The following is a 283,973-nucleotide window of genomic DNA, read 5'->3' as shown; positions in this document are numbered from 1 at the left end:
GGTTTCATGTTTTGCGGGTGCTGTTCGGATGCGCAAACAAAGTATGCTGATGCAACTCGAATGTGGACAAAATAATTTAAGAACATTGCGGATGTAGTTCGGGTGCAGATACAAAGTCAGCGGATGGGTCTCAGATGCCGATGATCGAACTAGGGGTGTCGCGAACTTTTGTCGAACCTCAAAGTTCGACTGGTTCGCCGAACTTTCGACCTCTCACTAAAGTCCAAAGAAGTTCGACTAATGGGCAATGTTGCCCGGCTTCTACAGAAATATTTCGAATTTTGGGAAAGAAATAATTTAGAAAGTAGATGATTTTACACTTTACAAAATGATTACCAATCTTTAGACCATATTGAAACGAAAATATGCGCTTTTAATGTATTCATTAGTTAATGATGTGAGCCAGTGATGCCAATACTCCCAACAAATATTGCGCTTTTCCTCCAAAAGGTATTTTAATTTTCGCTCGTGCGCACAAAAGTCGAACTTCAATCGAACCTTCGTCGATGGCATCGCGTTGAAAGGTCGAAAACGGCGAACTTGGTCAAACTCGAACCTGGGCAGGTTCGCGACATCCCTAGATCGAACTGCTATCCGCTCACATGGCTCTCTCGTATATGCTTCGCGGCGTGTTCGAGAGATGTCGCCAGCAACTAAGCACGAGCAGGACGAGGAACAGAAGACGCAGGCTCGCAAATTGATCGCGTGCTTTACCTCTCGTAGACGCACGCAACCAACGCCTTCCTGCCATCTCATTACTGCTCTCCCCCTTCCCATCCTCCTCGTTCTCTCCGGGTAAGACTCGCGCTGAAATAAATATATCTACGCGTTTGGCGGCCTTGCACCCTACCGCCGTCTCGACTGAAGTGGGTCACCAAGGTTTCCCCTTTCCACAGCTAGCCTCGGGAAATAATTTGCTCAGTTCGCTAGGCGATAGAGCGAAAGCTCGAAACGCTCGTGGAAAGAGGCAGGGCAAAAGACGTCAGCTCGTTTTCCTTTCAAGCAGGAAGCGCTTCCTGCCGCAAGAACGGGGCGTAGGGCACCATACGAAAGTGAGTATGAACCACAGTCCCACTTGTTTGTGTAGGTAGTGTTCATTGGCGGCCATAGCTGTGTGCTTAGCGGTCGTGCTGACAGCATGAGTTCCCCTATTGCACAATGAAAACTGTTCTTTATAGCAGGTGGTGACTTCCTTTACAAACAGCTCGTGCTGATGACGGCATGTCAATTTGCTATTTTTTTTTTTTTTTTACGTTCTTGAGTCCGAGTTTTGCTAACGTGCCGCGCGGGACAGGTACAACTGAACGAAGAGGGTAACGAGACAGAGGCTGGATTTTCGTAGCGATATTTCTAACGTTTTCCAGTGTTGCGAGAGAAAAAATAAACACAAAAAGGCAATAGATCATATGCGAAATGTAGAGCGCCATCTAGTAGGGCGCCGAGAACTACGTCCGCCATCTTGGTAGCGGCAAGAAACCGAAACCAGTGACCCGACCGGCAAAGATCCCGCGTAAACAAGCGACCGCGCTTCGTGCGAGCGAGAGATGCGATGCCAACGCGTTGCTGCGTTCCGCTGCGAATGCAGCGATAAACCTTCCATTCGCGCGTGACGTGAAAAGGGTTCACAAGTTTCCCTTATTTTTATTTGTTACTTGAGACGCATGCTTTTGACAAAAACAATCGGTGACAACGCGAAGAGCCATGCGGACGTAATCGCGCGGCGTGAAGCCATTTACACCTATTAAACTGGATCGTAATCTTTTCGCGAAGTTGTACCAAACTTGTTTCTGAACTTTTTTTATATAGTTTTTTTATGCGCGTTGCAGTGTCGGCTTGCGTTTTTCTTGATGCGCAAGTAGCTCAATGTTTGCGGATGAGGCTGTTAAGCGAGGCAAAAAGATTGGTTTTAATAATCTACACCACCAATCATCATTGAAGATACGCATGGTTAACAGTGAACAACGAAAGCTGAAAGCACCACAGAGCCCTCATTTTAATGTCATATATTAAAGAAAATAATTTGGAAAGCCAGAAAACAATCTCATTGCTTTGCAGCGGTGTTTATACACTTGATTTGGGGTCGGGAAACGACTTTTGTGAAACACCTCTAAAACTAAACAGAAGAGTTTGTTGATATAATGTTCTTGAATATTTAAAGCGCGGTCATGTGGAATAGAAAACACAACAGACACGGACGACGTGTCTGTTTGCTCAATACTCACCAGAGACGGAATTTTGCTGTCCTTTTTGTCGAACGCCACGTTCGACTTAGGTTCATCGCAACGGCTAAAACCTCCATGTCGGCGGCGGCGAAAACTTACACCTTGCGGACGTGGAATGGGGCGACACGAGCGGTGCCAACTTAATTTCACAACCTCCTGTTGTTGTCTTTTTTTTTTCTTTTTTTTCGCCGCCGAGGTAAAATTGTTGTTTAGTACAAAGGAGATCCCGGGGTAGAATAGACTCTTTCCGAAATTCAGTGCCATCTGGTGGTTTGTAAAGCAGTTTAGGTTTTGCCATATCAATGGCGGAAATGAACTTGTATCGGCACCGTCACTTTCGCGAGTACACGGCACGCGAGTAATTGTTCAGTGTGAATTCTTTCTCGATCACTTTCAGTTCGATGGTAACCAAGAACCTGCATTCAGAACAAAGCTTCAACCCACTCAGATGCCTCGAGAAAATTCTGTACACCAAAGTGCTTTAAAGCCGACTGTGTGCCGCCCACAGATTGACTGAATCTCAGTTATTAGAAATAAACGCTTACGTAGCTCTTGTGTTCCATTCCTACGTCGCGTCGTACTGACCCCCGAATGTACAGGCCTCGCAAGAGCCGCTTAGGAGCATCTTCAACGTCTTCCTTTATCAGTCACTAGAAGGCCGCCATTGGTATGGCACAGATGCCGTTCCACAGATGATGATAGTGATCAAAGTGGCCAGACTGAATTTTGGAAAGGGTCTATTGAGAAAGTCAGTTTGGTTATTCTTTCAATGTTGAACAAGTTAACAGCGCAATCCGTCAATTGTGCTTGAGGTGAAAGCTATCTGAAACCAATTTGAGCTCTTTGCAAAGCCGGAAAAGTATTGCCCGGGGCAGTTTCCTCTAAAAAAACACAAAGCTTTTCACCAAAAAAAAACTTTGAGTCGCATGTATTGGCGTGGAGCAGTCTACCGCTAAACAGTACGACTTCATGCGTATTCGCATCGAAAAAAAAAAAAAAGAATTAAAAGTGTCCTCAGAAATGAAAGGCATGACGACCTAGTCCTTTGTCCACGTTGTGTGCCCGGAAGTCGGAAAACAATAAAGATTCCGAATCGCACTTAGTGGCAGAACGTCCATGCCCTGGAAATGCTGAGAAACCGAAACTCAAGATACTTGACGCTACCAAGATGGCCGCGTGCTCAATGCTGCCAGACCACCAAACAGTTTCGCGTGTCGTCTATTCACGGCTTCATCGCTGTTCCCTGCAAATGAACTGCGGCGACAGCCGATGCTCTGCATCCTCTGCGGCACACAGATTACACAGAGTCACAGTGCTGTCATCGTGTCGCGATATGTCGAAGCCGCAAGTGGGCAGTGACGTTTAGATGACGTAGTACGATATCACGTACCGTAACCTCATAATGTCAGGTATGTAAAGCTCACGAAGTGTCACTTTTGAATCCTAACCGTCGCCCATTTCGCCCGCTCTTCACTCAAATGGCGGGCCCAAAAGAAAGTCGAGGAGTGCCGATACTCCAATCGGAAGCGTAGTGGCTTTAATACAACCTTTTTTGCTTCCTTTTTCTTGCCTTCTTCTTTAGAGAGCACGCTAATGTCATCGCTCGGTTTCCACTCGGATGCACTCAAAGGTTCGCGTTGGTGACCAATCGTAGCAGTGACGTAAGTATCCGAATCCCAACGATGCCCGGAGGAGATCGTAGCATATGTGGTTCGACATTAGTCAATCCAAGCCCGCGATAGTGATTGAACATTGCTAGCTCTTCGAGGTAGACGTTCTATGGCGCGTGGCAGGTGTAGGCACTGATATAGTGACCAAAGGAACGTAACGGATCAAATCTGAAAGAAAAAATGATTTCGTGGCTCTTCGTACAATTTGACGATGGACCGCAGCGGACCGCTACAAGCCGTCCAGGCCAATCCAGCGTTGTCGGCGTATCACGCGACCACGCGACCGTTGCCTTTCCCGAAGGTCACGTAACACACCTCACTGGATTGGCTCCGATGGCTCACAGCGCCCCCTACGGTTCATATAGTAAGGTGAAACGAAATATAAAACAATATGTTTGCTGCACATTGTCCTCGTGGGATGCAAAATGAAAGAAACCCCGAAGGTCGACTTTCGTTTCAAGTAAAAACTTCACAAACTGCAGTGGTCACAAAAGGATAAAACAGTGATGGTACAGGCGAGCTGCATATAGATTACCCTATTTTATTTATTTTTAGCCCAACTTACACCTTGGGATGGACAACGAAAAGAATCTAAAGTGGAAGAGAAGGGAACAGAAGTGACAGAGGGCATCTCGATCACACTTCAAAGTACTTATAGCTATAAGGCCGCGTCTTGCACTGACGTCACTTTCTCAGGCATAAGGGAGAAAGGGCGCGCGAGAGGGTATAGCTTCCGCTGCGTTAAGGCCACATTTTTCTGCGTCACTAAAGGAGGCCATCGTAGGCCACAGATTGGACACGACTACGGCGATAGCTTTCAGCTATGACTCGAGCTCTCATCTCATTGATTGGACTCGTGTTCCGGCCGAACGCTGCTGCAGCCCTCGTGTCTAATCTCCGGCCTGCGATGGCCTCCTTTGGTGACGCAGGAAAATTCGGCGCTTAGGACTTCTTATCTAGGAGGTGTTGGTAGCTTTCGCTGCGAGGCGCTTCTGGAGACCATCCTGTAAGGACCTTACCAGAAAGGGAGGGGAGGGACGCGGACTTCAAGGAAAGGGAGCGTGAGAGCGTAGCTTCTGCTGCGTTAACGAGGCGCTTCTGGCCACCAGAAGGAGGGGCGGACTGACGTCACGTGCAAGCCATGTGTACACCATACAAAAGACAGCCTGCAGACTCTTTAGGCATGTTTCTTCCATGCATGATGGCTCTCGTACGTTGGTCATACACAGCCCTTAGACATACTCGAGCATACATGTGTATGAAGCAAACATGCCCCGATCATGCATGAGACGTGTCTGCAGGTAATTTTGTCGTCATGCTTGCCATGAACATTGTATCTTTTACATGATGTACGAGCAGTGTGACTTCAGGTGGCAGACAAGCGGGCGCCATCAAACCTCTCCAGCAACCTTTTTTTTTTCAACTTGTGCCGTTCTTTTTACAGAAGGACAAATGAGTTCCACCGGAAAATCCGGACCAATCTACAGGGAAATTGAGGGTCTCTACCTCAGCTACTATTTCCCCGATGCGCACGTCCGTTCGACCCTTGCCTACAAGCCTCAGCCTGGAGACGTGTTCATCGTGAGCTACCCCAAGTGCGGAACCACATGGACTCAGAACTTAGTCTTGCACATCTTCAGCGGCGGGATTTCACCGAGAGACAGAGACGAATTCCAGGCAAAGACGCCCTTCTTGGAAGCCTCAGGGGCCGAATGCATCGCGTACATGCCACGACCGGGAGCCATGAAGACGCATCTTCCGTTCCACAAGCAACCATATTCGGATCAGGCTAAATACCTGTACGTCACCCGAAATCCCTACGACTGCTGTGTATCTTACTATTACCACACCAAAGCGTTTCCCGCCTACTTCTTCCAGGACGGCACGTTCGACGAGTTCTTCGACATGTTCATAGAAGGGAGATGCGAGTACGGTGACTACTTTGACCATCTTCTCTCCTGGTACGGGCATCGGCACGACCGCAACGTCCTTTTCTTGACGTACGAGGGTCTCAAGAGGGACACCGAAGGCTGGGTTCTGAAGATGGCAGACTTCCTGGGAAACGACTATGGCGAAAAGCTGCGAAGCGACCCTTTCTTGGCTGGGTCGATTGTGGAAGCTTCCGGAGTAGAGAATATGAAAAAGTTGTTCAACGAATCTTTGAAGTCAAGGAAGTATGCGCCACCACCTCCCACTGGCAAAGTCCAGAAGCGTGAGGAGGTCGGCGACGGAATTTTGAAAGACGTCCTAGAGAAGCCCATGACTGGAGACTTCGTACGCAAGGGCGTTGTAGGAGACTGGAGGAACCATTTTTCACGAGAACAAGTGGAGCGGATGAAGAGGTGGATTGCACTCAAGACTGCGGGTAGCGACGTCATGCAGCTATGGAAGGATGAGGACTTACCATAACGAAATGCTCTGGGAATATAACCACAAGAACATAAAAGTTCAGTGTTTTCTGTTTTACTTTTTATTAAATTTAGCATACTGTATTCGGAAAATATTTATTGTTTCTTTTTTTATGAATTTCTACATACAACTGTTCGACAGTTTGGTTTTGTTTTTCTGTCAGTGATTTGCATGGTATGTACATTCACAAAAACCCTTCCTTGTTTTTGTTTTATTTTTGGGAGCACAGGGCAATTAAGCTAGTTTCAGGCAGTGATGTCATGGGGGATCGGTGGCCGAAAGTGTTATAGTGAGACAGGTTAATGGGGCGATGCAACGCTTTTTGTACTTTGCGCAAATACCGCTTAGAACGGATCCCTGACGTCCAATGAGCTGTGAAACACTCGTATGTTTTTCATCATGCGCAATCGAAGTCTCAGAAAAAATTAAAGAAAAACGAGCAGCGTCCCTTCAATTCGCAACCAGAACACGCGGTCACGTGATCTGGAGCCGATTATATGCCGCCAATGTTCATCATAGCCACGCGCTGGGGTTGGCTAAACTGACTTTAGGGTTGGCAAGGCACACGGCATTGGCTGAGTTCCAGACATTGGTTCGATTAGACACGGGCTACTACCCCAAATGCTTCTCAAGCTATCGATTATCAAGAGCCCGAATCGAGTGCCCACGCAATGCTCGGGTCCAATTTATGAACAGCATTCAGATATCGTCACTAGGCGGTACTGCGACCGCCCAGCTACGACATCAAGTTTTGCGAAGGGGAGATTGAATGAAACCGCTCGCTTTTGTCCTTTAAATTACACTGCAACAAAGGAGTTCCTTGGTCAGTGGCGTTGCCTGCGAGTATCCTTGAGTCCCACTAGTGCCAGTAAGCTCGTGTAAGGTGAAAAACATTCCAAGTCAATATCGTTGAACCGCCCCTTTAAGAATCCAGACGAAGCTCCGCCTCCAGAACTAGCTCGTTGCCTTCCGCAGTGCTTTGACTGCGAATGGGACGAAGTGTTTTCAAGGGCAAAAAGCTCGTGCTCGAGACGGAGCACCTACTCGGTTCTATAATCTGCCACCGTCTAGTGCACCGCAGCAGTCGGTGACAGGTTAAAAGTGAAGTGGAAGTTCCTCCCATCCTCTTTCCACTTTAAGAGAGCGAACTCTGGAAAGGAGGCGACCTTTTCTCCAGCGTTTTCTCTGCTAAAGAGGGAAAAGGTGGGATGAGCTTGCACTTCACGCTTAACCTGTCACTTGTCACCAACTCGTACCGTAGTGTGGTCGTCTAATCACTACTGCGTGATGTACGTTTAGACCCCAGGCTTGCAGTGGTACTCAACTGCCTAAATTTCTCTCTACTGGAGTCACTAGAGCTGCAGCCTTCTCGAAGCAGCGTCTCAGCTAAGACAGGGTTACGGTGTAGACAAGGTGAAAGAAAGCACTGCATGCCAAAGTTAGCGCACAAGCGGAGTGGCTTCTCAACTCGAGTCCTCTCGCGCGCACCAGGCTTGGCATGCCGACTTTCTTTCACCCAGTCTCATAAGACGCTCTTTCAAGTGAGCCGGCCCAGACGACCATTCGGGATTGCTGTAACCTCCTCCTGTGTAAACAAATCACACGACAGATTTTAGCGTAAAAACTGAGCATATAGTACTCCGTTCTCCGTATGTCCCATGTGTTTGTTTGAGACCTAGCCTAACCTTTTCGTCCTCTCTTCGAACGACACTCGGCCTTCTCCTCCTTGTTCTCTCCTCCCTCGAGCCATGTCCTGAAGCGCTGTGACTTGTGCGCACACGAATTGCACCGATCGTCGGAACGAAACTGGGTCTCCCAGCCTCCCCCGTGCGAGGACAAGGACGAGAGATAATTTGTTTATATCCTTACATAGATAAAGCGAAATGATCGTCTAATGAGAGGGTACACGACGGAAGGCAGCAGGTCGCTTCGGCGTCGTCAGACTGGAAGCATCTGCGTCTGCAAAGAGCGAGGCACAACACCATATACGACAGTGAGTATATATACGCTTTTGCTGTTTACAAACATCGATTGCGTCCCAAGCTACTTCCGGTCGCTCAGTCTTTGCAAGCCTGTTGAGCTTGCTTATGTCACAAGCATTACCGCTACATGAACAGAAAATTTGGAGATTTAACGAGGGCCTTCGGCTGTACAATTCAACGTCTTCAAAAAGGCGATTTGGTTTACGAGAATGTTCGAAACATGTTAACAGATCACGCGCTTCTTCGTTCCTTTGGCGTTCCCCAGGAGAATTGGTGGTTAAGCGTTTCATCGAGATTTCAAGCAGCGGTGTTAGGGTGGGCTTGGCTAATTCTTTTTACGAACCGGAACTTCTCTGGGACGTCAAAAACTGAAGCACTGCCTGGTGGCGTTTATCAAAAAAGGGTCAATAGACCTTTCCGAAACTCGCCTTTTGCGCTCTGCCTTCTTTGTCTGCTGGGCTGTGGAACGCCTTTTGGGCATGCTCTGTAGCTCTCGCCCGCATACGTCCACGGCTCAGCGACGCGACATAGTTCGCCCGAGCTGATAAGCGCTGAAAAGGGCGATAAATAGCAGTCCCACTGGTTCGTTCATTCTTGCTCTCAATAGCCGTGTTTTTTTGTTTGTTCTTTTTCTAAATCTTCAGTTTTTTTGCCCCCACAAAATCGTCCTGTCTCTAAACTTTCCAAACCGCGTAGCGCATTTGACTCAAGCATACCTGGATGTAAAAAATAATGAATGAGCAGCAAACCTGATTTTCGCCGAAAAACATTAAAATTTAAAGAGACTTTCTTTTATGTATTTTTTTACATTATTTATTTATTTAATTGGAAATGTTGCCAGACACCTCGACGGCGTCCAAGGCAAGAATGGGCACGGTACAGCATGTACACTGTACAATGTAGACAAACAAAGAATAACATAATGTCAATGAGCTTAGGCGTCATGACAACGCGAAGTGACACGCGCATACTTACATTGAAGAAAGACTAAAGCAACACTCGAAGGCTCGAGACACAGACATGCAATATTATTCTATGGCATTAAATGATTTGTAACTGCCACGGCAAAGCAAGGAGTTGTGAGCTGATTTACCATGCTTAATGATAAAATATTCCATTCGTGAATAGTGCGAGGTACGAAGGAATATTTAAAAGAGTCTTTTTTTTAGATTCTGGCACTATAATGGTTCTCTCTTACTTGTCGTGTGTCTGCCTGAATGTATTGTATTGCATGTAATTTTCGAATGTAAATTTAACACTGCCATTCACTATGTTGTCAAGAAACTTAAAGGCCGACGACCAGATACGAGATTCTGCAAGGCAGAAGATCGTCCTCACGCTGGGGGAGGAGGAAACAGGCAACGGTTGACAGGGTAGAAGGGGGCAGAGAAGCGGGGGAAAAGTGGAAAGCGCGAACTGTTTGTCGGTCTTTACTTTTTCTGCGTGTTTTGAGTTTAGGTATGCTTGACACCTTGTGCAGTGGAGAGAGGGAAGTCAGCCTGTCGTAACGGTTATAAACAAAACGCAGCTTTTTGTGTTTTGTTATTTGTTTTACTTGCTCTATGTTTTTTTGCTGTCTAGGTGTCCCACGCCAAGTCCGCATGTTCTAATATGGGCCCAATTATAGTTGTGTATGCCGTTAACTTTCTTTTGGGTATGCAGTAGGTTAAGTTTCTTCTTAAAACCAAAGTTTCTGCGACGCTCTGGCAACTATGTAGTTTACGTGCGCGTTTCACGTGAGATCTGACGCAATGACAGCACCAAGGTACGGTCCTATACTGTCTAACAGCTTTCAACGGAACACCATTCACGCAGTATGAAAAAAGCTTAGGATTTTTTTTATTTTCTGGTTATAGTCATCTACATATACTTTTATAGTTCAGAGCCATTTGCCAATTACAACACCAGTCGTAAATAGAAGCAAGAGAGTTGCTCAGTACTTCTCGGTCTTCAACACAAACCTATCTCTGAAAACAAGGCACAATCATCCGCGAAAAATCGGCACTGACCAAATCATTTATAAGTACCAAAAATAACAATGGGCCGAGTACAGAGCCTTGCGGCACCCCTGATAAACCTGGAACTGTGGGGGATGAAACATCAGCTACGTGAACAAATTGTTCGCGTTGAGATAACTAACAGTCCAACCAAAACAAAACTTTATCGCTATTGGGCAAGTGTCTTAGCTTATCAGGCAGTTATGAAATGCGTCCACGGTCAGTGCTGCGGTCTCATGATGACGAGCACGCCTGCGAATGCAGCCTAAGGTATGGACTGGCACCTCATATACAGGGTGTTTTTTGTATTTATAGATGCATTAAATAAAAAAAATAGAAATAAGAGTTGCATTAGGATACATTGAATTTTCGGATTAGCTTACCCGACTGGGCGACCACTAGAAACGAGGTTATTTGTGCAGTTAGGCGTCTAATTAACGGAGATATTTTAATTCACTTTTTAATTATTGACTTTCGATGGCATATTGCATTTCTGAAATTGACGTCCAACCTTCAGGCTTTACGCTCAAACCGCAAGCTGTAATGAAGGCTTTACGCTCAAACCGCAAGCTGTAATGAACATGTAAGCATTTGGGCGCTACCGACCAAATTATTTTAGTTCCGCTGGCTTCCTCAAACCGAAACGTATTTAGAAAAGAACGACGGTGACGTCACTATCTCCGTCCTCGCGTAGCGTCACTGTAAAGATGTCGCCTGTATTCTTATAATTAGGGCTTAGGGCTATACGGTCAGGGGACTCTCACCGCTTTTTGCGGGGATTGTTCATGTCCCCGTTCTTTTGGTGACGAGGTTGTGAGCGGACACCCAGACAGAAGGACTCGACAAATGATTGAAGCATTGTTTATTTCTTTGTTGACAGACAGACGTGTTAGTGATCCACGGGGGGCATTATCCGGGGAGATAACGTCCCTTTGATCTAACATGAGTGCCAATTTGTAAGGCGATATCTCTGCGGCATAGTAAACGTGCGTTTTAATCTCTGTGTCTGTAATCTGTTCACGAAGTTTCCCTGGTTTCCTTTTCATACAATCAGCTTCAGTTCAAAGTCAGCCGTTGTCCTGTCGTGTTCGTTTCTTGTTCTTTGTTCGTGTTTACTGAGGCTGTATCTAATCATGTTTAAATAAGCGAGTATCGGTTTGCACTTGACGCCGTAGGAGGCATCATAGCCGTTGTTGATCTAAGGGATTCACGCAGTGCGCCTCAGCGGAGGCACGCGGGTCTCAGCGAGCTTTCGATGTTCATAAACTCCCTCTATTTTGCTGTGGGACGCAATCAAGAATCGAAGAAGCGCTCACTCATTTCCTTTACCGTCTCATTGGTCGGCGGCAAGCGACGTCATCCTATCTTATCTGTTGAGTTGATTGCCACGCGACATACAGACACAGCGGACGAGGGAGCCCTGTCGTTGTTTGTTGTTTCATTTGTTGCGGACGCAGCGTAAAGAAAAGTTTGGGTCGATTGCAGGCCTTTACTTTTTCGGAGCCAAGGACATATAACGACCCATTAAAACTTGCTCTGGTGTAGCTGGCAGTTAGGTATACGCTCAGCGCAATCCAGTTTCTTCTATCGCTATTTTTATTTTTTTAACCTGTACCGGTCACTGTCGCAGGAGGACAGATGAATTCCAACGGAAAACCCGCCCAAGTATTCCGAGACGTCGAAGGCTTGTACCTCGGCTTCTCTTTCCGCGACGAACACGTCCGCTCGGCCCTGGCCTACAAGCCCAAGCCCCGAGACGTCTTCGTGGTGAGCTACCCCAAGTGCGGAACCACGTGGACGCAGAACTTGCTTTTCCACATCTTCAGCGGCGGGATTTCGCCGAGAGACAAAGACGAGTTCAATTCGAGGACTCCCTTCTTGGAGTACGCGGGAGTCGAGTGCGTCGCCAACATGTCAGAACTGGCAGCCATCAAGACGCATCTTCCATTCCACAAGCAGCCTTATTCGGACCAGGCCAAGTACGTGTACGTCACTCGGAATCCTTACGACTGCTGTGTGTCCTTCTACTACCACACCAAGGGGTTTCCCGCCTACTTCTTCGAGGACGGTACGTTCGACGAGTTTTTCGACATGTTCGTAGAAGGGAGATGCGAGTACGGTGACTATTTTGACCATCTTCTCTCCTGGTACGAACATCGGCACGACCGCAACGTCCTCTTCTTGACGTACGAGGATCTCAAGAGGGACACCGAAGGCTGGGTTCTGAAGATGGCTGACTTCCTGGGAGACGAGTACGGCGAAATGCTGCGAAGCAACCCTTTCTTAGCTAAGTCGATCGTGGAAGCGTCTGGAGTAGACACTATGAAGAGGTTGTTCAACGAAGCGTTCAGGTCCAAGAGAGAAATTTCACCACTTCCCTGTGAAGTCCAGAAACCTGCGGGTGTGAGCAACGGGATGGTGGAAAACGCCCTCCAGAAGCCCATGACCGGAGACTTCGTACGCAAGGGCGTCGTCGGAGACTGGAGGAATCATTTTTCTCAGAACCAGGTGTACAGGATGAAGAGGTGGATTGCGCTCAGGACTGAAGGTAGTGACGTCATGGAGCTCTGGAGAGACGAGGACTTACCATAAGGCCTAAGAGTGGCGACCTGACCGCAAGGACTTTAAGGACTGTTTTTTGTAGATATAGTTTTGCAGTTATTTCGCACCTCTAAGCGTCTATAGCTTCCTATTCGTTGCGATGAAATTTTCCCTCTGTATCTTGCCAGAAGTAAAATCGTTACAAAATTATCCTGGGTGGTGTGCTAAATGACACATGGTTCATGCAAATATATATACACATTGTGTATCCCAAAAACTGAACCCTGACTGTTTTGGTTTTTCGTCTTTGTGTTCTTCGTGTTGGGTAAAAAAGATCAAAACGGAAATGGGATTGTCAAGACCCATTCCAAAACAGAAATGGGATGGTTATTCGCAGTTTGGCGCAAATATTGCACTAGACCTGATCGTGAATAAGTTGGAAGTGAAGACAATTGAAGCAAGAACTGAAAATAACCCTAGCACACTCTTAAAAAAAAAAAAGGATGTAAAAGGGTGTATCGTTACACCCATTGTCCCATATAATACACCCCCAAACTTCAATTCGACGTACAGCGCCCTACAGTCGAACAGACGGCCCGAAATCTTACGAGAGGCTTGATAGCCGTGTGGTACAACTTTTTAAAATAGCTAATGTACGTTTTACTGACTATAAAAAAAATAATCGGGGTTTTCTTGGCCCTACTGCAAAAACTCGGTGTTTTCTTTATGTGGTCTTTGATACGTACTTTAGCTATTTTAATAAGTTGTGCCACACGACTATCAAGCCCCTCGAAAAATTTGGGGCCTTTTGTTCGACTATAGGGCTCTGTACGTCGAAGTGAAGTTTTGGGGTGTATTATATGGGACAAAGGGTGTAACGATACACCCTTTTTTCTTGAGAGTGCAGGTTGTTGAAGATTTTTGTTGGTTTTAGGTTATACCGTGCTCCTTTCCGTGTCATCTGCGGGGGAGAGAGTGAACTTTCTTATCAAGTAGAGGCATTCTTCGTAGAGCCGACAGGTGTAACGGTGCGCATTTGTAAAAATATGACGGCTAAACGCCGTTCCAGAAGAGCTGACAGCTGCAATATATGTTCGGGCGTTTCGTCCGTATACTATCTCTGTTTGGGGAAGGTAAAGGGCAGAGCCTCCTACATAACCTTCACTATGCATGCCATAGGAAGAGGCCAGGCAAATGGGGCTTGTGGTTTCCGTGTGGTGGCACTCGTGGTCCAGCTATGCCGCGAAAATTGTGCTCCGCTTCGCAGGAAGCAGAGTCCGAGCACTAGAGACCTTAAGGCATCGGCATAAATATATAAATTCGTCGCCTCCGGTGAATGTTCAAATTTCACTTGGTATCTGCATTTGCGGTAATAAGGACTGGAGCCGAGAAGGTAATACCCGAGAATATACTAAATCAGCAGGCTCTGTCTATTACGTCTTTTGAAAATTTTGGGACCAGCCGAAAGCTTATGATTACTTCTTTGTAAACTAGTTTTTACAATATTAGTTGGGTTTTGATAGATTTTCATGTAATGAAAACAAGTGATATTTTATTAACTCTTTATAAATTGTACCCCCTGCTAAAATACTTCGCAGCGATGCCGGCCTTTTTGTAACGAAAATAACATCTACAGAAATCTCGGCAAGAATATGTGCCTGCTATGACAAGAAGTATGAAAACGTAAGGTTGCTCGCTTTTCGCTCCAAAAGGCAAGCTGTTTATTAGAAAATAATCTAAGACTATGTCAATGTGAAAAAAAAAAGCGCTGCATGTTGCGAATATGCAGCGAATAGAAATAGCATCTCGCCAGGAGGGGTTCACTGCGCCGTTGACGACGCCTATTTATTGAAACTAAATAATTTAAATGAAAGGATGGCGTCTACTTTGGTACAGAGTTGGTCTCTGTTGATGACTTGAAGCCACCTTGCTCGCTCAAGTCGGTCAGAGGGTATTTCCTGGTGTGATACGGGGTTATTAAGAGATGACCCGTATTTGTTTGCACCGCAAAAAGGTACGCAGCAACTCACGCCTGAAATAGAACCTCAGTATTAGTACCTATAAATATTCACCCTTTCAGGTTACATGACAGCCATAAAATTGCTGCGTTTTTACATTCGGCGCGCTAAACATTTTACTTTGGAGACAAACGGGAGTTACTGTAGTGTAACATGATGTTCCAAAGTCACGTCACGTCACCATGTCATGTGACGTCATATTCACGCGACACCGTGGCATATGACATCCCTATGGGCTTATTAGTTATAATGGCTGGGGCCATATACGTGTAACGCTGGAAATTGTCGAACAGAATAACCTGTCGGTTTGCTTATTGATTTTGGCTTTATTTATTTATTTATTTGAAAATACTGCCAGTCACAAGAGGGACCTTAGCAAGAATTGAACACAAAATACAAGAAGATTGCATGCATCATATTTGGCACTCCAAGGTAAAAATATACACATAAATGCTATTGAACAGTGCCTCGGAAGGGAACAAAATCAGACCTCATGTCTATAACAAACTTACACAATAAAAAAATTAAAAAAAAAACAGCCGGAACAGCCTTGGTTATACAAAAGAAAAAAGAAAGGTAATCTTACATCACTCATCCCTGTGTGACAAAGCACCTAGATGTGCTAGGGGTTGGGTTATTGTGGCGCTGCTAGTGATGGAATGAACAAGTTTGTTCCATTCTCTGAAGACTAAAAAGGGGGGGGGGGGGGGAGAGTACCGGAAACAGTTGTTTTTAAAGGAATATTCAGGCAAGGTTGTGACGTGTCTATGCCTGGCTTCTCTAGTATTAAAAAAAAAATACTTAGATTTATAAATTTTAAAGGCATTTTGAAGAAGAAAGTACAAGACTTTCAGCTTAAGTTTTTCAGCTCTGCTAGCTAAGGTTAAAAGACCTGCTTTTATCAAAGAAGTTCAGTTGGTGAGTCCCTCCCGCCTGTATTTATTGTATATATATTCTAACTGCCCTACGTTGTATTTTCTCCGGTTTAGATATGTTCGCCTTTGTATGAGGGAACCAAAGAATATTAGCGTATTCTAGTGTGGGGCCGAACTAGGCTAGTGTAAGCCAGGAGTTTTTGTGGCTGTCGTGGCTTGTGCTGGCAACATTGGCGACATGACAATTCAAAGGTAAATCTGAGGCGGTCATGAACACGTTACTGCTAAAATGTAACAGCGTTACAGTTACAGTTGCAAAATCGAAAGAGCAACTTATTACAGTTACTTCGCTAAAGTAACGCCGTTACTTCGTCGTTACTTTACAAAAATATTATAAAACATTAAAAGGAACTCATACCATTTCCATAATGCATTATGCGGTTCACGGTAGTGAATCTTATGTCTTGAGAAACTAAGATTTTTCCAGTAGTTTGTATAACGTGTTTGGTTCTTCCTATTTAAATTTTTACAGTGAATAGCTCCCTGAACAAGATCATCATTTAAGACAGTATTGGGGTAAATCCACTGTATGATAAAGCATTTATTATTTTTTCTTCTTTGGCAAAATTACAGGCAGGTTTATGTCTTCAAAATATTAAGCTAGCACATACTTGCTGATGATCCATAAAAATTTTAAAGTAAGCGCGACCACCGTAAGGTATTCACGAATACAACAACACGTGTCTAGATCTCGGATATATATCCAATCATGATTCGAGTTTACAATCGGTCAATTCTAATTTCAGATTCCTTTGGTAAAACAAAATAACGCGGAAACAAAAAAAATCGTGCGAGTGTGAAGTCAATAATATTAAAAGTCATACCTAGCAATCATCTTTGTATAGATGTTTTCTTATGCCACTCCAATCTACTGTTCGGTCAAATCGTTTTCTACTGCGTGCACACAATCTTTCATGAAACACGAAGCTTATCTTGAAGACATGGAGAGCAATGTCGCGGCAACGTTCCTCCGTTAAACCCGCTGAACATGGCAGCGATGCAGAAGATCGAGGTACAAACGACCACTGCGTGTAAGATTCTAAACGGCTCGCTCCCTCCGCCGGGCGAAGAAAGGAAAAATGCTTTAGAGATGCCGCGCTTTGTTACATCTGCGTGTGCTGTGGGTGATGCACCATGCACGGTGTGTACGGACACAAACGTCCCCATCATCCTAAATCCCCTTCATGTTTGAAAAGTAGCGCAAGGTGCGTCGATGCACGAGGTACGTGCAACGTGCAGCCCTTGGGTAGATCATGGCGGCACAGCGCAGCACTGAGCTAGATCAACGTTGATCTAGATTTCAGACGCCATGTTCTTCCTAGATGTGGCGCGCGGCACGTGTCTCGAGCATTTCTACAAAAATGAATGGCGCCACTTCTCCCAGGATAGAGGGACTTTACATCATCCCAATTGGCGGTACTGAAGCCCCTTCATGTTTGAAAAGTAGCGCAAGGTGCGTCGATGCACGAGGCACGTGCAACGTGCAGCCCTTGGGAAGATCATGGCGGCACAGCGCGGCACTGTGCTAGATTTCAGACGCCATGTCCTTCCCAGAAGTGGCACGCGGCACGTGTCTCGAGCGTTTCTACAACAATGAATGGCGCCACTTTTCCCAGGATAGAGGGGCTTTAGGCGGGACCAAGCAAGGTCACCCAAAATTTAGTTTATCTTTATTTTTATTCTTTTCTCCTCGTGTTCCAGACGGTTTCTGCGGCAGTATTTGCTCTGCCCTTTCCGTATCAGGACTTGGGACTCTGTCACGAGTTGGGAGACGATTTGTTTGTCGTGTTTGCAATAATTTGGCACATAAATCGGAAAAGTAACTGTAACGACGTTATACTCTACATTTACTTTCGAAAAATAGTAATCCTGTTACATATACAAGTTTTCTTCCACTATGCAGTAACGAGTTACAGTTACAAGTTACTGAAAAAACTAACTAGTTACCGGTAACGCGTTACTAGAAACTAGTTACTGCCCAAGACTGATCTGAGGTGATTATTAGACCCAAATATTTACACTGATTAACCCGTGAAAGTGTAAATTCATCGAGGCCGTACAAAATTTCATGGGAAAATGGCGGCCGATGGATTTCTTATAAATACACGGCGCTCTATACCACCAGTTACCGAAAACGGGCGAAAATGGGCGCCATTTTTCCCATTGAGAAGTTCAGAAAAGTTCAGAGGCTTTTGAATAAGATAACGGTCAATGCTGAAGCTTTGGCATCCGGTCCAGACTAGCTCTAGCGCTACAGTTGGGCGTAGAGTGCCACATGAAGGCACCCTAGTTGGGCGGAGTATAAGCATTCGCTAATGCAATATATTATATTTATAACTATTTTTTTATTTTTTAGAGGGAAAGGGGGGGGGGGATTCTTTATATATGCAAGAGGAACGAAGGGAAGACCCGGATGGACGCCTTGACCGCGTCTGTCGCTCCAAGTTCTCTTGTTTTCTTCGCAATTTCCTCCACTTCTTTACTCTCAGACTTAATTAGAGCTGACGCATTCAATGACGGCAATCCCCTGGTCATCGGGACACCATTACTTGGCGATAAGCTGCACAAATAAGAACCGAAAGTGCAGAATATTATCGGAGGACATCTGTATCGCGCACGGGATCGGGGGCAAGGCAATTGCGGCTGCAATGTCTTCGAAATCTATCGCTTTCCAAATGACCTCCGGCGGCAATGGGTTGCGTCTGTAAACCGAAAAAGGCTTTTCCTCGACGCCATCCACTCGGGTATGCTCGGAACATTTTGTGAACAGTATACCTTCGATGAACATGCACGCTCGCGGTGCGTGCAAGTTTTCTCGTGAGGATTGCTGTCTCAGCTTGCAATTTTCCGTAACTTAATTTTTATTAACACTGATATTTTCCAGGGATCACATTGACTCAATTTTATCATCTACAGCGCTTAGTTGAAGGCTCATTTCCGCAGCCGGATGCGGCTGGAAATTGGCGAAAAGTTAGTTCTACCGGTTTTTCGGAATCGCGATCTCCTGCGCGATACTAGAAAGCCGTGAACTTATGTTGACCGCCACAACGCGAACTGGATTTTTCTTATATTGAAAATTAGTACACGATGTAGCCGTAAAGAAAAAAGTTATATTGTTGAAACGTGCTCATGTATCGATTTCGAATCGTTGAAGCATAGATCGACTTGCGCCGTCAATGGGCCCATCTCGACTTTGCTGTTTTCAGTTCTCGAAAAAGGACACACTCCTTGACACGGGATCCTCAAATAAAACTTTCATAAACATGTTTAAGCCAAAGGGAGCTGCCTTCGATTGTTTCCTGTAATGTACTCATTTCGGGCGTCTTTTTTTTTCTCTCTCTTTTTTTCATATGGTATGGTAATTAGGAAAATATGGTAATCCGCAAAACACAAATGCAACGTATATGTAACGATATGTTCCTTTTTTTTTTTAACTGTAACGGGAACGAGTTTCCTTTTCACGTATGGAACTTGCAGCGCGAACGCGTTCTAAAAAAATCAGAAGGAACGAGAAACGAGCTTTCGTTCCTCTTTTTGAGGAACATGTACTTATAACGCTGTCGCACGTAATGCTTGCATGGGGCATAAAGCAGCAATGCAGTGTTCGGTCATGCACGAGCCACGCCCGTTTGCAAAAGGTGTGTCAGCATCTATCTACGTGCGATAACAAAACGCCTGAAAAAAAAAATGAAAATAAAGAAAAATAAACGAAAGAAAAATGTGGCTCGCGCTTTCAGCGTCCCGTCAAGGCGATAAGAAAGATTTTTCTCGTAATCTTCTGGTTCTCGTTATTTTCTTTCACAAATTTCTATCCACCAATAAATTTCTGCTAGCTTAGCGTGCGCGAGCAACACGAAAAATGCGCGACAGATAAATATTCAATTTCGCTCGCGCTGCCGAAACTTTAAGCGCCTTCACCAACGTCATCAGAAGTGAACCCACGCATCGCCGCTTGCGTCGGCATCGTTGCCAGCGCCTCTCATAGCGTCTCATGAACAACACCACCTAGATAAGCAGAAGGCTTACTGTCATCACAGACAGATCGATCGAGGCCCGAGATTGGGCACGAGTGCTGCGTCAGTGTTCGGCCGGGGCTCGTGTCCAATCAGGGCGTCGTAGGTCGGACTCGGGCCCAATAGCCGAGTTCGCCCGATCCGGCTGTGATGACGTTACATGAAGGGAGAGGAGGCGATGTGGAGGCTTTGATTAGTCAAAACAAGCGCGACGCTAGCACGAGGCGACGCCAAGACGGACGGGTCTGCCCCTTTGCGGCGTCCCTCGGCGATCTTCGGCGTGTTTGCCGCTTGGGGCGCGTCGGAAGTCCACCGACGATGACGTCATCAGCAGGCCTTGTCTTCTAGAGGAACGGTTCGGTTTTGTCTGTCGTGAGGCCTCTGCGCTGTCCCAGCGCTGCGATAAAGAGGGGAGTGAAAATAGGTCAGGCATTAAAGCGTCCGGAACAACTTTCGCCGCGGGTTGTAAGAGGTTTTGGGCGACGCACATTTCGGCAGGAAGGTCATCCATCTCCTTCTTCGGTGAGTACAAGAGCGCGGCGGAACAATTGCTTTCCGGTGTTTGTCGAGTGGACGATTTCGAAGACAGTCTTCTGGGAGCGGTGTATATGTAGTGCGTACTATCGCGGACACTATTGAGCTATAATACGGCAGCCGTGGCTGTTCCGTACGCCCAGCGCCACAAAGCGGGCGCAAAGCAGACGCCGCCACAGCACTTTTCGATGTTTGCTTCCAGGGCTTTTGTGGGTAACCTTTTCGGTACGGCGATTCCCCGACTCGCGGAAGCGAGCCAGCCAAACAACCGACAAAAAGGGGTCACACCGAGCTAAGCTAAGCATAATCGTTGCCGATGATTGTATACATATCTCGGTAGATTACTTTTATTAATCGGACGGACGCCTGTTCATGGTTTTTTCTTGTGTCAGAACTGCTGTGCTAATTGTGTTTCGCTCAAAATGTCCCCTTCGTTGGAAGTTTGGCTGACTGGTTTCCACGAGTCAGGGAATCTCCGCACCGAAAGACGCACCCACAAAGGACTGTGAAGCAAACATCGGCAAGTGTTGTAACGGCGTTTTCTTTCTTTCTTTCTTTTTTTTTTTTTTCCTTTTTGTGCACGACGACAAGGGGAGAGTGATATCGGAACCTAGCAGAGCAATTTCGCCGCACGCGGTAGGTGCGGTGTTTGAGTGCCCGTGATATGCGGCGCTGGGGATGCGAAGCTGCCACGGCTGCCGTGTTATAGCTCCCCTCTTTAGTTTGCTTGAGTTTCTGTTCAGCTGAGTCACCAAAATATGCTATTATGTGCGTACCGCCAAGCGAAACATCGGCTTTCTGTGAACAATTACATCATGTCCTAAGTAGCCTGGTCTTGGAGCTTCCTTTGTCTCCTTTATTTCTATAGGGCGATTTTAATTTTCCGAAAATAAATTGGCTAGGGTCCTGCCACACCGTCAGTGCAACGTCAGCCGAATGCTTATCTTTTGTAAACCTGCGCTTAGACTTTAACACAGCTTGTGAATCAACCTACCAGATCTGGTCGTATATCAGCTAACATACTAGACCTAATTCTTACTACAGCGCCAGATCTTGTTCACTCACCTTCATATTTCCCTGGCACAAGTGACCACTGCTTCATGCATTTTTTTTTATAACCGGGCGCATTTCTCGTAAAGGTACTAAGGTCAAAACAATTAGAAACCACAAAAGAGCAGATTATTTACATATTAAAACCGAGCTTGAACTATTCATTGATGAATATATGCCCGAGTTTTCTGAGCGCACTGTAGGATATGTAATTGAAATTTATTCAGAGAAAAAGTCATGTCGTTAATTCCCAAATACATACCACTTCGTTTCATCCCCGATAAACAACGTTCAAATTGGTTTACCAACGCCCTAACAAAGTTCCTAAGAAAGAGCGATTTTTTTTTTTTGTTTGGCGAAACGCACTGATAATACTATTCGGTGGTGCGCATATCAAGATAGTCTGTACGCTTATCGCACCGCTATCAAAGAGACCAAGCACACTTTCCTTTACAATACGCTTCCCTTGATTTTTTCTTGTAATCCTTCGAAGTTTGGAAGATTATAAAACCTACACTAAAAGACGCCATATCTCTTGTAGATTCGGATTTGCAGGTCATGCGTAGTGAAGAATGTTGCTCAGTGCTAAACGACGTCGTTTCGAAGTCATTTTCTGACCCTTCTAGTATTGTGCCTCAAGTATATTGTCGACATTTTTTTTTTTCCAATGAACCCGATGGTTATTGCTTCTGTAGGAATTATGCATCTAATACAGAATCTGAAACGTTCCTCTTCTTGTAGCACGAATGGAATTAATTCGAAGTTCTTAAAAAACACTGAGGTTTACTTGTCTACATTTGTCACAAATATTTATGCAGTCTATTCAGTGTAGTCTGGTAACGCACAGTCTCCTCTTAATTACATACCTATTTCGCTAACTAGCATCCCTTGTAAACTTTTGGAGCATGTAATATATTCAAACATGGTGTCATTTCTCAAGTCTAACTCATTTTTTATACCCTTTCAGCACAGCTTTTGTAAACACAACTCTTGGCGAAACGCAACTACTCTGTTTTGTCCATTACGTAATCTGAGGCCTCGATCATGGATCATCATTTTGCTGCGTTTTCCTCGACTTCGCAAAAGATTTTGATAAGGTACCCCATCATTTATTGCTTCTTAAACTCGGCACTCTATAAATTTTAACCTTAATATTCTGAAATGGCTTGAATGCTTTTTAACCAACCGCACCCAATTTGCAACAACGACTCATCTTTTTCTGTCGTAAAATCTGGCGTCCCTCAAGGTTCTGTTCTGGGTCCCTTATTGTTTTTAATATATATTAACGATCTTCCCGACTGCATTTACTCTTCGATACAGTTGTTTGCTGGTGACTCTGTTCTTTACCGCGAAATAATCAACTAATCTGATAATCATCTCCTTCAATCTGACCTGACAACATTGCTAATTTGTGTAACAAATGGCTGATGCCCTCAAACATAAGCAAGTGCAAGAGAATGACTATCTCACGCCTTTCTAATGCCTCTGAAACCTGGGACTACAAGATTATTGGCACCTCATTGGAGCATGTCACATCCAAGTCGACTACGTCATTAACAAGGCAAATCGCACCCTCGGCTAGTTGCGTCGTAATTTTGCCCAAGTCCCCTCCTCTCTCATGCTACGTTTATATCAGACACTAATCCGCCCAAAGCTAGGATATGCGTCAAGTATATGAGACCCGGCTCAACGTACTCTCCTTAATGCAATTGAATCTGTCCAGAATCGATCAGCGCACTTTATTTTATCTAACTATTTCAGTCTTGCTAGCGTTTCGTTAATGAAATCTAATCTTGGACTTCCTGATCTATTAATTCGAACAAACATTTCGCGTCTCTCTCTATTTCATAAAATTTTCTTTCATAACCCATCTTTGAAACAAGAACTTATTTCGCAGCCTACATACCTCTCATTCCGCGTGCCATCACCACTTCAAAGTTGCCATTCCTCGCTGCCGCACAAATATGTTTTTGGATTCTTTCATCCCCAAAACCAGCTCGGGGTGGAGCCGGCTTCCCCCTTTCATTGCCTCCATTGAAGATTCGTCATCATCTACATCCGCCAAAACCGATTATTTTTCAAATCCTGCACTTTTTTAATGTTTGTGTTTTTACTGCATTTTGTACCACCGTTGATGTATTTACTCCATGTACCCACCCGCTCTGTAATGCCCCATGCATGGGCCCTGAGGGTGTTCCAAAGAGATAGTATCCACGATAGTACTATGTGCTTTTTGCTTGCTTGGCGAAGCCCGGCTAAATCGTTGTAACTCCGATGACGATACGACGCGTGCGCAAGGGCGCCTGGGGAGTATTGTTATGGGACTTACCGGAACGATATACTAAAACTCCCTAATAGACCATTTCAATAGCCACCAATTCTGCGCGCTGTAGTCTTTGTCTGTTGGGCTGTGGACCGTGCTTTGAGCGTGCGCAATAGCTTTGTACCGTCAAATATCGTACGCCGCTCGCGCTTATTCGCGGGTTGAGTATACATCGACTGCCTAGGAAAGACATCTAGTCGTACGAGCACCCCGACGGAGTGGCGGGGAAGTAACGATGTTTAAAAAGAACGGGAAAAAAGGGTATTAAGCATGACAAAACCCCCGAGACTGCAGGTAAAAACGACACATACACTGAAAGACCCCTTGATACCTTTTAGTGTATGTTCCGTTTAGGGAAAGGGGAAGGGGGGGGGCGCTGAAGCGTGCATACTGACACGTATACGCACGCCACTAATCTCCACATCTATTTTATCTTTAGCGCCCCAAAATTGGACCGTCATGACTACTCAAGACAGGGCGCATCCAGTTATCGAACGGGACCGTGTCTACAGAGAGATCGAGGGGCTCTACCTCAGCTACTACTTGCCCGACAAGAGCGTCCTGTCAGCCCTCGCCTACAAGCCGAAGCCAGGGGATGTGTTCGTCGTGAGCTACCCGAAGTGCGGCACCACCTGGATGCAGTTCATCCTTTTCAACATCTTCAGCGGCGGTGTTCCTCCCAAGAGCAAGGCCGAGTTCCGGCTGAAGACACCCTTCCTCGAGTGTACGGGTGTCGAGTGCGTGGCCAGGATGCCCGGACCGGGAGCCATCAAGACTCATCTCCCGTTCCACAAGCAGCCTTACTCGAGAGACGCCAAATACTTTTACATCACCAGGAACCCTTATGATTGTTGTGTCTCCTACTACCACCACAAGAAGATCTTGCCGGCCTACTTCTTCGAAGACGGCACCTTCGACGAGTTTTTCGAAACGTTTGTGGAAGGGAAGGGAGAGTACGGCGACTACTTCGACCACCTGCTCTCCTGGTACGAACATCGTGGCGAGCCCAATGTCTTCTTCCTGACTTACGAAGATCTCACGAGGGACACCAGGTCTTGGATCGTCAAGATGGCCGATTTTATCGGAAAAGAGTACGGCGAACGAGTGAGAGCAGATCCGGGTCTGGTTGAGCTCATTCGGAAGATGTCAAGCATAGAGCACATGAAGAACGTGCTCAACGATGCTTTTAAGACGCCATCACAAGACGTGTCACTTCCCTCCGATGAGACGCCTGAAAAGCTAAGTTTCGAAGAGTTCATGCAATACATGGTCAACAAACCAATGACCGGAGACTTTGTGCGCAAGGGTGTGATTGGAGACTGGAGAAGCTACTTTTCGCAGGAACAGGTCAAACGAATGAAAGATCGCATTGCTCTGAAAACAGCGGGCAGCGATGTGATGGCATTGTGGAAGGACGTGGACCTCCCGTGACGGGAGTGGGCTGTCATATTTTCCCGATTTCCTTCTGAGTATCTCGTTGTAATCTAATTATGCGGTGATTAATTGATTATGTGATTTCTGTGTACACACACATTCCAACGCCGCCTGATGAGCAATTAAAACGTACTCAAGATGTCTGTTTTTCATCCGTACCAGTTTGAAGTTCTCGTATGATTGTTTCTGGTCTTACGTTTTCTCTCGCAATGTAAGAGTGCAATATCTGTTGCGAAACTGGCAACTTTTACCAGGTGTTTTCTAGAACTTCCACGGCTTCGTCTTTAGACCGCCAGGTGCTGTGAACATCTGATTCGCTCGAGGAAGCTGGCGAGCGAACCTGCCACCAATGCTTTCTGTTCTAGGCGCTAGGTGCATGTTGATTTCGCTAGAGTCGCCAATCCGGAAAAAAGGTAAGTGAATGGCTGCCTATAAAACGATACCAGAGAATCTAACCATTTGCACTTCAGGGAACATGACGCTATTGGCGATGAGATGTTTCGGTGGCGTTACCACGCGGGCGCTAGCGAGTGTGATTCGAGCAGACGATGCGCCATGTAATTGCACGGAGTAGTTATGTCAGTTCGCTTCTATATTAATTGATAACTCAATTTATTTTAAAGAACGTGTATGGCATGTTTAGGAGTTTTTTTCTTTACAGAATTACAGTCCAATGCCACTTTTAAGAGATACAATCTCTAAAATGTTCAGAAACAAGCCTGGAACTTGACAGACAGCTTGCATGGCGTTCGTCATGGCGTCTCTTATTCCTTTTTTTTGTTGGACCTGTGGAGACTCCCGTAGAAAAAAAAAATGTTTTGTCGTGGTTATCTCAGCTGTTCACGTGCGCGCTGTTGTGTTGCATGGTGCAACACACGCTTTGGCCAATATGTAGCTCACCGCTATCTAGTGTGGCTCGACAGTTGCTGGCGGGCATTCGTACGAGGCCATGCAAACTATAGGTCCTAGTCTGAACATATATTTGCGTGCGTGTACGTGTGTGTGCGTACGTGCACGCGCGTGTGTGTGTATGTGTGTGCTCGTGCGTGCGCGCGCGCGCCATAATTTTGTGTTTATTAAATCAAATGTGTGGTAAAGGAGTTTACGACATCGCGACTTCTGGGGGGCTATATGTTGCACGATTTGGACCCCCAGGAGACTAGGGAGAAGGAAGTGACGTCAACAACGCTCTTTGGATGTTGATTGGTGTAGTCGCTGATGACGGTATCTGCAGAAGTTGCTAAGACACGTTCATTCACACCTACGTCACTTCCTTCTCCCTAGTCTCCTGGGGGTCCAAATCGTGCAACATATAGCCCCCTGGTCAGTGAAAAAGCTTAAATTTCCACAACTTTTTACAACGCCGTGCTTGACCGACAAATTATGGCAATTGGGTGTCTTCAATTTTCGTTGAGGATTAATTCTAAATTTCAAAGTTCTCGCTGAGAAGCGCACCACGCACTCTTCCCTCTTCGTGCAGCCCGGCCAATGGGAACACCCAACTTCTTTCTCCTTGCACCATGAGGGGAGAGAAGGATTTTTTTCGTATCCGATGCGACGACAAACTACTAACGCCGACACCGAAATGCCCGCTAAGTGTTACCTGTAAAGCTAATCGATTTAAAAAACGTCACCGGCACGCTGCTAGACTTTGTCTACAAGGCAGGCTTAGACATCTGACGCCCCAACCCTCCACCCCGTTGTTCAGGCCTCGTGCCAATGACACAGATCTCAATTCCTCTACGCTTCTTGAGACTCAATAAATGTTTTGACCGACTGACTGACTGGGCATGTGCGCAGTGAAGAGGGTGGATTTAAGGATAGCCCATCGGCGAGAGAAAGAAGAAGATGATAAAGCCGCTTGCCCGCAAACACGTCCCTGGGCCTCCTCGCTGGCGTTCTTCCTTGCCTTGCGCGGCAGCAGCCCGGCTACGCAGGTATCTGTTACGTGAACTTCATTTAGGCGCACAATGAAGAATGACGCGGCGCCAATGAAGGCACGAGGGACGTCGACGGTGCTTCTCTGGCCCACCGTGTAGGACCCATTGGTCTAGCTCCTCTAGCATGCAGGGCGGCGGCAATGGCGGCAGGCCGGACACCAGCAAGGTCATGCGGTCCGCCGTGCGCGCCCTTCGCTTCCGACTGGACCGCGTAGGGAGACGCCTGTCGGCGCTGAACGAAGAGAACCAGACGCTGTTCAGCCGTCTCGCGTTCCTGCGCTGCGAGAACGCCAAGCTGCACCAGGCAAGGACGTCAGACCTTAATCATGACTGGGTGGGAACATGCGCAGAAAAAGCCGCCTAGCAAGATTACGTAGGTCTCTCTAACGTTAAGGCTTGTTCACACACTTGCAACCGAGTAGGACTGACAGAGACAAGACCGGTTTTTACGCCTCTCGCGACGTCTTAGGACCAACTACGCAACAGCGCATCCGGTTCTAAGACGTCGCAAGAGGCTTAAAAACAGGTCCCGTCTCAGCCGGTCGTATTCAGTTGCAAGTGTGTGAACGGCGCTTTAAGGCCCGTTCACACTCTTGCGACCGAGTACGACTGAGAGAGGCGAGATCTCTTACAACTTCTTAAATGTTTCTAGAATGAGGGAACACACTGACATTGTGGCGCCATCTATGCGGTGACCCTAGAACTGCATTTCACAAAAGCGAAGGTTTTGCGGGATTTCCGAGGTCAAATGTGCGTAATGCCCATAGAAAGGCTCGTTTATAACATTGACAAAAGCTTTTTGAGCCAAAAAAAAAAAGGATATTGCGTGAGAAATAAAAAAAAATATGCCGGACCGCCGAGTTTACACTGCTTCCCAATAGATGGCGCCAGTGTGTTTTCTGGTTTAAGAAGTTTTAAGGAACCCAGGTTTAAGAGGTCGCAAGCAGTCGCAAGAGTGTGAACGGGCCTTTATAGTTGGTCTCCTGTTGCAAGGTCATCTGCTAGTTTAAAACTACAGCCGGCGACGGGTTAAAGGCCGACCAGCAGAATCGTCTTCGGCCGGGAAGAAAACCGGTTCCCAGTTTCCTTCTCTTCATTTCCTCTCGCTCTCTTCTCCCCTCCTCTCACCATAGTAGCGGGTGTCTGAGATACTATGTTGAAAAGCGGCAGAATGCTCTTAATCCTGTTTTTATTATTACGCAGATAAAAAAAAAAGTGAAAGCCGTTTACAAATCCCTGTAACGCCGAATTGGAGCGCAGCTCTTGAGGAGGAGGAGTGAAGGGTACTAAGGGTAGACCCTTCCCCCTTCTCCTCCTCCTCCCCTCATTCTTTAGTATGCTCCGGGGGGGGGGGGGGTCACGTGACCTCGGGGGGGGGGGGGGGGTGTCACGTGACTTCGGGGAGGGGGTCACGTGACCTCGGGGAGGCGTGACCTGGGGGTCACCTCAAGGTCACGTGACCCCCAAGGTGACCCCCACGTGACCTTGGGGGTCACGTGACCTGGAGGGGTCACGTGACCTCAGAGGGGTCACGTGACCTGGGGGGTCACGTGGGGGTCACCTTGGGGTCACGTGACCTTGAGATGACCTTGGAAGGGGTCACGTGACCTTGGGGAGGAGACCACGTGACCTCGGGGGTCACGTGACCTCAGAGGGGTCACGTGACCTTCAAAGGGTCACGTGGGGTCATCTTGGGGTCACGTGACCTTGAGATGACCTTGGAAGGGGTCACGTGACCTCGAGGGGTCACGTGACCTTGGGATGACCTTGGTTACGCCGACGGCGACGGCGACGCCAACGGCGACGCCGACGGCGACGCCGCTCAAGCCGGGAACGGGCCCCTAAGAGCTGCGCTCTAAAATATATTACGGTTACTTTTAGTCTCCTCCTCTTACACAAACTGAGTCACCAAGTGAGCAGAGCGTCAAGGCAATTACTTCACCGATGATTTTAAGAACGTTTTAAAAAGGTGTGTGTGTGTGTGTGCGGGAGGGGCTATTTATGTTTTGTATTCAGACACAAAGTCTCATTGTGATAAAAAAGAAACACACAAACACACACACCATATCTTGCGGAATTCGCACTGAACGGGTCATTGTGGGGACGCCAGGCGCTGGACAAGGAGCGGTCCAAGCTGAAGAGCGTCATCGACGGGACCAGCACGCCGACGGCGGCCGTGTCTCCAGTGCTCTTCACCCCGACGCCCACGTCCCTCTTCTCTGCGGGGTCTTCCAGCGCGGCAGCCACGGCGGTTGCAGCCGTTGAACAGGTGACCATGGTTTCAGTGGTCTCGCTCTCGAGAGAAAATCCGTTGGACCTTGGGAGTCTGGTAACCGCCGATGTTTCACGAAGTGGCAGCTTGACGAATGCTCCGAGATAAGATACAAGTCTGCTATCGAAAAGTCGGCGGTTCCCGGCACAGACATATATGTCTCGTTAATAGAGAGTTCTAATAAATCGTTCGTATGTCTCCGATAACGATACCCGTTAACGATACGATACGTGCGCAAAGGCTTCGGCAAAGTATTGGGTATCGTTATCGGGGTCATCGGAACGATCTACTAAAATTATCAATTAGAAATGTTTAGTAGATCGCTCCGATAATCCGATAATGACACCCCCCGCCCCGCGATACGACGCATGCGTCTGCCGACGCATGCGTCGTATCGTTTTTGGGATAGTTACCGGAGATTATATCTGGAGGGGTCCAGGCAGGAGAGGTACATAATCCACAGAATAAACGACACTTGTTTTGCATTTGTATAGTAAACATAACAAGACATAGTATATTATTGATGCAATATGGCGAACCTGCCTGATCCAGGACCCGTGGACTATTCCGTCGGCGACGCCCGGTCGTCCTCGGCTTCTGGCAGACGCTATGAGTCCCTCGACGTCTTCGGCGTCCCTGGACGCCATCCTGAGCCCCCGGCGGCTCCTTCCGGCCACTCCGGGTTCCCCGCCGCCGTCGCAGCAGGTGGCGGGCCTGCCGCTGTCCTTCTTCGGCAACATGCGGGGACCCCGGTCGGCCACGTCCTTCCAGGACGTCTCCGAGGACCCGCTCTTCCTCTGCGCGGACCTCTTCGGGGACAACACGTCGGACGACTCGATGACCACCAACGTCGCCGGCTCACTCAAGGGTGCGCTTCTCATGGAGAGAAACTGAAGGAGAGGAGGGGATATTAGCGTGCGCTGACGTTAGAGCTACGAGCTCTGACTTGAAGGGTATACCGGGTACACGCAACGGCTATAGCTGCCCTTGTCTTCTCTATTCGCTGCTTCTCTCCAATCAGGGAGAACAAAAGCGTTGTCTGCTCCTCGCGCTGAGTCTGGCGTTCGAGCGCCCAACACCAGATGCGCGAGCCGAGCAGACGACGCTCTTGTTCGCTTGACCACGGCCACTCGATTAGGACTCCCTTTGAGGGGATCGAGTGGCCGTGGCTTGACATGGAGGGAGACGGTGGGCATTAGGCGGCGAGATGTTTTGGTGGCGCCCTTTTATGGTTCCCTCTCGTGACGTCATTACGTCGCGAATAACAAGGTCGATGGTGTTTGTAATGAGCATGGTGGAAGCTTGCAATTATTGCACTCTGAAACCAACACTGCCAACACCGTCAAAATTAAAGTTCTTCCATTCCTCTTATTTCCGTGGATGAGAAATCCTTTGCTGACGTCATAGTCAGCATTCGGCCAATCGTGGAGGGCCGATCACAGCGAAGCTTTCGATCGCGCACATAGACAACGCATCTACAGCTGGGAGACTCGTCGCCCCTGTGAGGCAGACCAAGTTCTAGGCTGTATAAACATACATACAACCCAATTTTTTTTTTGTGTGTATACCCGCTATCCTTCAAGTCAGAGCTGGGCCCTACGACGTCACCGAACGCATTTGTATCTTCCTCTCCCTCGGTGCTATATAGCTACCATCTTTAGACAGTTTTAGTATAGCGTTACTGGCTCTTGAGGCTTCGAGTACGAGTATACGTAGCCAAATTCGATCACGGAGCCTCCGTTAATCGTTCCGTTGAACCGGCACCTTTTATCAATGCTATCGTGGGAAGTAATCTATGACCTATGTCCAGTGCATGGCGACAACTTCGGCGATTTCTTGAAGAGCCGTTCGTCCATCGGCGATGAACTGTGCAAAGAGGAGATGTTGAGCAGATGGCAGCGTTCACGCACATTGCGAGCGGTGAACATTTTCATGATGCATTCCCTCAGTAGCACGGCGATCTGATTCGTCCGCGGTAGGTCCCGGAAAGAATTGCCGAGCTGAACACGTGCACGAAATTTCACGTAACACTGAACTTCGCGAACACCACGTCGCCCTCGCTGCGCCAGTCGAGGTAACCACCATCTTGAAACTGGTGCTCTCGCTGGGCCCGAGATATCTCGAGAGCTTCCCGCAAAGCCCGCAACGCAATATCCCCAGCGTTGCGTGCACACGCAGTATACGCAAGCCCTCTCCTATTGCGTTCGACGCATGCGCACTCTTGGCCCGCAATTTCTTTGCGTACGCAAAGCTTTAGCGTATATACGGTTCACTAAAACTGTCTTTTGTCTACTCGGCTGAGTAGATCCGTTCTGAGCATGCGCAGTAGCTCTGTTCTGCAGAGTATACGAGACGCCGCGCTCGCAGCACTCGGCATCTTTCGCCTGCAGTAATAAGCGCTGGAGGGACTCGCAACACCGGCCAGTAGCGCTACGGCTTCAGTGAGCCAATCAGCGCGTCGGGGAGAGACACGGGACTTTATCTCAGAAGGTGCGCACAGTGCTGAGAGGAAAGCCGCTTCGGTACGAGCTTCGGGTGACAGGCTAACCTCCGAAGGGGATCAAAGCGACGTCTGGCACACAAAAGAGGGTTCAGGTAGAAGGGGAGTTCCTCCTTCCCTTTCTTCAACTGTTTGGGTTACACTAACGTACCCTTTTTATAAGTAATGTCACGTGCTTCGCCTCCGTCGCTCCGATTGGTACGAGGGGGCTGTATAGCCTTTGCCCTTTGCCACCTTACGAGGTTAAAGGCCGACGTACAACCTCGGTTTTCTGCAAGGAACATAATCCATTTTGGCGCTCTTCTCTCCTAAGCTGCGACGGGAGCCAAGTTGGGGCAAGGTAAAAAGCGTAGAGGCCATAGGAAGGGAGGAGGCGGGCAAAAGGTGGAAACCTCAAAGCGTACGTCGGCCTTTAAACGAAGTGTAGTGAAAATACGTTACATCACAGCTACCTGTAAATGTCAAGCACCTGCCGGATATATTGGGGAGGATAGATGGATGGATGGATGAGGCTGAACCCTCTGAATCGGGAGGCGGCTTGCGCCACCTAGCCAGTGTTCGTTTTTTCTAACATTTATTTAATATAGAGTTTTATATCTAGAGATTTATTCCTAAAAGCTATATACGATATATATACGACGGAGGCGCCTCTATGCGACCGGGTGCCCACACCTTACGCCTTATGGGTCGCCCGGAAGGGAATAAAAAAATACTCATACTTTCCTCGACCTATCCCACCAATCAGGTAATCTCTTTTTGGTTATCTCCTCCTTTCCCGTGTATATTTTCCTCCCACTATCCCTAAATTCCAGTGTGTTTGTTAAATTAGTCGCCTCTTTAGCTACAACAGGGTGAAGCCCCTTACAGTAAAGTATCAAGTACTCAGCCGTCTCCTTTTCCTCTCAAGCACCACACACCGTATATAAGCTTCCTGATATCTAGCTCCATACGTCCGCAACACTCCCGTCCTCGCCTCGAACAACAAGGAGCTCCCTTAAGAACTGACGAAGATGGTCTCCTTCGTAATGTCCTTAAAATATCTCTAAATTTTCAAGGCCGATTTAGTCCGCGTGCCTGCTCCCCATATTTCCCTCTCCGTTTCTTTAACCCCCTTCTTAACCTTTCTTTTATTGTCCACTTCCCCGCTATTGCCCCTCTATTTAGATCTAAGTTTTCTAGTCCGCATTATTCATTTTGTATCGACGCTTATCATATGTAAATAGCTAAGAACTCTTCGTGCCCATCGTTCTGTATCTATTTCTCTCAAGCTATCCTCAAATTCTATCTTACTGCTAGCTTCCCTGTCCTTGAATGAGGACCATCCCATATCGCCCTCTACACCTTGGTTCGGTGTTTTACCATGTGCTCCCAGAGCCAATCTACCTACTCCCCGTTGCTTTATTTCTATCCTTGTCTGGACGCCCAGTTTTATGCACACAACTGCTTTTGCAAAAGTCAGGCTCGGAACCATAGCTCCTTTCCAGATCTCCCTCACCACCTCATACCTGTTTTAGTTCCACAGTGCTCTATTTTTCATTGCGGCTGCATTTCTGTAATCCTTACCGGTTACATATTTTGGATGTTCATTAATGTATTCTGTACCCTCTTTAATCCATACTCCTAGATACTTGTATTTATCGACTCGCTCAATCTCTAATGCTTGTGCCTTTTTGTCTACAATTCCGTCATTATTAAACACCATGACCACTGATTTGTCACTACTGCATTCTAAGCCTAACCTGTGGCCCTCTGTGCCACATATATTCATTAGGAACGAAAGCTCTACGTCGCTATCGGCCATTAGCACTATATCATCACCATACATTAGACCTGGTAATGACTATGTGATCTTTTGACCTTGCCTATCGTATGAAAGGTCAAACCCAAGATTGCTTTTTTTTTTTTTAACTTCTCTTCTAACCCTTGGCGATACAACATGAACAACAATGGCGACAAAAGGCATCCCTGTCTAGGACCCCGTTTTATCTCTATTGGCTTTGTTATATTCCCTTCACATGTTATTAGTGCCATGTTGTCTTTGTAAATATCCCTTAAAATTTCAATATTCCGTCGTCCACATCGTCCACATCTCATGCGCCTCATTATGTTCCACAAATTGCCTTGCCCCCTCGCATTATGTTCCACAAATTGCCACTACTTGAACTATCATCCTCTGGTGAGGCGCTTCCTATGTTTCCTTGCTGCTTGAACTTCTCTCTCATTACTGTTCCTATATATTCCATTGCCCTTCAAGTTGATTACCCTCAGGCTTGACAATATGCTTCTGCTCTGACTTTGTTTTATGACTTAGTGTAGTGAATTCAAGTGGTTCCAAAACTTCCTGGCTGCCTTCCTATCTTTGTTTTTTACTTTGGACAGCCATTGCGACCCTTTCCACTGAATCTTTTCATTAATCAATCATGATGCCTTCCGTCTACTTTTAATGAATCTATTCCACTTTTTGTTAACCTTACTTTCTGGTTCCCCATTGCACTTAGAATTTCTGTGCCCCCTGGAAGCTCCTTGGCGTTTCTCTATTGCCTTCTTTACGTCACCATCCCCCAGCTCTTAGGTGTGCGTCTTGCATAGTTTCCCTCTTCTTTCATTGCATACTTTAGACGGCTCTTGTTCGAATAGCTTTGTTAGTCTTTGTGTAACTCATATCCATTTGAGTATTCCCAGAAGTTATCTCCTCTATTTGCTGCACTACTATATATTTCGAACTGCTCCTCTGCATAAAATATCTCGCCATGGTTGTCTGTCTTGCCCTAACCTACGTTTCCTTCTCCAGTAAAGGTCAGCTTAATTCGTTTGTGACTACCTAGGCTTCTTGAACCATCTATTTTCATTGTCTCTAGCATGCTATACATTCTTTTTGAGATCAGTGCGTAATCTATCTCAGAATGTACACTACCTGTTTCCCAAGTTATTAGCCCGTCGCACTTCTCACTGGTATTGCATAAACGTAAGTCGTGTCTTTCACATATCTTCAGTAACATGTTTCCTGTTGCATCTTTGTACCGATCCAGGTCCTCTAAATGGGCATTCATGTCCCACGGGATAATTACTTCGTGATGTTCTCCTAGTTCCACAATGTCTTTGGGAGATTTAATGGCCGCAGAGGATAACTTAATATACTACACCCATGGGGACAGCAACAATGACATAGCGCTTGCTGACCGGGAAGGGGGGGGGGGGGGGAACGTTGTGTTAAAACAAAATTTATCCAAGTTAAAAAAAAGAAGGGATGACGAAATGTTAGGCTAGGTGGCGCAAGCTCCCGCCTGCTACAAAGGGTATAGCCATTACCATCCATCTGGCCATCCATCCGACGTAGACGAACTCTAGGCCTTGTCTCGTAGGTGGTACTGATTCGACACCTTGTCCAGCAGGCTCTACGGACGCTGCAGCGTCGACCAGCACCGCGGCGAAAGCGTTCTCGTCGACGAGCACGGTGGCGTCGGACGTGACTGCCGCGCCTAAGGACCACCAGCAGACACGCTCGACAACGTCATTGAGACCCTCTGAGCGCAAGAGGATGAAGATGCGAGTCTCCAAGGATGGCGAGGACGCCGGCATGGCCGAACCGGAGGACAGGGCGGAGCCCAGATACAGCACGTCTTCATCGTCGCTTGACTGAACAAAGAACTGGAGGGGACTCCCAATTGCTGGCGATATATAAAATCGCATCCACACATACGACAAAAAAAAAGCAAACACGCAACCGCAAGCTTTTTTTTTTTTTTTTTCACGGAGATGTTTTGCGTTGTTTGGGAGTAAAAATATCGTATAAATAAACCAATGGACTGAATGCGGTGAAACGTTTCACAGATCTGTAGTGTAATTAGGTGGTGCATGCAATATAGTCAAATCTTATATGTAGAATTTTAGGGCAGTAATTTAAGCAAAAAACAAAAATCATATTTCAATCGAAAACAATAAAAAAAAAATCTGGTTGACGCTGTTAGAGGGAACCACGTGAAGCAAAATTGTGAAGGCTTCTTTTGAGATGAACACCCCAAAAGCAGATTCAGCGGATCCAAAAGTCTATGTCCTCGCGTGCGCACACAACAAAAAGGGGGGTTTTATGCTTATTTTTTTTTTCTTTCTAAATCTCATTCATTATATTTGAGTATAATAAATGCACGGGCCTAAAGAAATATTTATGAAAGTTTCAGTGCACTCCGTTAATTAATTTATTGCTAAAAATACGCTTGGACAGCGCTTAGAAATACCATGTATTTGAGTGGCTGCTATGGGTTTCAATCTTACGCTCGCTAAACCGCCTGAGTAATGCCAATACCGCCTAGAAGCCAAGGCCTGTCTACGACGTCATCGTTCGTAGACCCCCCGACCTGCCCCAAGTGGCAAATACGTTGAAGCTTCGAGAGTCGTCGCAAAGCATCAGACGCGTCCGTCTTGGCGTCGCTGTGTGCTCTAGCGTCCCACACGCTGCAAGACGCGCTGACGCAGGCTGGGCGGCACTGCGTGGTTCCACTACAGTCATGACGTTTTGGAGGAAAGGCGCCAGGCCTTGTCATCTATCTATGACGTCACGCCGCTGCGGTGGCGCTGCTGTCGGCATGGCGCATGCGCAGAAGCTTCACCTCGAGCAAGGCAACCGCTGACTTGTTTGCAAACAGCGTCGCTCCGCGATGAACCTTGTCAGTCCAGCTAAAGAACTGTAGGTAGCTTCCTAGTTCTTTAGCTGGACTGAAGATGGAGGTTCCTTAACGTTTTTTTGATTCTACGATCGCCTCAAAGGTTTCTAACCACCTAAGGGCAATGTTGTTTTGATCTGATTAACAAAATAAATACGACTCGGTGTAGACACAGTCTGCGACGCATTTCAAGCACCCTACAGTAATCCCACTGTCAATCCTGAGGAAATAATAGCTGTGTTCAGCACTTTCTTCCCTTCTGCATTACCCTTTCCCAGCCTTGAGCCCGAGGTTTCTTTTGCGCACGATACACATCGCTTGCGACGCACGCCGAAATTCGCTTTGTGTTTGTTTTGCAAAAAAAAAAAAAAAAAGCGGGATCCTTTGAAAGCGCTCTTTAAGCCATCTTGGCCAGGGTCGGCGGCGCTTGATGCCTCGCCGTAGTGCATACGGGGCCAAGAAAGAAGGCAGCGCGAAACGACTCCGAAGGTTTGTCGACACCGGGAGCCGCGACCCTTGCTGGTTCCGCAACCTCCTCGTCGTCCCCCTCCCCACACGAGACGCCTGCAACAGACGGCGATCGCGGGCTTCTGGCCCCAGGCCAGAACCCCGCGGCCGGTGGCAACTGCGGCAGCGACCCCCACCAACCCCCACCAACCCCCACCAACCATCGGCCCTCCTTTAATCAATTCAGCCAATACATGACTTGTAATGAAATCACATAAGCGGCCATTATGATGGTCTTGCTGCTGAGCGAGAACCTTCTGCAAGCAGGCATTACGCACCGCTGAATTCGTTCTCTCGGCAAACATAGTACGAAGTGACATAAAATGACTCGCAGCACGGGGCGATGACGTGCGTCACGTGCAAGCCATTGTCTCAAGGCCCATTCACACAGGGACGTTTTTTTACTTTACGCTGAGACACCAGAACATTCGTGGCTCGAATTTCGCGCGCAAGGCTATATACTCCTTCAGAAGGGAAGGAGTGCATGAGAGCTGGTTAAACGACATAGTTGAAAACCCCGAGAAAAGAGGAGATAATAAAACGGACAGGACAACACGAGTTCTCAACTTGTGTTGTCTGTCCGTTTCTTTATTTTTTTCCCCCTTTTCTCAGGGTTTTCAACTCCTTCAACTGGTTGCCAAGCTTCACTCAAAGCATGGATGTTCCAGCGTGTCTCGACGTAAGCATACGTGAGCCCACGTAACATAACGCAACGACGTAACCAGACGGTGCTTTGTGAACCAGCCTTCAGTTTGCGAGAAGGGTGTTCACTCGTTTTGCGTTACTGGTCGCCTTCCTCACTGGTCCTTGAAGTGGTGAAAGGAGGGCCATTTATTGGCAGTTTCGAATGCCATCCTGCCCGTTTATAAACGAGCGCGTTTTTGCCAGCAGGAGTTGGAAGCAGTGCTCATGTGCGAAAACCAGTGCAACAAAGAAAAACGCAGCAATTACTTATGCCACGTTCCAAGTACTAGCTAGCACCTTGGCGTGACGTCACAGACCTATGCAATGAGGAAAAGGCGCGGGCACTTCGCACCAGGCGTTCTAGCCGCGCCGCATCAGCTGACTGGGGCTGGAGCCCGGCCAACGTCGGGCGGTTCTGGCTCCGCGCAGACTTGCGTCAGACGGCACCGGAAACGACGACCGCGAAATTCCCGGAGAGAGTCCTCCCCCCATTTATCTCTCGTTTTTTTTTTTTTTTAACGTTGCTGTTTTGTTTGTTTGTTTTCTTTTTTCTTTGTTACGGTTTCTGCGGAGCTCCCGTTAGCAAGAACAGATGGGGAGTGTCGCTTCTATTTGAACTTGGCCAGCCGACACAGCGCGTCGTTCATCGCCAATCTGGAACGAAATCTAAAGACGCGGTCACAATAAAAGACCGTCCGCAGTCATTGTAATTTGAATGGGTACCGGGACAGACAGACAGATTCCCGGGAACGAGGGGGGCTCACCGGGCCGCAGCGGGGGCAGCAAGCTCTGCGACAGGCCCAACCATTGGTGAGGACAAAGGAGTGGCGGAAGACCTAACGGAAAAGGCCTAACCATATATTATTCTATGGCCGAACTAGACAGACAGGCTAGGAAAGCCTCCCTGAAGCGTGTCGTGCCGACCGAGGACTACCCGCAACCCAAAGATGGGAAGCGACCATGCAAACGTCGAAGAATTAGAACAAGCAAGGCAGTTACACCGGCCAAACTGGCAGCTATATAGCCACTGGGAAGTGTTGATCTGCAGAACATGTAGCGAAGACAAGACGGCAAGCATCGGGCACTTGCTACGGGCGTACAAATGAGGCCTAGAAGAACATCGGAAAACGGCGTGGGAACAACTAGCCGCCTACGACAAACCGACAACGAGTTTGGACCCACCCAGGAGGCGAAGAAGCACACTGAAAGGCGATCCTGAATTCCCTGGTGGAGTTCCTCGGAAAATCCGGGATTCTTTAGTTCATCCAACAGCGCCCCCCATAGTCATTCACTCCACCTTATAACCCTCCCTTCGCCTCAGGGCACGCCACCCATAGACGAGGATCCTCATTTTCATATAAAATACATGATTTCAATAAGTGTCTCAATACCTTGTATGACAGTCTCGTGCACATTAATCATAAAAAAAAAAAAAAAAAAAACTGCCGTTGGACATGTTTGAAACATACATATGTATGAAGCAAACAAAGATGTAAAAAAATCATGGCCTAAATAAATAAAAAAAACTAAAATAAGATTTATTTGATTTAATTTAAATCATTAGCGAGAAAATAGTGAATCATCCAGATGTATATTTCAACATAGCAAATTGATTGATCAATTCGTCCAATCACTGCTAACAATGCGGAAGAAAAAAATATTGTAAATGTAAATTACAGTCAAATTAACTTTTTACTGCTGTAATCTCCGCCATTCTAGAAAACAAAAACGTGATTTTTTAGTTAGTTAAAAAATAAAAAAAAGCTTTATTTTATTTTTCTTTCGAGTTCTGACTTCATCAGAATATGACATTATTTTTCCAGTTTTCGTTTCTTTGTTTTGCGTTTTGATTTTGTAGCAATAGGATGTTACGTAGCTCACGAACGGAATGGAAGGTAAAAATAGAGCTCAACGCTCTGATTTGCTCAGAAGAGGACTTCTGTTTGCTCGCATTCAGCCTTACATAAATCTCTCTTGCTCGATGACTATCTGATGTAGCAGAAAACAAATGCCCATCGCAAGCATCAAATGATAGACAAACGGTAAACGAAAAAAAAAAAAAAAAAAACTTTCAGCCTTTCCACTCTGGTGAAGAAGGAAGACCAGCGAAGCTGTACTATGGTGGGAATCAAGCAATGGCCGGCCCCGCGGCAAGTCGGCAAGCCATGCAGAGTGGAAAGGTTGGAAAGGTTGCCGCCGTCGCTAATAGATGGCGGTAGCTGTCCAGAGTTTTGTGTCGAGATTTGTTTGCCCACGGAAACGAAACTGGGGAAACTAGCCCTTAAAGGGGTTCTGCAATGACTTTTTGACTGGTTCTTAATTTGCACTGAACTTGAGCGTGCTGATCGTAGTAACTTAATCCAACTTTTCTTTTCTCAAATTTCGCTTTATTTTAAAAGTTATAGGCAAATTAGAATTACAAAAACAAGCAAAAAATAACCTCCTTCATGACGTCGTAGGTCCTGCCTTGAGCGGCCTTGAACTAGAGGAGGGGTAGTGAGCTCATCGAGCGCATACGGCTGCCGCACTCCGTGTCGACGGCTCGAGAGGGCGCCACTAAAGCACGTGTTGGATAAGCTGTATGAAGCGGGCGGCCAGGGCAGCTCGTATTGCATTTGCAGCGCGACTGAACACTAATTCGGCATAACATTTCATTGGCCACAAACGACAGCAAACACGGGGTAAAGATCAGTTCAGAACGGGAGCCACTTCGCGCTGACGCACCGCCAAATGGCCAAATCGCCAACAGGGCCCGCGCCGAAGGCCTTCGGAACGCTCGGAACCGGTCGGATTCTTGAGCCGGTATACGACCGCAGCGCCGCCGCGTACATCCGGGACCTTTCTACTCTCCTCGTTTGTCGTAGCCTCATCCCACTAGCCTTTTCTAGTATGCGCCGTTTTTTTCCGCCGCTTGGTGGCGGTAGGTCGACGGGTCATTTCTCGTTTCCGTACTTTCTAAACAGCATTTGTTTCTTTTCTGATCTAAAATAGTGAACAAAAACTACTTTCATACATAATTGAAACGGTTCGCGACACTTCTATTTTGTATCTCGACTAAAAAAAAGCTCTTGGCGGTTTTGACCAGTGACAAGCCCAGAACCAAAGACGTCACATTTTGCGCGCTTTCGGTACCGCGGGTCGCCCTCGTCGGTGGAGGAGGTTTCCGCGTCGTCCGGTTAAAATATGACGCACTGATATTTAGTTACTCTCTCCGTGCCCGCTGGCTTGCCCCAACCCCAAGAGACGTGGAAACCGCAAAAAAGGTAGACGCTAAAATATGATTGCAGGGCCGAGCCCCTTTAACAGCTCCGCTGTAAAAAAAAAAAGAAAAAAAAAGAAAAAAGAAAAAATAACTTTGTGAATATTTTTGCGGGAAAGGCTTGATTTAAATCATCGTAGTAAAACGGGTCTGATTTTAATTCACGATCGTGATTTTGACGACGATTTAAATCGTATCGATTTTAATTCTCTACACTGAAGCAGACATTAAAGTCTATGAAGTCCCCATGACGTGTGGGATGACATACGTGGGCCAGACGGACAGGTGCGTCAATGATCGCACCCGAGAGCACGCTGCCTCTACAAGACCGACGCCTTCGGGGCACCTTGCAATTCATTGCAATAGATGCTCTTGCACCCCGGCCTTCAATGACACCAAGATTTTGGCTAGGTACAAAGATAAAGTGTCGCGGGAATTACACGAGGCGTATGAAATTAGGACCAGAGACAAGAATTGTAGAAGTGACACATCGATATCCTTATCTACAAATGAGTTTGAATTTTTGAAACGCGGGCTGAGTAGATAGGGTAGAAAGGTTTCTTTTTTTTTTTTGTGTGTGTGTGTGTGGTTATATAACGTGTGAATTTTCAATAAACATCAGTTGAGAGTGCGCCTTGTCCTGTTTCCCTTCGTCTGTGTCCCTGTATTTTTTCGACGCTTTTTGCTTGCTTGAAGCAGACATACTTTCAATGCGCTTGAGGCACGTCCGTGGACAACTTTGTCATCGTGCCTGCAGCAGACGCCATTTTAGAAACTCCTGTCTGTACGCTGACCCGCGATGCAGTCGGACATCTGTTCATCCTTTCATCGGTTTGGCATGGAAGGTGCTCGATCAGCCAATGAGAAAGATGAGAAGCGCGAGTGGGGTAAAACCCACAGTAGTAAGATGGTGAGCTGGGCGAGTTGGTACTGGTCGAGAACGTGATGAAAAAATAGCGCACAGAAAGACGAGGACAGGGACAGGAACGGAACACACACAAATGGTTGTCTGTCTTCTGCCTTCCGTTTTGTCCGTTTGTGCGCTATTTCTGCATCGTGTAAAACTGGCAGTCTGAGTGGCAGAAAGGACAACGACACTGCATGTGTCGTCCACTTCTCAAACTCATTCGAGTGTGGGGGGCCAGATAGCCCACCCCGAAAGGGCGAGGGCCAACAAAGGGGGAGGGAGGGGGGGGGGGGGCATGCTTTGCATAAAAATAAGCTAAACAAGCAGCAGTGCTGTTTCTGTACAAAAGACCTTGTGCGCTTTCTGTTTCTTTTTTTTTGTAAACTCATTGTTTTGTTATTTTTATTTGCATTTGCATATCTGACTACTTTGGGCCCTCACCTGACGTTATGAAAAGATTTGAAACACCACCACACAAACGTACTGGCAGTTTCTAATGGAATGAGAACAAGCACACCGTCGTTGACCTGTGGCACAATTCACTAGACTCAACAGGCACAGAAAATATATCTCTTCATACAACAGTTTTTACTTTCCTGACGCTTTTTACAGCAGCATCATGAGAAAATACTTGTATTTTAACAGCATTGTCTGACAGGTGTAGAAGCCCGAGCTCATGGCGTTTTTTTTTAGCAGTTGATTCTGCTGAGTAAGAGTTCGTGTAGTCGAAGTGCCCCCTTGAGCGAAGACTCGCCTTCCTAGCCTAATAGTAATAACACCTGATACGCTGACCCCCCCACCTTTCCCTCACACACGCAAAACGATTATTTATAGCGCATGTGCCGTCAAGGCATGGGAACCGGAGCTCGTGGCCGCGGGGCGCTTGCGGGCCGCATGTTTGAGACCCCTGACTTAGTCTGTCAGTTTGCAACGCTGGGTGTGCTGAGTGCATTGTGGTGTAGTATGCAGTGCAGGCACGTGGAGAAAAAAAAAAAAGAGGGGGGGGGGGGGCAGTGCAATGATTGGTTCAGCGGGCGTATGGCCGGTGTTAACCCCCCCTCCCTTTCCTTCCCACAGACTTGGCAGCTGGATGATTTGCCGGCATTGAAACTTCGTGTGGTGAAGGATATGTTGTCCTGCTTAATATATCCCTCATTATTTTTGTTTACTTTTACCTCAATATCAATGCGCTTACCTAAAGGTATGCTACATCCCTAAACACGTCGTGTGCATGAGTTACAGCTAGAGCCACTAGATAAGATACGCTTCAGAGTAACGACACTTACCCATCTTGGGGCTTAAAAGCATGGTTGTCAGCTATCTAAAAATTTATCTGAAATCGCAAAAAACAAAAACAAAAAAAGACTTTTTTTATTAATGCTTAAACAGTTTGCGACACAGCAAAGCAATATTCCATGAGCTTCCTAACACTGGATCTGATGATGAGGAAGTCGCACTTTTGAATAATGACGATCGGCAGTTGCGTCTGCTCTGCACCAAAACACCAAGATGGCGACGCCTGGCTCTAGTTACAGTGAGACATTTTCATGTATTACCTTCGCATGCCCTGTGTCACGTGGAGCGCATATCACGTGCATCGATTTATTTTGGGTCCAAGGCACTCGTGCTTTATCCTTCGTTTATTTTTTCCCCTTTCGTCAGAACATTTTTGTTGTTTTGTTTTTGTTTTGTTTAGGCAGCAATAGCAGCCAGGGGAACACTACTTCGTCGTTAATTGTCCTTAGTAAATCTTCTCCGTGGAAGCGCAATCTTGAACTCAACCTTTTTCCAAAATATCCATCCTCAAAAAAAGAAAAAAAAAAAGAACGAAAAAAAAAAATTGGAGGCAGTGCGCATTTGGGTTAAATCAACAGCTAGCAAACGACACAGTTGCTTTTGCAAGCGTCAAGTCGCTACTTCAAAGTGCTCTGCTCAAGCAAAAATCCTCTCGCAACCTGAATGTGCAAAGTTAAATAAATAAATAAATAAGACACGTACCGTCGCCTCATCAAAGATGTCCCCGCCTTTTGTGACAGCTCCCGGACAACAACTTCTCGGCTAAGGTCCGAATAAAAGCTACGGACTATCCACCACGCGACGCTTTCTGCTGACAGTTTCCGATGTTTGCAAACAGCTTTCTCTCCCCAAAACCAACACAAGGTTGCACCATTTCCATATGACGCCAGGATCTCGAGGCCCAGGGCTTAAAAAATCAGCGTCGCGCCAGTCAGGGCCAAGGCAGACACACAGACAGACGTGGGAGCCCTACGTTGCGGAGGGCAATTTCCGCGGAGTCTATAAATACGGGTCCAGAAGCGCGATCACGAGACGCTCCCGCAGGCCACGTGCCAAGTCCTCACGCGCGCCCAGAGCAATCCTGCCCGGCAGATCGGCACGGCTGCTGCAACGGCCACAGCCGTTGGCGGCACCGTGGAGGCGCCGCCACCATGGATCTGCTGGTCCACGGCTTCGGTCAGGGACGGCATATGTACAACCCGTTCCCCAAGACCAAGCCGCCGCCACCGCGCAAGACGCCCAGGACCCTGCAGGATCTCTGCCACCGCGCCGTCATCCGCCAAGTCACGTTGCGAGGTCTCAAGGGACGTGCCCTGCCGTCGCTACCGCCCTTCATCCGCAGGCAGCTTACGTCTCTGGAGACCGAAGACTTCGTGGAGGTCGAGTGCGCGCCATTCCGGGACATCTTCGACTTCAACATGTACCACAGGGCGCTCACGTACCGCGTGACGTGTCCGCTCGACGGCTGCGAGTACATGGCCGCCCACGTCGGCACCTCGGACTCGTCGCGCTTGTCCATCGGCTTCTGGCGGTGGGTCCAGCTCGCGCATCCGAACCTTATGTGCGTCTACGCGCTGGCGCAGGACGCCCAAACCGCCAACCTCTTCCTCATTATGGACACCCCCGAAGCGACGCTCAAGAGGCTAGAGATCTTCCTGGTGTCGCATGGCCTCTGCTTTCCTGAGTACTTCCTGTGGAAGGTCGCGCGGCAGCTGTCCTCGGTCATTATGTACGTCGAGGGCCAGGGACTGTCTTTCGGACGGTTCGACCTCAAGAACGTCTACATAGTACAGGACAGGCTGCTCCTGGACAACAAGCTTACTTGGAAGTCCTGGGTGGACTCCTTCTCCTTCAGGAACAGGGTACAGTCCATCTTCCTCGGCGACAAGATCAGCGTCGGCGGCCACTACGAGATTCAGGCCAACTCGCCGTCGAGCACGTCGGTTGTGTGCCTCGGGTTTGTGCTCACCAAGCTCGCCAGCATCGCCCTCGTAGACCGCAGACCGAGCGTGGGTATCGCGAACGGTGGTGGAATAAGCGGTAAGATGCCGTTCTTCGACGGCTTTGACCCGCTCGTCCCCGAGGGTCCCGTGACCTACTCGTCCGATCTGTTTGATCTTTTGGTGGCTCTCCATTCCACGAACCCGCCCACGCTTGCCGCTCTTCACGCCAAGGCAGTTGAAATGATGGCCCAGCTTGCGGCAAAGGACAGGGAAGTGGTGCTGGTTCACCGAGAAGCAGACCAAAGTTCGGACAACGGGGAGGTCGTGTCACTGTTGTAGTCCTCACACATTTTGTTGCTCAACTGGTTTCTTTTTAAATTAAAGATGTTTTATACTGTTAAAAAAAAGGAAAGGCCACTTAGTTCATGTTGGGGAGAGGTGGCATGGAAGGATGCAGCCCCTACAGACAAGATAAGTCTATGTTGTTTGCCCAAGATATATTTACGCAAAAATTAACAACAAAACAATACATTCTAAAAAAAGTTAAAGGTGAAAGCAGGTTCTTTTACTCTGCTTAGCACCAAGTGGCACTGGTATACCTTTTGGGGATTTATGTGTGAAACCAACGAAGGTCATCTTGCAAGCCCCAGAATAGGATTGAGGATTAATGACTATCGAGAGTCTTTTGATGTCCAGGCGGAAGCTCAGTCATGCAACTCCTTCTATGCAATAGGTTAATGTTGTTGTCATGTGTCATTTACACCGAAGGGTACGGGAAATTTGACAGATGCCACCTGGACCAGAAGGGGATGCAACGAAGCTTCCGTCCAATAGAGGGCACCTCCGCCGCAATTTGAACACAAGTGGTGGTGGTCAAAAGCTTTCAAACAAATGTGTTCTATTCAACAGCAGCTTATTAGCAGCGCTCAATAGTAACACCACCAAAGTTGACATTCTGACATTACCCTTATTTCTGGCAATGAAGGCAGGACAAATCCTACTAGGGAAGTCATAGTGAGCTTTCGGTCAATTGTGGAAGGCTGACCGCAGCGACGATTTGGGTCGCATAAAGGCCGGTTCTCACATGCAGCGGAGCGCTGATGTAGCGCTTCTCACGTGCCGTCAGCTACTTATCGTCTGCCATGACCAACAGTTTTGACGGTGCGATACAAAGCTGGTGAACGCTCCCGTCAGCACGCGCTTAGCGCGAGGTAAGCGCTATGCTTGTAGCGCTCCGCTGCATGTGTGAACAGCCAATATTAAGGAGACCACTAGTTGCTTTCAGCAAAGGATCAAGAGCAGAAATGTGGGTTTGGATTTTATTTGCTCAGTTACACTGTCCAAATCTTGTTGCAAACATACTGTAGCGGGGCCACACTGTCACTGACAAGTCGACTTGGTCAGCGCTTTGGGTATGAAAATGCCAGCCAGTACTGCCAACCTTGGCAACATGAACAAGGTGGGAGGCAGACCCAATACTGTCCACACTCTGCACTTCTCAGCTTGTTAGAGACTGCAGCATACCTATTGGGCACGTAGACAGGATTTTGTTTCAGGGGGGGGGGGGGGGGGGGGGGGGGGGGGGACCCACCCATGACAAAATGTTGTATGAGGGGGAGGGGGGAGAGGAAGCCCCAGCAAAATGGAAGATATCGGGTTGGGGGGGGGGGGGGGCAGGCCCCATATGCCCTCCTCCTCCTCCCCCCCCCCCCCCCCCCCCCCCCCCCTCTGGCTACATGCCTGATCCCTATACCTTGTTTCTATGGTAATAAGAGCACACAACTATACTTCGTTTCAGCTTCGGTCCAGACGCAGCCGATGCTATAAGCGCGAGCATGTGGCCCAGAACAGTGCTTGCACTGCACGAGCGCGCGTGCTTGGCAGGGATGCTGAAAGCCCGGAGCTCGCGCTTGTAGCTTTGGCTGCGTCTGGACCGAAGCTGAAACGAAGTATAGAAGGCGCTTTTGACTGAATGACTGCTTGCACAATGCACGCAGCACTCCTTAGAAAGCTGGTAACCTGCCATGCTCTCACGATGGAACAGAACACAATACATAGTAACGATAATAACGCTTTATATACCCTGGATGCCCCCGACATCCTTGCCAACGGAGGCTGAACTGGGAGTTCTTCACCAGAAAGGAAGGCTGTGAATGTTGTGTTAGCCCTGATTAGGCCCAGAGCTAGGGCGGCACCATATGCCAAAACGATCCCTATAGCATGACTACTAGCTGGACTCCCCCTGGCTTCATATTTCTGTATGGCTATGGTCACTGAGAAGCTGAGAGTGTCGGGGTGTCCCTTTTAGACACCCGGCTTCCAGGATGCGATGGATGCTCCAGGCTCACAGGATGCCAGAGTGTTATCGAAGGTAGGACGCTCGCGCTGGAGGCGGGACAACTAAAACTCCTCCCTGACATTCTCATCTTGTCAGCGACCATAACTATCTGTGACGCCCATCTCGCGCAACAAGCACACACCTTGGGGCCCATTCACAGACATGCATTTGCTTAGGACCGAGCTCTTGTGATTTCTTACGATGAGAGAACACACTGGCACCACGCTGGCACCATCTACGAGGTTGCCCTGGAAATGCATTTTACTAGAACAGAGGTTCTGCGGTATTTACAAAATCAAATGTACACACTATCAATAAGATATGGTCACTTTTAATGTCACAAGTTCTTTGAGTCAAGAAAGCGAGAATGATGCGCGAAAAGAACAGGAAATATGCGGAAACTGCCGAGTGTTCAACAACTACCCGATAGATGGCACCATTGTGTCTCTCGTTACAAGAGATCCCAAGAGGTATTTAAGGCACTCGGTCATAAGCAATTGCAAGAGTGTGAACATGCCCTAATCGTGCCAGTGACTACAGCCATAGGCAATGTCCGTCGCGTGACAAGCACACGCCTTGAACAACCTGCAACAGTCCTACTCGGCTCGGTCCCTTGTTTCTTCACCTTCCGCCTGTCGGTTGTCAGACGCCGCGGGAAACGAAGATGCGCCCTCCGTGTCTGCGGCCGCTCTCGCATCCTCGGCCCTCCTGGCCTTCCCACGTAAAATGGCCTCCTTGAAGAGCCGGCAGTAGAGCTCCACTGCCGACGGCGTGTCGTCGTTGCCTGGCACGGGATAGGTCACCAGGCTGGGGTTGCAGTTGGTGTCCACCACGGCCGCCGTCGGGATGAGCATGCGGGCGCACTCCCGCACGGCCAGGTGCTCCTCGAACACCGTGTCGAGGGTGGAGAGCAGCACCACCAGGTCGGGAAGCCGGGTGACGGTGCCAAACTGGCGCTCCGAGTTGGGGAACAGGCCCGGGCGCCACCAGCGGGTGTGCGCAAACTCCCCGCACGCCTTGGCCGCCTCCTCCACCATGTGTGACGTCTGCGAGCCGCGGAGAGCTTCAGCCGACGGCTTTTTACGCTCCCGCCGACTGTGCAAACTAGAGCTAATCAACGACGTGTGTGTTTACCGCATACTCTATAGCCGCAGTCTCGGTGCCCGTACATCACACACAACACACAATGTTTCCTGCAGACATGAGGAAATAATTACCTGCAGACACACCTGTAGCGAGTTCAAAGCATGTTTGCTTCATACGTAAGGATGCTTCAAGCCTGTCTGCAGACAGATTTAACGCGTTAGCATTAGGACGCTTGTTTTCACAAAAACCTGCCGGTGTCAGTCAGTGTGTCAGTGCCATGCATGACGTAGCGAGGAGAGTGGGGTGGTCAGGAGATATTGTGTCGGCGGCGGGGAGAGAGGGAGAGGGTGACGTATACTGACGTCAGTGCTTCAGACCAATGTGAGTGTCGCACAGCTGGCGCGGAGCCAGAGACGAGCAAGTGCCACGCCGCTTTGGAATGCACCCCAGCTCAGTTGCCACTCCGGCGATAGATGTGGTTCTTTGCTCGAGTGATATGGCTGACCGTATCCAACTGCGATGACGAAAGAAAGCCGAGGCCATGCGTCGGCAACAAAAGGCCAAGCCGGGAAGAGCGTAAGCGTCGTTTGGCTGCTGCCGCGAGGCAAGGCGACAGAAGTGTACAGCAGAAACCGAAGAGGAAAGGCATTAATAAACGACAGGAAAGCGGTGATAAACGTATGGGGTCCTAAACGAATGGAAAGGAGTGACAAAGAACCAATGCTAACGCATTCCCATCAAATGAATTTCATTGGTTGTCAAACAATTTTTGTACGACCAATGTGACCATCATACAAGAAAAACACACCTCACACACTGTCTTGGGACTGCCTTTTGTATGATGTATTAGCACCGCGATTGCGGCTTTACGCTTCCTCCGACCTTGGGCCTGGAGCTAGTGTACGACTGGTGTGTTTACCGCGTTTTCTAATGTGGTTCCTTGATTTCAGCCTGACGACGTCGTTAAAGTGTCGTGTTATTGCCTGCTATGATTGCGGCACAGCCGTAAAGGAGGACAAGGCAGCAGTTTGTTTGGCTACAGCTCGCCCTACAGCTTGACAGTCCACGGAAGCATCTGTAGCAACGAGTTGGCATGGCGCGACGCTTGCGTTCGCTCGTCTTTTTTGCTGCGACTTCTACAACCAATTGCCTGGATCGCAACATCCAGCGACGCGGCATGCCGGCTGCTGCGATGCATGGCTGATGCGGGGTGCCAAACACACCAGTCGAAGACGTGTTCCAGGCACCATACTGCGACCGTGGCGGTCGCTCGACCGTGTTATCTGTGACACAGTTTGGAGTCTACCTTTCTCCGAACAGATCTGCGTTTGGTGGTATTTATTCTGCACGGGCACGGCTCCCGCAGACAGGATCAATTACAAATCGCTAAGGGAAGCAACTATACTTCGTTCCACACTTTTGAGCACGAGTAACAGGTGTCCCCCACAGAATATCAGATGCCAGCAACCACAGCCCAGTGACTCTGCATCTTTGGCCTCTGTGTCGAGCGCTGGAGATGTTAATGGTCAAGCAAATTCTATTTTCCCATTTTGTTTCTTCTTTCGGTCTCTTTGTCGACTAGAAGTGCTCGCAGAAGCTCGAAATGGGAATAAACCCGCTCACGTGGGGTGACGCACCTGCTGATTCCGCGTGACGAAGAGGATGATGCCGTCCCGGTAGGCGATGTGTGCTGCGAAGTTGAGTGCCCTGAACAGGTGGGGCACCGTCTGGTCCAGGTCGATGATGTGATGTCCCAGGCGGGAACCGAAGATGTACGGCTTCATCAGGTCGTTCAGAAGCCCCTCCTTGTGGCCCAGGTGCGCACGGGCCTCAAAGAGCTCCCTCACCGAGATGAGCTTACTGACGCCAAAGTAGTCGGCGTGCTCCAGTGGCGACAGCGTCCTGGGCTTTGAGGGCTCTTCCGAGACGGGCAGACGGACAAACAAGACGATTGGCAATCAGGTTTACGGTTAACGCTGCCTCGTCGACTTAAGATTGGTTTACGCCCTTGCAACAGCTTAAGGCCCATTCACGCATTTGCTTTTGCTTATGTTCGATTTCTTGTGATCTCTTATGACGAGATTAGACACTGGCCCCATCTATCGGCCAACCGTGGAACACTGGGCATCTCCGCACATTTTCTATATTATTTGCACAACATTGTTTCTTTCTTGGCATCATAACTGACCAGTTCTCAAAGATAGTACTTACATTTGATCTCACAAACCCTACCAAAACCTTCGCTCTAGTAAAATGTGATTCCAGAATTCAGGGTCCTCTTATAGATAGTGCAAGCATGATCTATCATCGTGATAGATCACAAGAGCTCGATCGTAAGCAAATGCAAGTGTGCAAAAGGGCCTCTGGGGCTGTTTCATGAAGAATATTTAGCCCGACTAATCACTGGCTTATAACTAGGGTTGAGTGTTTACAAATAAAATAAATTAAAAAAAAAAAGACAGAAAAAATTTGCTGGTACAATTTTCGTAAATTCGGATTTATCTGATAAAGTCCAATTTCATGGTAACCACCCCCCCCCCTTCCCCCCCCCCCCCCCCCCCCAAAAAAAAAGGCAAAAAAGAAAAGACGGTATTTTACAGATATGTTTAATCAGCGCACAGGATCAATGGACCTGAGAAAATGCCAGCCCACTTTTCTTTCAAATCTCGGATCATAGTACTTTCGGGTCCCAACAGAAGCCACTGTTTTAAACTTTCAGTTTGGGCCATACTATTTCTGCTTCTTAAAGAGAAGCTGAAACACTTCTTTTAAAAAATGGGATAGAGGTTGATTCCAGCGTAGCTTTATTCCGTGAATCTGAATATCATGTTAACTTACCCCGAAGATGAAACTAAACGCGAGAAAACACGAAAAAGCTCCGACCAGTCGTGACATCATAAGAGGATCTTTCGGCCGCCAAGCACGTGTCGCTCGAGGACCGCACTTGCAATTGCGAGTTTGCCAGGTATATTTCCCCGCACTGGCACCAGTCACGACGTCTTTTTCTGCACTTTTTAAAAATAGCAAGAGTGCGCATGCATAGTTTTCATAGGCACTGAAGATGCGCGAAAGCGGAGATTCCGAAAACGTCTCTTGTGACGTCGCGCTCCGAAAAGGAGGGCCTTCAGCGGTACCTCGAAAATGATTTTCTCCAGCCTCCATGCACCAAATTAAAAATAATATAAATATTCAAGATCCTGGAGGTCAAATGAAGATGATTTAAGTGTTTTATCAAATACAAAACAGCTTCAGCTTCCCTTCAAAGGAAGGAAGGGTTGTGTTTTTGTAACTGCAAAAGCTATGAACCATAGAGATTTCCAAAAAGGGGAAAGAGGGGTGGGCAGCTGAAGCTTCTATTTCGCACCCTTTACAACTTTCCCCCACGCAGCTGCGGAATAGCTTGATAGATAGGACTGGACTTCCCCAGCGACTACCTCCGGGAGTTTATTGGTCTTAAGCCCTCGACGTTTATTGGTGCAACACTTGTTTGCAACTGTTACCATGGGACAAATTAGCATTGCTAATGGCATTGGTGTCAACGCTGAATCCCGCTGAACAAATATTAACTGATACAAGTGCACTCTTGGTTCAAAATATGCATTCTGCTTTTGACTATTGCTTTCCTTCTTTACGACTGAAACGGCGTAATATGTAGGCCCCTTACAAACATGTTGTTTTATTGCCAACACATTAATAAAACACGAAAAGCAGCAGCTCCAGTCACTCGCGGCTAAAGAAACGAAGGGTGTGGCTTACTGAGCTCGCGCTTCTTGCTTCAATATTCTTTCTTGGGCATTCTTATCGACTAAAGCCGACAAGAAATACTCAAGGCTCGCCCCGCGCTTTAGTTGTCAGTGACTATCAAAGAAATAATTGGAGTCGGTGTTGCCTGAAATTTGGCTGCTGGACAAGAGACCCTACTTCGTGGGTCAAAATAAATCAAACCCACTTTCCTAATTCACTAGGCACTACCACAATGAGTAGGAGTGTGAACACAACTCCGCATAACCAGCGGTACTCTCGGTGTCCCCCTGAGAAATGCCCCGTAAAGCTTAGATGGAAGTGAGGTCGAGACAGGTAGACTCTTGCACTCGTTGTGCTGCCCTTCACCTCCGGGTCGCCTGCATGAACTCGTTAACGTGGCGCGCGCCACGGGGCAAGCAATTGTAATATTCCTTTCGCGACCTACTTCCCTTGCGTGGATTATTCATAAACCAGTGAAAGTGGTGGATCGGTTATCGCATGATAGTCGATCCACAAACTGGGAGCAACGCCGCACTCGCTGCGGGCAGGTTTGCGATTGATTCATGTTGTGTCGTGTCGGTTTTACGGCTCCAGGGAGATCGCCTACGCTTGCACCGATACCTTCGATAACAATATGACGCTTGCGCGAAGACGTCGGCGAAGTATCGGGCATTGTTATCGGAGTCGCAAGAACATGTACTACTAATACATTCTAATGAAAAAGTTACCCTACAAAAATATTTATATAAGCTATTTTTGCTAGCGCGCATTGCTAGCAAAAAGTGCGCTTGGTCATTGGTCAACAGTTTCGTGGTTCCGCCGACCGTTCTTCACTGTACTCCGTTCACCCCCGAGCTGAGACTGAAGTGGCAGCTAGATGCCCACAGGACCAATCAGCTGCCTCCCTTCATCACCTCACCTGAGCTGGCTCTCTGCACATGAATATGTGCAGGGGCGTGATGACGTGGCGAGAGAGAGGAAAGGAAGGCGTCCGACTGGTCCAACGAGAACGTAGCTTCCACCGTAATCTCAACTTAGGGGTGAACGAGGTACACACGTTTGCATGTACGGCCTTAGGGCGCCACCATCCTACTCAGTTTGGGTTTGGGTGACGCACCCCAACCGAGCAAGATGGCGGCACCCGAGGCTGCACTTGCAAACATGTATAGAAGACAACCTGGAAGTGCAGAGCGGTGCAACCATCGCTGGAGACATGTCTTGTCTGAAAAGTGCCTTCATATATTTTGGAGCAATCGATAGGGGACACTCATTTGTCCGCGAGCCCGTGGAGAGGTGTTCATGCTTATATTAATTGTACTAATACTTGTATAACATTAAAAAAAAAGGAAGGCTATACAGAGGAACTATCACGGTGGGACCGCGGGACACTGGCGACGAAATAGGGAAAGATGGCAATGCCAGAACGTTCCTTCTTCTCAGCCTACGGCCACCGATGCAGAGCTGTATATTGGGAGAGTTTGGCCAATCAGCCCGCGGGGCAGAGTGAGAGGTGCGAGCGAATGCGCATAAACTCCGAACTGCTCCCAGTTGAACTGAGAGGGCTGCCATTTTCATTCATTTGCCCGGTGGAATGCATGGGATCGACATCCAAATTTGCTCCTTTCCTTTTATTTCGCTGGCTCTGGCAAGAAAATGATATAGTGTTATTCCTCGGTGGGTTACAAAGCTAACGAATGAAGTTCTGTCAATGTCTGATTGCAAACTAACGTTACGAAAACAACTGTTGGGAAACTGCCATACAGCCTGCTTTGAAAAAGTGGCTCTGATCCATTTGCGAGAACCAAACTGACCGAACTAGTGGCGATGGCAACGCCGCCATTTCTCCCGCAGTGGCCACTTCGGGAACTGCACGACTGTACGTATTGGTTCAGGTCGAGTCGCGCAAAGGCCGGTGGCAGCGTCTCGCAGTGACATTTAACAGTAGCTACATAAATCAACTTTCATGTTTTGACACGTCGCTAAAGGGGGGCGCTGTTCTCGTATTTAGCTTGGTCTCAGTGGATGCGAGCGGTCTGGGTTTCACGGGTGGTTTTCCCAACTGAATGTTTTAGTAACATTGCCACAAACTTTCATTTAGGCGAAAAAGAAGTCAGCTTGTAGCAGACGACGCACAGCCTCAACAGTGCTGTGCCAGGCGAACGCAGCTCCCTGCGTTCGGAGAAATACCGTAGAGGCCAGCACCGTCGTGCATATGATTATGGGAACAACACCCCTACAAACGCCGTGGCGTCGGTGGCGCTGTGGCGTTTTGTTGTCGCGTGGGGAGCAACGGTCATTGTCTCGTCAGTTTTGAATGCGCCGGACTCGAAGGATCTCTGCTGGTTGTACGGTGACGGCAAAGACGGGTCGGCAGGGAGCAACGGTCCTTGTTTCGTCGGTTTTGGATGCGCTGGACTCGCCGGTGTTGTGCTTTTTGTACGGTGACGGCGGTGACAGCAAAACCCGACGGGTCGGCAGGGAGCAACGGTCACTGACTCGTCAGTTTCGGATGGGGCCGAAATCGCCGGAGTTCTACTGGTTGTACGGTGACGGCAGAGACGGGTCGGCAGTGTCGGTCGGCTAGTTTTGGTTTGTGTGAAGAAAGTCGCGGTTTCGCGTCTGGTCACAGACGAAGTGTGAATCTTGCCTGGAAAGTACTGCTCTGCGAGATGGTGCGGCAATTCTAATAAGACGCCAAATGTTTCTCTGATGCTGTTCGCAACAGATCACAGGTATGGTTTCAGTTCGGACGATTTCCACTTTGCTACTGCGAAGTCTGGTGAACGTAAATTCTTAGTATACGTTATTAATATTAATTTAAGGCACGAGAGGTGGGCATCGTACACCAATCTGCTAAAAGATCACAAGAGAATGAAACAGCGCTATCTCTGTTTAGCTCATTTTTCGGCGGACGCATTTATAAACAAGAAGTGCTTAAAAAACAACGCCGTGCCTTAACCTAGAGCTTGGGATAAGACTGATTTCAGCTTTTCTTCCTTGGCGTTTTTTTTTTCTTTGATAAGACATGTTTGAGTAGAATGGTCCCTTTTTTCAACGGCAGCAAAAAAAAGAAAGCTCATTTTTGGTTAGCAAAAAGTGTCGTCCTTGTATGTAACTTTTAATCAAGTTGGCAGTTTTAACATTTGCAAACAAATGCACCGCCTTATTAACCCCTTCATGTTTTTTTTAAGATATATTTGAAAGGGTGGAATATTGTGCTATATAAATCAGTGTAATAATTTCTGTGTTTCCATGTTTACGAAAAAATAAAAAAAAAATGAAATACACGTGAAAAAAACCTGCTTCTGTTTTTTTATGCACAAAAAAGAATTGCATATATATATATATATATATATTGGGATACAAAAAAAAGTGGAGAAAGGGAAGCGGTCGAGCGCAAAGGCGCCGCAAACCACCAGAACCGCTCGTTCGCCATAAAACACTGGCCACCAGGTGGCGCGACTAAACGCCCCATTCAAAGGAGCCAGCTGTATAAGTCTATCCGCCCATATTCTGCATTCCTCCGACTACTCGCGCCCCTAGCGGCAGGCGTGGTGCATATATTAAGTTGGCCCCTACAAAACTCTTTCCTTCCGTCCACCTTCTACCGTGGCGCACCCTCTCTTCTTCTCTCTCCTCTTTTCTTCCTCCTCGCTCCCTTGCTCCTCGAGCGCGTTTCAATGGCCAAGGCTACAGCTGCGTGAGCCTGGCTGTGCGCCGAAAGCGTGTTGCGCCAAAATGGCGGTCGTTTGCTCTTTGCTCTCTCCTTCCTCCCTCGCTCCTTCGGCGCTCGCTCTTTCTCTCTCCCCCTCCACCCTTTCCTAACTTTTCTCCCCACCAGCACCTTCGTCGCCACGCCTACTGGCCAGACTGTCCTAATATACGGCTCTGCACCGATGGACGTACGCGCGATACCTGCCGGACATTAGAACGTCTTCCGGGCGTTCGCCGAGGCATGTTGGTTGGTCTAAAGCTTTTGGAAAGGAGGCAATATGGTGGGAAATATCAACCTTCCACTTTTTCCTGAGGCATGGCCTGTTGCGCGAGGCATCGCTCCGTTGTGGGGTGCTGGCTTCGAACGATTTGCGTGACAAAAGAACTGCAACGTCCTGCGAACAGAAGAAAGCGTGACAATCAGCTTAACACCACGAGCAGAAAAGTCCCACAAAATGCGTGGCTCAAAATTTGAGTTCTCTGTGGGATCTAGTCCTCACTAGAAGGAGAGAAAATGAAGCAACCACTCAAGTATTAAATGAGCCAGTCATTTCATTACTTACCTAAGCGGACCACGACCTTTCGCATGGGAAGCGCCATTTTTGAGCCAGGGCGTACTCGCAGCTGTAGACGTACTAGAAAGTATGGCCGCAAGCGATAAAGTGAACAGTGAGTGACGCCATCTTGATCAACCACTTAAAGAATAATAATAATTGAACTTTATAATATTTTAACTACCTTAGTTCTTATAGATATGACAACTTAAATTATTTTTGTTGAGTATTTTATGTTAAATGTATATTTATACATACACGTATACAATTTGAAATGCTTAGATAAATAAATACAAGAAATATTTACATGTATGGTAGTATTATGAATAAAATAACATCCCTGCGTCTTTATTTATTAGATTATGATCAAAATTTAAACCTCTTGATCCAAACACTCAAAAACTAAGAACTGATATCTGACCTAGTTTAGCTTTTATCAGTTTCGGTTTCGCTGTTTTCTCCCAGGTTTCTCCTGTTTCTCCAAGACGCGGTGCAAGACACCTGGCAACAACCGATATGCGGACGATTCGGAGGATAAACCTGCGCGATAAACGGGGATGAAAGTCCCTTTTTAAAGAAGTCTCAAGATAATTTGTTATCGAAGTAACCCAAATACCTTCCAGAGATGGACACGAAAGATCCGAGCTGTGCGTACGCATAAAGCTCACCATCCCAGGACCACAGTGCCCAGGACCTCCAAGCTCATTTTCCGTGTGACCCGCTGACCCAGAAATTTAGTTTAATTTTTTTCTAATATTTTCCTTTTTTTTTTAAATCTTTAATGGCATGGCTGGACTATGCGGTCGCAACGTTCCTCCACAACTTCGTCATTCCAACCCTGATCTTGGCTGTCTGTCTCAAGTACGCCCTGCGGGACCACACGACGCGGCGGCTCAAGCTGCGGGCGTGGCTGTCCAACTTCGCGCAGTCGCGCGAGACGGGCGCGATGCTCGAGGCCAAGGAGATCCTCTTCGACAAGATGAAGCACGTCGTGTCTCGGGACGCAAACCTCAGAAACCTCGGGCTCATCCGCGTGCTCGAGATCGGTGGCGGCGCGGGCCACAATTTGGTCTTCTATCCGAAGAACTGCCATGTTATCGCCGTGGACTCTAACCCCTTCGTCGAGTCGTACCTGCGCAAGAATGTAGCACAACTTCACGTGCTCCTGGAGACATTCCTGGTGCGGAGCGGCGATTCGCTAGCCGACGTCCCGACCGGTCACGTGGACGTCGTGGTGACCACTCACGTTCTGTGCGGTGTCGACGACGTCAACCTGGCCCTCAAGGAGATCGCCAGGGTACTGGTGCCCGTGAGTCGCTACTTGTTGCCTTCCTAGAAGTCGCGGTGTCACCTCGGACCGTGGTGCGTTTGTCTGTTGAGGCGGGGACCCATCGGCGGCCCTTGGATCCTCTGACACCTCATGTACGGCAAATCTTCTCGGCTTATGGAAGTTCTTAGGCATGATAGTTTGTTGCAGGTTTAGAATATGGCAGGAGAAGCTCCCCCTACAAAGCCCTCCTTTCTTTCAACTTTAACAGAGTGAACACTGGAAAGGAGAAAACCACCAATCATGGTGAACAGAGAGCCTTGTGGGAGGGGCTTCTTTGCCTGGAACAAACTATAGGGTGGAGGGGGGGAACATGCACGAGGTACACGCAGGAGGTGTTCACGAAAAGAATACAAGATATGACGATCTACACACGTTCGAGCAGTGGATGTGCCTCTTGAAGCCTTGAGATTCTGCTTGCAGACTTCATACTTGGGTTTGACTTAAAAAGGTGAAGACAAAGCCAGAAAGTGAATAAGGTCTAGCTGATGTGATGCACTAGGATGTAGTGTTTTGTTGACTTGAATGCCTACCTAGTACTCTTGCTGTGCATCTTGTAGAGGGATGTTTTGTGTCGATGCGAAAGGTGACAGTCGATTGACCTCTTAACATGGTCAATCAAATTGTTGTGTGCAAGCAAGAGACAGACTTCTTTCTAGAAGTCTGAGATTACACAACCACCCTATTTTAGGTACAGCATGTTCTGTGTGCGAATATTGGATTTCAAATCACCGTAAACAGTTTTCATGCTTCCATATGGCACCACAAGGATGACAGGACTCTGACAGACAAGCACCAACATACTTAGCTTACCTGTTCATGGAGGGCTACGCATCTCTCTGTTTTCCTTTCTTGCGGGGATGGTCACAGTTTCTTTTGTTTGCTAGTATATCTGACAACACGCACATTGCAGAGCTATACGGGTGCACCCCTCTCATATCAGCCGTTTTGAAGTGTACTGTTTCCTCATAAGATATAGTGGCAAGGCCGAGTTATCTTGCTGCACTGCATACTATCCAAGTCTGAAACAATAGCGTCGCTGGAAGGAGTTAAAAGATGAGCCAAGCGTTATAACAATAAGAGCATTTCCTGGTTGTTTTTTTTGTTATTCTTGGGTGCGGTGTGGTAATTTTTCTTGCCCGTTTTCTTTACCGCAAGTTTTTCAAAATTTTTATTCGTCTTTGTTGCTGTACTTAAACACGGTACGCTAAAATGAGTTCTGCTGTTTTCTAAGGTTGTCTGACTAAAAAATAGTGGGGGCAGCTTTGTGGGGAAAAACCTTTAGTGTTATCTTCCATCAAGATAAAGTTTGCCTAGCAGCTGGAGCAATCATTGCTCTCCCAAATTGTTTTAGATGTGGCCCTTCTCCCCGGGAATTGTTGAGCCTCAGTTCTCCCGCTTCCCCAAAAAGGATGCCTTGCACACAATCCAACCTCTTTTTGCCTCCTTGTTTTGCAGATGGGAGATCAGCAATTCAAGAGATTCAAAACCATGCAGTGACATCCTGACACCAAAAACTAAACTCGCGGAAAAGCTGGATATATTTGTTGCTAAATCTAGGGAAGGAACAAAGACGAGGATGCGCTATAGCAACATCGAATGGCAAGCAAATCAACTCTACAACAAACAGTTTACTGAAAAAGTTAATGGGAAAATGCATTTTCTGTAACAAGACGCTCTTTAGTTGACATATGTGATCTCGTTACTTGAGGTTGAACAAATTAAATATTTTTTGCCCTCCTGAATTCTTAGGTAGTAATTAACAATTGGGTATGAAAGGTTACTCAATCCTGAGGCATCTGGACTCGAGGCACAAGGTCTTGTGTCTCCTGCTAAATCTCCATGCCGCAAATCTGACTTATGTCTTCTGGTCTGTTCAGGAGAAGCCGGGAGGCAAGCATCTTTTGTCTCTCGGACTGTTCTGCAAGAACAGGCCAGAAAACGCGAGTCAGATTGGTCGCGTACGTGGAGGCTTAGCGGGAAGTTGCATCGAAGCGGTGTTTGGCGTCCCTGCCGTAGATGGGACGGCCGTTGTTAACCGCGACTCCACTTGCACAGGGTGGCAAGTTCTTCTACGTGGAGCACATGCGACATGACGCCCGGGACTGGCGGCGCTACGTCCAGTTGGTCCTGGACCCCCTGTGGCGGCGCGTGTTTGGCGGTTGCCGGCTCACGCGCGACCTCAAGTCGGCCCTGGAGACATGCGGGCACTTTGCCTCCGTGTCCCAGTGCAAGATCTACAGCACCCGCAGCGAGACGGCCGGCGTGCTCCTCAACCCGGTCCTCGTGGGCATCGCCACCAAGCGTCAGCCGCCGCCGCCCAGGCGCAAGATTAGGGTCGAGGACGCGTGGACGGACGCGCGCCTCGTGCGTTCGAGGCGAGTGGAAGAGCACTTATGCGCGTGAGGGCTGGTCCACGTGTTTGCATTTGAGTGCAACTGAATGTGTTGCAACTGCCTGCGACTGCTTACGACGGGAGAACAGGCTTTGCTCGTTCGATTTACCTGCACCAGCCTGCACCTGTGCGGAAGAGGGTAGCACGGTGCGGAAGGGTCGTGTTTCGAGGTGGGCTGCTGTCGTAAATCGAATACGGCAGCCGGTGCAGGAAGATTGAACGCAGCAACTGGCACCATCTGTCGGGTAGCCCTGGAAACGCTTCTGCTCCGCAAATATTGCCCGATTCTTTGCATATATTGCCCAACTCTTTCATTGTGGGCTCCTGAATAATTCTGACAGAGTTACGAGCGAATGTTTCTCAAAAAGAGTTTCTAGATTTAATGTCGCAAATACTGCAAAACGTTCGGCCGTGTTCAGGAAATATGTGCGAATTGGAAGTGGGCCGAGGCTACCCGACGGGGGGCGCCAGTGTGTTATCTCGTCGTGAGTAGCCACGACCATCTGGAATGCAATCGGTCACTCAAGTGCAATTCCGCAAACCAGGCTCGAGGAGGTGTCAGTGACTTTAATAAGAGGAAGGTGGAGAGAGAGTTTGGTCAGCCTATGCACCTTCCCGGCGCTTACCACCCGAGCAAAAAGAAATGCCGAGACACTTGGCCATGGGTGCACTTGCGGCTTGTGGTGTACCGCAGAAGAGAGCTACCGTGCATGCTCGCGAGGCATCCCACAGCCGAATGGACAAAGATGTTGATGCGCGGATGGTTTATGTGATGTGCGGCGCCGATCTCTCGCTCTCGAGTCGCGTGGCTAAGGAAGGTGACTGGAGAGCCGTTGCACGTGGTCGCCGACGGCTTTAGAACGACTGCGCGTGTCTTCGGACATCCTCTTTCTGGCACGATCGTCCTACCTTCGAATGCACGTTTTGGCGTCGTGCAATCTTCGAGCGTGCTCACCTTGGTGACTGGAACGTGTTTCTGTCTGGTGTATTCACGCTTTGGAGTGTCCGCTAAGTGGCGACACAATCCGTCATAGGAACTGCTATGTCATGGTACGGGTTGTCGGGAGTTCTGGTGGCTGGTTGTAGAATGGCCGGCAAAAATGAGCAGATTCAAGCATTGCTGGCAGACGTCTGCTGCATTTGCCTCCGCCGTTGTGCCGCCGGCATGATTGTGGTTCGGATCTGTGGCGGTGCACGGTTGTGATGTCACCAGCTTGGGATGGAAAGGACGAAATAAGCGTACGGTAAACACTCCAGTCAAAGACGCATTCCACTCGCCATAGTGCACACGTACGAGGTCGGGGTAGTGAGCTAGAGCCAAAGGTTGAAAGACGTGGAAGTACTCGCTGTCACTCTGAAGTGCCGTCGGCGATTGAAGCATGTGTGAATGCGCGTTTGTAAGCAGTGCAGACCATGAGAATATTTTCATTTATAACGGTCTACTATTACAACGAGCACGTGTGAAGAACATGTCGAGCTAAATTCCCCGCCATTCGCACGAAGCTCCCAGTACGACTTGTGCATTTGCAAAGTTTCGGAGTCCGTTGGTTGTGTTGTGTGGGGCTCGGAAGTTTGGTACTAGATTGACTTTCACTGTTACGTAGACCTGCACGAACGAAATCTGTGTTGATACGTGGATTGTGTTTACTGCCGTTGTGCTGGGCGTATTATCAATGCTTTATTGTTAATTTGTTGAAGTACAGTAGACTCTCATTATTTCAAACTCCAGAAAGCCAGAAATTTTCTTTGAATTATCATAAATTCATCTAAATATAATGCAAAATTAGATTATGATTTGCCATATGAATGGCTACACATACAAAGCAGATACTTGATAATTTTCTCTACATAGGCCTACTGATTATAAGCACGTATGCCACACATGAAACATTTGTGAAATCTATGCCATAAGTTTATTTATCTCTAAAAAATGTTGTTTATTGTAGACTGTTTAGACAGCACATGACAATTAAAAACAAAATTAAGTGTGTCAAACAGGTTAAGAAGTTGTCTAGTAGGACGTATTAAACAGGGAACACATGAGCGATGAAAACGGGGGAATCGCGCGGCAGTTTTCATAGAAACTTGCACAGATGCTGTGACGTCTACCTATGCCATGCCGCCACGTCACAGCGTTCGCGCAAGTTGCTATAGAAATTTCCGCGTGGTGCCCGTTTTCATGGCTCATGTGTGCCCGTTTGAGTTCCGTTGAGTGCGCTTGTCGTCGAGCACCGGTGCACTGCGGAGAAGCAACACCCGCGGAAGCAAGCTCCGCGGGTGTTGCCTCTCTGCAGTGCACCGGTGCTCGGAAAAAAGCACACTCAACGGGACCGCGAGAACAAAAAGTATAATTTAGAGGAAAACGCCGCTCGAATTAAGCGGCCTCTGAATACATTAAAAACATACCGGGTGAACAAACTTTTGAAATTTGTTTGAATTAACCAGAAGTATGAAATATCCGAATTTGAATTATCGCGAAACTGCTGCTTTTTTTTTTTTTTTGTTTGAGGAAAACGAAATGAGCTTAGTTTAGCTGAACCAGCACTTCAATTTGTCTCCTACTGTATCAAGTGTGAGCAAGACATTCGTGTTGTTCCTTATGTCTTGTTGACTACCTTTCGCTTCAGTTTGAGACTAAAGACGTTCAGCCAGTACTCGGGGCGATCTTTCGCCGTTACTTGGGGCTTAGGTCCGGGATTTTTATCTAGCCACAAGTGCATTGTCACAGGCTGAACTTTTGAACAATGCATGTGATGCATTTTAAGCAGAGGGTAGGTTCTATTCCTTTTTCTAAATAAAAAAGTGAACAGGTTTTGAGAGTAAGGCCCTGGTTCAAAGAAGATTTTTGGAACAATTTATACTCTGCATTTGGTTTACCTGATAGAGGCATCTGGAAGTTTGCAGCCTGGAATTTTGGGAAACAGAGCATTGCCATTAATTGTAGCTCGAAGTTCTTTCCTTACAGGACAATGACAAAAGCTATGACATTGCAGTATTTGTGTAATGCTATGTTGAGACCTCAATAGTGAATCAGTGTCGCAAAAGAATTCAAAACTTTTATAATGTTGTAGCCTCCACCGTTATCGCGGTCATCATTGTCGAAAAGACAAGATACCAACTTCCTAAGGCGATCTTTGCATCTAACCCGTTCCAAGCTGACAATCTTCTCAATGCTTCTTGGAGGTGTTCCAGATACAGAATGTGTGATATTATAAAAGCATGCAAGGTTTGTTGGAGATCTCCTAGAGAACACCTTTTCCTAGCTAAAACTTGCTGCTTGCAAGTGGCACACAAAGTGACCAATATTGTCTTTGTGGAACTGTAAACGGCCAGAATCTTTAACTGGTCGGGCCTAACCGAACCCAATTAATCACCTACATATTTAAAAAAAAAAATGTTGGTATTCCCAATATATTTTATGAAGGTGTGCATGAAACATGGGCTATATCTGCAAATGCCACAATCTGTTTTTTGGCAAATGTTCTAACAAATATGTTCTATAACTACATAACTTTTGGGCATTACTCCGATGTTTGTCACTATTACATATACATATATGCTCCAGCGGCATTTTTTATGAATATTTACGCCTTAGGGGAAGTGGGGCCTGAATAATGTCATTTACAGGGGAATTGTTAAGATGCGAGACTACTGTTTTGCTATGGCTCTTATTACGTTGGAAGAGACAACAAACCTAGACGATTGCTGCTGCAAAAACTATGATGACAGACTTGCACAGCCGTGAAATAGCGTTGTGAAAGACACTTTGGGGACTGTTTTACTTGTCTATTAGAAAACCACAGATTAGCCGCATACACAGCAGGTCGGTGCATTTACCGAAAACTGCATTTTTACGAAGAACACCGCGAACAAAGAGTTCCCGTGTACTATTTGTGCACGAAAAGCAAGAGTCACGGTTAAACACGATATTTCCTTCACTTTTGCCGAGAGAAGCCTTTCCGCAAATTCACATTTGGCGACGTGCACATGTAGCTATGGACTTGTTTAGACAGGTTAGATAGGATGTGGCTCGAACGACGTGCAGCCTCGATCCTTCGTGTGGTGCCTACACCACATACGGACAAAGCGCTGTCCCAGATCAAGAGCGATTGAACATATTTTTCTAAGCACATTGCCCGTAAAGTCGTGGTCGTACAGCTGACACGTGGTGCAAAAGACAGCCCAAAGGCACTGTCACGAGGTGCATTACTTCCTCGTGGGACGGTTCACCACGTTGGTCGTACAAAAACCGTCTGCAGACGTGTTTGACGCATACATTTGTACGAAGCAAACATGCTTCGAACGTGCTTGAGGTGTGTCGGCAGATAACTGTTGTCACGTCTGCAATGAACATTGTGTATCTTGTACGACGTGTGGGCGTTGTGACTGCATCGTAAAGGCCGACATCCAACTGCCGAGCTTAAGAAGGAACGCAAACCTTGTCTTGAGATTAAACACTTCACACATCTTCAGTGTCATTTCCTGGCACTCTAACCGTTGCTTGTTCAAAAGTAATATTTGTTAGGCCAGAGATTGTGAAAACAATGTCGTTTAAAAGGTTAAAAAAAACCTTGAGGTACATGTTTTCTTTTTTGTTTTTTTTTTTGCGAGGAAGCTTTGCGGCAGTCTCTCTCTTTGTGCAAACTAGAACAAGCGAGTGACTTGAGTGTGTGAAGCTCTTCAAGTGCCATCTCCTCTGAAGCATCTATCAAAGTGTTTACCTCCTCACCCTGCCAGGGTACCCTGTATATGAACCGATATGACGCCGATATGCTAGTGACATGTATTAAACAAATATTTTGATACAAACGCTTATGGTTGCAGACTGGCGGCATTATTTTAAAGGTTACAATGTACGATTTGGGAGGGTACACCGCGAGGCACTCTTAGTACGAACGTGCCGTCTGCGCTTTCTCGCATCTTACTTTGAAAGGGTGTTGGCGGGCGTCAAATTTGACCTTTTAGGTCAGTGCACCAAACTAGCTTTTTCCACCACTCTAGCAGTTTTGATGGCAGCCCTTGGGTTCTAAGAGAACTACATGAAACACCGTGGATCGCTTGTTCGCATTAACAGTGCCACACAGTGTGCTCCCATGAAATATGAAGTTTCTTGTTAACTCTAGTCGTTGGAATGTTTTCGCAAAACTTCAAAAGCGAAGGTTGGCGATGAGTTTGATACCGGTATATATTTTTCGGACGAATGGGTAGCTGTATGAAGTTTCTTATAAACATTCCGCATTATAGAGAACAAACATTTAATTTTTTTCTTGTATAATTGCAGTAGTTAGTCACTTAAAGCTACTTTATCTTGCTTAGCAAAGTGTGTGTGCACCTTTCCAGTGGGCACATTCACCTTTTTTTTGTTATTGATGTATACAAGTGCTGGAGGTGCACCAGAAACATATTTTTTTCCACGTCCCGTCACTCGTGTACTCTGTGAAATGAATATATCTACACAACGTATTGCTATATTTACTGCATATATAATAAAATACAAATGTGTGATATTTTTGGGTGTTCTACATATATCGAGTGTTTTTGAGGCCTGCTGAGATTTTAGTTTCCTATGTGACTTGATGTTTAGATGCAAATAAAAGATGTCTGCTTCTTTATGCAGCAGATTTTCTGCTATCACTGCCTTTTTCAGTTGTCATTTAATTAATAGTTCATTGTGAAATACAAAGTGTCTAGCGTTTCGTCCGACGTAACCCAAGTTACGTCCAAATCTCCGCCTCCCTTAGGTTCACCGGGGGGAGAGAGGAGGGCGGGGGGGGGGGGGGGGGAGGGTTAGGTATATGCATTTCAGTGCTCCGTTCGGACGTAACAGCTAGCCACAGCGTTGAAAATAACGCACCTACAAAATAGCAAATTATGATGAAATATATATATATATATATATATATATATATATATATATATATATTGTTTTATTTATTGTAAAAGGAATATGCCGAAATGTAGCTCTTGTGGTAGCATTATCTGAGTCGGAGAGGTCCAAACCATAGAGTTATTATAATGTACGCACATACTATAATAACTTTATAATCCAAACAATGTGCTGTAGGACCCCAGAGTCTTTGCCAGAGTGGGCACACTTATATAATGAGATTAATAATATGAAGGAACTTTAGTTCGTCCACAAGTGGTTGGGCAAGAAATGTATTTTATAACTTAGCACCTTGTGCTGGAATTTGAGTTTAATAAAGGAAAAAAAAAAGGGTAGCATTATTTGATTAAAATAGATGAAGCTGTTTTTGAACTTTGCTATCCTATCCAAATCGTTAACGCCACATTCAAGTGGTGTCTGAATGTTTGGCAGAGCCTAGCTCATTTCTGCGGCGTGAAATGAGCGCAGTTTGCTTTTCGCAGGGATGCCCAACTTTTTTCTCTACCTTGACAACGAGGTAACCGCGCATGTTTGATTGTCAGAATAGCCGATAGATGGCAGCAGCGGCCAACAAAGGCGCCTCAAGGCAATGTGAGGCGTTCGTACAGCTGAAATGACCTAAAAAAAATATGTTTGCCACATTTTTGTGTCAATTCAATATGTTTGATGCGAAATATGATACGAAAAGCGTGCAATTGAAACTAACACGAACAAAACAACCTAAATTCGCAAGCAAGGGCCGCTGTTGCCATCTGTCGGCTGTTGAGCGAATCATGTATGTATTGTTTGCAAGTAAACAATAGGAGAAAGCGTTGAAAAGAAAAAAGAAAACAGCTTAACTGCTTCAGAATTATTTTTTACTTTGTTTACTTTTCATTTAGGTAAATTTGTTTTTTTAAAGCGAAACAGAACAAATGAATTTGATATCTGCTGATAGGTGGCAGCACCAACTCTCGCAACGTTTGCTCGAAAATAGTCCGAATTTCGCAATGAGGTAGAGGGGCTTAGAGTGATAAACCGGAAGTTCGGAAGTGGCACCCCCCCGGTTGCCGCCATATTTTACGCAAATGTGACCACTCGTCACGTGACCTCCCAAGAGCCGTGACGTCACAGGTAAGATGGCAGCGCCCAGAGCTGGCGGATGCGAGTTTGTTCGGTGCGCGGCAGCCGTGATGTGCAGCTGCTTTCCGACGATTTCGCGCTTTTTCGTGCTCGCTGACGCAGGTATAATGTGAAAATATGAAGGAATGAGACTTTGTACCGTTTTTGCGCAAGATCGCTCTGGATCATCTGGATATTAACACCTGTGAGACAGCATCAGCCATATCGCCGTACCGGTGCTCGGATTCGGGATCTGTTCGAGGATCGATAAAACTTTGACTGGTTTTAGCATAAAATTTTCGCATTCTCTTCGCTTTGTTTGAACGTTGGAATGTCTGAGAATCGATGCGAAAGGTATGCGTCGCGTTAGGACCTAGGAGAAGTTGTTTCAGCCCTGCGTCACCGAATAACCATAGCAACTTTTAGCGAGGAAGCTCCTGCGATCTTTAACCCTTTGTGCTAATCGACGATTCTACATTCGATAGCTTTTCTTCCTTTTTTGGTGAGTGCGAAGTGCACACTTATTTTCAGCTACGAGGATGACGTTTTATTGAGTGTGGGGATGAATAAATTGTTGCAGGCACCTGCTTCAAAGCTATTTGACTTGCAATAAGAACAACTCTTTTGGTGCATGCATAGATTAACTGCAGCTTTTTCTCTTTCGTAGGATTTATTGCAGCAATACTTTTTTTCGTCAAGAGTGCATTATATTAGTCGGTCAATTATTTACTTGTTCTAATTACCTGGTAAGATGATTCATATTTGTGTTCATTCCTACCTTGCCTGAAGAGCAGTCTTGTTGAAAAATGTTGACCATCCCTTTCGGTCTCTTCAATAGACCTTTTTGAAAAGTGTGGGTTGCCTATACTTCGTATCATTGTAACCTGGAAAAGGGCAACCACCACAGCCCCCTCGAACCAATCAGAGAGACAGAGCGAAGGTGTGTGACAAATCTGTGCAGACGAGCACTCTAAATGACATGTTGTCATGTGCCTCTCTCCAACGTGCATATTGGCTCACCGAGAGTGTAGCCTTTGCCAAATTGGGATGAAACGAATTACAGTAGCTACTACTCTAATTACCCCAGGCTTTCATACTTTGGCCATTTGTTCGACAAGAATGTTACGTCCGCCATCACTGTGAACTCGGCTCGGCACCTATTGGACTCGAATGCTGCATTAGCATTCGACATGAACTGGGGCCCATTTGTGTGCTCTAGGCAGAAAAAAAATGGTAACAGTTGTGTTGCTTGATGGGGTTCTGCAAACGGTCTATTGTGTCATACATATAGAAAGTGTCCTGCTATATAACAATGCATCAACACATACTATTAAAGTATATGCTGAGAGGTGTGTTTGTTTTTGCAATTAAGAAGTTACAGCAGTGTGCTTTAATGTTATTATCATGTGTGTAGTTTGAAGTATCCTCTCTGCAATGCCTACGAAGGCCCCTGAAGGGAATAAATTAATAAATAACATTTTCACATCACTGGAGTTGGTTTTCGGATGTGCCACATGTTCAGGAGAAGTGGAATGAGTGCAGCCCAATGCAACAAGTCTGCCAGTCTGGTATGTCCCATTAATTATTGAAGGGTCAGAGATGCGACTGCCCTCAAAAGGACCTGCGCGTGCGGTGAACACAATTCTTGCTGTATAAACTCTTGAGGTGTAAAAGCAAGCGGAAATATGTTTATGTGGTTAGCGTATCAAATATGTTTATTTCCGCTGGATTACATAATTATTGATTCTTAGTTAATGGTTCCAGAACGAGTTCTTTCTGCAACAGTCTCCTGTCAGGCGTTGAGTCGTAATACCCGGGGACTTCGTTGTGGGATGACGCTCCTGGCATGTCGGTGTTCAGTTTGGTCGAGTAGCAACTTTGACCGACTGATGCCGTCTTGTAATCATACGTCATGTGCGGCCACTGACATCTGATGCACTGAAAATGCAGGGCTGGCTTTTAATCCGCAAAATTTTCCTGGTCGTTTTCTGCATCAATGCAGCAAGCTCGGGCATGTATTGGTTATGTGGCTGTGCCTTTTGCTGTACCGTTGACTTGATAGCTGGCAACAATGTTTGTTTGCTATCCAAGCAACTTCACTTCCATTTCGTAATGGAGATTTATTCTGCATCCCGCGGCCACTGCAACTTGTGTAAGTCTCATGTGGCAAAGTGAAGTCTGGTGATGCTTGCAGTCCACTTTTGAGAGCAACCAACCATTCTATTTCTTTAAGTCACTGAGCGGCATTCTCCCTCAAAGTTGGAAATCGTGTGCTTTGTGGCGTGGACACAGACAATTAGTGTCAGCAAATTGTTAGGTATTGTCCTTGGACGACAACCGACACGAGATCAACTCTCCTTGCATTGCCGCTCACCTGCTTTGTCGTGCTTACCTCCCGTCCAGATGAAGTAGATCACGAGCTTCGGGGTAATGTCGACACCAGGGACAAAGACCGCCGAAGATAATCCTCAATCTTCCGCGGACGCTCGTCGAGACGTGGTCGAGGGCCATTGGGCACGAACCTTTGCAGGCCAATTCATTGGTACGGGCACCTCCAGTAGACATGGTCGGCCTCATGCAGTGGTAGCAGAGTGGTCTTCGGTCGGCCATTCGCAATACCTCCGTTTTCCTCGGTGTACTTTGTTCAGCGCGGACCTACACTGGTTCTTCCCGATGTCGGGAATGCTTCGGCGTTGGGGTGTCTTGTTGAATTGGCATTCAATAGTAACAGGTAGCAGGTGGTGGTCGTTGTGACTTTGTGGCATAAGTCGCCCTCAGTTCGTCAAATGCCGCTTCACTCAAAGTAGTCTCCAGTTGAAATGCCTGTCGAACTGCTTCTGAAACAATCTCGGCGATCAAAATAAAACCCGGGCAACTGATGGCAAAAACTAGCTTCCTTATCTCCTCCCGGACACCGTTGTGGATGATGTCACGGATGCCTGGCGTCGAAGTCGCAGCTGGACAACTCGAGTGTCGAGACGCTGGGGAGTTGTTGATAGGGACAGGCTCGGGTCTGCAGTGTACATTCAATGTTAGAAGCCTAATTTATATGAACCCTTCGACTGTTGTCGTGGGGTTGCGGACAAGGCTGCTGAAGGTGTTGTCCCTCACTTGAGGGACATGGGATTCTTAGGTTCTTGTCTTCTGTAGCATCAGGGTTGGCGTGGGTGCTCGATCAGAAGCAAAACATCCTCCACGAAGGTGGTGACGCTCTCGTTGGGGCTGTGTCCTCGACAGAATCAGGAATTCGGCTCTCTCTCGTCAATGTTGACTGATGAACGTGCACTTCAGCTCGATGTTGCAAACTTCAAACGACGTTAAGGAAGATTCGTGGTTCTCAAACCAGTGCCTCGCAGTTTCTTCCACGAGAAGTATAGGTTCTGCAGGAGCTGGTTGTCCATCTACCCACTGTGGCGGGCGACACGGACATATTGTTCAATCCAGCCCTCGATGGCTTACGCACCTTGCGTGAAAGTGCATCAGAGTGTGAGATGCAACGGGCAAGCAAACGATGGTGGGAGCGGACGTGGTTTGCTGCTACAGGTTTGTCATTGTTGGCTTAGTCCGCTTCGGTTTTTCTGGCCAAAGACCTAGTTCCGGTGGTTCTTGATGATAGCAGCGACTTGCTTGGATTTCAAGTTCTTCGTGGTGTATTTCCGAGTTTCGTCCTTGTGGTACTCTCTCGTCTTGCAGTTTTTCTGCCGGGATCGGGATAGGACTTGGTTCACGGCTTGCCGGGGGTTTAAGACTCGGGATAATGTGCCACCCGTGTCTTCTTATCGGGCAACTCGGCTGAGGAGCCGCCAGGGTCCACACAGAGTGAAGGGCTATGGATAAAGTGCGCAGCACCTCCACCAGAACATACAATGACAGCTGAGCATGGCCTGGAACTTTCCAGAATAGTAAATATTGATAGAAAATAGGACTGGAGCAAGCATCCGTCACAATATAACAAAAGAGACAGAAAAGAGTCTATCCTGACCACTAAAGAAGCTGCATTGCTTTAGTGGCATTCTGTCCAAATAAATCCTCTCCTTCGGGGTCTGGCGGCTGCCGTGGACGAGCTGAACTGAAATCGGTGTGGGACCACTTTTCTGGTAATAAGCCCCTGCAGACTGCCGTCGCAAAGCGGCGTGAACGGGTGGACTGGGTAGGTGACACGCGCGATGAAATGTCCATACAGCTTGCAATTCGCGTAACGAGTGTTGATGAAACTTTGGTGTCGACGAAACGTGCGACAGACCAGCGGAATCAATACCAACTGCAACACCTGTGCTCCGTGAAAATGCACGTTTACGCCGGAATAATTTCGGAAGCAGCACAGCATCACCTAAAGCATGGCATAGGAGCTACCAGCTTGAAGGCAGCTCTTCGGTACGTCGCACACCTGTACTCCGTGAAAGTGCAGGTCTACGCCGGAACAGTTAGGGAAGCAGCACAGTATCATTTAGCACGGCACGGGAACTACAAGCGGCAAGGCAGCTCTCCGGTGCACCGCACAACCAAAGTGAGCCTTCGGTCATTTGAACGAAGCGGCACCACGATTGCACACTGCCAAGCACGACTCACGCAATTTCCGTCGCTAAACTGTGTATCTAAATATATTGCACACGCTTTACTGCAGATCTCGAGGGGTCCGATGGTCAACGAGAGCACAGAAACGTCGCCTTAAAATTTATCCTAGCGGTGTCCGAATCAATCCGAGGTCCGAGCAACGTAAGGCCGATTGTCTCCTTCGTGGCAATATCCCCGTCGGTCACTAGCGAAATGCACACCGTTCCTCCGTATTTTCACGTTATACCTACGTCAGGCACCACGCTGAACTCTGAAGTCGCTTTCGATCGGCCTCATATGACGGCTTTCGTGTCTGAAATCAGCTCACCGAGACGAACGACAACCAACAAAGCATCCGACAAGCTCCGGCCCAGCTGGGGCCAGCCGCTGCATGGGCGCTGCCATCTTTCCTGTGACGTCACGTATTTGGTTTGGTCATGTGACGTGTGGTCAAATTTGCGTACAATGGCAGCCGCCTTATGGGAATCATTTTCGAGTGCAGACCGGAACTCCGGTTTATCGCTCTAAGCCCCTCTACCTCGTTGGAATTTCGTCATGTCTCACGAGAAAGTTCCAGCCAGTTCCAGCGAAAAAAGATCAGAGGCGAGCGAGGCGGGTGATGTGAGCGCGTTATCCGTACACTCAGATCACTGACACCGTTCAGCGAGCGCAGAGGAACGACGACCACGACCCGAGCAACACTCGGCACCGCAAGAAATGAAAAGAAAAACCAGTCAGCCGCGATAAAACAAGAACCATCCGATTACCGTCTGCAAATCAGCTGTTCCGCACTCGAACCGGAAGCACGTGATCACAGGCCGCACCAGTGCCTTCTGCTGGCTTTGCGCACGACATCGGGCGCCTCTGCGTCAGTTTCCCCCTGCGTTTAGGCTTAGCAACGTGCGGGGTTGACTGGGGTTGTGTGCTTGTGCCTGTGTGTGTTTCTTCCAAAGCTCCCGTACCTTCTGTTGTGTCTTCGCTGAGGGGAAAAACAAACAAACGAATAACTAGAAAAGGGTCGCAACCGTCCCTTCGTCGGCGCCGATCGTCTGTTTGACTGCGTGGAATTCCGTTGTCTGCCCAAGTTGAGACGAGCTCGTGAATGTTGGAGCGAGTCCTAGCCGAGTGCCCCCGTGCTTGTGTCGGTGTTGGTGCCGCCGCCGTCTTCGACGACGACTTCGCGCGTCTCGGCTTCGACGGCGCAATGCGACGTGGCACGACGGATATGTGATCTGGTTTTTTGAGGGAGGGTCGGTCCCGATCCCACCTGTAGGGACTAAAAAAGACCTTTTTGGTCTTCGGCATTTTTTTTTTTATTCCCTCTGCTCGACTTGACGACAACTGGTCCGGGTATCTCGCCGTTTTCGTGCGGTCCGGCGGTCGAAAATGGCGGACGCAGACCCCGAAACGTTGCTGGAATGGCTCAACATGGGCCAAGGAGACGAGAGGGACATGCAGCTCATCGCGCTCGAACAGCTCTGCATGCTGCTACTCATGAGTGACAATGTGGATCGATGCTTCGAGAGGTGAGCCCATCTTTCAGTCTTCTAGTCGCGTGATTGGGTGCCGCCGGACTATGACGGGGTGATTGGCCCAAAAAACAAGATCGGTTTTGTAATTTTTGTTGATTCGGGCATGATTTTGCTTTATTCGTATCGCGTGCTTGTTGCTGTTGTTCTTGGCTTGTTGTTCCATTCTGGGATCATAGCTCTATGAATCATTCGGTGGTTCGGAGAACGTTCAGGCTAGCCCGTTTTCCGAACATTTCCCCGAACTCGTGAAACGAAAAACTCCAAAACCTTTGTTTGTTTGTTATTTTAATCATTTTTTATTTGGCTTGTTAGCGCAGGCCACGATGTTTCGGGTGCACCCGACACTGACCGGACGTTTACGTTTCACCGTTCCAAACGTTTTTTTTCCTTTTCTTGGGCTAGCGATTACGATGTGTCTACACGCTACACATAAAGCCGTTCGACATTTCACACTGTTTCAGATTTTATTCTCCCTTTACACACTACTACGACTAGAAAGTTTCCACGAAAAAAAAAAAGTTTTGTTTTTCTTTTTATTGCCTCCAAAAGACTAAAATTTTTACGGTCTTTGCGTGGGTGGGAAAGGATTTTTGGGTACGAAAGTTTTATCTCATCTCGTTACCACCACAGAGTGCGAATTTTGTCCTGTATCGGCTGTAAGTAGTAGTACCTCTATGGGTGGTAGTGCGGGGGCCACTTCTACCCAGCTTCTACCCTCGCAGCGCTTCCATTTCCTGTTGTAAGTTTTTATTTGTGTTCTGTAGACGGCCACACTCGGCAGAAACTAGAACACGGGACCGCAGCGACGGCGATCTAGACCGCGCTTCGAACTACCACTATATTTTTTTTTCGCCTCTCGCCCGCTTCAAGACCATTTCCGCGTTTTTGTTTCCTCCTGCATGCTCCTGCTCTTCGGGCGACCCGAAACGTGTTTCAGCTTGCTTGGCCGACCTTTCCTTTTCTCCCTCGTTTGTTGAAAGCCATCTTCCCACGGCTTTGCATCGAGTAGCACGTGTACTCAATTTATCTGCTGCCGTTATCGGGCCAGGCAACGGAGACCCGAGTCACGTGAATCGCCCGTCTGCCAGACTCGTGTGTCGCTCGTGCTTATCGTCTGCTCGAAACGACGACGGGCGATTTCGTACTTCTGCTAGGTGCGAAAAGATTGCGAGCCTGGCGTCAACACCGAGCCGGTCGTGGTCAGCCAATGCCTACTAGAACTTAGAAACGATATGACATCGTGGGGCAGAAGCTTACACTCTTTAGACGAGAGAAACAAGCTCAGGTTGAAGCTTGGGCTAGTTGGTATGACATATTTGTTTCTTTCTTCATCTGGTCCATCTCCCTTTGCGCAGAGAAATACATGCTAATCAAATTTAGCCATTTTTTTGTTTTACTTTTGAATATTTGAGTTGTGATAAGGCGTCCGAAGCTTGCCTTATTTGATGAAGGTAACGGTGTCCGTCTGTATGATGTAATCATTATTGTCATCGCTGAAACACCGACCATGCTTCAGTGTAAAGAGCGTTGTTGTTCACATCGAAGATGTAAAGGTGATTACCAAAATAGTCCCCAATTTTTTCATACTCGTGGAAGGTAAAAGGTTTCAAGCTCAACTTATGCACCTGTCACTCCATGTAATCCAAATCTTCCTCTTTTTTTTCTTTTTTTTCGGGGGGGGGGGGGGGGGTGCATGCAATGAACCTACTGCAGCTTTTCAGAAATAGGGTTTGTGGTTTCCGTTTCATTTTATGATGGGCCACCACACCGGACTCATGAGCCATCGGTACCAATTCAATGCCCTGTGAGTGCCATAAGACCTCCTAGACCAACATCTAGGACGTCATGTGTTAGTTTCATAGGGCTAGAATGGCTGAAATGGATCCTTCCCCAGCTGTCCATTGTTTAAGTTGAAACAATAGTTTGCAACGGGTGTTGTAGGCAGTGTTCCCATGGTATTTATTTATTGATGTATTATTTGTCTATACTGCAGCATTCACTTTGAACGCCAAAGCAGGTAATCATACAAGTGTAACCGTGCACCATACCAAGGTAACCATGGATAAATGACAGGACAGTAAATTAGCTACACAACAAAGTGCTTATATAGAGCACCTTTAAAAGTAGCAAGTGACACCAAACTAACACTGCCATTGGGAAGCTTGCTCGATTCATTCACAGTATTGGGAAAGAAGGAGGCTTTGAACAAAGTGGTTCTACAGAACGGTTCAGTGAGAGTTAGATGGCGTTGGTTTCGTGTGGGCCTATTTTCATTAATTGCCATGAAATGGCTAAAATACAAATGCAAATTGCTTTGGAGCACATTAAAAAGAAATTTAAGGCAGTCTAGTTTTTGTTGTGTTGCTAAATCGCGCAATCCAGACAAAACATACAAGTTGCAAATTGACGACATGAAACTACCAATTATAAACAAAATGCAGTGCTTTCTTTTGAACTGCCTCAAGCTTGTCGCCTAAAGACTTAGTGGGGGGTGTCCCAGGCAACACTTCCATACTCTAAGATGAATCTGACAATATAGTTTTATAGGCAGTCAACTTAGTTTCAGAAGTGAAGTGACAAAGGATGCATTTCAAGAACCACAGTTTCTGGATATCTTTTTTGGCTATATAGTTTACACGGATGTTCCAGTTTAGATCTGAAGGGATTAAGACACCGAGATACCGAAAACGAGTGGTTCGGTGTTGATACAATACAAGAAAGACAAAGGTGTACTTTTACGCGTTACACTCATTTGAACACAACTTTTGGAGTTCAAAAACCATGTTCCACTTTGTACACCATGAATTAATTGAAGAGAGACAGCGATTAAGGGATTCCTGGTCTGACAGACTCCTCACACTAAAAAATAAAACACAGTCGTCGGCAAAAAGCGGCATTGAATAGACGGATCATCTATTTTCAAGTCATTAATAAATATTAAAAACAAGAGTGGCCCTAGAACTGATCCTTGGGGCACAACTAATAAAACAGATGATTCAGGCGAAAAAACACCAGAAACACTTACATACTGCCGCCTTTTTGTTAGGTAAGAATCGAGCCAACATAATATGTTCTCGTTAGTGATAATGCAACGCAATTTGTGTAACAATATTTGATGGTAAATGCAATCAAAAGCTTTTGCAAAATCTATAAATATTACGCCAGTTTGACTGCCTGCATCAATGGTAGCCGAAAATTTGTGTATTGTGTGAACTAATTGAGTTACTGTGGACATCCGGCATCTGAACCCATGGTGGTGCTCACCCTGAAAACAATTTACAAGTCTTCAAGAATACAGTCATATGCTTAAGTATTAGGTGTTCAAATACTTCACTAGATGTAGATGAAAGAGAAATAGGTCTGTAGTTAATGATACAGTGACTGTTGCCTGACTTAAATATAGATAATGCTCTGGCAATTCTCCATTCGTCGGGTACTGCGCCTGTGCTGAGGCTATTGCAGTAAATCAAGTGCAGGAACTTAGCTGACCATTCGGCATACCTAAAGAGAAGAAGGTTTGGTATATTATCAGGGCTGCGTCTCTTTCTGATCTCAAAATTAGGGATTTATTTTTGTTGCTTGAGTCATCACCATATGAAAAACAACATGTGACCACGGTGGTGCATGACCTTTGGTGCATGCGTCATCTGTTGTGATTCTCGACAGCTGGAGGTACAGGAAATTCAGCATACCAGTGCAGTCGGCTTTGCTAGAACCAGATAAAACAGAGAATTTCCAAAGTTGAAATGCTTTGGACATGATTCTAGAGTGAAAATCCAAGAATCATCGTAAAAGCTTTTGGGACGATGATGGAATACCAAAAGTGAGACTTTCGAAGCTTCAAATCAATTCATTCTTTATTTTACAGGCAGTTTTGGAAGGACGCATAGACAAAAGAGACAATGCCTGACGCCTGTAACAAAAAAGGAAAAAAAGAAAGCTGAGAAGAAATTTTTGTGATAGTTCGTTTTCATCAAGGCATTACATGAGGGGTAGGGGGGGTGGGAACAGAGGAATATTAACTACTTTTAATACAGATCACATAAAATTCAAGAAGGTTTGACAAAGTCATACGTGACAAAGGAATGAAAAAAGCAATATTTACATTCTAATGTTGTACATAGGGCTTAAAATACATGGAATAATTCTTTGCGAGCACTCTTAAATTGGCCACAATCAGAGATGTTTACCACACTCTCGGGCAGTAATAGGCAGATTTAAAGGAGACTGGGATTGCTGCTTGGTGTGCCATAAGGGGCATAGAAATGTGGGGCCAGCCTCAGACTTTGAAGCTGTCACACTAGACGTAAAGGACTAATTTAAGCAATCTTGCCAGGGACTCCAAATTAGGCCAGCGTATTCTACCGTCGAACGAATGAAGGACCTGTAAGCTAACAAGCGAACATCAGAGGGTGCTGAATATAAGTTTCTTCTAAAACAACCCAGTGTACAATTTGCTTTTCCAACGATGTAATCAATATGCAAATTCCAACCTAGATTTTCTGTTAGTGTTACTTCTAGATATTTGTAATTGCTTACTTTTTCGTGATGGCTGGCAAGGGACTTGGTCAAATGCCTTAACAAAAAAATAAACAAAAATAGCATCAGTTTGTTTCCAAGAATGGTTGTTCTCGTGCACGTTGGTAAGAAATTAAAAAAAAAAAAAAAAAAGCTGAGTTTTGCAGGATCTTCCTTTGCGAAAACCATGCTAACGACGTGACTATAGATAACCTGTTCAATAAGCTTACAGGGTCTGCTGGTTAGGGAAATCTGGCTATAATTATTAGGGGACATGATGTCTCCAGCTGCCTTAAAAACAGGAATAACCTTTGCATGTGTCCAGTCTCCAGGTGGTGATCCCTGGTCTAGGCGTTGTTGGAATAACAGTTGCAGTCGAACACTGGAGGATGGCAGAGTGTGCTTTAGTGGTTTGGGCATAATACCATCACTTCCTGGACTAGAAGAGTGGGAGAGGTTGAGTATAAGCTCGCTAATCTCGTGGGAGTCGACGCTTCTTTGATCAAGGAATGCGCTATTATAACTAACATCAGATACAGGCAGTGGAAAGGAATCTTCGTTAAAAACCTCACGAAAGAATTGATTAAAAGAAATTTCACTTTCTAGGTCGAACAACGGGTTCCCATGATCATCAGTGAGGCCACGTACAGCGTGCTGTTTTTTCGGAGGGCTAATGATTTTCAAAAACTGTCTAGGGTTAGAGCTCAATATTTTTTTTTTAATGTCCCACCAAAGAATCACTTTTTTTTTTTTGCATTTTCAATTGATTTTTTTACAAACTTTAGAATGTCTTGCCAATTTTTCCCTTTGAATCTGTAGCCTAGAATAAAGTCGTATTTAGTATTAAGAAGTTTTTTTTTTTTCATTGTCTTTTAAATCAAGGGTTTTGATTGTTAGATGTGATTTTTAGTTTTGACACGCATAGATTCAGAGTTTCTAAAAGCTTGGCTTTGATCAAGCTCCAGTTCTCTTCCACTGATTTGAGCTGAAAGTGATGCGGGGACGTTTCAATGATCGACGCTATCTCGGAAAAATTTGCTCTAGTGTAGTAGAAAATCTTCTTGCTTTCACAACATTTTTTTGCTTTCACAACGTTTGCATCTCGCAAGACAATTCTACGATCACTCATAGCCTGAACGACATGAACATATGATATTAGGTCGAGAATCGATGCAAAAATTAAGTCAAAAACAGAATTTTCACGCGTTGGAACTAACACATCTTGGTGAAGTGAACAAGCTCTGCCAATGTCGATGAAGTCTCTACATTGTGAGATGTTTCTGCAATTACTACTAGGCACAAACTCAACCCAGTCGATTCCACGGTAATTAAAATCAGACCCAAGAAGTACGGGATGCTGGGGATACCGCAGTGTTACGAAATTCAGAACTTAACACTGTTCTTGAGCGAACATGATATCCGCATCTGGAGGTCTATAACAAACGCCTATCAATATATAAGGAAATGCAAACTTGACTCGAACAAACCATATTTCAATATCAGCCTGTCAATCAACGACTGTCGAGGAGAAACGTGTTTTAATTGCCACAAAGACGCTACCACCCCTAGACAAATGTCTGTCTGTCCTGTGAATGTTAAAGTCACTCCGTATTGAAAATTGGTCATCAGTTCTATTTCTTGAAAACCACGTTTCGCTACCTAAAATAGCGCAAGGGCAGTGTACCCCAACAGCATCATACTTTGAAAATTGGCAACAAGCAACTTTAACTGGTTGACCTTACTTTTACGGCTAGACCGTCAATCGCCCTTATTTACCCTTATTTACACCTGAAAGCGTAGGGCTCAACGTAGCGTTTTGTAATTCAAGGACTTGGTTCAAGTAAAAATCACAAAAAAAAAAAAAGGCTTTATTATCACCGAACAGTTTATCGAAACTGAGTCGTACTCTTTTCTGGGCTTCGCGACAAGTTCTACCGAATTCCCTAACCTTCCTTCGTGCTTCCTGAATATTAAGAGAAAAATCTTCGTCATTCCATACCTTTGGCGACTGAATAATCGATCGCAATCTGCCCGGTTCGTTCCCATGTTTCCCCGCGTTCTTCAAAGATCCCTTCAAAATTATTATTTCGGTGCAGACTGCCCCAAAAATTACCACGCGTCACAGATAACAGCCCTAGATTGTTAGCGAGTGAACTGACATCTTGTTTCATTACGATCACGTCGTCCTGACATTTTGATTGATCGGCTACATTTTTTCTGAGTCACCCTGTCTCATAGGTTAGAAATGCCGATTGAGATAGTATTTAGATTTTCCGTATTTTCCTTCTGGTAGCTTTCTGTTCTCTTCCCAAGCTAACGATCTGTAGGCTGTCACGTTGTTTTTCGGGGCTCCTAATCTGGCTGATAAGTTCCTGTGACTTCATTCAGCCTTCAAGATTTGCTAGTTTGAGTAGCACTTACGCTCAAAAGTTTTTCCACGGAAAGTTACCATAAAGATTGATGTGGTTAGGCATTGTGACGAGGTTTGCGTGTAAGTTATTGTTTCATCTTTCTTTTTTTTTTTTAATTTTAAATAGAACTGGATCTATGCACGCATACACATGCTGGCACCGCGCGTGTCGCTGGCAGCTGTTCGCAAGATAGTCGACCTAGTTAATTTGAGTTGACCGTATTCGGAGACATTTTAACAGCTTATACTTCGTTGCATCATTTGGGCTGGAAATTGTACTATTTAGACACTACTGCCAACTTGTTTGATCGGATCTGGTTGCTAGACTTGACTCGGAACAATGTGCAAGGTCCACCACATCGAGTGAAAACCGCACGTACGAATACGATCACCACGACCTGCAAGAGCGGTAAAGTAGATAAGTAAAACTTTAAGTAAGTAAGTGACCTCCAAAGTTGCTATGAAATCTCAGTAACTGTAGCTGCAGTTTGGTTACTTCCTGAGATTGTGGTGACGAGTGCACAAATTCACATAGATTTGGTCTCAGCATCAACACTACATGTATGTTGCCACTGAAACTCTACCAAGGTGGAACTATGTCAAAAATATTTGTTTCGTGTTTAGAGCTACGTTAATACAGTTGCATTTGTGCACAACGGTAACGGATCTTTTAACTTCATTGTATTTAAACTAAAGTAACTATCACTGTAACTTGCTTACTCTGTAAAGATAACTTCTGTAGCCTTTGTACCTGCTGTTTCCAGTGTCTTACGTATAATTGATCTCACTTGAGCGAGAAACCGTCATCGAAAAACCGGAGTCGGCCAAGTGAAGCCAGTTCAAAGCGCCCCCCCCCCCCTCCCCCCCACACACACACACACATGTACACACACACATTATTACATAGGGGGGATACGTAATACAATCAGCCATAGAACAGAACCAAGAAACACACACACACAAAAAAAAGGAAGAGAAAGTACAGAAAAGAAAGCCCAATGTTATTAATCGTATAACAGAACCAAGAAAGAGAAAACAACGGTATACTCCCCGGATGTATCGCTTGCCCGATGAACAGTGCGCGTGCGCAGATGGGCCAGGCGGCGCAGTATCGTGGAATCGTTATCGGAGCGCACAACACCGATTTCCTCCTATACGGCGTCCCCACGAGGCTTCGTCCCCGAAATGAGGCAACGTTGCGATGGTTCAGGGACGGTCCCGTGCGCGTTATCCGCTACACCTGCCTTTACGTGTGCGGCGGGTGACGCCGGCGACGACACCGGCCTTGAGCTCGATTGGACACAAGGTCGGCGTGACACAGAACAGCTCCCGGGCACGGGACGCTGAGTTGCAGACATCCAAACGCAAATAAAAGTGTTTTTTTTTATTTATTTTTTTGCGGGACGTTGAGGAGCATTTATTGAGTTCTATGAGCAGCCGTAATGCGTTCTATATATATATATATATATATATATATATATATATATATATATATATATATATATATATATATATATATACGGAACAGCACCTGGGAACAAAAGACGGCACTCGAGAGAAATATGCTCAATACAATAATAGCCCTTAAAGGAGTTAGCCGAGGAGGTTGCCAAAAAAGAGATCTCTTTTTTGGCAACCTCCTCGGCTAACTCCTTTAAGGGCTATTATTGTATTGAGTATATATATATATATATGCTTCTCTATTTTTAATATATACACTTTTTTTGCGGCGCTTTTTTGGTAGACTTTTTCTCAAAACCCCATCGAGCAACCTTGGCCCGTTGGTGGGGTAACGCCGACTAGGTTTGACCAGAGTAAAAATGACGAGGGATATGTAGGAAGCTTGTTTCCGCGCTAAAAGGCTGTCCAAAATCGAAACGCAACAAACACCGTGCACAAATTAAAGAGAAAAAAAAAAAAATGACTGCGCACGTTTTTGTTTGTGTGTTGTCCACTTTTTGTTTCCCAAGTCTCGGAATGTCCAAGACGTTGAAAGTTCACCAGTCCGCCTGGTTGCTCTGTTATTTTTGCCTTTAATCGGCCCTGATAGCGTAATAAGACAGAGTCGGCGCGAACACGACATGGGCTCTGTTTCGCGTTTTATTCGGAGGAATTATGGCTATCATCGAATTTTAGCAGCACTCTCTCGTGTTTGGGACCCGGAATGAACACTTTTTTCGACAACTAGTATTCCGGTAAGTTTCCTGTAACAGAACATTCGCGGGCGGACATCTCTCGAAGTGGAGAGGTGGAGAGTTATCCGTTATAATTAGGGCTCCTTGTTTTCGGCGTTTATTTTTCTTCAGATTGCGGGTGTTCTTTCGACAGTTATTTTTGGCGTCGAAGAAAAATAGGGCATGGGGATTCCCCAAATTCTAGGGAACAGACTCAAATACTTAGAAAACGTCCCTGTACGGGGAAGAAAATGAAGCGAGATGAGATCCGTGGTTCCGAAGCAAGAAGCACTGGGGGAGGTTGTGTTCTTCCGGGTCAGTACAAAATAAATCCGTGGACAGCGCTCCACTGGAAAGGGAGAGGTCCCGGGTTCGATACCCGGACCAGGCGGATTCTTTTCGGTCGCGCACCAGTCACCTAGCTGTGTTTGGAGATTTGTGTTTTTCTTTTGTCCCTCTTGTTCCCCTTCTCCGGGGAATATTTTCATCATTCTTGTCCGACTCGCTCGCACCTTTGCATTTAATCGCGTTATAATCATAACCTTAAAAACGCAAGCCTTTCACCCTTGTTGGTGTTAGACTGGTGGCAGCTGATAAAATCCGTTTGCTGTACCGACGTCTAACCCCTGGTTAGCTCAATTGGTAGAGCGCTCCCCTGCAAATGGAGAGGTCCCGGGTTCGATACCCGGACCAGGCAGATTTCTTCGGTCGGGCACCAGTCACCTAGCTGTGTTTGGAGACTTGTGTTTGTCCTTTGTCCCTCTTGTTCCCCTTCTCCAGGGATTATTTTCGAAAAAGTTGCTTCCCGTAAAGCGCTTTTTTTTTTTTTTAATTTTTTGATAAAACCGGCTCGGCAAGCCCGTTTTCAAAATCAGTCGTACTCGTCCAGCGTCCATCGGCTGGAGTGCTAAAGCGCGAATGAGAGTCCGTCGGACGGGACCGCGAAGAGCGGCTCATTGATTACGCGTAGGGGATGTGGGGAGGAGGAAGAGAGAAAGAGACGGGCGTTCTCTGCCCTTGGGAGGGTACCGCTGCTGCATTCGGCGCTGGGGTGTGTTTTTTTTGCTAGCTTCGCTCGCTTGTGCCCGTGCTGCCGTGCCGTGCCTATCCGGCTTTCCGCGGGGTCGCCAGAACTGGTCTCGTGGGCTGTATGTGCGTGCGGTCGTCCTTGGCGTCTCACCGACGGGCTCACGACCCTGTCCGAGTCTTGTTTACCTCCACACACTGCACGGAGAACGCGTCTTTTTTTTTTTTTTTCTTTGTATTCGTTGTTGTTTGCATGCCGAGCACCTATCTGTGTTGTCTCTCTCTCTACTCGGACCGAAGGGTCTTTTTTTATTTTTTTAAAGTTTTCTTTTGTTGCGTCTAGACGATGTTTCCCTGTCGGCACCTGTGTGAGTTGACAGCCCTGAGCGGTCGGCCAGGGTAGATATGTTTCTTTTTTTTTTTTTTCGTATATAACTGTCTTGCGGCATAAAGCTAAAATAAAAACGACCAAGAAAAAGAAAGCAATGACGGTGTGAGATATGCGGAATACAGGGAGTCGTAGCCTTTGCCGGCTGTGATTACTTATTGTCCCCGACAGGATTAGAACGACGGGGAATGCAACGAGCGCGTGCATGGAGGTGCACGCCCGGCCGTTCTATTCCTGTCAGTGGCTACAAAATGTAACACCGAGCGTGACGGAGGCACCTAAAACGTGGCGTTCAAACTTCCTTTCTTTTTTCTTTTTTTTTTTTTTGGGGGGGGGGGGGGGGGAGCGCTTAATTGTTCTCAATTTTCTTCGTTGCCGAGCCCGCCCCTCCGCATGTAACGCGGAGCCACATTTGAAATGTAAACTGCCGTTTATTTCGCTACCGAGACCATTGGCGCAGGATTAGATCTCACCTTTCCGGTCATTCTGGCGACGTGTCACTCTGCCTGGTGATAGTTATAAAAAAAAAAAAAAAGAAATTGAGACGAGGGGATGAATTATACTTTTGGTTTCTGGGATAGGTGGAGCAAGCTACCGCCCATTCTAAAAGGTACAGCTATTACCATTCATCCATCCAGGTTTGCTTGCACCCCACTAGCGGCCATCTTGGCGTATTTGTTCGCGCTGCGATTTTGGTTCCGCGTCGTCGGTGGCACGGCGTGGCGCTACTCTGGGCTCCTTCCGCGTCGTCGGTGGCACGGCGTGGCGCTACTCTGGGCTCCTTCCTGTCCCTGGCGTCTTCTGCGAAGCGTTTCTTTGTCTCGTTCACGTGGGCCAACGGTCCGCGTTGCCCAAGGACGCGGAGCCGTTGGCTCCGGCGGTCGGCCGTTGACGGCACGTGGTGACGTCGGCCGGGTCTGGCGACCTGCCCGCACGGCGTGAGCGACCTTATGGTCCCTTCCCGCCTCCTGATCGTCGTCGTCGTTGCTATATGCTCTCTTTCGGCATAACTTGGCAGACGGTCGAAGGCCTCGGGAGAGACTCGGCACCGCAACAACGAGAGTGCCATTCTTCCGCGCCAGAAAGTAGTCCCCACGTGTATCTATAGTCAGGATGAACAAAGTCGGGAAATAATATTATTAATCGTCACATTCGCCACGCTGCTTTTAACATCGTTTCAAGTTCATTCATTTATTTATTTATAACGCCCCCAGAGGCCCATGTTCGAGGGCACTGATTTAGTACCAGACGACTTGGGCGCAGTGGTACACGCACTGCGGCAGAGTGCCGTCACGTGGTACCTCGCCTTCTTTTCCCGGATCATGGGGTGCCGTTAGCTTTCGCCGTTTGCAAAGTGATGACGAAATGTTCTCGTTGCAAGGTTGGCGGAGCGCGCCTTAAGTGTGACGCAAAAAAAAAAAAAAAAAAAAAAAAACGAAATCTGGTAAGACGGACGAAGATCACAAACAGAGCGACGCGGGCTGACTAGTCGACGTTTGGGTGTGTTTCTTTTCTTTTTAATTTTTTTGTCTCTCTGGTCCGGTTTTTTTTTTATTATTATTATTCATTTTAACTAGTTTAAGCTTGCACGCTTTCAAGCGAGACGTGGTGGCGCCTCCGAAAGTCGCTTTAGCGAGCGCCGGTTTAAGATGTGTACCACCTCAGTTCATCGAACCCCTCATTCTTCGAAGCTCAGTTCAGAGAAAGCAAGCCTTGTCTTCATCCGCTATTTTTTTTGTGTTATGATTTACAACGAATCTTAACTTTGTCATGGTGAAACGTACACTGAGCGGCACTCTTCGCGCGGACGCATCATCGGCGCCTTTGTAAGAGGAAGTAGACAGACAAGAGCGCAATTTTAGGCGGGATTCGAACCCACAACCCTTTGATTGCGAGCCAGACATGCCACCGACTAGAAAAAATGTTTACCGCTCTTAAGTTTTCATGATATTATAAACAACCATTTCTCCCAGATAGTACGTACATTTGATCTAGCGAATACCGCAAAGCCTTCCCACTAGTGAAATGAAGTTCCATAGGTGGCGCCAGCGTGCCCGTGTTTTGTCGTAAGAGATCGCAACAACTCCGTCGCGAGCCAACGCGAGTGTGTGAACGTGCCTTCGCGTACTCGAAGGTAAATGTGTGAGTCTAGGCTTCGGTGCTGGGTCGGCGAAGCACGCTGCTTCGCTAAAATGCCGCGTCTGTCGAACGCAGTGAACCGGCCATGTGAACGGGTCAGTGGAGTTCTAAACATAGACGGGGAACGCGCTTTCGGGCTCATCGTCAGGATTTGCGGGCGAAAATCCTTCCTGCGCTGTCGGTTTTCGTGTAGTTTTTTTTTTTTTTTTTTTTTTTTCTTTTTTTCGACACAGGGGTGGTCGCGACGTTGAGCTCCAGACAGGGCGCGTTCGTAGCAGACGTCTGCGTCACTTGATGACGTCTGCGAAAGTTGTGGTGACGTGCCTTTTGTCGAATCGATATCTCAGTTCGCAGACGTGGTCACGGATCAGTTTCGGAGACGCCTGCGTCACTTGATGACGTCTGCGAAAGTTGTGGTGATGTGCCTTTTGTCGAATCGATATCTCAGTTCGCAGACGTGGTCACGGATCAGTTTCGGTTTCGGAGACGTCTGCGTCACTTGATGACGTCTGCGAAAGTTTTGGTGATGTGCCTTTTGTCGAATCGATATCTCAGTTCGCAGACGTGGTCACGGATCCGTTTCGGTTTCGGAGACATCTGCGTCACTTGATGACGTCTGCGAAAGTTGTGGTGATGTGCCTTTTGTCGAATCGATATCTCAGTTCGCAGACGTGGTCACGGATCAGTTTCGGTTTCGGAGACGCCTGTGTCACTTGATGACGTCTGCGAAAGTTTTGGTGATGTGCCTTTTGTCGAATCGATATCTCAGTTCGCAGACGTGGTCGCGGATCAGTTTCGGTTTCGGAGACGTCTGCGTCACTTGATGACGTCTGCGAAAGTTTTGGTGATGTGCCTTTTGTCGAATCGATATCTCAGTTCGCAGACGTGGTCACGGATCGGTTTCGGAGACGTCTCCGTCACTTGATGACGTCTGCGAAAGTTTTGGTGATGTGCCTTTTGTCGAATCGATATCTCAGTTCGCAGACGTGGTCACGGATCAGTTTCGGTTTCAGAGACGTCTGCGTCACTTGATGGCGTCTGCGAAAGTTGTGGTGATGTGCCTCTTGTCGAATCGATATCTCAGTTCGCAGACGTAGTCACGGATCAGTTTCGGTTTCAGAGACGTCTGCGTCACTTGATGACGTCTCCGAAAGTTTTGGTGATGTGCCTTTTGTCGAATCGATATCTCAGTTCGCAGACGTGGTCACGGATCAGTTTCGGTTTCGGAGACGTCTGCGTCACTTGATGACGTCTGCGAAAGTTGTAGAGATGTGCCTTTTGTCGAATCGATATCTCAGTTCGCAGACGTGGTCACGGATCAGTTTCGGTTTCGGAGACGCCTGCGTCACTTGATGACGTCTGCGAAAGTTGTGGAGATGTGCCTTTTGTCGAATCGATATCTCAGTTCGCAGACGTGGTCACGGATCAGTTTCGGTTTCGGAGACGCCTGCGTCACTTGATGACGTCTGCGAAAGTTGTGGTGATGTGCCTTTTGTCGAATCGATATCTCAGTTCGCAGACGTGGTCACGGATCAGTTTCGGTTTCGGAGACGTCTGCGTCACTTGATGACGTCTGCGAAAGTTGTGGTGATGTGCCTTTTGTCGAATCGATATCTCAGTTCGCAGACGTGGTCACGGATCAGTTTCGGTTTCGGAGACGTCTGCGTCACTTGATGACGTCTGCGAAAGTTGTGGTGATGTGCCTTTTGTCGAATCGATATCTCAGTTCGCAGACATGGTCACGGGTCAGTTTCGGTTTTAGAGACGTCTGCGTCACTTGATGACGTCTGCGAAAGTTTTGGTGATGTGCCTTTTGTCGGAATCGATATCTCAGTTCGCAGACGTTGTCACTGCTAAGTTTCGGTTTCGTAGTGCGCTATGGGTCGCGCGTCACGCTAGCGCGGTGGCGCTGGTGTCGGCACTGCTCATGCGCAGACGCTTTATCTCGCTCGAATCGGGCTTATGCGCAGACGCTGGTGTTGGCAAACGCGGACTTGTTTTGAGCTTGTTGGTGGCGTGCTGCAGCGGCGAGTGTGATCTAACGGGGCGTGCCTTCATATGTAATAATAATAATAATAATAATAATAATAATACTTTTTATGACAAGCTTTCCTGCCTCCAAGAGAAAGAAGAAGAAAAAAACGCAGGTTTTCTCGCTAATCTGCTTTTGGATGCGCTGCTAATTTGCTATTGTCTGTGCAGTGAGTGCCGTGCTTTCGTTTCATTAAAGTTTCGTGGCTAGATCATTTCTTCGGCATTTCTTCGAGGAACGAGCAGGAATTTCCCGTTTCAAAACTTCCCGTATTACTTTTGGAAGATTGTTGGAAGATAGCTTCTTTCCTTGCTCGAAGGAAACTAAAAAAAGAGAAATGAAGCTTCTGAGGGATAAATACAACGTCGGCAGGCACGTGAAAAGGTTGCTCGGCACGCAAGAAGACGCTCTTGGGCCAGCCGAATCACGCGCCAGGAGAACGTCTGTCTGTTTACGCTCGGCCGCTACGTACCCGGTTTCCTTCTCTTTCGGCGTTTTTTTTTTTTTTTTTTCGCGCCGTCGAACTTTGCAGGGATAAAAATAAAGTAAACGAAGACTTTAACCGGAGAAGGAAAGGAAGAAAGAAAGAAAAAAATGTTAGGGGAAAAAAAAACAAGAGTGTGAGAGGTGTGCAAACTGGTTCGCGAAAAAAACAAAACAGAAATAAACCGAGTACCTTTCGAACCGGGAAATGGACGAGGACGTTTTGGCCCTATTATTTGGTTTGCACGGAGGGACTACTGTTTTGTTTCCTCACTGGAGCTCTTCGGCAATCGAAACGACTTTCGCCTCTTTTTTTTTTCTTTGTTCGCCGAGAAAGGATTGTCGAGTGAAGTGCCTCTTCCTGTCTGCTTCGGGAAGTGGCTGACGGCACGTGGCTCGAAGCGCGCGCTCGTCTCGAGACGAATCTTGCGACGTCCGAGGTCGTTCGTCGCGCGCTTTTCGTCAGCGGGGTGTTTGTGCCAGTCACGTGGGCTACTCTCTCTCTAAAAAAAAAAAAAAAAAAAAAAAAAAGAAAGGAGTCGCGGAGCATTCTTGAGGGGAGCCAATCACTGCGATTTGAGAAGGCGTCATTGCATCGTAAACATCGCGCGTTGATGTATGTCTCGCGGAGAAGCGACACCCGCGGAAAAAAACGCCGCGATCCTGCCTGTTATCTCGCGGTGCAGCCGTGTTGTGTGGTGTGGGAGACTTGACTTTTGGCCGCTCCGACGGGTGCCCCAAAATGGAGAGTTTTATCGTTCTGATGTATATCTCGGGTAACGATACCCGATGACGATTCGATGCGCGCGCTCAAAGGCGGCGGCGGAGAATCGGGTACCGTTATCGGAGTCGTCGGAACGATTACTAGAAAAAACGACTCGTGCACATACATCGCAGCACCGTTACCGGCTCGTCTGCCTGTGTAAAACGTTTCGACCTGTAAATAGCAAAGAGGGGAGGCAAAACCAGAATCACTGACGGCTACGCTGATGTCCTAAATGTCTGCTATTTGGTGTGGCGACGGCCAAACATGCGTTTTCGCCCACACTGGAAGTGACGACAATTCAAGATGGCGGCGGCCTCGCAACGCTCGGCTCTGACGTCATGCCGCCGCGGCGGCGCTGCTGCTGTCGACGCTGCGCATGCGCATTACGCGATACCGGTTTTCTCGCATGCGCGTTGTCCACATATCCGGTATAGGCAGACGGGGACTTGTTTGTAATCGCGTGTTGGACAATTAAGGATGGATCCACCGGGATTATTATTATTTTTTTGTTATTATTTATGGAGAGAGCACGCTTGAGTTTTGCGAATGTACCGAGGTCACTGCTTCAACTTTGGGTGGACGGCGTTCTTTAGGGGGTAGGAAAAGGGGGGGGGGGGGTGTTACGTTTGCTGCTGCTGTTGCTATGCCTCACCCAGGACCAAGAGTTCTCACCAGCTTGAGATTGGACGGGCGAGGGGGTGGGGGGATGAGGGTAAATGGCTCCTGACGGTAAGCCCGACGGACGTCTGTGCCTCCGCCGCAGCCGTGCAGCTCTCGCGACCCCGATTCTGCGCTTGCGAAACATCTGGAGCGTTTGTTATTGTTGCGGGGAGATTCTGCCCCCCCCCCCCCCCTCCCTTTCTCCCTCCCAGATCACGTGACGCTAGCACGGCGCAGGATTGGCCTCGATGACCCGTAGCGTCCTTGACGGTCCATAGTTAGCTGAAACGATGAGTATAGGGAGTTTTCACTGACGTAATTTCGTCCATCATTTTGTTGTTGCGAGCTGCCTGGCGTGTGCCAAACTCGAGTATTCCGAGGATTTACATGACTCCTCAAATGCGTGGTGCACAGAAGCTTATGTCTTACCACGCTTGCATCATCTCAGCCGGTTGCGATGTAATGCTTAGTAAATTTGTTTGAAAAAAGTGAAAGCCGTTTACAACACCCTGTAACGCCGAATTAGAGCGCAGCTCTTGAGGAGGAGGAGGGAAGGGTACTGAGGGGAGTGTTGTACTCCTCCTCTCATCCTCCTCCCTCCTTCTCCTCCCCGTGCGGTGCATTATGGGACATTTATGGTATCCCCCTGCCTCCTCCCCGCGCGTTGCATCATGGGAAATGTCCCAAATGCACCGCGCGGTTACGGCGACGCCGACGCCGCTCAAGCCGGAAACGGGCGCCTAAGAGCTGCGCTCTAAAACAAACTAACAACAAAATGGCAGATTGACGTCATGTGCATACAGCCTACGCGACGTCTCCACGACTGAAGCGAAGGTATTCGTCGCACGTGAGCACCAACGTGTTTTTTTCTCGGAAGGAGGGACAATGCGTGTTTGGTGAGGGTCGGGTGTATATAGCGTTGCGGTCGCGTTTGGTGTGCGTTTGTTTTGGACGCGCGGTTGCGGTGTTTGCACTCGCGGACAGTGGAGGTTGACTCAGCGTTTCCGGGAATCCGTAAGGAATCTGGCAGGCCGTGCTTCCGTCGTGTTCTGACTCACTGAATGCAAGACCTGGGCCGGCTGGCTATAATAATAGTAGTAATAAATAATAATAATGTCGCGTGTACATTTACACAGTCGGAAGCTATAACCTCAATGGGCGTCTGGTGTCTGAGGTTGCTGTAGATGGAAACTTTAGCGGATGCAGTACAACCGCTTGCCTGGGGTCTATAACTTGCACCACACAGTATAGTGAGACACGACCGCACGCCGGTGTGCGATGCTCATCCAGATCGAAACGGGCGGGGGTGGGGGATCGAGCCCAGGAAATTCCACAGCGCGAGCTTTCGCTCCACTTGCTGCTCCGAGCTGGTGTGCGCTAAAGTCGCTGCATCCGGGGAAAGTAGCGACATAGCTTCCCTGCCTGCGAGCCGGACACAGACAGATACTATACGTACACACAGGCTTCCATTTTTTTTTGTTTTGTTTGTGTGTTCGTACAGTCGACAAAATTCTTGAGACATCATTAAAAAAAAAGGCAAGATGTTTTGAAGCTAAGGTTTCGGAACACCTTCTTCCCTTCTGTTATGATCTGATATTGATGATATGATGATGCAGACATGGTAACATAAGTATCTACGTGCACGCGTTAACCATATTCGAGGTCTGTTTGCATCATACGTCTGTATGCTTCGAACATGCATGCACACAGTGTATCTACGACCAATGTGCCGGGACCGAGGAAGAAAGACTCCTTAGACAACGTACTGTCGGTTACGAAGCTAACGCGGCTGAGCGCGCGTTAGCTTCGTAACCGAAAGAATCGTGGAAACTGCCCGAGCCTGTCGCAACGAACGAACGAACAGTAACGGGCGGACGTCCTGTGCTGTGGTTTGGCGAGCTGACGCACGTTGTCCGTTGCCCCCTCCAAGCCTGGGACCGGAGGCGCCCTGTGTATATATTGCCATCGGCGTCTGTTTGCGCAAACCGGGCAGCAACAAAGGACGCGTTTACCAACATGGAGGGTTGTGCCGTAAATAGACCCTGCAAGGAAGCGGCCTGGGGTTTACTGTTTGTCCCGTGGCCTCTGAAGAAATAGAGAGGGAGCTCGTTGAAAGCAGCAACTTTTGGCAGAACCGGCGGTCTTTTGGCCTTTCTACTGCGGTGGGCAGGAAAAGAAAGAAACGTGTACGAAAACAACCGGAAAGTGCCACCGCAAAGAATAAAAAAAGAAAAAGGAAAAACACTTTTGTGCATACGTGGGAAGAGAAAGGATAAAACACAATATGACTTTCTTTGCCGCGGTTTCAGAGCGCAGCTCTTATGGCGCCCGTTTCCGGCTTGAGCGGCTTCGGCGCAAGCGCGCGGTGCATTATGGGCAAATTTCCCGGCTAAATTTAGCGGAAAAATTTCCCCGCCAAATTTAGCGGGAAAATTTCCCGGCCCAATTTAACGGAAAAGACTCCCCACTGATTTTAGCGGGAAACTTTCCCCGCCAAATTCAGCGGAAAAAATACCCCGCTACCCCGCTAAATTTAGTGGCAAAATTTCCCCGCTAACTTTATCGGGAACATTTTTCCCTAAATGGGAGGAAAGTCGCTGGGAGGCGCTGTTGGCGATTTTTACGTCCCCGCGGTCAGTGACAAACAACTTCCACCGTAGCATCTACGCTTCTTGTAACGCTCATGAATTATAGTTTATGACCAGTTCACCAGTAGATTAGCAAAACGACCGGTTAGCGAGAGATTGGAGATTTTTTTAATACCCCCGTAAGCCGGCCGATCCGCTCTCTTCTTTATAGCACAGCAGAAAGACATGGCTAGATCCCGAACTTCACGATTTCTGGAGGACTTCATCGTCGCAAAAGTTTCGACATCCACAGGCCTTCTACCTTCGACAATGCTTCGTCGTCTCGCGCAACCAAAACACGACGGAAGGCAAGACTGCCGATCTCACTCTACGAGTGACTATATACACCTTTTCCGCAAGGGCGCAGCCATCTTGAATGTCGTCACTTCGGGTACGCGGTAAAACATCGTTTTAATTCTACCCCACGCCGCTGGTAGGCGTTTACGAAAAATGCGTGTTTGTTACACGTTCTTGATGTGCCTCGCATATTCCAGGTTAAAACGTTTTATAAATTTTTCGTCCCGCACATACCAGATACGGAACCCACGTGACTGAGGAAGCCTATAGAGTCTATTCACATGTCGTCAGACCGCCTTTTAATGTCGAGTCACTACACACAAGCATGGCCGCCGAAGGCCATAGCGGTTTGCCGATAGGCGAGTTTGCTTTGCCTTCTTTTATTTTTCACCAAGCTCACGAATAAAAGTTCCGCTTTATCGCTCGGCGGCCATGTTTGTGGGTGATGACTCAGCAAGTGAATAGACCCTATAGGTGGCGTTGACTCTGCGTTGGGAGGTACCATGCTTGCGTTCATCACGTGGTCTCTGTCTGACTGGGGGAAACTAGATTCCTTTATTGTTTCGACTCGTCACGGTCTCGCTTGTTTGCGCCGCATGCTTGTTTTTTGTTTTCCTTCTCCGCCGCTGTCCCCTGTCTCGGGCTACTGACTGTATGTAGTACGAGCAGCCGACGCAGCAGCGAGCGAACAATGGGTCGTTTTCCATTGTACGTAATTACGAGCGATATTATTATGTGATGGTATACGTGCGTATACAGTCCATATATGTACAAAGACGGACTCGGCGCTCATGCCGACGGACGAACGGAGCGGAAATGTAATACGCGCGGCACGACTCTCGCTCTGGCTCGGTGGGAGCGAGATGAACGAGATCTCGCGTTGTTGTTGCTGTTTTCCCGTCGGATTGGACCAATTCTCAGGCCCAGTTCGAGTTTGTGACGTCACAAACGCTGGCCGCCGTGTGGAACGTGTTCGAAGACCCGGCTAGCGCCCACAGCTTCTGCTGGCCGACTTACGTAGACGGATGGGTGGACAGTGGCCGAACCGTTTGAATTGGGCGCCGGCTTGCGCCACCTATAGTAAGAGGATGGAAGAAAATAAATAAAAGGTTAAGCCTTTTTGTTTCACGATTACTTGGCGAACTGTGGAGGTTGCGAAGGCGCGCGACGACACTCCATGTTCGAGGCCACGAAGGCCTCTTTACTGCCGCGGCTACATCGCCGTCCGCGACAGAAAGTAGTTCTAGGTTCTTTTACTTTTGAAGGCGAATAAACTCGCGCGATTGCATCTCTATCGAAACTACGATGTACGACACGGAAGAAAGACGAAGACACGTGTGACTTCTCAACGATACTTCTTTCGGATCCACCATTTTCCGTGTACAACGTGGCTTTTGAACGATCGCAGCCCTGGAATCGATCGCTCAAAACGTCGCATCCGGCTGCCACAGATTCGCTGGTACATTGAGCGTATGGTTGTCTGGTGAGCTGTTCTCGAAGAGCTCTCTACTCTAGCGGACGGCAATGTCGCCGACGGTGGACATTCATCCGAAGTTGGTTGGTTTTGCAGCAGACGACTCTCGGCCAGCAGACGACAGCCGGTTCCTCCGGGCTTGGATGAATGGATGGATGGTAATGGCTATACCCTTTGTAACGGGCGGCAGCTTGCGCCACCTAGACTAACATTTCGTCATCCCTTTTTTTTTTTCGCGTTTGGCGCAGTGACACACGCTCCTGTGCCGTGTTTTCACGTGCCTCGCTCCGAAGCCCTTATTGGGTCGCGGGGGCCGTAGCTCTCCAGAGTTCGCCAAGTTATCGGAGTCAAAATTCGTACTCTTACATGGATCTGCGCCGCTTGGGGTGACAAAATTTGCTAGGGCGGAAGCCGCCGAAGTTTCCAGACCACTATAGTAATTCATCTGAAGACTGTAATATTGATGAAAATGCAAAAGTGCGAGCGAGGTAGACAAGAAATAATTCTTTTTTTTTTATAATTTATTCCTTGTCCCCTTGTTTCCCTTTTCCAGGGATTATTTTCGTCACCGTAATATGGCATGCTTTATTAGTTGCAGAAAAAAAAAAGACAGGTTTTTTGTTTTTGTTTTTGTAGCAACAACAAGGTTCGCTATCGTTTCGCCATGGTCTCATTTTCGTTTTCGTCACGCTGCCCTGTTTCTCCTTCTTCCGCGCTAAGAAATCGGTTCTTTCGATCGACGAAGTCTCCTTGTTTTTCATTTCCTGTCTTTGCTTTCGTTCGAGAAACATTTGCTTATTTGAGGTCTTGGGCCTCTTTTGCAAGCGGGCGACTATAGACGTCCCTGCGGCGGCGCCAAGGTCGTCTCGCGTCGGGGAAATTAATGCGTAACAGACGATCGGGAGACGCCATTTTTAACGCGGAGGGAGAGAGGAGGAGGTTCGGAGATAGACGCAACGCCGGTGGCGTTTTCGGCTTAAATGCGCCGTCGGGGACCTTGCTTAGTTCTCGATGTCGCTATGGGCGTAATGGCGATAATAGCGCACCGTCGACGATACGGTTTTGCCTATGGATCGGCGTTCGGCTTTGGCTTCACGTCGCTGTGTTGGCGCTGCTGTCGGCACGGTACACACACACACACAGACACACGCACACTGATAAAAGAGTGAAAAAGTGCGCGGGTGCCTTATCGCACCGGTAGCTTTGTACCTGCTGCACGAGCTGTGACTTGAGTGCACTAGTGCGCTTCTCACGAGCTCAAAGTCGTTCTGAAAATGACGGATTTAGTGCTTTTAAATGACGACCATATGTAAATTTTCATTAATAAAAATTTACGGTAATTAACGAATTTTAAGCTAATTACTCACGAGACTATGACGGCTGTTCGCCCCTTGAATGTTCGCCGAGCTCAAGAAACATATGTTTCTTGAAAGCGCCTTTTTAAAAAGTCAGTTACGAGTAAATAAAGATTGCCACACACACACACACACACACACACACACATATATATATATATATATATAATATACTTTTTTTTTTTGCGTTTTCGCAGAACAGCTGAACTGTCCGCGAGGCTACGCGCATGCTTCGTGGAAAATTGGAATCCCATACCCGTGTTCTATTTTAATAATAATAGTAATATTAATAAACTATTTTCGTCGATTATGTTGGGGCCGCAACAAAAATGGGGAAAAAAAAAGCTGCAGTAGCACGAAACATGGCACATCTACTGTTCATATGCGTACAAACCAAGGTTCACCCAAATACAAAACGCGAAACCAAAACGATAATCGCAGAAAAAGATATAAGCGCACGTCCTTGAAAGTTGAACTATCAAAATCGATATGATCAATACAAAGACTATTTAGCAAATGTGGAAGTGTGAAATTTAACATTTGATAGCCATAATTTATTCGCTGCGTGACCATCCTCCATTTTTCTGCGTTACGGGTAGGGTGCGGTAGAGAAATTTCCCCTATTAACAAAGCAAGTCTTTCTAGAAAACCCGAGCCCCTTAGTTGTTCGCTTTTAAAGCTATAGTACAGAGTTTGCAGTGATATAATTTGTAGATATTAAATATCTTTAAGTTTTCGAATAAATGGGCAGAATAGAAGTCATTTGGCACATAACATATTCTTCTCAATATTTTCTTCTGCAGCAAACATAGTTTTTCAATGTTAGTCGTTGTTATTGTGCCCCAAGCCAGATGACAATACGTTAAATGGGAGCAGAATGGTGATTTATAAAGGAACAATTTAACGCTCCTAGGTAAAATATATTGGTAACGATTTGCGGTCCCCACTACCTGATAGGCACATACTTTTTGTCCGACTCCGAAAATTTACAAAAAAACACCAAATCCTTAAAACATTGAATTTGAAAAAAAATTAAACCCCGAAAGCACGGAACCCTACTTACAGGTAGGCCGTAGACTTTCCATTTTAACCGGAAAACACCGATAAACAACCGTTGGTGTCAGTAATACCAAATCGGTTAAAACCGGCACACACCGATTTCTGGAGATTTCTGCTCCAGTTAGGACCGTTTTTGCCTAACGCTAAATCGGCGGAAAAAAGACAAACAAGCGACTTTCTTTTACCAAATTAGCTGTGCACAACAAGCGTCGAAGTCCTTCCCTTGTCTCTGACAACAGCCCTTCAAAAAAAACGGCGGGCGCGCAACTCTGTGTGGACAGACCTGAACACCGTGCAGCAGCGCCGACTCCGCAGTTTCGCACTCGCCCAACCATGTTTGTAGATCTCACGCAAAGACATTGTCTAATTTCCTTTTTGTGCATCGCCGGCACGCACACACACGACGGCCTTCGGCGTGACCACGGAGATGTCGTCGGGGGGCGTCGGCTGCTGCAAATGCGCCTGCTACGACGAGCAGCCGGTCACACTTCTTATACATCATATACAAAATACCTTCTGCAGACAGATTCGAACGCAGGTCACCACTAAAGTAACTGGATCGTGGGAAAGTAGCACCATGCAAGCACCCCGTATAGTTGCCATTTTCGCTCGTGATATGAGCAATTTCTCCTTGACCTCTCCGTTCTTGGTGAGCTCATGTAACTTCGCTGGTGACGGGTAGCTTTATAAAGACGTCTCTTGTATACCGAGAGTTTGCTATCCAAACACCGGCGCCCCACCACCACTTTATGCGGTGTTGGTGCTTGGAGGCATTGAAAAATAATCATTTTCCTATTTTGAAATACGCAAGAACAACTATGAATATGAGGGATCCGTGGAGATGGGGCACGATTCATAAGGTGATTGCGTACACAGTGCCAAAGACGCTTATATTGGCGAGGAACGCTTCCAGTACGACGAGGATGGTCCATGGTGATCTTGGTGCGACTGGATTAGAACGACCCTCTCGAAGCTTCGAAGATTTAAAGGGCCCGAAATGGCGATTGCCATAGCAACGGACACCGATTAGCCAATCGCCTTGCGAGGTTTCGGTCGTCCGTATGTCGGTATCTGTGTTCGGCTCGCAGACAGGAAAGGCAATGGCGCTACTTTCCCAAGATAAAGTGACTGCAGTCACCACTAGATCCGTGCTTCGAATGCCGGACGGCAGCGAGTGCGAGGAGAAACTTGGCACGCGGTATTCGAACTCCGGATATCGCGGTGACTGATGTCATGCCATACTGTCTTTTGTATGACGTATAAGCAGTGCGACCCCGGCTTTATGGGTGGGCTTGTTCAGACACTTGCGCTTGAGTGTGGCACCGACGGCGTTGCGAAGGCTTGTGACTGCTTTCGACGAGAAAGGGACACAGTAGCGCCATCCGTTGGGTAATCCTGGAATCGCCTTCTGCACGCCGTCATCTTTCTCTCCGTGGAACGTGTTCTGAGCATGCGCTGTAGCTCTCTGCGGACTATTGGTCATTGCGGCTCCTTTGATAGGGGCTGGAAGTGTAGATTTCCTGAACTTATGCAGTATATGGGAGCTTGCTGAAGCTTCAGCGCATATGCATGGTACCGCAAATTGGATATGCCTATTTAAAAAAATCGTCACATTCAAACTTGTACCGCAATTACTAGTCTTCCCGCGTGCCCCTGGCAGCGACGAATTATAGCGAAGACCGCGTTGGTGGTGAGAACATTAGGGTTGGCCAATAGAACGAGCGAAAGGAATCAGAAAAGAAGAAAAGCGAAGGTCCCTTATGGCCGCTGTTTGCGCACGGATCCTCACTGGCACGTCGCTCTTATGTCTATCTATGAGCGTACAAAACCGTTGCAGCCTGCACAGAACGTTCCTGCCGTCTCTAGAACCTCGCCGAGATAACAAGCTAGACCGTGAGGCTAATCACGTCGGGACCGTGATGGGGTCGTGGAGGAGATCCACGACCCCATCACGGGGTCGTGGATCTCTGCCGTCTGGATCATTCATGATCCGTTGTCGGGGTCACTTGCCGCCCTGCACGGCCAAGCACGGCGCGGTGGTTAGTTGCGAAGTTATGCGCGCTCGGGGGGGGGGGGGGGGGGGGGGGTCTATATACTTTGTTTTACTCTAAAGGCCGGTTCACACACTTGCAACCGAAACGAACACACACACACACACACACTGGCGCCATTTGTCGGGTAGCCTGGAACACTGCATTTCCGTCTATTTCCAATATTGTTTTTTTTTTTCGCGCATCATTCATTTTTTGTTGCTCGGGAAGGTTTCTGCAATGTTGTAAACGACCGTTTCTCACAGATAGTACCAACATTTGATTACGCAAGTGCAGCAAAATATTCGCTTTAGTGAAGGGCAGTTCCAGGGTCACCTCGTAGATGGCGCCAGCGTGCCAGTGTTTTGGCACTATTAAGGAACATTTACAAAGATAACAAGGTGATTATAACATGGGAAGGAAAGGCGACAGGGAAAATAGAAATAAGACGAGGCCTTAAGCAGGGGTGCCCGTTATCGCCTTTGCTGTTTGTGTTGTATCTGAGAGGATTGGAGGATAGACTAGAGAAGAGTGGGCTTGGATTCAACCTTTCTTACAGTAAGCTAGGCCAAAAAATTCAGCAATCCTTACCGGGATTGATGTATGCGGATGATATTGTACTAATGGCTAACAACAGGACAGAGTTGCAGGGATTAATGAGCATCTGTGGTAGGGAAGGAGAGGAATTGGGTTTAGAATTCAGTAGCGAAAAATCGGCAGTCATGATTTTTAACGAGGATAAAGTTGAGAGGCTGAAGATACAGAATATTACAGTTGAGAGAGCTAGTAAATACAAGTATCTAGGAGTATGGATATGTGATGGTGCAGAATATCTCAGAGACCATGAAAAGTATATAATAGGTAAGGGCAACAGAAATGCAGCTGTAATGAAAAATAGAGCACTTTGTAATTACAACAGGTATGAGGTGGTGAGAGAGATTTGGAAAGGGGTCATGGTGCCTGGCTTGACTTTTGGAAACGCAGTGCTATGCATGAAATCCGAAGTGCATGCGAGACTAGAAATAAAACAGCGCGGAGTAGGTAGACTGGCTTTGGGGGCACATTGCAAAACGCCAAACCAGGGAGTACAAGGAGACATGGGATGGGCATCATTTGAGAGCAGGGAAGCGGTGAGCAAGGTAGAATTTGAGGATAGGTTGAGGCAAATGGACGGGGAGCAATGGGCACGAAAGGTTTTCAGCTATTTATACATGAGGAGTGTAGACACAAAGTGGAGACAGCGCACTAGGAAATTAAGAGGAAAGTTTTTGGGCTATAGCGAAGATACGGAAGAGCAAGTCTCAGTTAAGAAGAAAGTTAAGGCCACAGAAAGAGATTGGTGGCTAGAGGGAATGCAGACAAAGACGGCTCTGGAAAGCTATAGATTAAACAAAAGAGTTATTGCCAAAGAAAGCATTTATGACAATTCTAGGGGAAGCTCATTGCTGTTTGAGGCAAGAACGGGTGTTCTGCGAACCAGAACATACAGAGTGAAGTACCAGGAAATTGATACAGTGTGCATTGCTTGTGGAGAGGAGGACGAGACGGCTGAGCACTTGATACTCTACTGTAAAGGGCTTCACCCTATGCCTACCGAAGACAACATAGATTTAATAAAGTCATTGGGTTTTAGAGACAGCGAAGGGAGAGTGGATTTCAAGACTGTAGAGATTACCAAGCAAAGATTAAGTGAATGGTGGCAGAAATCGAGAGAAAACTAGGTATTTTCTTATCCACTGAGGGCAAGGGGGTTTCATAGCCTCACTTTCTTTGCACTGCGGAGTGAATATAGATTTCACATTTAAATATTCTAAGCTTAAATGGTAAAACAAAATGGCTAGGTGGCGGAAGCTACCGCCCGATCCAAAGGGCTCAGCCGTATTCATCCATCCATCCATCCATTTGGCACGCTGGCTAGGTGGCGTAAGCTACCGCCCGATCCAAAGGGCTCAGCCGTATTTATCCATCCATCCATCCATCCATTTCTGCAAGAGATCACAAGGACTCGGTCGTAGTAAGCAGACACAAGTGTGTCCACTAGACCTTCTTCCTGTCTTGTTTATTTTCTAAATTTCTTACCTCGTGTGTTATTTCAAAAAAAACCGGCGGCTCAACTGCCCCAATGTACAACAGTGTACTTCGGAACGCTGGACCTTTTATTACTCTGTTTTCTTCCGTTGTTCTATAAAACGCTAACTACCTTTTTTTTCCCTTCTTTTTTTTCAAGTAGCAGAGGCCATTTGCTGGCCCACGACGTGCAAAGCGTTCACGAGATTGGCCTCGCCGTCGTGTTTTCCAGCTTGGCCGGGTTTTCGCCGCTCGGCACTTGCGATAAGCGCTTCCCTCCGGTTCTGGCCGCCGTCTGGCAACCGAGGTGTGAAAAAGATTACGGACCAATCTACGAGGAGATAGGGAGAGGGAAGTGAAATGAGATTGAGGCCGTGTGCGTTATATGCCGGCCCCGAAAACGCGTCGTCCGTATTACCTACTCTGGCCATTAATGGACGAAGCGGCCCCCTTAATGGGAGCCAGCCCCGTTAGCGCAAATCACTCGCCTTTTATGAATGCCGACGTCTATCCGGTACGCGCGGCCTTCCTTTCCGCCTTAAAAAAAAAATTAAAAAAGAAGAGAAAAAACTTAAAACTGCGTTTCCGTGAAAGCCAAGCCTTCAATTTAATATATGTATATATAAAAAAAAATCAAGAAAACAAACTGGGCTATGTTTTTGGCACACCGTCACTGCTATTGCTAGACAAAGCATTTGACTACCTGAAGAATGCACGAATCAGGCACTACTAGATTGCATTACCGCGTCTTCACTATGTTCCGCAAGCACGTGTTCGCTATTTTTTTTTTAATGCTTTTGCGCACTTGTTTATCAGTATCTTCATTAAAGAATGGACCCTTTTCAAATGTTAATCGATTAACGTTGTCGGTCGGCATTTCTTGGGGCACGAAGCGTCTGATTAGATCTGAGTCATCACCCGAACGCTGAGCTAAGTACGTGAGTTGAAAGTTAACCCCGTGTCCTGTTGTCATCATCAGTTATTAACTGCACTGCGATGCACTCGGAAACCCAACTGAGTAATCTTACCTAAAAAACAAAGAAATAAAAAAATATGTTGAAAAACAAGATTAAAACCAGTTAAAAAGAGTTTGTTAGAGCAGGTTTCCCGCGTATCTGAATATCACGTTCGTTTTCCCCCGAAAATGTAGCTAAAACGCTAGAAAACACGAAAAAAAACCTCCGATCAGTCGTTACGTCATGCCCACATCTCTTTTTCCCCGCCAGTGCACCGCGGTGCTATATTTACTTTCGGGAGCACGTAAAACGAATGGCGACATCCGATCTACAATGGTGCAATGCGCATGCCGTTTCGCTCGCTAGACTAGCGAGTTAATAATACTATATACTACCGCCGATACTAATAGTTAGAGCCACTAAACAAGAGTATATACCGGCACTCCGACCTTTTTATGGGCTCCGCCATTATGGTGCTTAGTGCACAGTGGGGGGGCGCCGATCGTTACGGTTCGAGAATGGGACTCTCGATATATCGTCCGACATCTGTTTTTCTTGGCTCACTCGATCAGTTCCCTTATGATGCTGTCAAATCACTGCCGGCACTTGATTGTTACTCGGTCGATGGTTACGGCCTGTATACGTTGAAGCCTGCAGTAACATATTTCTGTCTGGCGATAAACTGTTGCATGGACGGGGCACAACGGCGTCTCGAAGAGACAACAAAAACGATTATTATTATTATTATTTTTTTCTTACGTTCGCCGAGCGCGCGCGCGCGCGTGTTTGATCGTCTCGAGCCATTAAAATGAGCTCGGAAGTAACCGGCGTCGCTTCCGCCTCGCAGTGTAGCCTATAAATCCAAATTATTATTATTATTTTTTTTTAATATAAGGCTTTGACAAATTGTGATTGGCTGGAGAACGAGAGGAATCCAAAGTGGAAAATAAAGAAACAGAATGACCGAAGCAACGGATCCAAAGTGGATGGAAGAGAATGAATGACAGAAGAGATTGTGACTACAAAACCGAGATTGTGACTACAAGCCGAGATTGTGACTGTAAACGGAGATCGTGAGCAGCAGACCGGGAAATGTATATGAGTGGTGTTTAGTGCGTATGTGTAGTAATATACGACCCATGGGTCGCTCTGTGCACACGATAATGTTGTTTTTTGCCATAAATGTGTCCCTTTTTGTGCCGTCTGTTTTTGCGTGGAAATCGCAGTATACAGTGGGAGAAATCTGTCGCAAGTCTAGTGCACGAACTGAAAAGAGCAGGGGCACGTGCGCTTGCAAGGCACGTGCACTTGCAAGGCACGTGGGCATTCTTTCGTGCCACAGTTGGCTGGAATGCGAGATCGGTACTTGCTTGCAAAGCGATACTAAACAGCCGGCTATGGTATATAATGATAAACCCAAAACCAAGATTAAAAAAAAAAAAAAAAAAGAAACACGGATTACGACAGACACCGTCTTTTTGAGACGCTGTGTGTGGTTTTATTTTTTTTTTTTTATTTGTTCCCGGTCTTGAATTAATTCACAAACTTGCCTGCGCTTTTTTTTTTTTTTTTTTCACTTTGATTGCAGTTGACAGTTACTGGGCACATGTGTCGTACTGTTTGAGTCGAGAGTATTTTGGTTTTACGTTCGGCGGTCTTCAGATAAACATTGATTCGAGAGTTTTACTGTTGCCTACGTCGGAAGTTGCGCATTCCCCGACGGAGAAATTTATGCAGCGTGCACCGACGGTGGCGGTTGCCCAATGCGATAGGAGCTTAGAACTCGTCTGCTTTTTCACCGCGAATCCAGACGGTCGGAGCGCTTTTATTGCCAGGATCCTGCGATATGTTCGTGTCGTCAGACTGGTGTGCCATTTGCATTTTCTTTATGTGAGCTAGAAAGCAGACGGCCTAGCCGGTACTCTGTCGTCTGCCTTGTTGCCACACACCAGCTGTTTAGATTCTGTGGCAATGAGTAACTTACTTTTCACCCTGCATCACAATGCATGCCGATGAAGTGTTTCTGATGCCGCGCATAAACAAAGAAAAATATACAAAAAAAAAAAAACTGACCTTTTATGTTCGTCTGCTAGCGAGCCAGTTGGAGGTAAACGCTTGCCGTCTTTTGGTCGTCTGATACCGCCATCTTGTTTCCGTCTGTTGCCGCCATCTTTTTGTCGTTTGCTGCCTCCGTTTTTTTTTTTTTTGTTTTTTTTTTCGTCTGCTACCGGCTTTATAATTGTGTGGAACTTTTTCCGAAACAGGTTTCGGAAATTTCGGAAGAACGGTCGAACCTCGGTGTTTTGCGGATAGTTTCGGAGCGTTCCCAAAGTGGCCAGGCCACATTTGTGAGCGTTGCAACTTGTTTAACAAAACAATCTTATAGCCCCATTAAATAATTAAAAATTTAAATACAAATACTTCATTTGGCACAATAAGCTTGTTCAAATAAAGTCTAAGATACGGAAAAATTAAATAACGAACAACACGACACTAAATATTGAGGCTTTGTGTTGTTGGTCAAAATGGTTTCGATTTCGCAACTTCCATTCACGTTCTCACGTGTCCGAAACAAAGCGCTCGGGTATGGGGAAATCGATTAGTATCACAAATCGCAACTTTCATTTTCATCGCATCAATAGCTCGACGACGTTTGTGATGTTCGTTCCAAACGCCGGGAAGGTTGCTGCGGTTTACCTTGACACAACACCGGTGTAATGTGGAAGTGACTGTGTCGTAAGATCTCCGACATCCGTGTCATGCAGTCGATAATATGCGCTCGTGCTGACCGAAACCTGCACTAAGCGTATTATTTTTATAAGAAATAACCATTGTAGATCGAGGTACAGTTGGTTCCAACGAACTTGAACCATCACCGCGGACACACTTACTTACGTTTCCAAGGGGACGCACGGAGTGACTATTTTTCACAACAGCACAGGCCGCAAAACAAATGGCGGCTGCAACGCTTCGCAACGCAATAATTATTTGCACACTATAGATTACCGAGGTCTGCTTAATTTCCCGTCAATGTCTCCTGCAGTGGCTATGTAACTATATAGTCTTTCGGAAAGATACTAATCCATTGCTTACCCGAAGACGTTTATTGCTCGCGCGTCACAGGCGCCTTTCAAACAGAATGCTCCGCTGAAACTGGCGTCAAGCGTGTTTAAAGAGTGAAATTGAAGTTACTGCTTAGTCAACCGTACGTGATTCGTGACCGAAATGTTCGGGAGGCCTACGGACTGCATCCAGAGCGCACGCACACACACACACGCACACACCGCGGCAACCTGTTGTCTAGACAGCGACGAAGCTGCCGAAAACCCTCGTAAAGAACTGAAATTTCGTCCATAAATTTTCGGAATATTCCGAAACAGTCCGAAACCGAACCTCCGGAGTTTCGCCCCATCACCACAACCGCGTCTTCCGCTAGCAAACCTAGGGGAATCCTAAGCCTATCCGCCATTTTTGCTCTGCCGCCTGTGTCGGATGCGTTTTCGAGTTCGAGTACGGGCCAAAATGGCCTCCGCCATGTTCCGGCCGCTTCACTGTCCGGTCGTTGACGCCAGAAATCGCTGCGGGTCGCTTCGATAAGGCGGCGAAGAAAACAAATTGCTGCGGAGATAAAATCCACGCGACCTTTTGCGGAAGAAAGAACGAGAGGTTTAATTCTTCTTCCTCGGCTCGGAGAATGGGTATCGCAGAGCAGAGGTGGCGTCGGAGGTCGCTCGAGAGATAACATCGTCGCAGTCGTTTGCTGTTGCACGGTCTTTATACATGTATGTTTTTGCCGCCTGCTTTGCCGCTATCTTTGTTTTGTCGCGCTTTTGTCTGGCCTGCCTTGGGGCTTATTGTTCTCCGACGCGTTTGCTTTGTGCGTCTGCGCGTTGGTTGTTGGCAAACCTGTTTACGACAGTGTTGGCCTCCGCGGACCATAACGCACTCGTGGCCTGTCCTCGCGTGCTTGTGCTCTGGGTGACTGCGTCGCTGGCGCGAGTTCGCGGGCGTCTGAGCGCTTCGCTGCCCGTTCGAAGGAAACCGCACGCATTTTTTTTTTTCCATCATCTTTTTTTTTTTGGTCGAGTTTATTGTTTTTGGGTGACTAACTCTTGCGGATCTTCCGGTTGAAATGAACTCATAACCCGCGCGTTATTGAATATTCAGTTATTTAAAGGAGCTGTGCAACGATTTTAACATTGAAAGAATTGGCATCTTCTACTTTTGACATTATTCACCTTGTCACAAATGACGGAAAACACACCTCCTTTCATCGAAATGTTGCGATTCCGTCGCGTAATCGCGAGGCAAAAATTAGAATATTTCCCGACCTGCAGCCGCGAGCGGCGGCCATGAGACCCACGCGTCATGACATCAATGGGGGACATGTAAAAAGACAGCAAGTTGTGCAGATACTTGCTCGATTAAAGGTAATTTTTCTATAAAACTTGTCGTCCCAACATAAATATAAATGTGTCAAAAACCTGGTATCATCGACAAAACTTTTATTACACAGAGTATAAGTGGCGCCATCTATCCGAAATCAACAAAATTGTCAGCGCTATCTGCTACCGTGAATAGCCGCCAGAAGCCGGAGGGCTTCTGGCGGCTGTTCATTGACATTCGTTACGCGAATCGCACGCTGGAGGGACAATTTCGTCACGGGTTTATCACTAGAATGCATGTTAACCCCCCTCCCCCTTCGCCTTCGTTCAAGCCACTTCGCGGTGACAGTCTGCAGTGGCTCATTACAGAAATGTAACTCACCTAACCAACCCATACACGCCGCTTTGCGGCTACAGTCTCATGCAGCTTATTACAGAAAAAAGCTATTCGGAGCTGTCGAAACGATTTGTCGATGAAACATTGCGTGCCGATGAAATAACCCGTCAATGAAACGTCGTTTGATGAATTGATTGCCACCGCTTGATAGGTGCCTGTTCACTTTAACGATCGTTTCGTTACGGTGGGAGCTGTTCTCTGTGGTTCAAATGGATGCCGCTGTCACAAAGGCGTTGTAGGAGGTTGTGTCATCTCGAAAGGTGTCTCGTCAATTTGGTGTTATAATTGCATCGTAGTTCAGAAAATGATGTAGACGTGTGCATCTTTCAACAAAGGACGGGGAATTTAATTTAGAAATGAACAGCACGAAAGTGAAGGACAATGATTACCTTTGAGTGGAGCCTTACTTTTTATCTATTTATTGACACATATACCTGCTGTGCCGTTGAGCATTATGCACAGGGTACACGAGGGAAATATAAAAAACCACGCTTAAACAAGCAAAATAAAATCATGCTTCAGTATTGTACGGAATCCCCGTAATATATCGTAAAAGCGGTCAACATCTGGTGAGAAATGTGGGGCTTTTCATCTTACTTAAAAATATGAACCTTAGTTATGTATCAGCTGGCTTTGCATAGAATGCCTTATTTGCTTAGGAAGGTGGATATATCTTTGTCTGGCTCATATGTGAGTGCCAACTTTCCATAAGTAAGCAGTTCCACAAACGAGAAGTGAGGGGCATAAGAGTTTATCAGCGTATTGCCCAGGATTGCGGCAAGAAAGGCGTCTGAGCGGACAGAAAATGGGGGCGATGCTGTCACAGTTAACCTCATCTTATCTTTTTTTTCTTTTTAGAATGTAAAAGAGCTTATGTTGTGTAAGTTAAAACTTAAACTGTAAAAAAAGAGAGAAAAAAAAAATTTAGGGAAGGTGACGTTATCTTTGTTCGCCTCAGGGTAACAAATACTGTCAACACCTCTTATTCCAGGACGGCCTTGAAAGCATTCTCGAGACATGTCCAACACAAACAAATGGAGACCATGTTACCTTGACAAATTTTTTTTTTGTAGACTCAGAAACTTTTTAATGAAAAGGCATTGAACAAGAAAAAAAAAAAAAAGGATTTTTGGGGATTGCATTATTGACCACAACAAATAGCAGGGCACAAATGTGGCACGATAGCTGACAAACTAATTACCTAAAATCCACTTAAAAGTACTTTTTGATTTAGTGGTATGGCAAGCTCTAGACAACCTAAATTTGCTACTGAATAAATATTTGAACCGGAACTTAGCTTTCTTAAATCTGTGAACTGCTGTGATTTATCTTGACCATTTGCCTAATCTCATGATTGGAATGTTCCAGCTGAGATGAATATTTTAAATATAATAAGTAGAATTTCAGGCAAATACTTAGTTCACTAGTTACCCCATAACATTCATGCCCTCCCTTGTTTTTAAATATTTATAGCGTGAAAAGAATCCTGTACAAAAAGGATGAGGAATCCATTTGGCAGTTGCGTAACGTAACGTGTAAATGGTGGGCAGGCTTGCAAATCTCAGCCTGCCTGCCAGCTCTCTCTACTTCGGGTCTGACTGTGCGTCCAAGTTCGCTAATTCGTTGGCAGATGGAACTTGGCAGCAATCCACTTTTTCTTGCTCTCCTTGTGTGAAAATGGTGACTGTGATTGAAAGCTTTTGTTGTGTTTGAATATTTTAGGGCTTGAAGCATTCTTCTTGAAAAAAAAAGAAAGGAAAAAGGTTGCTACCCCTGTTGTTTCCTGTCACATGTTCTGCATTTTGTTCAGGGAAGCTCCTAATCTAGGCATTGCTTATTTACAATTGTGTAGAGATGAAGCTAACTGCATTTACTGTAGTTTGTCTCACTCTGTGTGTGAGCGAAAAAGCGACAAGTAGGACCATAGTAGTACTAAGTAGTCTAATTAAATTTTTATTTAATTTGTTTTCTCCAGGCTCAATGGCATTACAAAGAGGAGGGGGGGGCACTGCAAAACAATGAAAAATCAAAACTATAAAATAACAATGAAACCTAATTAAACAAATTAGTAATTGCAATTCTAAATTAAGTTGTGTCAGTAATTGTAACCGTGACTGCGGTAAAGACAATTCCAATCAATGGAGGTTTAGGAGCATTAGAAGTAGATGTGACGCGATGGCGGATTTTAACTTTTAGTTCATATTGGTGCATGAGGATATGTGAGATGGTGCGGAAAATAGCGCTTGGTGAAGGAATAATAATAATAACAAAAACATCTTTATTTTTTGTCGAAGCGGTGGGCGTCACAGAAAATCGCCGACACAGCGCCGTCGGCGCCACGTCAGCGGCTTTTTGAACGTATGAACCGTGGAAGCAAACACACTAAGTGGCACATTATTACCCGCATTCCTACGGGAGTCTGGTTTTGATTGGCGCTTCTGAACGTAAAATATGAGAAAACGTAAAAACCGAAACTGTGTCAGCGGTGTTCCGCCGTAAGTAACTCTCCAAACTGGCCGAATGCTCAAGTTGCCTTTTCTGCCTTTGTCCGCATCCACAGCTGTCCCCCCCGGACGTTCCTGCCGGCTTTGTGCCGCATCTTCCTGGACGAGGGGGCCCCGGACAACGTGCTGGAGGTGACCGCACGGGCCATCACATACTACCTGGACGTGTCGGCAGAGTGCACCCGGCGCATCGTGGCCGTGGAGGGGGCCGTCAAGGCCATGTGCAGCCGCCTGGTGGTGGCCGACGTGTCCTCCCGCACCAGCAAGGACCTGGCCGAGCAGTGCGTCAAGGTGCGTGCCCCTCTCGGGCGCTGCTCCGGGTATCGACGGTGGGACGGGCCATGACACGGTGGACGCCGGAGGGGGGATAAAGGGAGGGGAGAGAGGGGAGGGGCGGGTGGGGCGGTTATTCACTGGACGTCATGTTCGAGCGCGCCATTTTAACACCACCTACAAGAGAAGGCCCGCGCATTGCGTTGTAGTTTGCGTCGTAGCGTGGCCAACACGCCAAAGTCAATTAATGTCACCGCCAAATTGGAGATGTGTCCGGCCAACGTTAGGCATGCTGCCTAGCTTGCCTAACGTTGCAAGCTAGGCAGCATGGCGTGGATCCACTAGCAACGACACTTTACTGCCCTCTTGATCCGCAAGGCCCGGCATTTGCACTCTTGATCCGCGAGGCCCGGCAGTTGCACGCTCACCCTCGTACCGAGGATTTCTGCATTTTTGGAAGTGTCGCACGTGACTCGTGAGATTGGACTCATTGCCGTTGTGCCAACCGTCCGGGGCACAACCGTTTGATGGCTGTCTCGCGATCCGGTCGCGGTCTCGAGACGCCACGGCGCCGCGTTTGCATCGCCGCAGTCGTCCGGGTGGTCGTTTCTGTGCACCTGTTGCCTGCCAGTGCGACCACTTGGTTGCGCAACGCGCATTTTTTTGGACGATCCGAATGACGTGAGTGTGACCGCAAGTTGCCCCGAATAGCCGGTTGGCTGCAGTGCGCGAAGACTCGTCTGGGGTGTGGATTGTTGCGGGAGAAAGCTCCCGTGCCGCCAAAATTAGAGGCCGTGGATCCTGTCCAAAACGGTGCAAGGTCGCTCGCTGCAGGGGCCGGATGAGTAGGTTTGACATGCACGCGAGGCACTTGCACCAGGTGCTTGTGAGCTAGGTTGTAAGAAGGTGCCTCGTCGAGTAAAAAATAATTAGATGTAGTTGGCTTTTTTTCTTTTTTTTTGTTTTGTTTTGATACTATGCAGTCTTTTTTGCTCACACCTGCTCGATGTTTCTTTTAGGGTTGCATCATCTTTATGAAATCGTTTTGAAGTGCCACTACAGTCTTTAAAGGTGTCTATGACACCCAATACAATCTCTGCAAACCGTCCAACCATGCAACACCGACAGTTGAGAGTCGACCGAGATGAGCCGTCAAACGCCCGCAGGAAAGGCAGAAGAGGACTTTGCTCCGGAAGATAAACAGTGTTTTGCAGCATTTAGTGTTGCTTATCAAATTCTGTCCCGTTTTGCTCATAGAGTTTATTGACTAATTTCATACTTTACTGCCGAAGGCCCAGGATGAACCCGTTCCACCACACTGTAGTAATTTTGATGAAAGCCTCTCGGTTGTGAGGTAAGAAACGGGAGAAACCACTGACCGCCTGTTTGCGCCGACTGTGTCGCTCTCTGAGCCAGAGGTGAAAAAGTTGCTCTTAAAAGGGGGGGGGGGGGGGCATTAATTTTGAGATAAAAAGAATTTGCATCTCGTCATTTTTACGTTGTTTATCGTGTCCCGGAGGATAGAGAAAACATCTCCTTAATTAAAAGATGTTGCGATTCCGCTGCATAATTGCAAAGCAAAAGTCGAGCTTTTTCCCCCACCTGCAGCCGCGAATGGCAGCCGAAGGAACTACGGCGAAAAACTTACATGACCTCGCTCGGCCCTAAGCTGCAGCATAACGCCCGCTAATGTCAGCAGAGAGAGGGAGAGGAAGCGTCCTCCGAAAGAGCAGACGGGAATCTACACGGCACCCCGAATTACGTCACTAGGAGGGGGACCAGGTGTGACCCTGAAGGCTGGGAGTGAGTTGGGGGGTGCCAGAAATGCCAATATTTTTTTTTTACACAACTTGGACACGCAGGCAAAATAAGTTTTCTGTTCTTTACTTCAGAAGTGTAAGAGGGCAACTTCCACAAATTTTTGACTGAAGTCCGGAAATTATTGCACCCCCCCTTTAAAAAGACACCGAAAAAAAGACACCGAACTACCCCAAAACTAATTTTTTCTTATTTTTTTTTAAGAGCCTCGAAATTACACATGGGCCACAAAATAAACTCTGGATTCACTCCTCTCTCAAAATGATTCTCATAACGTAAATATTCTCCTAAAATATTTTCTTTTTGTGTTTGTATGTGTGTGTGTGGGGGGGGGAGGGGGAGGAGTGGGAGGAGGAGGGGGAGGAAGAGTTCATAAGTCTGGAGGAGAACAATGCGTGTGAGAGTGTATTCACAAATGGTTTGGGTCAGCATTTCCACTGATGCGCAGTAAGAAGGAAAAAAAAGTACCATAACGACTTAATTTTAGCAAATTTAGCAACTTTAATATTATTATTGCAAAAGATTGATTACACAAATATATCAACCTATGGTAACGAATGCATAGCACATCGCTTGAAATAGCAAAAAATCTTGTGCTTGCGAAATATTCTCGGAACTCAGATTACACAGTTTGTAAAATGTTGAGCCCGCGAAAAATAAAATGGTTTACATCATTCTCAAAATGTTAGTTCTGCGGGGAATATTTTTCTGGATGGGACGAAGAAGCCAAAGGAGCTTTGTTCCATCTGTGCCCGTCTGCTTTTTGTCACGGACATCTCGGTCTGACTGCATCTGGTGCGTCTGGCAGGTGCTGGAGCTGATCTGCACGCGGGAAGCCGGGGCAGTGTTTGAAGCGGGCGGCCTGCAGTGCGTCCTGTCCTTCATCCGGGACAAGGGGTCCCTGGTGCACAAGGACACCCTTCACTCCGCCATGGCGGTGGTGTCCCGCTTGTGCGGCAAGGTGGACGCCATGGACCCCTGCCTGCCCAGCTGCGTGGAGGCCCTCTCGCAGCTGCTCAGGCACGAGGACAGCCACGTGAGTTGTGTTTGGATATATCGGATGCACATATTAGAAAATGTGCGGGCAAATGAACCGTAATGGATCGAAGGGAACTAAAGTTACAAAGCTGCCGAAAGGCAAAATCTTAGGCGACGCAAGGGTTCGAACTCTGGGGCTCCTAACATCTGGTCGGGCACGCTAACTAACCACTCTACTTGTAGCGCATCTGACCGGATATTGGGAGACCTGGAGTTTGAATCCCTGCGCGGTCTTGTCTTTCGGTAGCTTCTTAACCTTTGTTCCATTTGATCAAGTGCGGTTTAATCACCTGCATGCTTTTGAATATGGTAGTAACTATTTCGACGTCCACATTAAAAATAGTTTTAAATATTCTTTTGACGTCTGTGATGCCACTTCCTAAAGACGCAAAAATATCTTAAAAATTTTTTGGCATCTCCCATCAAAATATTTGTTTCTGTCTTTTTTGACACTTCAAACTTCGAACTTTGGAGCTTCAGGGTTCGAACTGGAAAGTGATCGAAAGTGACGGTCCAACAACCTGATTTTGTTTGTGGTCGGTGTCGCGGTTCAACACGCATTTTCCGAAAACAAATGTGCAGTCGACTGCAGTTTTTATGATCTTTTAATTGATGTGGATTTAAAAAAACTTCCCAAAGTACATCAGCTATCAGGCCACACATGTTTTGTTTGGTTGTGCCCAGCATCACAGGATGTGACTCCATTGCTTTTAATTATTTATTTCACATGTTTTATATGCTGAATGTCGTGTCATAAAATTTCCAGTTGATTGGAAAATGTATGTGCCTGAACCTTTGTTTGTTCATACCGGTCAAGAACATCAAGGAGCAATGTTTGCATTTAGAACCTTTTGCGAAACCCGGTTAATAACGGCGGTAGCCAGATGCAAAGTGAGACCGCTACGAAGACGTGCTCACACGATACGGAGGCACAAAAAGTATGCCAAATTTCTCAGTGTTACTTAGTGTCCGCACTTGCATTTGTTACGTGCAGGCAAGACAGGGATATCCAGCTCGCCTTTGTTGGGGATTCAACATTTTAAGTGAGACGCCTGGGGAAGTTACGTGTGAGAGCTCAGAATATCGCCACTGGACATGTCATGTCTGAAAGGATCAACTGTCGAGCCAGTCCCACACGCACATTGAATAAGACATTTCCACTGCCAACTAAGACCGAAACTTCTTAGGCATGCAACACGGGACTCTGTCAACACGTCAACGCAACACCGACTACACCATCAGAAACTAAACAGAATAAACTGACAAAACGGCTACCACTGTGACAGCCTACATTGGGTAGGGGACATTGAAATAATAAAGCCACTATTCTAAAGTTTTGTGAAAGTCACGGACGTCGAAATAATTTTTTTAAACATTTTGACAGTGGACGTTGTAATAGACACTGCCTTTTAATGTTTCCTCTTTGTAGTCTGCACGAGATGATGAAAGTGCCCCATGTATATATGTATTGTATATGTTGTATTATTGCATATATGTAATTATGTATTGTGGGCACAAAAATAAAGAGGTGATAAGTATGAACAAAGAAACAAACGAAGAGCAAGTCAAACGGGACGGACGGCCCTTGTTCTCTTTCCGCAGGTGTCGGACGGAGCTCTGCGTTGCTTCGCGTCCCTCGCCGACCGTTTCACCCGGCGGGGCCTGGACCCTGCGCCGCTGGCGGAGCACGGCCTGGTGCAGCAGCTTCTGGGGCGCATGGCGCACGCCGCGGCACCGTCGTCCTCGCTCTTGGCGCCCTCCTCCGGCGGCGCGGGCGGCACCCAGGGGGGCGGAGGCGGCACCACCCCGGCGCCGCCTCCGACGGAGCCCAAGTCGTCACCGACGGTGTCCACCATCATCAGCCTGCTGTCGACGCTCTGCCGGGGATCACCCTCCATCACGCACGTAAGTGGGCCAACAATCATTCCGTCTGGGTAGGGTGCCCCGAACGAGTCTTTGACCGCATAGCTTCTCGTACCACTCGCGTTACACGTGCTTGCAAGGTGGCAACAGATTCGGTCACAGGAGCTGGGGCGTCTTGCCGCCGGACGCCGCGATCTTGGCAGTCATTGCACAAATGCTGAAGAAGGCAAGTGGGTGCAAGGGTTGCCTCCCTAAGTTTTCGTGGACTGTCGAGGCCAGTCCACACGTGCGTGTCGGTTGCGTTCGCGGCAGCCGGAACGACAGCAATGGCGAAGTTGCCGGGACAGGCATTTGTCGCACGCAGAGCGGCGAGCGGCGCGAGAGGTAGTTTCACGAGGCAGTCGCCAGTCATGGTTCTTCCGGTCGTCTCGGTTGCGATTGTGGCAGGCGGCTGCGCGACGAAAGCGAGGTGTCGTCGGACGGAAATCGAGGGACCTCGAATGACAATGCGGTAGGCGCGCCAATTGGACGCACGTTCCGGGCATCTTACGTACGGCGAATGGCGTGTGAACCTTTTTTCGGGCCATTGCAACTGTTATTAGGCCAGCGGTGTTTAGCGGCACGCAACCATAATTACACTCGACCGAGCTAACGTGGTGCTACATGGCTATTTTGCTCCTAGTCGAGGCCAAAGCGAAATCGAATGTGACGTCGCGTAATTGTTACGTCGACAACTGTCGGGAGTTGCCAGTGTAAAAGCGACCTATACATAAATATTAAAGTAGTCCGATTATAGCCACGCATCCTTTATCGGCATTTGATAGAATATTTTTCTCATCTTGATTTCTTTCTGGAGTGTAAAAAGAAGCATCAGTATTTTCCAAAAGAATGCGAGCCAGGGATATGCAGGAGAAGCTGCTTGTAGTGAATAGTCGGGCATGTTGGTGTCTAAATTACATTCTATGTCCCTCTTTCGTGTTCGTAAGCTGCAGTATTGTAGACATTCTTAATGGCTGCAGTCATGAGCACAGACGTTCTGTCCGTTCTGCAACAGGCCGGGAAAGTTGCGGCGGCAGTTCGCACTTCTATGGACGCTCCCTCCCAGAATATTTGCTGCTAGGGAGATGGTCAAACTTGAGTTCAGTCGTCATTTGCGGCTCGCTGACGACTAGTGCAGCCATGTAACTGTGGCTGTTTGCGATTGAGCCATTTGTTACTGGATTAACGACCGTTCATTGTTCTCGTTTTTAAAGGGCAACTCCGCTCAATTCCGAAAAATTTAGGCTTCCATGTGGTTCACATTCACAAAGCACTACTAAACAACTCTACGTCTTCGGATTCGCGAAATGTGAAATATTATTTGTGTAATCCTAATTTAAACATCAGCAGATACCGAAACCGAAACTTCGGTTGCGTCAGGCAACATTGGTCTCAGGTCGTCACAGTCATGATTACGTCACGTCGAACCACGTGGTCTTGTGACGTTCGGGAGGGAGCGAGAAACAGGACACGCAACGCCAACAGGTCTTTTTTTTTTTTTTTTTTTTTTTTTGACGCGGGCAGGCTGTTTTGCATGGCGTGGACGGTGATGGGCCGGGGGAGAGGGGGAGGGGAGGAGACGAAAGAGGAGTAGAGGAGCGGGGAAACAGACGCGCGCAGGGCAGCGCAAACTAGCGCATCCGTGTTACGGTGATCACGTGAACGCCCGGTCAGCCAACACCGGGAGGAGAAACTCATGACGTCGTCGTTCAATTTCGCTCTGAGAAGTAAAAACAAGCAAAACGTGAGAATGACGTACACATGCCTCTGACGTAGTGGTTCAGCGTTGGCCGCTCCAACTCCGTGGCATTGACTGCGCTGATGATTGCGCCTCGCGCCGCACACTAGAGTTGGCAGATTTCGGCGACTTGGCTCGCTTGAAGGTTTGCTGGCCAGTTTATTAAATATATAAACGGAATTAGATCGTAATATTTTGCATAGGGTCTTCCTATATGATACTGAAGAGGGCTACATAGTTTTCTAAATATCGAAAATGAAGCGGAGTTGCCCTTTAAGAGGGTACAAGTTATAGGTCATCAGATTCAAAGTCACTCAAAATGACCTCTCGGCCTAACAAGTCTTGTCTGTTATTGCAGGACCTCCTCCGGTCTGATCTGCCTGATGCAATAGAGTCCGCGCTGCATGGAGATGAACGGTGAGTGGAGGTCTATAGCCGAGCCCCATAACACCACCGGCCATAGAGTCCCTTTTCAGAGGGACTTTCTGGCTCTCTGAAGGACTTTCAGAGAAGTGGAGAGAGTAGGATGGGGGGGGGGGGAACTTTTGCGTGGAGGAGAAGGATAGTCTGGTTCCCAACTGCCAGTTCCTGTTTCATGGTTCCTAACCTGGAACTGTACGATCCTTCTCTTTCGCACGCGTTGCATCTTCGAGGCAACACTAGGTCTCCCGTTTGACTTCTCGGGAATCAAAGCTTATTGGCTGCAGTATTTTGTGTATTTTTTCCCGCTCGGTGACTTTGGAGGTTTATTTTCAGTTATTGGCGGGCCCGATTGAGCGGTTAATTTTTTGCCTTGATATAAGCCTTTTGTTTGCTTTTGTGAAGGGCCAGATTCGGGGTTTAAGAAGGCGTATTAGCACTATTTGCGAAAAGCTCACTCAAGCAAACACTGTCTCTTTTGTGTGTTCCGAATGTAAAGTTTTTGCTCTTGTGTACTGTATGCTAACCAAAAAAGCAAAAAAAAAATTATTAAAACAAATTTAAAATCTATTTTGTTCTACGGAAAACATCAATTGCGAAAGGACGTGCAACCTGTTTTGAGCTGCGCCGGCCGTTTTTTTTTAATTTTTTTATTTGACAATACTATATGTCCCCACAACGGGGACCACGAGAAGAATGAGAAACAAAAAAGGTGAACATGAATAAAACATGCAAAAACATGGTTTGCAATGTAAACGTCGCTATACTTCGTTTCAGCTTCGGTCCGAGCGCGGCCGATGTTATGAGCCGAAGGGCCAATCAAACAGCGAAACAGGCAAACGTCATGGCGTGCTCCCTGCAGCTGATAGGACCAGCCGATATCCGCCGTGTCTCTGTGCGTGCTCCTCCACCGGCTAGTCCTGTCAGGCACAGAGAGCACGCCATGACGCTGCGCTTTTTGGGCTGTTTGATTGGCCCTTTGGCTCACAACATCGGCCGCGCTCGGACCGAAGCTGAAACGAAGTATAGCACACTGAATGGTTACGTATATATCAAGCACAAAAGACACACAGTACGACACGAAGTACTGTGAGCAACAGTTTGAAAGCACTGAATTACATTTTCAAGCTCAAACACCTTATAAATTCATAAACTGTGTTGACTGCAACGGTACTTTCCTCTTTTTCGTCGCCTCTTCTTCGTCAAATTTTATCATATACCAAATCCACAATTTAGCGGGGAGATCGAATTGACGCATAATTACACTTATATTCAGGTTCTAAGTGCCGCTAAATCCTAGCTAATTTTAACACGGAAACGACAAGTTACACTTTTGCGTTAAACTTCTTTATATATAATTTTTTTAATGAAATCCCAGTCCCGAACACATTCTGCGTAAAAGGGTATATTTCACTTTTTTTTTTTAATTGACAAAAGGTGAAAGCTGTTTCGTGCCGTCCCTTCTGGAGCTAGCACCAGAGTTTCGGGACTCGAGCGACGTGCGTGCGGTTTGTCCGCAGGTGCGTGCTGGACACGATGCGGCTGGTGGACCTGCTGGTGGTGCTCCTGTTCGAGGGGCGCAAGGCCCTGCCCAAGGCCGGAGTGGCCTCGGTGTCCACGCGGCTCAGCTCCCTGCGCAGGGTGGACAGCGCTGGCGAGCGCACCCACCGCCAGCTCATCGACTGCATCCGCAGCAAGGACACCGACGCCCTCGTGGATGCCATCGACTCCGGCGGTGGGTCTTCCGCTCCAAAGAATCTCCACAAAAATGTTTTGTAGTGTTAGCTACACTGACCGAGGTTGAGCAGTTTCACGTGGCCCTCATAATGAGCTGTGCTCATTATGCGAGCCGTGCTCATTATGCGGAGCGCGGCGGCGGCGGCAGAGCTCCGCATAATGAGCACGGCGCCGCGCGCTCCGCGGCTCATTATGAGAGCCACGCAAAGCCGCCGCCGCGTGCTCTGCCGCTGCCGCGCCCGCCTCGCCCACCTCGCCAGTCTGCGCATTCCAGAGGAGTGACGTCATAGCTGCGGCAGACGCACTGGCGCCGCCGCGTGCCCAGCTGTGCGCCTCCGTTGCGCAGTAGCCAAGTCTGACGCTGCACCGGAGCCGCTTGATAGCGCCTCTCATTTTGTGCTCATAAGCTCACGTTACGTATATCCTGGCATAGCCGAGCTAAGCCACCACAATTTTTTTTTTCTGGGGAAATGGAGATCTTGAAATCTGATAATATTTTTCTTCCGCCCTATCGAGTTCCTTATTTTGCTCGATTACGACACGTAACGAAATGTGCAAACGTAAAACATTGAGAGCAGATTCTTCAATATTGGTGTATGAACATATTTAACCGAACTGTTGTTTTATTGCTGGATATCTGCACATTAAACTCTGGACCTGATTGTTTTGTAAAGTCACTAATAATGGTTCAATTTAAAAAGCCAGCATTGTTTCTTCGCACTTTGTAGCGTCTAGCCATACGTTAAACCGTGATAATTTAAAAATGGTTTTTACCTATTCTTGCAAACAAAGGTGGGCGAGTTATAATTATCTTGAGAATTAACTTATCGATTAAAAAATATTGCAAGATATTTGAAGTAAGCTCAAAAATCCGAACAATCCTGCGCTGTTTCGTTGGGTTCGGCCAAAAAATGAGGAAGAAGGCTCCAGGACCAGCGTTAAAGGAGTCAAGCTTCGTTCCATTGCCGTTCTGTTTGGGTGCAGGTATAGAGGTGAACTTCATGGACGACGTGGGCCAGACGCTGCTCAACTGGGCCTCGGCCTTCGGCACCCAGGAGATGGTGGAGTTCCTGTGCGACCGGGGCGCGGACGTGAACAAGGGACAGCGATCTTCCTCCCTCCACTACGCCGCCTGCTTCGGCCGGCCGGGGGTGGCCAAGGTGCGTTGCAGACGGTTGTGACATACTATGTTCGACCGACACATGGGTCGAGGTCATGTGAGCAACGTAGCCCCAGGGAGGGCTAGGTTGCTGGTACGAAAGTGATGTTGGCTGTCACGTGACACCAAAGAGTTACGGGTTGCTCTCAATTATTGATTAATCCAGCCAGCTCTTGTTATTGCTGGTGGTTCTAAGATGGACATTGTGTGCGGTACTGATGCAGCTTTCACTTTGCGGGAGCTGAAAACGGGGTAAGAGAGAAAAGGTGGTGGTGGGAAAAGAAAGAACATTGCCAGTAAAGTCCGTCTCCGTCTCGCCTTCACCTGACTGTTGCTACTCGATATCGGCCCCTCCCAGGTGCTGCTGCGCCATGGCGCCAATCCGGACCTAAGGGATGAGGATGGCAAGACGCCACTGGACAAGGCAAGAGAGCGGAACGACGAGGGGCACCGAGAGGTCGCCGCGATCCTACAGTCTCCCGGTAAAAACCCTTACCCCCCCCCCAAGTGAAGAGAAACCCGGATTTTTCTCTCGAGGACCGTTCACACACTTGCACTTCCTTACAACCAAGTTCTTTTTGATCTCTTATGACAAAAGAATGTGCTGGCCTCCTGGCACCATCTATGAGGAGGCCCTGGAACTGGATGTCACTAGAGCGATGGTTTCGTGGTACTGTCGAGACCGGTCGCAAGCGTGTGAACGAGATTTAATTGTCTTATCATGGTGCGCGGAGGTGACTGCAATCTTACTTGTAGACTCAGTACCTATAAATTACTTCGTAGAGTGCTCCCAGAGATCATGTGGGGATTTGTGGGGACGCGAATGCGACGGTGTTCTCTGGCTCCCCCCCCTCTCAGGGGAGTGGATGTGCCCCGTCGGGGAGGCGTGCGGGGGCGCCCCCGGGGACAAGAAGGGGGCGTCCTCGGCGGCGGAGCAGGCCGGTGCCGAGGAGGATGGGGAACCCAAGGGGGACCCCGAGATGGCCCCCGTGTACCTGCGGCGCCTGCTGCCTGTCTTCTGCCTCACCTTTCAGCACACCCTCATACGCTCTGTCAGGTGGGTGCCCAGTTCTCTCCCTGCGCTTCGATGGCACACGGCGGGAGCTTTCAAACTTCTCCGTCTCGGGGAATGCCCGTCTGTTTATTGACGGTTGAGGAACCGATGCAGTAAAGCGACGCAGAAGCCTACAAACCTTGTAGACGATACCCTACGCAGTAGGGAGCACTTATCAATTTTACAGCGGAGCTGTTAAGGGCTAGGTTCCCGAGGATCGTGTCCAGTACAAAACACTTGTCGACAAAAACGCCTCTGGACAGCTACCGCCATCTATTGGGCAGGAGATCGAACTATAGGGGGCACTCTGACCCATTTGTTTTCCCCACGCTCGGTGTTCCCTCAACACAAGGCCTGTGCACATGCTGACAGGCCTTATGGGCATGTCCATGTCATCTTCTACAATAGAGCGCGGGGCACAGTTTAATGTAAAAAAATACTAACAATCAACAAAGCGACGTTAAGTGCCAGATCTATCCTGAGAGAATGCTAGCTTGACCCAAATCGGCTTTTGTGCTGAGCTGGGACCGTGCATGCTGCATTGTTCATGCAGGCCGTAGTGGAAACAAAAGAGCCCCTCCTCCCCCTCAACGGAGAACACGAACTCGAGCCGAACGCTGACGCCGCTTTCGGTTATGTCGGCCGAGCGACGAGTCATTGTATTTGTTGTCCCCATCCGTGTAGTTGTAAAGTTAACCGCTTGGGGCGTCACAGTCTGTCCTCCTCCCCAATAAGCGACGGCGGCAAGCACACAACCAGTATGGTTGCCGCCGTCGCTGGAAGATGACGCGAACCTTTCCAGCTATCATAGAAGAATGGATAGTTGGGCGGCGCGTTGGTGGAGAATTCATCGTAGGAAACAGCGCGAAAAACAGACGACGACAAAAAAGAAGCACACGTAACGAGCGCAGTGCTCGTCACGTGTGTTTCTTCGTCCTTGTCTGTTTTGCGCGCTGTTTCCTACACTCTTATCAGTTTCGGTTTGGACTTAGGACGGGTCAGCCGCACGCCCTTTCGGGGAAAGAAGACTGGCTGCGGAACCGCCGCAAAGCCGCTATCGCCTCGACTTTCACTGCGTCGAGCGCTTCAGATTCCCTTGCCAAAAAAGAGCATATCGCTTGCCTGGAAAGCCGCCGCCGAGAACAGAACCAGCAATGTAAAGGGCGCCGGCGGGCCAACGCCACGGACGACGACGCGAGGCCCGGCGACGACTGCACTCCACGCCGGCTGAACAGTTCCCAGGCGCGACGGCGAGGTTCCAGAGGGAGTTCGTGGATTACCCGTTTGGCGTCAGATGCGCTGTGTGAGATGCTCGGCGACCGACTCTGGGTCGCCGGAGACGTATCCACGATTGGCGCGTGTCGGACAAGAAGAAGCGGGAAACGGGAGCGTGTGCGTTGCGGCAGTGCATCGAGTACAGCTCCGCTGGTCTTCCTTCTTCACGAGAGTGGAAAGGCTGAACGTTTTTTTATCGACAGAAGGGTCTATTAAAATGGTGCCCAAACTGGGGAAAACTTCAGTTTGAGGCAGGGACGATCAAAGGAATTTGAAAGCTCAAGGGAACCCATAAAGGTTCTCTGGGAAACCCTTGCGTTCTGGGAGCCCAGTTTGTGAACCCTTTACAGTAAACCTTCAATAACTCGATGTCGTAAAAACAGGAAAAAATTTGATGTAAGTGAGGTTGTGTGAATGGAACCCTGTTGGTTGCAATCGGATCGCCATTTCTTCAACCAACCTTTGTTTTGTGCCGCCAGTTCATTGCTTGCTGTGCCCTGCCTGTTGTGGCCTTTTCTTTTTTTTTGTAATATTTGTTGTTAAGATTTTGAGATACCAGAGGTCGGTCCTGGAAACTTCTCGAGATTTGATAAGTAAATGCCTTTGAGATAACGATAAGTAAATGCATTCTGTCGTGGGAGTTCATTCCATGACGTGGATATCTTTCGACTTAACCGATATTTTGAAATAGCCGAGTTCGAGCTAACGAGGGATTACTGTACGTACAGTGTCACAAAAAAAAAAGTTAAAGCGCTAAAATTGCCCACAAATATCGGGAACTTCATGTATCAGAGGCGGCGACTTTTATTTAATACCTCTTTTACTGGTCTGATTCGCACATGAAAACTTGAATTGTCAACTTCAAGTGCAAAGAAAATAGAAAATAAAGAACTGATGCGGTCCGTGTTGCAGTGACATCTGTCAGGACAAGTTAGAAAGATGAGCATGTTCGTTAATTTTGTACAGAGGTCGAGCGCATTACACATCAACATGCATTCATGTGTGTGTTTCTGCGGGAGATATTACAGTCTAAGCTCATTATAACAGACATGGTTACAACAGACATTTGAATATAACATACTGATTTGTGAAGTTCAGTTGGTTTTCCTCTACATACCATTGACTCAACTTCATATCTGCATACCAACATACTCCTCTTACAACAGACTGAAATCTTGGTCAAAATCAAGGTCTTTTATAACAAGCTTAGACTGTATTCATAATTGGGCTCTCAGTTTGAGTTTGAGACGGCCAGAAACGGCACTGGTGACACAATCTTATGTAAAAGGTTAACAAACATGGTCATTCTTTGATCCCTTCTCAAAGGAGGTTTTTCCGGCATTAGAGAAATCGGTTCTTCATTTCCTATTCCCTTTCTAATCGGGAGTTGCAATTTAAAATTTTACGTCATAAATTGGAACAATAAAAGACGTATTTTAGAAAAGCTGCTGCTTGACATGTTGGGTTGCTGGCTTTCGTGGGTCATCTTAGCATGGAAACGTTTTCCTGAAACACACACACCGTACGTGAGTTTTTCTTGCTCTTCGGAACACCTGGCTTGAGAGGTCTCTGAGCGTCTCTGTGGTTGTCTCGGGTGGGCGCAGGAAGTCTAGCCTGAACCTGATCCGCAAGATGCTGCACTACATCCAGCCACCCCTGCTGTGCGACATGGGGGGCGCCGAAAAAGGGGTGCCCAATTTCGCCTCCCTCGTCGTGGAGGTGCTCGCCAACGTCCTCGACTCGGAGGTGGGTAGCATCCACAAGACGTCCCACGTCGGAATCTGTCCTCTGCCATGGCGAGGGGGTGCAAAAAAAAGGAAACTGTGGTTTCATGTTGTTTCTTTTGCCCAACAACGAAAATTCTTCGAGGGAAATAAGTTTTGGGCAATTTCGGGGAGAATAAATTCTGCCAAAAGGGAGCTGTGGGTGGATGGGTTTATGGGTGGGGTTCTGGATAGAATCGTAGCTAGAATTCTGTATAGAGTCTCGGCTAGTATCGTGGATAGAGTAGTCAGTTCGAAAGTGTATAACATTGTTTGTTTTATTTGTTCTTGTTTATTTTTTGTTTTATATTTAAGAAATACCGCTGATGTTTTCTTACCATCCAAGCAGGAGAGAATAACATTGAGCTTTGAACAGTTGGTTCAGAACGATCGACACTCGAAGCATGCACACAGTCAGAATGCAGTAAATTCATAGTGTCTGGGATTATAATTACGGTAGTGCATTCGGTCGCACATAAAATTACCAACAAGGTTACGAGGGTGGTCGTTGGTAGGATTGGTCGGCATAGAGAGTGTTTCAGTGGATTCAAACAAAGATTTTCGGTACATTTTTTTTTTTTCAAACGAGCACAAGTTGTGCAAATGGCGGCTTCATGGTTTTTGTGCCCATTTCCAGGAGGACGAGGACAGCCTCCTGGTGTCCCTGCAGATGGTGCAGGAGGTGATGAGCAAGGGCCCCGGGGTGTTCCTGGAGCACTTTGCTCGGCTGGGGGTCTTCAGCAAGGTGCAGGCCCTGGCGGGTCCCTCCTCCGCCCTGCTGGGCTCCGCCGAGGCCCCCGAGGAAGCTCCGCCCGCGCCCCTCGGCCCCTCCCTGGCCAGACCCAAGGACGAGGCGGTGCGTGGCCCTCCGTTTCTTTTTTTTTTACACAGATCTGGCTAGCGAGCACGTGTTGCCATGTCCTCTCCGTCGTGCCCCCTCGATTTCGAAACAGCGACGATGCAACTCCGTCGCGCTGGGGATCGCCACGATCCATCTGTGACAGACCCTCTTCAGTGCTGCGCGCTATCTAGTAGCTGCAGCGCTGATTATCTGAGTCCGCTGTCGTTTGGGCTTGTGCTCTGAGCTTTTTTTGGACACGAGGGTTTCATCGGCATTTGGTGTAAAAAGATGAGTGCTTCGTCGTTGTTCGACGATCGCTCGGATCCAATCGCGCGCCTCGTGCCCAAGAAATGGCGGCCGCCAATGTAGCTTGACGGGGTTTTGAAAAGGGCCTATCGGAGCACTCCGCCGTAGTTCGCTCCACAGCTGCCCTGTTGACAGAAAATCTCTCGCTTCTCTTTTGCCGCCGCACTTTTACGAATAAACAATGGGGGCCGTAGAAAGCCTGGGTCTAAAAGAGGGAACAAGTCAAATAGTGGAGACCGTTTGCGATTTAATGGAGGACGCCTCCCGGGGCAGATCGGTCGTAAGCGTGCGGGAGGCGTCGGACTTGACAGGTTTGAGAATCCCTCGCGGGCAATGCGGCAAGGTCGTAGAGTGCTCTCGTCTCTTTCTGTCGCTCCGACATGGCGCAGGGCCAGGAGGAGGAGGAAGTGGTGCAGGAGGACGCCAAGGAGATCTCGCCGGGGCGCCCGTACCACTGGCGTGAGTGGAGCCTAGTGCGGGGTCGGGACTGCCTGTACCTGTGGAGCGAGGCGGCGGCCCTGGAGCTGTCCAACGGCTCCAATGGCTGGTTCCGCTTCATCCTGGACGGCAAGCTGGCCACCATGTACTCGAGCGGCAGCCCCGAGGGCGGCTCCGACTCCTCCGAGAACCGGGGAGAGTTCCTCGAGAAGCTGCAGAGGGCGCGCACGCAGGTACATCTTCAGTCGTTCGGTGCAGGTCGCGCGAGAGTCGGTGACGGGTTAAGACTTAGGGGAGAGCACATCTCTCCACTCATGCCCTGCCGGAAACACTCTTTTGGAAATGCGTCTCATTCACCCCTCCTGGACTGTTAATGCACCTCCAGCGCATCAACAGCCTTGAAGTGACATCCTCGGAGGGCTTTTTCATGGTTCCAAACGGGCGGTAATCACTGGGGGCCATGTCGGGTAGTACGCATGCATCCAAACATCTGACAGGTTGTACAAAGGGCAGGAAACATGCCGAATCCAACCAGGCACCAGCCAATCACAGCATTAGGTGGATTCATGCGGGGTTGTGATTGACCAATGCTTGATTGCATTAGGCCATCTTTTCAGCTTGTCATACGATTGGTTGTGCATGTGTGCTGCCCAACCTGGCCCCCCAGTGAATATTACCGGTTTGGGGCCATGAAAAGAGCCATACGAGGAGATCACTTTGCAGTCATTCATGAGCTCAAAGCAGTTGTTCAGTTGTGGGTGCGACGCACTTCCAAGGCATGGTTCCGGCAGGCAAGGCATGGAAAGTCTGCCACACCGGTGGCACAAGTGCCATCAGCAGGTTTGCTGGTGATATAGGTATCTCTCTCGGTGACTAAAATCCTTTACTTTGCACGTGCACTCATGCAAAGCAGCGATACAAACGCCGAACAAAGTTACGGGCTTGCGCAAGTAGCTTCAACAGAGTTGCACGAGGTAGTAAGTTTTTCCTCGCTTCGATTATTTGAGCCGTGTTTTGCACGCAGAAAGAGGATTATCGGGCTCGAGGTGTAAGTGAAATGAATTGCCTTCGTGTGCTTTAGGGGCGGCATGTAAAGTTATTTCTGGTGCAGGTCGTGTTGAGCGAGAATGAAAGAAAACGAAAGGCGAGCTGCTGAGGGGAATCGGCTGGAATGCTAGGCATTTTTCCCCCTATGGAACGCTACCTCGAGATCCGTTATACCCACTCTAGGTGGAGTATCTCGAGAAAGTGGACGTATCTACCGACTCCTAAGCGGCCTGTATCCGCCGCAAGAAACGTAAAGTGCAACCCAACACGGTACGCCCCTCGTGATCTCTTTTTATCCGACTTGGCCAAAGTTTAGATACGCTTCACTTCTCTTACAAGCAGCGACATTCTTTGAAGTGCTGACCGCGTGACGGTGAGGCTTTTATAAATCTAATGGCCGCACGCATCAGAGCATTGAACCAAAAAATGACATTTTGTTCTCTCGAAGAGGTGTTTCATTGTGCTGAACGGTTGTCGTCACTCGTAAAAGAAAGTGTCGAGGGATTTCGTAAACACAACGCCATTCCATGCGCGCAGGTGAAGCCCCACACGCCAAGCCAGCCACTGCTGTCGACCCCCGGGGCGGCGCGCCTGGTGGTGGGCAACTGGTCGCTCTCGTGCCGTCGGGAGGGGGAGCTGTCGATCCACAACTCGGACGGGCAGCAGCAGGCCACGGTGCTCAGGGAGGACCTGCCAGGCTTCGTGTTCGAGTCTAACCGGGGCACCAAGCACTCCTTCACCGCAGAGACCTCTCTGGGGCCAGAGTTTGCGGCCGGGTGGGCCGGCCGCAGGGGGCGCCGCCTCCGCTCCAAGATGGAGGCACTCAAGCAGAAGGCAAGCGCCCGCTCTTTTGACCCCTCGGCTGCCGTGGTCGCCGACAGGATGAGGGCGTTGGGGAGGAGTTTCGGTTTCCTGCCTCTCGTCCGTGCGCATACAGTCGAAGCACTGCGGAAGACATCGAGCGTGTGGTGGAGACTTCCTGTCGTTCTTATTCTGTCGGCAACCATAGAATCGTTTTAAATGTGTCGGGGAAATGGGAGGGGGGTGTCTTTTATTCCAAAATGGAAGACGAGAGGCCAACAATTAGGAGGTGCCTCTCACCTCGTGGCACGACCTAGACACGTAAATAAATGCGGTTAGTTTATGTCACTCTCGCATCGGCGTTTTTTTGCACTCAAACTTCTGACGGTTTTAACGGAATCGACCGGCTCCTCGAAGTTTGGATTAGCGCAAGTGTACCGCACGGTCCACTTTGTCCCAGTGGAAAGAGTGGCCGCGGAACATGAGCGTCGCCACGGGGGTGGTCTCTGTCGTTGGGCGAAATTGACCGACGGATACGCGTTGCGAACGCAGGTGCGAGTCCAGGCGCGGGAGATCTACAACGCCCACTTCCGGAGCGCCCAGGCCCAGCCGCGGGTGGTGGTCACCCGGCTCTGCAAGATCGTGGACCAGATCGACAGGGCCTGCCAGAAGCAGCTCTCCTGCTGGCAGGAGGTGGGCGGTCCCCTACGGTTTCCGACTTTTCAGAACCGTTTTTTTTTAAAGGCTGGTTACGTTGCTTATGGCCGTGTGTCTTAAAACCCCTCGGGACCTCTTACAATAAGAGGATGCACTTGCACCATCTACCAAGTAGCCACAAACACTTACAGTTTTCGCATATTTACATTTTTTTTTTTCCACACAATTCTTTTTTTTTTGGCTCTAAAAAACTTTTGGCAAAGTTATAAAAGACCATTCTTCGCAGATGTTACGTACATATGAGCTCGAAAATGCCGTGAAACCTTCGCTCGACGGCATTTACACCTCTACAATGACATTGGGTGGAAATCAAGAGACCACTTTTTTGGACGCAGTAAACGCGCCAGTTCGAGACGCGTTTCAGGCATTGTACCGGTAGTGAGCGGGTGTTAGGTGAAACAAACCTCCAGTGCCGAAGTACCAATTGAGATCCCCCCCTTCCTCTCCCAGCCCCACCCGGAGTGGGGTCGTCAGCTGCGGCTGGCCCTGCAGGAGCTGGTGCAGCTGCTGCAGGATGACCGGGCCGTGTCGGCCTACGAGCTGCACACCAGTGGGCTTGTGCAGGCCCTGCTCAGGCTGCTCGGCAAGAACGTGAGTGTCCTTCGTCTTTTCTCTTCCTCGCTAGCTCGCTTTCTGGCGACTTGTTTCATCCTTACTTCATTTAGGGCATGTACAAAGAGTGGATTTTGAGTTAAGCGAATTCGAAGCAAACTGTGGTTTCGGCCAAATATTTTCACATCAAATATCGAATAGTTTGTTAGGCTTTCACTACTGCAACACGCTAAGGGAAGACCAAGCCGAACTTGTGAAGGTTGTTGCCAAGCTTTCACTTGTCCATTTCTAAGATAATTTCATTTTAATCTAACCATATTTATTGACCATGGCCTTCAAAAGTCCAATACCTAGTTTGGGATATCACGTAAACGACGCATTTCACATAAAACTAAACCCATAGAGGGGCCCGGCTACTCCTAATCCGGGGAATTTATAAACATTCTCGTTATATGCAAATATATTTTCTTCAATCCCGTGTGGTTAACGCAGGTTGTCAGGGCATCTGTGCTTAACATGTACTCGTGCATGCCAGCTTAATTGGAAATAATGCTGCAATGTAGATGTCAATGTTCATGAAGTTTTCATTTCTCTTTAAATACACCATGCACGCGCGTGTGCCATCCCACTTTAGAAACGAGAGTTTCTACTAAACACACGGGCGCAATATTTGTACTTTTCGAAGGGATGATGTCGGCGAGTTATCCTCATTGGCTGTGCTTCTGACCGAGCACTGGTGCCTTGCAGAGGAACCACACCCGCGGAAGTGTGTTCTGCGGGTGTTGCTTCCCCACAGTGCAGTGGTGCTCGGTAAGAAATGCGCTCAACGGGGATGACCCGCTGCCATCATTACTTCGAAAAATATGAATATCGCAGTTTCATCTCGAAACGAATACCGAATAGCATACTATTTGAAATTACTATTTCAATACTTGCACAACCTTATTAATTTATATACTTTGAAGACCCATTTCCGGGTATCATGCAAGGAGGGCTGTGAAATACTGTTTGTCATATCTATAAAAACATAACAAAAAATCGTGAGCCATTCCACCCTGTGAAGGTGGATTACCAGCGAAGCTGTTTAGCACACGACACTGCTGCGCCTCGAGGAGCCGGAAGAAACTGGACATGCGCGACGGGACCGCTACCCCGAGAGAGCAGAAGGAAAAGAAACTAGGCACGCAAGCGCTTGGAACGACGACAAAGAGAGGGCGGTGCGAGCGTAGACATGGCCGACGCTGGTCGCACAGCGGCAAATCTTTGAAAAACCTTATATTTACCTGAGAGTCTACTGATCTTGAAAATGGTGCCTATTGATAACTAATCTACTGAATAGCCCTATTGCTAAATTCCCCAAGCATCAAGGAGAATGCAGGAAATGGTGTTCTACGCACCGCACGTGCCGGCATCTGCAGCAGTAACTGGTCTAAAGCAAAAGCCTAAAACAAATGGCATTTTGCACGTGCGTTCGTCAATGCTTTATTTTGGTTATTTACTTAGAATCTTGTATACGGGGAAGGCGTGCGCATGCGGTGGTGTGGCCGTAGAGTTTTTAGTGAGTGGACATGAAAGATTCATGGAACCCTAGCCATAAACAGCTTCGCTGTAAAAAGTGTGTAAGTTTTGTGATAATTCGGCATGTTGCAACGTGTTTTTATGGACATGTCTATGATCTGCGCAGGGCTTGGAAGGGAGCAACCAGACGATGTGGAAGGCCAACCGTCTGCTAAAGGACAGAGTGCACGTCTTCAAGAACTGTTTCCACGACAAACCCTACGGCAACGAGTGAGCATTAGTTCCTTGCCTCCGTTCTTGATTTTGCTTGCTATCCAAATACAGGGGTAAATGAGAATTGTGGCAGCCCGTAACATTAAATTTTATTGGCCTCAAGGGCGTCCGGAGGATGCATTACTTGAGGGGGATTAAAAAATATATATACAGTCTAAGCTCATTACAACAGACCTGGTTACAACAGACATACAACCCATGTGATGCGATATGATTAAACATGCAAAATTCAATGCGAGCCATCATGTATCGGCATACCCATGCAACATATGGTGCTGCTTCTGTGTGTTTCCTCTTGTTTTTCTTAGATTTTCTTAGCCAGTTTACAGTCTTAACTAAAACCGACACCATGTGCTCAAGATGTATTACATGCTCCGGTGGCACATCATTGAAAGGGGACAGGAATGATTCAGCTCATTTAAGGGCATCGCCTGTTGTCATAGTTGGTAAGCGGAGCCGGGTAACTTGCATTAAAATCGAAGCGCATTTCCAGGAATTCCACTTTTGCTACGTGGCAACGGGAGTACATTTGCCCATGTGACGTCTGAATGCAGTCTCATTTTGTGATACGCTTGGTGACACGTTGCCACCTGTGACACTTTATAGAGCAGAACGACTCGCGCAAAAGTGCTGCCTTTTGATCTCGACTCGTGAAATTGCGTGATCCGTGACGCTTGAGGCCGAAATGGAGGTTGAGAGAAAAGTGCGTCTGGAAAAACGACGCGTTTGTGACAGTCTTTTTTTTTCCGTGTGGTGACAGGAGCCGATCCCCGTTTGTGACACTACTGAGGAAGCTAGTCATGGTGCTGGAGTCTATTGAGAAACTGCCCGTCTACCTGTACGACACACCTGGCTCCGGATACGGCCTGCAGGTATGTTGGTCTCCATGCTCTTTGAGATCCTAAAACACTTGCGGCACATTGGAAGTGGAAGGCATAGATGGAAGCATGTCTTTGCTTGCTGGCGATGAAAAGAGTCCCTGCCGGAATGCTATGCTACCATAGCCTTTTTGAAGCTTTTTTTGATAGCAAATTGGGTTGTGCAGATATTAAGATTTTCAAATACCGTATTTACTTGCATAATAAACCAACTGTTTTCGGAAAAAAAAAAGTGTGTTTATTGTGCGAGTAAATACGGTAGCAGTTTTGAATGATACTTTATTTGATATTCGAGAAGCAACACCTGCAGAGCTCGCTTCGGCAGGTGTTGCTTCTCTGCAGTGCACCGATGCCCGGTGGGAAGCACACTCAACGGGGCTAAAACGCCTCGATTAACACTTCAAGCCAGCGCAAGTGTGCAAACGGACCTTCGCCGCTATAAAGATCCGCCGCTTCCCCGAAGTCTGAGGTGTGAAGTTTGAGCCCGAAATTTGACAGATCCTGACGCGGCGTCTGCGGTTCCGGCTGGAGCGTGCGTCGGGGGAGACGTCCCTCATCGACCGGACAGGAAGGGGCCTCAAGATGGAGCCCCTCACAACCGTCGGGCAGCTCGAGAAGTACCTCGTCAAGATGGTGGGTGGCGCCACTGTTCCCTCTCAAAATGTGCCGCTGCATTTGAAGAAGCGTTGACGCCGCATTTGATACATTGACGTCCCTCATTGGATGACTGGCTTATATACAGCCACCAGAAAAGGAAACAAATTGGTTCTGTACACAGCGTGACACTGTTAGTGCGACATTGGTTGAGCGGCAAAGTTGTCGCCAGTTTGTTCCGTTTTTCTCTTGAAATTGAATGGCTGCCATTAAGGGGAGATGCGGGTCGGAAAACGACAATATTTTGCAAACAATGTGATTTCGGGTTTTGTGGTCGGGTACAACATAAGAAAGATAGTGTGAGGGGGAAAAGGGCGGAAACTAGGAAAGCTGAAGGGGAGAGAGCGACCTCCTTTCTACCGTGCTTTTCTCGTGTGTGCCCTCTTTGCCCTCCCACTATCTTTTTTAAGCTGTAGCTGACTAGTGTGGGTTTTATTATCTTGATATGTTGGCGAAATTAGTATTTGGTGACCATGAAAGGCATACCGTATTTATTCGAATATAGGTCGACCTTTTTTTTTTCGGAAATGTTGTCAAAAATTAAAGGTCGACCTATAATTGTGACCAAAAAATTTCGACCTAATTCACGACCAAAATTTGAAACCCTACAGAGGGTATGGAGCTATCAATCACCTGGCCGGCGTCGCGCTAGAGCCGCGCCGCTTCTTGTTTCAAAAAGCTTTTGATGCACAAAAACAACCGAACAGCAGCAGCAGCCGACAGCCCGTGGCCGCCGGCTACGGCTCTCGCGCACATTCCCTCGGCGTCGGGTTTCGCCATCATGCCTGTAGCGTTCCCCTCGCTGGGCAAGGGGGAAGGGTAGGGAGAGGAACGCGATGCGCCATGCACTTTGCCCTCCTATGCGCTCCATTCCTCTCTCCCTCACAAACGCGCACACACACACAAAAAAAAAAAAAAGAACGGAGGTACTTTAGTTTTTTTTTTTTCGGCGGGTCACGTGTTGCTCACGGGGCTCGCAGCGTTGCTCATGTCTCTGTATTTGGTCTTTCGTTGCTTGCCCGTCTCCACCTTCTTTTGTTTCTTCTTGTCGTCATTTTACAACGGTGTCAGTGAGGTATTGTTGCCAATTTGTGAGGATGTCTACCAAGCTGATGAAGCTTCGGACGATGATATGTCCGGAAGTTCTGACGATGAATAAGTTTTTGACATCGCCCTGTGATTTAGCTGAGAGTGCTGTAAATAAAGGTTTGTTTCTTTTACTCTAACTTTCCCCTGTTCCTTAAAAAAAAAAAAAAGAAAGGTCGACCTATATTTGAATTATTTTTTTTTATTCTCGGTGGGCTCAATAAATAGGGGTCGACCTATTTTCGTGGTCGACCTATTTTCGGGTAAATACGGTAACTATGAGCCATGCTCGTGTGCGCGGTTCTTCAAAATGCGACGTTGTCTGCCATCGCACATATTTTAAGAAGTAAGCCCTAGCCATCCCCTCTCCATCACAATCTCTAGTAGCTTCAACTTTTCAAGAAAAATAACAACATTTTAAAAGAAGAAAGTTATTGCACACGTTATTTTTGTTGTTCATTGCACTTGCTCTAGAAGGAGCAAATTAGCCTATTTTGCCAGGCCCCACGTGCACGCAAAAACATTGTGATTTTTTTTTTCTTTGCATGTGCGTTACATTTAGAACATGCAGAACAAGCTATGTCCAAGCTAACATTAGATTTACGAAAAGAAAATCATGCACTATAAACAGTAAAAACTTCAATCAGTTATCGCAAAAAAAAAAAAATTCACTTGGTGCATCTCCTCTTAAAGCCACTAGTGTGGCCGGAAGTCGTTATTCAGGGCAGTAACCTAAGCGGTGAAGTTTGCTGCCCTGGAACACTCTTATCCAAGAAAAATTGAGAAAAGCGTCGTTATTGTTTTCGCACTAACGGTGTCATGCTGCGTACAAGCAGAGGTTAAGCGTCCATGAAATAGCGAAGTGCGAGTGCTGCCGTGCCGCGACCCGTTGAACAGAGAAACTGTTGATTTTGCGCCGCTCCACATTTTCTCGGATGCTAACCGATGGGGACAATCTCCACTCAATGGCAGGTGGCGAAGCAGTGGTACGACTACGACCGCTCTACCTTTGTGTTCGTCAAGAAACTCAAGGAGCCCGGCGTCCGTCTCGTCTGCAACCACGTCAGGGACTTTGACGAAAACGGACTCATCTACTGGATAGGAACCAACGGCAGGCAAGTGCTCGTGATTTGTCGCCGTTTCTGCGACACTTCAGAGAACGTGCGGGCGAGCCCTTTTCACATCTGGAGAACTCGAGATCAATCTTTTTGTTTCTCGGGCTTTGGAGAGGTTGATTAACTATATATTTATAGAACTGGAGGGGGGGTTGGAGGGAACTTGGGGTGTTTTTTGTAACTCAATTACATTTCAGTTTTACTAATAGACCCTTTTCAAAAGACCTTTGGGCAACATTGGCGGTCGCCTTCTCTCGGGCACGAAGCACGTGACTGGATCCGAGCTCTCGCCAATTGCCGACGCGGTGTCTGTTCTTAGCGCGAGCCGAGCCGAGTTCACGCCGAACATTGACGCGGCCCTCTTGTTCTATTCGGCCTTTTTCGTTTGGCCACCAACTCGGTGGTGCCATCTGTTGGGTAGCTCCGGCACGCTTCCGGTTCACATACATTTCCTAATTTTTTTACTCGTCATTCTGTTATCATAAGAGTGAATCATGTCTGACAGTGCTACAAGTGGCCATTTCCAGATGATAGCATGCATGTCCGATTTCGCGAATACTGCAAAACCCGCCGTCTAGTTCAGATCTGGAAGTGGTTGGGGGCTATTTGCGCACTGGCGCCACCGAGCGAATACGTGCTCAGAGTTTGTGCCGAATCAGGCAATGACGGGCACTTTTGAAAAGGGTCTATTGTAGTTGTAGCCGAGATTACTCTTCCGGAGCCGCTCTCTCCGCCTTTGTGACGAGCGTGGGGTGTGTCCCACCGTTTGCAGGACCTCTCCGGAGTGGGTGAACCCGGCCCAGGTGGGGCTGGTGGTGGTGTCCTCCTCGGAGGGGCGCAACCTGCCCTACGGCCACCTGGAGGACGTCCTGAGCAGGGACTCCTCTGCCCTCAACTGCCACACCAACGACGACAAGTGAGCCACGCCCACCCTCCGTGGCTCCCTCTGAACACTAGTCTGCTCGATAGTGGATTCCGAAAACAAAAACTGTATGACAAATTGCTAGGCAATTTTGTTGCATGTGTGAAATGTTGTAGCATCACAAACGTCACAAGGGAAGTCCTCTTTCGGTTGGTTTTTTCCCTTTAAAAATGGTGAGAGGGGGCAGCTTTCTATTGTCAGTAGTACAGGCAGGCAGTACCGTGAAGAGCGAGTGTCCATTCCCTCTTTGTAAGCAGCTTGACTTCGCTGCTTTTTCGGTAACGGCGCAATTGGACGGCGTGTCGAACCACACGGGTGTCTCGACGTTTCCAATTTCTCCCAACTTGTAGGGGCGCTTATGGCAAAGTCCAGTAACGTACCGCTGGAACTCAATGAGCTTCTGCTCGTACTCTTCGTACCCACGATGCTGTCCCCTTGTTCCCTCATACCCACGATGCTGTCCCTTTGGATTGCTCCCTCGAGAGACCCCGAAATTTGAAACATCTGAAAAAATATGCAGAGTAACATATTATGTTACTGTGCATATTTATGACCTCACACGCACCCATCCCCTATTTTTTCGTGATTACCTTCAAAGTTTGAGTGGGCACTTGCTCGGTATTTTACGGTAGTATGTGGTAGAATGGGAGTGCGGATTAGCGCTGAAATTTACGCTGGTGGTGCTTTGGTGGTTTGCAGGCGCGCCTGGTTTTCCATCGACCTGGGTGTGTGGATCATCCCAAACTGCTACACCCTAAGGCATGCCAGGGGATACGGGAGGTGAGTTGTTCTTTTTCGTCGGAGATGCCATTGTATGACCGAACTCCCTCTCTGCTAGGCTCTGTCTTGAACCACCTTTGATTTTTGTGTGACACTCATTAGGCATCTTGTTGGAAAGTTATCACTATTTACTAGGCATGGGCGAATGGAGGATTTTGGGTCCAAATCGAATTCGAAGCGAATAGTGATTTTGGCTGAATAATTTCGAATCTAATAGTTAGAATAGTGCAAGCAACAAATACCACAAGATATGTTTAAACTATAGTTTTATATTTTCCCTTATTTGGTATTAGAAGTACTGTAATTGTTAATTTCAAGTGTATTGAGTTCGGGAGCATGAAATGGTCTGAAGCTTGCGCCACCTGGCTGGAAATCCAAGCCAGAGTAGGTCGAACCCATTTATTTCGAACTCGGGGGAAAAAAAGGTCTACTAGTTCAATGTAGCGGGTAATTCAATATAAAAGTTTTAATGAATTTGACTCTCAAAAATCCACTTTCTGCTGAAATATTATGCAATAAAGTAGTCTTGCATCTTCTGCTATTTTTTCTTCATTGCATCCGCGATAACGATATTTTTCTACGCTGTCGACGGACTCCAAAATGCTGAGGCCGCTGCCTTCTATATTTGCGCATTAGCGCCAAACTATGCCAAGAGCACGGAGTACGTCCGAGCGGGAGCACTTTCTCCTGCAGAGCGTTGTTTTGCTGTGCGAGTTGACTTTCCCCTAAGACAGGTGGCGCGTTGCTTGAAAAGAGCTTGAAAAGCAAGTGACTCGGCCTCTTTAGAGTTTTATCATAGGGACGCTCAATGCAGCAAACAAGTTCTGCTCCTTGCGCCAAAGGTACACAATGTCGTACACAAAGGTGACCCACTCAAACCGTCGAGGTTTTACATGCAGAGCAATTGTAAAGCCGTCTCTCAGGTCCTTTGTTACTTTGACGACCGTCAACTGCTTTTGTTTCATGCTTTATTGTTTTCTTTTCAGTAGTCGTTGTACTTAAGCAGCAGCTGCCTCTCCCATTTTTCATCAGTTATGTTTCCCCGCTTCCTTGAGAATACATCTCCGGTGATGCTGAAGAGTTGTTCTTCTGATGCGCTCGAAGGAACAGCAGTGTTGTGCTTTATGAAGTGCCGGTTAATCTGGGATTCCCCTCTCTCTTTTGTTCTCTCTGCTTCTAAAGTTCCAAGTTCATAATGGGTTCTGTAACTTCCTGCGTTGGCAGTGTCCGGGTTTACATTCTGTCTGTACGCTATTCTAGAAGGTCCAACGAACGAACCCTATTGTGTCCTTTGGGGGAAAGACGTTCCCAGCTGTAGAGTTCGACTGACGTTTTCAGAAGTAAACGTCGCTGTAATGTCACACTGTTTAGTTGTGTTTTGAGTTGCCCATCTGCCTTTGTCGCAATAGACGCACACTCAGGTTAGAATTAAAATGAGGCTGTTTAAACTTTGCTGTAGACGTTACTTCTCAAAAGAACAAAATACCGTTATTAGTCACTTGGCCTCAAAAGTAACTAAGTATGTTACTTGTTCCTTTTCTAAAAAAAGTACCAAATACATTACTTGTTACCGAAAACAGTAACTAGGTAGAAGTAACTTGTTACTATTAACGCGTTACGTGTCTGGGTGACACCGTGAGGTGACACTGCGATGTTGTACGACACTGGAATGTCACTTGACCTCGCCTGACACCGTGACAGGCGACACCTCGGAGAACCTGAAATGCAGCACATTTATGGCGCCTTTGGGACATACCTGAAAGACCAACAGTTTTTGCAGAGACGGTTGTTAGTGGAAACTTCCTCGAAGAGTTGCATTGTCGTTTCTTGCAAGAACTCTCAATTCCTCGAGCGTGCACGCGTCAAAAAGCAACGAGTGCGTGTTGAAGATTGAGCGTTTGAAAGAGGCGCCATCCTCGCTTTGACAGTGGCCGTGGTCGACACCCCGTTGCAACCGTTCTAACAGACCAACTTGCACGCCGTACGGCCAGAGCTCAGAAAGTTTTTGGCAGGTCCGAAGAACACGACCTTTAGTTGCCGCGTGCCGAGGAGGAGTATGAATCGGGCACGGGTGTGGAATCGGGAGGGGAAGTGAAAATGGCACGAAAATCCTGAGAATCGTGCTCCCTCTGTGCGCAGGTCGGCACTGCGCAACTGGCTGTTCCAGGTGTCCAAGGACGGGGTGACGTGGACCACGCTGTGGAGCCACACAGACGACTGCTCGCTCAACGAGCCCGGCTCGACGGCCTCCTGGGCCCTGCCGGGCACCGCCGAGGAGGCCCAGGGGTGGCGCCACGTGCGGCTGCAGCAGACGGGCAAGAACGCCTCGGGGCAGACCCACTACCTGTCCCTGTCGGGCTTCGAAATCTACGGCACTGTGACGGGTGTCTGCGACGACCTCGGTGAGGGGTTTGGCATGGAGTCTGCAGGGGTTTGGTGGAACGTCGGCAGAGGGTCGGCAGCAAAAACAAAGATGGCATGCGTCTTCGCTGATCCGTTTCCTGTTTGCTGGTCCCTTTGTTTTTTTAGACTTGGGCAGGCGTTGGTCAGGCTTATTCACTCTCGCCTCTTGTGGAGTTGATGATCGGTGTCGGTGATCGGTATTCTTGGCGCCGCGCCGCTGTGGTTCTGGTTGTTACTGAACTGCATGCGAGCGATTTAGCTGCATGACGAGATGAGCGACGGTGACAGCGATAGGAGTCGGCGACAAGTGACGGAGATTTCTCACTGTCGCCTGTCGCTTCGCTTATCGCCTTGGTCGCTTGCTCCCGTCACTTTCATGCAGTTTGCCTCGTTGTGCGATTTACCAAGCAACAGCGAAGCGGGTCGCTGTCGGTTTTCTCATCGCTCGTCAAATCGCTTACATGCGACCAGCCATGGAGCAGCAGGACACTGCAGTGCTAGTGACAGCATTAACCCTAGGATTGACAATGAGGGACAGGAGTTTTCCTCCCGCATTAAGGACAGTGACAGTGAGTCGGTCTGCATGAGGTTCACAGACTACTTAAACAAAGAAAAGCACAGCAACACAATGCTTCGTCACTGAAGCCGTCGTGAAGCCGGCAAGGTTCACTGCACCTGCGCAGTAGGGGAACGTGATGTCACCGCTGCAGTGCCGTGTGCAATAAGAAGGCGGGGCGCGCTGCTTGTAAAAATGCGCTGGGTGTAGGAATGCTTTTGCATTCCTACACGTGGCAGTCCTAAGTGTCTTTGACGAATTTTTTTCCTTCGAGGAAAGGTGGCAACTTTAGGTGCAGCGTGTCTCCTCTTTCTCTTTGCCCCCGGCCTTTTTTTCGGAGCACTGGCAAAGCTATGCCTGCTTTGTGGCCATCTCGTCGATTTGTATAGTGAAGTCTGTGTCAAGCGATACCTGCATGCGAATGTGGCCCGAGAAGATGGAGTTTTAATGTGTGCGTGCATCCGCGGCCTCCAGGCAAGGCAGCCAAGGAGGCGGAGGCCAACGTGCGTCGCCAGCGGCGGCAGATCAAGCAGATGCTCAAGGTGATGGTGGGCGGAGCCAGGGTGGTCCGCGGACCGGACTGGAAGTGGAGGGACCAGGACGGGAACCCCTCGGGGGAGGGCACCGTCACCGGGGAGCTCCACAACGGTGGGTGGTCCACGGGGCCGGCCGGCCGATCGACCGATCGATCGGTTGATCCTCTTGCATCTTATGCGGTCCTCGCGTCATTCCAAAGCCATAACTTTTGCCAAAGGGAACATTTGATCCTCGTCTGATCACTGGTTCGACTAATTAAGGGCTGACGGAATAGGTTGTAACTGATTGGTGTGGTAAGATGCCAGTCACTAATGGTTGTGGCTAGGCAATTGGTCAGGTGACATATCGTTTAATGTCTTGCCGATAGTTGTAGCCGATCAGTGAGTTTATATAAAATTTGAATGACGTCGCTGATGGCTGTAGCTCGTCAACAAGGCACCCTGCTTGCCAATTGTCGCTGCCAGTGGCTGCAGCTAATCAGTGAGATTGTAGCTGATCAGTGATGTTGTGGGGTTATGAGTAATCAATAATGTGATAAACCAGCTTTTTACTAAACCACCAATTTTTTAGTCAGCCCCACGAATAACCCACCTTTCTTGGGGGGCCTTGAAAATTTTGTGTCGCTTGTTTGTGGATGAACAGAGCCACATATTTCGGGGGTTGCCGCATTCACGGACGGGCTTTATACGAGGGGTGGTCAGTGAGCTTTGCTTCCTAGGCTGTAAATTTTTTATTCAGCGATGGAATTGAAAGAGGTCACATTCAAATTAAAGTTTGGAATCTCCTCTTTCCCAGGAGTACATAACTTTTCAATACCCCACCGGTGGCACTACATGTCCGCTACCGGTGCGCTAGTCTTCGCACGACGTCATAGATGATTGAGGGTGGCTGTCGACGAGACCAACACCACTCTGGAGGAGCCGCAGTTCCAAGATGTTTCGCCTCGTTCACCTTACAGCCCGGACCTCGTGCCACCAGACTTTCGGCTGTTTCCCAAGATAAAGGAAGATCTGAAGGGTACACGGTTTGTGTTCGATGGCGAGGTTACCGATGCAGTGCGCCTTTTTTGTCGTCAATAGCCGCCCTTGATCATCCATGACGACGTGCGGAGAGTAATGTATCGGTAGCGGAAGTGCACCGCTGCCGGTGGGGATTGTTGAAATGTTATGTGCTCCTGGGAAAAAGGAGATTCTAAAATTTCATTAGAACGTAACATTTTTTAATTCCATCACCGAATAAAAAAGTTACAGCCTAGGAGGCAAAACCTATTGATCACCCCCTGTATATATTTGTACACTACTTCTCTCGTCACCTTCGTACTGCGCCGCTCGAGTGCGTGCATTCCAGGACCGATTTGGCCTTGATTTGATTTGGGATTTGGATATCATTTTGGCCTTGTATTTGGGCTTGGATTTGACTTTGGATTGAGCTGAAGAGAGTGCGTGGCGTGTCCTCGTGCAGGCTGGATCGACGTGACCTGGGACCACGGGGGCTCCAACTCGTACCGCATGGGCGCCGAGGGAAAGTACGACCTCAGGCTGGCTCCCGGCTACGATCCGGATACCGCGGCTAGCCCGCGGGCTGCTTCGGCAGCCTCTGCCAAAGCCGCAAAAACAGTAAGTCGTTTGTGCTCTCGTTTGCCCCCGTACAGTGTGTGACACGGGAATCGCAGAGTAGTGATATCTGGTTTGAGAGCCCGTCCACACACTTGCATTTGCTTACGACTGAGTTCTTGCAATCCCTCACAATGAGAGAACGCGCTGGCACCTTCTACGAGGTGACCCTGAAACGCATTTCACTAGAGCGAAGGTTTTGGGTTATTGCGAGATCAAATGTATGTACTCTCTATGAGAAAAGGTCAATTATAACATTGTCAAAAAAGGCATAGCGGTGGTGGGAGGTCAGACAGTCCTTGACACATAAGGTCTCCCAGGTAACGACGGACAGTGTGGCGGCGCGCGGCAGCGTGCCGGCAGCCGGCTGTTGCCTGCCGAGCCGCAAGAGCTCCTCGGCTTCCAGCCTGGTGCCGGACTCCTCCCAGGGGCAGACGGCCATGGACCAGCAGACGGCCGTTTCCGCCGAGAACCTCACCACCGTCAAGGTGGGCACTCCTTCACTCGCTTTTACCAACGATGCAGCACGCAATAAACAAGGAGAGAGACGGGCAGTAAATGGCACTCGTCCCGTCTGCTGCCCACCTCTTTCTTCGTTTATTGCGCGTCGTACCAGCAATTCGTAAGCACGAACCAACACGCGTGCATCGCCACCTTGATTCACTTGCTCACTCACTCGTGCTTGCCGACTCGCCGATTTACCCTCTCACTTATACTACTAATAGTCTTGCTTCCAGTCATCCAATCACTGTCTTTCGAGGCTGGTTCACACACTTGTGACCGCTTACGACCGGGTACCTCGAAACCTTTTGGGATCCCTCATGACATTGTGACAACATTATAAACCAGTGCATACATTTGATGTAAGAATGCCTCGATCACATCCGGTAAACTTGGAGACACGCAGAATGTGTTGCGAGCGAGCTGGGCACGTGCTGCCTGCGTACGCGCTGTCACGTGATGTCGCAGTCACGTGGCCTCACGACGGCACAGTGTTTTGTGGCCTCGCGATGTAAGGGTGTCATATGGGTCCCCACGACGCGCAGGCGGCGGAGGCGGTGGCCGAGAACATGCTGATCCGGGCCCGGGCGGAGGCAGCCCTGTCCACGACGGGCATGGAGGCCCTGGAGCTGCCCCTGCTGCCCGTGGCGGTCCAGCCCCGGGTGCTGCAGGCGCGGGAGCTGAACAGCCTGTCCCCAACCAGGGAGGACCCCGAGACGGAGGACGCCCCGTCCCCCGCTCCCTCGTCCTCGGCTGGCCCCAGCCTCAAGGCGGCCTCCAGGCACCGCATCGACACCGGGGCCACCATCCTGGGGTGAGGGCTCAAGTCCGGGTTTCAAACTCCGAGAGTTCGCGACGACGGTCCAGGCCAAAGGGTTCTCTCAAACCTTTCGAGAAACTCGTATCTGCCCGGACCGATGTTACGGACACAAACGCTGCTAAGGATGAGGACTAGTAGTAGAAGAAGTGGTTGGGACAAGTGCAGACTTAAGGCCCGTTCACACTCTTGCGACCGAGTACGACTGAGAGAGACGAGATCTCTTACAACTTCTTAAATGTTTCTAGAATGAGGGGACACACTGACATTGTGGCGCCATCTATGCGGTGACCTTAGAACTGCATTTCACAAAAGCGAAGGTTTTGCGGGATTTCCGAGGTCAAATGTGCGTAATACCCATAGAAAGGCTCGTTTATAACATTGACAAAAGTTTTTCGAGCCAAAAAAGAAAGGATATTGCGCGAGAAATAAAAAAAAAATATGCCGGACCGCCGAGTTTACACTGCTTCCCAATAGATGGCGCCAGTGTGTTCTCTGGTTTAAGAAGTTTTAAGGAACCCAGGTTTAAGAGGTCGCAAGCAGTCGCAAGAGTGTGAACGGGCCTTTACAACCGACGTATTAACGCTCGCCAGTAAGAGAAAGGAGTTAGAGTGTCAACCACCTCTCGTCCTGTTCACTACTTCTACTAGTCCTCGTCCTTGGCGCCGTTTGTATCCGTAATGTTTAACCAACTAGCTCGCCAGTTCACTTGGTTACTGGACCGTTAGACGAGGAATGCCTGCCTCCCAATTTTGTCATTGATGCGGTAAAGCGGTGCGGAAGTGTACTGACCTTGCGAGGAACGATAAGCGTGCGGCAGACTTTCATGAAATCAAACTTCGGAAAGCTACGAATTTTGCTTGAATCGTCGGAAGTTTGAATTGAATTGTCTGTGATTAACCTGAATATGATGCGGGATACAATTGTGATTTGTTGATTTGTTATACGAGTGCATGCAAAGTGGATGTTTAATGATTTCCTCTATGCAGGCCTACTAATTAAAAGCAGGTGACACACATGAAATATTGCTGAAATGCGTGAGATAAGTTTATTCATCCCTCAGAATGTTTTCTATCGTGGACTGTTTAGACAGCACGTGACGCCTCAAAACAAAATTAAGTTTGTTCGTCCGGCAGAAAAGTTGTTTATTGTGGACTGTTATACCCATTATACCCATTCTTGCCGAGCACCTGTGCACTGCGGAAAAGCAACACCCGCGGAAGCAAGCTCCACGGGTGTTGCACCGGTGCTCGGTAGGAATCGCGCTCAACGTGACCGCGAGAACGAAGGTATGAATTACCTGAAAACGCCGCTTGAATTATGCGGCTTGTAAATAGTGTAGACCGCATATAACGTATGTCTCGGGAGTCGCGAAAATCCGCACTATAAGCGGTACCGCACTATAACCAAAACATCAATTTTTCAGGCCAAAATACATGCCATGAGACAATTTACCTTTGTGAAAGAATTTATGTTATGTTAGATGAAAAAATAAGCTTAGCTTGAGGAAAGTCTTTATTTCAATAGACTAGTACAGTTATGTCTCAAGTGTCACACATTTTAAAAGAAAATAGCGGCTTTTGCCTGGCGCAGCCTTTTAACGGCGTCGCGGGTTGCGGACGGACGTTGCGAGCGTTCAGGATTGCTAACCCTAATCACTTTTCTCCGGAGATGAAAACGCGTGAAAATTCGTATCCTTCATACAGTACGCGCCAGTAATACCTTGAACTTTAGCACACGCATGAAATGCGCCAAATAAGAAATCCGGGCGATGTTCGAGGACACAAATGCTTAGAAATCACCACTGTAGTCGAAGTAAACAACCACGACGACACGGGCGTTTTTGCCGTCTTGAGAGCGCCGCCACGACATCGCCGCACGAGTAGGTGGATCTTCCCTTCTCGTACGTGCTGGGTTATCATAGCGACACACAACGAAAATTCACAGTCAAGGATAGCGCTTTTACGCAGAACGATGAGATGCACGCCGTCTACGACGACGATCACAACCGACGCCACGTTTGCGGAATAGAAGCAGCCGGCCTGGCCGGCCTGGCCGGCCCACGACCGGCATGTATGATGCAACGCGCGAACACTTCTCCCTTCTCCTCGACCTGCGATTGGTCTGTCGTTGCGGTTGTTTGTTTCTTTGTTTCCAACGCAGCGGAGGGACGCACGCACGCACGCACGTGAACGACTCGTGCGTGCGTCCCTCCGTCACTATGGCAACTGAAGCCTCCCTTGCCTCCCTCTTCGCTTCTTCCCGCGTTTTCCAGCAACCTCCTTGCCCCGCGAGTGCAGTTTGCGGCTCGCGCCGTCAGCTTGCGTCAGCGCCGTTATCTGGTGTCGCACAGGGAAGCGAGCTCGCTGCTCCGGTCGTCGGCGCGGCCGGCGGGCTGCGCCAGAAACCGCACTATAACCGGTACTTCCCTTCGCGCGCCTGCATTTTAAGCGGTATGTAATTACATGGAGTTCTATGGGAGGTGAACCGGTGGTTTAAAAAAACCGCGTTATACCCGGTCCTGCACTATAAGCGGTTACGTTGTAAGTGGTCTATACTGTACCTTAAAAACATGACGGGACAACCAAAAATTTTTGAATTTCTTTGAATTAACCAGAAGTATGAAATATCCGAGTTTGGATTATCGCGAGCCTACTGGAGTTATAGTTGCATAGTAAAGACAGCGTTAGCACCGCTCCTGCCACGATAGTGCAAGAGATGGGTGGAATTGTTCCTTCTGTTTATCGACGTGTTTTATGAGTTGTTTTTTTACGAGAAAATTGTCACGAACGAGCATCGTGCTACGATTGTTACACGACATTTAGGTTATATATGAAGCACACAAAGGCCCATGTAAGATCAGCGTAAGAAAGAGACCCCCAGCAGGGCTTAAACTTGGGTCGGTGCAGTGGCAGTATGATACTCTTTGCGATTTTACTGCATGTCTTTTAACTTTCTTTTGTGGCTTCGTGCATAGACCACCAGGCACCGCGAATATTTGGTCTGCTCGAGAAGGCTGACAAGCAAAACTGCTGTCGCAGCTTTCTGTTCTAGCTGTTCGGTGCTGGCACGAAAGCAGCCGGCACGAAAGCATGTTGGCGAGAACGGCATGTTTTAAATAAAGATAATAAATAAAATAAATATGAATGTAAATATTAAGTAATAAATAAATAGCATGAATAGATTAAGTAAGTTATGAATAAATGAATAAAGTAAGAATAAAATAAATAATAAAAATCTAAAAATGGGGAATAAAAAAATTTAAAAATCTAGCGAAAACCAGGTGGAGTGTTGTTTGTGCGGGACGCATTCCGCGCTCCCTGTTCTTTGTCGGCACGATCGGTCTTTCGTAACTCTTTTTTTCCGCGTCCTCTCTGGCGCCGTGGCCGTTTCCGAAACAGCGCTGAAGTGACCTCCGCCCCCCGGCGTTGCGCCCGCAGCTCCAGCAACGCCCGGGGCCAGGCCTCGGAGCCCGGCCGGACGGGCTCGTCCAACAGCATGAGCGTGTCCGTGCCCAACTTGTCCCTGGGGCTGGCCAACGCCAACGAGTCGGCCGCCAGCCTGCTGGAAACCTTTGCGGCGGTTACGCGGCGCCGGGCCGGCAGCAACGCCGGCGGGCAGGGCGTGGGGGCGGCCCTGGCCAACGCCGCGGCGGGCGGCGGCACGGGCGGCTCGTCCCTCTTCTCCAGGGGCTCCAACAACGTCAGCTCCCTGGTTCGCCTCGCCCTCTCCTCCAACTTCCCGGGTGAGTGGTTTTCTATCGACGCAGAATTGCACTCGCACTGAACCTAACTCGCCAGGGATCCTGTTGTTGCGGATGAAAAACAGTAGGCGAATGTAGAACATGGAACTACGAAGTACCTACATTGCCTTGTGGGCGTTATTGTAGTTTATTTTTTTTAAATATGCTACGATGGGTGAGGAAAGAATTGAGTTGTTATGGTCGATCGAAGCAGTCTCTTCCGGAAAGTCGCTCCACTCAAACGCGGTTTTAACGAAGATTGAGTGGAGTGTTTCCTCGACGTTGCGTGAGGCAAATGTAAGATTTCGACGGTTAAAAAATAAAATGGTCTACTAGCTTTTTCTATTGTTCGGGACGACGGTGTTGAGCTTCGTCGTCCTATTGCTTGTGACGACGATGGTGAGCCTAGTGTGGCAAGGGGGTAGAGTGTTGGCCGACTTCCGTTTAGTGACGTCCTCCACGGCCCAGTCTTTTCTCTCGTGAGGAATTGTGAAGACTTCCAGCGAGCGTGTCAGTTTCATCGTAGAGACCTTTCGAAAGTGTGCCCTCCGTTGGAAGCTGTGGAACCCCCGCACAGTGCAAGACACAAGCGTGGGCGTTTGTCCACCATTGTGTAGGGATTCCGCAGCTTCCTACAGTTGCTGCGAAAAGAAATACCGTCGCATACATATAAAACGTAGATGGTACTAAAAAGGAGGACGTGGCGACACCAAAAGACTTACGACATCGCGTACCGGGAACTTAACGTTGGGGTCTGCTGCATTCCTGGTAGAGCGCCGTGGACCCTTTTAGAAATTTGGTGCCATCGCGTGGCTCAAAGACCAGTTTCACTTTCGGCAAACTAAGGGAGGTTTTGAAACTGCATTTCGTCAATTTCGCGCGTCAGTAGCGAGTAAGAATTGGTTCGTCAATCGCATCGTAATTTTCCTCAATTTGTTTCCGTTTCGACGGTGCGAACGTAAGAATCGACCACGTGCAAAGCGGCGACCCATGAGCCCTTTGATTGAATTTCCGCCATCAAAAGGTTTTAGAGCCAAACTCGTGCCAAGGTGTCGATTGGATCACTCTCTGAAACAAATGCTTTGCACAGCAACTTGTGCATCGCGTTGTACCGACATCTCGAACGTACGGGCCTCGTACATCTTCCTCTTCGTAGTGTCTTCGACGTCTTCCTGCATCAGCGTCAAGAAGGCTACCATTTGTTTGGCACAGACACCGAGACGATCGTAAAGATCAAGGATGGCAGACTGAATTTCAAAAAGAGTTTATTCTGCGTCCGACAGTGAGATCAGTTATTCAAAATACAACGGCAAAACCTTTTCCCTGGGGGGAGGGAGGGAGCTGAAGCATCCTTTTTGTTTTGGGGACTGCGGGAGTGCCTAATGAGGGGCACGAACGAATCCGTGTAACCCGTGACTTGCCTCGTGTCGTTTGCAGAAGTCCTCGCCGACTTGCTGGGCGACATCACGGTTGGCAACGAAGCGTCTTCGCAGCTCGGCAACCACCCCCCACCCGGTGAGAAGAGACGTCCGTCTTTCTGCGCCTTCTTCGACACACTCCCTTCCTCTTGCTCGATCGCTACGGGCCACGACTTCGGAGCCGATTTGTAATTCGTCGAAGTTCTAATGCTGGCGCGTGCGTTGGGCGGCATTTTGATAATGCGACTGCAACCGCGTCGGTACTGCCTCTGGGTTAGAAACTTTAGCAACGGAACAACTGAACTTTTCTATGCATAGGACTCGAGCTTTCGTGGGAATCTTTCGCTACTTTTGGAGCCACTTTCGACGCGTGGGCGGGATGGGGCGAGAAACACGCCGGTTAAATACCGTAATTACCCAATTCTAACGTGCACATCTTTTCGGGAAAAATGCGGCTAGAAATGGCTTGCGCGTTGCAGTCGGATACAAAACCGAAACAAAAACCGAAATCATGCCACCAACGGTCCCGCTGTCATTGCAGTTACAAGATGGCGGCGTAGCCTTTCTGCGCAACACTTGAGTCGCCAACAATGGGGGTTGCAGTCACGTCTTGAATTTCGCAACTTGAGGAGTCACGAAATTCGAAACTTGTGTTTGTGACTGGCGAAAGTAAAGAGACAATCTTCGCGAGCAAGTTGACCCGACTTCACGGCCAGCTGACGAGCCGTTTTCCCGACGTCGGAGGTGTCCTGGTCGACTACGTGAAGAAGCTCGGATCCGACCAAATGCCGGTGACAACTGAGATACTGAGCTTGAAAACCAAGTGCACATTAGAATCCTCATTTTAGGGTCTGAAAACTGGGTACGCGTCAGAATTGGGTTGGGGGGGGGCGCTAGAACCGGGTAATAATGGTACGCGTTCCCGGCACATTTCTACCACGGTGCATACTTTTGTTGAGGTGCATACTTCGTCGCGGTGCACGCATTGTTGCGGTGCGTACCTTGTCCCAGTGTTAAGAGGGTGTGGCTTTCCAATCCCCCCAGGAGGCTTTCTGAGCACGGCTCAAAGCTACCCGAGCCTGACGAGCACGACCACCACGGCGGCGGGAGGCGGGGCGGGGGGCCTGACGGTCAGCCTGACCTCCATGTCCAGCGAGAGCGAGCAGGACTTCCTCGAGACCTGCCGGGCCACCACCCTCATGGCCGACCTGGAAGACGACGACGACCTGCCGGACGACGACGACAACGAGGACGACGACGACAACGAGGACGATGACGACTACGAGGATGTCGTGGTGGGTCGGATGTTGCGCTTGGTTGCGTGGAACCGTAGCGCCGTCGTGTTTTTCGCGCATCCCTCGCGTTTTGTACACGTTTGTTGCGTCTTGTGCATATTCGTTGTTGGCAGGGGGGTGGTCGTGCTCGTGCAGTAGAGACCACCACGGTGGTCTTTACTGTTCGACCCCAGCGTCTGACGTTTGTGTTCGCCACTGAACCCTTTTTGTGGTTGTGGAGTCTCGGACTCATAATCGTGGGGTATGGGTTTAATCCCTGCTAGGGTGCGAATTTTGTCCCTCTTTGATATGCGTTTCATTTCGTAATGGTTTCCGTCCCACTCTCTTTGAGGATCCCCCACCCTTACGGTGCATTCGCACGATGGAGTGTCTTCGTGAGGAGAGGATTAAACGTCATTGAGTTTTGAGGTCACGTGCTCCGCAACACGATGCTCGCTAACCCCAGAGCTCATGTGGAGCCAAGGAGAATCTGCGACTGGCCTACGGAACATCCGTCGTCTCGTCGGAGCAACTGGGCTTCCTCCTTTGTGCCCCTGCTTTTGGGGAAGGATTATTTATGATCAACAGCTTTGAGGTGTGGGCCCCTTTCTTTCATCCTTTTTCTGCCTTTTGTTCGATGAGCCCCCGAAGGTCTCCAGCAGGTTTGTGAAAAGGAAGACTGCAACTCAACTACGTGCGACTCTGTTGTGCACATGTTCGCTGGGATTTTCTGTGACACCGCCTCCTTCTCGGGTCTTTTCCTTCTTGTAGCTCCACGACTCACTCGATTTTCTTCTCAAATAAGGATCCCTCGTGAAAATACACTGTTACACACTTTCTGTTTTAGAAGCGAAACGAGCTACGAAAGGATCTCTGTATTATAATTGCTGTTTTTCTGTATCACTCTTTAGAGGTGTTCTACTATTCAGAAATTGACGAAGCTGTCGACGTACCCTTTTTTCCGTCTCCGCTGTCTGTCAGGAGGAAGACGGCATGGAGCTGCGCAGCGGCAAGCGGCGCAGCTGGGACGACGAGTTCGTGCTGAAGCGGCAGTTCTCGGCGCTGATCCCCGCATTCGACCCCCGGCCCGGGCGCACCAACGTCAACCAGACGTCGGACCTCGAGATCCCTCCCCCAGGTCGGTCCTCCTCCTCCTCTCCCCTCCAGCAGCGCAGGCGAGCACGCCCCGCCACCCGCCCGAACCACCTGTCGTCGCCGCAGCAGCGGCTGCCACAGCGCCCACGCGGTAGGTGTAGTTTGGCAACGACGACGTGACCCGTCCCTCACGGCGGGACGGTGCTCCCCGGAACGTGGTTCTACGACGTGGCACGGCCTGCGGTGGCGTGGTGAGACTGGTGGCGGCGGCGGCTGTATGGCACCTAGAACGCTTCTCTCGACGACCCGCGTGTTTAGCGTCCCATTCGCCGAAAGTGGTCCCAAAGTGGCAACGAATGACGTAGCGGAGGCCGGAGTGTTGGTTGTCACAACCCTGGCGGTTAATCGCTCCAAGGTTACGGCCGGCTACAACGCGATGCTGCCATAATGTCGTCGGGCAGAGGTCGAGGGACCACTTTTTTGGACGCGGTAAACGCGGCAGTCGGAGATGCATCTTAGGTACCATGGTGGCCCGATGAGACTGGTGGCGGCGGCGTGAGTAAGTGGGAGGCGCCGATCGCCCGACGACCGGTTTTTCTTGGCGCGGCGGGTTGCTGGCTTTAGGCTCTGGGAGTTAGCGGGAGCCTGACAGGAGCGTGGAGTCGGGCGACAATTGATATTCCGGGCTCGTGGTTTTGGTCGTCGAGGCTGTACGTTCGTCTCGGACGTCGGGTGTTAGTTCTTAAGGTCGTGCGGTCGTGGTCCGGGTGTTTATTCTCAAGGTCATTTGTTCATTCTCAAGGTCATTTGCTGATCCTCAAGGTCTTGTGCCCATTATCGGGGCCATATGTTCCCTCTCGGGGTCGTGTGTTCATTCTCAAGGTCACGATTCGTTCTAGCTGCTCTTTATTCTTATTCTGGGTCGTCCATTGATCCTGAAGGTCGCTTTCTCATTCTTGAGGCTCTTTAACTTGTTTTTGAGGTTCTTTTGTAATGTGCAGTGTTGCCTGTTTGTCGGGGATTATAGGTTTCTCCACAGGGGCATTTATTCTTTTTTTAAGTTTGTCCGCATACATTCCAAAATTGATTCAGTTCTGTTGGGTCTGTTCTTCTGTTTTGAGACTTAGTTATTTCTCTTGAACACCATTTGACTGGAAGGTTTCTATTTTTATTTCTTTTGCGGTGGGGGGGGGGGGGGGGGGGGGTTCAGATATAAAATTTGCTCTCAGTTTCAATTCTCTGAACACTGGGAACAGTCTTGGGGGCTACACTCGGTTTTTGGTCTTTATGCAGTTTACTTTGATGCTAACACCAGGGTCTTTTGCCAGCAAATAGTCTTGCGTTTCAACAAGGGGGCCCGTGGCAATTGTTTTCTGGTGGGATTGGGTGGTGGTGGCATGTGGCCTAATAGAAAACCTAGTCGAGCCACACAATTTCATCGCATCATTTTACCTGCACTCACTGTCTCCTGTGCGTTGAGAGTCTTCCTCCAACTTTGTGTACGACCGGGTTTAACAGTTTGTGTGGTTTTCTCTTCGGCTGTTTCATGAATTGCTGACTGCCTGACTGGGTAAGGCATCGATTACTAGGGGTTTACTAACATCATGTTATTACTACATTTATTATGACAGTGTGTTGCGATGCAGATCTTCAGTGCCAAGTGGTTCAAACTGGTGATGAAAAGTTCACTTATCGCCCGTGTCAAACAGTAGTGTAAAGCTTTCCTCTGAAAGAAATGTGTGGTGGCGCACGTCGGGTGGTCACTTCTTTTCTAGTGATAGCGATGGTGCCTGTGCTGTTTTAATATCACCTGCTTGCAAAAACTTGCACCCTGTGAAGAGGCCTGAATGCTCTTATTTTAAGATACCCCATATTACGACGTGATGTGTGAAAATATCTTGCACCACACAAGCACGAGGAAATTCTTTTCTTTAGCTATCCAATGCTCAGAATAAGCAACTTGCATTTACGAAGCGTGGAACAGGGATCAGTATTTGTTTAAAGGTGTCGGTTATCGTGCAAAAGTTAAACTGGATATTTTCGATGACGATGCGGCTCGGTGGCCCCTCCCCTTCCACAGGCTCGGACGAATCAAATGCCGAGGAAGTGCGAGAATCGACGCCTCAGCCGAGGCTTCACCTGACGTTGAAGGGTCCCAACCTCCCAGGGGTGAGCGCTGTTCCACGAACATCCATGTATCACGCGCTTTTACCGATGCTACATTGGAGCCCCCGCCTTTGTCGTTCCGGTTGTTCGTTGTCTCGATCTCAGGGGCTTTCTAAGGCTTTGGAACTGACAAAGCTTTTCTCTGTCTTGTTCTTTTTTTTTTTTTGTGGATGGCCCAACGACAGGTTCCGGACCTGGAAGTGGACCTCGTGGATCCTGAGTGGACCATCTTCCGCGCGGTTCAGCACCTGATCCAGACCTCTGAGATGGGATCCAGGCAGGACAAGATAAGGCGTATCTGGGAGCCCATGTACATGTGAGTGCTCATGGAAAAGAAAATGTGTTCTCTAGTTTTCAAGATGAATGGTCACCCGGCTTGCCAACACGCTTTTGACACGGAATGTGCGTCGGCACCCAACCACATCCGGTTAAGTGCCAGTAACGCGAGTCGACGGGCTGACTCCCAGCCAAATGCCGATGCAGCGCTCATCTCCCCGCCAAAATTGATGTCACATGACCTCAACACCAATTCAGTTTTCTTGCTAAATTTAGCAGGGAAAATGATGTCATGACTTGGTGTCACGTCACCTATGAAGAAATTCAGTTTCTCCGCTAGATTTAGCGGGAAAATTGACGTCGCATGACATCAACACCAATGCAATTCTCCGCTAAATTTAGCGGGGAATTGAATTGCTGTTGAGGTCACTTGATGTCAAATTTCCCCCTAAATCTAGCGGAGAAGCTGAATTTCTTTGTAGCTGACGTGACACCAAGTCGTGACGTCATTTTCCCTAGCGGGGAAACTGAATTGGTGTTGAGGTCACGTGGCGCCCATTTTTCAGCTAAATTTAGTGGAGAAATTAGAAGGAGGGGGAGGATGGGAGGGTATGCAAAAGGAAAGGATATGGAGGAGGGGGAGGGGCATACCCTCCCCTCCTCCTCCTGAAGAGCTGCTCTGTAATTTCGCGTTACAGAGATTTGTAAGTGTCTCTGTTTTGTTTCTGTCTGCCAACAAGCTTTTCCCATTAAAGTTGCGCCTCTGTCTCACCTACTTGAGACTTATCGTGACATATTGACGTTTCTTTTTTTCTCTCTGTACAGAATCATCTACAAGGCAGCCAAGGAGGACAGCTCGTACTCGAGAGAGGTAGGTCGATCTGTGGCGGGCCTAACGTCGTAAGATCTGCCGACATTGCTAAGCATCGCTGGGCGGGTACGACTGATGCGACTGCGAGCTTCCGAGACTTGTACAGTACTTGTTACAACCACAGTCGCCGACCAATCTTTTGGACTTCGCAGGAATCGAAAAAAATGGCCGGATAACAAAGCTGTTCTAAAAATTGGAAGATTAAAACACTTGCCTTTGTTATGTCTAACTGGGCTTCAAAAAGCCATCAGCAGTGCCTTGTTTCAAGCTATGCCTCCACTTGCGTTCAACCACTTAAGAATTGCCACCTTCTTTTCTAGCGTTACGGTCAAGTACTTTCCGTGCTTCTTAGCGAAACTTTGCAAGCCAGCGTAGTCTTCGAAACACGATTCACCGAGACGAGATGAGAAACGCAAGACCACTGCAGAATGGCGATTGAACAAGGCAAAATGGTAGTGATGATGATAATGACATGCAGCCAGAGAAGAAAAATAAAAGTCAGCATGTGTCACCTAGCGGCAGGACTTAGCATCAGTACTCAAGTAGCGCTGCCAAACCAAGCCAATGCATGTGCAGCCAATGCAAAATCTAAAATGGTAGAGTCGCGGTAGCGTTTCTCATTGATTGCTTGCGACGTTGTTTTTTTTTCAAAATATCACACTTTCGGACTTCAAGCGGTCTGAAACGTCGGTTATGAATATGCACTATTTCTATCGGGTAGGTCACGGTTCCTCCGTCTGGTCCAAAGTATCAAACAAGTCCGAATTATCGGCATCCTTAAAATCGGTCGGCGACTGTGATCAAAGTAATCCGGAAAGTCAGTTACTTTATCAAATAACGGCCAGTTACTTTTCTTCTCAAGTAATTAAATTAAGTAAGCTAATTACTGTGAATAATTTTAACAAATAGTGATTGTAATTGTATTTGATTACTTTTTCCGAGTAACGTGTACTAGACTGGAGCTGCCACATAGGTGCGGTGCCTGGAATGTGTCTTGGACTGGCGTGTTTGGCGTCCCGTCACGGCGTCCCAACTCTCGGCTGCCGAACGTCCGTCCAACTCTCAGCTGGACGGGCGTCTGGCACGTCCACCACCGCGCCGCGACACCTCCAGGATCGCAGCCAGCGACGGCACGACACTTCGACGACGTTGTCGGGCGGAAGTCGAGGAACCACTTTTCAGGACGCGGTCAACGCGCCAGTCCGAGTCGCGTTCCGGGCGCTGTAGGCGCGGAGAACGGCAGTTCGTCTCGGCCGTCTACTTGTTGAACGTTCCACCGTCAAACCTAGAACCTTTTGCCGTTTCTCGTTTTTTTCTCGTTCAAAGTTACACGCCAGTCTCAATTTTGGTTAGACTTTCGAGTTGTCGACGTCATGCCTCGTGGGAATGTATGGGCGTTGAACGGGCTAAGGAGTTACGGGGCTCGACACTAAAACAACCTTGGATGGGACGTAATACCCTTGACATTGCGTTTCATTTTGACTGAATTGAGCCGACCCCAATGTGGCTCGGATAATTTGCTATGTTGCCTTCTATATTTAGTTGGAGCTGGTTCTTCAAAAGATTAATCTACGGCGTGGGTTCTCAAACTGGGTTCTTAGGAGCCCGGGGCTTCCTCAGAGCGCCCTCTTGGGCTCCCCGAGCTCCCAAATTTCCTCAACCGTCCCTGCCCCCAAGTAAAGTGTTTTTCCAGGTTAAGCACTGTCGTAGTAAAACTGAGCCATCCGTTGTTGTACGACTATGTGCCAAACATTCCCTGGCATGTCCGTTATTGTTTTCAAGGTTTGCAGGCTTCTGTACTGCTTTACTGCATCGAGGAGGGGCGCTCCTTGGCTGTTAGTCAAGAGAGATGGGTATTTCTTGAGATAGAAAAGATTGAGGACCCTTCACCTACGGTGTGTTTTAACAAATCTGACATTAATTTAAACCAGCAAAAAAAAAAAAAAAAAAATCTGCATCAGAACGAGCGTTGCAACTGGCGTGTGCCGGCGTTTCGCAGGAGGCATCCCGCCAGGTGCCGGTGGCACGTCCCTCGACGAGCGGCAAGGGCGGGGTTCGAGAGGGTGCCCTGTCCCTGAGCAGCGCACTGGGATACTCGGGGTTGGAGGCCCAGGGCGGCTGCAGCGTGGATGACGTGCTGCAGCTGCTGCGTCTGCTCAGCACCCACCGCAGCCGCACCAGCTCCATTGGTGCGACCCTTCCTTCCTCCTCTCTCTCTTTTTTTACCACAGAATGTGTTAGAGGTTGCATAAGTTCGTGAGATACGATTCTGTGACTCGTCACTCGGACATGTGACTGAAATGTCACTCCGACAAGTGACCCTGCAACGCTTGACTTTGTGCCATGTTACTCTGTGGCACGTGACTGTAACGGGTTACGCAGTGACACATGACTGTAACAGGTTACCCTGTAACACGTGACTGCAACACGTGACTGTGACATGCGACTTCATGACGCGTGAGAATTCGAGTGCCTCCACCGGCAAGCATGCCCCACGTGGTTACTCATTCATTCGTTGACCAGGCAAAGACACAGACGTTGCTTCGTTCCAGGGAGCAGGCTTCCACTCCCGTTTATTTTCAAGAACACGGTACACTACAAAACACACACTTCAAAACTGCATACACTACCAAAACTATACATACAATACAGAACATCACTATAATACAACGCTAGGCCTACACCAACATGGCCATGCTCCTGGCCTCTCGTAATCGGTGCCCTGAATCACTTGCCTTTGTTGTTCGTGACCTGGGAAAGAGAAATCATTTCCTCCTCATCCGTCCCCTTTTATAACTGATAGGCGAGGGGAATCTCTCGCCCTGCCAGGAGGCTGCAAAGCGCCATCTCTTGGCTAGAAAGGGAAACGGGGGTGGGGCTCTGCCTCTGAGGAGATGAGACTATTCATTGCGTCTGGGGCGGCTAATTAACCGCCCCACGGACAAGAGGGCAGAAAGATGGGGGCCCTCATGAAAACTTGAGGCTCCACCACGTGGCTTTACATAATGCATTACTAGTAATGAGTTATTTCTACCTAGTTACTTTTTTCAGTAACGATTTTAGAAAAGGGATGAGTTACATACTTACTTTTAAGGCCAAGTAACGGTATTTCATTACTTTTGGGGAGTAACACGTACACTGTCTAGACAGCCTCATTTTAATTCTAACCCGAGTATGCGTTTATTGCGATGGGTATTCCGAAAAACAACTAAACAGTATGAAAGTATAGTAACGTGTATCGCTGAACACGTTGCTATACTTTTGTACTGCTGAAGTGCAACAATTACTGAAAAGAAAACCTTGAAGCATAAAACAAAAGCGGTTTTGGGTCGTCAAAGTAACGAGAAAAGTAACTCGCTACTTTTGAGATAAAGAACGCATTCCTTTTGAGAATCGGTAACGAGTAATGCATTCAGTTACTTTTTGAGCGAGTAACGGTATTTAGTTACTTTTTTGGGCATAACATGTACATGTCTGCTTGTGACATGTAACTCTTACATGTTACTCTGTGACATGACACGTTGCTGACACGTGACTTACATGCCACTCTGACACGTGACTCTGTGGCATGTTACTTTGCGACTGTGACATGTCACTTTGACACGTGACTCGGTGATACGCGACTGTGACATGTTGCTCTGTGACACGTCACCGATGCGTGACTGCAAATCTTAGGATTGCATTTATTTGTTGGTGTGACCGTACTTTCACCTTGCTTAGTCTGCACTTGAAACTACTATATAACTGGAGCTTCTTTTATTTTTTTTTTTTGGCATTCAGGAATCGAAGATATTCTGAGCACAGTAACCCTGGAGGACTTCCTCAGTAAGAAGATTACCAACAAGCTGGTACAACAGATCCAGGTAAGCGTGCTGCTATAACTGCGAAATTTGTTCAGGACCCGTAACCAATTTTAGTAGTTTTACCAGTTGTACCGACGTGTGCTGACATGTTTAATTGCGTTAGTATCTATAGCAATTGTTAAATGGCCCCAGTTGTCAAATTAAAAAGGGTTCAATGAGAGGTGCGACCCATTTGGCAAATTGCTTTATTGGTAGCGCTGTTTTAGTGTAAGTGCATATACTGTAAAATACCGCAGAAGCGCTCACTTCATTCAAGCGCCCACTATTAACATTTCCCTAACTTGGGAACTCTGTAAATTATATATTAAGTGCCCGATTGGATGACAGGCACCTATGTCTAGATAAACCCAGTTTTAATGAACTTAGGGTGAGCTCTCTTCCGGCATTTACGATAACTAAGAAATTTTTATCCAGGAGCCGCTTGGCTTTCCCATGGTGCGTCAGTGTTTGCGAAGAGAAGTGCAGTTTTGAAGCTGGGAATTGCACGCTGTTTATAATGCATGCAGCGTGATACAGGGCCCCTGGCACACCGTAGCATTTGTTGCACGTTGCGCCACTAAGCCGTTTCTTCTTCTCATGATCGGCACACCCTCGCACCCGTAAACGCACGACCGTCGTCGTCCTTGCAGGACCCCCTGGTGCTGTCGTCTGGCTCCCAGCCGGACTGGTGCGAACACCTGACCTACTCCTGCCCCATGCTGTTCCCTTTTGAGACCCGGCAGCTCTACTTCTCCTGCACGGCCTTCGGAGCCTCCAGGTGGGTTTTGCCTCCGTTTGCAACTTGTCTCGCAGTGTGCAACTGTTGGTCGCATCATCGGTTGTGGTGGCTGCCTCACTCGTACGCTTTAAACGACGCCATACACTGGCACAAGACACAGCATGGTTTCAGGTTTCGTGGAAGGACCCGCAGAATCCAAAAGTGGAGTGGTACGAATTCTTTTTTCGGTCGAGCAAACTGTTTGATGACCAGACGTTTCGGCGGTGCCTTTTTATAGTTGCTACCTGTGACGCCGAGGCTGGGATGATCACTTCCGAACGACAAGTTTGATGGTGTGTGCAAAAAGAATGGTGGAAGAGTGGAGTCATTGTATTCTTCAACTAAATCTTTCAGTGTTGGCGGTCTGACATCACTCTTATTTGCGTTGACGAAAGTGGTATTAACCGCATGGAGACTTTATGGCGAGCTTTTAATCATTCGTGGAAGGGGGACCACAGCGGTGCTTTTAGTTACACACTTTGCCAATTATGTTACCTGGTTGTAGTTAAGACTCATGTAGCAAAGATATGGGGGTAGTATAGCAGACTTGATGTAAGCTTTCAAGACTGATACAGGCATCTGTGGCCCTGATGTCTGAATTTTTTTCTTAAACAATTAACTTTTAGAGTCTCTTTTACCACAGCATTTTGACGAACCTCTGTCAGCATCCATAGTCTGAAAGTTTGCAGTTCCACCATACATCACACTGTGCTGAAAATAATTTAAATCCATTTGCATTGTTAGTTGTGAGTTTTACCATTGGCATAAATTATACCCATTCATTTACGAACCGTCTGTTCCTTTATTCGGGACGACAAGAGAAATGGTGTAGAGCGAGTCTCCGATAATAGGGAGCAAAGGCCTGCATCCACTTGGTGCCAAATCGGATTTAAAAATGGTGCCGAATCAGCGAGAGAATTTTAGCAGACAGACTTAGTTGCTGGATCGGTGGGAGAATTTTTACGAAGACAGACTATGTTTTGTTGCAAACATGCCAGAAAAAAAAAAAACGGGTAGGTTATGTATATGACACGGCCACAAGTTTTAGGCGTGACATCTGTGTACCGAGTCTAGCGAAACGAAATGCTGTGGACATACGAGGTGTGTCACAAGATGGCAGCGTGAATTACGTCATGTCAGCGTCAGATGTATTATGATCATTCTGTTCGGTGCATAGCTCTTCAACGGAGAGAGATATCTCAATGATCCTTTCACCATCATGTTTGACTCAATGAGGTTTATGTATGCCCGACATTTCAGTGATATCTATACAACAGGAAGTTAAACAGAGGCCTCGACGGTCAAATTTAGGCTTAGTTTCAACTTTGACGCGGAATTAGTAACACGATATTGTCACAAGTCGTATGTTAGCACCTATCGTGGAGTGTAAGTGTATTCAACTTTTAGTTGATACCAGAAACAACTTAATCAAACGACACATCTGCTAGCAACAGCGATTTAAACTGTATTGAGCGCTCACTTTGACGGCTCATCGAAAGCACCGTTTCACCTCACACTTACGCAGGAGGGGAGTGAATGGGCATATCGCTTTCTGGTTTACAGTCGCAGAGCTAGTAGCCTGTCTTACTGAAGTCTGTTTTCGTACATACACCCTGTACGGGTGAGACTTCACTTCAAAATGCCCGTGTGTGTTTGTGGGGTGCCGTGCAGGTCGATAGTGTGGCTGCAAAACCAGCGTGACGCCAGTGCGGAGCGTCACCGGGGACCCTCCCCCCGGCGGGACGACCCCCACGAGTTCCGGGTGGGGCGACTGAAGCACGAGCGGGTCAAGGTGCCCCGGGGGGACAAGCTGCTTGACTGGGCCACCCAGGTCATGCGCCTGCATGCCCCACGCAAGACTGTCCTCGAGGTGGGTAGGGACGGGGGACACTCACCACCAAAAAGTGACTTGGGTTACAGTCACTCAAGTCGAGAAGGTGATTTTAGCTGAAATGTGCTTCGAGCCGAAATGGGATTTGAGCCGAAATGGGATTTGAGCCAAAATGGGATTCCAGCCGATATGGGAATGAGCCGGATTGTGATTTGAGCCGAGTAGTGATTCGAGCCAATATGTGATTTGAGCAGAAATATGATTGGAGCCGAAACTTGATTGGATCCGAAACATGATTGGAGCCGAAATGTGATTTGTGTGTCGCCAGGTGGAGTTCCAAAACGAAGAAGGCACTGGCCTGGGCCCGACGTTGGAGTTCTACGCCCTGGTGGCGGAGGAGCTCCAGAGGAGGGACCTGGGCATGTGGCTCTGCGAGGACATCCCGACCACCAACGACAAAAAGGTGGGACACCCCCTCCGTTTTAGCCTCAGTACAGTCGTTGGGCTTTAAAGCTCGTGCACACACTTCCGACTGCTTACAACCGAGTACCTTAACACCCCTTGGGATCTCCAACAGTGAGAGAACACTTGGTGCCGCCTGTCAGGTAGCGTTGGAACACTTGGCATCTCAGTATATTTCCTTTATGTTTTGTGCATCATTCTTTTGACAATGTCATAAAGGACCATTTTTCATAAATGGCACATACATATGATCTCGCAAATACCGCAAAACCTTCGCTCTAGCGAAATGCAGTTCCAGGGTCGCCTCATAGATGGCACCACCGTGCCGGCGTGTTCTCTCGTCACGAGATCACAGGAACTTGTGTATTACGAAAATTAGCGGAAATTAACTTGTTCACAATTGTTTTGAAACGAGACGTGCGGGTGCTGTTGCGCAGCCGACGGCGGCCTCCTCGGTGTCCGGCCCAGACCAGCGTCCCCCGTGGGGCGGGGAGAGCTCGAAGCCCCCCGGCTACTACATCCACACGGCGTACGGCCTGTTCCCGGCGCCCCTGCCCCAGGGGTCCGGGGTGTGCAGCCGGGTGAGCGCCTGGTTCCACTTCCTGGGCATCTTCCTGGCCAAGGCCCTGCAGGACGGCCGCCTGGTGGACCTGCCTCTGTCCCGGCCCTTCCTCAGGCTCCTCTGTCCGGGCCCACAGGCCTCGGCGGCACAGCCCCTGGGGCAGGCGGCCTCCAACTCGGCCACCGCACGGTACGCAGATGTCCAAACGCCCCCCTCCACCGCGACTCGGGTCTGACGAGGGAGGGGACAGCGATGGGAAGCTTTTAACGCAGAACGTGTTTTACGAGTCGTTTTCTACGAAAGAATTTTTTTTCTCCCGCTCGCACTTGCAGGGAGCAGTCGATCAACCAGGTGAACTCGTCAATGACCCGCGAGGACCTCGGCCTGCATCCCTGCCAGCAGGAGGACGCCCCGCCCTCGGGCTTGCAGGTGCCTCGCAGGGGAGTGTCCCTGCTGGGCCAGCCGGCCTGGTTCAGCGGGATCCTCACCCACGACGACTTCATGGAGGCAAGTTTTAGAGCGACAGCTTGGTACGGGAATCCCGCATGGAACTTGCTCGCTCGAGTTGCCATTGGAGACACCTAGGCTGCCTGTGCTATGTTTACCGCCATGCATAGGTGTAAACATTCCGTAGGCGTACGTAGCATAGGTGTTTGTTTATCTTGTCCTAAGAAGTGGTCTCTCAGACATTTGGATATACCATGCTGCTTTCTGAAGTTCGGTTAGTTTTCCTATCTGTACTTTGGTTCAACTTCATATCTGCAAACAGCATGCTCCTTTTACAACAGACTGAAGTCTTGGTCATTATCAAGGTCTGTTAAAACCAATTTAGACTGTATGACCTCCTAATTTGGCAGTCACAGTTATGATACCCCGTAACACGGTGTCACAGTGTCACGTGACCCGACATAGCAGCGTCGTGCAACGGCGTAACTCGACATCAGTGCCACGCGACACCGTGGTGTCGCGTCGTCGCGGTATGTGTTCACGGGGTTAGTGTTGCCATTCACCAAGTTGAGGGGCAAAAATATTGTATGTCACGCCATAACAGACCTTCCAGTTTTCATTCTGCGCAATTCAGACTACGTGGGATAGAGGAGATAAATTTTGCTCATCGCAGTAATGTCGTAACTCCCGTCTCACCCCTTTTAACCGGGAGTTTCTCGATCTTGGCTGACTCTAGACCCTTTCCCCTGCTCCAGGTGAACCCGCACCAGGCGCGCTTCCTACAGCAGCTGCGGGAGCTCTCCGCCCAGAAGCAGCGCATCATCGGGGACAACTCGTTGAGCCACGAGGACCGGGTGCGGCAGCTGCACAACCTTGCCTTCCCCACCCACGACGGCACGGGGGTGCCCGCCCGCATCGAGGACCTTGGGTGAGCCTCTGGCGGGAAGGGGCGGCGCGCCCACGTCGAGAGAGTTCCACCCGTTTGCGTGTCGGCTCTGGCGTTTCTAAGTTTTTTTTCTCTGGTTTGCCACTTAAGTGCCAGACTCGAGCCAAAGATGCCACGTACAAACTGAAGGGCCAGCAGTGAAGCCTGAACCTGGCACTTTTTTTTGGGCAATTTAGGCCCAAAGTTGCAATTTAAAAACTGGACAGCCGGATGGGAAGCCTAACTCTGGCACTTGTTTTGGAGACTTAGGCCCAAAGGTGCTAGATGACGGCCAAACTGTCGGCAGTGAAGCCTGACTTTGGCACTTGTCTAGCGAATTAGGGCCTAGGTACCCAGGCTGTGGCCAAAGGTCAAGTATGGCTCTATCTTGGCTCTTTCGGGCTTTTTAAAAAAATCACTAAACCTAATAAAAATAACATTTTTTTATGTTACAAAACGAGTTTTCAGGTATGCGGGCGAAACCGAAATTGTACCCCTGTGGTATGATGATCATAGCGTTTGTACCCAACTATACTCCGTTTCATGATAACTGTGGAGGATGCAGCATCCACGACTCAGTAAGGGTGTCGGAGCAAGGCACATGACACCACTCCACGGTCGAGGCCGCGGAGGCCTCGTTACCGTCACAGCACCACTCCGTCTGCAACAAAAAGCAGTTGTAGGCATCTTTTTATTTTAACGGCAATCGAAGTCGCGCGATTGCATCTCTATCGACACTACGCTACACGACACGGAAGAAAAAGGAAGACATGTTACTTTTCAACGATACTTGATTCAGATCAAGCCTTTTCCGATAACCATGTGGCTTTTGAACGACGTTTGAACAATCACAGCCCTGTAATTGGCCAATTCCGCTCAAAACGTTGTCCTGGCATTAGCACCTGCCACAGATTCGGGGGTAAATTGAGCGTATGGTTGTGTCATGGATTGTTCCCGAAGAGCTCGTTACTCTAGCGAAAGGCAATGTTCCGGTGGTGGACGTTCATTCGAAGTTGGTTGGTTTTGCAGCGGACGACTCTTGGTCAACAGACGACAGCCGGTTTCTCCAGGCCTCGCATTCGGCGCAGTGACACAAACGCTCCCATGACATGGTGTCACGTGCCTCGCTCCGGCGCTCTTGTTGGGTCGCGGGGACCGTAGCCTCCACAGTTTGCCAAGTTATCGTGTGTGCTCTAAGGTCCAGCGAACTTCGAGCGCACTGGTCGGGTACAAACGTTGTCATCATATCATCATTACCCACAGGGGTACAATTTTGGTTTTGCTTGCAAATTGAAAAATTCATAATGTAGCATCAATATTGGGCAAACAAATTTTTTTTTGACAATTCGTAATTTTTAATGTGCCTGTCCTAACCAGGTAGAAAAAATTTAGACGTTTACTAATCTCTGTAATGTGAAATTAGAGAGCAGCTCTTCAGGTATTTTGATTTGGCTATATACCGCGCTAAAGAATTTGGGGAAGAAATATCTATATGTAGAAATATGGACCTCGTACTCCTGCGTACATAATGTAAATTATGTATATATATATACATCCTGACAAAGGCCGGACTCCGGCCGGACTCCGGCCGAAACGTCGAAGATTAAATCGTCCGTTGTTGCTGTTTTTCACTAAGGGTTTTTTTCTTCTCAGTTTTATATATATATATATATATATATATATATATATATATATATATATATATATATATAAATTACTTGTAATATTATTTATATAAGGAGGAGGGGAGGAGAGGAGGAGGAGAGGGTATGGAGGATCCTCCTCTCCCCTCCTCCTCCTTAACACCCTCCCCTCCTCTCAAAGTTTTAGCTGGAAAATTGACGTTGCGTAACTTCAACACGAATTTGGTTCTCCGCTAAATTTATGGGAAAACTGAATTGGTGTCGAGGTCAGTTTTATCGCTAAATTTAGCGGGGAAACTGAATGCTCAGTGTTGCATTATGGGACGTCACAGACCTACTCACCAGTTCAGTTTCTTCGCTAAATTTAGCGGGGAATTGAATTGGTGTATAGGTCTGTGATGTCCCATAATGCAAAGTGTGCAGTTACGCCGATGCCGCGGAACACGAGATTGAGTGCCCTAGGGGCTGCGCTCTAAAACAAATTAATTTTTTCCTAGGTTCAGTGTCTCTTTAAGGTCCTAAATTCCCAGAGAAAAACCCACATCTTAACCCAGAGAACTCCGCAGCCCGTATGTCTTTTAACCAGACACATCTTCGTGGAACGGCGACACTGACAGTTGCGCACTGCCGACTTCCCTTTCAGGCTGACGTTCCAGTTCTGCCCGTCGTCCAAGGTGTATGGGTTCGAGGCAGTGGAGCTGAGGAGTGGAGGGGAGCAGGAGGAGGTGACCCTGGAGAACATCGAGGAGTACACGGAGCTGCTCGCAGACTTCTGCCTCCACACGGGCATCCGCAGGCAGATGGAGGCCTTCAGGGGTGCGTCCGACCTACAAAGCCGAAGCTGTTTCGCCACGCGCTCGTCCCCCAGCCTGCGTTTCGCCTTGCGACGTAACGCGACGGACGAGCAACCGGAGAAAATTCATAGCTCCGAGCGTCCCACTTGACCTTCCAGTTGGGCGTAGTGACGCGCAGATTCCGCTATAATCGTGACCAGAAAATTTCAACCTACATCCGTGTCTAAATTTCGAGACCCTACCGAGCGCATGGAGCTATCGAGTCGCCGTAGCACCGCAGTGCTGCTTGTTTCAGAAAGCTTTTAGTGCACGAAAACAGCCGAAACCGCAGCAGCCAGCGGCCCGTCGTGTTCACCGGTCGCGCACATCCCTCGGACGTCTGGTTTCACTGATCCGACACGCCACGTGCCACCCACCTTGCCCCCTTGCCTTGCCCCCTCCCTTCTCCCCCTCACAGACGTGCAGCAAAACAAAATACGAAGGTTACTCTCGCTTCCTGTTGCTCGCAGTGGCTTGCGGCGTTGCTTGCATCTTTGTACGCAACTTTTTGTCGCTTCACCCGGAACGCCGATTGATTAGTCTGTTAGTATGTTTCGTGCGGTGTACCACTCGGACTTAATTGGCATCTCGTTCTCTGCGGCAGCCGGTTTCTGCAAGGTGTTCCCCATGGAGAAGCTCGGGGCCTTCAACCCGGAGGAAGTGAGGCTCATGCTGTGCGGAGAGCAGAACCCCACGTGGAGCCGAGAGGACGTCATCAACTACACGGAGCCCAAGCTGGGCTACACGCGCGACAGGTACGGGGCCAGGTTTATTTCGAGACCTTTTTCTGGCAACACCGACGGGTATTCGTCGTTGCGAATAGCGTCAAAGCATGCCCTTAAACGAGGTTAAGCAAACAAGTTCCGTAGATTTCCGTTTTACTGGCATCGTCTTCTTTGTTGCCAACACTGTTCTCCGCTGCCACTCCCACCAACGCAAGCGAGCATTTGTTAACTGTAAAATTCTAAATGCGTAGCATTTAAAGGACCTCTGCAATGTCACGGTGTCAACTGATGTCGCAAGACGTGTCATGCGACATTATGACGTTCCATGACGTCATGGTGTCCCATGACGACCGTCACGCCGATGATGTCACGTGAACACCGTGACATTGTTACGGTGTTCTTGCACTAACCTTCGGGGAGCTTCTCAATATCTTGGCGACGTCGCGCGAAGAAGTGGCGTCGTCGGTGCGACGTCGCCATCGAGGCTTCATCTCACAGACACGAAAGCCCTGTAAATGCCACGCATTTAAAATGGTGGCAGCAGTCGCACGAACGAACACGCACGTTGGGCAACGGAGCCGCGCGGCCCGCTCGCCCTTCGTCGCAGTGGCGCGACGAGCGCCTCGACGTCCTCCCACCGTCTCCCGCTCCCCTCTCTGTCCAGCCCCGGGTTCCAGCGTTTCGTCAACGTGCTGGTGGACATGACGGGGGCGGAGCGCAAGGCCTTCCTGCAGTTCACCACGGGCTGCTCGTCCCTGCCGCCGGGGGGCCTGGCCAACCTGCACCCGCGCCTCACCGTGGTGCGCAAGGTGGACGCCTCGGACGGCTCCTTCCCCTCGGTGAACACGTGCGCCCACTACCTCAAGCTGCCGGACTACTCCAGCGAGGCACTGCTCAGGGAACGCCTGCTCGCCGCCACCCGTGAGAAGGGCTTCCACCTCAACTGAAGCGCCGCTCAGGAGGGCAGTCGTGCCGTGGGCGCCCGCCCGGGACTCCTTTTTTTCGGCCGCGAGGACTCCTTTTTTCAAAGACGCGGGGCAAGAGCGCCCACCAGGGACCCCTGTTTGAAAGACTGAACACGGAGAGAGGTACCAGTGCCGAAAATGTGCGTGGCAGATGCCACTTCCGGCGAGGGTGGCGAACCAGTCGGAAGGCGTGCGCCGCAGGAACCGCTTCCGACGGGCATGTCCGCGGCGCGTTTGTTTGCAGTGAGCCGGTTCGAAGGACGTTCCGGCGAATTGCGAATACGGATCGATCCGACCGAGATCTCGGCGGTGAAAGTCGGATGCTGCGAAGGCCTTTGCGGCGAATTCGTGCCCGACTCGAACCTCCGCGACGGTCTTTTTCGTGGACGGAGGTCCTCGTTTTGGGGCGATTTTTCTTCCGCAAAAAGCGGAGAAGGTGCACTTTCGACGACCTTTTGTAGGTCACCTTCGTTCCAGCGGGACGCTTCTGGCGAACGCGGTCGTGACGAGGGCGCTCGTTCAAGACCTCCGCCCGCCCCGGCTTAATTTTTTTTATTCCGGGGGCGACGGAAGTGGGTGGGCGCTAGTTTTCACGTAGAACACTTTGCAAAAGGGCACACGGCGCCTTCCTCGCTCGCTTTCCAACCAATATGCCTCCGGGGGTTAAAAAAAAGCGTGTGCCACAAGACGAGCCTGATCTTTACGGAAGGCATCGAGAGCCGTGCATTGTTCGAGGAACCAGTTCATTCTTTGCCGACCACACGTTTTGAGTTAACTTCTGTTTTTCTTTTCGGAGCGAACTCTTACTTTCGGTGCTGCATTGCGCGCACGTGAGTGGACGCGCTTTTGCCGACTCGTCTCGTTTATCCAGAGGGACCCGAACGGAAGTCTTTTTGCAGTGAGTGTGTGTGTGCGTGTGTTCGAAGTTGGCGAGGTAGAGTGCAAGGCACAAGCCACGGGCGCCGACTTGCGGACGCGTCAACCGACGATGCTTCTTGCCACGGACACCAGCAGGAGAGACGACAGGAGCTTTGCGTATCCTTCGTATTTTCTTTCCTTTCCTCTCTTCGTCGTGTGCCTTTGAGTTTGTATTTTCTTCCCTGACCTGTCCTGCACTAAAGAAAAAACTTGCCTCTTGCGTGCCTCCACGCGACTGATGCCTCGTTGCGTAGAAATGTCAGACGGGCTTTGTCGTCGCAACGCTCAGTTTGGCTTGGCTGGCGTCGGCATTTTGAAATTTGCCGACGAAGAGAATTTTTTTTTTTTTCTTTTATGGCCCATTCTTTTTTTTGGTGTCACCGGTTTTAAGTTGCGCTTGGCCCTCTCCGGTGTGAATAGAGAATGGTGAAGAGTCGAAGTGCGATTTTTGCTTCGCACGCGTAGCTGTAATAGGCATCTTTGGGCAGTTGCACTTGAAAGTTGGGGGGGACGTGACAACGGCAATGCAGTGACTGGCGCAATCTTTAGTCTAATGAATTCAGAGATCTTTAGGCGAAGAGTCGCCCAAATTTTCGCATGGCCACTTACCGTCTCTGCACTGCTCGGTGCGTCTGTAGTGATCGGTAGCGATTAGAGGAGGCTCTGTGGAAGAGTTAGTCATGTTACATTAGTCTGAAGACTGGGCCGGGTGCATGCATCGTAACGTGGGAGGGGAATATTTTCTGGCCGGTGCACTTTATATCGGAGGCGGTTTGCCTGAATGGTAGACGTTGCGGGAAAGTATGCTTCCTTTTTTTTTTTTTTTTTTTTGTGTGTGTCTTGACATGGAATATTGATGCCATCACTGGTTGTTAAGTGCCTGGGGAAGTTTACGGTTAATATCCTTAATAGGTTTTAAAAAAAAAGCCGCGAACTCCAGTCATAATGAATAAAGCAAAAAGTAAAAGAGAATGTAGGAAGTGTGTATATATATCGAACACTTGACCCATATATAGGTATATATATTATATATACACATTATAAAGAAAATACAAAAAAGAGCTTCTATTGTACACCTACCTAAGTACATATACCTGCAGGAAAAAAAAAAGGCAAACTGTGGGGATTTTTTTTTTTTTTTGCGAGAGTTGTGTGCTTTTTGTTTGTACTTTGTTGGGGTCTTTTTTTTTTGGTTGCTTTTTGTCGCATGCCTGTTTTCGAGAGTTTCTTCAACATTTTACTTGCGTGTGTGGGTGCGTGCATGCGTGTTTGCCGGCAAAGAGCAGGCAAGAGTGTCGTCAAATTAGTGGAATGTTTGCTGCTTCGCTAGTATAATTATTTATGATAGTGAACATAGCCTGTTCCGCTGACTTCGGAGAAGAAAAAAAAAATATACTGTGATGTTTCTGTGGGTGAAATAAAGGAATATTGCCAGATGTTTGTTTTGGGAAAACGCTGACCACTGTTTTTCTGTGTCAAATCCAGGTTGTACGAAGCCCTTGAGACGTTAATCGTTTTGACGGCAACGACGTTTGGTAAAAAAATATTAGTTTATTGTCGGCTTACACAAGCATGTTTTTTTTTTTTTAAAACTCCCACGTGTCCAGCCATCTCAGTCCATGCATTGTGCTGTTTTCGTGGATGGATATGGAACCGTCCATTCCGTAGGCCAAAGGCGAGAACAGGTAGAAGCTGGGAAGAAAAAAAAAATAGTGACAGTTGATTCGTGCATCTGTCCGCAAAAAAACGTGCGCAGCTGTCAAAAGACTCTGATATATCGAGCAAGCGGATACCATCTCTGAAATGTGCAATACCTCGAGGTTTTGCCTTTGCTGCGAAAGGAGCGAGTGCATTCGCAGGATGTCCCACTAGTTACCAGAAAGTTTGATAAAAACTTCCAAATTTTCTACTCTGGTGAAGAAGGAAGAGCAGCGGAGCTGTAGCTTCTGTTCTTGGCGGTGGCTTTCCAGGCGAGCGATCTGCTCTTCTGCAAGGGAATCCGAAGCACTCGACGCAGTGGAACTTTCGAGAGTTCGGTGTCATCATTTCTTTGCTGGTGGACACGATCCTGGGGAACCTAGCCCTTAACAGCTCCGCTGTAAAAACTTTCAGCCTTTCCACTTTGGTGAAGTGGGAAGACCAGCGAAGCTGCTGTACTATGGTGGGAATGAAGTAATGGAAGTAGCGTAGAGTTTTTAGCGCTGCGCACGAAAAATCCACGGAACCCTAGCCATAAACAGCTTCGGTGTAGAATGACAACTCTCCTCGATACTTCGCATAAAGCTGACTGACGCAGCATGTGTCGCGTGTTTGCGTTGGCCTGTTTGAATATGTTACACCTGTTTTACCCGTTAGGCTTTTGGGGTGATCTGTTGGTGAAGGCGACGTGAACACACTGCGTGATGCCAGTCGGCTTCACACAAAGTATCGAGGCAAGTCGCAATCGTTTTTTTCTTTCCTACGCTTCTGGTAAGCTTTGAGCTGTTTGTAATCCCTCTTCTTCCTAGGGGCCATGTTTTGCATCCACACAAGTACATATAGAGCGGCCGAAATAACTTCTTAAAGCTGACCCGCTAGCGGTAGCTAACAGGTGGAACGTTGGACTAATCAGCGAGAGTTTGTTGGTTTGATTCTGCCAAGGGACAAAGTGATTTTTGCAAAGATGACTGCCCGTGTTATGTTTCTCGTTGCAACCTATCATTACCGCCCTAGATTAGAAGCTGGCCTTAAGGGATATTGTGTTAAAAGATCAGGATTATTTATTTCGTAAACAAGTAGCCATGTGCGAATGTGGTTTTGGCCGAATATTTTCGAATCTAATAGTTTCTCAGTCTTCCACCCCTGTGCACGATGCTTAAACTAAAATTCAGCTGAACTCGTGAAGGTTGTTCCCAACCTTTCACTTGTCCACTTCTAAGCTCAGATAATTTTAACATAGGTAACTATATGAACTGTGGCATGTAAACAAGATCTGTTACAGCTATTCAAATCGAGGCGATTTATGAATTTGCTCGCGATATGCCAATCCTTATATCTCAAATCTGGAAAAATAAAAGCATGAATGATAAATGTGTGCTTTTAATACATTGCTAACTTGTATAACCGCAACGGGGAATGTCCTGTTGAGTGCTCTTCCCACTGAGCACCTGAGCACTGTGGGAAAGCCAAACTCGCGGAGCTCTCGCAATCGACACTTCGAAAAGTATGAATAATTGCAGTTCGCCTCGAAGCAAATATTGAATAGCATATTACTCGAAACTACTATCATAAAATTCGAATATTTGCGCAACACTATAAACAAGCTTAACTGGCAAGAAGTGCAGCAGTCACTTTTAAATAGGCTGACATTTACCTGTATGTGATGACAGCAAGGTATGATCCGAGAATCCAGTGGTAAGCAGACTGTTTGACCTTTGCAGGCAGGTACGTTGGGATAACTTGGAGCAGGTAGTCCAAGACGACACCTTCAAACAGAACAATTCGGCGAATCTCGGCTGGAACCGCCGACAGCACGGTGTGCAGGGCTAGCTCAATGTGACGAGTTCACGGCCAGGTGGCGATTACTGGCTGGAGCGCCTACGCCGAATTGAGCCTTTCTATGCCTACACATCTCATCCAGGCCGTCGGACATTGAACAATTGCAAGCAAACTAACAAACAAGAGAAAAATTGGCAAAGACAACTATGGAGTGCAGTGTTGAGAAGTTAAAATATTAAATGTGAATAAGGTAAGTTGCCGACCACCTGGGTGCAGTGCTCGTACTGAATTTCTAGAGTCCCAAAGCTGTAGAGTAACTACCGTATCTTCACGACTATACATTTTTGAAAGTTGAAAGTTTAACCGATGCAGACTATCTATAAGTGCTTGCTTTTTCTGGATCATTCACTATGACAAGACGTAAAGGATTTCATGAATAATGAAGTATATTAATTTTGATTTATGTTTGATACAAGCTTTTTGTGAGCTAATATAGCAGGCATTTGTCAAGGTGTGTTGTGTATATTACTTTTTACGTTTGGACTGGGCACTAAGTGTAAACTATGCACCGGGTGCGGACTATCCAAGCAAAAACTTTTGTTTTTGACCCCAAATTTGATTCTGTGGACTATGCATCGGGTGCGGATTATAGTCCGGAAAATATGGTAATCAAAGTTATAGTTAGAGCCCTACATATCCGAGAATTACCCACAGACATCCGCAGTCAACTGGCGGATACGGATAAAAATGAACAAGATTTGGCAGATTGCGGATCTGACGCAGATACACGGGGCTGCGGAAGTGGATATCCACAAGTTTGGATCTACATTTTTGCACTGTTTCTACAGTTGGCGAGTTGCTGCAAAGTATGTGGTTAGGAACACGCAATTGCGGGCTCATGTTGAAAACTAAAACCGATAGGTGTTGCCATTTTTGAATATGGTGATATTTTCCCACCATGCATGTATGAGTACATTGCTGCGTGAGTGACCGCCTTTCCACCCACTTCTTATTATTTGACCTAAACGAAATGATGGAATGTTATTAGTCTGTCCCTCGTTAATTTTCATGTTTAGAAAATATGCGTCAACTTAAAGTGCGTTTACAAAAAAAAAAAAAAAAAAACTTTAAAGCTTTTTTTTTCTAGGCAGTGTCGCAGATTCCCAGGGCGATCTGCAATTGATATCTTTTTAGCGACGCAAAGTGCGCCTAAAAGGATGATTGCCATAATATAAATAAGATAGAACAGAATACATTAAAATTAATTTTTATCATATTCTGAATCTAAAGGCTCGTTCACACACTTATGACTCCTTAAAATCAAGTGCCTTGAAACCTCTTAATATTTCTTGGGACGAGAGAACACACTGGCACGCTGGCGCCATCTATGTGGTGACCCTGGAACTGCACTCACAAGAGTGAAGGTTTTGCGGGATTTCCGAGGTCAAATGTGCGTAACACCTATAAGAAAGGCTTGTCTATAACATTGACAAAAGTTTTTCAAGCCAAGAAAGAAAGGATGATGTGCGAGAGAAATAGAAAATATGCTACCCTGCCACTGCTACCCTGTAGATGGCACCAGTGTGCCCTCTCGTCGTAAGAGATTTCAAGAGGTTCCAAGGCACTCGGTCTTAAGAAGTCAGAAGTGTCTGAACGGGCCTTAAGAGTTCTTTGTACAAAAATAAGCAAACGGCTTATAAGGTGCTGATTTTTTTTCAATCAAGCTTGATTTTATTATGTAAAATGAATGTGCAGGTAGCTGTCTAGATGCGAATACAAAGTATGCTGATGCGGGTCGAATGTGGATACTAGAATAATTTTAAAATGCCGCAGATGCAGTTTGGGCACGGGTACAAAGTCCACAGATGGGTATCGGTTGCAGATGATCGGACAGTTATTTTTGCGGGGCTCTAGTTAGGGTCATTAGTTCTTAATCTGGATAACGAAATATTTCCAAAGCCTAATTGAAATTTCAGTACCTAACTGTAGTTACCTTTTTGGAGCAAATGGTCAATTAGCTTGATTCCAAAATTCTCGAAATTATGTTGACAGCATACAAGCAGGAGACTGCTTTTGTAGGTGAGCACTATTATCTTTGTAATTTGTTATTCGAATACAGTATTATTAATTATTAATGATCCTAATCTTGACATCAGTGCTGCACGTCATCGCTGCAGAGTGCTGAATCAGAACAGAGCCAACAGCTGCAGAATGTTTTAGAGCTACGACTCGAATGTTACTACTTACCAAAGATGCCATTGTTCATGTCATTGTAATCTAAATCACATTTCAGCTTGAGTAACTAACCTACCGTAATGTCCAGAGGAACGCCGCACCCCTATTTCTGGCTTGATTTGCTATTTTGTTTTAAACACCGAAAGATAGCCCACTCCTAACAATCATAGTGTTTCGGATCAATGATGGCATCGGCGTAAATGCCGCTAGTTAGCTATGGCGGGATATAAGCGAACATTGCCGACTGGAAGGTAGAGTCATCTTTGGTTGATTGTCCCTCGCCACAATAACAAGTTCTGCAGGAAAACTTTATCTAAAAACAGAGTTTTTTTCAAGTTTCTTTGATTGTACACCGAAAGTTAGTTCACTCCCTATTTTCACCCAATTTGCTCTCGATTTAAGGTGGGCTATCTTTTGGAATATTACGGTAATTAGGTATGTTTGAGCTCTGGCCTGTTGATTATCCGAGCATGCTCACCAGACAACATGGAGCTGAAGATGAGGGCAGGGAAGTAGTGGTGGAAGTAGAGCACCCGGCCCATGCCATAGAAGGGGATGTAGTGCAGGGCCCAGCCGATGATGAGCCAGACTGCGGCACGGGACATCTTGGCATCCCGCTCTGCAAGCAGGCAACTTTCTGCATTGCTGGTCTGTCCAAACCTAACAGAGACCCTCCAATTTTCATAAACTTCAAATTTGTTGAACTGGGGCTTAGACTGGGCTGAAATATCCCCCCTGTTGTCACGCTCACCTCTGGTGCTGGGACTGCCGAGGTACCCCCTCTTCTGCCGGATGAGCAGGCAGGTCTGCATGGCGAAGTACAGCGCCATGCAGACAAGGTTCCCCCACCAGATGACCGGGTTGCCCAGCAGGTAGATGCGGTACTGGACGCCCGAGAAGAACTGGCCCTGCGGTGACGGGCGGACCGTGAAGGGAAAGGCGTCCACTCTACGGAACGCGTCTCCCACCGGTGCGCTTAGCGTCCTATTCCGCCCGCGCATCCAAAGTGGTCCCAAAGTGGCAACAAACGACGCCGCAAAAGCCGGAGTTGCCGTGATGGATCTAGCCGCTCGTGTTATTTTCCCTCAGTTGAAACTTAATTTATAGCTTTGTGGCGCCCTCTCTCGGCAGAACTATTGCGCATGGAGAGAGATTGTTCAAGATCTCCGACTCTGTTGCGGCCTGCCGACCTGCCTCCGCTTGTGTGCTCCCGTTTACGTTCACGTGATTGCGTTCGTCCGCGACACAATCTCTGACTGTGTTATGGCTTGCCGACCTTGTGTAGTTTTGTGCAATCTATCTTCCCATGCAAATGAAAATTACTACTATCATCATAACCTTTTCGCAGTTACGTTTGTTGAAAAACAAATTCAGTTGTATTTTGATATAGTATTCTCGTTTAATGCACATCAAATAGAAAATATTTGTATTCAACATTATTCATATTTGAAACTATTGGTACCTGAAAATATTCAATTCGATTCATAACCTTTCCTATTTGATTCGATTTGCTTCAAAAGATTACTCTAGAAAGAAATAGTCACGCCACTATTAGTATCGGGAGATATGAAACGTTTGAACTGCCACCGAGCATACATCCGAACAGCCCCACAATTATCCTCATTGCAGGGTCTCCTGGGATTTTCCAAAAAGGTCTATTAAGGCAATGCTGATGCACTTGCCCCTGCCACGCTTGGCAATTAAGGTGTTTTGATTTTTCTGTTCTTCCTTGTCCAAATTTTTGTGCTTAAAAAATCAATAAAACTACTATTACAGTAGGACCTTCCTGTATTAAAGGCTGACAATGCAAACTTACAACTTTAATGAGGCAAAGAAATGTGCTTTAATGCTTGTATGAACGTCCGAGGCAAAATGGTGTAGCTGAGATGACACTGATGTAGGGAAGAAATTGTTTTCCTGAAAAACACAAACTTTTTCTGTAAAAACTTTTAGTACATACCTTCTTTACCCCCAAATCTCAAAATAATGTCTGACCTATACTTTTGTCCATATTTTTTGGCACCCGTGCAGAAAATTAGGATTAATACGCTCCACATATCAAATATTTAGGTACTATCATGGAATGTGTCAGAATTAAGAGTACCTTGTAGTTGATCGGCCACTGCCAAGGTCGCGATGTCACTTCCCCCTCCTTTGGCTTCAACCCTGCATTTCCCTGCAAGGTAGTCGGAGGTCATTTCAAACACCAATTGTGTTTGTGATTTGGTGATACAGGGTAGGCAGCAGTTTTTATACTGTTTGTTTCAAAAACTTTACTGGACAATGTCAAAGTGAAATTGAATAAAGAGAAGTCAGACACCTCTTTACAAGTATTGCAAACCTAGATTTATCAGGAAATGTCATAAGAGCACATGTAACAGTCGTCACATTTTGTTACGGTAACAATTGTTTACATTCGAAAGCTCAAGTAAATCCTCGAAGTTGGGGTCGGAGCAACTGTTAATCACATTTCTCTTTTCAAACAGCAAGCAGTAAAGAAACCCTGTTCTCTTTGCTGTCGAGCTCGTTTCGCACTTGCGTTACCGAAAGAAGTTCATTGGGGATGTGTGGCTAAACCTGTAACTTTGCACCCAAACTGCGAGCAACCGAAACGCCGAAGCGCGTACGGCTCGAGAGCCCTTACCTGAAGCATGACGGCATGAGATTCCAGGAACATTTTGAGAAAACCCGGGGCGTAGGCTTCGAAGCTGACGTTTGGCACTAGATCGGTAACAAGAAAACAAAAGCAACATCTCTCGCACTACGTGGATTACACCAATCTGACTTTGCGAGTCTAAACAAGGAGCGCGTGCACTTACGGTGGGGATAGTGGTTGTCCTCGACATTCCAGAGTGTGTTCTTGTCGCGCACGTTGGGGTTGCAGGACACTTCCATCTGCTCGTAGCCCCTGTTTGACGACGGGTAAATAAGTCGCCATCTTGGGAACCTCATTGCGCTGATGCAATGTGCACGCCGAAGTGCGTGTACGGCAATCAAAGATACGGATTTATTATGAGCGAGTGATGACTAGTTGGAACACGTTTGGTAACCCAGGATTGCCCGCTAGGAGATTTAGCCTTCGATGCTCCTTCGAAGTTTTTCCGGCCGGCTTTGACTGACTGCCTATCACAATTTGTCCGGGCAAACCTTTTGCAAGCACCAAAATGACACCAATTTGCGAGTCTTTACAGAAGTACCATGCATCTACCGAATCGCCACCGCTGAGATGGCAAGGCCTCCTCACCACTTGGGTAGCTGCTTGTTGTGCGAGTGGAGGGCGCAGCCGGTGAGGTAGTGAATGAGCTTGAACTTGGTGGTGACCGTCTGAATCACCTCCCCCGGTGCCCCTCCCACCACCTCGATCCTCCAGACGTCGTTGGCATCCCCTGTACCGTTCTGTGACAAACAAGGAGTGCTTTAGTGTGGAGCTAATCGTGAGCACTGTGCACATAATGTGTGTAATGTGCACAAATGCATACATTGAGCACATAGTCTGCACAGCAGACACAACGTTCACAATATGTGCATGATACACACACTGTGCACAATTGTGCATGCATCATTGCTCATTTTTTTTTAACGAAGCCTCGCTCAATCTGAAAGTGATATTACCAGCTTGCCTGTAAGTATAAGTTTTGCACATCATGCAGCAACAATTACATAATGCCGCATTTCACAAAAGTTTAGGAAATAAACTAGATTGTCTTGAAAGATAGCTCATTTTCCTGTTAGACTTCGAACAAATTCCAAATTCTCACCTCTCCATAGCACGTCACTTGGTTGTGCCTCTTTGTGACCGGTGCCGGCTCCTTGTGGGAGTGCAAGTTTCTCGTCGTCCTAATGACACAAAAAAAAATGGTTACATCAAGTCACGTCCCAAAAGCTAGAACCAGAATTTTCGCGAATCTTCTTCTCCAAAGCCCTGCACTGCCTCTCACTGCTATGGGTAACCCGAGGATATCAAACCTTCCACACTCGACATGCGATCAATCAACAGACAGTTTGAGACGGCAGGAAGAACACGCGGGAATCCCGAACCAAGCCCGGTGTACATGCGATCCGACTCAAGCTAAAGCCCGGCTCTAGCCGGAGTAAATCCCTGCGAAACCTTGGCCAAAGTCTAGCAAGCTACGTTAGTGGACTCGAGTCGGGAGTGCATACTCACACGACATGCTCCAGGCGAATGATGTCCCCGCTCCTGACGAGGTCGACCGTCTTGTTACGCAGGTCCGGCTGCTGGTCGTACTTCTTGATTATCCACTGGTTGTTGTCGTCCTTGTGCGAGTAAGTCGTCACCTGGACGGAGGGCACGAGGTCGGGCTCACATGTGACTGACTTTCACTGGTCCCCATAAAGCCACGGTCGCACTGCACACACATTACACAAAAAACTGTATTTGCTGCATACATAATGACAGAGGTTTCTGTGGACATGCTTCGAACACGTCCGCAGAGAGTTTAATGTGATGGGACCATCATACGAGGAAAAAGCAGACTCCAGATGGTGCCTGCACACTGTCTTTTGTGCGATGTGCTATTACAGTCTAAGCTCGTTGCAACAGACCCAGTTACAACAGACATTTGAATATAACATACTGATTTGTGAAGTTCAGTTGGTTTTCCTCTACATACTATTGACTCAACTTCATATCTGCATACAACATACTCCTTTTACAACAGACCGAAATCTTGGTCAAAATCAAGGTTTGTTATAACGAGATTCGACTGTAGCAGCGTGACAGCAGCTTAAGGGATTGCCGTAGCGAAAGCAAGCCATTGCTGCCCGTTGGTATAACACGCAAGGCGTTAGACGAGAAAAAAGTAACGGCACTTCACGCCGCAGGAGCGTACAAACTGCCGAAAGCCCCAAAACTTACAGAAAGTAGTGCCGGTGGTTGAGATGAGGTGGCGAAGTTTCAAGGCTCGCGGTTTACGAAGTAAGAAGTTGAAAGTAAAAAAAAATGGTTCTGCCCCGAAAACACAATGTCATCGGGCAGCAGAAGCAGACGGTGTGTTTCTGTTTTCGGCTGCATCGCCGAGACGGCACAGCTGTTGATAACAAGTAGACTTGGACGCAGATGCAGATGATGTCTGCTTTTGTTGCCTGGTGGCAGCCTTTTATGCAAAATAACTTTCTGCTGCGATACGTTTTGAAACTTTAAGGTGTTATCCCGACCGTTAGCACTACATTCTGTCCAAGGAAGGGCTTGATTTGCTAGGGAAGGACTTGATTTGCTAATGTGAGGGCATTAAATCACCTGCTGTTGTCGTGCCCCCAGGCCTTCGGGGTACAGGTGCCAGTGGGAGTGAAGGTAGGCACCTCCAGTCCTATGGTTCTTCAACGTGAGCTGGGCTCCGTATGCAACCTCTGTTCAACATGAATAGGTTCAACTACTATCAATAGTCAATCATGTTTTATTGTGCCCCCAGACATTAGGCGGGGTGCACGTACATGAAACAAATGAAAAAAATGTAACTAGCGAGGAAAAATGTGTAGTAAACTTTTCTTCAACTTTTCAAAATGAGTGAACTAGTCACTGTCAGAGTTACGAAGCGCTTTGTACATAAGTTTCATGGGTGTCAATGGCGAGCCAGGTTCTAGGTCGAAAGGGTAAAAAAAGTGGTGGATCTACTTTGCTGTCGGGGAACATGAAATGAGATTCTACAATGTAGCAGGGGAGAGTCAATAACTGCATTGAGCACCTTATGAAGAGACACCATATCACAAACAAGCCGTCTATACATGGGTTGCATGTGACGTCATTCAAAGAGCGCTCCGATGACCACCAAAGACGAGGGCAATAAGGGGCTCCACTCTTATCAGGACCCTCTTTTGTGCCTCCCGGATCTGCACAGGCGTCATTATTCTCCTCCCAGAAGATTATAGAGAATAACACGTCACTCAAAATTCTTACAAAAGCAGCTTCCCTCTCCTCCTCTTACATGGTGGTCAAAAGTATGCAATGTAACGTCGGTGCAACCCATGCATACACTGGCCTCAAGGAAGTGCTTGCATATATAGACCTTTTTCGAGTACTCTCGCCCCCAACCGCCAAGTAGGCATATCCGGTATGGGTGACGAAAAAATATTAAAACGTTTCAACCTGCAAATAGTAAAAAAATAGGAGGGGGGGAGCAAAACGAGAATCTTTGACGGTTACGCTTATATCCTAAGTGTCTTCTATTGGCGTGGTGCCGGCAAAGCAGTGTTTCCACCCATACTGGAGCTGACGACAATTCAAGATGGTGGTGCCCTTGTGAAAAGGATCTGTAGTCACTCCAGTTTTAAATATACTATACATAATTTTTTTCTTTTTTTTATATTGAATGTTAAATGTTGGCATTAGGGTCTGGAGATCCTAATGCCAGCATTGAATTTCCACCATCGATGGTACTTTATTTGCGCATCCGAGTTTCAATGCTGAGTGCATGACTGAGACATCGTCAAAAACGAAAAAAATTAATTCATAATCAGCAGAGATTAAATGCTGCAGAATACTACCCAATCAAATTTCTTAAAAATTCTGCAATGTAGTTTTGAACTATTATATCCACAAGCTAGAGTGAACATGCAAAAAGAGGTGCGAGAACACTAACAATTCTGCACGACAACTCACGTCTGGGCATGCTGGCCATGTAGAGTGAATTTCCTTTTAGCCGAGATTGGAACTCTGAACTGAAGAAGCCGTCTCCGCTGCCACTGCATCAATATAGCCACGTATCACTAATGCTATATTGTACCACTGAATATAGGCAAGAATTGAGTTAGTTGTGCAACTCCCAACTTTCGTTGGTTTTTTGTTCTTTCTTTCATACAAAGGCCACCAAAGCATATGCCACAAATGTGACATCATGATGTAACGTAGGAAGTTATGTTTGAATATTATCATTAAGTAGATCAGCTCGCAAGTTTAGCCTCGACCCCGGGTGGTTAAAAACATTTGGCAGACACTTAAGACTGCTTACATGTAGGAATGCAAAAGCATTCCTTCACGCAGCGCATTCCTACAAGTAGCATGCCACATCTTCCTTTTCCAGTGGCGACATCATGCTTCCTGACTGCGCAGGTGCGGTGCACCCACCGGCTCCACAACTTCCGTAACAATGCATCTGTGTTGCTGTGCTTTTCTTTGTGTTCTATTTCTGAGGTGCATCCGCTTTAACCTCGAGCGGCCTCGCCAGCTTCCGTGACAAAGTATCTGCTATGACGCGTCGCAGCCAATGGGACTTTAAATGCCGTTTCACTCAGCCAATGGGCATTTAGGTGCCATTTTTCGCTGCTACAGACAACGGCTACAGACGCCGCCAGCTCCACTCCATGGTACAGTTAATGCTTTCACTTTAAAAAGTACTCAACAAAGATTTATGATTACGCCAACTATGAAAAACGAGCCATACAAAATGCCAATGCAGAGGGATGCACACCTTTTGTAGAGAACCTGAAGATGGATGTAGAAATAAAACATGTAGAGGCACACGGGCAAGAGTATCAGGCAGAGCGCCCTGCTGGCAAAATGCTTCGCCACCTGCGCCTGAAACGGAAAGGTTGCCGGATACTATACTGAACAGAAGTTTATGAGAATAATACAGCTTGAATGGAGAAAAAAAGTTAATAAAGCACAAGTACTAAGTTACTAAAAACAAGTAATAAAAAAAACAAGTACAAAAAAGCTAGATTTGTGACGTTGACGAGAAACCAAGCTTTTAAAACTGTCTGAACTCGTCGAATGAATGACAAGGTATCAATTTCAAATTTTTTTAAATTGATTCAGCCTTATTTCGCCACAAACTGATTGCTGCTGTTATATATACTGCTGTGTCTGCACCAAATAAACAGTTGGAAGTCTGCGCTCCGTGTATCGTACTCATTTCTACCCCTATCCTCGTCCTTTGCGCAGTTCATTTATTTCTACCATTCGAATTTTGTTTGAAACGAATGGTTTTTACCAGTGATTGTTCCAAGTTTCCGAGGTGCACCCAGAGGTCGTGGGCCGTGTAAAGACCCACAAGGAGCACCACAAAGAGGCCGACAAACTTGACGCTGCGGGACGACGAGACAAAACAGTTAGTAGTCACTCAACACGTTATGTGTGCTCGCTACAAGCGCGTTTAGACATGCGCTCTAACTACTGCGCTTGTTGAGGTTGAGGGAACTCAACCTCCAACTGGGGGATCTCCCTTTTCAAACCAGCCTCTCTTACTCTTTTGTTTCAGTAGCCAGCGAGACTACTGATGTAATAACTAAACAGTAGGCACGTGCACATGGGGATTTTTGAGTTTGAAGTGAATTTGAAGCGAATGGTGGTTCTGGTCGAATATTTTCAAATCGAATATCGAATAGTTTCTTCGAGCCTTTCGCTACTGTTGCATCGTGCATAAACGAAAATCATCATGAACTCCTGAAAATTACTCCCAACCATCTGCGTGTCTACTTCTAAGCTCAGTTAATTATATTCTGACTACACTTACGAACTGTGGCCTCAGAAAGTCCAGTCTACATTGCAGTGGAATGTAAACAACGGATTTGACATAAAATTTGACCCATAGATGCCCAGCTCACCTAATCGAGGGGACTTATAAATCCGCTTGCTGTATGCAAATATTCTTTCTTATATCTTAAATGTAATTTTAAAAAAAACAAAAAAAACATGAATAATGACTGCAGTTTGTTTGGACATCGCTGCCTAACATCTACTCTCGCATAATAGCCAGTTTAATTTCAAAAATTTATTGCAACGTAGATATCAACATTGAGGAAGTTTTTGTTCCTTTTTAAATACAGCAGGTGCGTGAGTGCACCATCCCGCTTTGAAGGTGTGCTTTTCCCCTATGCAGACGGCTGCGCTGCGGCAAAGCGAGCTCCGCGGGTATCGCTTCCCCGCAATGCACCGGTGCTCGGTGAGAAGCGCACTCAACGGGGCTAGCCCGCTGCAATCAAAATTTAGAAGATTATGAATATCGCAGCTCATCTTTAAGCGAATATCGAATAGTGTATTATTTGAAACTACGATTGGAATATTTGCACAACCGCACTAAATGGGCAACACTGTAGGGGCCGGCCCTATAAACTTTCAATGTGACCGTCAGAAATTTCCAGAGCTTGTCTCCGAGGGGACATCCGTCCAACGCACTTACCTGATGGCGCACGACAGGAACATTCCGGAAATGACGAGCCAGGTCCACCATATTCGAGAAAAAGGCCTGAAAGGTCATACCGATCTGGTAAAGTTTTGCCGCAATAGAGATAGAGCTTCATCTTCTTACACCCACCAAATTGCAAAGATTTCCACTGCAAAATACCATGATGTAGGCACTGCACAGGAAATATAGTGAAGCAGATGTGGTATGCAGTGTATTTAGCACTGCCTTTCAGGATTAGCGGTGTTTGTGGACTTTCAGAAATAATATTATTACTATTATAACCCAATAATTATGACGCTCGAAGCTAAGGCTTACTTGTTCGACCACTTTTACCAAGCAATCTAACAAAAAGCAATTTGACGACACATTTCCTGCAAATAGGGCACATCTATTCATTTCGAAATATTTGTTTTTAGAAATATTATATGGAAGGTGCTATTGGCTATTTCTTCAGACATGAAACAGTTCATGTTTGAAGTGTTTCAAGACCCACCTTTTTCTAACTATAGTCATTGACAGATTAGGCCATGAATCTCATTACCCATCTCTCCGCAGCAAATGGGATTGCAACATTATCCAATAAGAATGCCCTGACCCCTGCAAACTTGTCACCCTGACCACTGACCCCCTGCACCATGACTGCTGACCCCTGAAAACTTGTCATTACACCAGTGACAATGATTGTGGTTACACACACGTAAATGATGATAATCCTGATTGGTGCAAGACATTTAACCCATGAGATGTGTATGTCCGTGCACAGGTGTACAAGTGAGTGAACGCAAAAGTGTGCAGTGTGTGGAAAAAGTTATGTGCAGACCTTCGCAGCAATCAATGAATAAGTCTACAGTGCTGAAGAACCGCTTTTGTACTTTCCCTTTTTTGTGGGGTGCGTTTTAGCAAGGGCTTTGTAATACTGAGCGCCCCGCTTTGTGTTTGTGCTGCTGTGACTGTGCCATTTTTGTGATCCTACATCTTCTCATCGCTTTTCTTTCTCATCCCTTGGTCCCTCTTACACCCTCATAATTCCCTTTCTTCTTTTCACTTTCAAGCTACGGAGTAGCTGATGCCGTTTTTGAGGCTGCCAATCTCTCCACAAACATAATTCATATTATCTCTCTTTTCCTCTCCTGTTTAATGGTGTGTTTCTCAATGCCAATCCTCAGGACACCTGAATGAGAAGAGCCCACTTGCCTGTCCTGCTGGGCCTTGAAGACCACAATGCTCATGAAGGCCCCCACAATGAAGAACATGAGGATGGGGTCGAGAAGGATGTACTGTGACAGCGTCACCAACCCCACATCTGAAAGGACCGCATTTTCTTGTGAGACGTTGTTCCTGTCACGAGCGCGAAAAGACACAATGCAGACGGACAAACAGATGTACAGCGTGTAGCCATAAAAATATCTACAGGGTTTTTACACCGCCAAAAATAAATGATCCATTGCCAAACGCTCAGTCTTCGCCAAAATATAGGGCTAGTCGCATTAAAAATTTAGGAACATCATAAGTTGTTAATGACATAACAGGTAAAGTAGTTATGAAACTTTGGCCTATGGTTCAAACTGCTAGTGCTACGTTTGGGCATTCGGCAATGCATAGCTTAGTATCTTTGTGGTAAAAGAAAACCCTGTAAATTTCGTTTTGGGACACCCTGTGTATGTGAATGTCAGTTGTTGTTCTTGTGATGTCCGCCATAAGGTTTGTCCACCCATTGCAAACAGGCTTCACAAATTTGTGCGATGCAGTTCGATGCGAGAGCACGCGAGAAAATGAAAAGGGAACAGATGGCAATGAAACAATCTAAAAATGATGAAATGCACGGGCTAACACAAGATTACATTAGCTAATAAACGACTCTTAGCAGCTAATAGGCGATTCACATGTGACGAGGGAATGAGCACAGCATCTAAAATGGAAGTGTTGTGACCGTTCACATAGTCATGGAGGAAAACATGTCAAATGTCTAAGAAAAGCAAGCTGAAGAGGCAACAAAAATTTTAAAAATAAAGTTGACTGCAACACTTCTCTCACAGCGGTGTTGCACAAATCACAGCCTTGAAAGTAGCCCACAGGCATATCCAAGACACAGAACACGAGCTCTCCGAGCCGTGCGCTGTTTATTTTCCATCGTATATTCTCTGTCACACTCATAGCTCTCTACTAATACACTATTTTATGTCGGTATATTGCCGACCTTACCCCCTTTGCAGACGGTTTGTCTGCTCACACGAGCGAAGAACGCAGTTTGTTTAATACGAAGCATTATTTGCAGACAGAAATAAAACTAGAAAACAATGGTATGTTGTCTGCTAACAAAACGAAAAAAAGTGCATCATGTGCTACAAATTGAATACTGCGGCGAAGCGAGATCGGACGCAAGAGGTTGGAAGCCATTCGCGCCTTGCGCTTTGTTTGCAAATCTCAAGCTGTTCTGCTGCTGCATACAAGCAGACATCAACCAGTGGATGACAAAGTACTAAGGACAATCACATCAGAGATTGAAAGAACCTCTCTCACTATATGTATACTGGTGAGATGGTCTCACCAAAATATTTCCCGATTGAGAACTCGCAAACGGGTCAAAAATGTCTCATTGGTTGATTGGGCGCAAGCTGTGGACCCACGTCCAATCAGCAGCCGAGGACGCTCTCGCTCACTCCCCAGGAGTGACACTGTTCGGTGGAGCTTAGTCGGACTCACCGAAGGTGACCAGAAGCGAGGAGAGGACGGCTGCGGTCAGAGAACGGGACAGTTCCCAGACAATCACGAAGGAGAATGGGGACACCATGCTTCCCAGAAGGGCACAGAACTGTCCAAAAACAGAACAGCGGTCAGGGCAGCCAAAGAATCTCTAACCAGACCGACGATGGCAATGATAAAATTTCATTTGCGTCATAAGCACTCTACAGGGGCTAACTAAGCCAGGAGCACCTAGTTAGTTTAGCTTAGCCTAAGAGAGGGAACCACATTGTAAAAAAAAAAGTTCATACGTGCCAACTCGACAGAAAAAGGGACACACAAGTGAAAATTGAAATATAGCTCTCACGTTCAAAAATAAGTTAAACATGATCAAGAAAATCTGCTAACGACAATCGCAGGTTTGTGTTTTGAATGGATGGCTCTATTTTTCATTCTAAATGATTCCAGCGAGCGCTCGAGGAGCAGCAATTAGAGACCGCAATACGTCTCAGGAGATCCGGTGCCTCTAGCGCGTTTGTGACGTCACAATTCGCTTCACAGGCAAGGCTACAGGGAGGCTGGCATGGTTGTGAGCTTCGCCACTTGGTGGCATCAGTGCATTACAATCTAGCCGTTCGGGATGCCAGATGTCTCGTTCCACAATACCAGCGCAGGTGAAAAAGTGACTCGCCTCACCTCCGCTTCCAGCTTCCCTATCCCCACTCCCCACGGGAGTTAGATAGGTGCGGGAGAGAAGGGAAATCCTGTTCGGCCATGTTTGACAGCCTGCGAGCGTTTGGAGCTCAGCGCCATACTTCTGTGGAGCGGCACTGCTTTTATGGGAAGGGGGACGCAACGACATTCGAAGCAGCTTTGGGAACATCCACCAGGTGCAACCTGGTAATCAGTTTATTTGTTTTAATTAATGCTTCGTAGTGTCCTTACCAACAAAACACTCATGTCTCTGTGGTGTGGCCAGAACAAGGTTGACATTTAGACAATAAAATAGGTGCTAGAATTTTGTTGCAGTACCCCTTTAATTAGATTTGTGACTGCATTGAAGATGCTCCCTCGCATGAAAAGTGAAACGTCTGTTCTAGCAACATTTTTTTACAATGTGGGCTGGTCTAAGAAGGACGACATCCAGCAAGTTGCTTACACATCACGCAGCAAAAGTCAAATTAGTTTTATTGTGGTTTAGGTGGCAGGAAATATGTGCCCTCGAATAATGCCTTGTTCCTCCACAGTAGAAAGGTGCTTTTTGCCAATGCCATGTGTCTGCTAATCAGGGGTCTTTAATGTGCATGCAGTAATGATAACCACACACATGCCAATACGATGCTCATCTGGATCAAAACGGCAGGGGCAGGAAAGCAAGAATGTATGCATGCATTACTGGGGCAAATACACACACAGATACAAAAAAAGCAGCATAATTGAAGCAATACTTAAGCAAAAACGAGTGAGCAAACATCAGTTCATAAGAGAAACTAGTACTTGCAAGACAGCAGGAAATTAACTATATTGTGAAATCATCAGTGCTACACCGGTCAGCAAAGAGGTGCAGTATTTGATATAAAAGACAAAATCAACTCACAATCCTCATTCCTGCATAGTTGTGATCCTCATACTTGTCGCCTGGCTTTCCAAAGGCAAACGTCCCATTGTAGCCCGTCAGCTTGCCTGACAGTCCAATGAGCATCTGAAGCACAAGTCAAACATATTGTCTCAATGTTGTCTCGGTGTGACAGCATTTCTGCAAGAGTATATTCACCAAAAGGACACAAACCTTCCCCAGTGGAGGGTGGACATCAAAGAAGAATGTCCGGTTGATGTACCAGCTCCCCATCTTCCCAAAATGTGTTTCATCCCAGCTGTAACACAACAAATGGTAGAATTTGCAACACCGCAGGGGGAAAAAAAACTAAACAATATTCCCCATGTCTCTTGTCATTTCGGAACCAGCCAGTCAAAACCAAAGCAAAATGAACACTTTGTTGTCAATGATTTGCCACATTAAAACAGTTCGAGATGTCCTCCAGGGTCCGACTCCACACAGTTCCTAAAGATCCTAGGTCCTTGCCAGGTAACAACCACAAATTCCATCAAAAAATTCTGTGATATATAGTTGTCAATTATTTAATATTTCATGTTCATCGGATCATGACCAGGTCGTGATCAAATAACAAGTACAGGATCAGGTCCTGAATCAAGTGCAACAACGTCATCAAGGCTAAAATGTCTGTAAGACACGTTAATTGTCCAAATTTTGCTCCACATAAGATTTCAATTAGGATCATAAATACGAAGCATGCGTATTTGGTATCTGCTCCCAAACACGGTTTAAATGAACCTTAATTAAGTCCTTTGTTTTTTCTTTTTTACGTAGGCGTGCCCTTTCAGCCGGACTAACGGGAGATTCCAGCAGACCACAAACTCCAGCTGGAAAAGTGCATCTACCAAATCTGTGGCGCCACGAAGTGATCAAGGCATCAAGGTATGATTGGACGTAGCTGTCAAACGATCATCGGTACACCAATGCGTGTCTAAAAGAGGTGTGTCGTGTTCGCTCACCACACATGGTCGGGCTCCGTGATCTTGTAGAGTCGGGTGCCCAACGCGAGGCAAAGGATCGCCAAGAAGGCGAGTCGGAGGTGACGAGGATTTCGATCGTCCAAGATCGCCGTCCACTCGCCGCCCGCGCCATCGGCGGGTCGCTGCGGCTCCTTAGACTTCGGCCGCAACGGCGGTTTCACGGCCATCGTCACGACGTGGGCAAGCGGCCGCTTCTCCAGGTCATGGCAGTCGGAGCCAGGCGGCGAGCAAGAAACCCGGAAAGCGATGAGGGAGGGAGAATATTAAATAAAAATGCGGAACGGCGTCGGGGAGAGAGCTCCCCGGTGTCCGACCGGTTTACGATGCGGAGAAGCTGACTAGAGCACTATATAGCTCCTACGGAGCAGAGTAGCGCAATCCTTTGAACCTCGTGTTTTGCCGACAAGATGGCCGACAGAGCGGCTCGGCGCGAGTCACGTGGTACTCAGGGTTCCAGGAGGCGGCCCGCCCTATGGGAGAATACATGGAGATCGGTACAACACGGCTGATTAAAAAATAAACGGCGAGTTCACACTTTTCAAAACTAGTCTGTCGTGAAGTTAGTAAAGCACTAAACACTTTGTCAAAGTTTTAATAATATCGGATGCGTGTGCAAATTTTGAGAAGGCAGTTTCCAAGGCAATGGCGTTTGAAGCAGACGATTTTTGCTCGCAGCGGAGATGGGCTTTTCGGGTTGGCCGGAGCGGGTCACGTGAATGGTGTGACGTCGCCGTGTCGTCTGCTGCATGATGCCGCTCAAGCAATTTTTTAAAAAAAGTCAGGTTCTTGCGGGTCACAAAACTTAGCGCAAATTATTCTAAAATGTTCCATTATTATGTCACAAACGATTGCCATTCCGTATATTCCCACAATGCTGAAGAAACAACGATTTTCTCACGTTCTCCATGCATTTCTGACCGCAGTTGGAACCTCCGGGCGTTCGCCGCTAGTCGCCGAGAGGCGGCGTTCTGGATTGTGCTACTCTGCTCCGAAGGAGCTATAGACCTTTTCCACAAGGGCGCCGCCATCTTGAATTGACGTCACTTCCAGTATGGGCGAAAACATTACTTTGCCGTTGCCACGCCAATAGAAGACATTTAGGATATAAGCCTAACCGTCACACATTCTCGTTTTGGCTCGCCTCTATTTTTTTACTAGTTACAGGTTGAAACGTTTTACTTTGTTTCCGTCGCCCATACTGGAAGTGACGACAATTCAAGATGGCGGCGCCCTTGTGGAAAAGGTCTATATAGTGCTCTAAAGCTGACAAGATGGGGGGCCGCCATGTTAGTTTCGGTTTTGTGAAAGCTTGAATAAACATTAAAACGATCAGTTTTGTGGTCAAAAAGTTATTTATCAGTTTTAATTACTTTTTAATTGTTAACTTTTTTAATTTTTTAATATCTAAGTAAGTTTAAAATCGATTGTTTGCAGAACTTGATTGTTTTTACAAGATAGACTCCAATCCGGTCGACGAGCCAGACAAGCCACGATAGTTTGTTTTGGTTTGTTTCGTTTCTTCGGGGTCAAGGCTTTTCGTTCAAAGTTTGAAGTTTCGATTCTTGTGCGAGTAAACAGCCAGCCTTCGGCCCTTCGCGGTACCGGCAAGAATGGGTGTCCTAAAGGTTTGTCTTCGAGAGGTTTTGCTGTCTTCCGCGGCTTTGTTGTGTCTAGATTGCGGAAGCCGATTAGAAACTCGCCCCAAGCTGCAGATTAAGCAAGCAATGCCGTCTGGCCGCTTTTCATTTGTTGTTTCTTCGAAACTTGGCTCCTCCTCGCTACTTTCCAAGCTCTCTTTCAAGGCCCCCACCGCTGATAAGTGCAGACTTATAACAACCGAGTACTGGACTGGCGGCGAGACAGTTTTGGCAGTTTTGGCCATTCCCTGACGCGAATTTCCGGCAGAAATGTCTTCCAAGGTAATGCAGTAATTGTTAACGACTCGCGTTTTTGGTTAGTTGAGTCTACGCTTCGGGCGATATTCAGCGTGCGGTAGACCTGCTAAAATTTGATTACTAAGCTACAACTTTTTTTTTTTATTTGCTTTATTCTAAAAGTTTTGTACTGCTTTTGGTGAAGTGGACTTTACAAAAATTTCCTTGTGGGCTTGCTCTTCATTATTCTTGGGAGAGGTCTTTGAGGCAGTGCTGTGCAAGATACTGAAAGTAAATACATAATCACAAGCACTTTTTTTTTTTTTTTCAGCCTATTTTGTACTCTTATTTTCGGAGTTCCTGCGCTTACAGGGTGCGAATTGGTGAGTATAACTCTTTATATCATATCATATATCACGGGCACTTTCATCATCGTGGTCTCCAAAGAGGAGATAATCGGAAATAGGCGGATCATATGAACAAAATTTGTGTAATCTTGTCTCTTGTCCTTATTCTAAAATGGCTTTTAGCATATTCATGGACATTTTCAATGGTTGGAGGAGCGGGAAAGGGGGGGGGGGGGGGGGGGGCAGGGCAGGGCAGGGCAGGGCAGGGCAGGGCAGGTAAGGGAAGAATTAAATTAAGATACCTTTTTAGTGCCCTGTTTTACACACTATGCATGCATATTCGGCAGTGCTCAAGGCTGGACCTCAGCTGCCTTAGCAGCAATCTCCTCGTAAGGCCTGCTTCAGACGGGGCAATATCTCCCAGCAACTTGACGTCGCAACACGGGCTGCTTGCGTTCACACACGGCAACCAGTTGCTACGATCTGCCATCATCAGCATTAAATTTTATTTTTCTTGCACTATGTAGACACACAGTTACTTCCTATAAACATGTTCTAATGAGAATGCTAACCCATATTTCTGAAATGGTTTATTCCCGAAAATGATCCATTTTAAACAAGAACCAAGTCTCTAGTTGTCGTCACTACCGGCACAGGGTGTCACGTGAAAATATTGCGTCCCCAATTGGCTGCTGCCACTTCAAACATGTCTGAGTTGCAGGTTCGTTTCAAGCCGGATGCGATCCGAACAATTTGTATCGCACTAGGTTAAGCTAGGAAACAACTCGCCAACGACACCGAAATTGCTGGGAAAGTTGCTCCATCTGAAGCTTGCCGAGCAGCCATAGGAGATCCTGACACGCCGAAACGCAAATGTCTGAATCAGCCTGTACTCCCCCAGGCTTATCATACCCCACACGTGGAAAAACCCAGACTTGCACCTCTGAGTCGTTTATGCTTATTGATTGTCCGAATCTCATAGATAGCACAACTTCCCTGAATAGAAAAAGTTGAAATGCAATTTTTACTAAAAGAACAGCCTGACAAACTTTGGTGTGTTCTTTTTTCTGAGCTGGTTTATACTGTTTTTTTTCTTAATCAACTCTTACGGCTGCAACCTCTTTTTTAACACACAATCTGTTACAGGGCTGGTCTGCATGAGATGAGTGACAAAAAAACCTTTACTTCGCTAACTTAGCAGACTTACATTTTGCTAAGTTTAGCATGTTCACTCAAATAATTATTGATTAATAATGATAACTAATTATAAGGAGATATGCATCCTTCTACCGCACATCCTATGTCTCCAAACATTATAAATAAAATAGTTTTTTATTTACTTTTTTTTATTTTTAACAGCATTGGCCTTAAAAAACGTGGAATATGAACAAAAGACAGTCAATTTGATGAAGGATGGAGGGGAACAGGTAAGACAAACAACATGTTTTTGTGTAATACTTGTCTTAGCCGTGGCTGTACTGAAAAATTAATTGTGTGCATTGCATGAAATCAAATGTGTTCTATCATTTATGAGTGTTACAAGTGACTAACCATTATGTCAACAAATTTTTCTTGTAAAATAGAATGTTTTCCTCTTTATGACTAACATTGTATACTCCATGCCTTGGTATCCTTCAAATAAATAAAGCAAATAAATTCTGGTGGCACTTGAGGTATTGACAGCCGAAAAGTCACTGTAACAGGGGAACAGGGTTTAGCCCAGTTCGCGGCAAAGGAACACCATTTAGTGTTCATATACTGTTAGAAGAGATGTACTATTTGTATAAATAAATAAGAGGAAGCTAGATGCCGACTAGTACATACATGCATGTTTTTCTGGATCTGCAGAAGTCTGCAGAGTTTACAGAACGGAACCCGATGCAACAGGTCCCAGTGCTCGAGGTCAACGGTGAACCACTGTCCCAGTCGGTAAGAACATCCTACCTCAATGAGCGTCGACAAATTTTGCACGAGTGTTTGAGTGCTCTCTTGAGAAAGAGCCTGTACCTTCTGCCTATACAAGGGTCTCCCTTGTTTTCTGACATGTTTGTTTTTGATTGTTCAAAAGCTCGCCATCATTGAGTATCTGGAAGAAAAATATCCGGAGCCCAGCTTGCTGCCAAAGGATCTTGTCTTGCGCTCAAAGGTAAGTCTCAAAGGGGCATCTTTGGATTACAGTACTGAGATTTTGTCTGGACCATTTTTAGCAAAGAAAAAATTTCTGGAGGCAAGAAAGGTGAAGTAGAAGAAGGGCTGTACAAATAGACGAGTGTAGTGGTGTCCTACAAAGTTAGTTTTAAAAGTTAGTTTTATTCAGTCATGCTGGTGGTTCTGTGTTGAAGACTGTAACAGGGGTGGGAAGAGTGACGTGTCGTGAAAAAAAAAAATTAGTGTGCATTTTATGAAACAACACACATGGACGTAATCTAGCAACAACGAGGTATTGGGCCCTAAAGCGATAAACTGGTATCCCGTTCACCAGGCAGAAATGACGTCCCCACTCCTGGCTGCCGCCATGTTGTACAATTTTGACCACTAGGCACGTGACCGTACCAAATCCTGAGGCTTTTACTCAAAACTGTGCCGAGATTTATATTGTGATCGCTGTAAAAGACGTGATAAACTATTTTTCAATACTGCTATAGCCCCAGAGATCAGCATCTAGCTCTGATAAGAACCCAAAATACAGCACCGCGGCTGACGGCATCTAGTGGAGGGAGCCATTGCAAAGCTGCCAGAGTTTTTGTTGTGAAAGCACATTTGGGACGTGAAACAGACAAAACATAACTTATCTCATTGGTACTGTTATTAAAGATCAATAAACAATTATCTGCGTGCGGTACTTCGTTAAAATCTAGACGTAAAAGTATAAAATCGAATGTCTAGTGGTCAAAGATGTGCAACATGGCGGCGGCCTGGTGGGGGTCACTTTCAGCTGCCACTTTATCCCTGTAAGCCCCTCTACCTCGTTGTCTAATAATAACACTGAGAGAACTGAAAAAAACGAAACATGCAGTGTTTTCACTCACGGTTTCACAACCCGTGACTCCTGCGGGTCTGATCACCCTAATGTTGAGTCCAGTTGAGTTATTATTTGTTGAAAATATGAATCTAACTAAGTTTCCAATGATTAATTAACATTATCTTTAATGAGCTTTAGGATATCACCTCATACTTAATGCTTGTGCTGGTGTACACGGGAGGAGAGGGTAGATACAGGGTCGGGAAGGGGAAAGGCACAAAGATGTTTTCTAAGGATCTCCTACAAAGCCAAGAAGGAACCCATAGCTGGATAGTCACAAAAAGTTGTCCACAATTATATAGTCATATGAACCCTTGTTTTACTTGCTGATGTTTGGCGCGCTATAGCCTATATTGCTGCTGCACCAAAAAATCCTAAATTCATTTCAACTTGCTGACGTAAGACGACGCACACCCTTCAGTTGTCAATAAAATTGTCGACAGGTGCCGTCTTTGAATTGATGAAACTTGTGAAATCTATTTTTCAGGTTCGTGCCATTGCAGAGCTGATTGCATCTGGAATTCAGCCCCTTCAGAACATTGGTATACTCTTCAAGCTGGAGCAGAGCAAGCGAAATGAATGGGCAGTTGAATTTATCTCCAAGGGTTTCCAAGGTACAGTCACATTTCAAACAAGTTTAGCTTAGAAGCCAAAACAAAGTTTATATCCCGCAATTTTAGATAGATTCATAGTTAGATGTCAATTGAGAAGTCAAATTCGTAGCTAGATGTTTAGACACTAGAGATTAGTCCGAGTGCTTTTGGCAACATTATTAGACGCTGTATATGAAATGTTTTGCCAGTACAGTACAACTGCTAGCATGGGATCTTCAGTGCACATCACGCAGTAGTGACACATGACTGCACACCATTAGGAATCTTACCCAGATCGAAATGGGCAGGGGTGGAGATTGAACCCAGTAAATCTGGGCTCTGCAGCATGAGCTTTCAATCCAGACGCTCTGAACTTGTCGTCACAGTCAAGCGATTGTTGCAAAATCAAGCAATAAAGGAAGAAAGGATGCACACATTTTTGTCTCCCTCTGTAGTGCTTTTCTCTCTCCATTCTGACAAAACAATATGCTCATCTAAATGTTTCTGTAAACATTTCTGAGCCTTCGTGCAATTGCAAAACATGTAAATAACGGGAAAGCTCGAAATTGCTTCTGGAATACACATTTTTAAAGAATGCTTTGATCACATGCCATGAGTATAACTAATCTATATGTCCTATCTAACACCCTTTTTTTTTAAAGCAATAAGCACTCAATTTTTTTATTTTTTTTATTTAAGGATCTTTACAAAAAAAAAAAAAAAAAAAAAACTGGCCATTCCCAAACAATGCAAGTTTGGTTATAATATATGAAGTAAATAACCGAAGCCAAAAGGGAAAAAAGAGGAAAAAGTATCGGGTAATCGGGCAGAAACTGGCTCCACATGATTCGGAACCTTGAGACAGGTTCCGGTGTAATCCATATATTGGGAAACTGAATTTAGAAAAATCACTATAAATATCAGAAACACATAGAAATATGCTAACAGACCTGCTTTTTTCATCTTTAGACCCGGAAAAACAACAAAAATACAAAATTATATAGGACAAGCAGGCAGGGGTATTTGTCGTTAGTTCGTCCCCCCCCCCCCCCCTTTTTTTTCTTTTTTTTTTTTTTAAGATGAACATTTGCTAGTTTGCTTTTGTTAAAGAGTGTGGACATGTCAGATATATGAGCTCAAAGTAAACTGAGCTTGGACACTTTTCAAGCATAGAGTTATTATAATGTACGCTAGAGGTTCAAGTGATGCTAGTGTGCTGACCCAAATTGAAACAGACAGCAACCATTTAAAAATGACTTCCGGTAATGCATTTCTATGGGAAAAAGTGAGTGCATTTTCTCCCTGCGCTCGATCATAAGACCAAATACTATCCCAAATAATTTGCACATACTATAGGTAGCTTGGAACATTTCTCAGTCAGGCCGACGAAATAATTGGTCAGTTACGGCGTTTTTCTTTCAAATTCATTGCATTAAAAACGGTGCTAAAATGGTTTTGTACGTGTATATATGTGCACTGTCGGACACTGTTAGCACGAACACGACGTCGGCACTTTTCAAGCGTGAGGGATAGTATATGTGCCAAACGAACGAAGGACATCGGAAAATTAAGGGAGATGGCAAGAACTATGCAGTAACACTGGATCAGTAACTACCCGTGCATGTACGATCAAAATAAATCGAAGGCTATGTAATATATTGCGATTTTAAATAAGTAAGTACCGCTTTATTCTTTCTGCTCTGTGCGAAGGTGCTCGTTCTACATTCAAAATACCACTCGCACGCTCGAAATCTTTGAGAACAAGTGCCCAATAAAAGCTGCCCGGCAGAGAAAACAATACGAAGAGACACCTTTCACAGCCCACATACTTTATTCTTTTCGTTTTGAATGTTTTTATCCTCTCATGCACGACGGGGTCATTTTCATATAGTGACAGGACTGGCATATTATCAATATATAGGCGTCACCGGAATGCTGGTGAGCCTTGGAACACACACTATATTATTGTAATTTTGCTTTGAATCGTCACTTGTTTTTACACACCTGCTGCGGAACACACGTTTGGGACTGAAAGGTAGCGAAGTTAAACATCGTTCACTGATGAAGAAAAATGCACTAGCTAAAGTAATTACACTTTTACAATGTTAATTAGGTACTATCGGCCTCAAATAAAATGCAAACATCGGAGCGCTTGGCCGTCGGTACATGCTGCGCCTTCTGGAATCCTCCTGAAACTGATAAAACCATGGTTTGGAGAGTACAATGCTGCGAGGGTGTGCGTCCTACTCCGATGTATTTTACCGTCGCACAGCACAACCCAAGCTTCAAAGAAGCGCAAGATGTACCGACGGCCACATGCTCCGCTGTTCGCATTTCATTTGAGGCCGATAGTACATACTATTCGGTATGACCCAAATAACCAAAGTGTTCCGTGGTATTTTCCAGCGAAGAGACAAAATTCACATGCGTTTCCCCATAGGAATGTACAGGAGCACCGCAAAAGTAGACTGATTGCTGTCTGCTTCAATTTGCGGCACGGAAGTCGCATAGACACTAGTGCCAGTTGAACCTCTAGCGTACATTATAATAACTCTATGTCTTCAAGGTCGCTATCATGGAGTTCCTGGAAGAAACCTGTCCCCAACCCAGACTTTTAAGCTATCGGCAGTCTCACGAAACATTACGTTGTTCTGTAAACTTGGTGCCAGCTCAGTGGCTTCGAGGCGAAGTGTCAGCCTACAGATCCCCATTTTGCAGGGTTGAATCCCAAATGATTGAGGTGCCCGCAATGTGGCAGAGGCTCACTGCGGAGAAGGCGCCATGGAACCAATGTTTAAGGTTGCACATCAAAACATCCCCGGTGGTCGAAAGTAGTCCTCTGTCCTACGCTGGTGTGTGTCCGATGCCCTTCGTTAGTTTGGCACATAAGACCCCCGAATTTGACTCCTGATTTTGACTCCGTAAGCTTGGCCTGAGCAGAAGTTCTGTACTCGTTGACTTGTCACCTTTATTGCAGCTCTGGAAGCGGTGCTCGCCAAGACTGCGGGCAAATACTGCGTGGGAGACAGCGTCACCATTGCCGATGCTTGCCTGGTGCCTCAAGTTTACAACGCCAAGCGCTTCAAGGTGGACTTGGCTCCGTACCCGACCATCGTGCGGGTAAACAACACTCTTGAGAAACTGGAGGCATTCAAGGCTGCCCACCCATGCTGCCAGCCAGACACGCCGGAAGAGCTCAAAGATCCCTCGAAACATTTCTGATAAGATTTCCACTCCACAATATATGCCTTGTTTTTGAACAAAGGATAAAAAGAGGTGCCATTGTTTCTGCTGCCTTCAAGACAAATAAATTTGTCTTCTATACCTTGTCACGTGCATTGACTTTTTGACTGCTTACTGCCATCTACAATATCTGTGGAACACGGTTTCCGTATATTTCCTATTTGTTTTTTTAGCATCATTCTTTCTTTTCTGGCTTGAAAAACTTTTAACAATGTTGTATACGACCATTTCTCATAGGTGGTACTCGCATTTGATATCCCAAATACCCTGAATCTTCTCTCTAGTGAAATGCAGTTCCATGGTCGCCTCATAGATTGTGCCAGTGTGCCAGTGTTTGTTGTTTCGTCGACGTAAGAAAGTGCAAGGAATGTGTGGACGGACCTTTATTATCAGGATATAAAATGGATCAATGGGAAATTGAGAACTTGGGATGAAATAATGGGAAAACGGGATTTATTTATTTGTTGTGTGGTACCTTGGGAACCCTGGAATTCAGGTAAGTGATTGAATAGTCGTACACAAGACAAACGGGTGTTTTAAGTTTCTGTATCGTTTGTGCTATAACGTGTTTCTCTGTTCCTATTGTATGTATATATATATATATATATATTATGTGTGTGTGTGTGTTATGATTATTTTAGTGTTTTCTCTTGATCTGTGCCGAACTCGCCGGCAAGCGGATCCCTGGTTTGCACCAGTTCTGTTTCTCTGAAATTAGCAGTCTTGGAATTACTTTGTTTTATGAATTATTGGACGTCTTTAAGTTTTAGCAGCAGTCAACTGCATCATAGTGCTACAGCTGTGCGGTGTTAGAGCGGCGACGGCAGATGACGAAGCTTTGGCTTTGATACACAGCCCGCGATAGGTGTACGCTCCTCGAAAACGAAACCGAAATCGAAACCAAGTCCTATAACAACAAATACAAACGGGCTGGTTACGAAACGATTTGTAAACTCTGAAACGGGGAAGATAAAAAAAAAAACAAAAAATAGACGGAACAACACAAAGTTAGGTTTTTTTTATTGTTTCTTTTATCTCTCCCGTCTGCGTTTACCCTTTTACCCGTTCCAGAGTTGAAGAGAGTAACCCGGGGTACTACCGTTTTCGAACGAAAATAGTGAATCCAAGGGACGTCCGACGTTTAGTTTGCAAGTTTGGAACGCACCGAAAAACCCACTGGTTCCTCCTTTCGGTTGTTTACGAAGTCGTCGCTGCCGGTGGTTGTCCTTTGGCACTCGTCCGAAGTTCGTGCGGTCTTTGTATACCTTGTCAACTGCAAGAATGGCATCCAAGGTAATCACTTAAAATATATTCCAAAGCACCCATCCGTGTTGAGCATTTTACTCGCTCTTTTCGCAGCCGATTCTGTACTCTTTTCACCTCAGTTCCTGTGCCTGGCGGGTCAGAATAGGTGAGTTCAACGCGACAACAGAGCTCACGCAATCTAAATCCAAATTACAGGACCTTTAATCGTCTGTACAAACAGGAATGATTTGATCTCTTACTCGAGCTTTTTGTCGCGACTTGCGTTGTTGTTAAAAGGCTTGTCCGTTTTGCAGTCCTTGCGCTGAAGAACGTCGACTACGAATACAAGACCGTCAAATTGATGACACCTGCCGGTGGGGATCAGGTATATGGGGGTTGTTGACGTTGTTGACCCGCAGCTAAAGGCGCGTTTACACCGGCGATCTGCAGCTGTCGCGCGATAACTTTAATCGCCAAAGCGACCATCGCGGAAAAAAGCGACGCCCGTCTTTTTGCGATGCGATGTAGTCGCGGAGCGGCTGAGCCAATCGACGGCGTTCGGAGCGAGAGTTTTCGAGAAGCGACTCGCTCATTGCACACGCTGCGTGACCATCTAATTTTTTTTAATTTTTTTTTATGCGATTTAATTGCATGGCGCGAGTGCTTTCATCGCCGGTGCGAACGAGCTTCTAGGCTTGAACAGAAGCAATACAAACAAAGCTGTCATGCTGGTGTTCATATCCTTCAGTACACAGAGGAATTCAAGAAGCACAACCCAATGTCCCAAGTTCCTGTTCTTGAGGTGGACGGCAAGAACATCAGCCAGTCGGTATGTCGTTTAACGTGTACAACTAAAAATAATGTTTTTTTTTTTTGTTTTTTTTTTTTAGAATGGCATAGGAATTAGGCATGAACATGGGGTAATGTTTTTATTCCAAAAGCCATGCGTTGTATTTTTTTTTTTTAAGTTTCTAGGATTTAAACAAACACACTGGCCATTCCCCAAAAATGCAAGTTGGGTTACAATATATTAAGTAAATAAGAAGCCAAAAGGGAAAACAAAGAAAAAGTATCAGGGGAACTGGCTCGACATGATTCGAAACCTTAAGAGAGGTTCCCTATCCCTATATCGGAAAAGTGAATTTAGAAAAATCACTATAAATATAAGAAACACAGATAACATGGTAACAACCCCGCTTATTTCATCTTTGGACCCAGAAAAACAACAACAAAAACAAACAAAAATATGGGACAGGCATGAGGGGAGTGTTTGTCCTTAGTTTGCCCCCTGCCCCCCCCCCCCCCCCCCTTTTTTTTTTTTTAAATAAACAGTTACTATAAAAAGGAAAGTCCGTCATAATAACGCGCCATAATATTTCAAACAAACAACATTTTCTTTTTCAACACATGCGAGTATTGTCCTCTTTCCTCTAAAAGTAAAACTAAGGCTCCATCTCGGGAAAAGGTGCAAATGGACAATCTGTGTATGTGCGTGTTGCCTTCAAGAAGGTAGGGCGAGCTGGGAAAGAAAGGCCAGTGAAAGGTTCCCCCCCCCTTCGCTCCAGTGCTCCGTCTGCTTCCTCCTCCCCAGCCTTTCTTTCCCTCTCCCTGCCTTCTTGAGTTGCCACGGACTATAGTTTGCTTGTGTTTTTAATAGTAATATCACTTTTCCTTTTTTTGCTTTTTTTTTGCTTTTTTTGCTTAAAAGCATGTCAGATATATGAGCTCAAGGTAAACTGAGCTCGGACACTCTTCCAGGTTGCTATCATGGAGTACTTGGAAGAAACCTATCCCCAACCCAGACTTTTGCCCGCAGACCCTTACCTAAGAGCCAAGGTAATCCCCCTGCATTCTAATGGATTCATTTTTACGCAGTGACGTGCACAGCCATTTCCCCGAAAAGGCCACACGATAGCTACGTTATTGCAGAAACAGCTGGCATAGCAGGTTGGTGTTTTCTAACAGGCGGCTGTGCCACAATCCTAGAACTATATGCAAAATGAATGTCTTATTATCTCGGCCATTATAGCCATTAATTGATGCTTTGAAAAAGTGGGCTTTAGCAATGTATACTTGTAAATTAAAAATAAAATGGCTCAAGTCACGAAATTTTAAAGTAACACAGTCAGCATATTCCGTGCACTGTGCACAGCGCTCCATCTGTGTACTCTTCTCTGTCTTTCGTAATGTTTATCGCACGGTTTGGTGCTTTTTTGTATAATCTGGGTATGAACTTTCGGTTAAAAAAAGCTATAACAGTAAGAATATTCTGTGCACAGTGCTCCGTTTGTGTACTCTTCTGTCTTTCGTAGTTATTATCGCGTTGGTTCTTTGTGTTCTTAAGCAGAATCTCTATCAACTTTCGGCTTAAAAAAAAACTGTCCAAGGATTTTTTTTTAGCAGAATTGTTTATTAGGAAGGCAAGCACCGACGTCATATGCCCGAAGTGTTTTGTTACGCCTCCACTGCCGGAATGCGTCGTGCATCGTTCATTTTTAAGCTGAGATTAGAAGCTCTGCCTTCAGCGCGAGCTTGATGACTTCCGCAGTTCTTCGGTTGCGCGTGTTTGCGCATTCACACTCGTGTTGACAAGGGCAGAAAGCTCGCACTGGAAGCGCGGAGCTTCTGGTCTCAGCTCAAGAATGAACAGAGTATAGTGGGAACTAGTGGGAACCAAGTGGAAACTGTAGGGTCTTCCTTCACTCGCGACGCCGCCTCTGCGGGTCTGCGCAAGCAGGGCACAAGAAGCACGAGCTGTCTCGTGCACTGCCGCCTGCCTCCTCTTCACGCATGCCTGGAACGCTTCGTGAGATTGGTCTGTTGCGCTCGCCCTTCTAGCTTCATCCAGAGTTCAGCGCCCGATAGTCCTTGCTCAGGGAAAGTGCCCTGAAGTGGTGGATGCTGCTGCAGACTGATAACTGCCGGTGTGTCCATCCCTTTCCCAGACGAGGGAAATCACGGAGCTTCTTGTTTCCGGGGTGCAACCGCTGCAGAGCCTAGGCCTCATCCCTAAGCTCGGGAAGGAGGAGTGGCAAAACTGGGCCAAGTTTTACATCACGAAGGGCTTCACAGGTTGGAAGATATTTGTCGGCTCAATGACCTCACACGTAATCTCCTAAGCACGTGTTTACAGCGAGCTGCTGCTCATGCTTTTGCAATTAGAGTATTTCTCTCCATTGAGGTTGTCTTTCTCGCATGACGCCCTGTTGTGAACAGCTCGCCTAATAATGGCAAAAAGGAAATAAGACGCTGAGCAGGATGAATACGGCAGGGCGTTTCTTTCGGATGACTGACCTCCAGGGGTCCATATCACGTGAGCGCATGACGCTTTAGCAAACAGTACTATTTGAGCGAATTAACGTTTTAGCAAATAACAAGAGCGCGCGTTAAACCGCGCGCTCTTGTTATTTGGGGGGATGGGGGGGAGGAAAGCACATGCCCCCCCCCCCCCAGTTCCCAGAGGGGAGGCAGGGCATGTGTTTTGCCCCGCCCCTCTTCGAAACAGGCACCACTGGGCAGGGCAAACGCTGGCCGGCGCCGCCCAAGAGGTGCCAAGGGCACCGCCCCCTGGCCCTGGGGAGGGGGGGGGGGTTCTGTTTTGCCTCCCCCCCTCCATTCGAAAACAAGCTGGTACGCCACGGGTCAGGTCTCAAGTTTTGCCTCCTTGCCACACGAATGCGCAATGGTACCGTGAGCAGTCGTAAGCAAGACACCCCCGCTTGTGCAGGGCACGCGTAGAAGAGCAGTAGGATACACCTGAATGATGAATCTGTCCGGTACTGGCATTTCCCACAACTTTGCAGAGGCATTCCTGACCTCCGAATGAACAAAAATAAAAACTGGTTGAGCCGAACCTGCCTTTAGTCCTGCTTTGGCTGAGCGTGCACTCTCGGAGAGACGCCCAAATACAACCTGAAACTGAGGTGCAGAAAAGGGGAAAAAAAAAACAAAAAACTTTTAGTTGAAGGGACAGACACAGAAGGGAACGTTCCCTTTTGTGTCTGTACCTTCGACTAAAAGTGGGTTTTTTATTGTTTTTTTTTGTTTTTTTTTTCCTTTTCTACGCACCAGTTTTAGGTGTTGAACAATAGGATTTTCTTGCTGTTCTCATTCTGTCAGCTTATGGTTGGTCTGCCATGACGCGGAATTCATTCACGCTGTAGTCGAGATATTTAGCCAGTGCATTACATCGTAATGCTTCCTGCATGTTCAGTGTTTACTCTGTCACACTGGTCATCCCGCCGAAAATAAACGCCCAGAGCAACTAAAAATTTTCGGGAAGCCTGGATGCCTTTATGTGCATGCGTTGTCCCGTATATTTAGTTGTCTTGTGCCAGCATTGCATTGACGAGACGTTTGATAGGATTGCTATTAGATTGCAAATATGTAGAAAGTATGTGCACCTGACCGCCTCAGGGCTTCTCGGTGAACCGTTCAACCAGTTCAACGCTTGTTTCATAAGTAGCGACAAAGGTAATACCGTCAGTACCATGGCACCAGGAAAGAAGTATTTACGTCATTAATTAAATGGGCAAAGTTTTCATGAAGTTTGTAGCACATTTGCGAATTTTTAAGGTGAATTCAATTGTGAATTCAACCAGTTCAACGCTTGTTTCATAAGTAGCGACAAATAACGAGTAATACAGGTAATACCGTCAGTACCATGGCACCAAGAAAGAAGTATTCACGTCATTAATTAAATGGGCAAAGTTTTCATGAAGTTTGTAGCACATTTGCGAATTTTTAAGGTGAATTCAATTGTGAATTCAACCAGTTCAACGCTTGTTTCATAAGTAGCGACAAATAACGAGTAATACAGGTAATACCGTCAGTACCATGGCACCAAGAAAGAAGTATTCACGTCATTAATTAAATGGGCAAAGTTTTCATGAAGTTTGTAGCACATTTGCAAATTTTTAAGGTGAATTCATGAAAACTCAGTTTGAAACTGTGGAATTGGATTTGCGTCCGTAAACTTTGAAGACTTATAACTTAAAACCGGAACTTCCGAACTTTTCAAAATTGTACCTTAAAAAAAAAATTTGAAATTTCAAATTTGGATCTTAATAAATTTGAAATATTCAAAATTTTCGAGCGGTCCATCAAAAAATTAAAAATATTTCAGAAATCTTGACATTTCCGAATTTTTCGAATTCAAACCTCAGTGGGGCTCGAAAGTTGAGAACTTCTTAAATTTGACCTTACCGAGGTGCAAAATTTTCGAAACTTTTAGAACTCGACCTTCGGGAGGTCCGCGGCATCCCTAGCTGCAACCGGTAGTACCTTGAGTTCCCGGCAGCCGCGGACGGATGAGCCCATACCAACGTTACTAAAACACTCAGTTGGGAAACTCCCATAGTGACAGCTTTGAAAAAGTGGCCCCATTCTGTCTCCGAGCACCGAGCTAATGACGAACATAACGCCACCATTTCTCCCGCAGCGGCCACTCAAGGAACTGCACGTGACTTCGATTTTGGCTTTAAGAACAGATACAGCGGAAGAGGTTACAGTAGTGCCACCCCCCGGCGGACGCGCCGCGCCGAACTACCGAAGTTAAAATGCACCTAGGTCGGGACGCGCTACCTGAAGGGCCCGCTGAGGCATGGTTGTAAAAAAACAATATTAATTGTTCCGCAAAACCTTGCGAACTAAAGATGATAAAAACATCACGCGCCCATCATTTGGTACTAAACTCCAATAAATTTCATACGAAAATAGTCTTTTCCGTTTGTTTTTACGCAAAAACAGGCTTTCAAAAAGCTCGAGGTGACCATAGTACAGACAAACGAAAAAGAGTGGCGCTGTTGTCGCATTTAGCTCGGTCTCGGTGGACGCCAGCGGCCCAGGTTTCGACGGCGAGTTTCCCAACTGAGTGTTTTAGTAACGTTGGCCCATACCTACGATTTCCATCTGCTTCCTCTTCCGACTACACATCGCCAACACGCACACACTGGTTAGGGGGCACAAACGGAAAGGCTCGCAAATTCCTGCCGTGAAGAGAGGGTGGAGGGGAGGCAATGAGCGTGTTCTCTCCCACAGCGCTGGAAGCCATCGTGACTGAGACTGCTGGGAAATACTGCGTTGGCGACGAGATCACCCTCGCAGACGCATGTCTGCTCCCCCAGGTGAGGCCCTCGTCCTTTTTGCACATGGCGAAAATCAATTACTCATTTTCTCTGGCTCGCGTTCGTGACATCACTGCCCCCTCCGTGTGACATCATAGTGCCCCGAGTGGCTACCGGTTGGTGCTGTTCTTATTTTTTTTTATTAATCTTAATTTGTTACATCCGAGCCTTGCGGCTCTGTTGTGTTCTACCTCCGCTCTATTAAGCTGATTAAGCATCTTCAAGAAATCATTATTAAGGCGAAAGCCATACTTGTTCCATTGTGCGAAAAAGAGGCGGCGTTGTGCCCGAAAGATGGTCACACCAATACGTCATCAAGCACGCGCCTCATGAATAAAATGCAAAGAAAAGCACAGCAACGCAGATGCTTCGCCACGGAAGCCGTGAAGTCTGCTGGGGCGCCGCGCCTTCACAGAGGGGGAAGAGAGACAGAGACATCGAGAGAGAGAGAGAGGAGTGTGATGTCACTGCCGGAGCGGTGGCGCGCTGCTTGTAGTAATGCTTTGGCATTTCTACGCGTAAACAATGTTTGCATTTTTTTTTTTTGGTTTATGAAAGTTTTTGCACAAGCTTACTGGTGGTCGATCCTGTCTTTGCCGATAGAAACAAATTCGATGGTTCGAGTTTGTTTTTCTTGGTTAGGACTAGTAGGAATGTTCTCATCAACGAGACAGCCGCAGTGGCAATTTATGCGACGTCAGTGCATATATGTCTCAAGCCCACACGTTGACCTACTAAGCGAGGAAATTAAAAAGCTGCCAAATAATTCTACTTTAGACCAATATGATAAGAAGTAAGAGAGGAAGACCCTTTTGTGCGAGGCTCTGTGAAAGCGATGAGTTGAAACCATCCCACGTATCCCCTGCTCGAGATCTCGCCGGACGCCATGTTGACGAACTATTGCCATATGTCTTTCTATGCCCGGAGGCAGTATTGTTTTCCGGCTCCTTGGAGTTTCTTTTGTGTCATGGTCGACTCCGTCTGCCGGAGTAGTTCGGCGACACAAAAGAGCATCGCCTAGTACTCGAATTTTCTACGCACCGGTCTCTAAGACGAGCCGGCGATCGAGAAGATTCGACCCACTTCGGCGGCCATAAAGGCTCCGATCCACCGTGCGGGCGACTCCGACAAGAAACTTGGATGTATGCAACCCGTCCCCGATCGTACACTTACTGAGTTATGTCACCGAAGGAGCCACTTGACATGCTTCAGCATTTCACTAAAAACGACGCCAAAAACTCGGTGTTTAACAAAATGACGAAAGTGGGGGACGCTATTTCTCCAAAATGGCGGAATGCGGCTTACCGGAAGGAAAACAAGCGTTTCGTGGAACCGCCCTGTAGACCGATACGCTGCTTACAAGCAAGTTGGCATTTTCCCGAGTGTGGGCTTTGCGCGTGTACAGAAACCAGATTCGCGTGATGCGCATGCGCAGTGCCGACAGCAGCGCCACCACGGCGGAGTGACGTAGGGGAGTTGTCTGATGCTTTGATGGGTGTCTCGCTTCTGCCCGCAGATGAGCAACGCTCAGCGCTGGGGCATCGACGTCAGCCCTTTCCCGATCCTGGTTCGGATCTGCGCTGCCCTCGAAGCTCACCCGCTCGTCAAAAAGGCACATCCGTCTTGCCAACCGGATGCACAAGCAGATGCTTGAAAGTATACAGCGGTGCCTTAATAAAGCAATAAAAAGATGCGCTGTTCAAACCTAGTCCATCAGACCTGCGTGGATAACAGTTTGATCATTCGCATCCCACTTCAAGCTGTCAAAGTTTACAAACACGAGAATTGACAAAAGACAGACACTAACATTGCGTCATTTTATTTAGGCCAAACAATAAGAACAGTGTGAGAGGAAAGGCGCTCACTCATCGCAGCAAAGTACTCGTGTGTATGTGGTGAGGCGCGAGTACATCACTGGGAAGATATCGCAATATTCAATAATAGCAACACCTCCTATTGGTTGCAGTTTTAAACACTTACCCTCAACTGCATGGCCGGAACCATATGCTTAAAAACAAGCCAGTGCCATCTGTTGAGAAAAAGGAAACGGACATACACGCAACGTTTCACTTGGCGAAATTGCTGTTGGAAGAAACAGAATATCGACAACATGGACGGATTCAGACTGGTTCGCCTCCCTTAAATTAATAACTGCGAATGAAAAGTTTCTCTCCGTTGGTGCACTTGATGCTGGGAAGGCCTGAACAGACTGCACTACAAGAATGAGGTCCGGAAACTCATGCTGGTGCAAGTTCCACCACTCCAGAGGATCAAATTCAGTCTCCTCAATATATATCTTGTAGGCGAAGAAGCCATTTGCAGGCTTCTGCTTTTTTGTGACTTATAGGTTTTTGGTTTTCTTTGCCCAACGAACATTTTCCGCTCTTTCCCTGCCAAACAAGAACACGCTTTCCCGGGACGACTGAGGCTCCTGCATTATTTACTTTTTCTAGGGACAGCAGTTTTGGCGAGATAGAACGTTCTAAAGCAATCTTTCATGGGGATCAAATCTTTATTGACGTAAAGAACATTTTTTCCCCCGATTGGCACCTTTTATCTAAGAGAGTAGTTTGCCCTGCAAATCATTCGATGATGCACGTCATAGTATCACTCACTTATTCAGTCTACACTAGGGGTGTCGCGAACCGGCCGAGGTTCAAGTTTGACCAGGTTCGACTTTTCCGAACTTTTAGTGCAAAGTTCGACGAACCTTGTATTGAGGTTCGACTCGTGTGCGCATGCGCGACAGGCTGGCCAGTTGGCTTCGGATTGGATGGTAATGGCTAAGGGATGAATTAAGGGCAGCGCTGATTGGTTATTTCAGTTAATGCAGTACAAAAAATTAGGTTATTAACTTCTAAAGGGATTAGAATTTTTCATTTTTTATTTCAACTGTTCGTAATATAAAATAACCCTTTGCATAAAAGAAGAAATTCTCCAAACCAAGACATGCTTGTATCAAGGTCTGGCCACACTGTCCACAAAGTCGAACCGGTCGAACCTGGTGAAAAGTCGAAGGTTCGCCGAACCGGTTCGATCCAGTCGAACCCCGAAAGTCGACCTAAAAATCCGGTTTGACAAAATTTCGCGACGCCCCTAATTGTTTATGCGCACGATGGTCGGGTATGGAGTCATGTCGAGCTTGATGTCTTTCACAGTGTCGACTTGAGGCACCAGGCAGACATCGGCCATAGTGATGCTGTCTCCAACGCAGTATTTGCCTGCTGTCTTGCAGCACTGCTTCTAAGGCTGACGAAGGCAAAGAAAGAAAACAAAAATATATCTCCAAAATACCGAAATTTGGATTTCAAAAAAACAATGCTCGAGATGTACGCGGGGACGCTACAGTCCCTACAACACTACTCGTAAGACGATATCTCAAATGGACGGTCGTATTTTTGGAAAAAGAAGTCGAGATTGAACCAGGCCGACGAGGCGCGTGACCGTCAAGATACCTAGTTTCCTCCTCTCTTCGCTTCGCTCCCTCAAAGCCGCGAGGTGGAGAAGACGCGAGGCAGTTCCCTCTCCTTCTCGGAGAAACATGACGTCAACATTCCTGCCAAATGTGCCTGTTTTTTTTTTTTAAACATACAGTCATCCGTTTGAGATATCGCTGTATACGAGTGATGTTTCGGTGTTTCTAGCATCCCGTTGCGCGCTTTTGCCGCGTGTTTTGGGGAATCCAGATTTCGGTTCAGCATCCCTTGCCTCTCTCTAATTTTCCTCCTTACCCTCCTCACTTATCAGGCCAACTGACCACATCACGTGACCGTAGCTAGCCTTCGATTTGATAAAACCTAACGGACGGAGCGCGCGCAAGCCTGCAAGGAATCCTTCTACAATCAACCATCCATCTCACACGTGACATTTCACGCGCACCAATTGCCAGAGAGATCTATACGGTCACGTTGGCCACAACTTCGTTTAAACTTTTTATTATGACTAGGCTTCACCAATATTGCAACGTGCCCCCTGCCCCCTCCTAGTACTTCTAACCGCCTTGGCTGAATCCCAGATGCGATCAGCTGCGCAATGGCGCGGACCCGCGACAGTGTGAAAACAAGATAACGCAACAGCCCAAGAAAACGTTCGTGCATAGCCGCGTACTTCTTGCGTTCCACCGTTCCGTGGACACCAATAATTGAACCTTCTTCAGTCAGTTTCATCTAAAGAGTATACGACCGAAGCGCTCAAGTTTCGCCGCCGACTACAACGCCATTCCAGCCCCTGGCGGGACGCCCGAACCCGAGTGGCTCGTTGTTTTTCGCCTCGCTTCTCCGTCGTACGCGGTCGGATATGACATTCATTGCGATAGAGACGATATAAAAGCCCGGCTAAGCACAAATGTTTCGTTGTTGATCGCAGCAACAACCTCCGATATTGTTGTAGTCAATCCTTAAAATTCTACCGCTCCCCTGAAAAGCCGTGCGAGACTCGAACGGCGCCAAGCCTGGACCACGTCGGTGCTCCGACAAAAGTAAGTCTCTCGTTCGTTGGAAGATCAGTTTTGCTAAATACACGAGAAAACCTAAATGGAATTGGTGTCCGAATAGAAACAGAATGACTACCGAACGCGGGAAAGTCAGTTGACTGGAAATGCATGACGGAATATTTGTTTTTTAGTGCGCGTCTGTCGCTTCCCTCGAGGTGTTTGACGAGGCTTCGGTCGCTATGTTGGATCCCTTTGGCACGGATATTTCAACTATAATCACTGGCAGGGTGAGAACGGCAGGGAGAAGCTTTAGTTCCTCCAGCACTAGCTTCCAACCTTCGACAGGGTTTCTATCTCGCGACCGTCGAGCGTTCACGTGCAGCCACATCGCAGCGAAGAGCAACGAAGACGTGCTAGAGCTCGGCCGTTCACAAGACACGCCCTGCATGCCTTTTTGACTTTGTCAGCATATGTCTAGCTAGGGGAGGGGCTTTTGGGGGTTGCGAGTGCAGCTTTCTTCTGCCGTGTGTGTTTCTTAATCGCTGTTCCCGTTTTTTTAGCTGTTTATAGCCATAATATACGACGCTATAATACACGCATGCATCCCCCCCCCCCCCCCCTTTCCCACACAACACACACAAGGAATGCACCTCCAAACCGCCTCAACCAGCCAGCCACCCGCCCCCCCCCCCCCCTTTTTTTTTAAATAAAAAGAAACCCTGATTATGTTTTTACTTGCTAGAGACAATAATCGTTTCTATTATTTCGTGTTGATTTTCTACTCATCACACCAGAGATCTTATATTATTGATTTATTTTTCAGTGGGGGTGGTTCAGTTTTGATTCCGCCAACGTCAGCGGGGATGTGCAGCGTGCACTTCATGAACACCTGCAAGGACAACGCTCAGGTTCATCCTGCAACAAGTTACTAGACGAGATGCCAGCTGAGATAAAGACTAATTGCAGGGAACCTACCAACCCTGTAATTGCTCGTGAATGATTCTTAGTTAATTTAAATTAATTTTCACCCCCTCGCTCGAAGATACTCATCTATTTTGCATTCTCTATATGTGCCCGGTTCTTAGCCTGTTAAAAGTATTGTTAGTTGATTGGCAACTTCTGTCTTTGAGTTACATGTTTTGGTTTAGTCTGTACCTCAAGATTCAGTATAGCTTGGCTAAAGATGGATAAGCTTAGGTGACGACTGCTTTCTCACGAACTGGGAGACATCTTTCGTGAGATCTGGAATATGAACAGCTGATCTGCCGTGCAAGATCCCTGAAGTAGTCGGGGTTCTCGGCCCTACAATTTCTTGGACAGTCCTTGCTTCTCGAGATGTGTACATCATCTACAAGTATCCTGCCGGCCATACTTCGAGTCTGCTCCAATGTTACCGTGTTAAGAGCATGAGAAGAATTTTTATATTGTCACAAGGTTGTGTGTTTACCTACTCGTGGTTGTGATAAAACTCAATAAACATCTTTTTCACTGTCAACAAAACATTTCTGAAAGCGTTGCATTATGTTGCTGTACCATATTTTCCAGGCTAGCGTTGCATTATGTTGCTGTACCATATTTTCCAGACTATAGTCTGCAGGGGCAAATTTGGGGTAAAAAGAGTTTGCTTAGATTGTGCACATACGGTGCATCGTCCGCACCTGGTGCTTAGTCGTCACGAATATCCTCTCATAGACACAAAGAAGCTGGTATTATACGTAAATTATCATTTACGTACTCTTTCATTCACCAAATCAGTCGTCTCGTCATAATCAACGATATTGAAAAACAAAAATTTTGCATAGTCCGCACAGCCTAAGATTCCAACTTTTAAAAGTATAGCCCGGAAATTACGGTACATTCCTGGAAACGCTCGAAAACATGCCACGAAAAACTTTATTCAGTGAAGCAGCAATTAAACACTGGCATGCATAGATTATGTTTCTAGAAAATAAAAGTTGTTCTACTGATGACAACCTATCATGTGTCACTGGTGTTTCCTTTGCTCCACAACATTTTCCTCCTAAAATGTCCCACACAGTAAAGTATGAATCAAGCCCCCAGCCAATATCTGGAAATCTTGCATGTGGACTGGACAACTTGAACCTGAAAGAGAAATGAAGTTTTTTATGAATCCATCCAACTGAACATTGTCATGAAAATTCGACTAAAATTATGTGCAGTCATATGCATAGCAGACATTTATGCTGGAGATTTAGTCTAGGCTAGCCTCTTTTCGTTTTCAACTGTTTTGCCCCTCTTTCTGACAGAATCTCGCGGCACATTATTGCTCATACTCGCAGAAAAAGAACCATTAATCAGCAGGAGCAGGTCCCAGTAACTGCAACCTACTGCCTCAGTGAAGTGGGACAAAAAAACCTGATAATAAATCTACGAAGCGTTTGTTCAGGTCGTGCCCTGGTGTTTTAGTTCCCTACTGCTGAGGCAGGCTGATGCAGGAAGAGTGTTTAACAATGCTAATAAAATTACGAGCGTCGGCACAATGCTCGCACCGGTCCGCGACTCCAGCCCAGCGAGGACGTGCAGTCTCAACTGTACGCGGGGGCTTATCTCTTCCCGGAATTATCACCCTATGCCCGCATGATCCCCGACACGTAAATATTTCTTCGACGTGGGCGAGCCCGAAAAGCTATCCTACTCGTAGCCTCTAGTGCGAGAACGTAGTCTGCCGGTGGTTCAGCGACCGAAAAATAGTATCCCGACGTCGTCTAACAGGACTCACGAGAACAGTGGTTTATTGTGATCAGTAATCTTAAAGGCACAATGTTATTACAGCGCAAAATTTAAACAAGGGACGCTCACCTGTAAAGTTATCTCGTAGACGCCGCACGGGCGACACGACCGTACTTGCGAGGCGGACCCGACTCGTTGGCGGGGAAATCAACCGCTTTCTCGGTGGAAGATGCGTGTTATTGAAGCTTCTCTATCGTTTCTTGACTCACCATGAGAAATAACTCTCGCACGCTTTCTATCTTTCTCTAAATCTTCACTGTACGCTCGAAACACCTGCGACGCCAATGCAACGCTACGAACACGACCGACGCGACACGACCATGTGTTGTACTGCGGTGGCGCTACCATCGCAATTTCGAAGCGCCCCCTGGTTGGGCGAATCGATTCTATAGGGTTTAAATGGCATCACGCCCCAACGATTACGCAGTCTGCCGATTGGTCAAGAGGCCACTGAGCGCATTGAAACTGCGAGGACATTGGTACGCGACACCGCCGGTCGTTCTCCTCTACGCCGAGTCAACGGCTGGTGTTCAGGGAGCTTTGCGAGACAGATAAGAGCGTTTCAACGAACTATTTTTGAGCACCATCTCGACCGTTTGTTTGTATGGCAGGCCGCGCGTGCGTCGATTGTCTTCCAACACGATAGCTCGGACAAGAGCGAGAACTGGGACCTCTCCCGAGCGATGCAGTGCTTACCGAATGCGCTTTTTGCTGTAGTCACCGGCAGGGTGAGAACGGCCTGGCGTGTCTTTGGAACATTCGGCCTCCAGCTCGCGCTCGTGCTCCTCAAGCGCGCTCGTTCCGTTTTCTCCGCCCTTTGTGCCCTGGCTTTAAACATCGGATAATGGAACATCCGCTGCACCGCTAAATATCAGACTAAGGAATGTCAGTTGCCATAATTAAATATTAATAAAATACAATGTAGCCAAGCACAAGTGTTCTCAGTCAAAATGAATTTAACCGCTGCATTCGAACACACAAATAAGCAGTATATTCTTTGCAGCGAAGCCGGCCTGCGGAAACTGCGTTTGGCCGTTCAGAGAACGTGGGAGCGAATTCGATCACTTCTTGAGAAGATACAACAAGAAAAGGGGGAAATCGCATCAAGCCAATTGAAAGTTCATATGATCGGCAGCAATAATAATAAAAAAATTGAACGAAATAATAAATGGCCTTTTTGGATAAAGTGGGTAGAAAATATCAATTAATTTTATTTTCGACAATATTTCAAATTTTATATAAAAAATTTGGTGAAAATAAAATAAACTAAACTTATGCCCGTCGATATTCCATGTATAGGGCTACACCAGCATAGTATTTGGTGAGCGACAAATATAATAACTCATGAGTTACAAGGCTCTGAAGTTGTCACCGTATTGTCACGTGGGAGCGATTTCGATCACTTCTAGAGAAGATACAACAAAAAAGGGGGAAATCGCATCAAGCCAATTTAAAGTTAATATGATCGGCAGCAATAATAAAAAAATTGAACGAAATAAAAAATGGCGTTTTTTGATAAAGTGAGTTCAACATATCGGTTAATTTCATTTTTCGTGATATTTCAAATTTTATATAAAAAATTCAGTGAAAATAAAAGAAACAAACCTTATGCCCGTCGATAGCCCATGTATAGGGCTACACCCGCATAGTATTTAATTAGTGACAAATATAATAAATCATGAGTTACAAGGCTCTGAAGATGTCATCTGATCGTCAAAGAGACGAGGTTTGGCATTTTTTACCTCAATAAACAAAACTACAAAAGTATTTTCCTTTAAACTAAAAAATAGTCCAAATAACATACAAGAGCACAAAAAATTACTGTGAGTTTTGTATGCTTCCCGTATTCATACCAGCGTACAGAACTGGGTAGAAAAATCACGGAGTAAAAAACAGATTTTCACCCTGCTCCACTCAATAATTTTTTGTGAAGCGAAATATTTTTTTAAAAAAATTTGGAAAGCGGTTTTGTTCTTTCCAGAAATGGGGCAATTACATATATAAAAAAAAATCAAAAGACCCACCCCGACAAGCGTGTTCGATTTCAAATGAAACTACCCATATACTATATATACACACAGTGTATACGGCACGAGGAAAATGCCAGCACACACGAGAAATAGCAGTCAGTTGAGTTGATTTCATTAAACCAGTCTTTCGCAGGAATCGTAGAAGCGCGCTGATTACCTTGTTTTAGTTATCGCCTGACGCCCCTTGATCATGTTTTATACTTAAGGCTCCTATTAGTGTGACAATTTGTGATAATTATTGTATGATAATTGTGATAATTATTTTATGCAACTGCACGCAATATGTTTGATGTCATAAAGTATTGAACATATTGGGAATGTGAGGGAGTCAATTCGACCAATCACTGACGATATTTCCTAGTGTAAGCCACATTGTGGCGTAGCCGGTGTATTACAGTTTCATCTCCTCTATTCAAGTTTCTCGGAATTCGAAATGTCATATCTAAGTCAATATTTTTTTTGGTTTGTTTTAGGTATGTGTAATAACAGCATAAAACTCTTCATGGCGCTGATGAAATATCGTTTCTAATCTTTCGGATTATGTAGTTGGCATCAGATCTCGATAGAGGAATTTTGAGATCGAATTTATTTGCTTGAGCCTCCCTAACAGCCCTATCCGCATAGACGTTCGCAGGTATACCACTATGACCAGGAATCCACTGTAACACACTGGTATGTTCCCAAGTCATGATACTGTGGCAACGTTGTAGGATATCAAAACTCAAAAATTCGGGCTATCTTTTTTTTTTTTTTTGTTACACAGCGTTTACAGCAGATTTAGAGTCCACAAAATATTTTTTGTCAAGTATTTTTTTTTTGGATTTTGAGTCTTGATGTAGTTAACAGCTACACGGATCGCCGCAAGTTCAGTTGCTGTCGACCGAACGCTCATATTCGCCGCCCAAATGTAGCGCTAAAGGTCCGAACCAGACGCCAAAGTTTCAACGCTAACCGTCATCTTGTCCAAAAGTTTAAAAGTAATTTCCTAAAAAAATAATGAGAAAATGGGGGCCAATTTTTGCCCGTTTTCGGTAGCTGGTGCCACAGAGCTCCATGTATTCAATAGGTCCGTCGGTCGCCATTTTCCCCTTGAAAATTTGGAAAAATCACTTAGAACTCTCCACTAAGATACGGGTTAATGCTGAAACTTTGGCGTCTCGTTCGGACCTCTATAGGGCTAAATTTGGGCGGAGAATGGGCATTCGGCATTGCGTAGTTTATTTTTGCAGTGAAAAAACAAAACGAAAAAAAAAAAAACATGTAAATTATTGTTGGGAGACACCCTGTAGTACATACTTCGAATGTGTGCCCAAACAATGACCGACTCGGATGATTAGCGAGGCATGCTAATGCGGACCGCAAACTCGTCTGCTTCTTTTGCAGGGGTTATGGTGACGTCACAACGCCGAGCTTCGATTGGCTCTGATTGAAGGATAGTGGGTAGACCTCAAGGCAGCTTGCTTTGAGGTCTACCCACTATCCTTCAATCGGAGCCAATCAGAAATCGGCATCATTGTGACGTCACCGGAACGTATGTGCAAGAAGCAGACGACTTGCTCTCCGCAAACACTTTATCTCACGTAAAGCACGTGACAATCTTACCAAAGAAGCGACTGGGTAAACCAAGCAGTTGGACAAGAGGGGGAAGGAGGAATGGCATCTCTTATCCGGGACCCCCTTTTGTATGGTCCAGACGTACCGCTTTGTCCTTGAGACCGCGGCCTTCGCCGTTTGCCGAGATATGGTTATATGGTGAACCAAAGAATAGATGGTGCGCATTTTTGAAAAGAGTCTATCGAGCAGAACAAATCTACTTTATGAATTAGAAAAAAAAAAAAATAGCATGGTCCCTTTCAGCGATCCGGGTTGGACAATGACGAGACTCGGAGTTATTTGTGCTTCTCTGCGGCTTTCTGCGAAGTTTGTTTTTAACTTTGGGATATGTTTTGACATGAAAAATTTCACATTCTGAGTATTAACGGCTTTCCAACCGAGCTTTGCCCGTAGAACGATATTTTGCGGTAGCAGCCTGAGTTCTGAATACTTCTCTTCGATGTACTCGATAATCGCGAGCTACAATAAAAAAAAAACTGTATTTCTCTTTTTTCGAGAAGGCAAAGAGAGAAAGAAGAAAGAGAAGGTAAACCAGTTTTAGCGAAGCACTGAAAGCGATTTGGAAAGTTTTGAAATTAACATGCTTCACGATGGCGAGATATATCGGGGTGCGCTGATAAACACAGGAAAATCATAACGCGTCGTCAACTGCAAACGTTGATACTCTCTTCGAGTACGGCACATCAGTTCATTGTTCAGAAACAAGCGCGTCTTCCCAGAGGGAAACTGGAGGAAGACTCTGCTTTTTTCTAAAGAAGGAATCGCATCCTACAAGTCAGCGCCATCGTCTTGGCGAGACATCAAGAAGTTTGACTTAACGAGGTATACGCCTATTACCGATTGCGAGAGTGTTTCGCCGCCGATTTCGAGCACAGGTAGTACCTCTCGCAATGGGTTATTCTCCGTGAATTCCGGGGTCACCTGTTGCGTGAAACGGAATCACATAACACGCTTTGATTGATGGTTCGATCTATAGAGCGGACACGTACATACGTGTTACTGGAATAAAGTAACTAAAATACCGCTACTCGTTACCCAATGAAAAAGTTGACTAAGTGCGTTACTTGTTGCTGCGATTGGAACGGAACGCGTTACCTCAGCTCGAAAAGTAACGCGATATTTTTTGTCGTTGCTCCGAATGTGCCGTCTTTATTAAGCAGTAGCCGCTTCTAACATTTGTCGTTGTTGTTATTTCCTCGCTTTTTTTTTTTGCGTTCATTCGGGGACAAACTGTGGTATACTCACTTACCTTGTGCGCGCCTCCTTGTATCTAGCGCTTTCTCGTCGTGTATATTACGGGCGTGAACTGGAATGAGAACTAGGTTGGATTATACTTGAGTCGTACGCGTTCCCCTCCACAAGTAACTGAACACCCTTATTCCTTACTTCACCAAAACGTAACGAAGGTACCCTACTCGTTTCTTCTGTTAAAAAGTAACTGGGTTGTTACTTCGTTACAGCAAAATGTAACTAGGTGCAAGTAACGCGTTGTTTGAAGCGCATCGCTTGTAACGCATTGCTTGTAACCCGTTACGTACAGGTCTGTGCAAGGGTGCCTCCGGCCGCATGCAGTCAGCTCCAATTTGAGGCACTCTTGGTCGGGCATTAACCCATCTCGTCGCTTCATTGGGGGGGGGGGGGGGGGGGGGGGGTAATTTTAAAGTGAGGTACGTACACGCTTCGACTTGCTATCCATTAAATAAGTCTACATGTCGTACCGGACTGGCGCTTTAAAAGCGGTTCCCAGATTCCTTCTTTCCATTTCCTCTCGCTCACTTCTCTCCTCCTCTCCTCACAGGAGCGGGTCTCCGAGCTACTACCCGCAGAAAGGAGGAAGGTCTCTTTTTTTCTCGAATGGAAAGGAGGAATTGAAGGAGGTTTTCATCCTTTCTGCGTGTTCGTCGGCCTTGAATAAAAAGCTGAATGTGTTCCTGAAAAAAAAAAAAAAAAGAGTTAGAGTGGAATTCTAAAGTACTTTTAACTCGTTTTCCCCGAAGATGTAACTAAACGCGAGAAAACAGGAACTGCCTCCGACCAGTCGTTACGTCATATAAGGAGATATTTAGACCGCCAAGGCGCGTGTCGCTCGCAATGTTGTAGCCGTTACCGAAAAAGAAAAAAAGTAACGAAATACGTTGCTCGTTAGTCGCACAATAAAGCAGCGCGTTACCGAACTTCGTTACATCATTTTAAAAGGAACGCGCTACCGTTACCGATAAAATGTAACGCACGTTACTTTTGCGTTACTTTCTATTTATAAATTAACAGTAACAGTTTCTTTTTTTCTTTTTTTGGCGACAGCATTTTTGGACATTGTGACAAAGGGCGGCGTTGGGGTTTTTCTAAAGTGAGACTTTTTGCGTGAGGACAAGGCGGGCCAAATTTTGAAGGCGCGTGGAATGACTGCAATAATTATTGACTCGGCGCCTATACTCATTTCAGCTGAAGAATACGGACGCAGTTCGCGCTACGAGCACAAACAACGAGCTCAATCAAGCAGCCTGAAAGGTGCAAGTCACTGGGCCTTTTTTGTTTATGACTGATTCAGCGACGATAGAACACGTACAGAAACAGGAGGAGCACAAAGGTGGTGTTCTTTTGACGCTGTCTGTTCGGTCCTATCAGCTCGTAGCGTCGGCTGCGCCTGTACTTAAGGGACAAGGACAGAGGAAGAACAGACACCACAGAGCGCTAACTTTCAACTGGTTTATTTCAAGAGCTTCAGCGTAGATACACACTGCGTCACCGCACATCTCAACCAATCCGTGGCCCCACCACTGACCGCAAGTACACGAATACCTCTGTCAGACGGGCTAGTTTAGTGTCACTACAAGCGAGTGCACTTCAACCCGTCGAAACGCACTCCGAGTGTGTTGGTGCTACCTGGGAAAACTTAGTGTCACTCCAAAATGATGGCAATGAAGATGGGTAAAGTAATTGGCACGCAAAATATTACAGTGCATACGCATATTTTTTTTTATAAATAACTTCGTCGTCTTATTACAAACACGTTACCACGGACCGTTGCGCTAAGTCACGGGCTTTAATCCAAATTTAAATCCACTTTGATGACTATGATCAGCCATTTGGCTGATCATGGTCATAGAATCATAGTCATAGAATAGCCGTATGGAATATTGTATTTGTTGAAAAAATCAGTGCTGATATTTGTACATTCTCGCTGCCTTTTGTCGCTCATAATTTTAATGTGAAATAGTGAACTGCGTGTCTTTTCATGGGTTTTGGGGGTATTTAGATGATTAATTGCTTTAACATTATTCCTCGCCCAAGAATAACAAAATAAATCAAAATTTTTCGATATGTTCAGAAAACGTATAAATTAAGAAACGCTGTTATCACAACGAAAACCCAAACACGAAATCCGGGTCAGATAGCTGGAGTGTGCGTGTTTTTAATGCAACGTATGACGCATAGGACTTTAATTGCATCCAGTGTTTGACTATCTTGATAACGATGTCAGAGTTTTTGACATGCTAAAAAGAAAACAAAATCATACCTTTATGGAAAAAATATTATGGTTAAATGGCGTATTTCTGTGATTCTGGGGTTAATGGGGGCATACATTTCCGCGATTTGTATTAATAATAATATACTAAAATCGAGATATTAATACGAATTTTTTAGCTCTGATATAATTTGTTGCTTCTATATAACTTCAAACACGGAAACAAGTATGACAATCAAAAGTGTGCTAATTATTATCACTGATGTCAATTGTACCATTTGCAATTTCCAAGTTATAAAACAAAAGCAGTCTAAAACAAACATTCTATAGCCAATGTGAGAAATGATGGTGCTGTCAAAGTCGCGACTTTTGACAATCGTCAGAACTTCCAAGGTCACCGCCAATATCCGTCCACATCAAATGCCCCCCCCCCCCCCCTCTAAAAAAAAAAAAAAAACGAAAAAAAATTTTAATTATTAAAATTTTTTATAACATTTTGTTACTTTCATTTTTATGCGCCGTCGATTTGCCAGTCTCAGCCTTTTCAGTTCGAAGGAACGCCTACCTGCTTGCACTTCTGCTCACTGCAGCACGTTGCGTTGGCGTAGGAAGCCGGTGAAACAGTAGTGAGTTTCAGTATTGCGTGTACGAGCAAACGCAAGCACTGTGTTTGCGTTAGCTATGCGTGTTCCACACTGGGTGTGCGCGGAGCCCAAAATGATATCCTTGGATTGGCGCATGGCGAAGACGCACATGCGCAGCGTGGAGCACGCAACTGTAACGCAAACACACAGGTCTTGCGTTTGCTTTTATACGCACTACTAAAAACTCTCTAATATGTACGATCCCATAGCGGCTGCAGCACTACGTTGGGACAGCGAAGAGTGTTGTTTGCATTCGAAAATAAAATTTCGCGAGCCATGATCGTGTCCAGTTCCGCCGTGCAGTTCCGCCGTGCCCGCTGAGCAGGAGAATCGGAGGTCATGCCTTCACTAGAGCGCTTCCCGTTTCCGCCGCGGCGAGCTGGAGATGCGAATAGCATAGCGGGGGTGCCAAAACGATTACACAGCAACCTCTCCAAGTGAAACGTTGACTGTTTGCGCGTTTTTTTTTTCTTGACAGATGGCAGTTGAGGGTTTGTGTTTAAAACTTATACCGGTAGGAGGTGTTGCTATTATTGAATATTGTTATATTTTCCCAGTGATTTACTCGCACTTTACCATGTCATTTGTCAATTTTCATGCTTATAATATATGTCTGCTTCGAGTGGGTTTTACGAAGCAAAAAGGAAACTCAGATATAATTTTTTTCCCTTTTTGAGCGCACATACTGCGCTCAATATTAATAATCATATCAATAATATTTTATTCAGCTCAGAAAGAGTGGCGCCACCACACAAGGCGAAAGGCGAGGAGCCCATACCACGAGGTCTGGGGTGCCGCAGTTACATGAGCAACAAAGGAAAATACTTACAAAGAAAAAAGAAAGACGTTTACAATTCTCTGTAATGCCGAATTAGAGCGCAGCTCTTGAGGAGCAGGGAAGGGTACGGAGAAAAGGGTACGCCCTTCCTCCTCCTTCGTGCCCTCTCCTCCGCTCCTCCAGTCCATCCCTAGCTCCCTCTCCCCTCGTGATGTCACTCGTGAAGGTCGGGACCCTAGTGACGTCACACGTAACGTCACGTGCGACGTCATGATAGGAAACGTCCCATAATGCAACACGCGGTTACGCCGAAGGCGACGGCGACGCCGCTCAAGCTGGAAACGAGCGCCTAAGAGCTGCGTTGTAAACACACACTCGCACACACACACATACACACACGCACACGCACACAGAGGCAAGCACAACAACAATAACGACAACAAACATACAATGAACAAGACAACACTCGGATGCGTGCCGCTGCTGCAAGCGCGGTATATTGCCTCCCTGCTGTTGGGTTTTTGTATCTTCTCTCTCCTTCAGCCCCGCGTTCATCTCTGATTGCAGGGACCGCCACAGATTTACTGCCCTGATGACGAAGGTGTTCCGGTGCCAGTCAGTGAGGGCAAAGTGTGGTTGAAGGCCACCTTTTTGATTCAGCCGCAGCTGCCGAGCGAGAGGAACCTCGGAGGCCCAGAGGCTCCCCAGCTTCCTCTCGCTCGGCAGCTGCTGTTGCCAAGACTAAGCAGGCAGTACTAGTCAAGTCGCCAAGAGCCGGATCGACGAGATTTTCCTGCGCAAGGCTATGGCATGTCTTTGTACAGCACTCAAGGTGCGGTGTATAGGTGCCTCAGCGTTTTTGAACCGGCTCCTCTTGAAATACGGGTAACCAACCCCGGCATCCTTCGAGATCGGGAGGTCACTTCAGCAATGTGGGTGCCCAAACTGAGGCGAGAGTCCATTGGTGCTGATCGTACTAGCGATGTTCACTGCCCTGAAGTTGTAGCAGGGGAGTGCGGAACGCTGCTGCCTGGATGAGGATATCTGCATCGCAGTTCACTTGGCAATGTTCAGCGGAAGTCTGTTTTTGCCTGACTATAGCGACAACCTTGTCCAGTTCCGCTTGGAAGTTGGTGGTCGAGGGGGCGACAGGTTGGCCGCACGAGGGTGAGGTCGTCGGCATACAGACGGGGCGTGCAGCCCAAGTCCCGGGTGATGTCATCCATAAGGATGTTAAAGAGGGTAAAGGAAGTGTCAGGCTCACGGGCTCCCAAGTCGATCTCATCTCATAACTGCGATTGTCTTTCGAGCAATGCGAAGTGCCTCTGGAAGGATGATCACCTATTTCATAGATACGATAAAACAGAATACGATAAAATGACTTTCACCGTATCCTTGCAATGAAGATAATTCTTTATATAGAAAGGTAAACAAACGGCTTAAAAATGATTTTTTTAGGCTCGATTTTATGATGCAAAATGAATGCACAAATTGTGTTGGATACGCTTTCAAATTTCGTAGACGCGGTTCGGATGCGGATACCAAGTTTGCGGGTGATCAAACTGCTATCCGCACAGGGCTCTACACTCATGGACTATAGGTTTGAGCAATGCATCCTTTTATTGCCTTCTGATAAGGCACCGCTGTATACTTTCAAGCATCTGCTTGTGCATCCGGTTGGCAAGACGGATGTGCCTTTTTGACGAGCGGGTGAGCTTCGAGGGCGGCGCAGATCCGAACCAGGATCGGGAAAGGGCTGACGTCGATGCCCCAGCGCTGAGCGTTGCCCATCTGCGGGCAGAAGCGAGACACCCGTCAAAGCATAAGACAACTCTCGTACGTCACTCCGCCGTGGCGGCGCTGCTGTCAGCACTGCGCATGCGCATCACGCGAATGTGGTTTCTGAAAACGCGCAAAGCCCACACTCGGAAAAACGCCAACTTGCTTGTAAGCAGCGTATCGGTCTATAGGGAGAATTCACTGGCGGCCATAGCTGTGTGCGCAAATGCTGAGCGCGTGCTGATGGCGAGCTTTCACAGTTCCTTCGCAACGTGCATTCCGCACCATCAAGAGTGCCGGTCTTAGGAGCCTATTGATGTAAGCTCGTTCTGAGCATGCGCTCTAAACAGCACCCACGAATATGGCGTCCAGTGAATACTGCCTATAGGGCGGTTCCACGAAACGCTTTTTTTCTTTCCGGTAAGCCGCGTTCCGCCATTTTGGTGAACAGCGTCCCCCACTTTCGTCATTTTGTTAAACGCCGAGTTTTTGGCGTTGTTTTTAGTGAAACGTTGAAGCATGTCCAGTGGCTCTGTCGGTGACAGAACTCGGTAAGTATACGATCGGGGACGGGTTGCATACACCCATGTTTTCTTTCGGATTCGCCCGCGCTCAGGATCGGAGCCTTTACGGCCGCCGGCGGGTCGACTTCTCGATCGCCGGCTCGTCTTAAAGAACGGTATGTATAAAATTCGAGTACTAGGCGATGCTCTTTTGTGTCGCCGAACTACTACTCCGGCAGACGGAGTCGACCATGAACAAAAGAAACTTAAAGGAGCTGGAATGCAACACTGCCTCCGGGCATAGAAAGACATACGGCAATAGTTCATCAACATATATATAGCGCCCGGCGAGATCTCGAGTCGGAGATACGTCACGTGGAACCACCCTATAGCATCAGCAAGGGGTGGTTTCAACTCCTCACTTTCGCAGAGCCTTCAGACGGACAAACTCGCACAAAAGACGTTCCTCGTTTACTCCCTAACATATTGGTCTGAGGTTTAATTTAATGGCAGCTTTTTATTTGCCTCGCTTAGTAGGTCAACGTGTGGGCTTGAGACATATATGCACTGATGTCGCATGAACTGCTATTGCTGTTGTCTCGTTGATGAGCGCACTCCTACTTGTCCTTGCCGAGAAAAACAAACTTGAACCATCAAGTTTGTTTCCATCGTCAAAGACAGGATTGACCCCCCAGTAAGCTTGTTTGTGCAAGGACTTTCACAAACCAAAAAGCATTCCCGCACAAAAAAAAAAAAAAAAGAAATCGACAGAGACATTTAAGATTGTTTATGTGTAGGAATGCCAAAGGGCCATTCCTACAAGCGCGCGCCACGTCTTCATGGCTTTCGTGGCGAAGCATCTGCGTTGCTGTGCTTTTCTTTGTGTTTTGTTCCTGAGGCGCGTGCTTCATGACGTATTGTTGTGACCATCTTTCGGGCACAACGCCGCCTCTTTTTCGCCTAATGTGACAAGTAAGACTTTCGCCTTAATAATGATTTCTTGACGATGCTTAATCAGCTTAATACAGCGGAGGTAAAGCACAGCAGAGCCGCAAGGCTCGGATTTAACAAATCAAGATTAGGAAAAAATGGAAAACAGCTCCAACCGGTAGCCACCATGGAACACTATATGATGTCACACGGAGGGGGCAGTGATATCATGAACGCGCGCGCGAGAGAATGAATTATAGATTTTCGGCATGTGCAAAAAGGACGAGGGCCTCACCTGGGGGAGCAGACATGCGTCTGCGAGGGTGATCTCGTCGCCGACGCAGTACTTGCCAGCCGTCTCGGTCACGATGGCTTCCAGGGCTGTGGAAGACGCGCTCATTGCCTCTCCTCCACCCTCACTTCACGGAAGGAATTTGCGAGCTTTTCCGTTTGTGCCCCGATCCAAACCAACGCGTTTTTGTGCGCGCGTAGGCCGTGCGGCTACCGGAAATTGGTGTATTTCGTGACGTCGCGCTGATTCCTCGCGCCTTCAAGGCGCGCATAAGAAAGTTGGATGATTTCAACTTTTTCCGAATGCGCACGAAAACGCGCTGTGACGTAGAAGGGCGCTCCTCTCCCGGCCAATCGGTGGCAGGAACTAGTTCCGGTTCCGCGTTTCTTCGCCATCTGGCGCAGATGCCCTCCGCTCACCCGACCCGACCCGACACGACCCGACCCGACCCCAACCCAACCCAACCCAACCCAACCCAACCGAACCGAACCGAACCCAACCCAACCCAACCCAACCCAACCTAACCTAACCTAACCCAACCCAGCCCAACCCAACCCAACCCAACTTAACCTAACTTAACCAACGCGCATAGTCGCGACTCAGAAAGCGCACCGGAAACAGCAAGAACGTCACGAAATACGCAATTTCTGGGAAGCGCACCGCCTACGCACGCACAAAAACGCGTTGGTTTGGATCGCGCTGACTGCGGGATCTAAACCAACCGTCTGCGGCTGCCGGGAACTCAAGGTACAACCGGTTCCAGCTAGGGATGCCACGAACCTCCCGGAGGTCGAGTTCGAAAGGTTTCGAAAATTTTGCACCTCGCTAAGGTCGAATTTGAAAAGTTCGCAACTTTAGAACCCCGCTGAGGTTTGATTTCGAACAATTCGAAAATGTCAAGATTTCTTAAATATTTCAATTTTTTATTTACGTGTCGTTCGAGAAATTCAAGCTTTTCGAATTTATTTAACATTCAAGTCCGACAAATTCGAAAATTTCAGTTTTTTTTAAGTTCAAGTTTGAAAAGTTAGGAAGTTTCGATTTTAAGTTTAGAAGTCTTTAAATTTTACGGAGAAAATGAAATTCCACAGTTTCAAGATGAGTTTTCGTGAATTCACCTTAAAAATTCGCGATATGTGCTACAAATTTTACTGAAAACTTTGCCCATTTCTTTAATGCCGTGAATATACTCCTTCCTTCTCAATGCTGTTGTACTGACGGGTACTACCTGTTGTGGGCACCCTGGCGGCTCCCAAGCCAAGTTGCCCGACTGCGAGGCTCAAGCCGAACTTTTCCCGCGTGGCGGCGACGTCACGCCAGCCACGCGCACATCGGATGCGCCGCCTTGATAAGAGAGATCAGAGGCGGCGCACGGGGAGTCGCTGTCTGGACTCCGGCAGCGCCGGTAGCAATGTTAATCGTCTTGTCCATGTCCAATTAAATGTAGTTTCTTGTTGTTGAAACCGTTGGCTCCGTGTTATTCCTCCGGGTCGGGTATGCAGCAAGGCAAACCGACCACAATGGCGCCCAACCGTGGTATGCTACCCACTCGCAGGAATTTCACGGGGCTTGGTTTCTTCTTTCGGTAAGCCTTTTTCATATTCCCCCCCGTGTTTCCTATCGTTGTTTCGTGCTTCCGTCACGTTTACGTTTGTTGTATTGGCGTGTTTGTGACCGTGTCTTTGTGAACGCGGCAATCGTTTTGCGCGCTTGTGTTGGGTTTTTGGGGGCGTTTCTTTTTTTGTGCTCGCAGGCATGCTCACGCGGGAGCAGGAAGCCGCGATGGCCGCAGCAGCACAAATGAACCTGCTCACGAAGGTCACGGAGATGTGCGACTCCGTGATGCAGCGCCTGGCCCACACGCCTGGCCAGCAGGAAACCCCGCCGCGAGAGCCCAGACCACACTTGACTGTTCCGGTCTACATGGGGTACGACGACGTCAAGTCCGTGGCAGACTTCCTGGGCGAGCTGCAGACGTACCACCTTGCCTCCGGTGCCTCGGAAGCCTTCATCGTGGACCGGATTGTCCCGCTGGCGTTGCAAGCCAGCGCCAGGTGCTGGTTGGGGTCACAGGCCCCCTTCGCCAGCCTGGCGGACTTCCAGACAAGGCTTCGCGAAGAGTTCCTGCCTGCAGGCTACGCGACGCAGATTCTCCGAGAGCTCGAGGCAAGGACGCAGCACCCGGATGAAAGTCTGGTCCGGTACGTTCGGGTCATGCAAGAGCTCTTCAAGAGGGCGGACCCGAAGTCACCGGAGTCGGACAGAGTAGCTCGGGTCAGAAGACAGTGTCACCCCAGGTACCACGTCTACCTGATCAACCGCACCTTTGAGACCCTTGAAGAGCTAGCCCGGGGCGCCCGCCTCATCGAGGAAGCTCTTCATGCCGAGCGGAACTACGTGCCGCCGCCACCAGCCAAGTACGCGCTCGAGCCGGCATGCGCATGGCGGGGCCCCGAGGCCTCCACGCAAGTGGACTGTCCGAACGAGACCTCCCTTCCCCACCACGTCAACCAGGAGAGTTGGCGTGGCATGCATGGTGAACTCCCATGCGGGATAAGCGTGTGTTCGCCTAACTCTCCCCGAGAGGTCCCCGGAGGTCACAGCGAGGCCCGTGAGGGTTTCGGGCGGGGGTCGCCACGACAGGTGGGAGGTCGTTGGCCGTGCCCTATCGCAAGCTGGGGCCCAACGGAGATCACCACCCAAGCGAACCATCTTCATCAGTCTGCTCCTGCAAGTGCTGGCGAAAACTGGCACGGTGCGGTCGCAAACCCGCAGCCCAGCAGCATTGACCCCCGCCGCAACGGAACAAGCCCTCCCCACAACAGCCAGTCGCAAGCCTGGTGGAGGCCCTCCCATAGTGGTTCCTTATCCGATCACTGGAGGCGGTCCGACGGGCACCTCGGTGCCGGTGGCCTAAGCAGGCAACTGTCGTCGGACTGCTGCTACGAGTGCGAGCAGCCCGGCCATCACCGAAACCAGTGTCCAAGACTTCCGGACACTACAAACAAGAGGTGGCACGAGACGGCGGCAAAGGGCCGGAACCAGAACCAGGGAAACTACTACGGCCGGCGACGCTGAAACCAGACAGCCACTCGCCGACGGCCGTTGCAGTCCCTGGGAGCAGTGAGGCCGTGGCACAGATTCCATCGGTATGTCGAATCCAGCCCGAGCCTAATATCATTGAACCGCGCATGACGATTTCACTGCTCGATTTTTCCATTGCCGCACTTTTGGATTCCGGGGCCGCTATCTCGCTCATAGGGGATTTCGTTTTCGAACTCTGCAAAGCAAAAAAGATAAGCCTCCGGGAGTGCGAAACCCGTTTGCAGCTAGCTTCTGGTACAGCGATAACAGCTGGAGGAGCCGTGAGGCTGCAGATTCGGTTTAATGGAAAGAAGCGGCGTCAGCGATTTCTTTATATGCCAGGACTTGTGGTACCCGTGATCTTGGGCCGAGATTTCATTACAGGCGAAAGCATGACACTCGACTTTTCTGGTGGTGGATACCGGCTGGGACAACAACCGGAGCTGACTCCATTTACCAAAAGGGAGGACTGCATCCCTAACTCGACTACTGCAGCCCACTTCACCACGGTGCCAGACGTCTTGCCTGCCGGCGTTCGAGAATCGTTGCGAAAGTGCCCCGCAAGCAGCCAGCAGAAGCAGGAGCTGCAAGCCGTCCTGGAGTCTTTCTCACCGATGTTCACGGAAACACCTGGAAAGACTGACATTCTGCTGCACCGCATTGAAACCGGTGACGCGCCGCCTCGGAGGTGCAACCCTCGACCGATCAGCGTCCACAAAAGGGCACTCCTTGATGCGGCGCTCGAGGAAATGATCAACACCGGTTCAGTACGTGAGTCGAAGAGCCCCTGGGCATTCCCCGTTGTTCTCGCCCCGAAAAAAGACGGAACAGCCAGACTCTGTGTGGATTACAGGCGGCTTAACGATGTGTCCGTACGAGACAGCTACCCTTTCCCCAGCATTTCCTCCGTGATGTACGCGCTCGGTAACGCGACCGTGTTTACAACGCTGGATTGCAGTCGCGGGTTCCTTCAGATAGAGATTCACCCATCAGACGTTCCAAAAACGGCTTTCATCTGCCACAGAGGGTTGTTCGAGTTCACCCGACTGCCGTTTGGCTTGTCTAACTCTCCAGCCAGTTTTCAACGCCTGATGGATGTTGTACTTGGGAACTCGAAGTACGAATTTGCCATGGCATACATGGATGACGTGGTTGTTTTCTCGAGAACTATCGAAGAGCATGTCGAGCACCTTCGCATTGTACTTGAGCGAATGCGTAATGCTGGGCTCACGATTCATCCCGGAAAGGTTCAGTTAGCCACGCCCAAGATTAACCTCCTTGGATTCGTTGTGGATAACGGCACGCTCCGCCCCAACGAAGATAAGTTGCGCGCGCTAACGGAATACCCATACCCACATGACGTAAAGAGCCTACAAAGATACCTCGGAATGATTGCGTTCTACAGGGATTTCATTCCACACTGTTCCGAGATATCGCAACCGCTCAATCACCTCCTAAAAAAAGGCGTCAAGTGGTGTTGGGCCGAACAACAACAATGCGCATTCGCAGCCCTTTCAAAAGCCGTGACTGACAACGCTTGTTTACAGCTCCCAGACTTGAACAAGCCGTTCGTTCTGCAGACAGATGCAAGCGACTGTGGCCTGGGTGCTGTATTGCTGCAGGAGTATGGCGGTGTGCTTCGGCCAGTCGCTTTCACGAGCCACACGCTAACTTCAGCCGAGCGCAACTACAGTGTCGCAAAACGTGAATGTCTCGCCATTATTCATGCTTTGAAGCGCTTCGATATGTACCTAGATGGCGCAACGTTCCAGATTCAATCTGATCACTTAGCGCTATCATGGCTAAGGGGACTTAAGAATCCAGCTGGACGTCTTGCTCGTTGGGCGCTTACGCTACAACAGTACGACTACTCCATTGTGTACCGCCCGGGGTCAACTAACAAAGTTGCTGATGCGCTTTCTCGTGCTCCACTTCCTGAGGAACACTCGCAGGATACCCATGGCTTGGTGACCGTCGCGGCCACGACACGAGGATCCCCAGATTCACGGTGGGGTACATTGGTGAGCCGCGAGGAGCTTCGCAAGGCGCAGCTGGATGACGGACTCTGCCAACGCGTGTCCGCTTGGCTGGCAGAAAGAGGTCCAGTCGACCGCCCAAGTGACGAGGAGTTCGACTCCTACTTGATGAGCGACGACGGTCTCCTGCTGCGCTACATCCCCCAGGCCGACGACGATCCGGATGGCTCGGCATTCCGGACCGTGATACCCCGCAAGCTACGTAAGCTTTTCATCCGATACATGCATGACTCTGCCTTGGCAGGACACAGCAGTGGGAGCAAGACCTACGAAAAGTTATCCCAAATTGCTACCTGGCCAGGCATGAGGCAGGATGTGCTCCGATACGCTCGTAGCTGCTCGGTGTGCCAGAAGGCAAAACCACGTGGTGGCCAGCCCCCCGGTCTCATGCAACCAATCGCGAGTCAGAGCCCTTGGCAGATTTGTTGCTGTGACGTCATGGGCCCCTTCCCACGTAGTACCCGGGGCAATCAGTACTTGTTCGTGGTAACCGACCACTTCACGAAGTGGGTTGAGTTATTTCCATTGCGGAAGCTAGATTCGCAAAAAATCTGGGAGTGTCTACTCGAAACATTCGCTAGGTTTGGCTTTCCTGCACAGCTTGTAAGCGATAATGCCTCCTATTTCACGAGTAAGGTGTTTGTGGACGCATGCGCGGTACTGGGAATCAAACACAAAAGAACTTCCCCGTACCACCCGCAAGCAAACATCACGGAAAGGGTAAATCGAAACCTTAAGATGATGCTAGTGGCCTACACAGAGCGCCACAAGGACTGGGACGCGAAACTGCCCGAGCTGGCATTCGCGACCCGTACAACCACTAATCGGTCAACGGGTCTCACTCCTGCCCAATTAAATTTCGGCAAGGAGCTCGCATTCCCGCTTTCTAACAGCCTCCTTTCTACAGAGTCTGGAGGAAGGCCTCGCCCCTACGTGAAGTTCGCAGAGGACCTGCGAAAGCGCTTCTCCGATAACCTTCGAGAGGCCAGAGAAAATCTCGACGTCGCCCGGGTACAGCAGGCTGAACAGTACAACCGGGGGCGACGTGACTTGCAGTTCGAGGTGGGAGATTTTGTACTCCGGCGTACTCACCCACTGAGTGACGCCGCTCGAGGCTTCGCAGCCTCCCTCGCCAACAGGTGGGAAGGTCCGTTTCGCGTGCGTGAAAAGTGCTCGCCACTCACTTACAAACTAGTTAACTGTGAGTCTAGTGAGGAAACCGGACCTGTTCATGTCACCGACCTTAAACGATTTTTCCAAGCAGAAGACGAAGATTCCTCGCAGGACCGGAACGACACTGACGGCAGTCCCGTTCCGGAAACCCCCTTGTCTCCACCAAGGCGGCGGTATAACCTGCGACGTCGGTGACACCAAAGAGAGAGGAACTTTTTTTTTTGTCTCCTTGGCCTCTTTCGCATTTTGGGGGTAGTTTTCTACTTCCACGGATCTGCCCCTTTTTCAAGAGAGGGGGGAGAAGATTGTGTGCCCACCTCAGATCCGTTATTTCAAACTTTCTGGAAGGGGTCCGAAAATAACGTCAGGCTCAGCCCTCAACTGAGTCCCATGTCGTCTGCTTCCATGTTTTCTACGAAGCTGACTCATGGACAAAACCGTCGCCATACCCGCCATCTGAACGACACGGCGGCCGGTCTCATCGTGGACCGCGGCCACCCTCTACAGGACCACGGGCAAAGCAGCCACCTGGTGGAGCCCTGATCCCGAACAAGCGACAAGCTGGAGCTGACCGAGCCGCCGCGCTCGCCAGCAGCCGCCGCGCTCGTCCAGCAGGCGCCGGCCGGACTTAAACGTCAGTCCGCCCAACAGCGCCATCCACCCCCTGACGCCCACAGCGTCTCCGTCATCGACATGCCGGACGAAGCTTGAGGGGGGGGGAAGTGTGGGCACCCTGGCGGCTCCCAAGCCAAGTTGCCCGACTGCGAGGCTCAAGCCGAACTTTTCCCGCGTGGCGGCGACGTCACGCCAGCCACGCGCACATCGGATGCGCCGCCTTGATAAGAGAGATCAGAGGCGGCGCACGGGGAGTCGCTGTCTGGACTCCGGCAGCGCCGGTAGCAATGTTAATCGTCTTGTCCATGTCCAATTAAATGTAGTTTCTTGTTGTTGAAACCGTTGGCTCCGTGTTATTCCTCCGGGTCGGGTATGCAGCAAGGCAAACCGACCACACTGTATGACTCGTTATCTGTCACAACTTATGAAACAAGCGTTGGACTGGTTCAACGGATCATCAAAAAGCCCTGAGGCGGTCAGGCGAACGTGTACTTAGTACTTCTTTGCAAACTAGTAGCAATCTGATTAAACGTCGCCGAAACGCAATGCTGGCATAAGACAGCTAAATACACGGGACAGCGCACGCACATAAAGGCATCCAGGCTTCCCGAAAATTTTTAGTTGCTCTGGGCACTTACTTTCTGCGGGATGACCCGTGAGATGCGCAAAACACTGAACACAGGCACAGGACCCGACACAAGTCAATATTGAGGAAAATGCAAACAGACTAGGACACCACCTGGACCCCCTAATATACAGTCGATCAGGTCACGACCGGTTGTAACCGGGTTAACCATATTGCCGCTGCCTGGAACTTTTCTTCTTCGATGAATGGAGATATTGGCCACTCTAAAATGCAGCCAGTTAGTAACGATAATGAAGTAAGAGCGCCCCCGTTATTTGCTAAAACGTCATTCACTCATGAGATATGGACCCCTGGAGGTCAGTCATCCGAAAGAAACGCCCTGCCGTATTCATCCTGCTCAGCGTCTAATTTGCGTTTTGCCATTATTGGGCGAGCTGTTCACAACAGGGCGTCATGCGAGAAAGACAATTTCGATGGTGAGAAATGCTCTAATTACAAAAGCATGAGCGGCAGCACGTGCTCAGGAGATTACGTGTGAGGTCATTGAGCCGAGAAATCTCTTCCAACCTGTAAAGCCCTTCGTGATGTAAAACTGGGCCCAGTTTTGCCACGCCTCCTTCCCGAGCTTGGGGATGAGGCCCGGGCCCTGCAGCGGTTGCACCCCGGAAACGAGAAGCTCCGTGATTTCCCTCGTCTGGGAAAGGGACGGACACACCGGAAGTTATCAGTCTGCAGCAGCCTCCACCACTTCACGGCACTTTCCCCGAGCAAGGACAATCGGCTGCTGAACCCTGGATGAAGCTTAGAAAGGCCAGCGCAACAGACTGATCTCACCAAGCGTTCCACGCATATGTGACGCCGCCATTACTGTAGTTCAGAGGAGGCAGGCGGCAGTGCACGAGACAGCTCGTTCAGCCTAATGATCCGCAGCGGCGGCGTCACAAGTGCAGAAAGACTACAGTTTCCAATTGGTTCCCACAAGTTCCCACTAGAAAGGCGAGCGCAACAGACCGATCTCACCAAGCGTTCCACGCATATGTGATGCCGACATTACTGTAGTTCAGAGGAGGCAGGCGGCAGTGCACGAGACAGCTCGTTCAGCCTAATGATCCGCAGCGGCGGCGTCACAAGTGCAGAAAGACTACAGTTTCCAATTGGTTCCCACAAGTTCCCACTAGAAAGGCGAGCGCAACAGACCGATCTCACCAAGCGTTCCACGCATATGTGATGCCGACATTACTGTAGTTCAGAGGAGGCAGGCGGCAGTGCACGAGACAGCTCGTTCAGCCTAATGATCCGCAGCGGCGGCGTCACAAGTGCAGAAAGACTACAGTTTCCAATTGGTTCCCACAAGTTCCCACTAGAAAGGCGAGCGCAACAGACCGATCTCACCAAGCGTTCCACGCATATGTGATGCCGACATTACTGTAGTTCAGAGGAGGCAGGCGGCAGTGCACGAGACAGCTCGTTCAGCCTAATGATCCGCAGCGGCGGCGTCACAAGTGCAGAAAGACTACAGTTTCCAATTGGTTCCCACAAGTTCCCACTAGAAAGGCGAGCGCAACAGACCGATCTCACCAAGCGTTCCACGCATATGTGATGCCGACATTACTGTAGTTCAGAGGAGGCAGGCGGCAGTGCACGAGACAGCTCGTTCAGCCTAATGATCCGCAGCGGCGGCGTCACAAGTGCAGAAAGACTACAGTTTCCAATTGGTTCCCACAAGTTCCCACTAGAAAGGCGAGCGCAACAGACTGATCTCACCAAGCGTTCCACGCATATGTGATGCCGACATTACTGTAGTTCAGAGGAGGCAGGCGGCAGTGCACGAGACAGCTCGTTCAGCCTAATGATCCGCAGCGGCGGCGTCACAAGTGCAGAAAGACTACAGTTTCCAATTGGTTCCCACAAGTTCCCACTAGAAAGGCGAGCGCAACAGACCGATCTCACCAAGCGTTCCACGCATATGTGATGCCGACATTACTGTAGTTCAGAGAAGGCAGGCGGCAGTGCACGAGACAGCTCGTTCAGCCTAATGATCCGCAGCGGCGGCGTCACAAGTGCAGAAAGACTACAGTTTCCAATTGGTTCCCACAAGTTCCCACTAGAAAGGCGAGCGCAACAGACCGATCTCACCAAGCGTTCCACGCATATGTGATGCCGACATTACTGTAGTTCAGAGGAGGCAGGCGGCAGTGCACGAGACAGCTCGTTCAGCCTAATGATCCGCAGCGGCGGCGTCACAAGTGCAGAAAGACTACAGTTTCCAATTGGTTCCCACAAGTTCCCACTAGAAAGGCGAGCGCAACAGACCGATCTCACCAAGCGTTCCACGCATATGTGACGCCGCCATTACTGTAGTTCAGAGGAGGCAGGCGGCAGTGCACGAGACAGCTCGTTCAGCCTAATGATCCGCAGCGGCGGCGTCACAAGTGCAGAAAGACTACAGTTTCCAATTGGTTCCCACAAGTTCCCACTAGAAAGGCGAGCGCAACAGACCGATCTCACCAAGCGTTCCACGCATATGTGATGCCGACATTACTGTAGTTCAGAGGAGGCAGGCGGCAGTGCACGAGACAGCTCGTTCAGCCTAATGATCCGCAGCGGCGGCGTCACAAGTGCAGAAAGACTACAGTTTCCAATTGGTTCCCACAAGTTCCCACTAGAAAGGCGAGCGCAACAGACCGATCTCACCAAGCGTTCCACGCATATGTGACGCCGCCATTACTGTAGTTCAGAGGAGGCAGGCGGCAGTGCACGAGACAGCTCGTTCAGCCTAATGATCCGCAGCGGCGGCGTCACAAGTGCAGAAAGACTACAGTTTCCAATTGGTTCCCACAAGTTCCCACTAGAAAGGCGAGCGCAACAGACCGATCTCACCAAGCGTTCCACGCATATGTGATGCCGACATTACTGTAGTTCAGAGGAGGCAGGCGGCAGTGCACGAGACAGCTCGTTCAGCCTAATGATCCGCAGCGGCGGCGTCACAAGTGCAGAAAGACTACAGTTTCCAATTGGTTCCCACAAGTTCCCACTAGAAAGGCGAGCGCAACAGACCGATCTCACCAAGCGTTCCACGCATATGTGATGCCGACATTACTGTAGTTCAGAGAAGGCAGGCGGCAGTGCACGAGACAGCTCGTTCAGCCTAATGATCCGCAGCGGCGGCGTCACAAGTGCAGAAAGACTACAGTTTCCAATTGGTTCCCACAAGTTCCCACTAGAAAGGCGAGCGCAACAGACTGATCTCACCAAGCGTTCCACGCATATGTGATGCCGACATTACTGTAGTTCAGAGGAGGCAGGCGGCAGTGCACGAGACAGCTCGTTCAGCCTAATGATCCGCAGCGGCGGCGTCACAAGTGCAGAAAGACTACAGTTTCCAATTGGTTCCCACAAGTTCCCACTAGAAAGGCGAGCGCAACAGACCGATCTCACCAAGCGTTCCACGCATATGTGACGCCGCCATTACTGTAGTTCAGAGGAGGCAGGCGGCAGTGCACGAGACAGCTCGTTCAGCCTAATGATCCGCAGCGGCGGCGTCACAAGTGCAGAAAGACTACAGTTTCCAATTGGTTCCCACAAGTTCCCACTAGAAAGGCGAGCGCAACAGACCGATCTCACCAAGCGTTCCACGCATATGTGATGCCGACATTACTGTAGTTCAGAGGAGGCAGGCGGCAGTGCACGAGACAGCTCGTTCAGCCTAATGATCCGCAGCGGCGGCGTCACAAGTGCAGAAAGACTACAGTTTCCAATTGGTTCCCACAAGTTCCCACTAGAAAGGCGAGCGCAACAGACCGATCTCACCAAGCGTTCCACGCATATGTGATGCCGACATTACTGTAGTTCAGAGAAGGCAGGCGGCAGTGCACGAGACAGCTCGTTCAGCCTAATGATCCGCAGCGGCGGCGTCACAAGTGCAGAAAGACTACAGTTTCCAATTGGTTCCCACAAGTTCCCACTAGAAAGGCGAGCGCAACAGACCGATCTCACCAAGCGTTCCACGCATATGTGATGCCGACATTACTGTAGTTCAGAGGAGGCAGGCGGCAGTGCACGAGACAGCTCGTTCAGCCTAATGATCCGCAGCGGCGGCGTCACAAGTGCAGAAAGACTACAGTTTCCAATTGGTTCCCACAAGTTCCCACTAGAAAGGCGAGCGCAACAGACCGATCTCACCAAGCGTTCCACGCATATGTGACGCCGCCATTACTGTAGTTCAGAGGAGGCAGGCGGCAGTGCACGAGACAGCTCGTTCAGCCTAATGATCCGCAGCGGCGGCGTCACAAGTGCAGAAAGACTACAGTTTCCAATTGGTTCCCACAAGTTCCCACTAGAAAGGCGAGCGCAACAGACCGATCTCACCAAGCGTTCCACGCATATGTGATGCCGACATTACTGTAGTTCAGAGGAGGCAGGCGGCAGTGCACGAGACAGCTCGTTCAGCCTAATGATCCGCAGCGGCGGCGTCACAAGTGCAGAAAGACTACAGTTTCCAATTGGTTCCCACAAGTTCCCACTAGAAAGGCGAGCGCAACAGACCGATCTCACCAAGCGTTCCACGCATATGTGATGCCGACATTACTGTAGTTCAGAGGAGGCAGGCGGCAGTGCACGAGACAGCTCGTTCAGCCTAATGATCCGCAGCGGCGGCGTCACAAGTGCAGAAAGACTACAGTTTCCAATTGGTTCCCACAAGTTCCCACTAGAAAGGCGAGCGCAACAAACCGATCTCACCAAGCGTTCCACGCATATGTGATGCCGACATTACTGTAGTTCAGAGGAGGCAGGCGGCAGTGCACGAGACAGCTCGTTCAGCCTAATGATCCGCAGCGGCGGCGTCACAAGTGCAGAAAGACTACAGTTTCCAATTGGTTCCCACAAGTTCCCACTAGAAAGGCGAGCGCAACAGACCGATCTCACCAAGCGTTCCACGCATATGTGATGCCGACATTACTGTAGTTCAGAGGAGGCAGGCGGCAGTGCACGAGACAGCTCGTTCAGCCTAATGATCCGCAGCGGCGGCGTCACAAGTGCAGAAAGACTACAGTTTCCAATTGGTTCCCACAAGTTCCCACTAGAAAGGCGAGCGCAACAGACCGATCTCACCAAGCGTTCCACGCATATGTGATGCCGACATTACTGTAGTTCAGAGGAGGCAGGCGGCAGTGCACGAGACAGCTCGTTCAGCCTAATGATCCGCAGCGGCGGCGTCACAAGTGCAGAAAGACTACAGTTTCCAATTGGTTCCCACAAGTTCCCACTAGAAAGGCGAGCGCAACAGACTGATCTCACCAAGCGTTCCACGCATATGTGATGCCGACATTACTGTAGTTCAGAGAAGGCAGGCGGCAGTGCACGAGACAGCTCGTTCAGCCTAATGATCCGCAGCGGCGGCGTCACAAGTGCAGAAAGACTACAGTTTCCAATTGGTTCCCACAAGTTCCCACTAGACTCTGTTCACCCTTGAGCTGAGACCAGAAGCTCCGCTACCAGCGCGAGCTTTCTACCCTAGCTAACACCAGTGTGAACGCGCAAACGCGCGTAACCAAACGCTGCTGAAGTCGGCGAGCTCGCGCTGAAGGCAGAGCTTCTAATCTCAGCTTAAGGGTGAACGATGCACGATATGCATTCCGGCTGCGGCGGCGTAACTACACACATCGGGCATGTGATATCGGTGCCCGCCTTCGAAAATAACGCTTCTGTTAAAAAAAAAAAAAAAAAAAGTTTTACGAGTTTTTTTTTTATTATTGAAAGTTGATACAGATTACGCTAAAAACACAAACAAGCGGCGCGGTAAACATTACGATGGACAGAGAAGAGTACACAGACGGAGCACTGTGCACAGTGCACGGTACATGCTTACTGTGTTACTTTAAAATTTTGTAACGCAAGCAATTTTTTTTTTATAGTTAGAAGTATACATTGCTAAAGCCCGCTGTTTCAAAGCATCAATTAATGGCTATAATGGCTAAGCTAATAGTTTGAGGAAGTCTATACTTAATAGTATTTAAAAAAAAAAAACTAGGAGGACAAACACAGATTTTTTTTTAAATAGGGTGGGATTGTTTGTATTGAGTGGTCCTTTTTTATTAATGCGAAAGCATTAACTGTCGTATGGAGCGAGCCGACGTCATCAGTTTGAAGCGCGAAAACGGCATCTAGATTCCCCGATTCCTAAGGCCCCATTGGCTGGCGCGCGGCGACGAGGCTCCCATTGGCCGCTGCCCGCGTCAGTTTCAACGACCGCCGCCAGATGCCGCTGCGTGTCCGTGCCGCCTAGAGTGCCTTCATACACACGCGCGCTCTTACTTGAGTGGTGACATCTCAGCCATTTTTCCGCCCAATCGTTTTTCTATGCATTTTGAAGTGCGTGGAATACGGTGTCGCTCAGCTCGAGCGCGTAGCTTTAGCTAATGTAGAGACGCTATTTTAGCGCCCAAGTCACGCACCGAGTGCGCGAGAGCGTCACGTGCTGGCACATTAAGGGCAACAATGGATGTCTTCACCCTGAAACAGACAGACATGTAGGCACCCTAGTGCCGCCTAGAGTTCCTGTATACGCTACCTGTGGTAGCAGAGTTGCGCATTCAGCCTCGGCGGGTGGCCGTAGCGCCGGCTTTCCCGCACGCCCTGGATGCTTTGCTCCTCACGTGACTAAATTTGGCGAATAGCGGCGCCGCGCGCGCCGCCGCGCATGGAAAACAGGAGAGGAGGAAAAGGAGGCGGAAAGCAGGGGAACATACGCCGGGGCGCGAGAAACGTGGGCGGAGCGACCGTAAAGGTGGCTTTCTTGCACGCCAACGGATGCTTTGCTCCTCACGTGATGGATCTCGACGAATAGCGGCGTGGCGGCGCGGGGAAAACAAATGCGAAACTCTGCTCCCCCTTTGGGGGGGCTATGCAGGAACTCTAGTGCCGCCTAGAGTCTTGCGCGTTCATCTCCGTAGCGCCGTCTTTCCTGCACGGCATGTTGATCCCGCTCGTCACGTGACTGAATTCGACGAATAGCGGCGCCGCACGTTCGAGGCGCGCGGCGCGCTCAAAAGCAGGGCAACGTGCAACGGGGCGCGTGCAACGTCTACTTTCCTGCAAGGCACTTGATCCGGCTCCTCACGTGATCGGATCTTGGCGGATAGCGGCGCGGCGGCACTCGGAAAACAGACGCGCAACTCTGGCTCCCGTACCGCTCATTCACACTGGAAGCGGATGCGCGGTTACGAACGCGGTTGTATAAAGATCCAGTACAATTGCACGCGCACTCGGTGACATCAAATGCGCGTGCAATGGTACTGGATCTTTATACCACCGCGTTCGCAACCGCTTTGCGAACGCGGATCCGCTTCCAGTGTGAATGAGCGGTACGGGAGCCTATACAGGAACTCTAGTGCCGCCAGCGCGCCGATAAAACTAACCGCCGCAACCCCATGCCACTACGGGACCTGCGCCGGTTAAAACGGACACGATGGCGCGCGCTTGGAGGCTTCTGCTCGTTTCGCCGCCGACGAACATGGCGCCGCCTCTAGCATCCACATCGCCGGACATTCATGCTTTAGCATTCACAACTCATAAGAAGTGCTTAGGTGTCTGCCGACTCTTAGAGCCCAGCTCTTAGGCGCCCGTTTCCGGCTTGAGCAGCGTCGCCGTCGCCGTCGGCGTAACCGCACGGCGCATTATGGGATGCATGACGTCACTGGTAACGTTACTGATTACGCCATCGGCATCCGCATCGTCATCGCCACTGATGACGTCACTGATGACGTCATCAGCATCGTCATAGTCACTGATGACGTCATCAGTGATCATGACGTCATCAGCGACGATGACGATGATGTCACTGGTGACGTCACTTATGAAGTCATCGTGATGAGGATGACGTCGTCGTGATGACGTCATCGTCACGTGACCTCAAAGGGGTCACGTGACCCCGGTGAAGTCACGTGACCCCGGTGAAGTCACGTGACCCCCTTGAGGTCACGTGACCCCCTTGAGGTCACGTGACCCTCGTGAGACGCCGCCGCTCGGAGGGAGGAGTAGCAGACAGGATGAGGAGGAGGGAGGAGGGGTACACCTTCCCCTCAGTACCCTTCCCCTCCTCCTCCTCAAGAGCTGACCTCTAATCCGGCGTTACAGGGGGTTGTAAACGGCTTTAAGTTTTTTATGAGAAACTCATTTTGCATAGTTCTAGGACTGTAGCACAGCCGCCGGTTAGAAAACCCTAACATGCTATGCCAGCTGTTTCTGCAATGCTACAGGAAACTAGGGCACGTAGCTATCGTGTGGCCCTTCCGGGGAAATGGCTGTGCACGTCACTGCGTAAAACTTCATCAATTAGAATGCAGGGGGATTACCTTGGCTCTTAGGTAGGGCTCTGCAGGCAGAAGTCTGGGTTGGGGATAGGTTTCTTCCAAGTACTCCATGATAGCTACCTGGAAGAGTGTCCGAGCTCAGTTTACCTTGAGCTCAGATATCTGACATGCTCTTTAACCAAAAAAGAAGCAAAAAGAAAGAAAGAAAGAAAAGAAGGAAAAGTGATATTACTATTTAAAACACAAGCAAACTATGGTCCGTGGCAACTCAAGAAGGGGCGAGGGAAAAGAAGGCTGGGGAGGAGGAAGCAGACGGAGCACTGGAGAAGGGGGGGGGGGGGGGGGGGGGGGAGGAATCTTTCCCTGGCCTTTCTTTCCGAGCTCGCCCTACCTTCTTGAAGGTAACTCACACATAAACACATTGTCCATTTGCACCTTTTCCTGAGATGGATCCTCTTAGTTTTACTTTTAGAGGAAAGAGGACACAAAATACTCGCACGCGTAGACAAAAAAAAAAAATAAATAAATAATAAAGCCATTTATTTGAAATAGTATGGCGCGTTATTTTGACGGACTTGCTTTTTATTAGTAACTGTAAATTTAAAAAGAAAAACTCAAAATTCAGAGGAAAACGAAAAAAAAAGGGGGGGGGGGGGGGGAAACGAAGGACAAAAACCCCCCTCATGCTTGTCCCACATTTTTGATTATTTTTGTTGTTTTTCTGGGTTGAAAGATGAAGTAAGCGGTGTTGTTACGGTGTTCTCTGGGTTTCTTATATTTATAGTGATTTTTCTAAATTCTAGGGATAGCACTGGAACCTGTCTCAAGGTTTCGAATCATGTTGAGCCAGTTCCCCTGATACTTTTTCTTTGATCTCCCCTTTTGGCTTGCATTTTTTTGGGAATGGCCAGTGTGCTTGCGTAAATCCTAGAAACTTAAAAAAAAAGATAGAGCTCATGGCTCTTGGAATAAAAACATTATCCCATGTTCGTGCCTAATTCCTATGCCATTCTTTAAAAAAAACAAACAAACAATGTTTTTAGCTGTACACGTTAAACAACATACCGACTGGCTGATGCTCTTGCCGTCCACCTCAAGAACAGGAACATTGGGTTGCGCTTCTTGAATTCCTCTGTGTACTGAAGGATATGAACACCAGCATGACAGCTTTGTTTGTTTTGCTTTCTTTCAAGCCCAGAGGCGGGTTCACACCGGCGATGTAAAGCACTCGCGCGATGCAATTAAATCGCATCGCAAAAAAAAAAAAAAAGAATAAAAAAAAAAATCAGGAGCGTGCGCCACTGATCTCTATGTCTATTTGCTGGATCGCGTTTGCCCGCTCCGCGAATCCGGACACTGGCGGCCATCTTGTTGGTAGAGTTATATTACCTCTAGCTAATGTGCACTGGTGCAGCCACTATCATCCGTTCATGGCAGACAGCGCTGTGACAGTTGTGGTGGCAGCTACCTCGTTGGGTGGCGGGCTGCCATAAAAATAGCCTTGGGTGATATTTCGTGCTTAATTGAAATTGGTCGACGAAACATATTGTTGAAACCCGGCGTGAACGGTAGCCCGATCTTTGAGGACCCGGCGAAAGTTTCACGAAATCGCAGCACCGGGGAAAAGCAGCACAGCTCGCATCGAAAGTCGCATCGAAAGAAGCATCGAAAGCAGACGCCGGTACGGCGTCTGCTTTCGATGCGAGCTGCGATGCTTTCCCCCGGTGCTGCGCTTTCGTAAAACTTTAGCCGGGTCCTCAAAGATGGGGCTACCGTTCACGCCAGGTTTCAAGAACCCGCTCCGTCGAACAACTTCAATCAAGCACGAGATATCTCACACGGTACAGTGTACTAGATAGACCCACGGCTATTTTTGTGGCAGGCTGCCGTCGTGCACACCGCAATCGCATCGCAAAAGGACGGGCGTCGCTTTGTTTTCCGCGATGGTCGCTTTTGCGATTAAAGTTATCGCGCGACAGCTGCGGATCGCCGGTGTGAACGCTCCTTTAGCTTCGTGTCAACAACCCCAATATACCTGATCCCCACCGGCAGGTGTCCTCAATTTGACGGTCTTGTATTCGTAGTCGACGTTCTTCAGCGCAAGGACTGCGAAAAGGACAACCCTTTTAACAACAACGCAAGTCGCGACAAAAAAGCTCGAGTAAAAGATCAAATCATTTCTGTTTGTACAGACGATAAAAGTCCTGTAATTTGGATTTAGAATTGCGGGAGCTCTGTGTGTCTCGTTGAACTCACCTATTCTGACCCGCCAGGCACAAGAACTGCTGTGAAAAGAGTACAGAATCGGCTGCAAAAAAGAGCGAGTAAAAAGCTCATCACGGACGGGCGCTTTGGAATATATTTGAAGTGATTACCTTGGATGCCATTCTTGCAGCTGACAAGGCACGCAAAGATCGCACGAACTTCGGACGAGTGCTAAAAGACAACCACCGGCAGCGACGACTTCGTAAACAACCGAGGGGAGGAACCGGTGAGGGGAACTGGGTGTATCGACCACTGATATCAGTGGTATCGGTGCGTTCCAAACTTGCAAACTAAACGTCGGACGTCCCTTGGATTCACTATTTTCGTTCGAAAAAGGTATAGCTTTCAACTTCATTAGCCGTATTGGGCGTTTTGTATCAAATACTCAATGGAAATACCCCGGGTCACTCTTGTTTGTTTATCTTCTCCATTTTAGAGTTTACAAATCGTTTCTTAACCAGCGCGCTTGTATTTGTTGTTATAGGATTTGGTTCCGGTTTCGTTTTCAGAGCGTACACCTACCGCGGACTGTATATCAAGGCCAAAGCTTCGTCATCTGCCGTCGCCGCATTAGCACCGCACACCTGTAGCATTATGATGCAGTTGACTGTTGCTGGAACTTAAAGCCGTCCAATAATTCAAAATATATATATATATAATTCCACGCCTGCAAATTCCAAAGAAACAAAAATGACTCGAACCAGGGATCCGCTTGCTGGCAAGTTCGACACAAATCAAGAGACAACAATAAAATAATCATGACACACAAAAAGAAATATATATGAAAGGGAAAGAAAAACACGTTATAGCACAAACGATACAGAAAACTTAAAACACCCGTTTTTCTTGTGAATGACTATCCAATCACCATCTCCGAATTCCAGGATTTCCAAGGTACCACACAACAAATTAATAAACCCAGTGTTCCCATTATTTCATCCAAGTTCTGAACTTCCCATTGATTTATTTTATATCTTGACAATAAAAATCCGTCCACACTCTCCTGGCGGTTTCTTACGACGACGAGAGAACAAACATTGCAGCGCCATCTATGAGGTGACCATGGAACTGCATTTCACTAGAGAGAAGATTCTAGGGTATTTGGGAGAACAAATGCGAGTACCATCCACGAGAAATGGTCGTATACAGCATTGTTAAAAGTGTATCGAGCCAAGAAAAAATTATGCCCGAAAAACGAATAGGATGTATAGAGAAACAGTGCTCCACACATATTGTAGATATGGCGCCAAGGAGTCACAAGGTCGGTGCACATGCACGTGACGAGGTAGAGAAAACATTTTTTTTTTTTATTTTGAAGGCAGCAGAAACAATGGCAGCTTTTTTTTATCGTTCAAAAACAAGGCATATCTTGTGGAGAGTGGAAACCTTATCAGAAATGTTTCGAGGGATCTTTGAGCTTCTCCGGCGTGTCTGGCTGGCGGCACGGGTGCGCAGCCTTGAATGCCTCTAGTTTGTCAAGGGTGTTTTTCACCCGTACGATGGGCGGGTAGGGAGTCAAGTCCACCTTGATGCGCTTGGCGTTATAAACTTGAGGCACCAGGCAAGCGTCGGCCATGGTGACGGTGTCTCTTATGCAGTATTTGCCTGCCATCTTGGTGAGCACAGCTTCCAGAGCTGCAGTAAAGGCGACAAGTCAACGAGTTCTTAACTTCTGCTGAGGCCAAGCTTGCGGAGTCGAAATCAGAAGTCAAATTTGGGGGTCTTACGTGCCAAATCAACGAAGGGCATCTGACACACACTAGCGTGAAGGACTGGGGACTAGTTTTAACCACCGGGGATATTTTAATGTGCGACCAAAACCTCGTTACACCGCGCCTTCTCCGCAGTGGGCCTCCGTCATAGAGGTGATATTCACTTCATGTCACTCGCTAGGTGCGTTGGCATCGGCCACCACGGTCGCCACCTTGGAGGTCTCTTTTTATTCCATGTAGGTTTGTCGCTACGCGAACGCCCGATTGCCTCCAGCCAAATAGCATTCGGCTTGTCGTCTTTCGGGTCGACATGGCAGCTGGAAGACTCCCTGTCGCGATCATTCCCCTGGCAGCACTTTGCAGAGCGACGACGCCGCTTTACAGGAACTGACATCTCTAAAATGTCGGCATTTGCACGCTAAGAAAGCAAAGATGAAAACGAAAGTAACAAACTGCGCTATGAAAGCCAAAACCCCGCGTCGCTTCCCATCACTAACACCTGCGAAAGCTGCTAAATACACGCTACTTCACTTCAGGAAGTCTCACTCAAGCACCTGGGTCAAGACGAAACACTGATCACTTCGGCGAAACGACTAGTCGAGGTAGGCGAGACAGGCGGGAGCAGAGACTTCGGCGGCCATGAAAAGAATGGCGAAGTTTTTGTTTGTTATGGTATGAATCCAAATGGAAGTGCCCGTCTTGTAAACCTTTCGTAAAGAATAATAACTCTCATTCCATGGGTTATTCTTTAAACGTAAAAATATGCCGCTCAAAAGGAAATTACAACATATCACAAAGGTTTAACAACCAAGATCTAAGCTGTCAATCAATCTTTAGCCAACGGACGTCGCTCCGTGACGTATATCAGTCACTCCGTGACGTTTAATATCCACTTTGTGGCGCGCGATTTAAAAAGGACGAAATAGCCGCAATCTAAAGTCAGTCTCACGCAATAAATATTGCTGTAAAATTTTTTTTTTTGTTCGCGGGGAAATTGTTTTGAGACATGCTTGTCCCAATTAGGCTGTTTAGACAGCAGAGGTTTCGTCTGATAGAGTATGGCGACATTGTTACCCAGTGTAGAGAAGTTAATCGAGTTCAGTACGACTGCCAAGTGCAAACAAGAGTGATTCTGAAAGGACGCTGTATAATTTTCCTCTGTACATTTTCTTACAACCATGAACAACGTGAGAGCTTCTCAGAGTGCAGAGTATTTTTTTATAGTCATGCCATTAAAGCGGTACTCCAAAGGTTTTTTCATTGTCTCAGATTTGCTTGAAATTTTGCTAAACTCACCAACAAACATCGCTAATATAGCATCCCAAATATTAGGTCAAAATGCCGTTTTTCGGAAAGTTATTGAATTTACAGTTTTGGTCCTCACCGTGCTTTTCAAACTGAAAGTTTCTGCTGGCAACAACGAAAAAGTGACGTCAGTGGAAGGCAGGGGTTCACTCTTTGGACTGTAGAATTTGTTCCCAACTGATTCGAAGCAGTTTCATGGCGTCAAATGAATGCTTTGGAAGTTTGCTCCAGTACCCGCGCTCCAGCACGGAACAAATGATTGGCATATTCTATTTTTTAGACTGCTTGCTCGACTGGCAAGCCTGCCTGCCACTTACGTCACGGCACTGAAAAGTGCAGCTATATTGGAATGTTGGTTTTTGCGTAATTTTCGTTTGCCGATTTCAAAATAACTGTTATGAATTTCAAGATACTAAATAGCGTACCGGAAATGGTAAAGGCCGGGTAGTCAGAAGATATAGTTAGTTGAGGTGGCTCAATGGAAGAACGGAACAAAAACTCACATTAGAAGACATTTCTGCTAGCGTTTGATGTTTCTGAGCTCTGAACAAACTAAAGGATTATCTAGCAGACGCCAAGCAGTATAGCTGTAGCTTAAATATACCCCTTGGGGAGGGAGGGGGGGGGGGGGGTGTTCTGCTTCTAGAAGAGGCCTACCATCAATTCGTCCCTGATAAAAAAATCTCGTCCCGTATACTAACTGGCAATGCTGGGCAAAGACAGGAGTTTCCTACGAACCTGCGAAAAAAGAAGTAACACTGTGACCCCGAAAAATGTAACGCCCCTGGGAGCGGTCGATGTTCAATCTAGTGCCTTCAGTCAAGTGTGGCTTTCTGCTGTTTTATGTAGGAAGGTCGAATCCGTTGGCAGGTTCAAGCGCGTAATGAACCAAGCCCAACCAATCCGAACCATACGTCGTCGTGATTGGCGGCCAAGGCCTCTTTCAGTGGTGTTAGATTTGATAGAGTTTGAAGCAACGATAGAGCAAAACTGACGTCAACTTTTCGGTATACTTCGAACAATTTAAAATTTGTGTCTTAATTCGTACACGATAATGGTTCAGAGATCCGCAAGGACTGCATGGAACACCACCAGCTGCGTTCAGGTTGAGCTGAAAAAGCGCATCTGTGGTTTCTGCGTTATTCTTATGATCTGTTTTCAGCACGCACCTGTCTCATGCAACAGGGAAAATGGAGCTTCAGAGGACCATAATAACATCACGTGAGCGGTGCATGCGCTGACTGAAAGCTAAGTTCAGAGAAACGATCAACAAGGACCCAACTGTCAAGGAATACTTTACACGGCTCAAATTCGGTTTTTTTTCTCTTTATGTACAAGTGCAAGGACGACACACAACTCGGAATATCTGAAAAGTAATAAGCCATTGAATGTAAAAGAAAGTTTTTAAATAACAAAAAAATAGGAATATTTTTTTATATAAAGTTAGTTTTGATATTTTTACAGTTCGTACTATCTCCCCACAAAATATGATTTACCAACCCCATCTCTAGCTATTTTAAACAACAGCAAAATGCAGTCTCCAGGAGCTGGATTTAACGTATAAACACTATTTTTTTAGAGTGATTTTTTTTCTTTCAGCTTGCCTTTTTTGTCAAGTGTGTTGAAATAACTGAATCTTGAGAGTTAACGGTTCGCTCTATTCTCTACAGTAATTAACTGCCTCTCAAGGTAATTATCATCCCACGTGTTTTCTCTTTGCAAATGTGATTTATTTATAATAATATATTTTTTATAAATATTAGAGTAGCTTTAGGCCGTATTGTGAACCTTGGTAAATCACTATATGTAATAGAATAGTTCTTAATAAGAAATCACTCTACGACCCATAAGAAATGGCCTAATTAGGATTTTATATCTCGCCATATTTTTTTGTTTGACAAAAGATATCTTAAAGCTGATTGCAGATTTAAAATCAGCATTACGAAGTACGTCTTTACACCGTATTGAAGTGAAATACGCGAATAAATAAGAAGAAAATGTTAAGAATCCCAAGAAATACCTTCGAGTAACATATTTACTAAGGTAAATACACTAAAATATTTGTGGCCACGAGCCTTTGCTGTGGTGGTGTTCCGTTTAAAATATGTCGCTACACTCGAACTTGCAGACGCGCGGACTTAAAAAATGTAAGTGTACTTAACCCTGCAGATAACGATGGGAGACACAGGATGTGCAGTTGGCAAAACCACATAAAATAATCAAGGCCCGTGCACTAGCATTCCGACCTCGCCAAAGTGAGATTGAGCGCAGACAGGGACGCTAAGCGTCCGGCTCGAGACGTTGCGAGGAGGTAAGGCTGTCAGCTGGCTTCGATTATTCTGGGTGCTCTTGGCTTTGGTCTTCCAAGGGTGCTTATTTACGAGCTCTTCTGAGCTCAGGAGACACGCTGTACATAATATGTATATCTCCACACATTACCTAAAAAAAAAAAATAAAAACAGTCATGATCAAAAGAAATACGAACAGTGGAGCGCGTGCTACCCGGAGCGTGCAGAACCTTCCGGAGACGCTTTCAGGCAGCTGTGCATGGGCGCCGCCATAACCGACCTTCAGTTTTTGTTTCCTTTTATTCCGTTCGATCCACTTCATCATTACCACAGCAGGACAGGTAATTGCCATTTCAGATTCTACCGTGTCCTTCTCCCCAGCATAGGCCCTTGTGGAGACTCGTCAACGCCCGCTTCAGTCGCTCGACATCTCGGTAAGACAAGAGAAGGTCGGCTATGGCGGCTGAATTTGGCGCGCGCTGAAAGCGTCTTCTCCAGCGAGATCATTAGGATTTTCTTTTTCGCCGTGCCACTGTCTCCCCTCTTGGCTACACCTGGCGCGTGACACGCGCCCTTTTGATGACGGGGCGCACCCTCGAATTTCTGCTCCTCCTAATCAAAGGGCCCAGCGGTGCTCGCGTCCACAAACGAGTGCACGACAAAATTGTGCGTTGTCAGCCACAGTGCAGAGTGATCTGACGGCGTGTTTTCTGTTTCTGTCAACGAAGGTTGTCTTTTATTGCAACGTAATGATTGCATCGATAGCACACAAGCCACGGTATCGGTGAAACTTTTTGGGAAACGACGCCTTCTCTAAACAGAATCGGAATGGCTTCATAAAAGGATCATACGGAATCTGTCAATAAGATAAGCAGCTCCTTTGCGGTTGCACGATCGCCGCGGTGCCTCGAATTCTCATCAAGGAGCGACATCGTTCTCGCAGCCGGCTACTCAAGATCACAGCGTAAAGCCGCAGTGGCACTCCTCGCTGACGGATCTTGTGGTCGCTCTTCGAAGCTACTTCTCCCATGGGTCTTTGTAGCCGCCGGGCGTATCTGGCTGGCAGCGCGGGTGGGCGACCTTGAAGGCCGCTAGTTCTTCCAGGGCGTCGTTTATGCGCATGATGGTCGGGTACGGCGTGAGGTCCACGCCGAACTTCTTGGCGTTGTAGACCTGGGGCACCAGGCAGGTGTCGGCGATGGTCACGCTGTCACCCACGCAGTACTGGCCGGCTGTCTTGGCGAGGACCGTTTCCAAGGCTGAAGAACAGTGGGACGATCAAGAACAGATCAAAAAGAGAGAGTAGAGTAGACTTGAAAGGTGACAAATTTGTCAGCAAGAAAGGCAATACTGTTTTCTTTGTTGCTGATGAGGTTCCTTCACTGAAATAAATGCCACAGGCGCAGGGCCCAAAATAATATTTCTTATTTTTCTCGAAATTAGGTGGACGTCGGCTTAGAGAGAAACTTAGTCCTTCCTGTTCATCTTTTGACAAGGGTAACATCATGTTCTCGAACTTTCGCATTCTATCCCCACCGCTAGCGTTATATTCTGACGGAGTTACAGCTTTCTGTAATGGGTAGCATATTTATTCGAACCGAAAAACAAAATTTCACGATCAAACACGCGGTACAATTTGTTCCATTTTTTTGTAAAACACGCATCCGTTCCTCCACAGCGGGTGCGTACCTTTAAAACCTTTGACGATGAAGTGGAATGCCCAGTCTTTGCGTCTGCTTTCTTCCAGACGAAACAAAAGGCCCGTGTTCTGGAGCGGTTGGATACCGGACACTATCAGCTCCGCAATGGCACGAACCTAAAAAAAAAAAAAAAAACATCATCATTACGAGTTAGAAATTATTAAATACATGACATCAGGCAGTTGTCGTAGAAATGATTCGACATTAAGACGACTTGACGGTCAACTCACCTTCGCTCTTTGGACAATATCTTTGGGCAGCAGGTTCGGCTCCGGGTATTTCTCTTCCAGGAACTCGAGTATGGCCAGCTAAAGAAAAAAAGGAAAAAGTACTTCATTCCACTTAGGACGCGACTGAAAATCCTATAGCTGCGGTTACATTGCGATTTATCAAACAGTCTCCAGACACTGTCTGGGGCGTGTTTGTTCCTTGTATAACGGTCATACCTGCCATACAAACACTGCCTGCAGACGTTCTTGAAGCATGTATGAAGCAAATATACTTCGAACGTATGCTTGAGGCGTGAAGGCAGATTTTGTCGTCGTGTATGAACCGAGCTCTCTTGCATAACGTATGAGCAACTGCGGCTTAAGATTTTTTTTTTTTTTTTAAATTTCTGTGTTTTGATGGTAGATAAGATAGGGCTTGACAAACCGTACGTCCCTCAGTTCTAAAAAAAAGAAATGAAGGCCATGTATTTTTGCGATAAATTAAGGAGCTCCGACATTACCGATTGGCAAATATAATTCCCGTCCGCTTCGAGCACTGGAATCTGTTGCATCGGGTTCTTCCTGGTAAATTCCTCGGAAATCTGTTGATGGGCGTAAAACAAGGAGACAATTTTGGACGAACGCACGCAGGCACTGCTCCTGATGTAAATATGGCTAATTATAATAGGGTTGCAAACTGGGTCACCTGGTAAATGTTTTATATGGTGGAACGGCTCAAACAGCGCGAACGAAAAAAAGTCAGCTTTCGTTTGTTGACGGTAACCGTATAGGTAGTGAATTCGCTTTCTTCATTTGTTACTCCTTTTTTAAATATCAGCTTTTTCTTAGATTTGGATATACGAAATGCACCATCTCGATTGGTTACCGCCCTCAAAATTTTAGCTCGATACGTTAAGAAACCTATTTATGCGGTTGCTTCAAATGGCTTACGGCTCCTTCGACCCATGCGGTATATATGTTATGGGCGGGACAGTTTCTGCTATAACCACAATTGAGACAATGGGTTCTTTGATTAGAATACCGTAGCTTAAAAAAAAAAAAAACGGATCTGCGAGTTAACAGAGATCTGCTCTTGAGGTATTGAATAACACACCTGTTCGGCGAGCTGGACTCTATTCTTGATTAGAGGAACCGATTTGTATTCGTAGTCAACCTTCTTCAGGGCCAGTGCTGTCGACAAAAAAGAAAAACGCGACTCCCTCAAAGTATTCGTCCGTCAGAGAGATAGAGAGAGAGAGAAAGAGAGACAAAATAAAGCGTAATTTAAAATTAGACAAAGTAAATTAAAATATTACGAGAAAAGGAAAGAATTAAGTTACCGATCCGCACTCTGTACACGCAGGAGCTTCCATACCAGGAATACAGGATGGGCTGAAAGGCGCAAAGTACGAAGTTAAAATGGGGGTTACGTGTTAGGGTTGTCCTTGACTTAGAGCTGTCCCTAAACAAAAAGTTTTACCTTCGTTTGATTCCCGCCGAGGGGCTTGGTAAATCGCGCTTTTTACGATTATAATTGATTAATTATGGCTAATCGTGCCTTCTCCTTGGACGCTTATGCATTACCTTCTACGGGCTGCGTATGCATTATGTTGCGTGTAATGCTTTTTCGTCGTCACACTAGAGCGAAGGCACGTTCACACACTTCCGACTTCTTAGGACCGAGTGCCTTGAAAGTTTCAAGGCACTCGGTCCTAAGAAGTCGGAAGTGTTGAAACCTCTTAATATCTCTTACGACGAGAGGACACACTGGCGCCATCTATTGGGTAGCAGTGGAAACTTGGCGGTCCCGCATATTTTCTATTTCTCTCGCGCAGTATCCTTTCTTTCTTGGCTCGAAAAACTTTTGCCAACGTAATAAACGACCATTCTCATAGATATTACGCACATTTGAGCTCGGAAATCCCGCAAAACCTTTGCTTTAGTGAAATGCAGTTATGAGGTCACCGCATAGATGGCGCCAGCGTGCCCGTGTGTTCTCTCGTCCTAAGAAATGTTAAGAGGTTTTAGGGCACTCCGTTCTAAGAAGTCGCGAGTGTGTGAACGGGGTCGAAACCCGAGCTACTCGGAAATGCATCTTTAACTACAACCTTATTTTTGTTAGTCTGAGACACGGCCCCCGCTGAACTGTCCCCGAGAGTCTCTTTAAGATACACTCCCGTTTCCGAGAACAATGATTAATGACGTTTTACTTCATCATAGTCTCCTCGCTTATCGCGCTTTTAAGATCAAATCGTATTCTGAGCTTCGCTATTCACTGAAATACTTCTACGTTTTGCTCTGATTGGCTGTCTTCGTGTTCTGCAAAAAAAAGTTAACTCAGCTAGAGACTTTTATTTTGTGTGTGCAGTTATAAACATTTTTGTTGCAACCGGACGCGACTCCACCCACAGAAGTTCATGAGTGGCTACTCCACCGCGATGCACGCCAAACATAAATCATCTTGGTCTTTTAGTCATCTTAGCCAATGAGAAACATGAGCGACATCGCACCCCAGTGGTCGTTGGAGAGTGATATGCGGCTCAGCTTTTCAATTGGCTGTACTGATTAAAGTAACAGTGCATCGTAATTCAAATATACTGAAAGCTTTCTAAAAGCGCACTCTAAAAAAAGGGGGCCTGCGCGTTTAATGTTTTTTATAACACAAGACAACGAACCACGGCAACCAATACAGGGACCCAGAAAAAGCTCAGAGTACGATTACACCAAAAACATGCGATGTTTTCAGGTGAGTGATCATGACGTTTGAATTGACCATTGTCCCTACCCTCACCATATTTTTTTTTTTTTTTTTCATGTCCAATCGTATTCTCAATTTCGCCACTCACTGGGACATCCTTCTATTTTTTTTTTGCCATTTGTCTTCGTATTTTACAGGAAAATAATTAACTCGCATAACTTTCTTTTTATGTCAAAGTAGCAAAAGGGTAATAGAGAGTTTTAGTAGATCGTTCCGATACCTCCGATAGCCCCGATAACGATACTATGCATGCGCAAGGAAGGCGGTGGCGGAGTATCGGGTATCGTTATCGGAGTCATGGGAACGATCTACTAAAACTCTCTAATGACAGCCGTGATGGGGAAGCTTACTGAGCTTACCTTGGAAGACATGCCGGTGAGAAGGAATGCGATCGAGCTTGATGACGAGAGCTAAGTATGAATCCTATTTATTGATTTTTTTTTGTCTATCTACAGCATGCAGGGACAGTGTAACAAAGAAAAGCCTGGATTTCGTTTTTGGTTCAAAATAGGGCCGCCCGCCTGAAGCGCGCACGCTGATCAAAGGCTCTTTGTTGCAGCTGCAAACCCAATGTGGTGACGGTATTACTTTTGCAGTGGTACACGTATTGCTTTTCGCCTCTCCTGCGCTGTCCTGCTGCGATTGGTGGATTCCTCTTCCACTTTTTTTTTTCTAAATGTATGTGAGTGTGTTGTGTGTATGTTCTTTATACCGCCGAAAGTTAGTCAGCCCCATTGAGCGTCTGGTGTGTCAGCTGTAGATGAGCAATTCAGCGAGTGCAGTACAACCGCTATCCTGTGGTTTTTAACGTACACCACGCAGTTGTGATACGCGACCCCACGCCGTTACGACGCTCATCCATATTGTCACGGGTGGTGACCAATAAAGAAGAAATGAACAGGAATAAATAAACGTTTAATGTGGCGAACTTGTGCCAAAAATAGAAGGGTACAAAAGATAATAACAGCGTCGCGGGCGTCGAAGTCGGCGTAGCAACAGAGTCGAACGCTGGGGCGAAACTGACTCGACAAGGTCGCGGGCGGCCTCTTATCTAAGTTGAGTCACTATCTCGAAGATTCGGCGGAGAAGGTTCGAGCGTAGCGCACTCGGGGCGAGAATGAACACGCACTTTCTGGAACAACAAAAGCAGGGATAAATGATAGAAGTTACGTCTGGAACAAGAATAAACGAGAACTTTCTAGAGGTTCGTGATCGAGCGTTGCTTTCTCAGCCCTGCGCGCGGCATTATCCCCCCCTTTAAAAGTGCATCGTCCCGATGCAACATAAAACACAAAGCCACAACAAAAGGATAGCAGAATCGTGAGTCACAGTTCACGGTTTGACGAGAGTTCAAAGTTCTATCGTTCGTAATAATAATAATAGGTTAGTATTTTCCAACAAGAAAGGTACAGTGTTGGTGGGGGCTTTGGAAAAAAGCTGTGTGTACAGCTTGACTAGTCCTAAGCCCCCCTAAAGCAGCAGCTACAAGCAGCGTGGACGAAAAAAAAAAAAAGAAATATACTGAGAACGCTAAACAAAAAAGAGATTGAACAGTTGGCAATGAGATATATGAAACTAAAGAAAATAAGCAGGCACTATAGAATAACGTCACTTGCTCATCGTTCAAGGCACTATAACAAAAAATACAATATTTAAGAGTAGACAAAAAATAGCACTGCCCCACATCGTTCAAGGAAAAACCAGAAAAATAGTCTACGTTAATTAATTGTACAATACACAAAACACAAGCACATTCCCCTTTACAAAAAAAAAAATACTCAGAAAATACACACAAAGGCACCGTTCAATCGTGGCCGATTTGCCCAGAGAGTATCATGTCCCGCAAGGTACCCACCGATAACGTGTCAAGTTCTATGTTGTGCATATGAAGGTGGTTAAGGATGGTCGGTAGTGTGTATGCTATAGTATGATGGCCATAATTTGTTCTAAAAAGAGGCACTTGCCAGGGCTGCAGAATGCGCGTTTGGTACGAGTGTACTTTTTGTGTTAGATTCGCTAAATATTCAAGATGATGTACATGCATGTTTTTTTCAATCATATATTTTGCGCAAAGGCGATATCTATACAAATCAAAAAATTTAATTACACCCAGTTGAGTAAAAAGTGAATCCATTGGACATTCGAGTGGGACTTTGCAAATACTTCTTACAATCTTTTTTTGCAAAATGAATATTTTTTTACAGTTAGTAAAAGTAGTTGTGCCCCATACTAGATGACCATAGTTTATATGGGAATAAAATAATGAATTATATATTAACAACTTTACCTTAATGGGAAATATGTGTTTATTACGATATATCAAGCCAACAATGCTGGACAATTTGGATATAATGTAGTTAACGTGATCATCCCATGACATTGTCTCTGAGAAAAAAATACCCAATGTTTTAAAAGAAGAGACTAACTCAATTCTAGAAGAGTTTAAACATATGGTCTTGTTTATGTCAACTTGTTTATTCTTTGGGCGAAATAGAACTGCCTTAGTCTTATTTATGTTTATTTTTAAAGCGTTACATTTGCTCCATTTCGCTAGTTTTTCTAGCGTATCATTCGCGGTATCTATGAGATCTGAGGCGGTATCACCAGTAAAAAATAAACTGGTGTCGTCAGCATAAATGATAAACTTCGTTGATCGGCTGATATTTACAATGTCATTTACGTAAAGGTTGAATAAAAAAGGGCCCAAGATGCTTCCCTGGGGAACGCCTGACCGAATAGATTTTATTGATGGTGAATGACCATTAATATGTACGTATTGCTGACGGGAAGACAAATATGAACTTATAAGTAGTAACAGTTGACCACGGAAGCCATACATTTCTAATTTTTTAAATAGCAAATCATGATCAAGATAGTCAAAGGCTTTCGTAAAGTCAATGAATACACCGAGAGTTAGTTTTTTATTTTCAAAGTTCTTAAGGATATATTCTTTCTGTGCAAGAAGAGCAAGCTCAGTGGACCGTTGTCTGCGGAAGCCAAATTGAGATGAACTTACTAGATTATGATTATCTGCAAATGAAGTCATTTGTAATAGTAAAATTTTTTCTAAGCCTTTCGAAAACACTGGCAAAATTGAAACCGGTCTATAATTACCTAGTTCATTCTTATTACCTTTCTTATATAAAACCGTTACTTTTACCAGTTGCATTCGCTTGGGGAACACGCCATTTTGCAAGGAGAGGTTGAATATATGAGTCAGACAAGGGGAAATAATATCTATCACATACTTTACAGGCTTTATCTGTAAACCGTCGGCGTCACAACTTTTACTGTTTTTTAATGCACGGAAGACAGATATTACCTCTAAATCAGTAACGGGACTAAGAAACATGGATGCACAATTTCGAAAATATATAAACTTGCATGCAAGCATCTGAGTCTGGGGTGTCTTTGACTAAACTCACGAAATAATCATTGAATACATTCGCTAATGCTTTTCCTGTCACTTCCTCACCATCCCATTTTATCGTTTCTACTTGTTTCGGGGTACATGTACGATTCAGGACGGAGTTTAGTTTTTTCCACAAAATATCAGTTCTATTACCACATGTCGAAAAGAAATGAACAAAATATGTTTCTCGAGCGTTTCGAAGTTCTCTGTTTAACTGGTTGCGATAACGTTTGAAATTTTAAAGTTTTTCTATCTCCTTTGTTTTCACAAATTTTTGATATAGCGCGTTTTTTATACGAATTTTTTCAAGTAATTCCTTTGTAACCCATGGTTTACGAATTTTTCTGGAAGGACTTATTGATTTATATGGGAAACAGCTTACATAGAGTTTTTGAAATCGAATCAAGAACATATTGCACGCTTTATTTGGATCTGTTTCATGAAGGACGTCCAGTCCATAGAAGAAAGTTTTCGTCTAAAGTCATCCAGGCTATCTGACGTTATATTTTGAAACTTTACTACCGCCGGTTTATTCTGTCTTTTATTTATGTTTATCTTCACACACAAAAATATACCTAAGTGGTCGCTTATGTCAGTGATTACTACGCCAGATTTAGTTTGTGATGGTGCAAAGCTGGTAATAAATAAATCAAGCAGTGTGGAAGATTCATTAGTGATCCTAGTAGCCAAAGATATTGTGTTCATACATCCGCCTGCTTTAATTAGCATATCCATCTGTCTTTTATCCGCAGTTTCTAGTAGCATGTTTATATTCAAGTCGCCCCCCAGGATTATATTGTATTTATTTTCATTTGCGAACTCAAGAAAAGATTCTAGGAAAGCAAAAAAAGACGAAATATTACCAGCCGGCGGACGATAACAAACTGCGATAATACTGTGGCCTATCAATACAGACAGAATCTCGTAATTTTGGTGAACACAGCAGTAATCAGTAAGCATCTCGCAGGACATGCTCTCTCTTAGCAAGAGTGCCACGCCCCCTCCCCGACTTGCGGTGCGGTTTAAAAAATACGTATTATACATCGGTAACTTTAGAACGTCATTAGCATCAGAAAACCATGTCTCGGTAAGCATTATGATATCAAAGTCAAAGCTGAATTGATGAAAAAAAAAGTCAAGTTCGTTTGCTTTATTTCGTGCCTATCGAGTATTTAAGTGAAAACATTTGAGGGAACCGTCGTACTCTTTTCCCATGAAAGACTGTAGATCGGATGGAAGAAAGTAATCGGTGTCCGACGTCAAATGCAGGGCATCATTTTTATTTTTCGACGACGAATGTGCCATATCATTCATTGTAAAGAACAGTTCTTAAAGTGAACAATAAAAACAATAACAAAAGAACGTCAAGCGAGTTTGTGCAAATCATCCAGAGACCTAATCACATGCACCTGATCTCTCTCCTTTTTGCGCACGAGAACATTTCCATTTCTATACCAGACGTACTTATTATAGTTTGTTTCCTTGGACCATTCTTTTGCCTCCCGAAGAAGCGCCCTGTCGTGAGTCGTTAGATTTTCCAAGATGTAAGCGTTATCTTTTCCTTTTTTAAGTGCCGATCGTTTGTTTAGCCACTGATCTTTAGTTGTCTGGTGAACGAAACGAACGATGATACCTGGCGTTTTATCTGGTTTGCACGGCAGCCTATGAACTGCCGCGACTTCGTTCATTGTGAGGTCCGGTACAGCAAGTTTTCTTGCGATTTCATTTACCTTCACTAGCAGGTCTTCGTTATCAGTTCTCGGGATGCCGTGGAATTCTAGGTTCAGTTTTCGGCCCCTCCATTCAAGGTCGTTCACCTGTTGCCTCAGTGTCTTTATTTCCATCTCGGCGTCAGTTCTTTCCAGCCTTTCGACCCGTTTCTTCAGCTGTTTCATTTCCTTGCTATGCTCCTTCATTTCCCTTAGCACTTCGTCATACTTGTCAGACATTTCTTGCATGGATTTTTCGATAGCCCCCACGGTCTCTTTCAGGCTCATTAGACTGTCCAACTTGGCGTTTATCGCCGATAACATGACGGTTATGTTAGGTATCTCCTCGGGCGCGTTTTCTTCCTTGGCACTTTGACTTCCCCGAGATTTTGCAGTTTTGCAAGTTTGACACTTCCACGACTTTCGCAATGCATTACCTTTTGAAATAAAAGTGGCCTCCGAGACTCCAGAACAAGGTAGCAGATGGTAGTTGTATTTACATTCAGAACAGTCTAACTTTAACTCAGTTCTTTTCACTTGTTCGGAACATGACGGACAAACATTTTCCATGCTTTATAAAATAAAAAAAAGAACTATGCAACAGCAGCAGCGGCATGCAACAACAGAAGCAAAAACCAAAAAAAAAAAAAAAAGTAGAAGAAACTATCTAACCCGTAATGATAGCGTGAACTCGTTCAGACAAGGTGCCGTGCGCGCTGCCGCTGCTGCTGTGTGCCACTGTGCGACGTGCGGGTCCTTTTGAGCTCTGTGGCCGGTGACGTTTGTGGCCGGTGAAGTCTTGAACCAATCCGAGCTCGTGGCTGCTTGCACGTGCTGAGGTGACGGACGCTGATCCAGGGACGTTGATAGCGGCTGCTTCTTCCTGATTGTTGTCTGTAATGATAGCGTGAACTCGTTCAGACAAGGTGCCGTGCGCGCTGCCGCTGCTGCTGTGTGGCTTGAGGCGCACGACTTGGCTTGAGGCGCACGACGTCGACTACTTCGGGTCGTGGTTGGCGTCGTCTTGATGGTCTAGTTCAGTCAGGAAGAACCTCGTAGTTTAAGTCCCCGAGACGGCGAAGAACCTTGTAGGGTCCAAAGTAGCGCTTGAGAAGCTTCTCGCTGAGACCGCGGCGCCGCATCGGTGCCCAGACCCATACCCGGTCTCCGGGTTGAAAGTGGGCGTCACGCCGGCGAAGATTGTAGCGGCCGGCGTCGACATGTTGCTGGTCTTGAATTCCTAGTCTGGGTCTGGCTAGCTGGCGGACCTCTTCTGCCCGTTGAGCAACCACCTGGGCGTAATCGCTCCCGTCGTCGACTGACCGGTGCGGCAACATAGAGTCTAGCATAGTCGTCACCGCCCGGCCATACGCTAGCTGGAAGGGCGTCACTCCTGTGGTCTCTTGCACTGCTATGTTGTAGGTGAACGTGACGTAGGGCAGGGTCCATATCACAAGAGCGAATGACATTTTAGCGAACGGCGACATTTGAGCGAATGGTCGTTTTAGCGAAAAACGGGGGCGCGCGTTAACCCATCCGTCGCGCTGCGCTTTACGCCGCTTCGCGGCGACAGTCTGCGGCAACTCATTACAAAAATATAAACTCACTTGGCCCACCCGAAAACGCCGCTTCGCGGCGTCCGACTATTCGCTAAAGTGTCATTCGATGAAACGTGGGCGTTCGCTAAAACGTCATTCGATCAAGTGAGTGCCTCCCCGTAGGGCAGCACTTCGTCCCAGGTCTTGTGCTCCACGTCGACGTACATAAAGACCATGTCGGCGATTGTTTTGTTGAGCCGCTCCGTCAACCCGTTGGTCTGCGGATGGTATGCCGTTGTTCAACGGTGTTCTGTGTGGCTTAGACGAAGGATCTCTTGGGTCAACTGCGCCATGAACGATGACCCTCGGTCTGTGATCAGTACTTCGGGGGCGCCATGCCGGAGGACGATGGACTCAATGAAGAACTTGGCGACTTCGACCGCAGTCCCCGACGGAAGGGCTTTCGTCTCGGCGTAACGAGTAAGATAATCGGTGGCGACGATTATCCAGCGGTTCCCCATCGTCGACGGTGGAAAAGAACCCAGCAAAGGGCTTGGTTGGCGGGGTAATCGGCTGGAGGAGACGGGCGGCGGAGAAAAGCTCACCGGAGAAAAGCTCACCGCAAAACCGGCAGATGCGGAAAAAAGCTCACCGATTTTTTTTTTTTAACTTAGCGGATTCTGCGTCATACGTTGCCATTTAACATAATTCGCATTCGTCACTTCATTAAAAGTATGTCCACTTTTTTGCAATATTCTTGACGTTCATTGGGCATATTTACTAATTCATCAGAATTTAGTAATCACCCATTCTGTATATTAATGAAGCCGCAAGTACAAAATCAGAACATCGCACACCGGTGAGAAAGACAACAATGTATTGACAACTGGCAGTGTGCCGCCGGTAGCTCTGTCAATTATGAAGAGGTTTGTTCTTTGCGAGCTAATATGAATAGCGGTGTGTGAACTATTTCAGTTCCAAATATTGTGTTAATATAATGTGTTAATGTAATCAGTGTCGGCTACGCTGTTTTCTTTCTGTTAATTTCACTAACAAAACTTTAGTTGCGAGAACAGATTCGCCCTGTCGTGTTTGTTGTTTTCACTCTGTTTTCGTTTGAGCGGTTTTCATCATGTATAATGTTTACCAACTCGCCCAATTCACAGAAGACTACTTCTTATATAGGTCACGAGTAACAACAGTGCCAGTGTGCAGCTCTGAAGGTCATGCGTAACTCGTCGTAGAAGGGGACTATCACACGAAGGGAACGTCTGGAAATACCACCATGAACGGCTACAAAACGTGCATGTCCGAGGAAGAAAGAATCCTCAATATCCCACTGCCCGTTCTATCCCTTTTTCAAAGGTTAAAAAAAGCTTCAAAGAGGAATTCAGGTACCGCGTTGCTGCGCATGCACTTTCGGAAGCTCGCTAATGACAGTTTGGCTTTTTAGGGTTTATATCAGTGTTGCCAGATGGTCCCAACAAAAAACCGCCAAACGGCTGGGAGGTATAGCCCAATTATAGCCAAAGCCATAAAATAAATATAGCCCAAAATAGCCAAGACTAAAAACAACGATTTTTAAGCCTTTTATTGACAATTTTTCATACGCATAAAAAACAGCACGTTAAATTCTCTTTTTCAACCCTCAGATGCGCCACTTTTTGCGTACATTAGGTCCCCTGATATATATATATATAAAAAAGCTTCAGAAGGATGAAAATTTGTGAAATAATTACCCATCCTTCGTAGGTTTTCAGAAATAGAAAACATACGCGAGCTGTATTGTGAAGCCCGGGAGATATAATCATACAGTAAACGAACAGAATGTAGAAGCAGAACAGTCAGAACTGGGAGTTTTAAACTAGCACCCCTATATCTAAGGTTCTTACCAATAACCCACCCGTCTATTTTTCTTTGTGTAGAATATGAGCGTCCCCCGTTCCGGTTCAAGCTATTTTTTTTATTGTGTTTCTTTTCTTAAAGTTGGCGATGCCTAAGAATTTTCGCAATGGGCACCAAAGCTGCGTTTGGAGAGTCCAGTCTACGTCCGGGTAGAGGACGCGCTACCGGACCTGTAAAAACAGTGCAATTTGTTTGTTTGAGTTGCCTCATTGCGCTGTGGGGAGACCGCTTGAAGTCTGCTAGCACTGCTTCTATGCGCATTGTGAAAACCCCGAAGTTTGTAGAAGTTTGAAGCCGTTCTCCTTCCTCTCTTTCCTCTCGAGTAGCCAAAAGAGAAACAATTTTTTTTTCGAAACTGACTAGAAGTTCGAAAATTAACTAGTCGAACCTCAAAGTTCGACGTCGAACCTGAGGTTCGACAAGAGTTCGCCGCACCCTTAGAAATAGCCCAAAAATAGCCACATAGCCAAAGGCGAAATTTCGACGCCAACTAGAAAAAAATGTAGCCCAATTTGGCTATATATAGCCCAATCTGGCAACACTGGTTTATATAGACATCATTAAATTTTCGAACTTTTTCCGGTTCTTCAAGTCCATAAACTTTTGAGTTGGGCCACAGAAAACACTCGCCCGCAATTATTAATTTGGGAGCAATATACCCAATAAGCTTAACAAATAATACAAAAAGGGACATTTTCTTTTTTACAAAGCTGAGAAATTTTGTTGATAATAAATTGAAATATGTTACGCATGATCCAACAGCCTCCATATAAAGAGAAGAAAAAAAATCGGTGAGCTTTTCTCCGCATACGCTCAATGGCCGGTGAGCTTTTCTCCGCATCCGCCGGTTTTGCGGTGAGCTTTTCTCCGGTGAGCTTATCTCCGGTGAGCTTTTCTCCGGTGAGTTTTTCTCCGGTGAGCTTTTCTCCGGGATTCGGAGGAGACCTGCTGGCTTTGACGGCGGTTTCTTGCGTCGCTGGCACTCATGGCACGATCGTGTGTAGAGATGGACGGTCTTCGGAAGCTTTGGCCAGTAGTACTTGTCACGAATCCGGGCAAGGGTCCTGCTGTAGCCGAGATGTCCGGCCGTTGGGTTGTCGTGGCACGCTTGAAAAATTTCTTCTCGGAGGCTGGCGGGGACAACCAGTAGCCAGGGAGTTTCGCTGGTTACGAAATTCTTTCTGAAGAGCATGCCTCCCCGCAGGACAAAGCTCGGTAGGTCCCGAGAAAAGACCCGTGACACATTCTAAAAAAAAGTATATTTCCCATTAAAAAAAAAAAAAAGGGTTACCGACTCAACATTTTTTAAATGAGCGAGCCTAGACGAATAGTTGTTTTCAATGTACAGTATATTTTTATTTCATCAAAATCAGTCTTGAGAGCAGTCACCATGACTAGAACCAACACACAATCACCATAAAGTCATGCATGATTTGTGCTACCACCTCTCAAACTCCTCTGATCGCAAGGCTGCTCTACAGCGTCACTTTACGCATCATCAAGGTGCTTTCTTAACATGTTTTGATTCGTTCCTGGGAGATTCGTGAGAGAACCCAAGTTAGACAAAGATCTCGAAGACAGACATTTTTCAGTTTCTATCCTAGGCTGCATGAGCATGGTGGCTTAATTTCAGCCTCTGCCGAATTACAGCTTGTCACATGAGCCCATACAACCCAAGACGTCCCCTTGGAAAAATTGATCTTTACACTCGAGCAAAAATGGGAGTCTGAGTTTTGCACTAGAGAGCGTGCAAGCTGGTGAACACGATGAATCGGCATGCCAGGGAATCATGGAGTTACGAGATAAAAGGCACCGATTCTAAGGCCGAAGAGTGAGGAGAGAAAGGCTGGAATAAAACCGAAGGACACCTTGCAATGCTGAGCTGATATATACTGTATACAGGAGACGACAAAGATAGGTAATAAAATAGCTCCTCTTCAACACTTCCAAGCCTTTCATAGAGGAAGTCTATGCATCTACTCTCCAATAGTGCATGTGAAGAGTCCAATCATTACGAGTTACAGAAGGTGACAAGCAAATCAGGTGGCAGACATAACAATGGAGTCATCCCATGCTCCAAATTGCAACGATAGCGACACGCCACAGAGAGAAATGAGAGGATGATCAACACGTCTGCAAATGCAGCACCTGTTCTTGGATAGACACATAGCCAGTCACCTCCAGCGAGTCACAACAATTAGTCATTCACATGCAGTGTCGGAAAGCAGATGCGCAGGGCTTGTCCTTTCTTTTCCTAAAGTGCAGGATGTCGGAAATAAAAAAGCAAACAGTGTTTTTTGCGGTGCAAAACTAAACTATGCATCATTGAGAGCCCACACCCTGCACAAATGTAGCGCAGGAGGTTGGGAAAGGACGACAAAGTTCAAGGACTCAGAATGCTGCTTAATTCAAAAGTTGGAAACAATTTTCAGAAATCTTTCGCAAGTAAACGGTTTTAGTATTTAGTCGAAGACATTGCGAGCCTCCGCTAGCCAGCGTTTTCTCACTGAAAATTTTTGGAAAAGCTTCTAATTCTTGAATCAGACAACAGCCAAGCTCTGAAAGTCTTTCGTCCTATCCCAAGCAACGGCACTACACCCAGCCAGAAAGTAAGAACTTTCGGCGATGCATAGTTCAATTTTGTGCCGCTAAAAAACGCTGATCGCTGTTCTCAGTTGACACCCTTTAAAATATGCCAACGCTCGTTTCACCAGAGTTTGCGGCCACTGCTCGACGTATAAAGGCAAAACATGGTGGCACTTCTGTTGTCCTCGAACAAGATCAGCACCATCGTCTGACAAGAGTGAGTGCTGTTCCGTGCCGGTCGGTCGTAGGGGGTTGCTGTCAGCTGACGTGGAGGCTGGAACTCGGGCTCTTGAGGCTGATGACGCGCCTGCGGGGATTGAGGCGCATCGGGTTCGGGAACCGGTGCTGACAGACGAAGAGCAGCGTCACAACTACGGCGGCTGCCAGCATCAGCAGGTACATCGTCGACGAGGGACTGTCGTGCTGAAAAGCAGAAGAAATTCTTCTCCATCTCTCTACTTCTCAAGAATAAACCGGAGATAATCTGCCAGGCTTGCCTCTCAAAGCCAGAGCCACATACAATCAGAGACGATAGGGATAGGCTTTTAATCTTGACGAATCCCCGAATCCTCTTTCTTTTAGCTAGTAGCAATCAGATCAAATGTCACCTAAATGTAATGCTGGCATAAGACACCTAAACATACAGGACAATGCATGCATATAAAAGCATCCAGGCTTCACGAAAATTATTAGCTGCTCCGGGCGTTTATTTTTGGCGGGATGACCTGTGGGATAGGAAAAACGCTGGACACAGGCGCAGCACTCGACACAAGTGAAGGTTGAGGAGAATGCAACCAGACCAAATTAGGGGACCACCTGGCCTCATAAAATACAGGTGATCAGGTCACGACCGGTTGTTATCGGGCTAACCATATTGCCGCTGCCTGGAACTTCTTCGACGATGAATAGAGGTATTGGCCACTCTAAGATGCAGCCGGTTACTAATGATAATGAAGTAAGCGCCGATTCAGCGTTCGCTGTAGTGCGTCATTGTCGCGCTCCCCCCACGCGCACCTTTCCTCGACTCAAGGAAATCGGGGGACCTGCGTTCAAGAACAACTACCGTAAAATACCGGGCAAGCGCCCACTCAAAATTGAGAGATAATCGCGAAAAAATGGGCGATGGGCGCTTGTCCGGTCATTAATTTTACATATCAATGTGCTGTGCATATTTTCTCAGATCTTACAATTTTTGGTATAGGCGCTTAGTGGGGAATTGGTGGATGCACGGTATTCTACGGTAATGCTATGAAAAAATTAAGGACGCTCACAGCAAAGCGCTTTGGTTGAATTTCAAGCCTGCAGATTATGGATTTGTTGGCCCACAGGTTACCTTGGGGCAACCTACGAAGTTGTGTTCAAGAGGGGCTCTGTGCGGAAGTTGAAAGAAAAAGGTGCGAGTTCGAGGCCACCCCAAAGTTCAGCACTTTACAAACGAGTCATTTGTGGCACGATCAGCTCAGTAAAGGCCCGTTCACACTCTTGCGACTGCTTGCGACCTCTTAAACCTGGGTTCCTTAAAACTTCTTAAACCAGAGAACACACTGGCGCCATCTATTGGGAAACAGTGTAAACTCGGCGGTCCGACATATTTTTTTTTTTATTTCTCGCGCAATATCCTTTCTTTTTTGGCTCGAAAAACTTTTGTCAATGTTATAAACGAGCCTTTCTATGGGTATTACGCACATTTGACGTCGGAAATCCCGCAAAACCTTCGCTTTTGTGAAATGCAGTTCTAGGGTCACCGCATAGATGGCGCCACAATGTCAGTGTGTTCCCTCATTCTAGAAACATTTAAGAAGTTGTAAGAGATCTCGTCTCTCTCAGTCGTACTCGGTCGCAAGAGTGTGAACGGGCCTTTAGACTCTAGTGCAATTTCAACTCCAGTTCTCACGTTAACATCTTGTATTATTTATATTTGTTGCCTTGAACCTATGGAGGGTGAACTTAGTTCGAACTTTGTCAAACTTTTGTTCAGAAGTTCGAAGTTCGTTAAACTTTTGAACTTAACAGGTTTGGAAGTATGAGAAACATAAAATTTCTTAGCGTGGTAAGTTCGAAAATGTTGAATTCTGTAGCGCGAAAAATGGAAAGTTCGAAAAAAATATAATTTCTCAGCACCAAAAATTCAAAAGTTCGAAAATTGGTGAATTTCTTTTGTAATAAGTTTGATGTTTCGAAACTTTGCGAACCTTTCAAACCCCTTGGTTCAATCTTTGAACCTCAGGTTCGCAAAACGTTAGTGGCATCTCTACTCGAAATGGATGAGTGTGTTAGATCAAAGCGCTGGATTCGTGCTGCTGAACTGCGTCTTGGTAAGCGCTTCGGGACCAGTATTTTATGGTGTAAACTCGATGCTGACGTGACATTCGGCAGAGGAAGGTTGGACCAGCAATGCGTAGCTCCCACAAACTGTTATAGCTCGACAGTGACGTACAGTCGTGTTGGAATAAAAATGACATGCTAATGACAAAGTGTAGATACCATATGTTGGGAAGGTAATCCATACAGCTTTTATCTGAGCAGTATATCACACAAAACAAGGAGACAGAATCGATGAGAGTGTCTCTCTCCGACAAGAGCGTTCGTCACCGCTGCCTCGGAAAACAAGAGGATGACAAGGGGAAGAGACTGATCTCTTAATCGAAAATTCAGGCCAGTGATCAAACTATTCATATGAAAAGGGTTCTCAAGGGTTGCACAGGCATGTTCCATTCAGCAAGCCAGCCAATCGTGGGCAGACAGTCTTAACTAGGGACTGTCGGAGCAACGCTGCATCAGAGAAGGTCAGAGTGCATTGCTAGGCCTATAGTCTGCCGAGCTAGCCCTTGGTGGTAGCTTGGTTGGTGAGATCGTTGTCATTGTAGCTTTTACCAGATGTCTGTGGATCCAGCTTCTCCTTCGTGACCAGTTTCAAGTACTTCTTTCGTTTTTCTTGCTGCTTGAAGTCGGGACGTGCGTGAAGAGCCCGTAGAAAAATATATGTCCATTGCGACGCTGTCGGCCATGTTGATTTGATCGCAAAGCGACGCTGTCGGCCATGTTGATTTGATCGCAAAAACGTGCGTAAGACACCTCTTGGAGCTGTCGCAGGATTCCATAGTAACAATCGCAAAACTTGCATTAATTTCATTTCGTGAACATGAATTTCTTTTTAGGCTTTCTAGTACACACATTTCTGGTGCACAATTTTTTCGTGAATCTGACCTCTATTCTTTAAAACCAGAGGTCCATCTATAATCGTAATGAAAGAATGTCGACCCGTAAGACTGAGCGAAATTTCTGAGCCATCCAGGTAAGGCGAATTCTCCCCCGTGTAAGCCGCTGCTCCTAGCACTCCGGTGCAGAGCGGTGGAGCTTGATGCATGTGCTGCTGCAAAGCAGTGAAGCTTCACACGTGCGCTGGTGGCTCGGTGGGGTGTGCAATTACCAATTTTGAACACTACACAAAATAAAACTAGCACAACCAAGACCCCCCCCCCCGGCATTACAAAAGCATGTGTGCACCCACATTAGAAAACAAAGCAGCGAGATTAATGGGTAATTGCAAAAGTCTGAATCCCTTAATGCCTACGCTCAGTTCACCCTTAAGATAACAGAGTGGTGGGAGCTAACTGCTTGCTGGAGCGATGAAATGCTTTCCTTCATTACTTGCCCCGCTCCCTGGAAGTAGCTATGGCCAGGAGCGTGACCACGTTGCAAAACAGAATGACGTGCGACTAGTTCAATGAGCGCGTAGCTTCCACGACCCTGTCGGCTGAGCAGTGAATGGAGTGTGCTCTAAGGACATGCTCGCTTGAGCAAGTGACAAGAAGCCCAGACCACAGAAATAAACAGGTGAAAAAGGAAGAGAGACGAGGAACAGGAAAAGAGCAGTCGCGGCCCAAGACATCGCATCGGCTGTGCAAGGTGGAAAACTCTAGAACCAAGAAACCAAATGCAACAATCGTGAAATCGACGCACCCCTGTGAAAGTTCGATGAGACTGGCAGTTGTGTCAGCTGGGAAAACAACTAAACTGAGAATGTGCCAATGAGGTTCTACATGCGGGGCACCCCCCGAGAGTAACCTCGGAAACATGGGTAGTCTGCTGGATCCCTGGGGTTACATACAGGATTAGTAGGGGTAATCTGGGGAACTCGGGAGGGGATCTGTAGAACCCTTGGGGGTGGAACCTTAGAGAGAAATTTGTGCAACACTGGGGATTGTAAACTGGGAATTATATACAATAACTAAGGGTTACCTGCGGAACTCTTGGGGTAATATACCCCGTTTGTAAGTCACATGCAAATTGTTAGAAAATCGGAACCACAGCAATGGCGGAACAACCAGGACCACGGAACCCGCAAGTCTAGAACTACGCAAGATGATGATGAAATGGAATTATACTTCGTTTCACCAAACATTGAAGGTTGACAAACATTACGAGCCGATGGGGCCAATCAAGCAGTGCCAAAAGTGCAATGTCATGGCGTTTGTTGTTTTTCCACGTATGTGTTTCTGTCGGCCAATCTAATCAAGCCCACAGGGTGCACCGTGACCTTATGCTTTTCGTCTGTTTGCCTGTGTGCCTGACAAAGTATTGTAGCATTTCTAGGGTTTCAACTTTGGAAGTGGTTTTGTATCCGCCATCGCACAGAGATTCTACAGCTTGAAACAGAAGTCAGACTTACAAAAGGGATCTGTTGAGGAACCTGGAGAAGACCTGTGGAATCTTTGGATTCCTCAGAATCCAATTTCAGCACATGGCTCATACACTAACAAAGCAAAATGGCTGTGACAGATGTGGAGTGCATGCAGTATCGTTCGAAGAAAGCTTATATAAAGCACGAGTAACTAAGGTATGAGCATGCATCATCATTTGAAAGATACGACAAAAGGCCGTGTCTTTAGGCATAGAGTGGCAAGCACCAACCTCACTGTTGAATGCTAGCGACATCTGCTTTGCCTTCCAAGCAATCAAGAGAAGGAACATCTTTTGGTACAAGGGATGAAGGCCCTCCAGCGTTTTCTGCAATAAAAAGAGAAATTCCAAAGAGCACACATATTTTGTTAGCCACTAACTATCAGCTAGGCTGTTGATTTGCAGCCAGAAACAAACAATAATAAAAAAAAAATACTTGCAGCAATTTCAAGGATTTTTATGAAACTTCTTTTATTTTGTGTTGGCTGATTTGCTGCCTAATCTTTGCCTCAGAATTTCCGGGCAAATTACAAAACGTAAGAAGCCATGCACTCAGTTTCACTTTACGTCGAAGAAGTGCAATTGGAGCTACGAGCCAAAGGCAGTCAATAAAGCGGTGCCACTTGTACAACATCAAGGCATTCATTGTCTTTGTGTGTATTGTCACCGGCTAATCTGAATGAGTGTAGTGAATGAAACGTGACCAGTCACATGCCCCTTTTTGCATTAAGTCTAGTTTTGCAAAAAAATTATAAGTTCTTTTCACACAATGCACTATATTATGCTGTCAAGAAACCAGCAAAAAATATTCCCACTGCACTGTAAAAATTTTGCAGAGAAAAAACCTCCCAAGTCGGGTCAAATCCAGAAAGTCAAGGCGGAGGACTTTGACATCAGAGACTCCGGAAGTGGTCCGGAGTCACCAGGGTTGTCACACTCCCCGGGACCATGCGTCCAAGACTTCCTTCAATCAACCCATTTTCGGTGTGCCGATCGACAAAAAAACCTACGTTTCAGGCAATCTGTTATTTTTGCCAATGATGTTACGCTCTAAATGGCTTATTACATCCAGAGTATTTCGTGTTCTGCTTCATCATCGCACATGACTAAGGAGGAGGGAGCGAGGTGAGTTCCGACTGATTGCTTTCCCGCACAAAGAGAGCCAGATTTTGAGTGGCAAATACTGTTTCTGAATTGCTGGGCAATTCTGAGTTTTTTTTGTTCGTTTTTTTTCTTCAGAAATGTAGCAAGGATAGATGTTTTGTCAGTGTCCCTCTATGGCGAGACCAAAAACAGTGGAAACCGCAGAAACTGCACGTTCAGTACGGAGAGGGAAAACAGGCATCACAACTCTCAGCCTCAGCACAGGCAATTGATACGAGCACCAAATGACACTGGCAATGGCAACAATGAGATCTCGCTACTCAATGAGTGCTTCAAGAGCATACCTGCAGCGAGCCGCTAGACGGGTTGAAGTGAGCGAAGCAGTCTGGTCCAAGGTCACGGCCATCTCCCCAGAGATGAACGGCGAGAGAGAACGGAATCTGCAAGATGGAGGGAGAAAGAGGGAGAAAAAAAATCAAAAGTCAAATTTGGGGGTTTTACGTGCCAAACTTACGACGGGCATCTGGCACGCCCCAGCGGAGGACTGAGGATTAATTTCGACAACCTGGGGATCTTTTGACGTGCAACCGAAAGCTTGGTTACACGGCGCCTTCTCTGCAATAAGCCTCCGTCATATTGCGGGCACCTCGGTCGGGATTCGAACCCGCCACCTGGGGATCCGTAGGCCAGCACTATTGCCTCGGAGCCACCGAGGCGGCTTTATGGGAAAGAGGGAGAGAGAAACAGCTTCAAGCTTAAGAGTCTCAGATCAATACCACCCAGAAGACAAAGCTTAAACCATTCCCCCCTCCCCTAAACGTCATCACTTGTGGTTACACGCAGCGCCACCTGGCTTGCGTGTAACCACGAAATCTCGGGAAAAGGGGGGGGAAGCGAACAAATAAAAAGCAAAATAAATAAATAAATACAAAGGAACTATGATCAAACTAAACCCCAAGCTACTCTAAAAATGTGACTAAGTTACAGTTAATGCAACTTCACTGTAACTTGGAAAGTCTTTGAGATAGAAATTGCAACTATACGAGGATAGATTGAAAGGTTTGCGGAATGATTCAAGTTATATTTCATTTTTCGACATAGCCCCCACCCCCCCTCCCAAAGCTCGACACACTTGGTCCAGAGTTTCTCCACCTTTTCGATTCCCTCCCGGAAGTGATGTTCTTCGAGGTCCCCAAAATAACTCTTCACAGCCTCCATCGCCTCTTCATTCGACAAAAGTCTCTTTCCTGCCAGGAAGGTTTTGAGCTTCGGGAAAAGGTGGAAGTCCGAGGGAGTCCAATCAGGTGAATGCCGTGGATGCGGAAGGATTTTGAACTTCAGTTCTGTCAGTTTTTTCCCAGCGACTGCACTTGAATGGGCGGGTGCATTGTCTGGTGGAACACTTGTTTCCTGACCATTCCCGGGCATTTTTCTTGAATTACTTGTTTCAGCTTGTCCAGAAGTGATACGTAGTATTGGCCAGTAACGATTTTTCCCTTTCCAAGGTAATCATTACGCAAAAATCCTATGGCATCTCAAAAAACCGATGCCATCATTTTGCCAGCCAGATTGAATGATCTTTGCCTACTTCGAAGCGGATTGACTGGGCACAATCCATTGTTTTGATTTACTTTTGTTTCTGGCGTGGAATGGTGGACCCAGGTCTCGTCCATATTACAAATCGCCACTTGAGATCCGTTGGATTTGTCTGAAACACTTGCAAGCTGACATCCAGGCTGGAATGCGTTTTTGCTCTGGATCAAGCAAATGCAGTGTAGTGTCGTGGCCGAAGGCCGGAGAAGGAGGAAGTCACCGAGCCATGACTTGAACGTCAACTGGTTTTATAAGCATGACAATACAATTATATACAAATAAACACTAGCACCACTTACGTCTCAAGGTTAGCAGACTACACAACGAAATGAAAACAGAAACCGAAGCTAACGATACAACATATTCCCCACCTTGAAAACTTGCAGGTAGTTAGTATGTTAGTGGATTAATACTGCAAGGTGCTATGTAATACAGTGCAACACGTGCTCGTGACATCGACAGAAGATTGCAAGCAGTCGTCAACGATAAGTAAGATATAACAACACCCTGTCACAACAAGTATCAGTCCATTATAGAAAGAGCAGAAATCTTGAGAGTTCTTAAACATAGTCACTGTAACGTTCCGGAGGCCATCTTGTTCTTGGCGGTTGGACACGTCGAGCCGGATCTTGTTGCAGCCCAGGAGACAGGCTCGGGCCACGAACAGCTGGGTCAGCCAGAGGAGCAGGGGGTGACTCAGCCGAAGCTAGAGGCGATTCATGAGTGTTTTCTAGATTACGCTTAACCGGCTGACGCAGCCGACGAAGCTCTGTGGCTGGGTCCTTGAGCAAGGTTGGCGAAAGTTGGCCAACGACATCTAGGCGTGTGCGAGGCAGCCTTCCGTGTAGCAACAAAGACGGAGCGACTCCCACGGTGGCATGTGGAGTGCACAGGTAGATGCCAAGGTATTCGGTGACTGCTTACTGAAGTGGTCGGTGTTCCAGGAGTGCTGTCTGAATGGAGTTCTTGAAGACGTGGTTGAACCACTCAACAAGTCCATTCGCCTGGGGTAGTATACGAAGGAGCGCGAGAGGCGAATGGCGCGCTCCTTCAAGAACTGGGTGAATTCTCAAGAAGTAAATTGAGGCCCATTGCCACGGATGATGTCGTCAGGGTAACCTTCACAAGAAAAGACAGAAAGTAAAAAGTTTTTCACTGTGCGTGTCTACACCTCAACGCAAAACTGTACCTCTGGCCAATTGGAAAAGTAGTGCATTAGCGTGATGGTGAATCTACAGTCATGCAGGGCTCTTTCCATGGGACCGACGATGTCAACTGCTACTTTCCGCCATAGTCGCTCTGGAAGGAGAACCAATTGCGGCGTAGCGGCAGCTTTGGCACTCTTATCTACAGCCTGGCAGACGCTGCAGTTGTGGATGACATATTCCACCTGTTTGTCCATGCAGGGCACCAAAAGCATTCTTGCAGTCTCACTTTGGTGCAAACTATTCTGGGGTGGGCTTCGTGTGCAGTGGTGATGACCTGCGGGGCAAGAGATGAAGGAACGACGAGCCATTCATCCCACAGAAGCAAATTGTCAACTAACGACTGTTCTTCACACACGGCGAAGAACGACTGCAGTTCACACGGAATGAATTTGTGAGGAGGCCAGGATGATCCAACGTAGGCCCTGACTTGGTTCAAGGTAGTGTCTTCTTGAAGAGATCTCTCAAACTTCTCCTTGGTAAGGCACAGTGGTGCAACGAGTGACACAACCTCTTCATCAACGGACATGTCTTCCTCGGAGGCAGAAACTGCAAGGTGGGAAAGAGCATCTGCCACTTGGTTCTCTGATCCCTTGTGATACTCCACGGTGTAGTTGTAATGAAGAAGACATTCAGACCACCTGGTAATACGAAGAGGACGTTTTCCAGAGCCTTGCAATGACAGGAGAGAGACCAATGCTTGGTGATCAGTGCGTAGAGTGAACCGACGTCCCCAGAGGTATGTGTGCCAGTGCTTGGAGGCCCACAGACATGCGAGCACTTTGCGTTCACCGACAGAGTGCTTCCGTTCCGCAGGAGAGAGTGTGTGAGACGGAAAAGCAAACGTGTGCAGTTCATGACTATCTTGCTGCTGAAGAATGGCGCCAAGCCACAGTCAGAAGCGTCTGTGGAGATGATCATGTGAAGGGTTGGGTCAAACGTCTTAAAGGACACATGCAAAGGAAGAAAACATTTTTTTTAAACAGCTTAGATGGAAAAAGGATATCATAAAACAATTTTAAAACCAAGAAAAAAAATTTTTAGAACTATACTTACGGCGCTATACAAATTTGTAGTTGGCGCCGGCGGACGCCGCGGAAAAGTGGCCCTTGACGGGCCCATATTTATCACGTGGTGCTTGCGCTCTTTCGGAAGCTTCGTATGGCCTCTAAAAGTAACTTATTCATCTTTGTTTGAAGTATAACAAAAAACTAAGATGAATAAGTAACTTTTAGAGCCCAAAGGAAATTCCTGAAAAAGCGCAAGCAGACGTGATAGACCTGTGCGCTGGTCAGACGACAGCGGCGGCGCCCCGAAGCAGGCGAACTTGTGCGGCGGCGGCGACAGCGGTGTGGAGAAACGCGTTGAAGCGGCGTTCGCACAACGCTCAGCGTGCGGCGGCGCGCGGGCCTACCACGTGACCAGCGGCGGCTCCCGCGAGCGCCAACTACAAATTCGTATAGTGCCGTAAATATAGGTCTAAAAATTGTTTTTCTTCGTTGTAAAATCGTTTTATGACATCCTTTTTCCATCTAAGCTGTCTAAGAAAAATGTTTTTTTCCTTTGCATGTGTCCTTTAAGTACATTGCTGGAAGACAACAAGAGCCTTGCGGATACTTGTGTCACCAGTGTCGCTCCAGATGATAGGCTGATTTTTCCGAAGCGGAGCTTGCATTGGTTCCACGGCGTCAGCAAGGTTAGGAACGAACTTGGCATAGTGCTTGTCTAGGCCGAGAGACGATTGGAGACTGGCCACGTGAGTGGGCGCACGGATGTTCACAATGGAGTCCACTTTCTCGGATAGTGGCGAGATGCCTTGCACGGTGACCTTGTGTAGCAGGAAGGACAATTCATGAATGCAGAAGGTACAATTCTCATTCAGCCGAAGTCCAGCTGCCTTGATAAGGCGGAGAACAGCGGCCAGGTTCGCCAGGTGCTCCTCGTTGGTTTCACCAAACACAATGATAGTGTCAATGTAGAACAGAATGCCGACGCATCCTCGAAGAATCTGAGACATCGATTGCTGGAAGGCTGCAGGGGCCGACCTCAAGCCGAAGCACACCGGCCTGATCCGGAATAGTTCATCATACGATAGCAGTCAAGTCTCGGCTGTTGGGATGCAGCAACACGTGGTGAGAGGCGGATGCGAGATCCAACTTAGAGAAGTGGGTGGCACCGACGAGACTGTTGACGAAAGTTGTCCATGACAACTGCTTTGTTAGGTTCACAGAGGTCAATGCAGAGCGTAATTCCGCTGTCCTTCTTTTTAACAACGACAATGGAGACACCTATTCGGAGGCATTGATGCATTCAATGACGTCCAGCTCTTCCAACTGACGGAGTTCTTCTGAAACTTGAGGTCAAAGTGTCAGTGGGATATGTCGCAGCTTTGCAGCCACAAAAGGCACTGCGAGTCGGATCTTGATCTGATGAACATAGTCTTTGGCAAGACTACGTCCATCAGACGTAGTCTTGCCACGTTTCGACCCGTCCAAGGGTCGAAAAGGGAGCAGAACTCGCCGGACAAAGTCTTCGGAAGACGGTTGTGCAGAGGAGCTTGGCGTGGGAAGGAGAGCTGCCTGGTGTTGACTGTCGCTGGCATGGTTGAAGTCTCGAAGCAAAGCAGAGACGACCCTTCAAGGTGAAGGTTCAAAGCCTTGATTGCGTCGATGCTGAGAAGGAATGTGCCTTGCGACACGAAGTAGAACAGAAGATAAGCAGTACGTCCCTTGTGCCCGGCTTCCGCAAAGAAACAGCCATGTACGAGAATGGGCTGTTTAAATCGAGTAGCTTCAATTCAGGTGCAGGAAGCAGTGACTCGGCAGCAAAATACTGCTGGAAGTTGTTGGCTTCCAGGATGAAAACAGATGATCCTGAATTGATAAGGAACGTAAAGGACTTGCCAGCGACGCAAACGTCAAGGGAAATTCCGGGGCAAGTAGAGCCGACGACAGAAAGAACACTTAAAGGGCAGTACCGCTCAATTCCGAAAATTAGGGGATAATAAGCGATTTCACATTAAAAAGCACTAATTAAAGACACGTCATTTTCTTCGTGAAAAATGGGATATATATTGTTAAATCTTACTTTTAACACGAGCAGAAATCTAAACCAAAACTTTGAATCCGTCTGGCAACATTGGCCTCAGGCCGCCAAAAACGTGGCCATCACGTGGTACGGGATGTCACGTGATCCTCTACACAACAATGGGCGAGATTGGGGCAGGTTGGCAAGCCACCATTGGAGCAGGCGTGTGCCAGGCGCAAGCGTCGTCTGCACCACACTCTTCACCACGTTTTGGTGTCTACGACATTCAACGGCATCTGCACGACTGCAGCATCAGTCTGTGCACGTAGTGTGAACAAAACTCTGAGAGACAATAATCACAGATGGCGAGACGACAACGGCAGCTGTGACGCAAAAGACGGCGGCAACGGCAGGACGTCTCCGAACAAGCGCACTGCACAGGCGCGTCACGCCAATCACGTGGACACCAATGAGCGCCGAGAGGACACGTTGCTGACGTCACCTGTCACGCTTGCCCGGGGAAGTAAAAACAAACAAAAAGGTGCAATGATGATGTCATTCAGCTCAATGTTCGCTACGCCAATGCCATAGCCTTGACCGCACTGTTGATTGCACCTCAATTTGCCTGCTAGAGTCCGCCCATTTTGGTAACTTGGCACGTTGCAAAGTTTGCTGGACCGTTTAAGAAACATTTGGACCGAACTAGGTCATAATATTTGACGTGCGGTCTTCCTAGGTGATACTGAAGAGGACTGCATTGTTGTTTCAAAAACAAAAATGAAGCAGAGTTGCCCTTCAAGACTTTGTCATCATCAGACGAGTCCAGGCAGTCAACTTTATGAACAGCGAAAGTAGAGCAATGCAGTCGCTTGTTGCACACAAAGCAGAAGTGCCCATGGTGACCGCAGTGAAAACATTGCTGGCCATGTGCTGGGCAGCAGAATGACAAGGCACAGTGCTGACGGGGACCACAGCGAAAACAGTGTGGTGGTGCGTTGTCCGTGCCATGGAAGCCTTCAGGAGAGGTGGAGGGGCAGCGGTCATCGCGTGAGTGGCAGGCGGGATGAGAGGCAGGCTACCGAGCTGAGTTATAGTACAACTGTTGGTCGGAGCTTACTTGCAGGGGAGGTAGCCGACATGGAGACGAGCGAAGACGCGTTGAACCCCTTGACTGGCGAACGTTTCATGAAGTCACAAGCTAAACGTGCCCCGGAACAAGTAATTGCACGTGCCGAGCGGCTTGCTCCAGCTGCTGTGCCAGAAACACGGCCCGGGAAAACGTAAGTGACGAACCTTCTAGAAGAAGGTACTCATGAACGTGCTGGGAAGTGATGCTTTCAATAAACTGGTCATGGAGAAAGTCATTGAGGGCGACAAAAGAGCAGTGCGCAGCGAGCTTGCATAAAACGGTAACGTATTCTTGAACGGACTCGCCTGGTGGCTGGGGACAGCGAGATAAGCAGTGATGCTCAACAACGACATTGTTTGTAGCGGAGAAGTGCTGTGTTAACGCAGCAATGGCCTCGTCGGGGGGGACTTTTTTTCGGCATCTGAACTTCTAGCAGCGGCAGCCGACGGAATGAGCTTGGAAACTGCAGGCGGTAGCGCGAAGAAAATATGTTGCCCTTCAATTCCCAAGCTATGCAGCAGGAGGGTTTTGCGATTATCAGGCGGAAATTCAGATGCTCCGGAAGCCAGAAGAAACGTCTGAATCATTCAAAACCATTACCTACTGGCGAGGTAGTGCCTACCGACAAAAACTCGGTATTCTCGTCGCCATTGTAGTGTCGCGGCCAAAGGCCGGAAGAGGAGGAAGTCACCGAGCCATGACTTGATCGTCAACTGGTTTTATGAGCATGACAATACAATTATACAGAAAGGAACACTAGCGCCACTTACGTCACTATGTCAACAGACTACTAAACGAAATAAAAACAGAAACCGAAACTAACGATACAACATGCGGCACCCATCTTGCAGAAAGTTTCTTCAACCCTAATTGATTGTGTAAAATATGAACAACTTGTTCAGAAGAGATGCCCACCGCTTCCTCAATTTCACACACTTTTATGCGGCGGTCTTCCAAAACCATGTAATGAAGTTTATCTGCAATTTCTTGCGTGGTAGCTGTTTTTGGACGTCCTGAATGTGGTTCATCACTTCTGTCCATGCAACCCTGCTTGAATTCGGAAACCCAAAAACTCGGGGTGGGAAACGAAGGTGATGAGTCCCCAAGAGCAGCATTTAACCTGGATATGATTTCCTTCGTAGCTTTTTCGTATAAATTAAAAAATTTGATGACTGCTCGGATTTTATTTTTACCCATCATTGAAAATGTTCATGGTTGCTCGACTAGAATGCTTGTCAAAGCCAGACTTCCTTAAATATCAATCTCACATTTGTGGCCATTTCATACGAAAGGGTTGCCAACACAGCGACATAAAAATAGTTTGGAAAAAAAAGCCCCCTAGCGGCACGATTCCGGAAACTTTTCAGTCTACCCTCGTATAGGTAGTCTCTTCGATATACTTCTGAATTGATTCCTCTAGTCTACAGTATGGGTTCTCAAACTGAGTTCCTAGGTGCTCAAGGGTTCCCCAAAGCTCCGTCAATGGTTCCTCAAGCCCCCGAATTTCTTTGACCATCTCTGCCCTAAATAAGGTGCGTTTCCTGTTTAAGTACTACGTTAGAAGATCTCGGTCAGTATACCTAGTAGGCATTCACTCCCTAGTATAAGAATTATCGCTTAGGAGGCCTGCAGGCTTCTGCACTGCTTTCCTGTATCAATGCTGAGGCTAGGAAGTGTTTCTTGGCTGTCAATCGAAAGAAATTCCTTGAGTTCGAAGAGTTTGAGAGTCTATGCTTTACAGCTCTGACCTGCAGCCACGACCTATTTGACAGCGAATGGGGCAGCGTTCTGTGTCACCTTTCTGACGGCGGCCATGAAGTTGAAGGCGGTTCCCTCGACGGAAAATCTAGCCGCGCGATTGGTTCGTTCATCCCGTGCCAGATGGGGCTGCACTGACTCCGCCATGGCCCCGGCAAGCACGGCCATAGCCTCCATGTTGGCCGGGCTTGACCCCGCCTTCTTGGACCGAAAGCCTGCACCGCCCAAGGACAGAGGAAGAAAGCGTTCAAGGAGCTGTTCGGTGGCCAGGTACTCAATCCCGTTTGTACAATCCCACTAGTGCTCAGTCCTGAAACTTTGCCATCTTATCTGCCACCCTCGCCCACCAGCTCTATTTAAAAATGGTCAACGGCGTAAAATACCACTGAATCGTCATTACATGCAATGCCGCAGGGCTTTCTGGTATCGGCGACTTGCCTTTCTGCGGCGCCGAGGCTCTCCTGAGCTAGAATAAATATCAAATATCAAATTAAATCCCAATTTCCGGCATGACATTCGGGCACAATCTGAGCATTCGAGGATGCACAGTTGTTTCTTTTTTGTGATAAGAAAATAAATGGCTTGCTTTTCTCGGTTGCCATTGTGAAATGTGACCTCCTATGGGCGAAAAAAAAAAAGGATTTGTGTGTGAAGCTTCTACTCAACCTTATTTTTAACAAAACTACCTGCCAACAAACCAAGAATGTGGGCTTAGGTCTACCAAATGCATGAGCAGGCAAAAGCATGCAATCGACCAACACCTATTCCCAATATTTAGCCCGACTCGCATGATGCTGGACCCCGAGCATGCGAAATGTTGCGCTAAGTGCATCTGCACGAACACCAGCTTCGTCCAAAAATGTCATCTCTGCCTTGCGATTGGCTAGGCTCCTTTTTTAATTGTGTATACTCCGTTTAAGCATAAACTGGCAAACAAAAAAGACTTTGACCCTGCCAGCCAAAGCCATTTTTGGAGCGAGGCATGTGACAATGCAGCTCCAATGTTCACTTTGCTGGTGCAATATCACACCCCTCAACAATGCTGTGATGAGCTCATTGGAGCCGTAGCTTTCACCGTTTGCCCAGTTATGGTGAAACAGAGAGAAGTAGGTACGATTGGCTCTCCGCATGCTTTGCAGCTTCGTTCATATAAGCTGCACTATCGCTGATTTGCCACATTACAGTGGCGGAAAACAATCTTCATGTTTTTGTCGCTAAAGAAAGATGTGGGCAGCTACATAAATACCTGTTAGGGGTAGATGGATTTCCCGACGCCCCGAGTGAAAAGATATGAAGGCGTCGAATGCTTGGGTTTTTGTCAGGTTGAGCAGAATGTTACACTCTGGCTCTGGAAAAGAGTAACGAAAGAAAAAACTTAATTAATGCCAAGTTGGACGGGAGATATTGAGGTGCACCAAACGGCAATTACTTTGAAGAACATAGCCATGCCATCCAATAATGGTTGGCTTTTCTTCCACAAACAGTTAGCGAAGAAGTCTCTCCTGCAATCAAATCGCCTTGTTCCCCGCCTCCCTCACTCAACCTTCGTAGCTTTGCTTCGACTTTTCCCACTCCTCCTCCTTTCCCTATAGGGTACAAAGAGGACAGCAGATGGAAACAAACCTTAATGTTGTTAAAGTTAAAGGAATGTAGCATCCGTCTTTGTTTTGTCTTTCTGATTTGTATACAGCGTGCAGCATGCTCGTCAAGACTGAATCAACTGGGGCAGCACTGTAAAATAGGGCATTAAGTTAAACGCTCTAACAGGGGATGCAACTGCAGGCTGCGAGATAAAGCAGAAATCTGTCACATGGACTCCTTTGTACTTCCCTCCTACAGGCCAATGTCGAACACAACATTCACAGCCTAGGTTTGGTGTTCTACACGAGTACATGTTTTTTGTTGCAGCCTTCCAGTCGCCCAAGAAACACAATGAAAGTTGGTGACAGCTTGTTTCTATGAACTGTGTTGCATTTTGTATGCCGCAACGAAGAAGAAAAAAAACTTCAAAAGATTTGTTTTCGATCCGAACAACATCTGATCACAGCAATTTTTCAGGTATCCCATCTGGTGCACGTCGGTGAGCACTTTACATTACTGCTTCGCAAAAATGTTCCAAAACCTGGAAGACTTCACGATTCAATGCATCCACTCATCCACTCCGGCTTAGCATAATGCAGACACCCCAGATGTTTTGTCCCATTTCTGTCAGTACACAAAGACTGTTGCAGCCACCAGTCACCGCCGCGTGCCTGGGCAGATGCCAGGGGGCACGTTGATCGCCCTTCCTATATAAAGTAGTGCGAGGCGCTGCTGGTCACCGACCTTTAGGTTGCGAGCCAAGCTGGCCCACACGTTCAATCAAAAGAAACATGTTTTGTTACACTTAACAGGGATACAAACGAGGTAAGAGGCCGGCCAGGCCCTATCTACCGTGTCACAGGACTCTGCCTGGCACAGGTTTCCAGAACTAAACCCGTCGCAGCAGAGAGAATGTCATTCCAGTTTCTGTCGGGGTTTCTGCAAGCCGTTTATTGGGGATAGCCATTTGTTCGAAGATTCAGGGGGAAAAATATGGAAAGTGCACTGAGCTTCCTACAAGACGAAAATGCAGTACTTTTTTTTTTCTCTAGAAAATGTGTAGATTTGTTGCTATACTACGTTTCACCTTATGCCTGACCACAGTGGATGCTAAGAGCCATCTCAACCAATCTGGCTCTGCCAACGTAGCACGTGATACGCTCTCCACCCACAACTCCATGGCGGCATAACACTTGCACGGCCTTGGATTGGCTCCGATAGCTTGTAGCATCGGCTGTGGTCGGTCGTAAAGTGAAACAAAGCATAGGATCCCTCAAACAAGTTGGAGTGACTTGCGATCACCTCTGAGAGAATGTTCGACGTCCAGTCCAAACGCCGTGCCGAGGTTGGCCCCCGTGCCGGTGCCTTTCCAACAGTGGTCGCCGGTGCGCTCAACATGGTTCCGCCCGTCTGGGTTCAGCAGGACGACTATGTAGAGGTCGACCTTGGAGAAAAGCACCCGGCTGAACGCCTCTTCGGCGCTGTCTTTCGGGGCCCCCAGACCTCGCAAGACGCGTCGCAGGAAGTGGAGGATGCTCTCCACGGGTAGAAGCTCACGAGCGCTCTCTCCATAAGATAGCAACGCTTTTACCTTGGAGGAAAAAAAAAAGAAAAAAGGGAAAGGAAAATCTGTCTGCTTTTCACCAACCCCAAATCGTAATGCTGTGGCACACTATACGACAATGTTATGTCACATTCAATTGGGGCGCACCACACCGCACCGCACTGCACCGACGGACGCGTCGCGTTCACATGGTCGTGTCGGTGCGGCTGCACCACGTTCATTTGGGACTTGGTGCGACGCACGACACCGGCGCGTTGCTGCACCAGCTGCACCGTCGAAAGGAGACCGTGCAGCTTCGCGCACTGCGGGCCGGCGCGGCCTTGAGCTACCGCTCTCCGGCTCCTTCGGCCCCTTCTTTCCCTCGCTTCGTCTTCCTCGTCTCGGTAAACATGGCGGCTCGGGAGACTCTCGCTAGATGGCTCGCGCCGCCGCCCCACTCGCGGCGGATTTTGTTCAGTGGTCCAGCCGTTTATGTTTTGCCCTTGAAGTGACCGCGCCAAACGCGTTGCACGGCGGAATGCTTCGTGTTCACTTAATAGTGCGTCATACGCTGCACCCGCGCGGTGGCGCGGCCTTGGGGGCAGCACTTTCTCGGTGCTGCGTGCGCCCCAATTGAATGTGACATTAGTGTGAACGTGACATCCGAATACTACCGGTTAGGTTAGTACCTCGCACACTTTGCACCAGACTGATATTTTTGATGACATCCATTTGACCCTGAAGCCGTGCTTACGCTGCAAATATATCGTACAAAAAACAGTCTGTAGATACTGCCCGAGACTAGTTTCTTTCTTGTACAATGGTCCTGTCATATTGGTTATACAAAAACTGCCTGCATACATGTTCGAAGAATACATATATGAGAAGCAAATGTGCTTTGAATAATGCCTGAGGTGTGTCCGCATATAATTCTGTAATGTTTTGTATGATGCATGAGCAGTGTAATGGGGCTTAAGAGTATGACAGAAAAATGCAGCGATCATTTGCGCGAGCTAACAGTGTTGTGCTATGTACATCAGGGCGACACGCAGCTGAAGTACATTAAGGCCATATGCGAAGAGAGTTCAGTCATTCATCGTGACAGCCGGAACCCAAATGAGGGAACACCATTGGCAGAACTAAGTTCGGCATGTCTAAAGACGCATCCTTTGGCCAACCACAAGCCGCAGATCACCCCTAGCAGTAGCCATGGGAACAAATGTCAAACCCATACCGGTGACTCTGTTTTAACGTCGCTGGAGTCGGGGGCTGTAACTCTCCGCGATGGAGAAGTGGCGGCGCACGCTGTGTCCCACAAGTGTGATGGGCCTTAACTGGGCCTGCAGGACTTTTTGTTAGGTCGGTTCTCTCGTGTTCTTTTCAGGCGACGAATACTGCCGTTCCTTGGTTTATTTGCGGAAGCAAATAATCGGATTTTCGGCTTAAACTTTAGTTGCACTTAGGGTTCCCAACTGTCCCGGATTTTGTGGGACTGTCTCTAGCTTTCATACAGAGTTTCGAGTCCTGAATTGTCCTAGTGGGGACAGCATTATGTCCCGGATAGGTGAAATTAGGGCCCAGTTAAATATTTTGAGACTTGCGCGCGGTATACACAAACTTTGGACGGATCAGGAAGCTCGAGAAAGAACGACGTCAGTGAGGCAGGCTGACTGTAGGGAGCTTTAGCTATTAGTTGCCTCTGCATCCAAGCCATGGCAAGCCAGTTTGGACATGTTATTTCATGGCACTTCTGGGCACTTGAGTGTCCTGCAGTAACGCTGATGATGCCGCAGACCTCCGGACGGAAAAAGTTTGTTATCATCATCATAATTTTATGGCAGTTCAATGCAACGTTAGCGTAAAGTTACTCTCGTCTCCCCCTTTCCCGACTTCCTTCATTCAAGAGTTAGTAACCCTAGTTGCGCACCGTAACCGTAAGGAGAATAAGCGGCCCCGGTGGTGGATCTGCTGCTGGTGTGACCACAGCTATACCTACTGACTGAACTTTCGTTATATATGGTGGCCATGGCCGTCCACAATTATTGTCGGAGAAGTTTGCCATTACACCTAGAAGACTCTGCAACAACATAGAATTATGTCTTTGAATTTTATTTCGGAGATGGGTTAGAGGGGGTGGGGACTGGGACAGAGATGAAACAGTTGAAGCGAATAAGAAAAACCGAAAAATGAGAATGAGAGATAGCACATAAAACAGGGTGAACAATCTAGGATTACAATGGGACTCTAACAGCCCTGACAGAACATTTATATTGAATAGGTCAGTGTGTGTTTAGAATTCTGAATCTTGCGTAACTTTGACTATTACAACTCTGCTGCCCGACGGCTTTTTCTCGTTGGTAAGCTCACTTTTTCTCTTCGAACAATTTAATCCGGTAACCCCAAGTTATAAAAGTTTTGACACCTCATCCCAAATCGCTGGAGCTACATTTGTGATGGAGCTACGCGCTTTCGTCAATGCACGGTTTATTTTTGCGGTGTGAACAACAAGGTTCCGACTCATACCTTGAACGACTGGACGTGTGGCCCTGCGGCGTGGCTGCTGTCAGAGAAGTTGGACAGCCGCACCAGCAGCTGAGAAAGTCCGTTCCTCGACTTGAACGAATGGTCCACGCGTACGAAACCGGGAAAGGCGTCGGCCAGCGCGCCGACGCGCCGGTACGCGCTTGACAGGTTGTGGTAGGCGGCGTAGTCGGGAGCGAAGGCGCCGGACGTGACCGCGAAGCAGCACAGGACGAGCGACGCGAATCGCCACATGCTGGACGACTTGTCAGCACTCAGAGGGCTGGCAAACCCGGGGCACCCGGGGACTGAGTCGGTAGTCGCCGCCGCTATGGTGGGGCTTCAGGGAAAGAAGAACTGGTGCCACGCGCGGCAGCATGTCGAGTTGATTGCGTGGACTAGATTAAGTGGAATGGTAGGAGCTTTTCGTTGAAAAAGGATGCGATAAAAAAGAAAAACCTTTTCACAGCCGGAAAGGCCGGAAACCCCGGACACGACAACAAAAACTACTGCGCAGCGCCATTTTGAAATGTCGCTGACGATGCAGATGTTGCAGTTGCGCGGAGTTTTGACTTGGAAGTTCATCGGCTTCCTTGCGCTCCTTGCATGACGAACTTGGCCCAGCTTGGTCCTCTCCACGCTATCGGTAGAACTGCGTGAACTGCTTAAAATGCATTGTGTTTGAACCATTGTAATTGTTCCGCCTCCCATATTAGTCGGCGATTCAGGCGCCGCAGGCGCCTGAATCGCCGACTCAACACCAATTCAGGCGCAAGTCGTCTGCTTTTTGCGCGGGAGTTGCGGTGACGTCACATCGACGCCGAGCTCTCATTGGCTTTAATTGAAAGAATAAGGGAAAGACCACTATATATTTTTATCAGGCAATAAGAGCTCGGCGTTCTGACATCATCGCAACCCCTGTGATGGGAGCAGACGAACTTGCGCTTTGCCTACATATGACCCAAGAACGGACATATCAGGGCGCAACAAGTCTAACGCACATGAAAAGAGATTTTCAGAATGTTAGAAAAAAATTAGACATTTACAAATCTCTGTAATGCGAAATTAGAGCGCAACTCTTGAGGAGGAGGAGGCTACGGAGGGGAGGGTACGCCCCTCCTCCTCCTCCATACTCTCCCCTCCTCCCCCTCCTCCTCCCACAGCTTCCCCGCTATATTTAGCTGGGAAATTGACACCACGTGACCTCAACACCAATTCAGTCTTCCCGCTGAATTTAACGGGGAAAACGACGTGGCATGACTTCCTGTCACATCACCCATGAGCAAATTCAGTTTCTCCGCTAGATTTAACGGGAAAATTGACGCCACGTGACCTCAACACCAATTCAGTTCCCCGCAAAATTTAGCGGGGAAAATGGTGTCACATGACTTCGTGTCACGTCACCCATGAACAAATTCAGCTTCTCCGGTAGATTTTGCGGGGAAACTGACGTCCCGTAGCCTCAACACCAATATAAATTGTACGAAGGAGGAGGAGGGACATACCCTCCTCTCCTCCTCCTCAAGAGCTGCGCTCTAATCTCGCATTACACAGATTCGTAAACGTCTTTCTTTTTTTCCCCCTTTAAGCGTCGTCGCAACTAAAATTCGTAAGCAAACAAAATCGCATCACCTGAAACAGGCAAAACGGCTGTAACCGACGCAAAAAACACATAAGAAACCCCGACAAACACGCAAAAGTTAAAAATAAAAATAGATAAAAAACACGTGAGCGTATTTTGCGGTACGGGGATCGCGAATATTCTGTTAACGAGACTACATTTAAAGTTTGCGCGCAGTAAATACCCTCGTTTTTCAACAGAGATAATCGATTTTCGCATGTTCCAAACTTAAAACGATTTTCGTTTTTTTTTTTTTTTTTTTTTTTCACATTTATTTCATTTTGGAGTCTTGAGCGGGCCTTTCCGCAGAATTGAAGAAGCAATAGCTCCTTTCCCAGTTTGTTCGGGGATGGGGAATGTAAGTTCACATTAAAACTTTTCGACCGATCCTTTTTGCTGTTTTACTGCATACTTGTGCGTCATTCGGAGGCTGGGGAACGGACAGGCTGGAGACGGTGTTTCCGCTCTAAAATTATGTTTTAATTAGACATGATTTGAGGGGGGGGGGGGGGGGATCGTAGCGTTCGGTGTCGAGCCCCATTCTGTCTCTGCCGCGCGTGTCCGCCCGCGGGTCCCCCTTATATAGCCTCGATGACGTGACGATATTGCGTCACCGGCCGTATCGTGGTCTGATTGGAAATTACTGTCGGCATCGATGAAAATGATCTCCAACATTGGCCCAAAGGTTTATGTCTTCGCAGCAGCAGCTTCTCTCGATGTTACAGAAAGAGGAAGACGAAGACCCATTGACGTTGGCATAGCCTCCTCTGAACTCACAAAGCCTGGCAGTTCGACGACAGGGTCATATAGAGTGCCCGGTCGCAGATTTGGAGCGCGA

General features: G+C 47.4%; 13 protein-coding genes, 2 long non-coding RNA genes, 2 other non-coding genes and 1 pseudogene across 22 annotated transcripts; 10 read left to right on the top strand and 8 right to left on the bottom strand.

Moving 5' to 3' along the window:
* Positions 1-774: 774 nt before the first annotated feature.
* LOC8043478 (sulfotransferase ssu-1) lies at positions 775-25,286 on the top strand. 2 transcript variants are annotated; one of them, XM_040206771.3, is made up of 2 exons: positions 775-1,052; positions 24,134-25,286. In XM_040206771.3, exon 2 carries the CDS (start codon positions 24,154-24,156, stop codon positions 25,123-25,125), a length of 972 nt encoding a protein of 323 aa, XP_040062705.2. In that variant the 5' UTR covers positions 775-1,052; positions 24,134-24,153; the 3' UTR covers positions 25,126-25,286. The 2 variants fall into 2 exon arrangements, with proteins under 2 accessions (XP_040062705.2, XP_029830101.3); XM_029974241.3 differs by lacking the exon at positions 775-1,052 and adding an exon at positions 19,990-20,309.
* Positions 3,851-6,393, top strand: LOC121832874 (annotated as a pseudogene).
* On the top strand, positions 11,919-12,904 carry LOC8043477 (sulfotransferase ssu-1). Its single transcript, XM_002416333.5, has one exon. It carries the CDS (start codon positions 11,919-11,921, stop codon positions 12,870-12,872), a length of 954 nt encoding a protein of 317 aa, XP_002416378.4. The 3' UTR covers positions 12,873-12,904.
* Positions 25,287-29,898: 4,612 nt separating the features above from the next.
* On the top strand, positions 29,899-35,661 carry LOC8043479. The gene is made up of 2 exons (XM_029974243.4): positions 29,899-30,208; positions 35,233-35,661. The coding sequence occupies exons 1-2, from the start codon at positions 29,950-29,952 to the stop codon at positions 35,478-35,480; spliced, it is 507 nt and encodes a 168-aa protein (XP_029830103.3). The 5' UTR covers positions 29,899-29,949; the 3' UTR covers positions 35,481-35,661.
* Positions 35,662-44,305: 8,644 nt separating this feature from the next.
* Positions 44,306-45,436, top strand: LOC8043480. The gene has a single exon (XM_029974245.4). The coding sequence runs from the start codon at positions 44,306-44,308 to the stop codon at positions 45,434-45,436; it is 1,131 nt and encodes a 376-aa protein (XP_029830105.3).
* A 1,619-nt stretch (positions 45,437-47,055) lies between these two features.
* LOC121046018 (28S ribosomal protein S2, mitochondrial) lies at positions 47,056-56,971 on the bottom strand. Its single transcript, XM_042288706.1, has 5 exons — positions 56,955-56,971; positions 56,543-56,603; positions 56,276-56,374; positions 50,159-50,439; positions 47,056-48,481 (listed from the first exon to the last, which is right to left on the bottom strand). The coding sequence occupies exons 2-5, from the start codon at positions 56,577-56,579 to the stop codon at positions 48,032-48,034; spliced, it is 867 nt and encodes a 288-aa protein (XP_042144640.1). The 5' UTR covers positions 56,580-56,603; positions 56,955-56,971; the 3' UTR covers positions 47,056-48,031.
* Positions 56,972-57,088: 117 nt separating this feature from the next.
* On the top strand, positions 57,089-60,562 carry LOC8043483 (methyltransferase-like protein 7A). Its single transcript, XM_002416339.5, has 2 exons — positions 57,089-57,842; positions 59,919-60,562. The coding sequence occupies exons 1-2, from the start codon at positions 57,315-57,317 to the stop codon at positions 60,264-60,266; spliced, it is 876 nt and encodes a 291-aa protein (XP_002416384.4). The 5' UTR covers positions 57,089-57,314; the 3' UTR covers positions 60,267-60,562.
* An 11,843-nt stretch (positions 60,563-72,405) lies between these two features.
* LOC115315009 (E3 ubiquitin-protein ligase HECTD1) lies at positions 72,406-167,834 on the top strand. 4 transcript variants are annotated; one of them, XM_042288703.1, is made up of 44 exons: positions 72,406-73,323; positions 109,133-109,367; positions 111,976-112,203; positions 113,808-114,110; positions 116,204-116,262; positions 117,786-118,000; positions 118,987-119,162; positions 119,520-119,643; positions 120,020-120,218; positions 123,095-123,236; positions 123,891-124,109; positions 124,790-125,071; positions 126,423-126,719; positions 127,239-127,379; positions 127,854-127,994; positions 129,640-129,743; positions 130,507-130,618; positions 131,123-131,257; positions 133,337-133,479; positions 134,252-134,395; positions 135,101-135,181; positions 137,321-137,583; positions 138,615-138,788; positions 140,139-140,293; positions 140,611-140,778; positions 141,337-141,605; positions 145,049-145,353; positions 146,788-146,865; positions 147,813-148,063; positions 149,024-149,180; positions 151,218-151,306; positions 151,489-151,619; positions 152,405-152,450; positions 154,450-154,639; positions 156,231-156,313; positions 156,943-157,070; positions 158,742-158,940; positions 159,230-159,364; positions 159,801-160,114; positions 160,258-160,432; positions 161,128-161,300; positions 163,584-163,756; positions 164,378-164,528; positions 165,163-167,834. In XM_042288703.1, the coding sequence occupies exons 1-44, from the start codon at positions 73,184-73,186 to the stop codon at positions 165,443-165,445; spliced, it is 7,710 nt and encodes a 2,569-aa protein (XP_042144637.1). In that variant the 5' UTR covers positions 72,406-73,183; the 3' UTR covers positions 165,446-167,834. The 4 variants fall into 4 exon arrangements, with proteins under 4 accessions (XP_042144637.1, XP_040355548.2, XP_042144639.1 ...); XM_040499614.2 differs by having other exon boundaries at positions 145,010-145,353; XM_042288705.1 differs by lacking the exon at positions 72,406-73,323 and adding an exon at positions 74,616-74,634 and having other exon boundaries at positions 145,010-145,353.
* Trnac-gca lies at positions 83,056-83,128 on the top strand. Its single transcript has one exon. It is a non-coding gene; the product is annotated as a tRNA-Cys (tRNA).
* A 107-nt stretch (positions 167,835-167,941) lies between the features above and the next one.
* On the bottom strand, positions 167,942-186,844 carry LOC8043485 (protein O-mannosyl-transferase 2). The gene is made up of 20 exons (XM_029974251.4): positions 186,490-186,844; positions 185,705-185,789; positions 185,513-185,617; positions 183,937-184,045; positions 182,428-182,536; positions 181,228-181,293; positions 180,040-180,133; positions 179,518-179,624; positions 178,710-178,792; positions 177,351-177,460; positions 176,259-176,389; positions 175,852-175,930; positions 175,338-175,489; positions 174,913-175,001; positions 174,738-174,814; positions 174,198-174,269; positions 172,845-173,001; positions 172,572-172,712; positions 169,734-169,845; positions 167,942-168,073 (listed from the first exon to the last, which is right to left on the bottom strand). Exons 1-20 carry the CDS (start codon positions 186,675-186,677, stop codon positions 167,968-167,970), a joined length of 2,172 nt encoding a protein of 723 aa, XP_029830111.4. The 5' UTR covers positions 186,678-186,844; the 3' UTR covers positions 167,942-167,967.
* Positions 186,845-187,973: 1,129 nt separating this feature from the next.
* Positions 187,974-195,676, top strand: LOC8043486 (maleylacetoacetate isomerase). 2 transcript variants are annotated; one of them, XM_002416342.5, is made up of 7 exons: positions 187,974-188,135; positions 188,716-188,767; positions 190,091-190,158; positions 190,580-190,660; positions 190,800-190,877; positions 192,241-192,367; positions 195,324-195,676. In XM_002416342.5, exons 1-7 carry the CDS (start codon positions 188,121-188,123, stop codon positions 195,566-195,568), a joined length of 666 nt encoding a protein of 221 aa, XP_002416387.3. In that variant the 5' UTR covers positions 187,974-188,120; the 3' UTR covers positions 195,569-195,676. The 2 variants fall into 2 exon arrangements, with proteins under 2 accessions (XP_002416387.3, XP_029830112.2); XM_029974252.4 differs by lacking the exon at positions 187,974-188,135 and adding an exon at positions 188,243-188,429.
* A 1,056-nt stretch (positions 195,677-196,732) lies between these two features.
* Positions 196,733-204,668, top strand: LOC115315011 (maleylacetoacetate isomerase). Its single transcript, XM_042288702.1, has 8 exons — positions 196,733-196,882; positions 196,949-197,000; positions 197,149-197,219; positions 197,583-197,663; positions 198,593-198,670; positions 199,780-199,906; positions 202,874-202,959; positions 204,476-204,668. The coding sequence occupies exons 1-8, from the start codon at positions 196,871-196,873 to the stop codon at positions 204,611-204,613; spliced, it is 645 nt and encodes a 214-aa protein (XP_042144636.1). The 5' UTR covers positions 196,733-196,870; the 3' UTR covers positions 204,614-204,668.
* Positions 204,669-205,907: 1,239 nt separating this feature from the next.
* LOC121834806 (probable maleylacetoacetate isomerase 1) lies at positions 205,908-215,354 on the bottom strand. Its single transcript, XM_042288612.1, has 5 exons — positions 215,325-215,354; positions 214,624-214,707; positions 214,169-214,245; positions 206,949-207,003; positions 205,908-206,202 (listed from the first exon to the last, which is right to left on the bottom strand). Exons 1-5 carry the CDS (start codon positions 215,352-215,354, stop codon positions 206,056-206,058), a joined length of 393 nt encoding a protein of 130 aa, XP_042144546.1. The 3' UTR covers positions 205,908-206,055.
* Positions 215,355-220,271: 4,917 nt separating this feature from the next.
* On the bottom strand, positions 220,272-222,274 carry LOC121834829. The gene is made up of 2 exons (XR_006077341.1): positions 222,182-222,274; positions 220,272-220,465 (listed from the first exon to the last, which is right to left on the bottom strand). It is a non-coding gene; the product is annotated as an uncharacterized LOC121834829 (long non-coding RNA).
* An 8,051-nt stretch (positions 222,275-230,325) lies between these two features.
* LOC121834828 lies at positions 230,326-239,097 on the bottom strand. The gene is made up of 3 exons (XR_006077340.1): positions 239,050-239,097; positions 238,027-238,104; positions 230,326-230,366 (listed from the first exon to the last, which is right to left on the bottom strand). It is a non-coding gene; the product is annotated as an uncharacterized LOC121834828 (long non-coding RNA).
* LOC120837431 lies at positions 239,087-240,469 on the bottom strand. Its single transcript, XR_006077339.1, has 4 exons — positions 240,360-240,469; positions 240,241-240,292; positions 240,020-240,090; positions 239,087-239,123 (listed from the first exon to the last, which is right to left on the bottom strand). It is a non-coding gene; the product is annotated as an uncharacterized LOC120837431 (transcript).
* Positions 240,470-246,260: 5,791 nt separating this feature from the next.
* On the bottom strand, positions 246,261-250,592 carry LOC8039385 (maleylacetoacetate isomerase). Its single transcript, XM_029974257.4, has 7 exons — positions 250,581-250,592; positions 248,804-248,855; positions 248,578-248,654; positions 247,985-248,065; positions 247,485-247,562; positions 247,244-247,370; positions 246,261-246,813 (listed from the first exon to the last, which is right to left on the bottom strand). The coding sequence occupies exons 1-7, from the start codon at positions 250,590-250,592 to the stop codon at positions 246,572-246,574; spliced, it is 669 nt and encodes a 222-aa protein (XP_029830117.2). The 3' UTR covers positions 246,261-246,571.
* Positions 250,593-260,115: 9,523 nt separating this feature from the next.
* LOC8037033 lies at positions 260,116-282,190 on the bottom strand. Its single transcript, XM_029974256.3, has 7 exons — positions 281,518-282,190; positions 278,754-279,042; positions 277,117-277,218; positions 275,910-276,085; positions 267,503-267,598; positions 266,286-266,381; positions 260,116-261,794 (listed from the first exon to the last, which is right to left on the bottom strand). The coding sequence occupies exons 1-7, from the start codon at positions 281,767-281,769 to the stop codon at positions 261,630-261,632; spliced, it is 1,176 nt and encodes a 391-aa protein (XP_029830116.2). The 5' UTR covers positions 281,770-282,190; the 3' UTR covers positions 260,116-261,629.
* Positions 282,191-283,973: the final 1,783 nt, after the last annotated feature.

Source organism: Ixodes scapularis, unplaced genomic scaffold (genome assembly GCF_016920785.2).
Source record: "Ixodes scapularis isolate PalLabHiFi unplaced genomic scaffold, ASM1692078v2 PGA_scaffold10__122_contigs__length_95168666, whole genome shotgun sequence".
Lineage (NCBI taxonomy): Eukaryota > Metazoa > Arthropoda > Arachnida > Ixodida > Ixodidae > Ixodes > Ixodes scapularis.
Note: the sequence above shows the minus strand (reverse complement) of the source record. Positions and strands in the feature narration are given on the sequence as shown.

Bases quoted from the DNA above. Each gene is read 5' to 3' on its own strand.
- LOC8043479 (XM_029974243.4), top strand. From the start codon at position 29,950: ATGAGTCCCTCGACGTCTTCGGCGTCCCTGGACGCCATCCTGAGCCCC. The intron at 30,209-35,232 runs GTGCGCTTCTCA...CTTGTCCAGCAG, and splicing joins CGTCGCCGGCTCACTCAAGG to GCTCTACGGACGCTGCAGCG.
- LOC121046018 (XM_042288706.1), bottom strand. From the start codon at position 56,579: ATGGCGCTTCCCATGCGAAAGGTCGTGGTCCGCTTAG. The intron at 50,440-56,275 runs GTTGATATTTCC...CCGTCTCGGAAG, and splicing joins GCCTCAGGAAAAAGTGGAAG to AGCCCTCAAAGCCCAGGACG. The intron at 48,482-50,158 runs GTGCGTCACCCC...CGCGGCTCGCAG, and splicing joins TCGTCACGCGGAATCAGCAG to ACGTCACACATGGTGGAGGA.
- LOC8043480 (XM_029974245.4), top strand. From the start codon at position 44,306: ATGGATCTGCTGGTCCACGGCTTCGGTCAGGGACGGCATATGTACAAC.
- LOC8043486 (XM_002416342.5), top strand. The intron at 190,661-190,799 runs GTAAGAACATCC...ATTGTTCAAAAG, and splicing joins GTGAACCACTGTCCCAGTCG to CTCGCCATCATTGAGTATCT. The intron at 192,368-195,323 runs GTACAGTCACAT...CCTTTATTGCAG, and splicing joins TATCTCCAAGGGTTTCCAAG to CTCTGGAAGCGGTGCTCGCC.
- LOC115315011 (XM_042288702.1), top strand. The intron at 197,001-197,148 runs GTGAGTTCAACG...TCCGTTTTGCAG, and splicing joins TGCCTGGCGGGTCAGAATAG to TCCTTGCGCTGAAGAACGTC. The intron at 197,664-198,592 runs GTATGTCGTTTA...ACACTCTTCCAG, and splicing joins GCAAGAACATCAGCCAGTCG to GTTGCTATCATGGAGTACTT.
- LOC8043483 (XM_002416339.5), top strand. From the start codon at position 57,315: ATGGCATGGCTGGACTATGCGGTCGCAACGTTCCTCCACAACTTCGTC. The intron at 57,843-59,918 runs GTGAGTCGCTAC...CCACTTGCACAG, and splicing joins TCGCCAGGGTACTGGTGCCC to GGTGGCAAGTTCTTCTACGT.
- LOC8043477 (XM_002416333.5), top strand. From the start codon at position 11,919: ATGAATTCCAACGGAAAACCCGCCCAAGTATTCCGAGACGTCGAAGGC.
- LOC115315009 (XM_040499614.2), top strand. From the start codon at position 73,184: ATGGCGGACGCAGACCCCGAAACGTTGCTGGAATGGCTCAACATGGGC. The intron at 130,619-131,122 runs GTATGTTGGTCT...GAAATTTGACAG, and splicing joins GCTCCGGATACGGCCTGCAG to ATCCTGACGCGGCGTCTGCG. The intron at 133,480-134,251 runs GCAAGTGCTCGT...CACCGTTTGCAG, and splicing joins TGGATAGGAACCAACGGCAG to GACCTCTCCGGAGTGGGTGA.
- LOC8037033 (XM_029974256.3), bottom strand. From the start codon at position 281,769: ATGTGGCGATTCGCGTCGCTCGTCCTGTGCTGCTTCGCGGTCACGTCC. The intron at 277,219-278,753 runs GTGATCGCAAGT...ACTCTTTTCCAG, and splicing joins CGTCGAACATTCTCTCAGAG to AGCCAGAGTGTAACATTCTG. The intron at 261,795-266,285 runs GTTGGTGCTTGC...TCTGCTTTTCAG, and splicing joins CGCTAGCATTCAACAGTGAG to CACGACAGTCCCTCGTCGAC.
- LOC8039385 (XM_029974257.4), bottom strand. The intron at 248,655-248,803 runs GTAACTTAATTC...TTTTGTCGACAG, and splicing joins CGTGTACAGAGTGCGGATCG to CACTGGCCCTGAAGAAGGTT. The intron at 247,563-247,984 runs GTAATGTCGGAG...TTTTTTCTTTAG, and splicing joins GGAATTATATTTGCCAATCG to CTGGCCATACTCGAGTTCCT.
- LOC8043485 (XM_029974251.4), bottom strand. From the start codon at position 186,677: ATGGCCGTGAAACCGCCGTTGCGGCCGAAGTCTAAGGAGCCGCAGCGA. The intron at 175,490-175,851 runs GTGAGAATTTGG...TGTTTGTCACAG, and splicing joins AAGTGACGTGCTATGGAGAG to AACGGTACAGGGGATGCCAA. The intron at 175,002-175,337 runs GTGAGGAGGCCT...GTCGTCAAACAG, and splicing joins AACAAGCAGCTACCCAAGTG to GGGCTACGAGCAGATGGAAG.
- LOC8043478 (XM_040206771.3), top strand. From the start codon at position 24,154: ATGACTACTCAAGACAGGGCGCATCCAGTTATCGAACGGGACCGTGTC.
- LOC121834806 (XM_042288612.1), bottom strand. From the start codon at position 215,354: ATGCGGCCGGAGGCACCCTTGCACAGACCT. The intron at 214,708-215,324 runs GTACGTAACGGG...TTCACGCAACAG, and splicing joins AGGCACCCTTGCACAGACCT to GTGACCCCGGAATTCACGGA. The intron at 207,004-214,168 runs GCTCGGTTGGAA...CACACTGTCGCG, and splicing joins AATATCGTTCTACGGGCAAA to GGTCCGCGCCATTGCGCAGC.